Source organism: Panthera tigris, chromosome A2 (assembly GCF_018350195.1).
Source record: "Panthera tigris isolate Pti1 chromosome A2, P.tigris_Pti1_mat1.1, whole genome shotgun sequence".
NCBI classification, from domain to species: Eukaryota; Metazoa; Chordata; class Mammalia; order Carnivora; family Felidae; genus Panthera; species Panthera tigris.
In genome coordinates, this window is record NC_056661.1 from 13,451,143 (window position 1) to 13,697,211 (window position 246,069).

At 55.7% G+C, this 246,069-nt stretch overlaps 11 protein-coding genes and 1 long non-coding RNA gene across 47 annotated transcripts; 6 read left to right on the forward strand and 6 right to left on the reverse strand.

Annotated features, from left to right (window-relative positions):
• Positions 1–8,053: 8,053 nt before the first annotated feature.
• On the reverse strand, positions 8,054–26,447 carry IL12RB1 (interleukin 12 receptor subunit beta 1). Of its 3 annotated transcripts, none has more exons than XM_007088365.3 (16): positions 26,294–26,447; positions 25,199–25,261; positions 24,216–24,330; positions 23,505–23,674; positions 21,956–22,098; positions 18,952–18,985; positions 17,918–18,043; positions 16,866–16,948; positions 16,098–16,341; positions 13,676–13,837; positions 12,830–12,967; positions 12,309–12,464; positions 10,914–11,048; positions 9,867–9,969; positions 9,483–9,564; positions 8,054–8,698 (listed from the first exon to the last, which is right to left on the reverse strand). In XM_007088365.3, the coding sequence occupies exons 1-16, from the start codon at positions 26,361–26,363 to the stop codon at positions 8,345–8,347; spliced, it is 2,178 nt and encodes a 725-aa protein (XP_007088427.2). In that variant the 5' UTR covers positions 26,364–26,447; the 3' UTR covers positions 8,054–8,344. The 3 variants fall into 3 exon arrangements, with proteins under 3 accessions (XP_007088427.2, XP_042834499.1, XP_042834500.1); XM_042978565.1 differs by having other exon boundaries at positions 9,867–9,966; positions 26,294–26,444; XM_042978566.1 differs by lacking the exon at positions 9,867–9,969 and having other exon boundaries at positions 8,542–8,698; positions 26,294–26,444.
• Positions 26,448–32,569: 6,122 nt separating this feature from the next.
• MAST3 (microtubule associated serine/threonine kinase 3) lies at positions 32,570–69,057 on the forward strand. Of its 21 annotated transcripts, none has more exons than XM_042978584.1 (28): positions 32,570–32,644; positions 38,986–39,017; positions 48,379–48,467; positions 48,551–48,623; positions 48,802–48,822; positions 49,333–49,411; positions 49,858–50,018; positions 50,204–50,279; positions 50,578–50,787; positions 50,883–50,984; positions 51,260–51,392; positions 52,906–52,967; positions 53,366–53,451; positions 54,270–54,478; positions 55,167–55,305; positions 57,982–58,114; positions 58,355–58,520; positions 58,885–58,986; positions 59,614–59,736; positions 60,610–60,719; positions 62,293–62,429; positions 62,954–63,198; positions 63,695–63,901; positions 64,196–64,422; positions 64,879–65,001; positions 65,612–65,748; positions 65,853–66,034; positions 67,009–69,057. In XM_042978584.1, the coding sequence occupies exons 1-28, from the start codon at positions 32,606–32,608 to the stop codon at positions 67,539–67,541; spliced, it is 3,936 nt and encodes a 1,311-aa protein (XP_042834518.1). In that variant the 5' UTR covers positions 32,570–32,605; the 3' UTR covers positions 67,542–69,057. The 21 variants fall into 21 exon arrangements, with proteins under 21 accessions (XP_042834518.1, XP_042834519.1, XP_042834522.1 ...); XM_042978585.1 differs by having other exon boundaries at positions 62,957–63,198; XM_042978588.1 differs by having other exon boundaries at positions 48,554–48,623; positions 62,957–63,198.
• Positions 69,058–70,192: 1,135 nt separating this feature from the next.
• On the forward strand, positions 70,193–82,214 carry PIK3R2 (phosphoinositide-3-kinase regulatory subunit 2). Its single transcript, XM_042978593.1, is given in 17 exon segments — positions 70,193–70,283; positions 71,957–72,705; positions 75,522–75,614; positions 75,980–76,030; positions 76,116–76,247; positions 76,343–76,553; positions 77,045–77,130; positions 77,289–77,345; positions 77,348–77,396; positions 77,485–77,583; positions 77,742–77,922; positions 78,007–78,132; positions 79,675–79,817; positions 80,052–80,228; positions 81,159–81,230; positions 81,405–81,575; positions 81,894–82,214. Coding segments are annotated over 16 exon segments (2,178 nt in total). The 5' UTR covers positions 70,193–70,283; positions 71,957–72,383; the 3' UTR covers positions 82,102–82,214.
• Positions 82,215–85,646: 3,432 nt separating this feature from the next.
• Positions 85,647–89,111, forward strand: IFI30 (IFI30 lysosomal thiol reductase). The gene is made up of 7 exons (XM_042978618.1): positions 85,647–85,839; positions 86,839–87,021; positions 87,105–87,179; positions 87,428–87,520; positions 88,344–88,496; positions 88,682–88,735; positions 88,820–89,111. The coding sequence occupies exons 1-7, from the start codon at positions 85,705–85,707 to the stop codon at positions 88,880–88,882; spliced, it is 756 nt and encodes a 251-aa protein (XP_042834552.1). The 5' UTR covers positions 85,647–85,704; the 3' UTR covers positions 88,883–89,111.
• Positions 89,112–99,493: 10,382 nt separating this feature from the next.
• On the forward strand, positions 99,494–102,237 carry MPV17L2 (MPV17 mitochondrial inner membrane protein like 2). 3 transcript variants are annotated; one of them, XM_042978625.1, is made up of 5 exons: positions 99,494–99,899; positions 100,563–100,733; positions 101,477–101,553; positions 101,646–101,862; positions 101,978–102,237. In XM_042978625.1, exons 1-4 carry the CDS (start codon positions 99,713–99,715, stop codon positions 101,829–101,831), a joined length of 621 nt encoding a protein of 206 aa, XP_042834559.1. In that variant the 5' UTR covers positions 99,494–99,712; the 3' UTR covers positions 101,832–101,862; positions 101,978–102,237. The 3 variants fall into 3 exon arrangements, with proteins under 3 accessions (XP_042834559.1, XP_042834560.1, XP_042834556.1); XM_042978626.1 differs by having other exon boundaries at positions 101,646–101,774; XM_042978622.1 differs by having other exon boundaries at positions 101,646–102,237.
• A 73-nt stretch (positions 102,238–102,310) lies between these two features.
• Positions 102,311–107,511, reverse strand: RAB3A (RAB3A, member RAS oncogene family). The gene is made up of 5 exons (XM_007088651.3): positions 107,367–107,511; positions 105,968–106,195; positions 104,716–104,834; positions 104,015–104,139; positions 102,311–103,158 (listed from the first exon to the last, which is right to left on the reverse strand). The coding sequence occupies exons 2-5, from the start codon at positions 106,193–106,195 to the stop codon at positions 102,968–102,970; spliced, it is 663 nt and encodes a 220-aa protein (XP_007088713.2). The 5' UTR covers positions 107,367–107,511; the 3' UTR covers positions 102,311–102,967.
• A 4,836-nt stretch (positions 107,512–112,347) lies between these two features.
• PDE4C (phosphodiesterase 4C) lies at positions 112,348–145,153 on the reverse strand. Its single transcript, XM_042978594.1, has 19 exons — positions 145,013–145,153; positions 141,288–141,584; positions 139,005–139,165; positions 131,924–132,129; positions 121,054–121,245; positions 120,142–120,178; positions 119,978–120,051; positions 119,637–119,689; positions 119,150–119,262; positions 118,976–119,069; positions 118,279–118,442; positions 117,981–118,079; positions 117,372–117,536; positions 117,186–117,285; positions 116,193–116,347; positions 114,318–114,440; positions 113,877–114,059; positions 112,570–113,310; positions 112,348–112,425 (listed from the first exon to the last, which is right to left on the reverse strand). The coding sequence occupies exons 3-18, from the start codon at positions 139,011–139,013 to the stop codon at positions 112,912–112,914; spliced, it is 2,166 nt and encodes a 721-aa protein (XP_042834528.1). The 5' UTR covers positions 139,014–139,165; positions 141,288–141,584; positions 145,013–145,153; the 3' UTR covers positions 112,348–112,425; positions 112,570–112,911.
• Positions 145,154–145,974: 821 nt separating this feature from the next.
• Positions 145,975–160,187, reverse strand: IQCN (IQ motif containing N). 3 transcript variants are annotated; one of them, XM_042978568.1, is made up of 4 exons: positions 160,106–160,187; positions 157,991–158,123; positions 153,322–156,789; positions 145,975–146,985 (listed from the first exon to the last, which is right to left on the reverse strand). In XM_042978568.1, exons 2-4 carry the CDS (start codon positions 158,072–158,074, stop codon positions 146,059–146,061), a joined length of 4,479 nt encoding a protein of 1,492 aa, XP_042834502.1. In that variant the 5' UTR covers positions 158,075–158,123; positions 160,106–160,187; the 3' UTR covers positions 145,975–146,058. The 3 variants fall into 3 exon arrangements, with proteins under 3 accessions (XP_042834502.1, XP_042834503.1, XP_042834501.1); XM_042978569.1 differs by having other exon boundaries at positions 153,385–156,789; positions 157,991–158,128; positions 160,106–160,172; XM_042978567.1 differs by having other exon boundaries at positions 157,991–158,128; positions 160,106–160,156.
• A 3,715-nt stretch (positions 160,188–163,902) lies between these two features.
• On the reverse strand, positions 163,903–165,783 carry JUND (JunD proto-oncogene, AP-1 transcription factor subunit). Its single transcript, XM_042978601.1, has one exon. The coding sequence runs from the start codon at positions 165,656–165,658 to the stop codon at positions 164,615–164,617; it is 1,044 nt and encodes a 347-aa protein (XP_042834535.1). The 5' UTR covers positions 165,659–165,783; the 3' UTR covers positions 163,903–164,614.
• Positions 165,784–166,233: 450 nt separating this feature from the next.
• Positions 166,234–171,047, forward strand: LOC102958659. 6 transcript variants are annotated; one of them, XR_006214731.1, is made up of 4 exons: positions 166,234–166,697; positions 168,905–169,048; positions 170,079–170,449; positions 170,576–171,047. It is a non-coding gene; the product is annotated as an uncharacterized LOC102958659 (long non-coding RNA). The 6 variants fall into 6 exon arrangements; XR_445851.2 differs by lacking the exon at positions 170,576–171,047 and adding an exon at positions 169,552–169,741 and having other exon boundaries at positions 170,079–170,544; XR_006214730.1 differs by lacking the exon at positions 170,576–171,047 and adding an exon at positions 169,594–169,741 and having other exon boundaries at positions 170,079–170,544.
• An 11,570-nt stretch (positions 171,048–182,617) lies between these two features.
• Positions 182,618–209,697, reverse strand: LSM4 (LSM4 homolog, U6 small nuclear RNA and mRNA degradation associated). Of its 3 annotated transcripts, none has more exons than XM_042978628.1 (5): positions 209,508–209,697; positions 192,360–192,401; positions 188,307–188,405; positions 185,135–185,318; positions 182,618–183,305 (listed from the first exon to the last, which is right to left on the reverse strand). In XM_042978628.1, the coding sequence occupies exons 2-5, from the start codon at positions 192,360–192,362 to the stop codon at positions 183,214–183,216; spliced, it is 378 nt and encodes a 125-aa protein (XP_042834562.1). In that variant the 5' UTR covers positions 192,363–192,401; positions 209,508–209,697; the 3' UTR covers positions 182,618–183,213. The 3 variants fall into 3 exon arrangements, with proteins under 3 accessions (XP_042834562.1, XP_042834561.1, XP_042834563.1); XM_042978627.1 differs by lacking the exon at positions 209,508–209,697 and adding an exon at positions 196,934–197,035; XM_042978629.1 differs by lacking the exon at positions 209,508–209,697 and adding an exon at positions 196,624–196,642.
• On the forward strand, positions 205,990–235,565 carry PGPEP1 (pyroglutamyl-peptidase I). 3 transcript variants are annotated; one of them, XM_042978619.1, is made up of 5 exons: positions 205,990–206,095; positions 208,081–208,133; positions 222,630–222,746; positions 226,603–226,835; positions 230,736–235,565. In XM_042978619.1, exons 1-5 carry the CDS (start codon positions 206,062–206,064, stop codon positions 230,926–230,928), a joined length of 630 nt encoding a protein of 209 aa, XP_042834553.1. In that variant the 5' UTR covers positions 205,990–206,061; the 3' UTR covers positions 230,929–235,565. The 3 variants fall into 3 exon arrangements, with proteins under 3 accessions (XP_042834553.1, XP_042834554.1, XP_042834555.1); XM_042978620.1 differs by lacking the exons at positions 205,990–206,095; positions 208,081–208,133 and adding an exon at positions 210,208–210,663 and having other exon boundaries at positions 230,736–235,564; XM_042978621.1 differs by lacking the exons at positions 205,990–206,095; positions 208,081–208,133 and having other exon boundaries at positions 222,703–222,789; positions 230,736–235,564.
• The last annotated feature ends 10,504 nt before the right edge of the window (positions 235,566–246,069 follow it).

Here is a 246,069-nt window from a genome sequence, read left to right on the forward strand (position 1 = left end):
CAAAGCCCTGCTCCCCCCAAAATCCCCTCCCCGAGAAATAAATATTCCACCCCCTCGCTAACAACTGTCAATAAAGGCTAGAGACCCAAACCCCAGGCCTAGCAGCTCTTCCTTGAGCCTGCCTGCTCTCACCTCTCAAGAGTGTACTCTCGCTTGAATTACACGTTCCTTCTTGAACCACTCAGCCGTCATGCCTGGTCTGTCCTCGAATTCTTTCGCGCAAAGGAGACCAAGAGCCTCTGGCAGCATCCCGGGGTGCAGCTGGATGGAGGCCGCAGGACCCGGGGTTCTCCCCAGCCTCCCTGCCAACAGTTGGAACGAAGTGGGAACCGCAAGGCCAGCAGGGTCCTGGGGCTATGAGAAGGCCTTTGGCTCTTACCCCACGGAAGGTGGGAGCCATAGAGGGTTCTGGAGAAAGGCAGGACGAGTCTGACCCTGGCCACATGGAGGGAAGGTTCTATGGGGGCTGAGAGCAGAAGCACGGAGACCAGGGAGGCAGTGCCTTGCCGGTTATAGGGACAGATTCTGCTGGGGTTGGACCAGAATCTGGGGAGAAAGCGTCGGGCTTAGGAGCCGTTTTGCGGGAGAATGGAGAAGAGAATGGGCCTGTTTGAGCCCATCTCACAGGGAGGTAAACTGGGGATCTGGGAGCAGAGGGATGTAGGTAAAGGAGAGGCTGAAAGGGAAAGAGGGAAGTTAAGAGGTGGCCAGGGTCTGGGACGGAGATTCGGGGCCTCCCCAGACTCCCCAGGGCTGGTACAGACACCATGCTTCCATCTCTGATTTTCTCTAGAATTTCAATCTTGTCAGAGGGAAGAGGCTCACCTCTTACGGTTGACGATAGGCCCGACCCAGCTTCCCACAGGCTCATTTACTCCCCTCAGCGGCTCTGAGACCAGGGTACCATCTTTTACAGAAGGGGAAACAGAGGCGCAGACAGATGAACCCGTCACGCAGGTGGATGAGTGGCAGAGGAGGGGTTTCGAACCCAGGACGTCAGGCTCCAGACCCTGTTGTTGGGATGGCGCTCTGCCTGGGGAGGGGGCGGCGTCATCCAATGTCCCACCCTGGAACGTGTTATTTAGTACCCGGCTTCAGATGGGGTTTTTGTGGTTGTGGGATTGTTCATTCATTCCTAGCCACCTTCAGGTTCCTGCCTTGTGCAGGTGAAGTCCAAGGCCCCAGCTTGGGAAGGTCTAGGCCCGACACAGATACTCCTAGTTCCATAGAGTCTAGGCCGGGAGGAGTTACCCGGAGCTGGGGGTCCCCAAGGGCCTGGGGGCTTCCTGAAGAAGGGACCCTCAGCCTGAGACTCCCTTCCTGCGCCCCCCCCCCCATTACGATGAAAGGCAGGGAGCTCGGGGCCAATGGGGGCACTTCCTGGGCGGAGGTTCCACCTCAGACCCTGCTTCTAGCCGCCCCCCCCCCCCCAGCTCCTGGCTGGCACCAGGCCACCTCCAGTGCCACCGCGACATGACTTGGGCCACCCACCAGGCCACAGCCACTGGGAAACCAGCTGCGGGAGGTGAGGGTGTCGCTGTCCAGCCTGCCCTGGGGGGGGGGGGGGGGAACCATTTACAGCGACTATTTATGGGGCAGGCCCAGGGGACCGCAGGCTGGAGGACAGCCTGAGAGCCACAGAGCCTGGTGGCTGGACCAGAATGACCAGTCATGCCACTGGGGGTTGGAGGCCCTGGATGAGACTCCTCATGATACAGGCTTCAGTTTCCCGATCTAAAAAAGTCAGGGGAGGGGAGTGGTGGCTGTGTATAAGGCTGTGGATGCTGGGCTCCTGGGTTTCCTAGGTTTGAGAGGGATTCTGACGCGGTTCGGGTCTCCTGGGCAGCAAGAGAGAGCCCCAGGCTTCCTGGAACGGGGGCCCCGAGGCCACAGTGAGGACAGATGGGGGGGAGATTAGGATCTGGGCTCGGGAGAGCCTCTTGGACTGAGGGCTGGCGCTGGGTTAGTGCGGGAGATCCCCAGGCAGGCTTGAGGGAGAGGCAGAAGCAGGGAGAGACAGGAACGGATCGGGAGAATGTGAGACAGGGAAATGAAACATGAAAGGGAGAGAAATGGGAAAGATTGAGGGGGGGGGGGTACGCTCAGGGAGGCACAGACACCCCCCCCCCCCACAAATCCATGGGAAGCTGGGGGCTCGGGACCAGCCCCCTTGTCCACTGGGCCAGAGGAGCCCCTGGGTGGGGCATTAATCTGGGTGCTTTTTTAAATTATTATTAAATATAATTTATTGTCAAATTGGTTTCCATGCAACACCCAGCGCTCCTCCCGACAGGTGCCCTCCTCAGTGCCCCTCACCCACCCTCCCCTCCCTCCCACCCCCCATCAACCCTCAGTTTATTCTCAGTGTTTAAGAGTCTTTCATGGTTTGCCTCCTTAATCTCTGTGTGCTGTTGAGCAAACCATGACTTTAATATTATGGTGTATGAGGGGCACCTGGGTGGCTCGGTGGCTTAAGCGTCCAGCTCTTGATTTTGGCTCAGCTCATGATCTCGCGGTTTCGGGAGTTCGAGCCCCGCTCCGGGCCCTGTGCTGACAGCTCAGAGCCTGGAGCCTGTTTCAGATTCTGTGTGCCCCCCCCCTCTCCGCCCCACCCCTGCTTGTGCTCTCTCTCTGTCTTTCAAAAATGAAGCAACATTAAAAAAAAAAAAAATGTGTTTTAAAGATTTGCGCTCTCTCTGCCCCTCCCCCCCAAAGTAAATAAATAAACAAACAAACTTCAACAAATAAACACACTTTAAAAAAACATACTGTTGTGGATGATGTTAGCGACAGCTTCACTCTGCTCGCTCTCCACTCTCACAACCCCGAGAGAGGACTAACTACCCCCATTTCACCGATGGAGAAACTGAGGCTCAGAGAGCGCCCCCCCCCGCCCCCCCCCCCCCCCCCCCAGGCTGCACAGCTAGGCTGGGAGCAGAGCCGGGACAGCCCGGGTGCGGGTGCGTGAGACGGTTGTCGGTTGCCTGGGTGACCCCACCCTCACCCCCACCCCCCGCCCAGCCCCCAACCCCAAGGCACATCCGCCGACCGCCCCCTTCCCCCACCAGCCCTCCCGGAGTGTTTTTCTTCCCTCCTCCTGGGTGTTTTGGTTTCGGGCCCCGGAGCGGCCCGGCCGCGTAACAGGCGGTTCCCGCCGGCAGGGTCAGCCCAGGGCTGGCGGGGAGCCAGGAGCAGCGCCAGGGCCAGGGTGGGGAGGACTCAGGGAGCGATCACCGCCCTTGCCCCCCCAAGGGGGTCAGCCAGTTCGGTTTCCCTCTCCCCCTGCCCTCCCCCCCAAACCCGTGTCCCGCTGGCTCCACCTGGACAGCGGGGCCCAGCGTGGTCGCGGCCCCCATCTGTGGCCACGGGGGCCCCCTCGCTGGATGCGGGCGGGTGGCTCCGGGCGGGGTTTCCCGCGTCCTTGCCAAGGTTCCGTGCGCTCTGTTCGTTATTAAACATTGATGGAGGCTGCAGGGTGCCGGCCCAAGAGGCCTCCCAGTTGGGGGAACGAGGGCAGGGCGCAGACGCCCCAACCCCAGTGGGGTGGGGGGTGTTCCGGCCAGGACCAGAGGGAGGGGCTGGGGGCAGGAGGATGGGACAAGTGCCTGGAAGACCGGGAGAATTCTTAGCTATGACACCTAATCACAAGCAACCAAAGGAATACGTAAATCGGTCTCCATCAAATTAAAAAAAAAAACAACAAAAATTGACCAAGGTCATTCCTAAGAAAGTTGAAAAGGCAGGGGCGCCTGGGTGGCTCAGTCGGTTAAGCATCCGACTTTGGCTCAGGTCATGATCTTGTGGTTTGTGAGTTCGAGCCCCGTGTTGACAGCCTGGAGCTTGCTTCAGGTTCTGTGTCGTCCCCCCCCCCCCCCCCCGGCTTGTGCTCTGTCTCTCTCTCTGTCTTTCAAAACTGAATGAACATTTTAAAAAATTCTAAAAACAAAGTTGAAAAGGCAACCCACAGAATGGAAGGAAAATTATCTACAAATCTTGTATCTGACAAGGGATCAATATCCAGAATATATGAAGCACTCTTACAACTCAAAAGGAAACAGACAAATAGCCCGATTAAAAAATAAGGAAAGGAGGGACTTAATGTGACAGCCTGTCAACATTTGAAGATATTGGTACTTGATATCCTGTTAAGGAAAACGTGCCTCCGAATTTTAAGCTGGAGGGGGTCACTGGAACAACTTTGCGAAGAGAATCACAACTACGTGATTTTTTTAGATTTTCAGTACATACTAAGAATTGTGTACAAACTGAATTGTCTGTACTGACCCTCAGAACAACCAATGGAAACTCAATTATGAAAAAAAATATGGAAAGCATTCAAATAGATGTTTCTCCGAAGAAGGTCTATAAATGGCCAATAAGCATATGAAAAGGCGCAGAAAGAAAGAAAGAAAGAACAAATGAAAGAAAGAAAGGAGGGAGGGAGAGAGGAATGAAAGGGAGGAAGGAAGGAAGGAAGGAAGGGGAGAGGAATGGAAGGAAGGAAGGAAGGAAGGATGGAAGGAAGGAAGGAAGGAAGGGGAGAGGAATGGAAGGAAGGAAGGAAGGAAGGAAGGAAGGAAGGAAGGAGAGAGGAATGGAAGGAAGGAAGGAAGGAAGGAAGGAAGGGGAGAGGAATGGAAGGAAGGAAGGAAGGAAGGAAGGTGAGTGAATAAATACACAGGGATAATGTCCATGCGATGGAATATTACTCAGCCATCGTAAAGGAATGGAGTTCGGACACACGCTACAACACGGATGAAGCTCTGAGACGTTTATGCTGAGTTTGTTTCGCTAAAGAACACACACGGGAGGCCACGCGTCGTATGATCCCGTTTATATGAAATGTCCAAAGAGACAGATCCATAGAGAGACAGAGAGCAGATTGGCGGGAAGACAGGGAGCCAGGGGCTGGGGGAGGGCGGGGGAGGGGAGGGGGAGTGACCGCTCACGGGCACAAGGTTTCCTTTGGAGGTGATGGAAATGTTCTGGAATTAGACAAAGATGACGAGCGCGCAGTATTGCGAAGGCACCAAGCGCCACGGAATTAATTGTTCGTTTTACAAGGGTGATCTGTATGGTGTGTGGACATCTCTTAAAAAAAAAAAAAAAGGCACTGACAAACAAAAAAAGGAGGAAGGAACAAAGGCACACAGCTGGGGGAAGGGCCAAGGGCCTGGCGTCTGCAGGGTGAGGGCGGTTAAGCTTAAGCGCGAGAGGCCTGGCCACGGCTGTCCTGCGTCATCCCTACGGCCCAGGGTCCTCGGGGGCCGCTGATAACCTCAGCCCCATCCTGGCTCAAGGGAGGAGACAGAGAGACAACATCTCTTCCTGACCAAGCGCAGAGGCCCCTGGAGAAACAGAGGAGGGAGGGATCTGGGGAGGTAAACTGAGGCAGCCTATCTCCCTGATGGAGACATGCTTCCTGACTCGAGGCGGAAGCCATGATGAAAGGGAGTCAGATCAAGAGAGACAGAGACGGAGGAGAGGGAGCGAGAGGGGGCCAAGGGCTCCGGAGAGGCCACCTTATCCATTTTCCAGACCAGGACGCTGAAGCCAGCAAGGCTGAGTTGTCTGTTCCTCTGAACAGTAGCAGGACTCACGCATCAGGTCTCAACCATCCTGCTCCAGGACACCAACCCCCAGCCTGAGAATAAAACCCATAGGCCCCAGGAGGCAGTAACCTCTATCCCCACCCCCCCCCCCACGCCCCCACTCCCCCATCAACCACGCCTGCCTCAGGGCCTTTGCTCTCTCCGTTGTGCTGGCCTCTCTTCACCACTTGACCCTGGTATCACTGCTTCCAGGAAGCCCTCCCTTACCCACTGTTCCCACTTTCACTAGTCGCCGTCACTGTGTCGGGTTTATTATAAGTCCCTGCGTGACGATTACGTGACCATCTGCCTTCCCCACCGCGCCAGAAGCCCCTCGTGACAGAACCAGTTTTGACCTGCGCAGCATAGGGCTTGGCACACAGTAGGTGCTCAACGCGGACTTCGCAAATCAACGGATGAATACAGATGTGAAACGGCATCTGCTACAGTCCTGACTGCTAGAGCTGCTGGGAGGAGCTGAGGGCTGGACATTCGGAGGACCCCAGAATAACGAGTACACAGTGGGCGCTCAATAAACACCGGGCTGGGGCTCTGCTAAGCAGGGTGGTCCAACCCAGTGAGGTAGGGACCCCAAACCAGTGCTCTGAACCCTTTCCTATTATACACACAGGCAAACAGAAACCCAGAGAGGCACCTCCTATAGGTCATTTCCTAGCAGCAGAAACAACTCAAAGTACAAAAAGGGAACTCAAAGTCAACAAAAAGGGAACCTGATGGAGGGGAAAAAAAAAAAAAAAACAAAAAAACCCAAGGTGGTGGGCTTCAGGCATGGCTGGATCCAGAGACAAGGGAGCCATCTCACTGGACTGCTGTCCTCCCTGAAAGCTTCTCTCCCAAGGCAGTTTCAGCCTTCCCCATCGCCCCCCCTCCTGTGGAAGCAGGGTGTCCACTCTCCCCATTCTACAACAAGAAAATTCCAGATGGTGCTCAATAAATGTCCAACTCCTACTCCTTGGACCCAGGGGGGCTGTGCCTCGGTATGGGTTTGTTAACTCCTGGGGCCACCAAACAGGGTGGGTCCAGGACTGGGGCAGCCCCTATGGGGGCGTTTAGTTACCTGGAGGTTTCACTGTGAGGGGTAGGGGTGGGTATCGGGTTCTGGACTTGAGAAGGTAGCTTTGAGCTGCGGCCCAGATCCCTCTGGTCTTTTTTATGAGGCCGCTGACCCGGCATCCCTTGCTGTCTGCCCACTTGGTCTTGGCACCAAGGAAGGAGGAGCACTGATTCGCAGGGGAAGGCATGCCTGGATGGGAGGTGGCACATCCACGGGAGGGAGCATGCGCACAACGGTGAACCGTCTCTCGCAGCTGGAGCACGGGGGGGGGGGGGGGGGGGGGCGGGGGGGGGGGGGGGGGGGGGGGGGGGGGGGGCGCGAGTCTTCTGTTCTCCCGTCTACATGCATAGATGGAAAACTGGGGCGCCCCCAGGGGGCGGGGCCTGAGCCTCTCCCTTCCCCGGGGGCGTTATGGAGCCAGACCTTTCTGCCCCAGAAGCTTCCTGTCCTTTTGCCACAAAATCCAGGGGTTCTGGGTTCTAATCTCCTCCCCTTCCCCCTCCCCGCCCTCACTTAAAACCGTTAAAGTGTTTTGCAAACTCCGTGGCGGGGGAGGGGGCGGGGGAGGCCCGCGAGGGCCGAGAGACACGGGCTGGTGTTGCCACCTGGTGGCCACGGGGGAATCCGAGCCGACGGGAGGAGCTCGGGTGGGGAGGGACGGAAAGAGGGCAGATTCAGGGTCCGAATGGGGCGGTGTGTGGGGCGGGGGGGGGGGGGGGCTGCGGAGCGTTGAGGGCGAAGAGAAAGGAGGAACCCCAAGCGCTGACCCTGGGCGGAGGGCGAATCGACCCCTAAGAGGGGTGGAGCTGGGGGAAGGAACCACGGCTCCTGATTTCAGGGGACCCGCTCCCCCTCGGGCTGTCCCTCCCCTTGCCCAGTCCTGATCTGGTAGAGTTCGGGGTGATCATCTAGTTCTGTCTCATTTATTAAAACGGAAGTCTCATGTATTCAGCCATAAGCCCCCTCCCCCACCCCACAGCTCTGTGAGTTCAGTATTATCCTCACCCCCATTCTACAGGGGAGGAGACTGAGGCTGAGGAGGGGCCATCACTTCCTTCAGAATGATTAGAGCCCCCCCCCCCCCCCCAGCCCCTTGTTTTCTCCACCACTAGATCCTCAGAGCCTGGACACCCTGCAGCGCCGCAGGAACTCTGTGCCCAGACTCCCCAGCAAGTGCTCCTGGGACAAGACATCCAGCCTCGGGTCCTAGGATCAGCACGAGCCCCCCCCCCCCCCCCCAGCCTATTCAACACCGAAAAGTTCTGTCCCTTCCCCCATGGATGTCTTGGGGGGGGGGTAGCAGCTTCCATTTTCTGGCGCTTTCTAGAGTTCCCACCAGAGGACATGTTGCAAGACTTGCTAGACAGAGTCAGTGTGGGGGGGGGGGGAGGGGGGAGGGCGGTGGCATCAGAGCCTCCAGGGTGGAAATGGGGTCTGGGGCACCTGGCCCAGGTTTGACTCCCACCAGTGCTGTGTAGCTTCAGCCTAGCCGCTTGCCCTCTCTGAGCCTCAGTGGCCGTGTCTGTGAGATGGAACAGCCATGTACCTCTCGAGGTGGTTGTGGGGGTTCAGGACATCGCGGGAGTGTCTAGACAGAATAAGCTGGGTATGCAACGTTTGCTTAATAACCGGCTGTCTTCAGGCTTCCTGCCTGAAGGACGACTTTCCCCTCTGTCCCTCAGGCCTCTAGGCCGGTGTGCGAAGGGCCACTGAATACGGGAGTCTGTATTAGGTCTCCCAAGAGCGGTGAGAGTCCAGCCGCCTGGGCAGGGCTGCCCTCCAGACCATCCTGCCTTCCCGGCTCCGGAGTCTGAGCCTCAGGCTGTCCTCGCACCTGTCTCCTGTCCTCCGAGGGCAGCTCCGCGTCCAAGGCCAGCTCAGGAGTGCCCTGAAGCAGCCGTGTCTTCTCCTTGAGATGCCCGGGCGTGTCCAGGTCCGTTCCCTCACCTTTTTCCCAGGACACGTTCACCACCAGGGCCTCTTTTCGGTACACCTCCTCTGGGAAGTCTGCCGGGCTTGTCCACTGCCAAGCCTAGATAGGAAGGGTGGGCCCGAGGCTGTGGGCAGCGCCCTATTTCCTATCCACACGGGGAGTGGATCGTGCTCCTGCTGGCTTAATTCTCTAAAATCCTGAGACCAATTCGAGGATCAGCTCTAAATCAGTGACCCCCCCCCCCCATTCGGCATCCCCTTGGGAAGTCCTCCCCGGCCCCCCATTTCTCTTTGGGAAATTGTTCCTCTTCTCACTGTTGATGTGATTGGGCAGGCAGGGCAGTGTCCCCACCCCAATTTGAGTGATGGACATGTGACCTGGCCCAGCCAATCAGAGAGCACTCTAGCCCCTGATTCCATGAGCATGTGGCCCAAGCTGGGCCAATCACTGATAGCCCTGAGACTTTCGCTGAAGTGAATGGGGAAAACGGCACCTGCTTCCACTGGGGAAAGACTGCGCCTGGCTGGGAGGGAAGACTGCAGGCAGAACAGGAGCCCAGACAAATGGATGTTCAGTGTCGAGATTCCTAGATCTAGCCATGCCTGAAGACCACCATCCAGGGAATCCCCCCCCTTCCCCCCTGCCCCCACCCACACTGGGTTCTTCTGTTGTTTCTGCTGCTAGGAAATGACCCACCCACAGGAGGTTCCTCTCTGGGCCTCTGCTTGTCAGTGTGTGAAATAGGACGGGTTTTTGGAAATCCCTGTGTCAGTGGTTAGGGGAGAATAAAATGAGTGAAGGCATGGCCGTTACTCTGTAGAACGCCAGCCCAGAGTATAGACCCAATAAATAAGACCTTAAATTAGAAAAGGAGTGCCCTTACCTGCTTCCCCTGGCTGCTATGGAACTCGACCACAGTGCTGGCACAGGGTGTGGGCAGAGGCGGGCACAGATACCGCGCAGCCCTGGGGAGGGAAGGGAGCTGGTCGGAGGAGCAGTGTTTCTATCCGTTCTTACTTTTTCATTGTTCTGTCTTATTTTGTTCATCTCCACTAGGTTATAAAGGGAGAACTGATGTGGATTGGGCGGGGGGGGGGGGGGGATGTTGGCGGGCATCTGACAGACCTTGTTTCAAATCCCAGCTCAGCCCCTACCGCTGGATACTTTGGACCTGACTCTCTGAGCCTCAGTTTCCTCATCTGTAAACTGGGCACCAATACCTACTATTGCTATTATGGACCATCTTGGGGGAGATGGTGTAAGTTACCTGTTCAGGCCGAGGTACCCAAGGACGCCCAGGAGAAGGATGCTCAGGAAGCTCCCCAGAGACGCGAGGAGTACGGACAAATCGAACTGGGAAACCTGGACTTCTGGGAGTGGGAGAGGTTGGGTTGGGGGAGGGACACCTCCTGCCTCTTACTGGGAAGGGAGGTGGGAGGGCTGGACCCTCCATCAACTCGTTGCTGACCATGGCATGCCATGGGTCCCTCTGTGCCTCAGTTTCCTCATACGTGAAGCCGGAGACCGGGGAACCCACTTGCCCTGTGTCTGCGGGACAAAGGCCTGGCCCGCCATGCCCAGGACACCGTAACTCCAAGTGCCCACAGGTTGAGCCCATGTGGTTGCTCCCCTGGACCCAGACCTGCCACCCCACGCGAGGATTGACTGCCTGGTTCTCTTGGGACCAGATTCCACCGTAAGGACAACAGGCAGCGACTATGGCAGGAACAGGGGTCATTTGATTTCCAAATCTCTTCCAGCCACACAACCCAGGACAACGGAGCCCGCCTCCTTATCTTTGCGATCAGAGAGACACTCATTCATTCACATTCACTCACTCAATAAATAGCCCCCTGCCCCCTCTACCTCCCCTGGAGCCCCCAGGCTGGAGGGGGGTGGTGGGACAGAGCCTGGGACACAGACACCCTCCCTCACCCACTCCCAAGATGTCAGGCCAGGAAGGAAGGGCAGTAACAGCTAGGGGGGCAGGGGGCGGGGTGGGCACCCAGAGGAAAGCGTGGAAGGCTTCCTGGAGGAGGAAACTTATGAGCTGAGTTTTGGAGGATGGAAAGGAGTTAGTGGGAAGCACAGACATTCCGGGCAGAGGCGCCTGCACAGGCAAGGCAACAGGAGTGTGAGAGAAGGTTCCGGAAGGGAAAAACCGCAAGAAGAGGTGGGAACAGAGTGAGGTGGGACTTCCTCCTGAGGGTGATGCACTGGGGGCAGGGGCAGGGCCAGGGCGGGGCGGCTGGGGGAGGCTTGGGCCGGGGCAGTGCATGCTGGGTAAATACCCAGGCCCCGCCCTCCTACTCACCAAAGCTGAATGGCTGGGGTTGGCTCCAGGCGCCCTGCAGCGTCACTGTGTCTGCTCGAACCTGCACGGTATAGGCTGTGCCAGCCCGAAGGCCACCAAGGGTGACCTCGGTCTCCGTGGGCTTCACAGACAGCTCTGTGGGAGGGAGGCAGGCGCGGGTTCCTAGACGGCCTTTACTCCCATCGGGCGATGGGATGCCCGGGGCCTGGCTGGGCAGCCACACCCTAGGAGTGGCAATGGGGCCTCAAGGCGTTTTGCTGAAAACTCTTAATGCACCCACGCACCTCAGCTTATTTGGAGGAATCTTCGTCACCAAAATATTTAGCGAATGGGGCTATTTTTCTCAAATCCTGACCTCTGCAGGCTCCTTGCTCCGTCCCCTGCCCAGACCCACCTGCCTTTTCCTCCGTCCCCTGCCCAGACCCACCTGCCTTTTCCTCCAAGCTCCTTAGAGACGCCAGGTTCTGTTACACCTCAGGGCCTTTGCACGGACAGTCCCCCCCCCCCTACTTTGTTCACCCTTTCCCCGGATATCTGCGTGGTTTCCTCCCTCTCCTCCTTAAAAACACTTTTTCGGGACACCCCGGGGGCTCAGTCGGTTGAGCCTCCGACTTCGGCTCAGGTCATGATCTCGCGGTCTGTGAGTCCGAGCCCCACGTCGGGCTCCCTGACTTTTGGCAGATGGGTTTTCGGTAATGGCCGCTTCCAGCTACGCCGCCCCGAATAAGCCACCGAACCCCACTCGGCCTCATTTACCCCCTCTAAGCAATGGGTGGCCAGGCTGATGGCAGGTGTCTTTGATACCTGGGTGTCCCCCCTGCCCCCAGGGCATCTGTGCCTTGACCGGTGAGTGCTAGGTGCTTGGTGGGAAGGCAAGACACAAAGAGGCAGGTCTCGCTGGCCCGGCCCGTTGCTGCAGGAGGTGGGGGGTGTGAGGCCGTATCGGAAAGGCCGTGTTCCCCGCGTGGAAGAGGGGGCCCCCAGGGTGTGGAAACGATAGGAACCTCCGGCCCTAGTGAGACTTGCCCGGCGTGTTCTCACTTCTTCCCCTCCTAAGGGGCGAGAAGGGGCACCTGACTGAGCCCAAGTCCAGGCTCCCTTAACCCTTGGGCGGGAATCCCGCTCCAGGCCTCAGTGTTCCCATCTGTGAAATGGGGACAGCTGCTGATTCACAGGAGGGGCTGCCACTCACACACGGGGTATGTTGTGGGCACACGGCTGCTGCCCCCTGGGGGCCTGGAAAGGGCTGTCGAGACTCGGAGCCCATCTCCTGGGTTATGGGTGGGAAAACCAAGGCCCAGAGAGGGGCAGCGAGGTGCTCGGGGTCCCGCAGCCAGGCAGACCTCCATCCCAGACCCCTTCTCCCCGCAGCCAGACCCGCGCTGCCTCACGTACTGGACGTCTGGCCGCCATCCTTCTCCTGGCAGAGCACGACGTACTCCTTCAGGACGCCAGGGCAAGCGCTCAGCACGGAGGGTGCCCACTCCACAGTCACGGAGTCCTGGCTGAGCCTTTTCACCAGCACGTGTTGTGGGCTTCCGGCCCCCGGGGCTGCAACCGCGGCCATGGTCAGTTCCAGGAGTACCGGCCGAACCCTTCCTTCCCGCGTGCCCAGCCTGGCCCCGCGCGGAGACCCACGCGGGTGACCTTGGCGGCAGAGTCGGGCGGGCCTGGGTTCGAGTCCCGGCTCCCCGACCAGGCGCCATCATTTCTCTTCTCTGCGCCTCACTTTATTTAATCTATAAAATGGGGCGAGGCCGCTCGGGGCGTCTACAGGAACCCCCTTCTGCGTGTCTGGCTTCTGGCCAAGGCCTGGCCCGGAGTAAGTGCCCCTGAATGTTCTTTCCCTCCTCCTCACGCCCAAGGCCGCTGCCAAGCCCTCCGGAGGGACCACCCCGTAGGTCTGGGCTACTCACCGTGGCCCCCGAAGTGGTAGGTGGACAAGACCGTGGACCACGAGGTGGGCTTCTGTGGGTGTGCGGACGCGAAGATTGTGATGCGGTAACACATTTTCTGCTCCAGCGCCCCGGATGCCCTGCTCCAGCTGTAGGTTGCTGGAAGGATTGGCCCGGGCCAGGCCAGTAAACAGGTTGTATTTCCCTCCACATCTTGGCGCTGGCTGTGCCTCGTGCCGGGAACTCCCAGAGAGCGCTCCTGCTCATGCTTCAAAACCCTCGCACCAATGTCCCCTCTTCCAGGATCCCTTCCTTATCCCCCCACAGCCCGTCCCCGCCCCGCCCCAGCCCAGCCCTTCCTCTACAGGGCCTGGTGTGCTGCCTGTCCCCAGCTCTGTCTCCCCAGTCTGCGGACTCCTCACGGGCCAGTCTGAGGCTGAGGTTCCTGGCGGAGGCCAGGCCCAGGGTAGGAAGCGGGAGGGAAGACGCGAGGTTGCCGGGGCCATGAGCCCTCCCCGTTTTCCTCCGGAGGCCTCATTAAATTTGCCGCCAGTATCTTGCTAGCTGCACCTTTTCTGGCACGGGTGAATGTTTAACAGGCACCCTGGGATGTGAGACTCATTACCTACTGGGGCGCGATCTGCCCAGGGCTAAGTAAGCCCTGATGCCCCAGGATCCTGGCAGGGAGCTCCCGACCTGCATGGGGGGGCAGGGTCCAAGTCTCAGCCTGGCTCCCACCTCTGGGGGACGTCGGGTAAGCAGCCAGGCCTCTCTGGGCCTCACACACCGAACGCGCACGCACGGCCCATAGAGGTCTGACCCGACCAGGAGCTCTAAGGCAGAGGCAGAGGCGGGGCATTACGGTACCCATTCCAGTAGGGTCCCGATCCTGGGGTGGAGTCAGGGTGCAGGTGGTCAGGCTCCTGTCCTGGCCCCGGGGCTGCCACTCGATGCAGTAGGTCATGTCCGGGGCCCAGGCTGGCCAACGCATGATGGTCCCGTTGGCGCCGGCGCTGATATTCAGAACCCCTGGTTTTGGAAGGAGCGGAGAGAGCCACGTGAGAACAGGTGCCCCCTTCTCCCGCCAGTCCAAGGCTCCCGTAGCCCCGTGCCATCCTCTGGCCAAACCCTAACCCCTCGGGTCTGGCTCTGTCTCCTCACACTGGGGGCCACCGGGCTGGGGGCCGGGCCCAGGGGCTGTTTGAATAAGCTCGGTCGTCTCCAGGTCTGACCATGAGTTCCCTGCCAAGACGCCCACCATCCGCGATGCCTGTACTGATTTCGCGCGCGCGCGCCCCTCCCCTTCCCGCCCCGCCAGCCCCGGGAGCATCTCTTGTTCCAGCAGATGTCTGGCCACCCACCTCCTGTGACGGGTGGGTGTGGTGCCGGATGGGCCTCTGGGCCTGGGCACAAGGACACACACACTCACCTCCCGGCTCGTCTCTCCCACTCCCTACCGCAAGGGCGTCTGCAACAACCTTGGGGAGGTGGGCCCTACTTCCAATTCCGGGGTCCGCAACTAGCACGTATTGAGCGCCGACTATATGCGCCGGGCCCGTGTGAGGGCTTCGCTATACCCTTCGCTACCAACGGGGACTGTGATCACCCCACTAACACAGACTCGGAGGCTCAAGGAGGGCGAGCCACTGGCCCAAGGTCACACAGCGGGGCCATGACCCAAACCAGGCCGGGAGCTGACCTGCTCGCTGCTGTGCGAGCGGCTTCACCCATCTGAGCCTCAGTCGTCTCATCTCTGAAATGGGCATCATCGTTAACAGCCCTGTGCTCCCAGGGTTGCCGGGTGGCTCGGTGGGGCCGGGACCAGGGTGTGAGTGAGGCAACGATCGGGCACAAAATGTGAGGCACTGAAGAACTCAGTCGTCAAGGTAAATGTTGTTTTAAATGCGATATTAAAAAAAAAAAAAAAAATCAAGGGGCACCTGGGTGGCTCAGTCGTTTAAGCGTCCGGCTGGGGTCATGATCTCACGGTTCGTGGGTTCGAGCCCCGCATCGGGCTCTGTGCTGTCAGCTCAGAGCCTGGAACCTGCTTCAGATTCTGTGTCTCCCTCTCTCTCTGCCCCTCCCCCACTCGTGCTCTCTCTTTCTCTCTCTCTTAAAAATAAGTCAATAAAACATTAAACATAAAATAAAATATAAATAAAGCTAAAAAAGTCAAAACATGACCGGAAAAGTATGTGATGGGCACAATTTACAATCGCCAAAAGGTGGAAACAGCCCAAGTGTTCCTCCGCGGAGGAACAGGTCAATGCGCCGTGGTCCCGGCCACGCGATAGAATATTCCTCGGTCATAAAAAGGAAACGTGGCTGAACTTGGAAAACGGTATGCTGGTGAAAGAAGCCAGATACAAGAGGCCACGTGGTGTGTGACCCCGTTTCCGTGAAATCTATAGAGACAGAAAGCGGGTCAGCTGTTGCCAAGGGCTGGGGAGAAGGGGGATGGGGAGTGACGGCTGATGGGCACGGGGTCTCCCTTTGAGGGTGATAGAAATGTTCTGGAACCGGACAGAGGTGATGGTTGCGCATCACTGTGAATGTCCTAAGTGCCACTGAATCGCACCTGTTAAAGTGGCTGGTGTTGCTACGCGAATTTCACCTCAATAAAATATGTATGGGCGCATACGTGCCCGTATACATAAATATAAATCTTGATTTTTTTTTCATCATACATATAAATACATGTACATATTTAATTATGTGTATGTATACATAATGAACAAACATCAAGATTTTTATTTTATGCTGGGGGTGGGGCGCAAGCGAGAGAGAGGGAGAGACAGGAAGACAGAGGGAGAAGCGGGGCTCCCCCGAAGTGGGGCTGGAGCTCCCCTGCTGCGGAACTCGAACTCACGAACCTGCGAGATCATGACCTGAGCCGAAGTCAGATGCTTCATGACTAAGCCACCCAGGCGCCCCAGATATCAAGATTTTAAGTGAAGATAGGATCAATCCTGTGCCCGCCTCGCCCACCACACCCTGATCTCACCCTGGTCCCCGTACAACTTTATTTACAAAAACAGGTGGTTGGTCCGGGCTGTACTTTGCCAGCTAGAGTTTTGTTGTTTGCGCGTTTGCTTTAAATACTGCATTGTAACATGACATGCCCTAACGAGTGATTTTGACACGTTCCTAAATTCGACACCCCTTCACTTTGTGCCTCACCTGCCTCCCCGCTCCCCCCCTACCCCGGCCCCCCTGCCTGGCAGAGGCTCAGAGTAAGTTCTCAGATCCCAGAGGCCCTCCCGCAGCCCTCCCGGGCCAGAGGAGACACCTGGGTGGGTGTGGGCATGGGCAGGAATGTGCCACGTCTGGTTGGGGCCGGGGCCGAAGCGATTCTGGGAGACAACAGCCAGGTCATAGGCGGCACCGGAGATATTGATGAACCTTCTCAGCTGCAAGGTCTTTGTGGCCTTGGGCTTACACGGGCAGGACAGCATGTGCAGGTGGACACGGTAGGTCACCTCCCCGCCAGACTTGGACCTGAGGCAGCCTTCTGGAAGCTCAAGCTGGGGCAGCTGTGGGGAGTGTGAGAGACTTGCGGAGGCCTGACCCCGGCCATCATCCCCAGGGTGCAGCCCCTGGGCAGACTCATCCATGGGCCAGGGCCTGTGCCAAAAATTAAAACAACACAACACAACCAGCCCCCGCCCCCTGTCCCCCAAAGAGAAACCCTCCGTGCTGCCAGCTCAGTTTCCTTCCCTGTAAAATGGGGGTTAATTAGACTGTTCTTAACGGGTTGTTTATGATCTCCCATCTAGACTGACATGGGCGACCCCTGGCCTGCCCGCTTGCACCCTAGCCCCTCACTATCTGGCCCCCACCTGGCAGCCAGGGGAAGTCTACGAACACCTGAACCCCGCCATATCCCTCCTCTGCTCACATACCCTCTATTGCTCCCAATTACCTGCAGAGTTAAACCCACGGTCCTTGCCACCTCCATGGCTCTTCCCCATGTCCTACCCGTGCCCCGACTCCAGCCTCTTTCTTGTCTCCTTCTGCCCATCCCAGGCCACCCTACAGCCCCGTGCCGGCCCATTACCTGCCCATCCAGAGTCACCTGCCTCTTCCCGTCTGGGCGGAGTGCCCCCACCGAGAACCTCCAGCTGGGCTGTGGGAGACGTTCTGCAATGAATGGGATGGGCAAGACAGTGACGCTGGGGGCGTTCCCTTGCCCGCCGCCACCCACAGACCCCCGATGGGGACCCTCCCCCGCCCCGCCTTGAAACACAGGATTCCCATGGGATGTTAGTTTGCAAAATCTGAAAACATGGAGATCTAGTCTCCAACAACGTGACTATACTTAACACTAGAAAACTACACTTTGAAACGGCTAAAATGGTACATTTTATATATGATGGGCTTTTTACCACACTTTTTTTTTTTTTAAAGTCTGAAAATAACTCTTGGAGTTGTTTTCCGGCAGATAATGCACTTGGGCAGGAGGAGACCCCAGATCACAAGGCCAGGAGCAAATGTTGCCAGTGGCCTCATTCTTCCCTCCCTCTTGGACCACGTCGCCACTCTAGAGCTGCCCAGACTCTAGCTTCCTGTGTCATTTGGGAAAGTACGTCTTTGTGACACAGCCATTTTCCCCTGTCAGCGCCCTGGGTGGCTTGAAAAGAGCAAGAGCAACGAAACACCTCGGAAGAAGAGAACGACTGAGAAATGTTGCTTTTCAGATGATGGATTCCCCACATTTGACGACGTGAAACTCGCTCACCGTTCTGCCCCCTTTTACTCATTTCCACTGATTTCTCCCGTCGCCTGTTTACTGACACCCGCCGCCTTATTTCCAAGGCCCACTGCTGAATTCTTCTTCTTCTTTTTTTTTTTGTTTAATGTTTATTTATTTTGGGAGCGAGAGAGACAGAGCATGAGCAGGGCAGAGAGAGAGAGGGAGACACAGAATCCGAAGCAGCCTCCAGGCTCTGAGCCATCAGCACAGAGCCCGACGCGCGGCTCAAACTCACGAGCCGTGAGATCGTGACCTGAGCCGAAGTCGGACGCTCAACCGACCGAGCCACCCAGGCGCCCCTCCGCTGCCGAATTTCTAATGCCTGCCCTGGTTCCTGTGACTCTAGGTGCTCTCACCAGGGGGGACACACACGGGGCTGCTCCAGCTGCTCCAGGGGTCTCCTGGGGCTCCCGGCCTGAGCCGCCGCCTCCGCAGCTGGAATTCCTGGGCTGCGTCCATCTGCAGGGGGCAGAGGCATGACTCTGGCAAGAAACAGGTCAGACGTCAAGCTGAAGGGCTGTCCCACACCTGGGGGTGCCCCGGGGCTTGGCACTTGGCACTTAGCCGTCATACACTTTTTTTTTTTTTTTTTAATTTTTTAACGTTTGTTTTTTAAGACAGAGAGACAGAGCACAAGTGTGGGGGGAGGGGCAGAGAGAGAGGGAGACACAGAGTCCAAAGCGGGCCCCAGGCCCTGAGCGGTCAGCACAGAGCCCGACGCGGGGCTCGAACCCACGAACCGCGAGATCATGACCTGAGCTGGAGTCAGATGCTTGACCGACTAAGCCACCCGGGTGCCCCAGTCGTCATACACTTATTGAGTGCCAGCTGTGTGCTGGGCCCTAGGGACACTGCGGGAATAGGCCAGGGACTGTCCCCTTGGCGCTTCAAGATCACCCATTCTTCTGGGGCGCCTGGGTGGCTCAGTCGGTTAAGCGGCCGACTTGGGCTCAGGTCATGATCTCGCGGTCCGTGAGTTCGAGCCCCGCGTCTGGCTCTGTGCTGACAGCTCAGAGCCCGGAGCCTGTTTCAGATTCTGTGTCTCCCTCTCTCTGACCCTCCCCCGTTCATGCTCTGTCTCTCTCTGTCTCAAAAATAAATAAACGTTAAAAAAAATAAAATAAAATAAATAAAAAATTAAAAAAAAAAAAGATCACCCATTCTGCCCCTGCCCTAGGTCAGAGTCCCGGCAAGGCCACCCATTGGGATGTGCCCCTGATCAATGGCTTCTCACCCCCCAGGCTGTTTCCTCACCTGTGAACTGGGAATAATCCAATACTGAACTACAGGGTGGGCCAGGAAGCACACAGAGAATTTAGCACTGGGCCTGGCACCCAGTGGGTGCTCAATTAACTCTAGCTTGCTGCAGCTGTTGCTATATTATTCTCACCGAAGCCAGCATCATCCTGACGTCCACAGTGGCCCTAGGACAAGATCATATATATACGTATATATATACACATATATACATATATATACATATACACATATATATGCATACACATATATACATATACACACACACACACACACACACACACACACATATGAATGAACCTGTGACCATTTCGGTGTTGAGAAATATTAGCTCTCTTCATTGTAAACAATTATTTTAGGGGCACCTGAGTGGCTCAGTCGGTTAAGCGGCCGACTTCGGCTCAGGTCATGATCTCGCGGTCCGTGAGTTCGAGCCCCGCGTCGGGCTCTGTGCTGACAGCTCGGAGCCTGGAACGTGCTTCCGATTCTGTGTCTCCCTCTCTCTCTGACCCTCCCCCGTTCATGCTCTGTCTCTCTCGGTCTCAAAAATAAATAAACGTTAAAAAAAAAATTCTAATTAAACAATGATTTTACGTGCAATGTGGGAGCCTGGGCTGGAGGCAGGAACAGAAAGAGGATGTTTGTAAAAATAAATAAATAAATAAATAACCAGAAATAAAAGAGGACATTCGTGGAAAAACGAGTGACCTCTGCAATTTAATTCATAGCAATATGCCAACATCCATCTCAGTTGCAAACAAACACACTCAAGAATGTGAGATATTAACATGCGGGGAGGCTGGGTGGAGTTTCTGTGGGAGTTGTCGGCTTCCTGGAAACTTTACGGAGAATCTAAGATTCTTCTAGAATTAAAAGTTTACTGAAAAGATTTCAGGAGGCAGGGGCGCCAGGGTGGCTCAGTTGGTTAAGCGTCCAACTCTTTTAATTTCGGCTCAGTTCATGATTTCGCGGTTTGTGGGTTCGAGCCCCGCATCGGGATCTCTGCTGACAGCTCAGAGCTTAGAGCCTGCCTTCGGATTCTGTGTCTTGCTCTCTCTCTGCCCCTCCCCTGCTTGCGCTCTCTCTCTCTCTCTCTCAAAAAAAAAAAAAAAAAAAAAAAAAGACAGAAAGAAAGAAAAGGAAAAAAGAAAAAAATCTTAAAAAAATTACTTTAGATGGCAAAACCTGTATGTCTATGGTGTTGGGGGTCAGGAAAGCCAGATTTAGGACACAGCCTGGCCCACACTTCCCGGTGTGATGCTGAGAGTCCCCCAACATCCCAAGCTTCAGTTCCCTCCTCTGCTAAGGTGCTCAGGGGGCTGGAAATAAAACAGAGAGAGACGCCTTTCGCCATCAGAGGCCCCATATCACTGCCTCTGACTGATTCCGTTGACCTGATGGCATAACAGAGACTCAGAGGGGCCCAACATTGGGAGGGATGGCGGGGCTGAGGCTGAGGCGGCTCCCTGACCTCAAGATGCTCCCAGTCTGAGGGAGGAGGAGACGCCATAATTCAGAGGCTGGAGGTCTCTGTCTCTCCCAAACTAGGGGCTTCTTCTTCTTTTTTTTTTTTTAAGTTTATTTATTTTGAGAGAAAGAGAGAGAGAGATGGAGAGAGCACGAGCAGGGCAGGGACAGAGAGAGAGAGGGAGAGAGAAAATCCCCAACAGCCACACCGTGAGATCGTGACCTGAGCTGAGATCAAAGTGTTGGGACGCTTAACCGATGGAGCCACCCAGGTGCCCCCCAGACTAGAGACTTCCTGGGCGCTAAGCAAGGGCTGAGATTTCTGGCAGGCCCAGCTGGCTCTGCCCCGGGGGGGAAACAGCAGGGGCGGCAGAGGGTAGCCAAAGAATGAATGAAGGTCCAAAAAAGTCATACAGAGAAACAACCTAAGGGTCCGTCGATGGATGAATGAAAAAAAAACAAAAACAAAACCAAAATCAGGTGGTATATGTATACAATGGACTGTCACTCCGCTGTACAAGAAGGAAATCTTGCCGTCTGTGACGACATGAATGGGGGAGTGTATTATGCTAAGTGTAAAAGGATCTCTCACCCACGTGGAATCTACAGCAAAACCACCCGGAAACGTGTGGATACAAAGAACTGATCGGTGGTTGCCAGAGGCAGGGGTGGGCGGTGCGTGACATGGGTGAAGGTGGTCAAAAGGGACAAACTTCATTTGTAAAAGAAGTCAGTCCTGGGGATGTCATGTCCAGCTCGGTGACTGTAGCTTATAATACTGCCTGATGGGGGCGCCTGGGTGGCTCAGTCGGCTCAAGGCATGATCTCCGAGTTCGTGAGCTCGAGCCCCGTGTCAGGCTCTGGGCTGCCAGCTCAGAACCTGGAGTCTGCTTGGGCATCTGTGGCTCCCTCTCTCTCTGCCCCTCCCCTGTTCATTCTCTGTCTCTCTCTGTCTCAAAAATAAATAAACGTTTAAAAAATAATAACAATAATAACACTGTGTGGTGTATTTGAAAGTTCCTGGGAGAGTAGATCTTCAAAAGTTCTTAGGACAAGAAAAAAGGTTTATAACTTCGTGTGATCATCTCACAATATGTATATAAATATCAGATAAGTCTGTTGAACACCTGAAACCAATATAATGTTATATGTCAATTATATTGAAGAAGAAAAAGAAGAAGAAGAAAAGGAGGAAGAGGAGGAGGAGGAGGGAAGGAAGGAGTAGGAGTGGAAGGGCAGCTTCCTGGAGAGGCGGCCCTGGAGCTGGACCCTGAAGGTGGGCTGGATTCTCACGTGCTCAGATAGAAAGGAAAGCATACAGATGGAGAAGACTGCATGGGTAAAGGCAGAGTCTGGAAATGCCGGGCATGAGCAGGGACTAACAGCCATTCAGGAGGGGACCAGAGGAAGCACGAGGCAGGTGAGGGTACCTAGGGCCAGCCGAGGAAAGGATGCCCTCCTGAGGGTAATAGGGAGCCATGGAAGGTGTGCGAGCGAGGGAGGTCACGACGAGAGCTGGGTGTCAAGGAGACTCCAGAGGCTAGAAACAAGGCAAGAGTGGAGGCCAGGTAGGAGGGGTGAAGGGTGTAGAGACGGTGAAACTGATTTGGGGGATGGAGCTGCCCCGGGGAGAGGCCTGTGTTCTCCCCCCGCCCGGGGAATAAACTCACCAGCTTCCAAAGGCTGCCGGCTGTCCGGTGCCGGAACTGGACCTCGGCGCCATCCTGGCGGGCTGGGGTCTCCCACTTCATGAGCAGCCGCCCCGCGGAGCCAGACACCTTGATGTCTCCCAGCAGCGGTGGGTCGTATTTAACTGGAAGCAGAGATGGGGTTTGGGGAGGGGGCCAGCATATGCGTGAGTTACTGGTCCTGAAAATTTCAGAACATCCGTCCCACCCAGCCCAGGGTCACTGACTAAGCCCCCAGTATGTGACTCGGGGAAACCCTTACATGCTCCATCTAAGCTTGGGAGGGAAATATCAATACCCCTTAGAGCAATGCTGTAGTGAGACAGGCGTTTTTGTAAGTTGCTGACGGGGAGGGTCATTGACAATCTATTTTTCTAGAGGACTATTAGGGAAATCTTACTCATTTTTTAGACCCTGACCCAAAGAGAGACGTCTATCGTTCTTTCTGCATCTTGGTCACACCATGCCTGATTCTACCGCAGGGCCTTTGCACTTGCCGTCGCTCTGATGTCCTCCACCTGGAACACACTTTTCTACGCTTTATTCCTGTTGGATCTTTTTTTTTTTTTATCCTTCCGGGCTCAGCTTGAGCCGGAAGCCTCCTTGGCCTCCCAGCGGTATCTCCTCGTATGTAATAATCATGCCTCGTTCATCACCCCCGCTTGATTCCGGGCTCCACGAAGGCAGAGAGAGGCAGGGCCACGAGTACGGTGAAGCAAGAAAGGCAAGGGTGTACAAAGACACGGTCGGATCCTGTCTTTAATTAACTAATTAATTTATGAGTTTAGAGGGGTTTTGTTTGTTTGTTTGTTTGTTTTTGAGAGAGAGAGTATGAGCAGGGGAGGGGCAGAGAGAGGGACAGAGAGAACCTTAGGCAGCCCAGCGCGGAGCCTGACGTAGGACTCCATCTCAGGACTGTGAGATCATGACCTGAGCCAAAATCAAGAGTCGGACGCTTAACCGACTGAGCATATTTTAAAACGCGATATTTTAAAACCGACCCCATATTTTAAAACGCGGTATTTTGTTCACCGTGGATTTTTTTTCCCATGAATTTTGATTTTTAAAAATATTGCATTACCGTAGTGTTTATATCGACTAGCGAGGTTTGGGGCACCCCTTGGAAATGTTGTGCCCCAGGCGGGCTCCCTTCTCACCTCACTCTAGTCCCAGCCCCGAGCTGCAGACTTTGGTGGCCTCGCTCGTGTCCCTGTGACTCAGCGGTAGCACACGGTGGGAACTCAGCAACGATATGTCAAAGTGTATGTGGTTGAGTCGTGAAAACAGACATAGAAGACCCAACAGGGTCCCAGCAGCTTTCACCCAGAAGCCACCTAAGTGCCCGGCAGCTGGGGATTGGCGAGGGGACCATAAAAAACTGCCATGTCTCACGATAGCGTGTGATGTGAAAATAGCTGGCGTTATCGAGCCGCTTGCCGGAATCCCCCCCAGGTCCAGGCTCAGGGACCGGAGGCTTCTCTGGGTGAGGAAGGGGCCGCGGGGAGGAGGAGGAGGAGAACAGGGTACTGACCTGAGCTATGAAGCATCAGGGTGACCTTGGGTGACTTCTCTGTCCGGTTCCCGGCTCGAGATTCGACCCAGAGGGTGACGGCCTGCAGCACAGATATGCCGTCCTGGTCGGAGAACTGCACGTTGGTGGCCGAGCCCGCGGCAAAGTAGCAACAGCGCCCGGACCTGAGGCTGGGGAGGGAGAGTGCTGGTGCTCAGTCTGGGGGTCCTCGGGACCCCCAGGGTGCCTCGGCAGAAGGTGTGAGTTGCATCCTAGCATCTTCTTCTGCCCCCTTTGCTCCCCCTCCCCGGCCTGGGGACTCCGTGGGGATCAGCCTGGAACCGGGGTGTGTGTGTGTGTGTGTGTGTGTGTGTGTGTGTGTGTCCCGGAGGGGTTGGGGTGTGTGTGTGTGTGTGTGTGTGTGTGTGTGTGTGTCCCGGAATCTCGCGAGATGGGCTGCCACAGGAGGAAGGAAGATGGGAATGAATGGATGGGAGGATGGACGAGTGAGTGAGAGGGTGGGGACGAGGGGCTAGAGGGACGCCCACCCACGCTGACACCCCTCCCCTCCCCTCCCCCCCCCCCCCCCCGCCACAACATAGAGTCCCAGCCCTCTCTTCTCACATGAGAAACTGAGCCTCCCGAAAGGAGCCTGACAAGGTCACACATCTGAGAGCGGGAGCCAGGGTGGGATGATGAATGAGGGTTTGGGAACTGGGGCAGGGTCCTCACCAGCACCTCAGGAAGTGGCTGACCCCAGTCGCGGGGCCCTCGTACCGCCAGGAGCATTCATAACCGGCGCTGAATATTCGGTAGCAGGTCAGGTCCTTGGGGCCTGAAGCCGAGCCTAGAGGAGATACCAGAGGTTTGGGAATGGACCAAGAATCGGGAGGGGCCCCTCCTTGCTGACGCACCCTCAGGATAAATCTTTGTGACATTTAAGGAACCCGCTCCCAGCCCCCTCCCTGTGCCCTTTTCTCCTGTCTCCTGCCGTCTCCTGTGCTCACCCCCACTCCAGCCACACCAGTGGACTCCTCACCAGTCCTCGAACACACCAAGCTTACTCCCACCACAGGGCCTTTGCACACGCGGGGCCAGCCGCCTAGAATGCTTTCCCCCCAGATCTTGACATTCCAGTTTCTCCTTCAGGGTCACCTCCTTGACCACCAGGCAACCTGAAACAGCCCCTTCCTTCATCCCCCACCTCCTCTGGTTTCTCATAGCACATCCTAGGATGCCGTCCATGTACGTGTTTGGCAGTTGGGGTCACGGCCGATTCTTTCATGCCTAGAACTGTGTCCGCACAGAGTGGGTGCTCAGTGACTATTTCTTGCACAAAAGAGCGGGTGAGGAGCCTGTTCAATGGCAGGCCCTTATTGGGGTGCATCACAAGCACACATGTTCCAGCTATGCCTGCCTCCGGGGAGCCCCAGAATGTCTCACGGCTGCTTAGCCCCCCCACCCCCGTGCTGAACAGACACAGACACCAAGTCTGCGACCCTGCGAGGGAGGAGACGAGGCTCAGAGAGGCAAGCGACTGATCCAGGACGCCCGAGCTTGGAGAGGATAGGACAGTAGGCCGTCTGGTCACTCCCAAGACCTCAGGCCGGCCTCAAACTTTGGCTGGGCAGGAGAGAGCTGAGGGACCGGCCCCCAGGGATGGGCCAGTCAGAGCCCCGCATGCCCTCTCCCCACAGCGCAGAACTATTCCAGACCTGAGTCTGCATCCGGATATGGTGGGTCCTGAAAACAGCACCCGCTCGTGCCGCAGGCTTCGGCTGCAAAGGCAACAAAGAGATCATGACATTCCCAGAGTTCCACTGCATGGGAGAGGGGCTCAGGCCGGGGGGCTCGCCAAGTCACCATCCACCCACCTCTCCACGTTCCCATCAACGGATCCACCCACCCGCCCTGCCGTCCCTCCGCACGTCCAATCTTCTACCCATCCATCCACCCGCTCGTTCATCCACGCGTCAGCCTCTCAGGCTGCTCTTCCCAGGGTCCCCGGGACCCCTCCCCGTCTCTGATCTCCAGCCCTGCCTGACCCCTGAAGGCCCTGAAACCCTGCCGCTGCTGTTTCCAGAGAGGGAAACTGAGGCACAGAGAGGCAAAGGGGTGGCCTGAGGTCACACAGCAGCAACAGCTGAACCGGAATTAGAGTTCAAACCCAGCCATCTGCAGGGGTCTGGGCTCCTTCCCATCTGATTCCACAAGACGGAGAGAGTATATGAGTATATATAAGGTAGGAATATACCATGTACTACAAACATAATCAGTCACCCTGTATATCACTTATATACATATTTGTTCTTTACCCTTTTCTTAGCATTTCTTTTTATTTATTTGTTTACTTATTTTAAAGGTTTTATTTATTTTTGAGACAGACAGAGGCGTGAGCGGGAGAAGGGCAGAGAGAGAGGGGGACAGAGGATCCGAAGCGGGCTCTGGATGACAACAGAGACGCCCACACGGGGCTCGAACCCACGAACCGTGAGAACATGACATGAGCCAAAGTCAGGCGCTTGACCGACTGAGCCACCCAGGCGCCCCATCCTTTTCTTAGCATTTCTCACAGAACTCTGGGAAGTGGGAAAGATTCAGGGGTTCGGCCCATTCCACGGAAGACAAAATCAAGACCGGAGGGAAGATGCCCAAGTTGGACCCCGGAAGCTATGATCAGCGATCTCCCATTTGAGAGAGGGAAAGACTGAGGCCCAGAGACGCAGAGCCCACCCCAGAAACCCAGATCCACGGCCTTTCACACACGCGTCTCCCAGCAAAGAGCCACCTTGTCAGGGTGAAGCACTCACCGCCCTGCCCTGGAAGCAGGAGCAGAAGGAGGGGGACCAGCCTGGTCAACAACTGCCCCATTAAGTCCATGCAGAGGCCTGCAGCCCCAGATGAGCTTCTGTGTTGCTGGCAAGGTCCGGCCACCCCGTCCTTGCCCAGGAACACATTGAAGCTGAGCAAGAAAGAATGCTAAAAAGATTAAAAAAAAAAAAAAAAAAAGTTAGGTGTCATGGCCCCTCCTGGCACAAGTCAAACTGAAAGAGAAACCCAGGAAGTCAGCTCGGTGATGGTGGCCTCATCCCAGCCACAAAGCCACCCGTGGGGCCAGTCCGACCCAGGGCCTTAGATCTCAGGGTCTCTTCCGACCCAAGAAAGACCCAAGCAGGACACCGGGTGCCAGCCTCATGAGGGGGCAGCTCTGTGCCCTTGCCCTGGTCTCTGGCCCTCTCTAGCCAGCTTCTGAGACTCGGGTGCCAAATGGGAGCCCAGGGTTCTTGGATGTCTGAGTTCACTCTCCCAACAAGTCATTCTGAAGTGTTTGCTGTACCTTACCCCTCCCCCCGCACCCCCCCTCCCCCGCCACAGCAAATGCCCACCTCCCCGTTTCCCAGACTCTGGTCTCAGGGCACCCTGGGTCCCGGCTCCTAAAGAGCCCCTTTGCTTCCTTCAGACTAAGCGTTTTCTCTTCTCTGTGTCTATTTCTTTGGCATCTGGGGGTCTCATTTTCTGAGTCTTTCTCCCCACTGCCGAAAGAGGCCCAGGATGTCCATGGAGAAGCACTGATTCATGCTACAAAGCGGATGAATCTCAAACACATCGTGCTGAGCGAAAACAGCCAGACGCAGCAGCCCACATGTTGTATGATTCCATGTATATAAAATGTCCAGAGCAAAAAAAATAAATAAATAAATAAATAAATAAATAATAAAATGTCCAGAGCAGGCAAATCGAAGAGACAGAAAGATTAGTGGTTGCCAGCAGCTGGGAGGTGGGGGCTGGGGAGCGACTGCTAATGGGGACGAGTTTCCCCTTGGGGTGAGGAGAACGTTCTGGAACTAGACAGAGGTGAGGGTTGCAAAACGTAGTGAATGCTCTAAATGCCACTGAACTGTGTCTTTTAAACTGGTTACTTTTACGTCATGTGATTTTTCACCTACCAAAAAAAAAAATGTTCACGGAACCGTGGGAGAATGAGGAGCATACGGTGAGGGTCTCTCTTGGAAGAGCATCTGGGGAAACTGAGGCCCAGGTGGGCCAGGAGGAGGCCCATTCTTGGAGAAGCCCTGTCCCCGGGGGGGGGGGGGGGAGCAGCTGGGCCGGTCAGGGTCAGGCGCCCGGGAGGCCATGAGGTCAGAGCCATGGGAACAAAGAAACAGTGTCCCAGGCCTGGCACAGTGGGGACGGGGACCCCGTGACCCCGCACAGAGCAGCCTTCACTGGCAGTAGGGCCAGGCCAGGCCAGGGGGTGGAGTGGGCTGCAGGACTGATGTGGGAGGCCTGGGGGAGGGGCAGAGACAGAGAGAGACAGAGACAGATTGCGAGAAACATAAGGAAAGAGGGAAGAGACCGGTTAGAGATAGGGCCAAAGTCACGACCTCCCCTCGAGGAGCCTGAGACCCCACCCGAGGAGACACCACCGTGGGCCCCATTTCACAGATGGAGACACTGAGCCCAGAGGCCTCAGCTGCCTGTGAAAAGATGGGTTCAGAGAGAGTCCCCTCCCCTCCCCGCCCCCCAGTGGGGCTGAGCGGTGAGTGGGGAGTGAGCCTCATGCCCCAGGTCGGCCCTTCCAGGCCTCAGCTACCCCATCTGCAAAATAGGCTGTAGAGGGATAAAGGAGGATTTGGGCTCCTGGGAGATTGTGCCCACCGGGCAGCCAGCGTAATTAATCATTGTTTGGGGGGCCTCCAGTGGCCTCTGCTCTTGTCACAGCTCCTTCCCATCTCCCCAAAGTCAGAGCAGCCACTGGAAAGACATCGAAGGAGAGAAGAGTGGAGGAGGGGTCAGAGCTGGACACAGATGCCCCCCGCCCCCTCCTCCAGCTCCTTGGTGTCAGGGCTGGGTGCAGGGAGGGGCAGAGGCTGGGGGTGTTCCAAGGGAGAGTAGGGAGGGATGCCCAGAGAAGGGGGATCTTGAACTGGGTGTATAGAATGCAACAGCACTCCCCGCAGAGGGGCACAGCAGAGACCAAAGCTCAGGGGACATGCTTTGGGGGAACATCGAGATGAGCATGGCAGGTCTCGGACGCCACAGGAGAGACGAAGGTGGTAAGTCGGACTGGGACCTCGAGCGTCAGGCTGAAGGGCTGGGCTTTTTTCCCAAGGGCACTGGGGAGCCATAGCAGGTGTGTGAGCAGGACGCCAGTCACAGGTGAAGTGGTGTTTCTATCCTTATCAAAGTCAGGATCTGTACTTCACCTTCCCCCATGCCCGATCTGCACACCTACCTCCCTTGGCCTGCCCGCCCCTACTCCAGGAAGCCCTGGGGTGCCCTTAGTGGCCCCTCCCAGCTGCCCTAGAAACACAGCTGGGGTATGCCCCTAGGGCTGCCCCACTTTCAGCCGCCTCACGAACTGCTGGGAGGGGGAGGCAGGAAGGATTGGGTTAAAAGGGGCCGCCGGAAATGGAAATCGTGACAGGAGGAACCACAGAATTTCCCCACCCCCTCAGCTTCCGCCTCCTTCCTGGGTAGAGTGACCTTCAGTCAGCCGAGGGTTGAGCTTTTCCCTTCTTGTGGCCACAAGACCCTGACGTCCCTGGAGGGCATCTGAGAATGTTGAAGGATGAATAGGATTTTGCAAGGAGAAAATCTGTTAGTTTTTTTAATCAAACAACATTTCTGGGCATCCCTTATTCGTTCAACAATCACACTCCCTGACGCCCCTTAGAGATACCTGAGAAGGGTTTTGATGGATGTATAGAAGTTCGCAGCAAAGAAAATTACTTATTCATTCGGTAAAAATGTTCTTTGATGCTTCTTAAAGTTGAAGCGGGTTTTGAAAGATGCATAGGCGTTCACCAGGGAAAAATTGCACTCGTTGTTCGATTGATTCAGCGAGTCAGTCAATAAATGTCCCCTAGCGCCCACGGAAGGTGCAGTTTTGGAAGTTCTGTGTAGAAGTTCTCCAGATGGAGCAAGGGCTTTTGAAACCTCTCCGGTGGCTCCCCCCCCAGCAGCTCCCCCATTGGCCTGGTCCAACCACCTCTGGTACAGGGCACCTCTCTTTCCCCAAGATTGCAGCCAAAGTCCCAGGGAAGACTGATTGGCTGAGCTTGAGTTTCATGTCCACCGTGAGCCTGTCACCCTGGCTGAAGCGAATGAAAAGTCTCTAGGTCACATGTCCACCCCCACTCGGACTCTAGGAGAACTTGTAGGCGGAACAGACCAGAGATAGGGCTGTCGTCGGTCACTGTAAGGTGCGAGCTCCCCATCACCCGGGGTAGACAAGTTATAGCTTGAGGTCCTTTTAGCATAGATTGCCAGACAAAACGTGCCCTATTAAATGAGAATTTCAGGTTAAACGCCCCATAAGTTTTTAGCATATCTACTTACCAAGGATCGCGTGGAACATTAGGAACAATTATTCATTGTTTGTCTGAAATTACATTTAACTGGGTGGCTGTAATTAGTTTGCTAGACCAGCCATATCAAAGAGACGGAGTGCCTTCAAAAACAGGAATTTCTTTCCTTACAGTTCTGAAGGCTACAAGTCCAAGATCAAGATGTTGGCAGGTTTGGCTTCTTCTGGGGTCTTTCTCCCCGGCTTGCAGATGGGGTTTTCCTGCGTGTTCACGTGGCCTACCTTCTGTGCGTGCCTGTGCCCTAATCTCTTCTTATAAAGACAGCAATCATATTGGATTAGGATCCACCCAGGTAAACCTCATTTTACTTTAATTGTCCCTTTAAAGTCCCCTCTCTCCGAACACAGTCACATTCTGAAGGACCTACGGTGAGGATTTCAACGTCTGGATTTTGGAAGAACGTGACTCAGCTTACAGCAGTGGCTGTTTTCGACTGCACAGAACAGTCTGGCAGTTTTTGAAAAAGCAGAAATATAGAGTTACCATATGACCTAGGAATTTCACGCCTAGATGTAGACCCAAGAGAATTGAAAGCATATGTCCACACAGTAACTTGTGCATGAACGTTCACAGCAGCGCAACTCACAAGAGCCCAAAAGTGGAAAAACTCAAATGTCCATCGACAGATGAGCGGATAAACAAAATGGGGTCCATCCACACGATGGAATATTATTCAGCCATAAAAAGGAAGGAAGCCCCGACTCAAGCTACAGCGTGGGTGCAACTCGAAAATATCGTGTGGAGCGACAGAAGCCGGACACAAAAGGCCACACGTTGTAGGATTCCATTTATGTGAAATGTCTAGAACAGGCGAAGCCACGGAGACAGAAAGCAGATTGGTGGCTGCCGGAGGGAGGATGGTGAGCGCTCATGGGTAAAGGTTTTCTTCCAGGGTTGGTAAAATGTCCTGCGATTAGATAGTGGTGACGATTACACAATTCTGAGAATATGCTAAGAACCACGGAATGGTACTCTTTAAAAAGATCTATTTTAGGGGCTCCGGGGTGGCTCGGTCTGTTAAGCGTCGGACTCTTGATTTCGGCTCAGGTCATGATCTCACGGTTTTGTGGGTTTCAGCCCCGAGTTGGGCTCTGTGCAATGACGGCGTGGAGCCTGCCTGGGATTCTCCCTCTCCTCTCTCTCTCTCTCTGCCCCTCCCCCCCTTGTGCTTTCTCTGTCTCTCTCAAAATAAATAAACTTAAAAAATAAAAATAAATTAAAAGGTATATTTTATGGTGGGTGGATTATATGTCAATTTTATTTATTTATTTTTAATTATCTTTTATAAATTTGTGAGGGGAGTACCAGTACCCTTTTTTTTTTTAATGTTTACTTATTTTTGAGAGAGAGAGAGACAGAGCGTGAGCAGGGGAGGGGCAGAGAGAGAGGGAGACACAGAATCCGAAGCAGGCTCCAGGCTCCGAGCTGTCAGCACAGAGCCCGACGCGGGGCTCGAACCCACGAACCGCGAGATCATGACCTGAGCCAAAGTCGGAGCTTACCTGACTGAGACACCCAGGCGCCCCTCCTTTTTTTTTTTTTTTTTTTTTTTATTAAAAAAAAAATTTTTTTTTTTATTTAATGTTTCTTTATTTTTGAGAGAGAGCACCAGCAGGTGAAGAGTGGAGAGAGAGGGGGACAGAGGATCAGAAGTGGGTTCTGGGCTCACAGCAGCTTAGCCCAACGCGGGGCTCAAACTCCCAAAACCGTGAGATCATGATCTGAGCTGAAGTTTGACGCTCAGCCGACCGAGCCACCCAGGCACCCCAGTATTTCAGTTTTAAAGTGTGTATGACAAAAACAAAATTTCAGGAAGCCCTGTATTTTTATGTGCTCAATCTGGCCACTGTAATTTGGTAGGAGCCTATCCAGACTCAAAGGCAATCGGGCCCTCCCTGGGGGTCTCTCCTCCAGCCTGAGAAGATACTGTAATGTCTAAGTCCAACGGATAGCCAAGGGAACCTGCAGGTGCAGAGACAGTGGCAGTCCCAGTGGAAGAGAGAATATGGATCCCATCTTGGCACTTGGGCTTTGCCCTGCCTCAGTTTCCCTTCTGCAAAGGGGGGCTGGTCAATTATCACCAGATTCCTGTGGAAGGTGGTCCTCATTCGGCGCTTAGTCAGGTGCCCAGCTGACTCGGCAAAGGGAGTCATCCTCAAAGCAGAAACTGGCAACAGTGGCTGCCTGTTCTTGTAAATAAAGTTTTATTGGGGCTAGGGCCAGAATTAAGGTGAAACCAGTAAGGCAGCGTGATGTAAAGGCAGAGTCAGAGCCTGCATTTTTGGTGTTTAGTTCATCCTGCGCTTTTTGCATTAGTTCAGATTCTCTACACTATTGTATTCGAATCTTGTGTACCTTAATCACTGATATTTGTGGCCCTTTTCAAATTTTGAACAGAACTGAGGGTCTCGTTCACCTCACCCTAGAACTGGTCTTGTTGTGCGCCCTGGGCACATCAACTAACTTCTCTGAGCCTCAGTTTCCTTCTCTGCAAAATGGGGACGCTAACGGTCCCTTATTCCCAGGAGGATTCATTGAAAAATGGTTTCATCTTGGCTGGGGGGTAAGGGTGGGGCCTGGAAGGGCGGGTCTGGCCCATCCAATGGAGGCGGGGCCCTTCCAGGAGGGCTCCCAGGGAGGGGCGGGGCCAGGACACGTCAGCTGACCGGCTTGACCAATGGCGCGGGGTGGCGGGGCTTGGCAGGCTGGGGCGGGGCCGGGGGCGGGCCAGGCGGCGCGGACTAGCGGGCCATGGACGAGCCGAGCCTCCTGCGGCGCCGAGGGCTCCAGGTGAGGCCCCTGAGTGGGCGGGCGGAGGGCGCGGCCGAGTGCACCTGGCTTGGGTGCCAGGGGCGAGGTTTCGGCGTCCGGGGAAACTGAGGCGGAGAGCGGGGCGCGCGCTCCGATCGCTCCTTCTGCCCGCTTTTCAAAGTGCTTTTCGCCTGATGGGAAGGGGATATATACTCCGTTTGGTTTGACAGATGGAGAAACTGAGGCTCCAAGCGCTAGCGTGGGAGACGGGGGCTGAGGGTTGGGCCCCTTCCCACCAGCTGCTCTAATAATATGAGCAACAGCAGCCTTTGAGCGCTCACCATATGGTCCTCGTCGTGTTAATCTTTTTACTAGTGACATATTCTTATTAATTAATGTGGATCATTACCTGCCTCGTGCCTTCGCTGCGCCACCGCGCCCCAGCCTCAGCTCACCCCTAAGGTGAGCCAAGGAGGTTGGGGCTGTCCGGGCGCCCATTTGTCAGACAGGGAAACTGAGGCTCGGGTCTGGAAAAGTCACAAACTCGAGGTCGCCCGACAGAGGTTCAATCCGGCAGCCTTAACTGGCTCTCTGCTGCGGAAAGCACTGCAAACTGGCTTGCGGGGGGCCGGGCGGGCGGGGGGGAGGGGTGTCGAGGGCAGGAGACACTTTTGCTTATCCGGATCTCAGTTTCCCCATTGGCTGTAAGGGCCCTCCTTTTCTGACCTCTGGCCCTGAGTTTGTGCGTGAGAGAGTTCGAACCCACGCAGGGGCCACGGGACCCCGATGGGCGACTCCTTTGACTTTTCTGGGCCTCAGTTTCCCCATCTCTGTGCAAAGGGAATTAAGATGATCTAGCCGAGGCGTAGACCACACCCTTAAGGAGCCACCAGGTTGCCTGTCGGGAACCTGGGATTCATCATTTACCCAACAAACATTTCTTGAGTGCCTGCTGGAGAGGCGGCGGGGTGTTCACCCTCTGAAACCGCTCTCCTGGGTCTCCTAGCCTGTTGGGGGGTATGGACGCCTGAGCAGCAGTGACCCCAGGGAGTTGTCAGCTGCAGTGTGGGACGCTCAGGCACTCTTGGAGAAGGCGCCTGACCCAAGCGTTGCTGGGTGGTCTTGGAGCAGAGGAAGCAGCGCGGGTGGCAGGGCAGGGGCGGGGGGGGGTGGCGGGGGGGGGTACATGGGGAAATAAGAGAGTCTGAGGGAAGCTAGAACCTTGGAAGGACGGGGTGGGGGTGGGGTCCGGGAGGGCAGGGGCAGAGATGAAAGGCAGAAGCGCCCCCACCCCCAGGCGTGGCGGGGGCGGGGGCCGCAAGGGGAAAGTCCGAGGCCAGAGGCAACAGTGAGGGGCCTGGGCGGAGGGGAGGGGGCGGTGAGCGGTGGGGTGTTGTGGGGGGACAGGCCCCGCCCCGAGCCCCAGTTAGACGCGAGCCCCGCCCGCGGCCTCTTAAAATAGAGAAACTGCCTTCGGGTAGGCGAATGGGGGCGCTGCTGACGTCAAGAAGTGGGGGCCTGTTTCATGGGGAAGAGGCACCCGCTCCCTGATGACGAGTCCCATGCTACAAAAGGGGAAACTGAGGCTCAGAGAAGCCTAGCCCCTGCCCAGGTGTCACAGCACGTAGGTGACAGAGTCAGGCTTCGAACCCAGGCAGGTCTGGCTCGCCCTCTTGCTCTGTGGGGGCAGAGGGACAAGTAGAGATTGCCCAGATGAGTGAGGGAATTCTGGGTGGAGGGCACAGCACATGCAAAGGCCCAGAAGCATGTAACTATATATGTTGCGTGGGGAAACTAGGACCCTCTGCTTCAGGGCGTTCCAGTGCCGATTTTGAAGAGGTTAGATTTTCTCCCTAAGGTGATTGGGAGCTATGGAAAGTGCCGGTGGAAGGGAGGAACACTATCAGACCTGAAGGCTTTGAAAGACTCCTCTGGAGCAGGTGGGGGCCACAGAGGGGGCCAGAGGCGAGGAAAGCCCAGTGTTGGGCTCAGCACGGAGTGCGGAGCCTGCTTGGGATTCTCTCTCTCCCTCTCTGTCTCCCCCTCTCCCCCCACCCTGAAAATAAATAAATAAACATTTTTAAAAACTTTAAAAAAATAATAATAGTAGAAATATAAATCATGCCTCACAGTAAGGGGCACCCACAAACGCGAAGCACCGTGTGTGCATTTAATTCTCCTAACAGCACAAGAGGTCAGTGCTATTATTAGCCTCATTTTTTCGGAGAGGGAGACTGAGGATCAGAGAGGGAAATTAAGAGATTTGGAATGCTAACCAGTCTGGCTTCTGAGGATGCAAAAACGTGGAGGGCCTGGGTTTGGGGCATAAGCTACCCGGTACCTTAACTCGGAGCTTTGTTAATGAGCCCAGGAGCACCCCCAGCCAAGCAGGTAGCAGCCTCCTGGTCAGAGCCAATCAGATACTCTGGAGGCTGACTCTTCCAAAGGTCAAAGAGTCGATTCATAAAAGCTTGAGGAAGTGGAGGGGACTCAAGTCAGTTGCGGACTGGCTAGTACAGACCATATCGGTGGGAAGGCTGGCTAATCTGACGGGGGCAGTGTGCTGGGAGGTGGTAAGCAGGAACTGGTCTGGCCCTTGGACCCCCAGTTTGCGCTGGGTCAGAGGAAGAGCTGGGCACTGGGCCTTCCCGCTTTGGGTTAAGCTCAGTCTCCTGTGCAGCATTTATGGGTGCCGGTTAACGTGAGCTCCACTCCTCGCATTGTTATTGCTAGACTACTATTCTTATTATTCTATCATTATTTTTTTTTTAATTTTTTTTTAACGTTTATTTATTTTGGAGACAGAGAGAGACAGAGCATGAACGGGGGAGGGTCAGAGAGAGAGGGAGACACAGAATCGGAAACAGGCTCCAGGCTCTGAGCCATCAGCCCAGAGCCTGACGCGGGGCTCGAACCCACGAACCGTGAGATCATGACCTGAGTCAAAGTCGGACATTCAACTGCCTGAGCCACCCAGGCGCCCCTCTATCATTATTTTTTTTATCATCTCCCACTTGGGCCTTTGCTTCACAAGCCATGCTTCTTTTTTTTTTTTTTTTTAAGTTTTAAGTTTTTATTTATTTCTTTAGAGAGAGAGAGAGAGAGAGAGAGAGAGAGAGAGAGAATCCCAAGCAGGTTCCACACTGTCAGCAACAGAGCCCGACTCGGGGCTCGAACTCATGAACCGTGAGATCATGACCTGAGCCGAAATCGAGAGCCGGATGCTTAACCGACTGAACCACCCAGGCGCCCCACGAACCACAGACTTTTCAAACACCAGATCTCCAAATCCAGGGGCAGTGAAGGTGGCCAGAGCTTGTATCTATCTGAACTTTGTCTCTGCTGCTGCTGGAGGCATTCCCTGGAAGGTCCATCCTGCATCCTCGTGGCCCAGTTCAGCTTACTCTTCTCCTCCAAAAAGCCCTCAGGCTGGTGCTCTGTGGTCCCTGCTGACTTCTCTCTCCCTTCACTTCAGTTGCCAACTTCCCGTGGGGCTTGGTGCCAGCCGGCCTGAGTCCTACCCCCACCGCACAGATTCCCACCAGCCTGACCACCCCCCCACCAGGAAGCCTCTTGGCTCCCCCCACCTCCAGCCCCTTCTCTCCCCCTGGGTCTCCCCAGTGCCTCCAGTTGTGGGGGTGTCCGTGCCCCGGGGGGTTCCTCAGGATGGAGCTGAGGCTTCTGGCTGGGAGGCAGCATTGCCCAGCCCAGCCAAGAACCGAAGAGGTTGCCGTAAATATTATCTTTAAAGGGCAGTTCCAAGGGATCGGGCCCCCACCTACTCTGGTCTATGCGGGAGTCACTCCTTGAGAACAGCCGGCAAAGAGGGGGCTGAAGGCGGAAGCAGATGGCTCTGGGAGCAGAGGGTCCGGGGGCGGTGCCGGGAGAATTCCATGTGGTCCCAGCTTTCCACAGAGCCTTTGCAGGGGGCTGCTGACCTTCCCTCGCTTCTCTCTGCCACTTGACATCTTTTTGTATTTTGGAAGCAAATTAAAATTTGTGGTTAAATTGGTGGTTATTATTAACCTCACAAAATCATTGTCTTGGCACTGATTTATCGAAGCCTCCCCAGTGCCGGGCTCTTAGCTTGTTTCTTGATTCCTCCCAGGACCCTATGGAACCGGGAGGCTTTCCAAATGAAGAAACTGATGTGAAATCGTTTGGCGGGGGTCACATAGCTCAGATGATGGGGAGCCAGACTGGGAACCCAGGACGGCCAGGGCTTTGGAAGGAAATGGTTGGGATGGAGGAGGGGGTGCCAGAGCAAGTAAGTCCTGGGTTCAGATGCCAGCTCCTCGCTGTTTCACGGGTTAGAGGAGAGGGGTAAGCTGGCATAAGACCCCATAACAATTGGAGGGGGCAGCAGGAGGCCTTAATGGTGGTGGTGGTTCCTATGACTGTGATCAATTGCCCTGAACGATAGTGAGCTCTCCATTCCCAGAGGTATTCAGGCAGACAGAAACACCACGGGATGGCAGGTCAGCCTCTTCCCGCCTTGAACCGCCCGGTTTTGTGGGCTCAGGGTAGCTGGGGTCAGGCCTCGGGGTGACACCCCTCCTCTTGGACCCTCCTCTTCCCCTGCTGGGGGACCCAGCCAACCTCTCCCAGCCCCGTCCTGCACCGGGCAGCTTCCAGCCCCCTTGAATTGGCTGTGGGGGCTGATGACGTCAGTGGTTGCCATGGTGAACGCCCCGCTCTGGATGTGGGCAGTCCGGAGAGCCCACCTAGGTAAAAATAGTCATGTGTCTGTCCTCCACAGGACCGCCCTGGCGTGTGTGTTGGGGGCGGGGGGGGGGGGGGAGCAGGGGGGGTGGGGATGTCCAGAGACCTGGATTCCCTTCCTTCTCCTTGCCAAGAGACATGGGCAGCTGGCTTCCCTCTGCGCCTCGGTTTCCCAGCCTGAAAAACGGCCCTTGCTCCTGGTCTGTATGTATTAGGTGGCTCGGTAAAATTTATCGGGTATTACGATAGTCCACCTAGGCCCTTGCTGAGCTCAACAGTAACACAACGCACAACAGCCACGATAATAATGGCTGATCATCACTACCCTGGGACCCTCCTGATGTTACCCTCCACCTTATAGGTGGGAAAATCAAAGCACGAATTGCGCAAGTTACTTGCTCAAGGTCCCACAGCCAGGCAAGAACAGATAATAAATAGATCTGGACCCAGGTCTGAGTATCCCTAGATTCTAAACTTGCGTGACATGGCCTTTTGAGAATTTAGAAACCTTCTTGGGTGAGCTACATTTGAGGATGGACTCCGGGGTCACTGTGACCCCAAGTGCACGGCTTTTTGCCCTGCATATGGCAAGGGCACCCAGGGTTGGTGCAGTCAGCTTGCTGAGCTCTAAAAGGGTCTTCAAAAGGGAGTCACTGATTAGTGCCCCCACCCCCCCGTCGGTTCCCAAGACACAAATCCACATAAGCTTTGCAGAAGTGACTTTCAGATCTGGGAGGGGGCAGAGTGAGGACGAGTCAAGAATCTCCCTTTCCTCGGGGCGCCTGGGTGGCGCAGTCGGTTAAGCGTCCGACTTCAGCCAGGTCACAATCTCGCGGTCCGTGAGTTCGAGCCCCGCGTCGGGCTCTGGGCTGATGGCTCGGAGCCTGGAGCCTGTTTCCGATTCTGTGTCTCCCTCTCTCTCTGCCCCTCCCCCGTTCATGCTCTGTCTCTCTCTGTCCCAAAAATAAAAAAAAAATAAAAAAATAAAGAATCTCCCTTTCCTCGAACAATTGTTACTATTTAGCCACTATTGACATCCTTCTTTAAAAATATAACTAATTTGTTATTTAAAATAATGAAGTTATGGGGCGCCTGGGTGGCTCAGTCGGTTAAGCGTTCGACTCTTGATTTCAGCTCAGGTCATGATCTCGATGTTCTCGTGAGTTCGAGCCCCGCATTGGGTTCTGCGCTGACAGTGCTGAGCCTGCGTGGGATTCTCTCTCTCTCCTCTCTCTCTGTCTCCTCTCTCTCTCTGTCTCTCTGCCCCTCCCCCACTCTGGCTCCCTCTCTCTCTCAAAATAAATAAATACACTTTAAAATCAAATAAAATAATGAAGTTATTTTTAGTACAAGGAGGGTTTGAGCTAGGCAGGGAGGTGATTGGGAGTCTGGAGGGCTTTCAGGAGGAAGGGGTGCCTGAGCTGAGGGATGATGTGCAATTGACTAGCACCAGAGGGGAGGGAAGGCAGTCTTGGCAGAAGACACAGCTGGTGCAAAGGCTCTGAGGCAGGGCAGAACCCAGAATATGGGGCAGCAGAAAGGAGGCATCGGCTGGAGCTGGGTGAGCGAGGGGCCACCTTCGGGGTGAGGTGGGTGGAGGGCCGGGGATGTGAAGGGCCTGTCTCCTTGGGAATGACCCCTGTTTCCTCTCATTTCAGAAGGAGCTGAGCCTGCCACGCCGGGGACGTGGGTGAGTTCACCTAAGGCCAGTGGGCTGGGCTGGACCCAACGGTCCTGGGCACAGAGATTTCAGCGGCAGCCTCCAGACTGTGAATTTATTTGATAATTACAACAAAGCTGCTCACCTTGATCCTTTCCCCCGGTGTTTGCAAAGTGCTTTGGAAGTGCTTCATTTGGCCCGCACAAGCTGGGGGCCCACGCCAGTTTGCAAATGTGGAGGTTGAAGCGCTGTAGGGTTGCACAGCTGGGACAAGGGCATCCAGGTTGGAAAAGGAAGCCTTGTCTAGCATCTAGAGTCCAAATCAGAGGATTCCAGCCAAGTATCCTGGAGCCGGCTTGCATGTCTCCCATGACGGGGAGCTCACTGTCAGGGGACACAGGTAGAAAATTGTATCCTTCAGGGTCACATTAGCATTTCTCTGTAGGCTGGCATTTTCGGATCCCAGAGCTCACAGACCGTTTTGTGTGGTGTCTTTGCTGGTTTACAGACGGGAAAGCACAGCCCAGGACAGGGAGGGTTTTGCCTTGTGCTAGCGGTCCGGAGGTGTGTGAGTGTAGACACCCGCTCTTTGGGGGCGGTGTTTGCCTGAGGGATGGGAATTCTCTTGCCCGGCAGTGAAATTACCCACTTAACAAACTTTTTTGGGGTGCCTACTGTGTATCAGGCCCTGTTCCAGGCATGGGGGGCGGGGGGACACAGAGACAAATCGATGCTGGACCCTGCCCATGGAGCTCACACTCTCTTGGGGAGAGTTATGGTGAAGAGATGTACTGCAGGGGAGAAATTAAACAGAGGAGCTGCAGGGGAGGGGGGGGATGGGATTTAGCCCTGTTGGAGAAGGTAACATTTGAGCCTAGATCTAGAAGAGGAAGAAGAGGCAAGAGGGAAAGTCTGAGGGGAAGAGCATCCCAGTTAGAGGGAACAGCATGGGCAAAGGTCCTGGGGTGCAAACCAGCTTGGCATTGAAAGAACATCATGGAGACGGCAGTAGCTGGAGTGAAGAGAGCACAGGGGAGGTGAAGGGAGAGGGGAGGGAGGTCCTGGGGTTTGGATGAGAGTTTGAAATCTGATGGTGGGGATGGGGTCAGACTGGCCCCCGAGCCCTGACCACACGTTCTTGATGGACTGGGGATGTGCAGCTGGTGGGGAGGAGCCTGAGGGGCCCATAGGGGCGGGGCTCCGGCATTGACCGGAAGGCGGGCACTGTCCCTGGCCTTTGCCCAGGCTCGCGGCGGGGTGGTGGACCGGAATCAGTCAGAACCACGGAGGACAAAGTCCTGGGCCACGGGGCAGAACGAGGACAAAGACTCCCTGAGAGCTGTCTGCTTTCTGCTACCTACCGCGTTCTTGACCGGGTCTAAGTGGGGTGTCGAGGGGGGGGCCATAGCCAGACACAACCCCGGAGTCTTGGGAACTGGGCTGGGCAAAAGGGAGGGTGGGACTCGGGGCGCCATGGGTTCTTGTGTAGGGACGGCTCCGCCGAAGAGGGGCCCATGGGACCGAACTGGGATGTGGGTGAGGGGGACGACGCTCCAGACGGGGACCCCAGCGAAGCAAAGGCCTGGAGGCGTGGACCGGCCTCTGATGTGCGTGGGGATGCTGAGACCCGCCGCGAGGGGCTGTGCTGAGCGGCAGGCGGTGGGGGAATAGGGGCAGGACACGCTCAGATCCGGGGTCCCAGAGACAACCCCCTCCCACCCCCGCACCTCCCGGGGAGGGGTGGGGCGAGGGCAGAGACCCGGCCGGGAAGGGGTGGGGCCAGGCGATGGAGCAATAATGCCAATCGAGGAGGCAGTGACCGCCCTTCCTTTTCGGCCGCGCAGCCCTGGGGCTCGAGACCCGGCAGCCTCGGCGTCCCTCTCTCCGGGAGGGGTTGGCACCTGCCACTCCAGCCTCCCGCAGCCCGACTTTTCCTGCTGGGCTGGGCCTGCGCGCAGGTGCGGGGCCCGAGCCCCGCCCCGAGGAGGAGAGAGCCCGCCCCCCGCGCCCCCGGCGGCCCGGCCTCCGCGCCGCCGCGTCCGTCGCGCCCGCCAGGCGTGCTGTCCCCACGTCCGCGTCTGTGGGTCTGTCCGATCGCGCCACCATCAGGGGTTGGGGGGGCCACAAAGAGGGCTTTGGCACCCAGCCGCGTAGACGCAACCCCGGCCTCAGCATGAAGTCTCGCAGGGACAAGCTTCACATCCCGGCGCTGACCCTCGAGTGAGTGCTTGGCGAAGAAGGGGGGAAATGGGGAGGGAGGAAGAGAGGCAGACAGACAACCACCCTTCCCCCCGCGTCTCTTTTTAAGTCGCCCAGAGTCAGACCGCCGCCTCCGGGGAGCCCTCCCGGGTCATCGGTCAGGCCCCACCCCCGCGGCCTTGGCGAGACCCAGAATCCCAGGCCTTGGGGGCTCCTTCTCCCTAAAGGAACCTAAGTCCTGGTCCGAATTCGGATTCGGCCACACGCAGGGGCCACCACCAGGTTCACCGTCCCCGGCCTCTTTCTTTACAGTCTGTCTCCGAGCAGCCAGAGCCCATCTTTGCTGAGCCCCAGCAGCCCCTGCAGCCCTTGCAGCCCCTCACTGGGCCTGCATCCCTGGAGGTAAGTGACAGCACTCGGGGGGCGGGGCTCGGACATTGCCCTGGCACCCCAGAACCTTGGAAGCCACCCAGACCCAGCTTCCTCACCAAGGTACTGTGGGCCGGTGACATCACCTCTCTGGGCCTCAGTTTACCCCTCCATAAAATGAAGCTACTATCCACATTAGGGCCTGGATGGGGGAAATTCCATTTTCAACCATAGCCAACAGGTCCTCCATCCGACAGGTGGCCAAGGTGAGGCTAGAACTTGAGCTGTGGCCCAAGGACATCCCTGGGACAGATGCTGGGTTCCCAGCCTGCTCTGGGCCCTCCCTGCTGAATCAGCCTTGCCTTCCAGCCTGTGACCTCCAGGACCCTCCCCACACCCAGCTCAGCTGGCCAGAAAGCTCCTCCCTCTGAATGTAGACACACACACACACACACACACACACACACACACACACACACACAAAGCTGAGAGTTCACCCTTAGAGCCCCATGCACTGTCCCAGGCAAAGTGGCGTCAGGAGGAAAGAACCAGCTTGACTGAGTGCCAGCTCTGTACCAAATACCTTCTGTTTCCTGCACAAGCCGAGAGGGAGGCGCCCTTCCTGTCCCCATTTCTCAGCCGAGGAAACTGAGGCTGAGAGGAGACGCCACTTCTCCTGGTTCAAGCATCAGGGCCAGCTTGGCTACCAGAGTCTGTTGAGGGTTTGAGGCAGCCTCTGTGACTGGCGCGTCTCAGGGTCTTGCCCCCTCTATAGGAGGGAAGATCAGGGTTGTCGTGGGCTCTTCGCACGGCTTGGGAAAAGTTCAGGGAGGTGACAGATGTGTGAGTCAGTCATGTCTGGAATTCAGTGGCCCATCAATCATTTATACCTCAGTATGAATGAACTGATTAGATTCTTTCCATAGACCTTTCGTGGGGAGAAGAGAGAACAATTTGGAGCCCTCACTGGGTGCTGGGCAACAGACAGTTCCCTTCATTAAGTAGGTACCTACTGTGAGCCAGATGCTAAGGGCATAGCTGTGAACAAGATTAACGTAATCCTTCCCTCATGGGCCTCTCAGTCAGATCTCTGGAGGTGGGCAGTGAACAAGTGAGGAGACAAACAAGAGCCATTCGGACGGTGACCCCTTGGGGGAGGTGGTGTTTTAGCCAAGGTCTAGGCAGAGCTAGGGGAAGAGAAGTACCAGGCAATGGGAACTGTACGTGCCAAGGTCCTGAGGCAGGACCAAGAATCGAAAAGCTTCTGTGGCTGCCTTGGGGGAAGAAAGGTCTGCCGAGGACAAGTGATAGGAAGGGAGGTGGCCAGGATAACATCTGGGTAGAAAATGGTGGGGCCTAGACCAGGTCGGGGTATCCAGTGGGGACTGCTGTACCCCCCATTTAGGGGAGGAGGAAACCCAGGACATCAGAGTATGTTGTGCAGAGGTACCCTGGGAAAGAGTGGCAGGCCAAATCTGACACCGACCGCTTGGCCTCAACCACCAAGTGAACAACAGCTGAGCCAGTTTTATCAGGAGCAAATGGAGGCAGAGAGTTTGGGGCTCTGAGCAGAAAAGCCTCCTCACCCGCCACCAGAGGGCAGCAGAGCCCCATCACCTTGGGCCAGGCAAGAAAATGGGTCCCTGCCTCCCCTGCTCCAAGTACCCTAGGAATAAGCCCACGTTTGTTCTCTCAGCCTCCAAGTCCCCATGAGTCTGGCCCCTGCCACCTCTTGTCTCCCTGTCACCTATCTCCCCACCTGGCTCACCATACTCTAGCCATGAGGCTTCCTGGGCTGCCAGAATATAAGCTGGTCCAGCCTCAGGGCCTTTGCATTTGCTACTCCTCTGCCCAGAGGTCCATTTCCTCCTTTCTTTGTTTGTCACGTCTCTATCAAGCCCTCAGATAGGAAGCTTTTTCTGAACACAGCCCCCATTCAGGGCCTCCCAAGCCCCAGATACATCCATTATGCCTGTCCATTTCCCTCATTGAGACTGCATTATGGGTGTGATTTCCATGTTTTCTTGTGTGATTCTTAGGTTATTTTTCTCACCCAGAGGTTTGGGAGCCCCTTGAGGGCCAGAGCTGGATCTGGCCTCTCTATTCTAGGGGCCTGGTATACAGCAGGTGCTCAGTTAATGCTTATGGCATGGACAAATGGGAAGGAGGTGGGAGGGCTCTGCCTGTGGTGGTGAGCAGGAGGTAATCGAAGAAGGTCATGAACTCAAGGTCGTGAATTCGGCCCTCATGGACAAGGGGGCAATAAAAAGCACCGTCAGAAGAATGTTCCCTCTGGGGCCTTGAATGTCAGGGACAGGAAGAATTTGTATTTTTCTATCCAGGGAACTAAGAACCATACAGCGTATAGAGCTGGGAGGGGTGTGGACAGTGCATGGGCAGGTGGGAAGGGCTGAGGTGGTCAGACCACGGAGGGGTTGAGGGTAGGGTTCTGTACGCTCACTGGGGCTTTGCCATTTACATAGTCACTTAGCACAAGCAGAGGGAGGCAGAACCCGAGTTACGGACAGGGTTAGGCTCTGAGACCTAGGAGAGGGATTCACCCAGAAGTGTGGTTTTGCTGTAAAAGCACTGAGGAGCCACGGAGGGTGGGTGAGTTGGGGAGGGACGTGATCTGGTGGGCAGGGGGCTGACGCCAGACATCGGTCAGACATTAGTCAGCCTTTCACGGGAGGCCTTTGCCACGGCCACAGGCATTCTGGATTGTCAGCTGCAGCATTGTTCTGCAGAGGAGGAAACTGAGGCCAGATGGGCGTGGGAGAAGTGGCTGCTGGGGATGCCAGCACAGTGGGAGTAATGGGGGGCACGGAAGCACTATAGGGTGCCACCACAGCTGGGATTGACGGGTAATTCCTCTACTAACTGTGCAGAAGCACACATGGTGGGGAGGGTTTGTGGGCACAGTATGTCAGCATATGGTGACTTGGGTCCCCAGACCTGTGGGATCTTGTATGCCCCCACGCAGGAAGCTCTGTCCCTGGCCTGTGGCTCACGCTGGATATCTCAGGGTCATAAGCGACCACCTCCCTCTTTATGTCCACATCTGGCCCCTCAGCAGGGCCCGTGCACTGGCCTCAAACCAGGTCTGGAATTTACCCACTTTTCCCCACAGCCTCACCCTGGCCCGGGCCTCAGTGTCGTCCTCCCAGACCCTGTTACAGCCTCTCACTAGCCTTCTGCCACCTGCATTTCTGCCCCTGACAGCTCCTGTTCCCCATGGAAGACGGGAGGGGGGGGGGGGGCGGAATTGACAAACAATTCAGACCATGCCCCTTCCCTGCTCACACATCCTCCATGGCTCCCCATTGCTTCTCCCGCTACAACTGCACTCTTCCTGCAACGTTTACATGTTAAGTCCTGCTGGCCTCTTCCCCTCAGTCTGGTCTCAGGGCTTTTGCACAAGTTGTGCCCTCTGTTGGGAACACTTCCCATGGCTGGCCCCTCTTCCTTCTCGCCATAGACAGGCAAAGCATGTCAGATGCCCTGATTTCCGTTTGCGCAACACGTCCTTTCTGCCAGTCCAGTGCTGAGAGATGCCGGGGCCTCAGGGAGCCCAAGCCCGAGAAGACAGAGCCAGACAGACGAGAAAAGGTTTCCTGGAAGAGGGGACGCTGGATTTTGCCAGGCAGGAAGGACATTCCAAGAAGTGGAGCCACCGTGGGCACGGTAGCATGAGCCAGGCCAGGCCCTCGGATAGGTCTCAAGTGCCACACTCAGAAGGGGTTCGCGCGGCGGGGAGAGGGGGAAAAGGAGACGTGAACAGATTGACGTTTTGAGGGAAGGGGGCTACGTTCCACCGCCTCACCTAACGGGCGCCAACGCCCCGCCCCCGCCGCCCGCGGCCCTGGCAACGCCCCGCCCCTCCGCCCGCGGCCCTGGCAACGCCCAGCCCACTAAGCCGGCACGCGGGTCCGCCAGCCTCGCTTCCGCGTCGCTCGCTCCGCCCCGCGAGGCCCCGCCCCCGCGAGGCCCCGCCCCCGCGCTCGCCTGGGCGGGTTCCCGGCCGCGTTCCGGGGCGCGCGCTTCCTCCTCGCCCCCTAACCCCAGCCCCGCGGCGCGCACCCCCTACCCCGCTCCGCGGGGCTCCTGGGGCCAATCCCGCCGCGGAGGTTCGTGCCCCGCCGCCGCCGCCGCTGCGCCCCCGCGCCTCCCGGGTCTCGGGCGGCGGCGGCGGCACAAAGAGAAGCAGCATGTCCGACCCCAGCTACTGGACGGCGGTGGCTGCGCCAGGCCACCGGAGCCGCCTTGCCAAGGGCGCGCTGCTGCAGCGCTCCAAGAGGTAGGGGGCACCGTGCGGGCAAAGGCGCGGCGGCCGGCCAAGCAAACACGAGTTGCCAGAAGTATATCCCGGCGGCGTGGCGTGGGCCACTGTGTGCGGCGGTAGGGGGCAGGGGGGGACGCTTTGGGATCGAGGTATCCTCTAGGACCCCAGATACCCTCGTTTCGCCCGTCGTTACCCCGGAGTGGGGTGTCTGCCCGCTGGGGTCATAGTTAAGGTGGTAACACAGGCAGAAGGGACTTGGGACCGAGTCAGGATTCGAACCCGGGTCTCTAGGCCTGGGAGACCTGGGGAGGAGCTTCTTGGAAAAACTGAGGCTACTCTGGCCCCGGGGCTCAGTTAGCGGAAATATTGTTTCAGAAGCAGATATTTACCGCACGAGGCTGGCATGCAGGTGGTGTGTCAGGAGCCGGGTCACGGGGGTAAAATACTGGGTTTAGCCTCCAGCGAAGCCTGGCTTCTCTTGGAGTCTGTTTCCTCTTCTGAAAAGAAAAGGCCAGGTAAGGGGTAAGGGCTGTGGACTTTACAGGACTTGGGTTCAAATTCCTGCCCAGCCACTGCCTGGCTGTGTGACCTTAGGCAGTTCCTTAACCTCTCTGTTCTTAGATGTTTCACTGGTGCTGGGTTGGGGCGTTCCTAGAGGGCTAGGCACTGAGACCAGCTGCTGAAGGACCTGGAATGCTAGGTTCAGGGCTTAGACGCTTCTCCCAGATCCTGTGGAGCTACAGAGGGCTTATGGGCACCTTAGGGATCGGGTACAGGAAACTGGCTTCAGGCCAGCGTTTTCTGTCGTATCCTCACTCTGTGTTGTCCCACTTGGGTGTTTATTGAATGGCTAGGCAGAGCTTCTCAGCGTCCTGGGCCTTCTCCAGAGAGGTATGAGCAAATAGCCGACACTAGACAGTTGCTCGGGAAGTGCACAAATGATGCCCGGTTCCCCTTTGAGACCTCAAATATGGCTGTGTTTTCTTTTCAAGAAGGCCCCGCCTGAGAGCGAGAGGGAGGTGGCCAAGTGTTTTTCCCAAAGGCAGCTGTTAGTGATAAATGATGCATTGGGGTGCAGCATGGAGCTGAGGACCCAGATGAGGGCTGGGAGAGGATGTGGGACTGGGGGGGGGGTTTGGGTGTGTGTGTGGGGGGGGTTGTTGGCAGGAAGTCTTGCAGGAACCTGTGGGTTTCACTTTTGCTTCCGTACATCAGACTACAGGACAGTTCCTTGCGGCTGTTGACGTCCGTGGCCTCAGTTTCCTAGGCTGGGAAGTGGGTGCAACTGGTGTCTCTCACCTCCGGGTTTGTTGGGATTGGCAAAGGGTGACTTAATTCACCGGGGAGGCATTGCCTGCCCTCCCACTGCGTGCACTAGACCCTGCAGGAGTTGTAGGGAGAAAGATGACCATATACGTGCCCACGGCCATTGACCCAGTGCTGGGCCCAGAGCTGAACACTGTGTACGTAGTTCATCAGATCTTCCCAGCACCTTGCAGGGTGTACAGATGGGGAAAGAAGCTCAGAAGGGCAGGTGCACATGGTGTCGTCGACAGGCTGGATCCCTCCTCCCTGCCTGTCTTGTTGCCTGGGTCGGCGGCTGACCCTGCTCTCCCATGTCTTAGCCTGCTCTGTGCCTTCTGCCTGGGACACCATTCCTGGCCCTGTAAGGCCCTGAGGTTTCTCTCTCCCTCCCTGCGCCACTGAGCTGCGTTGGCGGCTCAGAGTATGTGGGCTGCTGCACTTGTCGAGCAAGCAGAGCCGTTGCTGGGCGACTGCACCGGGGAAGGTGGGGAGACGGTTCGCTCTCAATTTCCCTCTGCCAGGGCGGGGGCCGGGGCCGGGGCCGGGGCACAGGTGGGAGAGGCTGGGCAAGCGTGGGAGTGGCCTGGGCCAGGGGGTCTGGAAGCCAGAAGACAACGGGGATGGAGGGAGGGAAACGTGTGGGCAAAAGTTGGGTAGGACAGGGAGGACAGGACCTAATGTGCGAGATGCTGATTTTCGGGGTTTTATAAGGATCGGACTGGCATTTTGGGGGGATCGTGGGGAGGAAGATCGCCAAGAGATTGGGGCAGCGAGCCTGAGAAGGGGTGCGTGGAATGGAATGGGAGCCTGCCTCAGTTCACCAGTGAGCTCCGGGGTCGTCTGCACTCTCTGCCTTATTTGCCAGTGCTCCCGGCCGGGGCATGGCGTCAGCGAAGGAGTGGGGGTGGGGTGGTGAACACAGAAGCGTGAGAAGGCTCACGGGGGGCTCCTGGCCATGTGCAGTGTCCCCCAGGAGTCTGGAAGTGTCTCATGCCACCACTGATAATAATAAGAGTTTTAAGAGTAGGTAACATTTGTCAAAAATGACTACCCCAGACCTCAAAGGCCGAGCTAAGGGCCATGCAGGAGTCCAACCGGGGGCAGAGTGGCAGTGGTCACACCTAGCTTCCCGTCCTGCCCCAGAGCTGGCCATATGTGCGCTCTGGCTTGGGCACGTGGTCCTCTGAGCCCTGAGGCCTGGGCCAGCGCCTGACCTTGTCCCCACCTCCCTGACAGCTGCCGCAGTGGGAACCGCAAAAGCCTGGTGGTAGGAACGCCCTCCCCAACCCTCTCCCGGCCCCTGTCTCCGCTCTCAGTTCCAACAGGTGAGTGTGGGAGCAAGCCTGCAGGGGCGGTGTCCCGTCTCTGCCCCCTCTGCCTCAGTTTCCCCTGCCTGCTTCTTCCTCAGCAGGCAACAGCCCCCTGGATAGTCCTCGGAACTTCTCCGCTGCGTCGGCCGTGAACTTCCCCTTTGCCCGAAGGTGAGTGGTCACTGGCTTTGAGGGATGACCTCAGCACAACTGGTGAGGGGACAGGCAGCGGCATGCTCTTGGTGGTTGGCCCTGCCTCTTCATTCGCCTTTTCCCCTCCCCTGTCCCCTGCCCTGTGACGGTCTCTCCCCCTGGCTTCTGCCCCCGGCAAACGCGCGGCCTTCTGCAGCCACGTCCCGCGCATGGACAGGTAATTTCAGGGAGCCCTTGGGGAGGAGGAGGGCACACCATCCAGGCTAAAATCACTAATTCACTAAAAATCATTAATTTGCTTAGAGTTGACGTTGGACCAAGCATTTAAATGTTACTCGTTCACTCATTAACATTTATCGAGCACCCGTTACATGCCGTACCCTGTGCCGGGGGCCGAGGAAGGGGAGGCTGGACTTCGACCCTTGGGGAGTCCTCAGTCTCAAGGGGGTGACTGGCATGTATCCCAGCAACTGCAACTCACAGAGGTCAGAGCTTCGATGTGGGAGGCACTGGCAGCTGGGTCAGGGAGGGCTTCCTGGAGGAGGTGTCGGAAGGGCAAGGAGAAAACACACAGTGGATTTGTTCACCTTGAACCTCTGTTCTCCGCCTTTTCGGAAGATCCTTCCTCCAACAGGGCCAGCACCTGCCAGCCACGGTCTCCGTCCTTAGTCCCCACAAACCACGGGGGCCATGCCTTCTTTCCAACTCTTCTGGTTCTCCCCTCTAGGGCTGACGGCAGAAGATGGTCCCTTGCATCTCTCCCATCTTCTGGCTATGGAACCAACACACCCAGCTCCACCGTCTCGGTACCCACAGTCCCACCTTGGCCAGCAGACAGGCGGGTGCGAGGTGGGGCGGGACACGTCTTTGGTTTTTATCAAGGTGTCGGATAGTTGTCCAGTCAACAAACGTCCTGGCTGCCCCCTCTGTGCCCCATCCCGGGCAACGTATGGGTCCCTGAAAAGACCCAGCCTCGGTCCCAAGGAGTCCCCGTTCTGGAGGACACAGACATCCCCATCCTGTGGGGTTAGGGCCTGGCCAGAGGGAGTCTTAGGGTTGCTTAGGGAGCAGGCGGCGAGGCTTGCTGGAGGAGGGGGCATCAGAGCTGGGGTTTTGAAGGATGCGTAGAAGTCAGGCAGGAGACTGTTAGCATCTAATGACCAGCAGGCAGCCTAGGCCTTGAGGGGTAATGCTGGGGTTCTGGCTTTGGCGCTGACTGTGAACTCGTGGCCCTGATACCCCCTCCTGCCAGTCGAGCTCATCCTCCCGGGAGCGCCTCCACCAGCTTCCTTTCCAGCCGACACCGGATGAACTATGCTTCCTGTCCAAGCATTTCCGCAGCTCAGAGAGCGTGGCTGACGAGGAGGGCGGCCACCGCTCACCCCACCTTCGTCCCCGTTCCCGCAGCCTCAGGTGGGCCTTGACCTCTAACCTCAGCCCCTCCCCGGGCTGCCTTTGGGGCCCACGTTGTGGCCCCTCCTCCACCTCTGGCCCTGACCCTGTCCAAGCCTGGCCTCTGATCCTCGAGCCTCCCCTGGACTGGATTTCTGGTCCCACGTCACAAGCTGACTGTCCCCCGCCTGCCCCTTCCCCTTCAGCCCGGGACGCACAACAGGGAACTTCGACAATGAAATCGTCATGATGAATCATGTGTACCGGGAGAGGTTCCCCAAGGTGGGCAGCGCCCGGTGGCTGCACCGGCCCTAACTCCCCTCCATGTTGTTGTCCCTCCTTGGCACCCTGTCTTCTTGGCTGTATCCCCCCCATCTCTCCATTTCTGTCTGTCCCTATCTCTCTGTCTCAAAGCGCCCCCCTCCAACCCAGGCATATTGCTTCTCCCCCCCCCCAGTTCTCTGGCCCCGTCGTCCCCATCATCACATTCTCCCCCACAACTGTCTGTCTTGCCCCCACCTGTGTGTATTGCCCCCCCAGCCCCGTCCAGTGACCAGGTTGTCCCATCCGCCCTGCCCAGGCCACGGCACAGATGGAAGGCCGCCTGGAAGAATTCCTTGCTGCTTTTGCACCCGGCGCCCGGCTGGCCCTGGCCGATGGCGTCCTGGGCTTCATCCACCACCAGATCGTTGAGCTGGCCCGCGACTGCCTGGCCAAGTCTGGAGAGGCCCTCGTCACCTCCCGCTACTTCATGGAGATGCAGGAGAAGCTGGAGAGGCTGCTACAAGATGTGTGTTTTTGGGGGGGGGGGGTGTGGGTGTGGGTGTCCCCGGGGAGGGCAGGGCCAAGGGCCTGCAGGCGACGCCATCGCCCGCCTCTCCCTAGGCCCACGAGCGCTCGGACAGTGAGGAGGTCGGCTTCATTGTCCAGCTTGTCCGGAAGCTGCTCATCATCATCTCGAGGCCGGCGAGGCTCCTTGAGTGCCTGGTGAGTCTCTGCACCCAGCCAGGTGTGGGGCCCAGCGGTTGAGACTAGGCCGCTAGAACCGTCCTGCTGAGATACAAGAGACAGGCCCATCGGGTAGAGTTTGGAGAGGAGCACGGGGTGCCTCCCGGCTGGGCTGGGCTCTTTTCCCTGGGGAAGTGCCAGGAGCTGAGATCTGGAGGGGAGAGTTAAAGCTGCTTCAGACGGAGGGGACGGCACGGGCCGAGGCCTGGAGGTGGCCGCAAGCCCCGGCTTACCAGCCCCTCTGCCACCCCCAGGAGTTTGACCCTGAGGAGTTTTACCACCTGCTGGAGGCTGCCGAGGGCCAGGCCCGAGAGGGCCAGGGCATCAAGACGGACCTGCCTCAGTACATCATTGGGCAGCTGGGCCTGGCTAAGGACCCCCTCGAGGGTAAGCTGACGGGAGTAGGGTGGAAAGAGGAAACCCAGGTGAGGCCGGGGCAGAGCTGTGATTCAAACCCAGAGCCGTCGACTCCACAGCTGCCGTGATGTTCCTTCGTCTCTCTGTGGCTCTGCCCTCAGCCACCTGTGGGGCCCACTGTGGGAAAGTGCCTGGGGTTCCTGGGTCAGCCAGCTGTAAGTGGGACCTCTGACCTGCCAAGGGGTGGCTCCGAGAGGAGCCACCACTCCTCCCACGAGTCCCCAAAGTACTTTCCTGATTTCATCATCTGACCGTGGCCCAGGAGACGGACTTAGAGTCGGACAGGACAACCAACCCGTGGGCTTGACCAAGCTGGTCAAGAACTCCCCCCAGACAGCAGAGTCAGGAGAACTGAGACGTGGGACCCGGGGAGCGTCGAACTTGGACCTGACCTGGTCCAGGTGCGGCCATGGGAGGCTCTGGGGAGAGGTTGATGTGTAAGCGAGTCCTGGCGGATGGAGAGGTGACCAGGTACAGATCTGGGGAAGAGAGGGGGTGGACCGGGCGGCGGGGGAGGGTGAAAGCAAAGGCCCTGAGGTGAGCGGGAAGAACAGTGAGGGGGGAAGCGACTGGAGCTGAGGAAGAAGCAAATATGGGAGAAGGTGGTGGGGTCAGCAGGGCTTTGCCACAGTGGTTGGTGTCTGCCCAGCATCACTGCTCTGTTATCCCTGGGACTGGGCTGCCGTTGTCCCCGTTTAAGGCTGAGGCTCCAGGCAGATGAGGTCGAGCAGGGATTCAGACCTCGGCGGGCCCCAGGCCAGACCGCTTGTCGACTGGCTGTGTGGCCCCGGCTGTGCCTGGCTGTCCAATGAAGGCAGGTGGTGCCGTGGGCGGCCCCGGGGTCAGAGGAAGCAGAAAGTGGCCGGGCAGTTGGCAGCTGAGACTGTGGGGCAGGTCATCTATCCAGTGTCCCCTGCGGGGAACCTACTGAGTAAAAGAGGCTGTATTCAAACCCAGACCTCCCTCACCCGTGAGACCCCATTGTCCCATCCCAGCCTTGCTCCGTGACCGTGAGACACTGTCACGATTCAGTGCCATCATCACGGCTCATGTGCACCAGCCGCTCACTCGGGGCCGCCCCTCTGCCAAAGCCCTAGGGCCAGAAAACGGCATGGGTGGGGGGCTCCCTCTGGGCCACACCCTCAGCTGAGGAGGATGTTAGGAGCCAAGACCCAGAGGGCCCATGTCACAGCCTGCGTTAACAGGCCCAAGGCTCGGAGCCAGGATGATGGCTGTGCCATTCAGAGGCTGGGCTTCCCACCGGTCCTTCTGGAAAGTTCCTCAGTCGTTGCTTACTCTAGCCTGGGTTTGGCCAAGACCTGGACGTAGTAGGGGCTTGATGATGCATGCAGTGATGGTATCGTGGGAGCCGGTCAGGGAGGCACTACATCCCCAGGATGAGCCCTGGAGGCCTTGGGAAATCTCTGGGCGATTGAGGCACAGGCACGGAGGCATCATTTGAGGCTCCTCCCTTGTCTCACAGAAATGGTGCCTCTGAGTCACCTTGAAGAGGGAGGACAGCCTCCAGCACCTGAGTCCCCGGAGGTAAGTCACAGAGCTTTGACGCCCCCACCTGTCGGGTTCTTTTCAAGGTAGATCAGGCAGCCGTGGGAGGGGCTGGGTGTGCTGACGTGTTGCACGTAGTAGGTGCTTAGTAAATGCCTGTGACTTGAGGGAGAAGGTAGAGGCGAGTGCCCTGCCCTGGCGGTTGGACAGGGCAAGGCTGGAGGGGATACTGGAAAGGGGCGTTTTGGAAGATGTCTAGGAGTTTTCTGGAAGGAGGACGTGGCTCCAGCCAAAGCTCAGAAACTCAGAAGCTCAGTTTGAGAAGTCTGGAAGGAGAAGGTAGCATCAGATGTCGGGACCAGTGGCTGGGACTTGAAGGCAGGAAGAGCCCGGCCTGCTGAGGTGGGGCAGGACCCTGACCCTTCTTTGCCCCCTAGAGCCGTGCCCTGGTCGGCCCATCACGGAGGAAGCCGTGTGAGAATGACTTCGAGACCATCAAACTCATTAGCAACGGGGCCTACGGGTAAGTCCTTGGGTCCCCCATGGACTGATTTCTCAGCCGCCCACAGGGATGCCTGAGGTCCAGCGGCCCCTGAATGTGCAGTCCGGGAAGCTGAGGCCTGAAGAGGGCAGTAGAGACACAGTGCAGCCAGGCCAGGGTCTCAGACAGCCTCCGCCACGGTCTAGGCCATTACCTGCCCCAGGTGTAGGGAGTTCTAGGTATACAAGGAAAAAGATGGCCCCGTGGTGGCGGTAGTGAGCAGTGAGCGTCATTTTAGTGCCACTTTGACAGGTCCGCGTGGGGCTGGGGTGGGAGGGGGAGTCCTTCACAGGATAAGACTATCCAGAAGGGGCTTGTGCGTCCGGGTGATTTGGCTCAGCAGCACTGCCAGGAGTCTGGGTCAGGGAGCTCCCAAGAGGGAGCAGTGGCTTGGGGTCTTTTTAGCCCCAGGGTTCGTCTTCCGGATGGCTAGTAAATTTGGTGTCGTTTCACTACGGATGCAAAGCTGGCAAGCTCTCGACGGTTAAAAATCTGCTCCTTTGGGCCCTATTTAAAGCAATTTGAGTTTGGTGCCAGGGGGCTTTTGACTGCAGGGGTCTCAGTCCGCCGCGAAGAAATAAGCCAAGGGCCATCTCTGTCATATCGATGTGACACCAAGAAAGGCAGCTTAAACCCGTAGGGTGGCTGCTTTTGGAGAGGGGCCAGGTAAGGAGAAAGGGTGTCCCGGCTGTAGGGCGCAGCGCGGGCAGAGGCCTGGCAGGTTGGGTTCTGGGCCCAGGTCGGGTCCCGTTGCCCGCCCGGGCCTCGGTCTCAAGCCTCAGCGAACCCGGCTCCCCCAGGGCTGTCTACCTGGTGCGGCACCGAGACACACGGCAGCGCTTTGCCATCAAGAAGATCAACAAGCAGAACCTGATTCTGCGGAACCAGATCCAGCAGGTCTTTGTGGAGCGTGACATCCTCACCTTTGCCGAGAACCCATTTGTGGTCAGCATGTTCTGCTCCTTCGAGACCCGCCGCCACTTGTGTATGGTCATGGAGTATGTGGAAGGTGCGGTCCACTAGGGCTTGCATGCCTCCAGTGACGGGGAGCTCACCACCTACCCAGAAGAAAGTCCCTCCTTTGACCAAGCTAGGGTGTGCTCCGGCCTCCCTGGGATCCCAGCCTGCCTTGGGAGCTCCTCAGTCTGTGGGGGGGGGGGGGGTCCAACCTGGGCAGTTGGGGCTGAGGGAGTCCAAAGAGGTGTGTGAGGGTGGGACCCAGACATCCTAGGCGGGGGGGGGGGGGGGGGGGGGCGCGGTACCAGTGAGCAGAGGCCTGAGGGCCAGAAGTAAGAGCAAGGAGGGAGGGAGGGCGGGAGGTATGGGTCGGAAGGGCCAGGATGATTGGGGGCCAGGGAGAAGAGTTGTTGGACCAGGTTTGCAGTTAAAGAATGAGCAGGGCCTTCAGGTAGTGCAGGGGTGTGCACTATTCAAGGTCCTTCTAGGCAAGGAGGGGGAACGAGCACTTAGGAGGCACCGGCTGTGTACGGGGTAAGGAACCGTGTCCTCGCAGGGCTGCTGCCCTGCCAGGGGAGAATCAGGAATCTGGATCTGCCCTCCCTCCTGCCCTTCTTGGTTCCCCACCTTGGTTTGGTGTAGACCAGGAATGCTTTGCAGGAGGGTGGGGGGGGGGGTCTCGTAAGCCTGGAGCAAGGCTCTAGAGCCCAGGGCCTCTGAGTGCATCTGTCCCCCAACAGGTGGTGACTGTGCCACACTTCTGAAGAACATGGGCCCACTGCCCGTGGACATGGCCCGCATGTACTTCGCCGAGACGGTCCTGGCCCTGGAGTATTTGCACAACTACGGCATCGTGCACCGGGACCTCAAGCCTGACAAGTGAGCAGCCTGGGGCTTTGGGAGCGGGGCCTCTGATCGGGGTCTGGGGCTGCTCAGAGCTCCCCGCCTCTCCAGGTCCTGCTGGCCCATGGGCCCCTGGCAGCAGGAAGACAGGGAGCAGTGGCAACTTTGGGCACCTGGTGTATACAGAGGAGGACAGGTCCTTAAGAGGCACCTGCTGTATGCGAGGGGAGGAGAGTTGTGTTTATGGAGATGCGGTCAGGCAAAGAGAGAACGTGCGGTTTAGGGTGCACACAACGCACAGGGGAAGGGACTGTGCCCTCACAGAGTTCCCGCGGCACAAGAGGAGAGAACGTGCATTTAGGAGGCACCGGCTGTGTATAGGGAACAGGGACGTGCCCTTGGCAAGACCTTCTGCGTGAAGAAAGGGACTGTGCATGTCTTGAGCACCTGTTGTGTGTTTGTGCAGGGAAGACAGGAAGAGATGTTCATTGAGAGCCTTGGGAAGTTTATTTTGCTCTAGCACCTAATAAGCACCTACTGCATGCCAGGTCCTCCGTGGGCGACCGTGAGACGCGTGTGTGAATAATCCATCGTGCTTTATAACCCCTACATAATTTGCAAGGCACTCTCCCCTGCATGAATTGAGCACCTGCTGTTTATAGAGCAAGGGGCTGCTCTTGATATCAAGTGCCGTCTGGATACCAGGCAAGGAGCTCGAGTGTCTTAGGTTCTTGCTGCACAGGGGTGCGAACATCAGCATTAAGAATCTGCACGTTTTCAGGCGTCTTGTAGTTCGCCAGCGGCTTAGAAAATAAAGTGTGTATTTGGCACCTGCCGTGTACCTGGGCCTCTGTGCGCAACACTTGTCAATATGCTCTGTGCCATCAGGTCCGTGGATCATCCTAGAGTGGGGTGGGGTCTCCTGAGTGACCCCAAGGCAGCACCTGCCCCTCCCAGGCTTGGGACCCCCATCTGCAAAATGGCACAGGCCGGTGCCCAGCCCCAGAGGGTTCAGGGAGACAGGCGTATACGATAGACACGCGAGAGAAGTATTTTTTCCTTTCACTTTGGAAAATTCCAAATACATCCCAAAGTCAAGAGAAGGCGCATTCATTCACTGGGGCTGTCAGAGCAAAATAGCACAGAACTGGGCGGCTTAAACAATAGAAGTTTATTCTCACAGTCCTGGAGGCCAGAAGTCCAAGATCGAGGTAGCAGCAGGGCTCCCTCTGCAGTCCCCAGGGAAGGATCTCTTCCAGGACCCTCCCCCAGCTTGTGGTGATTTCTTGGCTTGTGGTGACATTTCTCTGCTCTTCACATGGCGTCCTCCCTCTGCATGTCTGGGTCCAAATGCCGTTTCTATAAGGACACCAGTCACACTGGATGAGGGGTCACTGTACTCAGGGACGTCCTCCTCTTAACTAATCACACAACGATCCCGTCTCCAAATAAGGTCACGTTCGTAGTCACTAGAGGTCCGGACGTCAACATGTGACTTTGGAGGTACATAACTCAGCCCAGAACAGAAGGAAGGGTCCAGTGCCCCCCCCCCCCCCCCCCCCCCCCCCGTCCATTCCCCACATCCATCCCGTTTCCACAGCTTCCAACGCTTGGCCCATCCTGCTTCTTCCCCATCCCTGGGTCCCCCCACCCCCCATGCCGGGCAATTTGAAGCATATCCCAGGCATCGTATCATTTCATTATCATTTCATTTGTAAGAAGGAAAGGTTTTTTTTTTGTTTTTGTTTTTTAACATTTACCTATTTTTGAGAGAGAGAGAGAGAGAGAGAGTGAGCGAGCAGGGGAGGGGCAGAGAGAGAGGAAACACAGAATCCGAAGCAGGCTCCAGGCTCCAAGCGGTCAGCACAGAGCCCGACGCGGGGCTCGAACCCACAAACCATGAGATCATGACCTGAGCTCAAGTCAGACGCTTAACCCACGGAGCCACCACGGCACCCCCAGAACTTTTTAAAGACAGTGGGTGCACAGAATCGTTCCTTTAGAGAGTCCATGGATGCAGTTCTGTGCCAAGTAAACGGTTTATCAAACAACTTGGCTGTACGCAGCTCTCCAGAAATTAAGCAGCCGAGGTACCAGGAGGTGCGCGAAACCGCGACTTTCGGTGGTGCGTATGGTTCTGTCATCTGGCAAGGTGTTTATATCCTTGAGCCGACGGGAAAACTAGATCAGCAGGGTGCATGGGAGGCGTACAAGGTTTTAAAAACGGGTGCCCTCAGGAGGTGCACAGAAATATTTCTGTATACAGCAGCTGCTCAAGGTATGTTCGTTTTTCGACAGGAAACGTAAATAACGAGGGCTTGCAAAGAAAGCATTTAGCGAAAACAAAAAATGGCCACGTGTGCAAAAATATACTGTGGGTTTCAGGCGTTTTCATGCACAGCGGGGAGATGGCATGATTCTCGGGACATGTAAATTCCAACAGCGGGGTATACAGTAGGTGCTCAGTAGCGACACCAGATGCATCCGGTGGGTGCACCGAGACGTTTGCCAGATTGGCAGTATTGCCCAAGACCTGTCGGTCCTCGTGATGATGTGCCCGCACTCGGGAAGTGCTTTCCGGCCCCCTCGGGGGAGTTAAGCCGCCCTGGCTGGACCTCAGCCCACCTGGGGTGGCACCAGGTTCCGGGGTGGCATGAGAAGCCAGGCACCTCGGGCCCCCCAGCCCTGAGTGCACCACCCGCCCACCCACAGCCTGCTCATCACCTCACTTGGCCACATCAAGCTGACCGACTTCGGCCTGTCCAAGATTGGGCTCATGAGCATGGCCACCAACCTCTATGAGGGCCACATCGAGAAGGACACCCGGGAGTTCGTGGACAAGCAGGTGTGCGGGCGGGCAGGTGGCCCTGGGTGCGGGGCCGCCCCCCTCTATCTGGATCCTGACCCTCAGGACGCGGGGAGACTTCGCAGCACAAAGGAGAAAATAAACCGCACCCCCCCCCCGCCCCCCGCCCCGTAATTCTCTCCACCCCCCGTTCCCAGCCTGGCCTTGGCCTCTCCGTCCCCCTCGTGGTCTCTCTGGAGTTGGAGGCCATCCTCCTGTTCCCCATTCTGCCTGACCCAGGTGTGCGGGACCCCTGAGTACATCGCGCCCGAGGTGATCTTCCGCCAGGGCTACGGGAAGCCGGTGGACTGGTGGGCCATGGGTGTCGTCCTCTATGAATTCCTGGTGGGCTGTGTGCCCTTCTTCGGAGACACCCCCGAGGAACTCTTCGGCCAGGTGGTCAGTGGTGCGTTTCCCCCACCGTGGCCCCGGTTCGAGTCTTGGCCGCCCTGGGGCTCTGGGCAGCAGTTTCCCTACCGAAGGGAGCGGCTGTGTGTGTGGATTGGGCACGTGTGGTGTGCCTGGCCCCAGCTGGACACTGGGGACATGGCCAAGGGCGAGACAGCAGGGGAGATAAATATGCAAATTAGGGAACATCAGATACAAAAAAAAGTGCCCAAGAAAAGAAGCAGGAAGTGAGTGAGGGGAGGTGGTTGGAGGTGCTACGAAGGGCTGTCCTCACCCTCTCACTCTCTCTTTTTTATTTTCTTTTACGTTTATTATTACTTTTTTAATTTGACTTGATTTCTTTTTCCCTCTCCTCATTTTAGATGAGATCATGTGGCCCGAAGGGGATGAGGCCCTTCCAGCAGATGCCCAGGACCTCATCACCAGGCTGCTCCGACAGAGCCCACTGGACCGTCTGGGCACTGGTATGTGGACGTGGGATGGGGAGAGGCTGCATAGAGAAGGGGGACTTGGGGCTGGGGTTTTGAAGGACGCATAGGAGTTCACCGGGCACTAGCGGAAGACCTTGAAGGAATAGCGGGTATCTGGGTCGGATGCAGACAAGGGCCACTGAGGCTGAGTGAGAGCCTACACGGTCACCGTGGGGTGTGTCCTAAGGTCCTCAAAGGCCCAGCCCAGTGGATCCCACTGTTCAGATTCCCCAGCCACCTAATTAATGGTTAAAGGACTATTCGAGACTCACGCAGACACTACAGGTTATGTCCATGAGGAAGCTTAGCCACTGGAGAGGACCAGCTGAGGTTGGGGAGCAGGATCCCTTCACGCAGTCAGCTCTCTGCTCCGTGGAGCAGAAATGCATAGAAAAGGCTGGAAAGAAAGCCCTCCTAGGGCTTTGGGATCTCAGAATCCAGCAGAGGAAAGAGCAGGGCCTGGCGGCTAGCCCCAATTCTGTCTGTCTTCGGGCTCTTAAACAGCGGCTGTTCCCCTCGCCATCTTTATGGCTCTGTGTTGGCCAAGTTGGGGCTCAAATTTGGCCCAGGGGGCAGTGGGGGACAGGGACACGCAGGGCTGAGCCAGGCATGTGTTGGCAGGTGGCACCCACGAGGTAAAACAGCACCCCTTCTTCCGAACACTGGACTGGGCAGGGCTTCTGCGACACAAAGCTGAGTTCGTGCCACAGCTCGAAGCCGAGGATGACACCAGCTACTTTGACAGTAAGTGGCGGTGGGGGGGGGAGGGGTGGTCAAGGGGGTGGGCTCTGCTATCCCACAAGCCCCTGAGGCGGGGAGGGGCTGTCTGCCACGGTCTCCACCCAAGCACCTCTCCCTGGGCCTGGAGCTTCTGACTTCCTGAGCTTTCTGAGTAATCAGAGCAGCTGCCCCCTCCCTGGCTGGGGTTTCCTGTGCCTCTGGGGTCCGGAGGCCACGGCATCCTCTTGGGTTGTGGGAGGGGAAACCAAGGCACTGAGTGTGGCAGACCCTTGCCTGGCGTCCCTAGCGGGTTCAGCCTCCTGAGCATCCAGCCCTGACCAAGGATGGTGCCTCATCTGTCATACGGGAGGGAGGGGCACTTCGCTTTGCCTTGTGGAGGGAGCCCCTCCGACATTGTGGGTGGGCTCAGACAAGTCTTCCTCTGCCTACTTGGGGCTCCAGCCACACAGGTTAAATGCTCTAGGTTTCTAGCACCTCCTCTGGAACTTGCTGTGTGATCTTGGGCGTGTCAGAGGTCCTCTCTGAGCAGCTGTTTCCTGTTCTGTAAAGTGGGGAGCATCCTTTATGTTTAAGATGCACACGATCACCTAATTCTGGGTGACCCATCTCAAGGGCGAGGCTCCCAAGGGTCAGACGCAAGAATCCCCACCCACAGTCCCACGGTTTTTAGGGACCCAGCTGGAGTTTTTCGGCCAGGTCCTCACTCTGCCAACTCAAGCCTCCCGTGGCCCCTAAATACACCAGACACAGCCCCACCTCAGTGCCTTTGCCCTGACTGTGTCTCCCCACCCCGGGACGCCCTCCCCAGATCACCCCACAGCCCTCGCGGCCGCCTCGGGGCATCGGGTGGGCTGTACGTGCCTTTCCGTCCTGCAGCGCGCTCGGAACGCTACCGCCACCTGGGCTCCGAGGACGAGGAGACCAACGACGAGGAGTCATCCACGGAGATCCCCCAGTTCTCGTCATGTTCCCACCGGTTCAGCAAGGTGGGCCCGGGGACCTAGCTACGGCACTGGGGACGTTGCAAAACGTTGGTTCGAGGTTGGGGGCGGGGTTCTGCTGCTTTCTGTCATCATGGTGGTTGAAATACGTATGAAATATACCATCAGAGCCGTTTGATTGATTGATTGATTGATCGATCGATGGGGGGGGCGGGGTAGAGTTTTTACCTTTAACGAAATGACCTTGGAAATGACGTACCTTTCCGCGACGCCAACGCTACGGTTTTCGGAGTCACAGTAAGATACGCAGAATTGCATCCATCGTTAACGTGAATGCCAACACATCAAGCACTGATTTCAGTTTCATGGCGAACACAGTCAAGAAAGCAGCCACCGGACAAACGTGGGCTCCTCTCCTGCCTCCCCCTCTTCCCGGGAGGTGGCGGCAGGGGCAGCTGCAGCGGCAGAGGTCAAAGGGGTGGCGCCCCATCGTAGCCATTTTATTTTATTTTATTTTATTTTTTTTTTTTCAACGTTTTTTTTTTTTTTTTCAACGTTTTTTATTTATTTTTGGACAGAGAGAGACAGAGCATGAACGGGGGAGGGGCAGAGAGAGAGGGAGACACAGAATCGGAAACAGGCTCCAGGCTCCGAGCCATCAGCCCAGAGCCCGACGCGGGGCTCGAACTCACGGACCGCGAGATCGTGACCTGGCTGAAGTCGGACGCTTAACCGACTGCGCCACCCAGGCGCCCCGTAGCCATTTTAAACTACAATTCAGTGGCGTTCCGCGCATTCATAAGGTCGGGACACCCATCACCTCTGGTTCCAGAACGTTCCCATCATCCCAAAGGGAACCCCCGATCCCGTGGGCAGTCACTCCCCTTCCCCTCTCCCCCGGCCCCGGGCCACCCGCAGTCTGCCTTCTGTGTCTGGTGTCTTTCACTCAGTTGGATGTTTTCAGAGTTCACCCGCGGCATCGTGTGTGCAGGGCTTCGTTCCTTTTTGTGGCTGAGGAGTGTTCCGCTGTGTGGACGGACCACGTTTTGTGTACCCATCGGTTGGTGGACACTTGGGTCGTTTCCACTTTTGGGCGACTGTGACCAGCGCTGCTGTGCTGGGTGCCACGTTTTACAGCCTCACAAGCTTAAGTTTCCTTCCTTCGTGTCCAGTTTGATGAAGAAAACCTTCCCTGCTGCTTGTGGGCCTGGGCCCCAGGCGGAGCGTCCTGATCAGCAGCAGAAACCCTGGCTGCGGCCCCCTTGGTAGCCGGGCCCCTCCGAACCTTAGTTTCTCCGTCTGTACGGTGGGCGTCTTTACTCTGCTGTTCTTAGGGATGTGGTGAGTCTGGATTTAAGGAAGTGACTCCCAGGGAAGCACTCAACTAAGCTCACTCTTTTTCCTTTTTTTTTTTTTTTTTGAGAGAGAGAGAGAGCGCATGTGTGTGTGTGAGTGGGGGAGAGGGGCAGAGGGAGAGAGAATTCCAAGCAGTCTCCACACCCAGCGTGGAACCCGACGCCGGGCTCGATCCCACAACCCTGGGATCGTGAGTCGGACACTCAACCGACGGGGCCACCCAGGCCCCCCCACGGTTACTAATGTTTTCTGTTTCTTCCAGGTCTACAGCAGCTCCGAGTTCCTGGCCGCCCAGCCCACGCCAACCTTCGCCGAACGGAGCTTCAGCGAGGACCGGGAGGAAGGGTGGGAGCGCAGCGGCGAGGCCGAGTATGGCCGCCGCCTGAGCATGGATATTCGGTAGGTGGGCTGGAGAGTATGAGCAGAGCCAGCTTCCGAGCCGGCTGGGAGGTGGAACCACAAAATCTAACACTGCAAGGAGCTTCCCGGTGGCCCAGGAGAAAAGGGTCAGACACACTGGCTAGCCTGTCAGACCCCTGCCAGCGCGGCCCCTATCACTGCTGCCTCTGGCTTTGCGTCCCTTACCACAGCAAGCATAAAGCAGCCGTGCGCTGTCCTACTGCTAGGCTTCTGCTTGCCCTGTTCCCTCTGCCAGCATACCCTTCGCTAACAAACTCCTGTCGGTTCCTCAAAGACCAGACTCAACAGAAATAATCAATGTCTACTAGAGGATGAGTGTCGGAAGCTGGGTTTTAAAAAACACCAATTCTCTGGGCAGAGGACGGGGCAAGCAGAGGGAACTCACCCTGTATTTACGAATTACCTCTGGTTCTGGGCTGAGTGTTCAAATCTGGCTGCCAGGGGTAACTGGGTGTCCCGGGGCGACGGCGCCTGGCAAGTGTGACTTTGGCCCTTCCCTGCAGCAGCCTGAGGTCCTGGACATCCTCTGGTACTTCCTGTCCGTCGTCTTCCCAGCCCGAGCGGGGCCCCAGCCCGTCTCTCTTGAGTACTATTAGCCTGGACACGATGCCCAAGTTTGCCTTCTCGTCAGAGGATGAGGGAGCCAGCCCGGCCTCTGCGGGCCCCAAGAGGCCCATCTTCATTCTGGGGGAGCCTGATCCACCCCCAGCAGCCACCCCAGTGATGCCCAAGCCCTCAAGCCTTTCTGGTAGGTGAGGTCCAGGGTGGGCGGGATAGTGTTGTAGAAAGTTTCCCAGAGGGACTATTTGAGATGGGTTTTGAAGGATAAGTAGGAGCTCTCCAGAGAGACCATTCGCCTGTCTAACAAAGGCTTTAAGATAGGAGAGGCCAGGGCTCCCAGAGAATCCTCGAGCCTCAGCTTGTCTCCCAGTCTAGGGCTGATACCCCCAGCTTCACCGGGTCAGGATGGGACTGGAGAGGGGGGTGAGACCGCAGAGCTCTGAGGGGTGCTGGGGGTCTGACGGGTGGGAGAAGGCTGCTTAGAGGAAGGGACTTGCAGCGTGGAGCTTTCCAGGGAGAGCAGTGCAGGAAGGAAGTATGGGAAGAGAGAACCCTCTAAAGAAAGGCCAGGTAGCCAAACTAGGGTCCACGCTGACCGGGGAGGAAGGGGCTCTGCCTGCCGAGGGCCGAAGGACTGAGTGGTGAGACCGGCCGGGCTGACCCCCAACCCTGCTGACCCCTAGCTGACCCAGCCGCCCTCAGCCACGCACGCCTACGAAGCAACAGCATTGGTACACGGCACTCAACGCCACGGGCCTTGGATGCTGGCCGAGGCCGCCGCCTTGGGGGCCAAAGAGACCCAGCTCCTGAGAAGTCTCGGGCCTCCCCCAGCGGGGGCCGTGTGCCCAAGTCAGCCTCCGTGTCCGCCCTGTCGCTCATCATCACGGCCGGTAACGCACGTGGCCCAGCCTCGTCTTGGCTTTGTCCGTCCACGTCTGTTGTAACCGCGGGGCTCGGGCTGTGCCACAGGAAGGGGGAAGGAGCGAGACACGGGGAGAGCTGGGGGGCCGGCATTCCTGGCGGAGGGCACTGCATGTGCAAAGGGCTGATCAGGGGACCGTGCCTGGGACACTGGAGCAGCAGCAAAGCAGCCAGAATGGTCAGCTTGGGAAGGGGAGGTGCCCTCCCCACCCTCGTCCCTGCGAGGGAGTGACCACCCCCCCCCCCAACCCGTGTCCTTGCAGATGATGGCAGCGGCGGCCCCCTCATGAGCCCTCTGTCCCCACGCTCACTGTCCTCGAACCCGTCGTCCCGAGACTCCTCTCCAAGCCGAGACCCGTCCCCCGTGTGCGGCAGCCTGCGGCCCCCCATTGTCATCCACAGCTCAGGCAAGAAGTACGGCTTCAGCCTGCGGGCCATCCGCGTCTACATGGGCGACAGCGATGTCTATACCGTGCACCACGTTGTCTGGGTGAGCTGGCCTCGGGGTGGGCAGGAACAGCGGGACTTGGTTTGAGTCTAGCTTCACCCTGGCAAGGCACTTCACTTTGGGAGCCGCATTTTCTAGTCTTGGGAAAGCCAGCTCATTGGCTGAAAGGTTTTGGAGCCCAGGGCAGGGAGCTGGTGCCACCTGGGTGTTTGCAGCCGCTCTTACTTAGGGGGAGGGGGTTGGGCAAGACGGACAGGGATGGACAGAGGGGCAGAGACCTCAGTTGGGCACGAAGCTCCCGCCCCACGCCCGCAGATGCACACTGGGTGTCATGTCCTGCCTCCCCCCAGCCCAGGGCCCGTTCCCTCCCTGCCAACACCCAAGGTCAAGGAAACCACGTGAGTGGCAGCAGCTTGCTGGGGTCCCACAGCTGACCCAGCTGGGCTGGGGTCTCCAGCTGTGGGTCCCAAGCCCCCTGACCCTACCATCCACCCCCAGAGCGTGGAGGAAGGAAGCCCTGCCCAGGAGGCGGGCCTGCGAGCTGGGGACCTCATCACCCACATCAACGGGGAGTCAGTCCTGGGTCTGGTGCACATGGACGTCGTCGAGCTGCTGCTGAAGGTTCAGCCCCCCATCTTCCCACCCTTGGGACTTCCAGACCCCCACCCCACTCTGCCTACCCTTGGGGCTCCCAGAATCCCCACGTCCCGTCCATCCTCAGGGGCCCAGATCTGCCCCCACTGCTTTGCTCCTGTGACCCCTCAGCTTTTGATCCTGAGGTTCTCCCCTCTGGAACCACACCTTTCCACACCCGGTCCCACCTCCAGGCCTCGCATGTCCCCTCCCCTCTGCCCAGGACGTACATCCTCCTTTCCCCCTGGGTGCCCCTACGTTTGGCCCTCCTTCTGGCTCACCCTGGCCTTACGAGGCTGGGGGTGTCCGTATTATCTTTATCCTCCTCGGGGGGGGCTGAGGCCTGGGGGTGGGGAGGTGGGCCCAGGCCAGGAGGCAGGGCCTTGTTTGGAGAGCTCCTAGGACCGGTGGGTGGACAGGTGGGCAGCTCACTGCATGGATGGGCAGATGACGGACATGTATCTTTGGCCCAGTGAGTGGCAGGTCAGTAGGCGAGAAGTGGGTAGATAGGATCTGGGGCTCTGACGGATGAAGAAGTGCGTGGGGGGCTTGCTAGGTGGGAGACACACAGGTGACCCCCTCGCCATCCCTCCTGCAGAGCGGCAACAAGATCGCCCTGCGGACCACAGCCCTGGAGAACACCTCCATCAAGGTGGGCCCCGCCCGGAAGAACGTGGCCAAGGGCCGCATGGCTCGAAGGAGCAAGCGGAGCCGCCGGCGGGAGACCCAGGACCGGTGAGCGACGGGTGGGCCGGCGCGGAGTGCTGCAGAGGACCGGGAGCAGGCTCCCTAGACTGCTGGGGACAGGGGTCCTGACGCATCGGGTCTCTCCCCCTCAGGCGGAAGTCGCTTTTCAAGAAGATCTCAAAACAGTCCTCTGTGCTGCACACCAGCCGGAGCTTCTCCTCCGGCCTCCACCACTCCCTGTCGTCCAGCGAGAGCCTCCCGGGTTCGCCCACCCACAGCCTCTCCCCCAGCCCCACCACGCCTTGCTGCAGCCCAGCTCCCGACGCCCCCGCAGGTAGGTGTGCCCCCCCCCGCCCCGCCCCGGGGCCACCCTGGGGCTGCTCAGGTCTGTGGGGCCTGACCCCGGTGAGGACGCCGCCGGCGGGGTTTACAGGAGGGAATGACATGATGTAGGAAGTGAGGGGACCAGAAGGCCCTCTCCGGTCGCTTGGGGTCTGAAAGGCAGCCTGGAAGTGGTAGGAGAGAGGCGGGAGAGCAGAGAAGAGAGTACCCAGCAGACGGAGCATCGTGGACCAAGGGGGCTAGGCTGCAGGGTTGTGAAAGCAGGGAGAAGGCTGGGAGGGAGGAAGTTGGGAGATGGGTCAGGCCAAGGAGCTGGGCTTAAATTGGTGGGCAGCTGGGAGCTATGGAGGGTGTGTGAGCTAGAGAGGGCATGTTTTAGAAGGGTCTGCATTTTAGAAAGATCATTCCGGGGCAGGAAAGGATGGGGACTTGGCCCAATGTCTGTGAGAGACAGCCAGGGGCAGACACCCCTAGGCTCACTGGGTCAGCATCCAGTGATGGGAGGACCAGGCTGGGGCACCCCTGAGGGGAAGCAGGGAAGGCCTCCTGGAGGAGGCCCCTGCTCCAAGAAGCCCTCTCGGCCCCCTCTCTACCCTGACTTCGAGGGGCTGAGGGTATCTGTGCCACCTTTCCTTTCCTCAGACCAGGTATCCTCTGCAGCTGAGGCTTGGGGTGGAGGGGCGGTCACGGGGCAGATGATGGATGCGTATCTTTGGCCCATTGAGGGGTAGGTCATTAGATGAGAGGTGGGTGGATAGGAACTAGGGCTTTGATGGATGAGTAGGAGTTCACCAGATCTAAGCCAAGGGAACACCTTGCACACATTACAGGAGGCGAGGAAAGGAGGCATACTGGGTGGCTGTAGGCAGAGACGTGGGCTTTGGCAGGCGCTCTCAGGCCCAGGGCCCCACGACAGGGCTGGGGACATGCAGGCTGGTGGCCCTGACCCTCGTCTATCACCCACAGACACCGCATCCCCTCCCAGTGCATCCCCGAGCTCCAGCAGCCCTGCCTCTCCTGCCGCCGCTGGCCACACCCGCCCTAGCTCCCTGCATGGCCTGGCCGCCAAGCTCGGGCCACCCCGCCCCAAGGCCGGCCGCCGCAAGTCTACCAGCAGCATCCCGCCCTCCCCACTGGCCTGCCCACCGGTGCCTGTGCCCCCACCCCGCTCACCCTCGCCCCTCCCCGGGCACCCACCTGCACCCGCCCGGTCTCCACGGTTGCGCCGGGGCCAGTCGGCCGATAAGCTGGGTTCGGGTGAACGGCTGGATGGGGAGCTGGGGCGCCGCGGCCGTGGGCCAGACTCGGAGCTGGTGGTCATGCGGCGGCTACACCTGTCCGAGCGCCGTGACTCCTTCAAGAAGCAGGAGGCCGTGCAGGAGGTGAGCTTCGATGAGCCACCCGAGGAGGCCGCCGGGCCGCTCACCTCTGTGCCGCAGATTGCCGTGGAGGGCGCCGAGGCTGTGCCAGGAGCCCTTGGTCCTGCCGGGAAGGACTGATCCCTCCCACCTGGCCTCCCCCTGGCCTAGAAGTTGGGCTTTTTTTGTGTGCAATGTTTTTTCCGTAAAGCGACTCTTGGATGGAGACTGAGCCACCAGACTGTGACACCCGGAAGGCGAGAAGCCATCTCAGTCCTTACCGGAAAGTAGAGACAGCACCTCCTTCGTGTTCCGGTGCAGATCAGGGGCCGTACGTAGGGGCAGGAATGGGGGACAAGGGTGGCATTGTAAATAGCAGCAAATCCCTGCGACTAATTTATTACTTTTTATAAGCGATAGGTAGACTGAGCCACCACTGTGAAGGTGGCTGCCCGGGTCCTGCCCCTTGCACCTGGGACCCCATTTGCAGACGCTGCCCCCTGGGCTGAGAAGGAAGCACTTTGGACAAGTTACGTATGTTTGTGTTTTCTAGGTTTTCTGTATGTTTCAGTTCTGTGTGTGTGTTCCTTGATCCCATCCTGGCCCAGGACCCACTGACCTGAGGGCGTACAGGCAAGCTTACCTGTCCGGGCCCAATGCGGATAGGACTTGGAGAGTCTGTACATGATTCCCCTCCGCCACAAAACAAAGCAATCCCGATGACGGACTGGACGCTGAAAGCTACGTCTCACTGTCATAGCCTCTATCCCTAGGCCAGTCTCGTTAGAGTTTGTTTCTAGTCCTGAAGGCTTCAGCCCGGGGGAGGGGGTGTGGGAGCTGGGACCTTGATGGAGGAGCAGAGAGGTCACCCACTCCACAGGGGGACACTGATGCCCTGGGGGGGGGGCAGGGGGAGGCGCAGGCCTCGAAGGGTACTACTGCCAGGGCAGGGGAAGAACGTCCACCCTGGACAAGATTTCACGTGCTCAGTGCCCACCAGGGTGAGCCCTTGACCACGATGTGTCTGAAACACCCTACGGGGGGTTCCCGCAATGTATTGCAGCCTTCCTAGAATGAAATTCGAGTGAGAAACCCGACTGGGGGGCAATGGGGCCCAAGTTTGAACCTTGGCTTCCTCGTGTGGCTCTGGGAAAACGGCTTTCCCGCTCTGTGCCTCAGTTTCCTCGTGTTTACAAAACTAATCCCCATGACTATTTATGAAGCATCCGCCCTGCGCCAGACGCTTTTACTCGTGGCTTCTCCCTCAGCCAGCCTTGAGAAGGCTGCAGGTGGCGGTGTCCTCCCCATTTTACGGACAAGTAACCGAGGCCTGGCGAGGGGTGGAGACGGGTCGCACGATCCCCTGGTAAAAAAATCATGCAGCCAGGCCCCGTCGTGGGCACTGTCGACAAGGGAGCTTGAACGGAGAGGCTGGTGTGGGATACGGCAGATCCACCCCCAGCTCTCTTCCCCAGGCCGCCGTGTGACACACACTGGGCGTCTCAGAACCGCCACGATCCCTGCGCCCCACCTGATGAGGGCACTTTCCAGGCACGGTAGCCCACTCTGCATCCCTCCCAGAGACCCTCGCCCAGCACTGGCTGGTGCTGGAGCTAGACCAAGGCTGTGCATGACTTGTGCCCCCCCCCCCCTTCCATCCTGGAGCTGACCGTGAATAAAAGCCCACGTTTACAAAGAGGAGGCCCAACGTCTGGATTTGTGACGGGCAAAGAAAGGGGTAAGGGGAGAGAGTGTGGCGGGGACGGGGTGAAAACCGACTTCCTTTGAAGGGGTTTTGAAGGCGGCACAGGAGTTCGCCAGTGAGATTCTCCCTGATGTCTTCTCGGGTCCCTGGCCTCCTCCTGCCCTCTCCCCGAGTACCCATCATAGGCTCTGCTCTTAAAAGCTTCGTCCGGACACCGATCTGGGGCCCCGAGCTGTGTTAATAAAACAAATAAACCATCTTTGTGTCCTTTCTATACAAGTCTTCGCTTGAACTGTGCCCGGTCCCCCCACAGTCCCCCACGCCGCACGCGAACCCACCCCAACTCCGTGTTTTTTGGGTTACTTCTGGGCAGTACCAGAAGCCCCGGGCCACGCTTCCGAGTGTCTTCGGCTATTCCGGAAACAATCGTCCGTCTCTGGGTCCTCGTTGGGCGTGTTCCCGCGCTCGCTGAGCTGCAAATAGTTCAGCTGTTTCCGGACGCTCTGGGCTGCCATGGAAACGCTTTCAATCCCAGCTTATTTGGCTCTTTCCTGAAAAGCTCAGATTCCTGTGGCGAGCTCCCTTCCCACCCCACCGCCTCCTGCTCCCTGAGCTCGGGGCCGCCTCGCGCCCTTAGGACCCATCCATCCGTTCCGGAAACTGGTGGTCCATCCCTGGCTCTCGACTCACAGGGCCTCCCTCTGGGTCCGAGCGCACGCGGTTCTTTGCAGAAACTGCAGGCTCGGGGCTCAGCCTCGGTTCCACCAGTCCCGCTGGGGAACACGCTCGGCGATTTCCGGAATCACTCGGTCATCTCGAAGCCCAGCCGGGCCCCGCCGAGCTTAGGGAAACGCTTAGCGGACGCGATTGCGCTCGGCTGTTTCCGGAAATGCTCGGCTATCTCGTGGCACCCTCTGCCCGCCAGTCCCGCGGGAGGATGTTCGACTCTTTCCGGAAATGCTCGGCCCTCCCCAGGCTCCGCCCCCACCTCGCTTCACGCGCCTGGCCCGAACGCGCTCGGCCATTTCCGCCGGGGGCGGGCCCGGCTGTTCGGAACCGCGGCGGCTGTGGCGGAGGCGGGGATCCCGCGGCTGCGGCGACGGCGGCCGCGGCGGAGCCACGGGTCGGGCTCCGCTCCGTGTGACGGCGGCCGCGGCGGCGGTGGCGGCCGCGACCAGGTAAGTCCAGGCCGGCTGGCGTGGCAGGCTAGGCTGGGCGTGCGCGCCAATGCGGGGCGCCTAAGCAGAGCGCGGGGCCGAGGTGGAAGTCGGAACGCGAGCGCCTAGCCGCATCGCGCCCCGCGGGAACCGGGGGCCTCCGGGAGCAGGAGGCCTCGGGTTCGACCTGGCAGCGGTGCAGCCTGCCCCGGACGGTGGGGAGAGGAACGCGGTGCCCCCAGGCAGAGATAAGGCGCCGGGACTGCGGCCCCCGATGGAAGGAGGCCCTGCCTGGAGCGGGGCGTCGAGCAGTAATAAGGGGCACCCAGGCTTTGTGTGGGACATAGTGAGATGCAGGAGGGTCGGGGGTCGTCTCCGCTTCCGTTCCCCTGGGGGCTGCCGGGTCCACGCAGGCCCGGGCACGCCTCTGAATACGCGTGAGCGCGCGGGCCCTGCGTCCAGCCGCCGAGCCCCTGGCCAGGCCTGGCCCCTCCACCCGGCCTCTTGGATTCCCCGGGCGCACACACCGGGGCGTGTGCAAACGTGTGCACGTTGGGGCGCGGGGGCCCGGCAGGCGAGCGGATCCAGGCGGTTTCCTGGACGTCCCCTCGCTGGGCCTCAGTTTCCCCACCTGTAGAATGGTGGTACCGGGTCCAGGAAGCGGGTACGTTTGGGCACCCCGGAACGGGGAGCTAGCTTCTCCTCCCTGCAGAGAGTCCCTTCTGGGGCTCTCGTGGTCGGGGGACAAAGCCCCGACCCCTCTGTCTGGCGCTCGAGGACCAGCGCGGTCGACGGTGGGTGGCTTTCATCGGGCCACCCTGAACTCTTGGCAAGCAACTTCCCACTGTCAAGCCTTTGCACGTACTATTCCCTCTAGCCAGTACTCTCTCCTATCCTTTCTGAAGACCCGCCCTCTAGAAAAGCACGCCCTCCCCCACTCCCCAGTCTCAGGAAGACCGAACCTGTGGGGCTGAGACTGGGAATGCCGTCCGTGGCGGGCTGTTTCCCCGAGGCTGGGCGCTCCCGGGGCGTGATCACGGATCGCCATGCGTCCAGCAGCCTCCCCCTTGGCAGCTGTGATGCCCTCCAGCCATTAACCCTCTCCTGGCTGCATGGAGGTCCCCTTGTCCTCCCATCACCCCCCCTCACGTTTTGAGATCCTACTCTAGGCCCCTCATTGAGCCAAGCTGGAACACGCACGCACGCACCTTCATTTCTCCCCCCGCAGGGACCTTGGACTCACTCGTTAGTCCTTTGCCCGCGCTGGGGCCTCCAGCTGGACCTGCTTTCCTACCTCTTTGCTTCCTTGCTGCCCCCTGTGTTCAGCTGGCCCGGCCCCTCCTCGGGACTCCCATACTACCCTAAGCATTCCCCATCACGCTCTGCCCACTGGGGGTCTAACTGGCTTCGTGGCCCACTGGTCCGACAAAGACCTCCCTGCGCTGAGCCTCAGTTTCTCCCTCTCTAACAGGGGCGATGAAGAGCGTGCGATATGCCTGGGGCAGAGCTCGCCAGAACCCCAAGGGCTGCTGTTACGCCCATTTTACAGCTGGGGAAACAAGACTAGAGAGGGGCTGGGACTGGCCCAAGGTTACCCAGCGAGGGGATTCCAACCTCAGATTTGGGCCCATCTCTGGGGGTGGGGGTGGCAGGAGCCCGACCCGGCTGACGCTGCCCTGCCCATCTCCCCCTAGGTCGGCGTCCTGGCCAAGCATGGTGACAGCCTGTGCCCTCGGCCCCCTCGTCTGGCGCAGCCGGAAGAGCCGCCAGCCTCGGGCGCCGATGGCCCCCCGTGTGAGGGAGTGAGCAGCCTGGCCCTGCCCTACGGATCGAGGGGGGACGCAGCGGCCGAGTGACCTGAGACCACGCTGCCGACCCCCTCCCACCAGTTGACGGATGGTGGAGCGAGCCATGAGCGGCCCACGTCAGGGTCGTGGAATGATGGTGGGAGGCAAGGCATGAGCGACCCCCGTGGTCACCTGTAACTAACTTCTTGGTAGAAATAGTGGTCTCGGTGCCCCAGGCCGACTCAGCGGACCCTCCCCGGCCGTCGCCCCAGCTGATGGGGCCACCGGGGCCCCGAGCAGCAGCTTGACCGTCCAGACCCCACCCTGCCCAGCCATGGCCGGCGCCGAGGGCTTCCAGTACCGCGCGCTGTACCCGTTCCGCCGGGAGCGGCCGGAGGACCTGGAGCTGCTGCCCGGCGACGTGCTGGTGGTGAGCCGAGCAGCCCTGCAGGTGCTGGGCGTGGCCGAGGGCAACGAGCGCTGCCCACAGAGCGTGGGCTGGATGCCGGGCCTCAATGAGCGCACGCGGCAGCGAGGTGACTTCCCCGGCACCTACGTCGAGTTCCTGGGTCCTGTAGCCCTGGCCCGGCCCGGCCCTCGTCCGCGTGGCCCCCGCCCACTGCCCGCCAGGCCCCGGGACGGGCCCCCTGAGCCAGGTGAGCAGCAGGCAGGGGCCCCGGCAGGGGCGGGGGTTCCCTCAGACCCTCAGCTTCCTCTTCTTTCTAGTGAAGCAATGGCACCCCTTCCAGGGGAGGAGGAATAAGGACACGTGGTTGGTCAGCAAGTGTTGACTGCACTGCTGTCGAGGGCCGGGCACGGTTCATGGCGCCGGGGACACAGCGGTGGACACGGGCCCGGCCCTGCCCTTGTGGGGCTCCTGGTGCAAGGAGTGACAAGTGACGAGAAGTGATTAGGTAACGAAAAGGGCTGTGAGGAAGGAGCCTCACAAGGGGAGAGCTGGGGGTGAAGGGCTCCAGGCAGCAAGCACAGCAAAGGCAGAGGCTGAGAGGTAGGGCTGGAGGGGCGGGTTCGGGGAACAGCCCGTGGAGCCGAGTGGGAAGGGAAGGGCCACGCAACAGGGGCTGTGCCTCAGGGACTTTGTGGGATTGATTCTGAGCACAGTGGGGAGCGTTCGGCAGGATTCAGAGGTTCACTTTAGCCTCGTCCCTCAGTTTACTGATAGGGTCCCTTGAGAAACCCCCTCTCTGTTGCCCTAAGTTTACCTGGATTCCAAAATGGAGGGAGCCACAGAGCCTAAATAAAGAGGATGGGATGATCATTCCAGGCCATGTAGCACACTGGGGTATGAGGACCCCACATGCCTCCCCCAAAGACCCTTGGCCATCTACACTTCCGAGGCACGTGGAGGTGGAGGCCCTGCCAAGGGCCGGACGAGTGGTAGGAGTGCAGAATGAGGGCACTGGGGGTAGGCTGAAATTGCTGTCTGCTGGGCAGGGCACACGGGTTCCAGCCAGGGAAACCAAGGCTCAGGTTGTGGGGAGGAGGCTGGTTAAGTGCTGAGTGCCTGGTAGTCTGCTCCCCCACCCCCCGCCACAGCAACCCAGGGAGGCCCCGCCTACAGATGGGGAGACCCAGGTGCAAAGGAGTCAAACCACTCACCGTGGGCACATCCCCCAGGGAAGACCAAGGCCCTGGGAGGCGCCATGGCCCCAACCTTTGGCCTGCCCGGTTTTGTGCCAGAGGGACATTGATGCCCCAAGAGGGTCACAGCAGAACCCCACAGCGTGGGGCCGAGTTGTGGGGGAGGGGGGGTGGAAACAGAGGCTGTGGTGTGGTGCTGCTAGGGGTTTGCAGCATCTGGCGCCTCCAGGGCCGGGGCCTACGTCCCGCCTCAGCCTGGAGGAGCAGGAGGCGGCCCCATCCGGGCTCCCAGCCAAAATCTGCCTCTCCCCCTGGTAACAGCCGCCTCCCTCCTCTGCCTGGCCTCGGTCCAGCCACCACACACATGCCCACTCCGAGTGGCTGCCCAGCCCCGCCCTCCAAGTCTTCCAGGACTAGGTGACAGCGGCTGGGGCCAGCCCTCTCCAGGCCTCAGTTTCCTCATCTGGCAGCAGGAAGAACTGGTCCTTTGCACGTGCAGGCCCTGCCTCTCCAGGGCCGTAGGACCACCCAGCAACGTGCTGTGGCTGCCCGTGTCCCCTCCGTTCCATCCCACACAGGGAGCTAGTGCACAACTTCAGTGTCGCACCTGGGCCCCCAGAGGGTGGTTGCTCCCTCCCTCAGCCTCAGTTCCCCCATCAATAAAATGGGGGGTGACACCTGTTCTCACGAGACTTCCCTCCCCCGCTTCGCAGAGGAGCCACAGGCAACTTTCAAACCTGTGCCCCCACCCTGCCACCATCACCCACCTCCTCTCCCCTTGTTCTCTCTCTTTTTTTCCTCTTTAGTGTTTTTGACGTAGCTGGGCCTTTCTCCAGCTTGAGGCACCACCTGGCCCATCACTCAGGGAGGCCCCGCAGGCCTGGGCTTGCCCTTGCTGGATGCCAGGGCGTCCCTGCCGAGGGCCGGAGCCGCATCGAATGGTGGCCATGCAGGCAGAGCACGCCTGAACACAAAGGGCCCGGTGGAGCGAGAAACGCGGGCCCAGGAAGGCCTCTGACACCCGCTGGGAAGGGGTTCAGCATTTTTAAAACCGGGAGAAATACTTTTTTTTTTTAAAGCAAGATGACTTAGAGAATGGGGAAAGGTCCTTGAAATGAGGTGTTCTGACCCGGACAGGGGAGACTGTCCTTTTATTGTCTTCAACCGCTTTGTTGTTCCCACTCAGGGAGAAATGACACCAGGAACCGGTTTCTTACTCGAGGGAACTGAGGCTCAGAGAGGGCGGGTTCTGTACCCAAGGTCGCACAGTGAGCGACGGCAGCACCGCCGTAGTGAATTCCCACGGGTGGCCTCAAGCAACAGTGTATTTTCTCACTGTTCCGGAGGCCACAAGTCCAAAATCAAGGTGTCGGCAGGGCCGTACACCCTCTGGAATGTCCAGGAACGGGTGGTTCTTTGTTTTTTCCAGCCTCCAGCACCTCCAGGTGTTCCTCGGCTTGTGGGCGCATCACCCCAATCTCTGCCTTTGTCTTCACCTGGCCTTCTCTCCTTGTAAAGACACCAGTCATTGGATTGAGAGCCCCAAATCTAACATCTCGTCTCAAAATTCTTACCTTAATTGTATCCGCGTACTAAGGTCGTGCAGGTGTCAGGATTAAGATGCGGACATTTCATCTACCTGGTCTCTGAAAGTGTGTAAACCGGGACTTTAACCCAGAAAATCGTTTGCCACCAACTCAACCCTCCCAGCCGCTTCAGCCCGGCCTTTTGGCTTCCAAACGATGGCGGTTCGGATGCCAGGCTCCTGCCTAGACCCGACCCTACCGGGAGCCGCCCACGCGGGGGTTCAGGCAAAGAAGGCCTGGAGTCCTTCCAGGGACCCCACCGACACGCTGTCCCCTTCTGCCAGGCCTCACGCTCCCTGACCTGCCAGAGCAGTTCTCCCCACCTGATGTGGCTCCCCCGCTCCTGGTGAAGCTCGTGGAGGCCATTGAGCGGACAGGTGAGCCTCCGCCCGGCTGCAACCCATGTATGCTGCTTGCTTATCTCTGGTGACGGGCCACTCATCCTCTCACGGGGCCGCCAGACCCACTCTGCATGGAAAGAAGCTGAGCTTGGATGCTCTGGGCCTCCACGTGGAGGTGGGGCAGTAGTGACTCCTACCGGGTTGGATGGGAATGTGGTCACCGGACCTGCCGTTGCATGTGCTGTGCCCTCTGGCACCACCTGTCTCCCCTCCCCCTGCCCTTCCGATCTCTGGGAGGTTGAGTAGCCATCCCAGGCCCCACAAGGGGTACGGGGACGCATGTGAGAGCTGGTTTTGCCATCTGGGGTGGAGCTGACCCACCCCTTCCCCTACCCCTCCAGGGCTAGACAGCGAATCCCTCTACAGGCCTGAGCTGCCCGCCCCGCGCACAGGTGAGGGGAAGCTTGGATGGGCAGGGGTTGGGGGAGAACTGGCCCTGGGCCTCCTTGGCCAACCCTGCCCCCCCTGCCCCCGCAGACTGGTCCCTGAGCGACGTGGAGCAGTGGGACGCCACAGCCCTGGCAGATGGCGTCAAGGGCTTCCTGCTGGCGCTGCCCGCCCCCCTCGTGACGCCCGAGGCTGCGGCCGAGGCCCGCCGGGCCCTGCGGGGTGAGCCTGGCGGGAAGCCCGGGTGGGAAGGGGGCCGGGGCGGACCGGCGCCCGTCCCGGCCCCGGCTCACCCTGCCCCGGCCGTGTGTCCGCAGAGGCCACGGGGCCCGTGGGGCCGGCGCTGGAGCCCCCGACGCTGCCACTGCACCGCGCGCTCACGCTGCGCTTCCTGCTCCAGCACCTGGGCCGGGTGGCCCGACGTGCCCCGGCTCCGGGCCCCGCCGTGCGAGCCCTGGGCGCCACCTTCGGGCCGCTGCTGCTGCGCGCGCCGCCCCCCTCGCCGCCGCCAGGGGGCGCGCCCGACGGGTGAGGCGCCAGAGGGGCGGGGCTGAGCCGGAGCTAAAAGGGGCGGGCTTTCAGGGAGGAGGGGCGGGGAGCCTCCGCCCAGGGTGGGGTCTAGGCCGTGATAAAGGAGTGTGAACGGGGCCCCGGGGTTAAGAGGCCAGAGGTGTTGTGATGCCGGGACTAGTTAGGATAACCGGGGTGGGATCTGTGGTTCCGGGAAGACCCCAGCAGCCTTGAGACTTGAAGCGATGGGGCCTAGACCGCAGACGAGGCTCGTGGGTGGAGCTGTGCACCTTCGCTTCCGCTCCCCCTCCCACCCTAGGTGCTAGACTCCCGTGTGTTTGGTGTGTGAACATTTATCGAGTGCTTACTGCATACACGCAAACAGGCGGGGGGGCCCCCACACCTGCCCGTCTTCTTCCCTACACGTGCTTTCACGTACGTCTGCCGCCCGATGCGGGACCCGGTGCGCCTCAGACCCTACCTACCCCCTGCGCTCCCCTTCCCCCTAGGACTGAGCCCAGCCCTGACTTCCCGGCGTTGCTGGTGGAGAAGTTGCTTCAGGAACATCTGGAAGAGCAGGAGGTCGCACCCCCAGGTGACTCTCCCCGCCCCCCACCCCAATATTAGCTCTTACTGTTGGGAATCACGAATACTGACCTGGAGTCCTGCCCGCATCAGCAAGCTCTGTTGCAATAGGAGCCAGCCACGGTATACAGTTGGTGCTCAGTGTACATTTCTTTTCCTGTCCCCCAGCGCTGCCGCCCAAACCCCCCAAGGCCAAGCCAGCCCCCGCAGGCCTAGCCAATGGGGGAGCCCGCCCTCCCTGCAGGATGCCGAGTGGTACTGGGGTGACATCTCCAGGTAGGGCCGTGGGACGGGGCCACGTGGCGGGCAGAGCCCGAAGGGCAGGGTCTCCCGGTGGGCGCCGCAATCCTGGGTGTCCCCGCAGGGAGGAAGTGAATGAGAAACTCCGGGACACACCCGACGGCACCTTTCTGGTCCGAGATGCATCCAGCAAGATCCAGGGGGAATACACACTGACCCTCAGGTGGGGGCCTGCCCCTTCAGGGGTGACTGGGTGTGAGAGGTGGGAGGGAGGACACCCAGGGCAGAAGGACAGGGGGTTGCCTGGAGAGTGGGGCACGTGCGGTGTCCGGACGGCTGGGGATCCCACGGGCTGCCGACACCCCTCTCGCCCGCCCCTAGGAAAGGCGGGAACAACAAGCTGATTAAGGTCTTCCATCGTGACGGGCACTATGGCTTCTCAGAGCCGCTCACCTTCTGCTCCGTTGTGGACCTCATCACCCACTACCGCCACGAGTCGCTGGCCCAGTACAATGCCAAACTGGACACACGGCTCCTCTACCCGGTGTCCAAGTACCAGCAGGTCTGCGGCCAGGGTGGGAGGACAGTGCCAGCCTCCGGCACAAGTGCCCCAGGCCGCTTCTCTGATCACCCCGGGTGTCCCTAGGACCAGATCGTCAAGGAGGACAGCGTGGAGGCGGTGGGCGCCCAGCTCAAAGTCTATCACCAGCAGTACCAGGACAAGAGCCGCGAGTACGACCAGCTCTACGAGGAGTACACACGCACCTCCCAGGTACCACTGGCCTGCACACGTGGGGAGACCCAGGCGTGGAGGGGGCGGCGGCGAGGCCGTAGGGACAGCCGTCTGCTTCCAGGTCACAGAGCAGTCATCAGCACCCGGAACTGCCCTAAAGGCAGAAATCAATGCATGTGTTTTCAAAAAAGGAAGGCACCAGCCAGCCTCCCGGGAGCAGCTGAGTCAGGACCTAGAAAATGTCTTGGTGGAGCCTCTGCGTTTCTCGGGGCCTCACTTTCCCCATCTGGAACCGCGGGTCTTCCTTATTTCTCCATAACCCCTCAACCTGGATGTTATTCTGAGTGACGATAACCTGACAAAGAGTTGATGGAGACAAAGGGTCAGGCGATCACGGGAAAGAGCAACATCTTTTAAAACAGGGAAGGGGGATGGGGCGCCTGGGTGGCTCGGTTGGTTAAGCATCTGACTGCGGCTCAGGTCAGGATCTTCTGTGAGTTTGAGCCCCGCGTCGGGCCCTGTGCCGACAGCTCGGAGCCTGGAGCCTGCTTTGGAGTCTGTGTCTCCCTCTCTCTCTGCTCCTCCCCCACTCGTGCTCTGTCTGTGTCTCCCTCAAAAATAAACATTAAATTTTTTTTTAAATGGGGAAGGGGGAGGGAGGTTTTATCACTCAAACACTGTTAATAATCTACTTCTGACGTTGAAAAAAAAAATAATCTACTTCTGTAAGTTGAGACGCAGCTTATTCAGACTGGACATCCCATTTCAGGCAGAGAATATCTCGGTTCCCCCTGCCATCCCCGAGGAATTTCTTTCTTGTCCCCTTTTTACTGACGGGTCGTCTGAAGCTCTGAGCAGACAAGACGCCTGCCTGATGGGTGATGAACATTGTGATCTTGGGAGTGACTTAGGGTCCCTGAGTCTCAGTTTCCCCATTAATAGCTCTCGCTTTGTAGGAAGCCCTCGGCAGGTTCTACAAGATGATATATTGAAAGTACTCCATGTAACATGTACCCTGAGAGGGAGCCCCATGCCCTGTGTGTAGCAACTAGATTTGTCATTTTTTCTAATTTTTTAAATTTATTTTGAGAGAGAGAGAGAGAGAGAGTGCACGTGAGCAGGGGAGGGACAGAGAGAATCCCAAGCAGGCTCTGTGCTGTCAGCATGGCACGCTGAAGGCACACTATCGTGCAGCTCTCAGACCTAAGCTTCCGGCAACTTAGGCGTGAGATCATGACCCGAGCCAGTACCCAGAGTTGGACGCTTAACCAACTGAGCCACCCAGGTGCCCCTAGATTTGTCTTTAATTCTCAGCAGTGCTAACAGATCCAGGTGTTTGTGGGGTACCCAGAAGAGAGGATCTAAAGGGAGAGTGGGTTTGGGGAGTGGGGTTCTGAAGGCTGAATAGGAGTCCGTTCAGTACAGGAGGAGCTAGAGGAATGACGCACCTGACGGAGGGAACAGCGTGAGCAAAGTCTCCATATCAGAGTGGGGAATCTGCCTTCACTCCTCATGAGGGACTTGAAAGGAATCCCAGCAGGTGCTAAGAGTCCCCCCCCCCCCCCCCCCCCGCCATGTCAGGAGTTGCAGATGAAGCGCACAGCAATCGAGGCCTTCAACGAGACCATCAAGATCTTTGAAGAGCAGGGCCAGACACAAGAGAAGTGTAGCAAGGAGTATTTGGAGCGCTTCCGGCGTGAGGGCAACGAGAAAGAGATGCAGAGGTGAGTCGGCTCCTCTGCCCTGCCCTACCCCCGCCCTACCCTGACCTGGCACAGGGCGCTTGGGGAAAGAAAGGAAACAGAGGGGACACCCCGAGTTCCAGGGGGAGGGAGGGTCGTTTGAAATGGGCTCTGAAGGATGAATAGGAGTTCGCGGGAAAGAAATCAGGGACGCGGCAGTGCAAAGGCGTAGAGGCTGGGGCGCCGTCTGAGGCCTCAGAGCCGCCCCTCCCACAGGATCCTGCTGAACTCAGAGCGGCTCAAGTCTCGCATCGCCGAGATCCACGAGAGCCGCACGAAGCTGGAGCAGGAGCTGCGGGCACAGGCCTCCGACAACCGGGAGATCGACAAGCGCATGAACAGCCTCAAGCCAGACCTCATGCAGCTCCGCAAGATCCGAGACCAGTACCTCGTGTGAGTGCCTGGCTCTGTGCTCGGCTGCAGAGTCCCTCGTGAGTTCAGGCACATCTGGCGGGGTGATCTCTGCCGGGGCCTCACTCTCGTTGCCTCCACCAAGCGGCCCCGCCTTGCCCCTGAGACCCCTCGTCTGTCCCCGAGCCCCCCCGGCTCTGTCGATCAGACCCCTCCTAGCCCCCCCCCCCCCCCCCAGGAAGGGCTACCTAGGTACGGGGCGGCCTCAGCCTCATAGTGGTCTGCGAAATGGGAACACTGTTCCCACGGAGCTTGGTCACTGGGAGCCTCCAGCAGAAGCCAGTCTGTGGATGCCAACCACGCGGCCTAGCGCATGGGAGGGTCGCAGCAGCCCCAGCCCGAGCTGAAATCGTGCCCCTGCCCGCCCCCCCCCCCCCCCGCCCCGAGCCGCCGACGGCTTCCTCAAGGGCTTCTCTCTCCCACCTCCGCCTGAGATGCGTACGTGTACCTGCCGTGTGCCAGGCACTGTGCTGAGTACCGTGTGCGCGTTAGCTCATTCTGTTCTCTCAAAGTTCTTTGTAAAGTTAGCCCTTAACAGCTGAGGGAAACTGAGGTACGGAACAGAGCCCCCCCCCCCCCATGTGAAGGCACACTGTCGTGCAGCCCTCAGGCCTAAATTTCTGGTAGCGATAAGACCTTGCTGGGGTGGCCCATTCTAGGGGTCGGATAAGTGTTAAAGGAAACCTAGTAAGTGGGGGCTTCCCTGGAAGGTCCCCGGGGCCAAGCTGTCCTTGACCAAGCCAAGGCTGACCCCTTGTGGCCACCGGCGGTATTGCACCCAGAACCTGCACTCCTGTAGGCTGGTCCTTGCCTCCGGCCGGGCTGCCCTGACCCACTGTGGGCTAGCCTGCCTGTGCTGCTCTGTTCCCCTCCCGGCAGGGTGGAATGAGCCTACCTTTCCTCTTCCTCCAGGTGGCTTACCCAGAAAGGTGCCCGGCAGAAGAAAATCAACGAGTGGTTGGGGATCAAAAATGAGACCGAGGAGTAAGTGGACACCCGATGGGGGCCCGGGAAGGCTTCCCGGAGGAGGGGGCCGATTTCGGTGGGTTTTGCAGGACGAGTAGGAGTTCACCAGGGCAGGTGAGTCGTCCAGGCTGCAGGAGAGCCTCAGAGGCTTGTGGGTAAGTGACCGGGGTCCCTCCCTGCTTCCCCCCGCAGCCAGTATGCGCTGATGGAAGACGAGGATGACCTCCCCCACCACGAGGAACGCACGTGGTACGTGGGCAAGATCAACCGCACGCAGGCTGAGGAAATGCTGAGTGGCAAGCGGGATGGCACCTTCCTCATCCGCGAGAGCAGCCAGCGGGGCTGCTATGCCTGCTCTGTGGTGTGAGTGCCCGGGGTGGGGGGGAGCCGGGAGTGAGCGCAGGGGTGGGGGATGTGCGCGTTCCTCCTGAGAGCTCTCGCTGAGCACCTACTGTGTGCTAGACCTTGGGAAGACGGCCAGGAAGAAGCTCCCCGCCGCACCCCCCCACAATGGCTGCCACAGGCAAGGGAGGAAGCTAAGGCAGGAGGCGGTGGCATCCGGACCAGGGTGGGTGGGGTCCAGGACGTGGGTCCAGCGCCGAGGTCACCTGGTGGGAGTAGCGGGAACGGGGAGAGCCCGGGAGGAGCCCACCTGAGCGCCCCCTTCGCCTGCGCCTGCAGGGTGGACGGCGACACCAAGCACTGTGTCATCTACCGCACGGCCACCGGCTTCGGCTTCGCGGAGCCCTACAACCTGTACGGGTCACTGAAGGAGCTGGTGCTGCATTACCAGCACGCCTCGCTGGTGCAGCACAACGACGCGCTCACCGTCACGCTCGCCCACCCCGTGCGGGCCCCCGGGCCCGGGCCCCCGCCGGCCACCCGCTGACCACCGAGCACCGGCCCGGAGCGGTCACCCCCGGGGCCCGGAGGCTGGGGGGGGGCAGTCCCATCCTTCTGCCTCTGTCCCTTCTTCCGGGTTTTCTGTCTGTCTGTCTCCGTTAGGAGCCTCTTCCTGTCTCTCTTTCCATCTCTCTTTCTGAGCCTCCCTCCGTCTCTCCCTGTCACCCTCTTTCCCTCCCCACCTGTCGGTCCTTCTCTCTGTCCCTCTGTGTCTCCGGGTTGGGGGTCCTACCTCCCCAACCCCATACCCGCCTCCTCCATGGGCACTGCCCTCCCCACGGCTCTGGCCACCCCTAATCCTGTGCGCCCTGCCCACCAGAGCCCCCCCACCCCCGGGGTCCCCGAAGCCCCACCTGGCTGCACCTGCCATGTTTACAGAGGCCCCTGGGCTGTGCGGCCCCAGCCTGGGTGCCCCGATTTTTAAGCCATAGACCTGGGGTCACGGCAGGAAGGAACTTTACTTGGCCACTTCCAAGAACTTCGGCTGGGACATTCTGGGCCGGGCGGGACCCGCCCCCAGACCCAACTTCCCCTCCAAACCCTGAAGTGAAACCACCACTTGGTTATCCCCCCCACAGGGGCCACCGGCCAAGAAGCAACGCCCCAAAATGAAAAGAGTTAAAAATAAACTCACAAGCCGGCCCAACCCGGCACCAGGCCTCCCAGAAATAGAGGCCCCCCGGCACCGCTTGGGCGGCTGAGACGCATCACTGCCCACGGCACCTCTACTCAGTGTAGGTTCAAGGCTTCTCCTCGATCATGTTGGGTTCTGATTTGATTTTCTCTTGACTGTAAAGCCCCTTTTTTCTCTCCTCTTTTGGGATGAGAGTCCTGGTTTTCTACACTACCCGTGGACCGCCCCCCCCCCCCACACCTCCTGCCTGCCCAGCTAGGCTGGCAGGCAGGTTTTGTATAGTACGTTGATACTGATATGGATATAAAACATCGAACGTGTGGATGCTTCTGTTGTTGGTGACGGGACTTCTCTATGACTCCCGTGTGCTGGGGACCCTGGCATTCACAGAGTCACACAGACCCGGCAGCCAGTGAAGGCTGACAGTCCTCCCTCCCTCCCCGCCACCCGGTTTAGCTGCTTGTGACCAGAGAAGTTGAGAGACCTGCCCAAGGTCACAGGGCAGAGAGGCTCAAACCCTGAGCTCTGCCCTGCGCCACGGCCTCCTCAAGGCACCCCAGACTCCAGCCCGGCTTCTGACCAGCATCCAGGCTGTCCCCCAGGTTTGAGTCCCAGCCCACGGCCACCAGCCAGGCCCTCAGGGAAGCCGCCTCCCCTCTGATGGGCAGCTTCGTCATTGCCAGGTGGGGTCAATAGCACAACCCTCTCATCACACGCAGAAGCCCCCCCCCCCCCATGTCCTTAATGCCTTCAGTGCCAGCCCCTCCCTGCTGACTCTCCTCTGACCCCCTCCACACCCACCCCTGACTTTCAGGCCTCCAGGTCCCAGAGGACATTGACCTGGGGCCTCATGGTGTCTTTGACCTTGACCAATCGCCATCTTCCCCTCCCCAAGGTCCCAGTCTCTCAGCCCTCCCCTCTCCTCCCCCCTCCCCCTACGGAGAGTAAGCTTTCTGCCCTCTCCCCTCCGGGCGCGGCACCTGTCAGGGCCCAGCATGCCTGCAGCAGCCCAGGATAAGTGAACAAAGCTGCCCTCTGAACCGTTTCTCACTGGGCTCCCAGGAGCAGGACCTGCCTCCCTTGGCCTGAGCGCCCGGGCTCTCCCCAGGACTGCCCCTGCTGTGCCCTGTGAGTGATTCCAGCCCAGACGCTGTCTCCCCTGTGGTCTTCACCCACTGCGTGGGGGAACACAGGATAAAGGTCACCTTCTAGGTCCCATGACACCAGCAGGCTGAGCCTGGAGACAAGAGATAACAGCCCATATGGCCTCCAGCAGGTGCCTGCACTCAGCCACCTGCTATGTTTCCTTGGGACAGTCCCCCCCCCCCCCGCTTTCTGATCCTCTCCCGAGAGGATCTGACCCTCAGATTCCTCTCACCAAGTAGGATGGATATTTGCTACTCCCACCCCCAAGAGCAAGTCTCTTAAGGCTTGGATAAGCAAAGGAATGGGGTTACCTCTGGGAATTCATCCAATCGGGCTGGGGCCTAGTAACCACTGGAAAACTTGTAGCAATTTAGGATTATTTCTTCTGCCCTGCCCTGCATGGAGAAGTGCACACAAAGTCTACAAAGTTGTAGGGCTTCCTCTTCCAGAGACATCACAGAAATGGGTTTTGCAAAGGGTTCAAAGAGAATTGGCAGGACCATCCAGCGTGGGGACTTTAGGGAACCCCCTCGCCCCCGCCCAAAGCTACTGCCATGGACACCAGGCTGGGAGGCTGGGGCTTCTCCCAGACCGGAAGGAGGCAGAGCTGGGGAGCTGGGGACTTGGCTGTGTGATCTGGGCCAGGTTTGGGCATTTCCTCCTGTGGGATCAGGTCCTGTGTCATGCCTGGTATTTGAGGCCCTGCAAGGTCTGAACATCTGGGTTATTCCCTCATCACCCCCAGCCTCCACCTCAGGCTAGTCTCTGCCTGCACCTCGGTCTTGTGTCAACACCTTTCCAGCTGGGCCACCCCACCCCTAGCCTGGGGCAACCCTCCCTCTGCCTCTGAGCCCACCATGTGGCTTTCTTCCCCAGACTTCACTCTTCTCCCCATGTTCCAGAAGGGGAAGCTGAGGGTCCATCGCTTGAGATGTCCAGTAGAGTCTGGAGACAAACCCGGTTTGGGTCCCCCACGGTCAGCCCCCCTCCCTCCCATGGGAGCTCCCTGCGGGCCTGGATGCTCACCCCCCCCCCACCCCCAAGCTTTGGATGGAGGAGAGAAGGAACTCCAGCTTTCCTCTTGCCCCGCCACCCCCACCCCAGCCAGGGCTGGGAGGACCCAGAGAAGTGAGGGGCCTTCCCCCCACTGGCTTCTGCTTTCTGGCCCAGCTGTGGCCAAGCCTGAGTCAGCCCCGCGGGACCACGCTTGGTGGCACTGAGGCGTCGGGGCTGGGGAGCCTGAGAGGAGGAGGGGGGGGCGAGGGGCAGATCCCATGGTCGAGAGTGAGGGGCTCCCCGCGCAAGGCTGGGGTGCGGGGACGGGCTGTGCAGCCCCTCCCTGCTCCCCCATAAGAGAGCAGGGTAGGGAGACGGGGCTCCCAGGCTAGGAACGGGGGCCTGGGTCACCCTGGCCAACCCCAGAGCTGTCTGTGGGCCCATGGAGACCCTTCTTTCTCTCTCTCTCTCTGTGTCTATCTCTGAAGCCTCCACCTAATCTCTGCTCCCCGAGTTCTTGCCCCAGCCTCACGTGACTGGGCGACCCTGGGGGCTGGGAGGGGTCGAGAGAGATGGAAAGGCGGCCCCACGGCCTCCTCGGGATGGCGGGCCCAGCACCTGGTGGGAGTGAGGGTGGGGGACAAGCTGGACAGGGACCCAGAGAGGTCAATAGGTACCTAGAGACGCCAGCCCCAGCCCCCAGGGGCGTGGGCATCGGGAGGCGGGTCCGGCTGGGGGCTGGGCCACCGCGGGGTTAAAGGCTGCTCCTTCCCCGGGCCGCTGCTCCCGCCTCCGCACGCTGGCCCGGCTGTGATGGCCTCGTCGCCACCCCTGCCGTTCCTGCCGCCGCCGCCGCTGCCGCTGCTGCTGCTGTTGCTGCTGGGGGTCCCCGCGGTGGCGCGGGCGTCCTCGCTGGACAGACTCCCCGAGGGGGCGGCCGCCTGCCGGGTAGGGATGGCGCCGCGGCGGGTGGGCCGGCGGGGACCGACGCCCAGGCAGGGGCGATGCGGGACAGGCGGCTCCTCCCCTCTCCCCGGACTTTGCCGGGAAAGCCTAGGGTCCCGGGGACGCTGTCCCGGCGGGTACCGAACCCCACCCGCGGGCACCGTGGCCGCGCTCGGATTCGTTTCACTTTCCCATCTCGCGTCCGAGACTCTCCGGCAGTCCTCCACCCACCCCCGCCCGCCCAGCCCGGGGGTGCATTGAGCACCTACTGTGTACGTCTGGGGCGGGAAAGGAGTCTCCTTCTGTATGCCAGGGGAAGCCCAGATAAGTCTGCCCGTGGCACCGACCCTGCAGGTGCTGCTTACTGGGTGCATTCCGGCCAGGGAAGAAAGAGCTCGCGTGCTTCTGGGGCCGAGCAAGCAGTTGTCCCGGAGGCTGAGCGACTTGCTCACTGCTGCACAGACGCTGGCTGCTGCCATCCGTCAGCCGAAACCGGAAATCAGCACATATTAGGCGCCGCCTCTGCAGTGGGGTTTGGGAGGGGTTCACCTGGGCCCCTTAAGAGGAAGAATAAATAAGGAGTCAGCGCAAGGGTAGGGCCCTGCTCAGCTCGGGGGGCCAAGGCTCTGGGGGATGAGGTGGCAACAAATGAGCATGAATTAGTCTCCCGTGGTATGCACCTCTGAGAAGGCAGGATTGAGGGCAGTGACCAGAAATGGGCATGCCTCGGGTCCTTACTGCATACAGTTCCCCTGGGCCAGGGGTTTCACCTCAACTGAAGGAAAGCAAGAGCTGTGCATAAATTAAGTGCCTACTGTTTGCAAGTCTTTGTTTTGCAGAAAAACTAGGAAGACTTAGGGATGCAATAAAGCCTTAGGGTCAGGATTCCACCTGGCAACGTCCGAAAGGAGGGCAAAATGGAGCACCTATTGTTTGCAGCTACCTTTCTGCAAGAGAACCAAGCGGGGCTGTACTCCCTTCACACCCCTTCCTCCCACACAGGCTGGGGACCTGTGCCCACGGGGGCCCCTCGGGAAGTCCCAATCCCCGCCTGTCAACGTGAGCCTCTACTACGAGGCACTGTGCCCCGGCTGTCGGTCCTTCCTGATCCGAGAACTCTTCCCGACCTGGCTGATGGTCCTGGAGATCCTCAACGTCACGCTGGTGCCCTATGGAAATGCCCAGGTACGTTGGCACTGGGGACACGGAGGCGCCAGGGGAGGGGGCAGCCGGCGGGCCAGCCAGCTACTCACCTAGCTGCCTTGCAGGAGCAAAATGTCAGTGGCAGGTGGGAGTTCACATGCCAGCACGGTGAGCAGGAATGCAAGCTTAACAAGGTGGAGGTGAGCAGCTCCCAGAATTCCCGAGCGGTGGGGGCAAGAGGCTGGGGACGTTGCCCGTTGTCGGGAAGGCCGAAGCAAGGCTCAGAAGGGACTGGAACCGGCCCCATCCTCTGCCTGCGTGCCTCCACTGAGTCATATCCTCGTTCACCCCTTTATTAGTGAACACCCGCGATTACTCCCAGAGTGGTGTAGGTAGGGGTGCCCTGGGCCCACTGCATGCCCTTGCCTGTCTACTCCCTATCCCACAGGCCTGCCTGTGGGACCAGCTAGAGAGGAATATGGCCTTCCTGACCATTGTCTGCTTGGAGGAAATGGATGACATGGAGAAAAACCTGAAGCCGGTGAGCCACACCCCTCCCCTTGGCCCGGGTTGGGAGGCCCTGGGCTTCCCTGTACCCAGACGGACCCAGGCTCAAGTCTTGGCCCGACCACCACTCTCTCTGTAGCCCCAGGAAAGTGACCTTCCCTCGGGAAGCCTCACATCTCTGAATCGAGGGAACAAAGATCTTTTGGAGGCAGGGGTAGATCAAGGAGGGCTCCCTGGAGGAGCTGCCTCTGAACTGGGCTTGGATGAACAGAAACGTACAGGCATACGGATGATGATCCTCATCTGGGGTATGAGGATGACAGGACAGGCCCGCCTACTTCTCGGGAGGGTTACGAAAAACAATTCCCAACGGAGTAACTCATGAATGCCAATCGTGTATTCACTCATCAAACATCTGGACCACCTAAGAGGCCTCACCCCGGGATGCCCCGCAGCCCTGCAGAGTCATAGCGGGGCCAGAAGAGTGAGGAGGAGGGAGCACTCAGAAGATTCTGGAGAAGGAAGCGGAGGGGTGTTCCTGGTGGAGGGAACAGCACATAGGAAAGCTCCGAGGAAAGTGAGACGCTAGAGGGGCCAGTCTAGGGGCTGCAGGTCTGGTCTCATGAAAGGCAGAGCAGTCAGACTCTCGCCTTGGGGCCTCCCCTCAGGCAAATATTAAGCACCTGCTGTTTGTGGGTCTTACTGCATTGCTGTGGACCCAAACGTCTCCTGTTGCCAGTGAGGAAACAGAAGCTTGGCTGGGGGGGGGGGGGACTGGAGGAGGCACCGTTGGGGAGATAACACAGAGGAAGCTGAGGCAATGCTCCAGCTCACCAGCAACCCTTCTCCAACCTCAGTGCCTGCAGATCTATGCTCCGGACGTGTCCCCGGACACCATCATGGAGTGTGCAATGGGGGACCGCGGCATGCAACTCCTGCACACTAACGCCCAGCTTACAGATGCCCTGCAGCCGCGCCACGAGTATGTGCCCTGGGTCGTCGTCAACGGGGTAAGAGCTCTCGGAACCCTGCGTGTGGCCCCGGGGCAGGGAGCAGGATGATGGACGTGCCCACTGGTCTGGGAGGCAGGGGCCAGACTCAGGAGCCATTTGCAGCCCCTTCCGGGCCGGACTCGGGTTAGTCGGGCCAAGTGGAGCCGGGGAGAGTGTACGACTTCCTGTCGTGTTTTGTGCAGAAGCCCTTGAAAGACCTGAGTCAGCTCCTAAGCCTCGTCTGCCACCTGTACCAGGTAAGCTGGAAGGGGAACAGAGGGGCCGCTGGGGGCGGGTAGGGACTCGTTCCGGGACCGCCAGCTCACGGCTGTCCCCTCCAGGGTGAGAAGCCAGATGTCTGCCAACCCGTGGCCAGCTCCCACAGGGAACTCTGCTTCAAGTGACCGCTGGTGCCCTCGAAGGGAGCTGATGGAGGAAGAGCCAGAGCACTGCCCCCGTTTTTTCCGATCCCTGACTCTCAGCGGCTGCTACTCACCGTCCAGATAATTTCTACACATTCCACGAAGCCCAGACTCAGAATCCTGCCCCAACATCAAGACCCTTGCCCCACTGGTGACGGTGCTACCTTGAAACTAGTTGAATAAACACTTCTGGATGTTGTGATTCATTTGATAAGTGCGCAGATCTCTCTCTTCCGGCCAACGCCCTGCCGAGACCCCTGAGAAGTCTCCTTTCTAGGGAATGCAGAGCCGGACAGACGTTCCTGGTCCCCCAGGGAGCAGAGATGGGCCAGAGGGAGGCACCAGGGCAGGAGGACCCCAGAGAGAGAGTGAAGGCTCCGCGTAGGAATAGGGGCACTGGGGCTCGGGTTCTGAAGGGTGAGTAGGAGTTCATTGGGCAGAGGAGGTATTCATTAATTCAACCCACAACACTAACTGTTCCCTTTTGCTGACCCCGCACTAATAGGAGTTGAGCCAGAAGGTGGAGCAGGGATCTTGTCTAGGGAGCTTCGAAGAATGCGTTCACTAGTGGCAGGGGGGTGGATCCCCGCATTCCAGGCAAGAGGAACAGAGTGCAAAGACCAAGCCAGCAGCAAAATCTGGAGCTGTGGGCGCCTGGGTGGCTCAGTCGGTTAAGCATCTGTCTTTGGCTCAGGTCATGATCTCACGGTTGGGGAGTGCGAGTCCCGCATCAGGTTAGCTTGAGCCCCACTTCGGGTGAGTCCCGCTTCTCTCTGTCTCCCTCTCTCTCTGCCCCTCTCTGTCCCTTGCTCACTTGCGCCCTCTCTCAAAAAAAGAAAAAAAAAAAATCTGGAGCTATAATGCCAAGTTGAGGCCAGGCTGAGAACACCAGGACATATTATAGGATACCTTAAAAGTGTTTTGGTTTTGGTTTTTGAGAGAGAGAGAGACCCGGGTGGAGAGGAGCAGAAGAAGAGGGAGAGAGAACCTGAAGCAGACTCCCCACTCAGCATGGAGCCCGATGCAGGGCTCGATCTCACAACCGTGAGATCATGACCTGAGCCCAAACCAAGAGCTGGACGCTTAACCAACTGAGCCACCCAGGCGCCCCAAGATACTTTTCAAAACAAAACAAAACAAAGGATTCTTAGACTGATACAAAATGATTACATGTTAAAAATTTTATTTCATTCATGGTTAATGAAGAAACCTGGTTAGATGTTCAAAGAAGCATTCAAAGAACAGGGAGGTTTATAAATGAGAAATCTTGAAATGATTGTGCAAATGGAAGTAAAAATGACTTTCACTTTCTCATAAAGTGGCGGGAGGGGGTAACACGTTTTTTTTTACTCCCAGTTTTTTTTGTTTTACTTTATTATTTATTTAAAATCAATTTAATGAACATACAGAGTAGTATTCGTTTCAGGAGTAAAACCTAGTAATTCATCACTTAAGTTTTTTTTTTTTTTAATAGATTTTATTTAACCTGAGGTTTTATTTAACCTGATATGGATCTGATACATTATCATTTCAACGTGTAAGGGATATGAGCAATCTTAATGAGACCTTCTTTGTTCTTTTTTTTTTTTTCATACTAAGTCCCTTTTTTGTTTCAGTTTATTTATTTTGTTTTGTTTTTAAATGTTTATTTAGTGGGGCGCCTGGGTGGCTCGGTTAAGCGTCTGACCTCCGCTCAGGTCACGATCTCCTGGTTTGTGGGTTTGAGCCCTGCGTGGGGTTCTGTGCTGACAGCTCAGAGCCCGGAGCCTGCTTCAGATTCTGTGTCTCCCTCTCTCTCTGCCCCTCCCTCGCTCACGCTCTGTCTCGGCCTCAAAAATAAACGTTAAAAATTTTTTTTTAATTTTTTAAATAAAAAATGAAAATAAATGTTTATTTAGTTTTTAGAGAGAGGTGCATGAGCAGGGGAGGGGCAGAGAGAGAGGGGGACAGAAGATCCGAAGCAGGCTCTGTGCTGACAGCAGCAAACCCCATGAAGGGCTCGAATTCACCAACCGTGAGATCGTGACCTGAGCCAAAGTCGGCCACTTAACTGAGTCACCCAGCCACCCCAGTTTTTATGTATTTTGAGAGAGAGAGTGCGTGAGAGAGTAGGGAAGGGACAGAGAGAGGGGGAGAGAGAGAATCCCAAGCAGGGATCTGTCTCTCTCTCCTTCAAAAATAAATACACATTAAAAAAAAAAAAAAAAAACTAACAGAGAAAGCAAAAAAAAAAATCCAGTTTGCATAGGTACACTATTGATATTGAAGCTCATTGTTAAAACCCTTCTAATAAATCCATTTGATTTTTGACAACTTGACTGCACAAGATAAAATTCTCTCCCTCTCTTTCTCCCTCTCCAACTTTCTATATCTACTTAGGTTTTCGTTCTTTGTTTTCCTCGTTCGTATTTTTTTTGTAAAGATTTTATGTTTCAGTAATCTCTACACCCAATGTGGGGCTCGAACTCACAACCCTGAGATCAAGAGTCCCATGCTCTACCAACTGAGCCAGCAAGGAGCCCCCCCTCTTTCTTATTTAAAAAAATTTTTTTTAATTTTTTTTTTTAACATTTATTCATTTTTTGAGAGACAGAGCATGGGGGCGGGGGGTGTGGCACAGAGACAGAGGGAGACACAGAATCTGAAGCAGGATCCAGCCTCTGAGCTGTCAGCACAGAGCCCGACGCGGGACTGGAACCCACAAACCGTGAGATCGTGACCTGAGCCAAAGTCAGAGGCTTAATCGACTGAGTCACCCAGGCACCCCGAAACAATCTTTAAATACCTTTAACTAGGACAAAATTACTCTCCTTTACCCTTCACACCTCGTACATTTCCTACCAAAACACATCCTATTTTCCTTGCATTCTTTATATAGGGTTTTTTTTTCTATACTCTGATTAATAATAGTTTTGTTTTCTTATACCAATTATAATATACCACTAATTCCCAGTGAAAACCAGGAAGCCAGCAATTGTAAACTGGAGAACAGGCCAACATTCTGCCCTAGATCAGCAAATCTGTAAATCCACCATTTCATAATTTCTAGAGGCGTATGCTTTCTTACAGTACAATATTTCAATGGGACAAAGGTCATGTTCACAAACTGGCCCAAATATCTTTAGACCCTCTGTAAAAATTCAGGAGCCAAAGGGGACTATCTTCAATAAGTTTAATAAGTAACATTTCACTATTTTATCTTATCTGGAAAGGATCTAGATATTCCATGAACATCCACCATCTAACTTAGCAAAACTTCAAGGTTCCAAGTTTCCCAAAAGATCTGGCAAACTATTTTTGAGCAAACTTTTCATAAGACGTAATTAGGTCCAAAACACTCACTCGTAAACTTTTATCCCACTTACGTGTTTTTAACTTACTCGTTTTTTAAAAATTATGCTTAGATCACTTGTGAACATATGAGTCATGAAACATCTAGCCACATCCTAAGTTATCTTTCTTGTTGACGAATCAGGTAAGTACCAAAAATCACAGGGGCGCCTGGGTGGCTCGGTCACTTGAGCCACCGACTTCGTCTCAGGTCATGATCTCGCGGTCTGTGAGTTCGAGCCGTGCATTGGGCTCTGTGCTGCCAGCTCAGAGCCTGGAGCTGCTTCAGATTCTGTGTCTCCCCATCTCTCTGCCCCTCCCCTGCTCATGCTCTGTCTCTCTCTCTCTCAAAAATAAATAAACGTTAAAAAAATTTTTTTTTAATCACAGACACAAGACACCTGGGTAGCTCAGTCCGTGGAGCGTGCAACTCTGATCCACTATGAGCATGGAGCCTGCTTAAAATTCTCTCTCCCTCTCCCTCTCTCTCTCTCCCCCGTCCCCATCCCTCCCCACTTGCACTCTCTGAAAAAAAAAAAAAAAAATCACAGACTCAAAGAACCTACAAAGTTAAACATCTGACTCTCTTCCTTTTTTATTCAGTATCATGCTTGATATAAGCAAACCATTCACTTTCATCATATGTTTTGTTCTTAGGGTTGAATTTATCATTTTATAATCTTAAACGCAGAGATAATGACCTCGTTTGACTAATCTTAACTTATGTAAGCATTTTTTTAAAAGGTCAGTTAAAGGGCATCTGGGTGGCTCAGTTGCTGAAGCATCTGACTTCTGCTCAGGTCGGGATTTCAGGGTTCGTGAGTTCGAGACCCGCTCCAGGCTCCTCACTCACTCTCCCTCTCTCTCTCTCTGCCCCTCACTCACTCACGTTCTCTCTCTAAAATAAATAAGATAGGGGCGCCTGGGTGGCTTAGTCGGTTAAGCGTCCGACTTCGGCTCGGGTCACGATCTCGCAGTCCGTGAGTTCGAGCCCCGCGTCGGGCTCGGGGCTGACAGCTCAGAGCCTGGAGCCTGCTTCCGATTCTGTGTCTCCCTCTTTCTCTGCCCCTCCCCCGTTCATGCTCTGTCTCTCTCTGTCTCAAAAATAAATAAACGTTAAAAAAATTTTTTTAAATAAAAAATAAAATAAATAAGATAAATAAAACAAAATAAAAAGCCAATTAAATAGAGCTCTTTGACAATTTTTAGCAATAGTTCTGGAGGTAGAAAAATGCCACATAAACATAGAGACAGATACAATCAGAGGTCTTATAGCTCCTATTTTTAAATTTTAGCCATGACACAGGTACAGGAATAACAAAACTCACATGTATGAAAAAAAATAGTTCAGGGGATGCCCAGCTGGCTGAGTCAGTGGAGCGTGTGACTCTTGATCTTGGGGTTGTGAGTTCAGACCCCACACAGGCATCGAGCTTACTTTAAAAAAAAAAAAAAGTTAAAAAATAGATTTAAAAATAAAATTATTTTAATAGTTGACTCCAAACTATGTTTCTGGCAGATGGAACGAGTTACTAATATTTACAAAGAAGATTTTTAAGAGATTTCACATGCTGGTTTGTTCCCAAGTGGCCCTCTGAGTATATATTTCCATTTTAGCTTAGGAGAGAAGGCTTTGAAAATAGTTCCTAACAGCCTCAGAATATCAGCCTCCTTAGGCCAATTTCTGTCCATAGAGTTCCTTTAAGAATAATAATAATGTTGGGGCGCCTGGGTGGCTCGGTTGGTTAAGCATCCGACTTCGGCTCAGGTCATGATCTCGCGGTCCGTGAGTTCGAGCCCCGCGTAGGGCTCTGTGCTGACAGCTCAGAGCCTGGAGCCTGTTTCAGATTCTGTGTCTCCCTCTGTCTGTGACCCTCCCCCATTCATGCTCTGTCTCTCTCTGTCTCAAAAATAAATAAACGTTAAAAAAAAATTAAAAAAAAAAAAGAATAATAATGAAAAAAAAAGTCCTTTTAAATATCTTATCAGGCTTCAGCTCAGACAAACAGTAAATTTTTCTGGCGCTATTGAAATCTTATTATTATTTTTTTAAACAGAAGCATACCTGTTCCAAGTGATTCAAAACCCAAACCCGGAGGCGCCTGGGTGGTTCAGTCGGTTAAGCGTCCGACTTCAGCTCAGGTCATGATCTCTCAGCTCGTGGGTTCGAGCCCTGTGTCGGGCTCTGTGCTGACAGCTCAGAGCCTGGAGCCCGCCTCGTATTCTGTGTGTGTACGTCTCTCTCTCTGCCCCTCCTCCGTTCGCTGTCTCTCAAAAAAATGAATAAACGTAGGGGCACCTGGGTGGCTCAGTCGGTTAAGCGGCTGACTTCGGCTCAGGTCATGATCTCGCGGTCCGTGAGTTCGAGCCCCGCGTCGGGCTCTGTGCTGACAGCTCAGAGCCTGGAGCCTGTTTCGGGTTCTGTGTCTCCCTCTCTCTGACCCTTCCCCGTTCATGCTCTGTCTCTCTCTGTCTCAAAAATAAATAAACGTTAAAAAAAAAAAAAAATGAATAAATGTCAAAAAAAAAAAAAAAAACAAAAAACCCAAACCAAAGCCTTTTATGACCTAACCAGGGACATAAGAGGTGTCCCCAAGGAGGGCACAAAAGTGCATTCTTCCCAAGATCCAGAGCCACTCTCAAAGACAGCCAACAGGACATTCTCCAGAGAGCTGGCAACGACCCTAACCACAAATGGGGTGCGACCCACGTTTCTGGCTGGCCCTTGACATGTTCTCAGGGCTCCTAACCTGATGGTTGGTCCCCTGCAGCACACAGACCTGACAACAGGCAGGCAGAGAATCAAGCCAAGCTTTCAGCTCACAAAAGGGGACAAACAGGAAAACAACAGCTGGGAGGGAGGGATTAACAAGCGGGTACCCAAAACCAGAACATTTTTGAAGTTTATTTTTATTATTTATTTTTTTGAAACAGACATACAGGGCAAGCGGAGGAGAGACAGAGAGAGGGAGACAGAGGATCGCAAGCGGGCTCCAGGCAATCGGAGCAGAGCTGAACTGAACGTGGGGCCCGAACCGGGAGATCATGACCAGAGCCAAACTTGAGATACTAAACCGACTGAGGCCCCGCCAGGCGCCCTTCAAAACCAAATTTACAAGAGTCACGCAGAATCCAAAGAACTAGTCCTTCCGAATGCTTTCCTCTCGCCAGTCGGAACCCAGAAGGGAACAAAGAGAAATTTTTACCATCTTCTCCCCACCAGGCACTAGAGCCAGAGATCCAGAAGGCAAACGAGGTAAGAAATCCTACCTACTGCTGTCTTCATCAGGCCCCAGGACCTCCCAACTGCAGACCCCAGAGCCAACGGAGTCCCAGCCAACGTTATACCATCCTCGTGACTAAGCAGGACAGCCTCTGGCTGAGACTAACACCAGGCAGATTGAAAGCATGTGGATTTTATTTACACACACGTGGGAGCCCTTATGAGAAAAAGGAAGACTCGAGAAATAATTAGGCCCAAGTGTTTCTTTACTAGGTTGAACACAGGGAGGCAATGATGGAAAAGGAGACTACAAGGAGAGAAGTTATTTTAACAAGGTTTGTTTGTACAGATTCCCTCAGCCTCAACTCCCCCTCTCTGGGGATAAGGGTGTTTCTTCCTCCTGGTACAGGGAGGCCACCTTCCGCTTGGAAATGTTATCTCCTGTTTTCAGGAAGAAAAAGGAAGCTCAGAGTACCCTTTACGCACCTTGCTGTTTTGCAAAAGAATCGATCTGCCAGAAAGGCATATTTTTTGTGTGGTTATGTCACAGGGCCAGAGAGCAAAAGCTCTTCTTCCTGACGGGTCCTTAATTTCTTTTTTTATGAAGTTACTATTATTATTATTTTGGAGAGAGAGAGAGTGCAATCAGGGGAGGAGCAGAGGGAGAGAGAGAGAATCCCCTGAGATCGTGACCTGAGGGGAAATCAAGAGTCGGATGTTTTTTTTTTTTTTAATTTTTTTTTAATGTTTATTTATTTTTGAGACAGAGAGAGACAGAGCATGAACAGGGGAGGGGCAGAGAGAGAGGGAGACACAGAATCTGAAACAGGCTCCAGGCTCTGAGCTGTCAGCACAGAGCCCAACGCGGGGCTCGAACTCACGGACCGTGAGATCGTGACCTGAGCCGGAGTCGGATGCTTAACCGACCGAGCCACCCAGGCGCCCCAAGAGTCGGATGTTTAACCAACTGAGCCGCTCAGACGCCCTTTTCTATGAAATTATTCATTGATCTCCCATTGTCTCTCAGCCAGCAACTAGGAATCTTCCGATAGAAATTATCAAATGGTCAGACCATAAAGCCAGATTCCCAGACTCCCACACCCCCAATGCAGGTGACAATATCCATCATAAAGGCATCAAAAGCAAAGCACACATCTATAGAGAGGAGAACAAAGGCGAGAACAATAAACAGTGAAATTATCTTACCCCTTGGGAGTCACCACAACTTTAGCCACCATGAAATGTACTTGTCTATTGACAAAGCCTACCTGACTCTGTCCTGTGAACAGTGTGATGTTTTCCCCACCTTTGGGCCATTTTGGAGGTTTTTCCACCAAGATGCAGTAAAATCTAGTGCCTGGAATACCAGGCTGTGGCACTTGACAGCAATAGGGAGTGCCAAAGGACAATTTTCCAAAAAAGGAAAGAAAGAAAGAAAGAAAGAAATAAAGAAAGAAAGAAAGAAAGAAAGAAAAGAAAAGCTAAAATCACAACTCTCCTACAGATAAAAAAAAAATGAGCACATGTTAAAAATTATTAACTCATTATTTTTTTAAAGCACGGGAAATTGTACATTTTTTAATGTTTTTATTTTATTTTATTTTTGAGAGAGAGAGACAGAGTGCAAGTGGGGAAGGGGCAGAGAGAGAGAGAGGAAGACACAGAACCTGAAGCAGGGCTCCAGGCTCTGAGCTGAGCTGCCGGCACAGAGCCTGACTTCGGCCTGACTCTGGGCGGGAACTCACAGACCCTGCGATCATGACCTGAGCTGAAGTCAGACACTCAACCGACTGAGCCACCCAGGCGCCCCATGTTAACTCATTATTAATGAGGAGAACCTGTCAGATGTTAAAAACCCTTTCAGAGGGGATCCAAACAAGAAGCAAATTAGGAATAGTAAAATAAATGTGCAAATTAATGGAACAAAGCTTAGGGGAAGTGTCTCTCCACCTGGCTGAATTCATTTGCATGTCTCGAAGCAAAAATTATTTTTCTCTGTAATCATGTAACTACAGAGTTTATAAAAAATCTTCCATAGAAATCAAAATCAGAAACCCCTGAAGGGTTTAAAAAACATTTTTTTAAACTTAGATTTTATTTTTTTTATTTTTTTTTTAATTTTTTTTCAACGTTTTTATTTATTTTTGGGACAGAGAGAGACAGAGCATGAACGGGGGAGGGGCAGAGAGAGAGGGAGACGCAGAATCGGAAACAGGCTCCAGGCTCCGAGCCATCAGCCCAGAGCCCAACGCGGGGCTCGAACTCACGGACCGCGAGATCGTGACCTGGCTGAAGTCGGACGCTTAACCGACTGCGCCACCCAGGCGCCCCCTTAGATTTTATTTTTAAGTAATCTCCACAAAGTGGGGCTCAAACTCACAACCCGAAGTTCGAGAGCCATACGCTCCACCAACTGAGCCAGCCAGCGCCCCAATAATTTTTTTATTGTATAGGGGCATATAGCAAAATAGTTTAGTTGTTGCAGACCACAGTCTTTGTTGCGACTACTCATTGTAGTGAGGGTAGACAATACAGAAACGAATGAGCATGTCTCCGTTCCAATAGAATTTTATTTACGGATCCAGAAATTTGATTTTCGTGTAATTTTCATGTTACGGAATCTTATTTTGATTTGTTTCCCCAACCATTTGTAAACTGAGAAAAGGAGGTGAAACTGAAAAGGAACAAAGGCTTTAATCCGGGGTCCCAGAATTACACTTCAGGAAGCACAGATTCCTGAGTAACCAGAAAAGTGTCCCTCTCATGTGGGGAAGCAAACGGATTTTATGAGAAAGAAGAAAACGGTAATTACATGATTTAGATAAAGGAGAAAAAAAAAAAACCCTGCTAATTTGGTGCTGACCAGTTGAGTCACTTCCGATTACTATTGTTATTTTATTGGTGCGATCAAATGAAACTGTCCCTGGTATTTATTGATTTACTTTCTCCATATGATCCGAATGCCAATTACTCTTAAAAATTTTATGAGCATCTGCTGGTAAAACGATTGCTGTCCAGCCCAGCTCAAGAGTTCACTAGTTGGAAAGTAAAATGGAGCTTCAAAATGGATTCTCTCGCGTCCAGAAATTTTATTTCAACTATTTCACACACTTAAAAAAATGTAAGAAACATTTTTAGCTCGTGAGCCTCACAAAAACAGCAACAGGATTTGGCCCACAGGCCACAGTTTGCGACACCCTGGCTCCTTCTAAGCCACAGCTTTCCACTGAAACTCCTATTTTCCCCTACAGGAACACGGGAGGTAAAATAGGGATATAATTGTTTGTATAACTGCTGGGAAATAAATTAATGCATGTAATGTGCCCAGAACGGTGCCTAACGTTTTAATTGTTATTATTCTGGAACTGAGGTCAGATACCCAGCTAAAGTCAGGACCAAGGTCAATGTCCGGATCAGCCTCCAACTGGGCCGCGCGCGTATCAGAACTGTATCTCTCCCCCAGTTCCGTGAGTCTCTGCGGGATTAGATTTCTTTCTTTTTTTTTTTTTTAATGTTTATTTATTTTTGAGACAGAGAGAGACAGAGCATGAACAGGGGAGGGGCAGAGAGAGAGGGAGACACAGAATCCGAAACAGGCTCCAGGCTCGGAGCTGTCAGCACAGAGCCCGACGCGGGGCTCGAACTCACAAGCGCTGAGATCATGACCTGAGCTGAAGTCAGGTGCCCAACCGACCAAGCCACCCAGGCGCCCCTCTGCGGGATTAGATTTCTGCCGCGGGAGCGGTCGTGGTCACGGGTCGCATTCCTTCTCAGGAATTCCGGGAGAATCTGAGAACCTGGAGGGCAACTAAAAATGAGAACAAAATTGACCATCTCAACACAGGAGGCGGGACAACCGGCAGTGATTCGCCGGCATAATGCTTGTCTGTGATTGGTCAGTGCAGTAGTGGGTTGGTCGGTAAGAGTGTGGCGACGGCTGTCCATTGGTCGGCGCAGAAAGGGGCGGGGAAACGAGGGACAGTCAGCCTTTGATATGCGTGTTGCAGTGAGACGCCTATTTGCGATTGGTCCGTAAGGTGCGGAAGGCAACGATTGGCTTCATTCAGCGACCGGCCCGGGGATGGGATGCCGGTCTTTTATTGGCTAATACCTCTCGAGGCCCGCAAAATTGAGCGACCTGCGGTCAGTGATTGACTGGCGAGGACTGGGGCGGGCGTGCAGAAAGCGAAGACAGAGTGCGATTGGCCAGCAGCGGGAGGGCGGCGATCCCGGCGCGGGTTCCAGAGTAGCGGCGGGCTATGGCTTCCGGCGGCAGGCGCTGGCTGCGCGGTCTGTGGGCCGTGGGGCAGCCCCTGTTCCAAGGTCGTGCGCTGCTCGTCACCAACACGCTGGGCTGCGGTGCTCTCATGGCGGCCGGGGACGGCGTGCGCCAATCCTGGGAGGTCCGCGCCCGGCCTGGCCAGAAATTCGACCCGCGGCGCTCAGGTGAGGAGGCCGGCGCTATACTGGCCCCTGGCCCCGGAGGATCTTTGGCCCCAACCTCAGATTTGGAGATCCCTGACCCGTGGCCCTAATTCCCGGCAGGACCCTTGACCTTGGCGTGCACCCGAGACCCTCAAAACCCACCCTCGGGTCTCCACCACGGGGTCTCTGTCCCGTCCCCGCTCCAGGTCTCCCATCTCCTCCTACTTCCTGGTCCCTGCCTCCTCCCATAACCAGTTTCTGTCCACTTCCACCCGCCAGGCCTCGTCCCCACTCATCCCCTTGTCAGCTTCCCTCCCTTCTGCACAGAGACCAAACCGCACCCAGGGTAGTCGAGAGCTCAGCCTCCGGACCCAGTCAGCCTGGGATTGTGCCCTGGCCCCACGCTTCCCAACCCGCTGTGCCTGTTTCCTCGTCCGGAGAGCAGGGCAGCGGTAGAACCTGCTCAGAGGGTGGTGAAGGGGATGAGAGGAAACGGGAGAGGAGCCACTGGGACGGTGCCTGGCAGTGGGGCTTGTCATGGAAGATCGTCCGGCTGGGCTCAGGGAGAACTTCAGGTTAATCAGGGAGGGAGGTTAACCAGGGAGGGAATGGATGGGGGGATTTGCTGGCCTGACGTGCCCGCCCCCCCCCCCCGCCCCTCCCTGACTCTTGGACTGCTCTCAGCTAGCATGTTTGCAGTGGGCTGCAGTATGGGCCCCTTCCTGCACTACTGGTACCTCTGGCTGGACCACCTGCTCCCAGCGTCCGGCCTCCGTGGCCTCCCAAACGTCCTCAGGAAGGTCCTCATCGACCAGCTGGTGGCCTCTCCCATGCTAGGCGTCTGGTACTTCTTAGGTAAGGAGCCTTGTGAGCTTGGGCTTTGCCCCTCCGCACGTCAGGAGGGGCATAGCCAGCTTTGTGTTAAGGAGGATGCTGAAGTGCCTTTCTGATGTGCTCTTCTGTGAGTGGCTCGGGCCTGGGTGCTGTGTCCCAGTGGTAACAGGACAGACCCGTCGGGGGCAGGTATGAACGGCAGAATCAGACAATGATCCTTAGTGTTGGAGGGATGGGGACAGGATCAGGTGGGCCCAAGGCAATGGCTGGGAGGGCTGCCCAAAGGAGAGGACACTCAGCTGAGACCTGAAGGAGCCAGCAGGCATGAAGAACTGCCCGTGTAAAGGCCCTGGGGCTGAAGGAAGAGTTGCTGGGGCTGGGGCTGGGGTTGATGTTGATGGGGTGCGGGGGGTTGATGTTGATGGGGTGCAGTCATCCAGCCCTTGACTCTAGGATGAGTTTCCCCCATCCTCCCCACCCCTTCCCTCCAGGCTGTTTCCTCTGTGGAAGGCAGGAAATAAAACAGCCTCAGGAAGGGTGCATTTTCATCCTTTGGGGTGCGTGTTTATTTATAACCTCTCCCTCACTGGAACCGACTTGTTCTCCGCCCCAGCCACTCTGCTGTGTGTGGCCCTTCCCGCCACAAGGCTTTTAAAACATGGTCTGTCTGCCGGAGACACTGGCCTTCAGGGCTCCTGCCCCATCTACTCTATCACCGGCACTCCCCAGCCTCTGACACTCCCATTTTTTGGTTTCCTTCCCAGGCCTTGGCTGCCTGGAGGGCCAAACCCTGGATGAGAGCTGCCAGGAGCTGCGGGACAAGTTCTGGGAATTCTACAAGGTGGGCAACGCCCACCCCCTCGGGCCCCGCCCTTCCCTCGCGGTCACGCCCTCAAGGCCCTGCCCCTGACCACACTCCGCCCCTCCCCTCAGGCCGACTGGTGCGTTTGGCCTGCCGCGCAGCTGGTGAACTTTCTCTTCGTGCCCAGCCAGTTCCGAGTCACCTACATCAATGGCCTGACGCTGGGCTGGGACACGTACCTCTCCTACCTGAAGTACCGGGTGAGCACGGTGGGTGCACCAGGCACCCAGGGGACTCCTCAGGGGCCACATGTGTGAACCCCCAACGGCAATGCATCTGCACTCCACGGTGAGGTCCTCCTGTGCCTGTGACAGTCCACAAACCACAGTAGGTGGGTGGGGAGCTGATCACCAGCAGGGTAAAGACCGAGCCCCTCTCTGCTGTTTGATGTGACCTTGGCCAGGTCCCTGCTGAGTCTTTCCCGCAAGATTGAGCCCAGCCACAAGACTGGAGGATGAGGGCTCACTTGGCGACGAGGAGTCCAGAGGGGTGTGTGACCAGACCTTCTTGCACGGATGGACCCTGGGCCCAAGGTGGGGACGCAGCCCATGCCCTTAGAGCAGGGCCGAGCCTGGAGTTGACCTCCAGAATCTGGGGCCTTAGGCGGGGCCGAGTGGCCCCCAGTATCCTGCTCGGGTCACGGGCTGTGGAAATTCTATTAAATTATCTTGTCATTGAAATTGCTGTGGATGACCAAGGCCACCGTTGGCAGGCCGGCACTCATAGGGACATGGCGTCATCCATTCACTTTATTGGGTGTGTGTAGTGTGGTCATGACATCTCCTGGGGATCCGAGGGGCACGTTTGACACTCATGACGTCCGAGCAGGTCTGGTGTTTCGGGGGGGTCCCAGGGTGGCGAGTACCCACAGCAGCCCTCACCTCTAAAAAAGGGTAAAACTTTGGGGGGGTGAGGAGCCAGGTGGGTCACTGCCTGGCTCTGATCCACCCCATGGTCCATGCTGAGACCCCCTCCCCCCCCCAGAGTGGCCTTGGCCCAGCGAGTCACAGCCAAGAGGCTGGCCAACCAGACTACCTCCCATCACCCAATGAGCCTGCCCTGGGGTGTCATCGGGCCCCCTCTTCAAAACCAGTAACTCTCGATGGGGGGTGAATTTTAAAAAAGGTGGGGTCTTGAGAGGAGGGGAAGCGGTGAGTTCACAGGGCCACGACACGCCACGGCAGAGTGGGGACAGGGCTGTATGTACAGGGTGGGACGTGGGATGGGCAGGGAGCCCGTGCTCCTGGGGGACATCTCCAATAAATAAATAAATAACTACAATAATAAATAAGGGTGAGGGGCCAAGTGGGGGCAGAGGTCTCGTGCCCTCGGCCAGTGGGGGCTGGATCAGGCCCGGGGGGTGGGGAGGGCGGGGGTGGGGGCAGGGCAGCTCTCAGCAGGCGCAGTCCTGGTGCGGAGGCGCCTGCTGGTCCGTGAGCTGTGGGCCCTGCTTGGCACCCGTGACTGCAGGGTCGGCCGTGTCCAATGACTCGGACATCTTCTCACAGATGACGTCCACCAGGCGCTCAAAGGTCTGCTTGACATTAATGTTGTCCTTGGCGCTTGCCTCAAAGAACTCAAAGCCTGTGGTTTGGGAAGGGAGGGGTGAGGACCCTGGTCTTCTGTCTCCCAGAGCCCCTTCTCTGAGGGCAGGGAACATCTGGAGATCCCCAGTGCCGACCACCTGTCAAAGGCACCAACAAGCCCTCTAGGGTGGGCCCTGTTGCTCGTATTCCTTCCCGCACCCTCAGACCGTCCCTTCTGGTCTCCAGGCCCCTGGCAAGACCTACTTCCTTGCTCCCGCCGGCCGACCCAGCCTGTGCACTGACCCTGGCAGCATCTGACATTCCCATCCGCCCGTGCCCTCCCCCACTTACGTACCCTCTGGTTCCCTGCGGCCTCTCCGGAGGATCCGTGTGGTTCGGACCCTGCACGATCGGCCACGTTTCCTCCAAGTGGCCCCCGTGGCCCAGCCGTGTGAAATGACTCGCCAAAACACCCACGATCTCCCCCACCTGTGGCCTTTGCCTAAGTTGTTCCCTCTGCCCGAGAAGAGCACTCTTTGCTCAAGCACCAGATCCAGTGCCTTCCTCCAGGTCTTCCCTACTCCAGGTAGAGCTTGCCCCCCTCCCCAGGCACCCCCCCCCAGCCCAGCCCCCCGTAAAATGAGGTCCTTCAGGCCCAGCAACCCGACAGGAGGCTGGGCAGCGAGGGGATCCGAATGAATCAGTAACTCCCTGCCTGGTGAACTCCTATGCATCCATCAAGATCCATCTCCCGGCTCCTGGATCAGGGCCATTTGCAGAAAGCGTGAATTGTCTGCATTCAAATCCAGGCCCTGTCCTGGCTCTGCCGTGAGATCTTGGACGCGTCCCCTCCCTTTCGGGGCCTTGCTGTCGCTTTCCTAGCCTGGAGGTGTGCGGCCCCACGAGGCACTCACCAAGGTGGTCAGCCAACTGCCGGCCACGTTCTGACGACACCACCCGTTCATCTTCCATGTCACACTTGTTCCCCACCAGCAGCACCTGGGCATTGTCCCATGAGTAGGTCTTGATCTGGGTCGACCTGGAGGAGGCGGTGACGGGTGGGCTCAGGGCTGGGAGGATCCTGGCTCCAGCGTCCTTTTGTCTCCTCCCCCCCTCACCCCACTCTAGTCCCCCACCTCCTGATTATTCCTTGAACTTGGCAGACTTGGTCCCTCCTTCCAGCCTGTGTCCTGCCAGGAACACGCTTCTGAGGCTCCCAGACCTTCGAAACCCCTTTCAAGCAGCCCTCCTTCCCAGATCCCTGTCCCCCAGAGAGAATTTCTCCGTCCTCTGCAAACTCAGAAATTTCCTTAAAACTTAGCATTACTTTGGGCAGGAATGTAAACGTTTATATCCTTTCACCTATGAGAACTGTCCTATTCTCTGCCCCCGCCCTGACTTTTTCTCTCTACATATTTCATATTTCATTCTTCCATCTGAAATGAAACCCTTTTCTTTCCCCTTAGTTCGAGCCAATGCTACCAAGCTTTAATGATTACGGACTGACGGCAGGTCTGAGAATCTAGTATTGTATTTACATTTCTGCCAGGGCAGCTGGGGCTTCGCATCAAACCCACTTCTGAAGACAGTCTGCGAGGGGATGGGGTGTGCTCACCAGTCCTGCACGGCGTTGAAGGACTCCTCGTTGGTAATGTCATACATGAGGATAAAGCCCATGGCACCCCGGTAGTAGGCCGTGGTGATGGTCCGGTATCGCTCTTGCCCTGCTGTGTCCTGGGGAAGAAAAGACAGGGGTCAGAGAGGACCCACACATAAGCTCCTCAGAATGGAAATAAGCCCTGAGGTTGTCCAGCCCAGCCCCCCTGGGGACCAGAGGTGGCTCAGGGAAAGCAGACTGGCCACGCACATCGTGCTCCATCATCCTCCAGAGGCAGGCACCTACAGAATCATTCCATCACTCCTTCACCATACCTGGGCAGTGACCTGTGCCACACCCTGTGCGGGGCACTGGGGGCACAGCCGTTAACAAAATGGGACAAAAATCACTGCCTTGTGAAACTGACAACCCGGGATAGGAAACAGACGATAAACACATAAAAAAGAAGAAAACGTATCCTATGTTGGAGGGTGATAAAGACCGAGGAGAAAGATAAAGTTGGACAAGGAAGGACAGGCAGTGCAGGCGAGGGTATGGTTTTAAAAGCTGAAGGAAAGGAGGAGGGACCCATGTGGGGATTAAGGGAGAGACAATCCAGGCAAAAGGCACAGCCCAGGCAACGGCCCTGAAGTGGGTCTGTGCCTGGAACATCTGAGGAACGGTAAGGAGGCGGAGGTGGAAGGAGACCGACCAGGCAGGGGCTCCCAGACCGGGGGAGAGGGGGGTACTCCTAAGCCAGGGGACAGGTATGGGTTTTACCCGGAGTGAGGTAGGGGCCATGGGAGAGCAAGAAACAGAGAAGGGAAGGCTCTGACTTGGGATTTAACAGGTTCCCTCAGGCCTCTATGGGGTTAAGGGAGGTGACCAGTAGACCCCGGGGAAGGTGCCGGCTCCTGTCCCAGGGAACGAGGTTGGGGGGCCAAGATCCAGCTGAAACCGAATACAGACTCATATGAAAGCGCTTAAAGATGGGGAAACTGAGGCACCAAGCCAAGTGATGCTCTTGACAATAGCAAGGCATAGGAAAGGACCCAGCATTTGCTCCTTCCCCACACCCAGAGAGCAGTGATTAGGCACCCATGCGAGAACAACAGCACTCTATTCTGGGCCTCTAGCCCCCGGACACACAGGAGGCACCTGATAAATGCCCAGTGTGTGAATGAATGAATCCAGACAGGGAACAGACAAAGCTGGGGCTGCTTTTCTGGGAAGGGCAAGTGAGAGACAGGAGCTTCCCAGCTGGACCCACCCAGATCTGCAGCTTGATCCTCTTGTCGTTGCGGTAGATGGTCTTGACCTTGAAGTCTATGCCCACAGTGCTGACAAAAGCAGGCGTGAAGGAATCGTCTGCATAGCGGAATAGGAAAGACGTCTTGCCCACGCTGCTGTTGCCAATGATGAGGATCTTGAACATGTAGTCGAAGTTCTGGTCCGAGGACTCCTTCTGCCCATAGCGTGAGTCTGTGGCCGACGCCATCTGGGTGTGTGGGGTGTAGGTGAGGTTGAGGAGTCCCCTTCCACCACCAACTGCCTAAGCCCCAGGCACAGGGTGCAGAGAACTCCAGAGCTCTTGAGGGGGACTAGTGTTTTGAGATTACCCTTATCTCATTAGAAGCCCCAGTGCTAATGGTGGGGCCGTGGCAAAGGACGGCGGTGACCTTGAAAGGCCGGAAGTGTCCGAGGAGGAGCTCAGAGAGGTGGGGGTAGGGACACCCCAGCAAGCCCCTCCAGCACGCCCTCGGCCCAGGTCCCAGGTCCGACTGTAATCCTAAACCCTAAGGCTAGGTGGGTAGGGGTGACTGCAGCCGGCCCCGCCCCCCATCAATCATTCATGTTCCTCAGAACGGAGCTGCTCCGGCGCACGTGCACACGCGTGTACGATCCCGCGGGGATGCGAGTCGCAGCACCCCCTTCCCCTAGACTCCCAAGATAGGAGAGATCGGGCTAAAGCAGCTGGTCATGTGACAGGCACGGGGCGTGCACACGTTCACGTGCACGCAGCAGGGAACACACCCGTACACGCGTGTGCACATGAGAGTCGAATACACTCGATGCACAGGAAAGAGACGCAGACACTTGTCTGCACACCAACACGCATATACAAATGTGACAAGCCCACCCGTGCGCAGGACGCCCTCCACCCATGCGGGCGTGTACACGTCACCCACGCGGGCACGCATTCCAGTGCACGTATGGACACGGCGTGCACGCACATCACAGTCCATGCGTCTCCTTCCACACGCGTGCAGCACGCACTCACGGGAGTCGGGACACCCACAGGGTCACACGAGCATACCCTGGTACGTAAGCAAAAGGGTATGCACACAAACCCGCTGGCACAGGCGGGCGCGCACACGTGTGTTCACACCACGCGCACGCGCACGCACAGAACCTCCCGCGCGCAAAGCTTCCCGCAAGGCACTCACCTCCCCTCCCCCTCCGCCGCAGAGGCCGAGGGTGGGGGGTGGGGGTGAGATTCCGGCAGGTAGGGGGAACCAGGGCCCTACCCTTACAAGGGCTGTGATCGCCGCACCCTTCTTCCCATTTGACCCTAGCCAACCTCGTCCCCTACCCTGCAAGCCCCTCAGTCAAATGAAGGTTATGTAGGTGTTCGCTGAGGCGGCGAACCAGGCCGCCCGGGAACTCACCTTGCCCTGCACCGATGCGGTGGTGACCCTAGCGGTGGCGACTTTTCGGCAGCTGTGGTGACAGGGCCCCCGTGAGTTGATATGGGGCTACGCGACAGGGGCAGCGGCGGCGGCAGCAGCGGCTCAGGCCCCTGCAGTCCGCGGTGACGTCCTGCAAAGAGTGAGGCGGGGCCTCATATGCAGATGTAGCCGTGACGCCATCCTGGGGCGGAGCCGCGCTTGGAGAAGTAGCCCACTGACGCACACAGAGCCAGGGGGCGGGGCTCCCACGCAGATTAACCCACGAACGGGGCGGGAACCAGTGTGCTCAGCCAGTAGTGCGCGGGGGCGGTGCCTACCTGCTCCGCCCCCTGCTTGCGTCATGGAGGCGGGGGCGAGTGGCGTCCTGTCACTGGCTCAGGCTCCGGAGCGACGGACTGAATAGCCGATCAGAGATAATCACCTTTCTTCTCTTGTCCAATAGTGGTTCCCATATGGTTGCAGGGATGAGAGGTCGAGGCCTTCCTTTGCTAAGCCTGGGTCTTCAGGGGGCGTTCCCGTTCCCCGCCCCCGACCCCGCCCGCCTTTGGCCTGAGACTTCAGCGGACCTCGGCCTCTTATTAAAAACACTCTGTTCCCAATTTCAGAAAAGAGGAGCAGACATCCGAGGGATGCTCCATGTCCCCTATTTATGGGGTTCAAAATAAGTACAAATGAAGAAAAAGCGGAGATAGGGGTCAAGAGAGACCAATTTCCGAGGTGTAAGATCCCCAAAGAGGACCGGGCTGGTAGATGCCCGATCCCGTTTCTGAGATGAAAAAGAAGAAAGAAGAAATAGGGATCAAGAGAACCACTTCCTAGAAAAGAAGGAAGGGGCTGACACTACAGGAACCCCTCCTCTCCCTGCGCCCCACTTTCCGGAGAAAAATTCGAAGACCGTGCTGAAGTGGGGCAGAGAAACGGCCTACCTCCTAAATGCCCAAAGCCTGCATTAAAAAAAAACAAAAACAAAAAACAAGAAACCAGGAAACAGGGAGGGTCTGAGCGAGGTTCAAAGACCCAGCCATAAAGATGGGGCTGGAAGATGCTTTACCCGTGCCTGGTCACTGACTTAGACAGGGGACCCGCTCCCTCCATCTGGGGAAAGAAGACTCAAGAGATTGGAGACTTTGGGGGCTGAGCTGCTCAGTCATTTATCCTCCCAAATCTTGAGGGGGAAATGTCAGAAGGGGGGGGGGGGCAGGAGAACAAGACCCTTTCCCCCGTTTTGGATCCCTGCCCCTCAGTTCCGGTCCCCAGACCCGGCAGGAGGAGCGTGGCCCCAAGAGAATCCTGATTCTTTGATTCCTCCCCGGGAGCTGATGGAGGGGATGGCAGGGGGTGGGTTTCGTCCTGTTTATAAAAAGCTTGCCAGCTGCGGAGGCGCCTAAAGACCAGAATAACTTAGCGCCTGGAGCCGCCCCCCCCTCCCCCGCCCCCTGGAAGTTCGGGGCGTCCCTCGCGTTCCGCTGGCATTTATTTTTATTAAGGGTAACGTTTTTGTCCCTCTCCTCCAATCGCACTATAAAAGTATTACGAACCTACTGCGGAGAGTTGGGAAATTCAGAAAAGCAGAAAAAAATAAACAAAAATAAATTTACCCCCAATCTCCCCCACCCCCAGACCGGCAGTCAGTGGGGCCCCAAGCGCGCTGGGACAGGAACCGGCCCACCCACACCCCCGGTGGAGGTAAGGACGTGTGAGGCTTCTTGGCTCCCTGACCTCCCAAACGCTTGCTCTGGGCTTTGTACGTGGGTGGCGCTCAGAAATAGCCCACAACACTGTGTACCAGCGTCTGCACAGAGGAATTTGTGTTTTATTTTATTTTATTTGTATTTATTTGTATTATTTCATGTTTATTTATTTTTGAGAGAGGGAGGGACAGAGCGTGAGCAGGGGAGGGACAGAGAGAGGGAGACACAGAATCCGAAGCAGGCTCTGAGCTGTCGGTGCAGAGCCGCAGGTGGGGCTGGAAACCATGAACCACCAAATCCTGACGTGAGCCGAAGTCGGATGCTTCACCGACTGAGCCACCCAGGCGCCCTGGGAATTTGTATTTTAAAGTAAAAATGATGCAAGGCATTTATTGTTGAGGAAGAGCATTCCACTCCAGAATTAGGGATGGTTGAATGAGGGAAATGCTGGACAGCAAGGGAGACCAGAGCTGGTGACACAGAGGCCTTAAATCCTCCCAAGTCCCACCCTACTCAGAGTAAAGTCTAGACTCCACCGGACAGCCCAGGCCCTCCAGCCAGCTGCCTGTCGCCAGCTACCTTCCCCGTCTCATCTTTCTCCTCCAGTCAGATACTCCCTCTCGTTCCAGGTGCAATCCTACCTCAGGGCCTTTGCATCTGCTGTTCCCGCTGCCTAGAGCACAGTTCCCCCACCTCCTTCCAAGCCTGGCTCTCTCACCCCCTTCAGATCTCGGATGGACACCCACCTCCCATTTCGGGTCACCTTCCTATCACGTTGCCATATTTCTCCTTCTCCTGACACATCCCCATCAGAAATAATTATTTGACTTGTTTATCCATCAGCCATCTGAGAGTTCTGAGAGACAGGGATTGGTGTCCCCGGCACCTAGACCTGTGGACACAGTAAGTGCCCTGTGATGGTAGGACATGTATGAATGAATGATTGGAGAGAGGCTGACTTTGGCCACGGAGGCTAGGGAACCTCTCTGAAGAAGTGCCATTTGAGTAGGAACCTGAAGAACGAGCTGTTCCCTCCAGAAAGAGGGAACAGCAAATGTTCACTAAACAAGCTCAAGGGACAGCCTCTTTCCAACTCTCCTTTCCAAGGAGAGGCCCAGGCAACGTCTCCTTAAGAGAAAGGGCAAACTGAGGCCCCGAGAGTCACCCTAGGAGGTCACAAGGGCCGAAAGTTCCAAGGAGCCCTGAAGACCTTCTCCAACCTTCCTCTTCAGGTACAGAGTAGTCCACAGAGGCGAAAACTGTGTCCCTTGGTAAGGACCCTAAACAGGAGAAAGTGGGGGACCTTGAACATGTGAGCAACTTCACTCACCCCCTCTGCAGGCCTCAGTTTCTACATCTGAGAAATGGGAGAAGGAAGAGACAGAGTTAATGTGCACCTCAAGCAGGTAGCTCGGTGCGTGGCTCAGGACACACTCTTCTCAAGCTCAGAGAGGTTAAGAGACTCGAAGTTGTCAATATTCATCTCTAGGGGATACTGAGGGTGGTGTGGTGGGCCTGGCCCAGGCCTGTGGGGATCAGGGTGTGGAGACGATGGTGGACATGAATCCAAGAATCCTCGAGAACTTCCACGAGTGCCAGCCTGGGATGGAGGGTCAGGAAGGACCGTGCAGGGGAGGAGACGCTGAGCTGAGACCCAACCAGTGAGAATGAGGGTGGGGGTGAAGCAATCCAGGTGGTTTGGCACAGTATGTGCAAAGGCCCTGAGGTGGGGCCATAACTTGGGGTATGGAAAGCCAGCATGGGTGGAGTGCAGTCAGTAGGAGGGAGAGAGACGCCAGTGACCCAAATTGAAGGGGAACGTATGTTCTTATAAGTAGGTGGAGAGAAAAAAAAACAAAAACAAAATAAAAATGGGGAAATAAGGTGAGAGGCTGAAGGCAGATGATCTACAGGAAGGTTATAGCAGAATTTTATTCTCTTTTTTTTATGTTTCCATTATTTCCAAATTCTCTACAGTAAACACATATTACTTGTAAGTAAAGGGGGGGGAGGGAGAAATAATTATAAATACAAATCCCCTAAATCTCTGCCTTTTATTTATTTTTTAAATTTTTTCTAACGTGTATTCATTTTTGAAAGACAGAGAACGAGCAGGAGAGGGGCACAGAGAGAGAGAGAGGGAGGGAGACACAGAATCCGAAGCAGGCTCCAGGCTGCGAGCTGTCAGCACAGAGCCCGATGCGGGGCTCGAACTCACCAACCGTGAGATCATGACCTGAGCCGAAGTTGGACGCTTAACCCACTGAGCCACCCAGGAGCCCCTAAATTTCTGCCTTTTAAAAGTCTGGAAGGAAACGCACCAAGTTCGTGACCCAGATGAATTTTAATTCTCCCTCTGTGGCATTTGATCATTACTTGTGATGAGGATGAATCATATCAGTGGGATGGAATCATCAAGGGAATTATTTAGGAATGAAGCCAGCTGTCCTTGAAGCCAGGGGCTGCTTGATGACTTGTGTCATGTGTGATTCTTCAGGCAGGCGACGAGGGGCGGGGCGGGGAGATACTGAGGCTTCTGGAGGCGGGAATCGAACCTGATCCTGGAGCACGGAGCAGGCCCCTTCAGCATGAGCTCGACGTCGCGGGGAGCCGAGAAACGGCGGGTAAGGCGAGGAGAATCCCCGAATTCGCCCCGCCTCCCTTCCGTGCCTCCGTCCGCCAGGGGGCGCCGCTGGCTACTGTCCAGCTCCCAACTGCGCGGCCCAGCAGGCAAAACGGCCCTCTTTGCAACCCCGTTTCCCCATCCCTGAGATGGGCGCGGCGTTAATTTTGGGTGATAGGTTTATTTAACCCCAGAGACACGTTCAGTGCCCCACGTTTCTAAGATATTTCGGAGAGGTCACGGACACCACCCTCCAACCAAACTTTACCCAAGTACTAGGATCAGGCCATGGAGGGGAAACTGAGGCCCGGAACGGGCTGTGCCTGGAAAGAAAGCGTCAGAGGCCCCCTTCCCCCTACAGGGAGTCTGGGGGAGCCTCAGAAACAGGAGGTGTAGAGATTTGCCGTTGGGGGAGGGGGCGGATTCTGCACTTTGTTGCTGTTCTGTAAGAGGGAGAAAAGGGGGGCGGCAGGGGTCCCGGGGCTAGGGAGAACAGAACCCACAGACCCGAGGACAGAAACTACAGCCACTTAAAGCAACAACCAGTGAGTGCGCAGGCGGTCGTAAGCTAAATCAGTCTTCAGAGACAGTTCCCGGCACAGAGCCCTCTTTCCTGCTCGGTATTGGTCCCGACCGGAGCTCCTGAGCCAGAATCGGGTCTGGGACAAAGCTTTGGTGCTGAAAATTCTCCCGTTCGAGTTTCCAATCTCTTGCGTGGAGCTGCCTGGCAGATGAAGGCGAGGCGCCTGAGGTGGGGGTGCATCGCCTGGGGGCTGCCTCCCCACCCCCTCGTGCAGGGCTACACGCAGCGGGCCCCGCCCGGCACACAGCAGGTGCCCAATAAACATGTGATAAAGGGTGAACGAACCAAGTGATGGATGTCCCTCAAGAGTGGCCGCTGGAGAAGGTGGACGAGGGGCCTGGCGAGACACCCTCTTTCCACACCGGGGGTGGAAGCCCAGGAGGGAGAGATCCCAGGGGTGCTGGGAGAGGCTGCCTCCAGCCCAGCCCCTTGGAGAGCTCTCTCAGCAAATCCAGGTTCAGACTGGCCCCCAGCCAGCTGCCTTCGCTTTGACCGTGAGGACTGCCTAGAACTAAAAGCTTGGTCTTCTCCCTCAGTGGTAGGGGTGGTGGGGACGGGGGGACAGAGGCAAGGCAGGGGCCACCTCGGACCTCTTCCTGGAAGGCCCACCCACCCAGTCAGGAGCCATTAGGTCCCGAAGGGCTCAGCCATCACACTGGCCTCATGGTCCACGCAGGGCTTGCCCACAGGCCTCTGGTTGTCCAGGGGTAGGGCCCCAGGGTCTGGGCTGGCCTCAGGGACCAGCCGCTCAGTGTCGGGTGACTCCCAGACCTCCGTGTCCAATGTTGGTCCCTCCTCCTCCTCCTCCTCCTCCTCTTCTTCTGCCTCCTCCAGAGTCAGCTCAAACTGGAATCTGTCGGGGCCACCCTGCTCGGGGCGGGTGAGATCCACAGGACTGCGGGGGATCTTGCTCTGGTACCACTCACGGTTGTCCTCCAATGTATCTAGCAGGTCCTGTGCGTCTGGGTGCACGAGATCAGCCCACGTCTCCCACAGTGGGTGTGCAATGTAATCAATGAAACCCACCTGTGGGTTGATACAGGGCAGGGAGGTGGGGAAGGTAGCTGTGGCGTGAGTCACCGTGGAACCTAGACCTGGTCCGGCCTCCAGGCCTCTGCCCTGGTTGTTCCCTCTGTCTGGAATGCCAGCTCCCAACTCCTACTCATCCTTCAAAACCCTCTTCAAACAGCCCCTCCCCTGGGAAAGCGCTCCTGCCCCTTCTGGTCTCCCTCAACCCCTAAGTCTTTCTCCCTACCTCACCCCGGTCACCTCACCTCAGGGCCGGATGTATGTGGCCCCCAGACTGGGAGCCCCTCCAGGTTCCCCCGCCTCCACGGCACCCAAACAGGTATTTCCAAACTCCTCCCGTACGGATCCCTCCCCCCCCCCCTGCAACGGATCCCTCTCCCCGCAGTCCAGAGGGAATGCCTCCCGGGACTGACTCCACACAGCCCAGGGCAGACCTCACCCTTAGGCCACTTCCCCTCACTGGCCAGCTGTGGTCAAGCCAGGACTCCCGGGGTGGGCTCACCCAGCGTTTCCCTCCCCGATCCCCGGTGCCTGCTGGTGGCTCAGCCCAGGGGCCCTCACACCTGGGACTTCTCCACCGAGGCGGTGTGCTTGTCACACATGGGGCTGATATCCAGGCCTGATTCACGCTCCCGGTCGCCCTGCTGGAAGAACTCGGCCATGATGCGGTCGGTCCACCGGCGGTACAGCTCCAGCGGCTTGGTGGGGTTGCTGAGGTCAGCACAGTGTACCAGGTTCTGCAAGACCTGGGGAGACCAAGGCTCGGGAGGGCTCGGGCCGGGCCACTCTCAGGCCTGGTAGCCTCCGCGAGAGGCTGGCGCCACGAACACCCCCATCTTACGGGTGGGGAAACTGAGGCCCGGGTGGGAAAGAAGGGCCAAGGCATCGGCGTGTGGCTCTGGGTGCCTCCGTTTCTTCAAGCTGGCTGCGCAGCCGGTGCTTCGTAAGCAAAGCTAGGTGAGAGCCGTGGAAACCGAGGCTCCAGGGCCCATCTGGACACACACCTGGATGCGGTCAGAATAGTTGTCCAACAGCAGGACTCCAAGGCTTGTCACCTTCTTGGTCTCCACCATGGTCTTGAGGTCGGCCAGGAGGTTCATGTGTTTGGACATGTCCGTGGCCAGCACCTGGGAGCAGACAAGATGACGAGGATGAGAACTGCGCCCGCCCCACCTTCCAGACCCCACGCCCACTCCGCTCCTTAGCCCTCTGAGCCTCAGTACCCTCATCGGTGAAATGGGGGGGTGTCACAAGATTCACTGTAAACTCAGTTCACCAGAGGAGCTGAGTCAACGGTCCTTTCTCCAAGGTTGCTGGGTTCGTGAGGGTACATCCCACACATGGGACAGGGCACAGGGAGAGAAATTAAACCGGGGGCTGGGGTGCCCGAGGGCGGTGGTGAAGCCCAGCAGAGGGCATAGCCTGTGCAAAGGCCCTGGTGCTGGGTGAGCTGAGGAACACAGAGGAGGCAGTTGCGATGGCAGCTGAGGGGAGCAGTGAGTCTCAGGGAGGAGTGGGGGATTTATTCAGAGGGCCACGGGAGCCACAGGTGGATCTGAAACCAGCAAGGACCTGCCTTTGGTGCTCCCCAACCCCACTGTGGCCACCGTGCGGCCAGAAGGGCTGTTTTCAGACATTTGGAGGGAAGTTCAGCTCTGAGCACAGCCGTTTCAACTTAACTGAAAAAAATAATAATAATCAGTTTCACAGGACCCGAGCACAGCCAGCCCAGGAGTGATCCACACGCAGTGCGTGGGCTCCTCTGAGAATCAAAGAAAAATTTCAAAAGTTCTCCCCAAGCCTCCCACCCGCCCGAAATGATGTTCCTACCGGGGGTACCTATTGCCCAAGGCCCCAAGTCAAGACCACCTCACCAAACTTTTAATTCTTAGTTTCCTCTGAGCTATCCCCACATGCTGTTCCCTCTGCTAGAAACACTCCTCCCTACCTCATGGCCGCCACACCCTGCGAGTCCTGCCAATTTCAGTGTTCCCTCCCGGGGAAGCCCTCCCCAGCCTTGAGTACTCCCCTGCCTCCCCCCATCACGGCTCTATCTCTAGGTTCTCTCATCATGGCTCTGCCTGTGGGTTCCTCTCTCTCACAGGCCATTGAGTCTCCTAAAGTCTCCTCCACAGGCCATTTTTAAAAAATATTGTTTTAAGTTTATTTATTTTTGGGACAGAGAGAGACAGAGCATGAACGGGGGAGGGGCAGAGAGAGAGGGAGACACAGAATCGGAAGCAGGCTCCAGGCTCTGAGCGGTCAGCCCCGAGCCCGACGCGGGGCTCGAACTCACAGACCGCGAGATCGTGACCTGAGCTGAAGTCGGACGCCTAACCGACTGAGCCACCCAGGCGCCCCTCCACAGGCCATTGAGTCTCCTACTGGTCATTGGCACAGGGCAAGCACACAATAGGTGTCCAATAAACGCTTGTTAAATTAATGAAAGAGAGGCGCTTGGCTGGTTTAGTCTGCAGAGCATGCGCCTCTTGATCTCAGGATCGTGAGTTCAAACCCCACGTTGGGCGTGGAGCCTACTTAATTAAAATAATAATAATAATAATAAGTTAAATAATTAACGAATGAGACACAAGACCCCAAAGCCTACTGTTGTCTTTTGATCTGAAACATACCAAATGGACAGACTTATGGCTCAGAACAAAGTTGCACCTGGGACCCCAGAAACTCAGTTTATGAAACTCTGCCAGGATTTCATTTCCCCAGCCAAGGGTCCGGTGACCCTCACCCAGGGCTTGGATGGTCACTGCCCCATTTTACAGAGGAGGAAGCTCAGGTTCAGAGCGGAGACATGTCCAGGTCCGACCGAACCCCCAGCCAGGCCAAGATCACCCCCATCCCGTTCATAGCCGTGTCCTCACCATGTCGATGACCATCCTGCGCAGACTCAGCCGCTGCTTGGCACTGAGGTTCTGGAAGATGTCACAGTTCTCTGCCTGCAGCAGCTTGAAGCCCACGGCCAGGTGGTGGTTCTCCAGCACGGAGGCATCGTTGTACATGAGCGCAAGCTCTGAGTCTGGGGGGGGGGGGGGCAGAGAGCCTCAAGACCTGTCCACCCGCCACCTCCACCCAAAGGAGTTGGTAGGCAAACTCCTACTCGCGCATGAAGGCCCCAACTCTAATGCCCTCTATTCCGCGAAGCCTTCTAGAATTCTTTCCCCCTAGCCCTGCCCTGACCGCAGGTCTGGGGACATCGGTGTTCAGATCTCCCTCCTCGAGACCGGGGACCCCTTGAGGCGTCGGCGTGGCAGGAGGCAGTGCGCACTGAGGGCCAGCTGAATGAACAACTGAGTCACCGTCTTACTGGACTCTGGGCTGGTTGAGTAAGAAGGCTCCACTCTCATCCCAGGCTCTCCAAGGATGTATACAAGAGGCACCCAGTAATTATCTGAGTTTTTCCGACATCTCGAAGGGACCCTGAACTTTAATATTTTTTTAACGTTTATTTATCTTTGAGAGACAGAGCACGAGCAGGGGAGGGGCAGAGAGAGAGGGAGACACGGAATCCGAAGCAGGCTCCGGGCTCCGAGCTGTCAGCCCAGAGCCCGATGCGGGGCAGGAACTCACGAACCGTGAGATCCGTGACCCGCGCCGAAGCCGGACGCTTAACCGACTGAGCCACCGAGGCGCCCCGAAAGGACCCTGAGCTTTAAAACCTTTGTGGCCCCAGAGCAGCTCCGCCACGTTTGTTATCCTCTCATGTATTGAGCACCTACTGTGTACCTGGAACTGCTCTGAGCACCAAAGGGAAGGACTGTCCCAGCCATTTCACAAACGGGGAAATGAGGCTCAGAGCAGGAATGGGTGGGTCTGGGGTCAGATGATTGACAGGTGGGGCCCCACCCCCGACTCACTGGTGTTAACGAGGAACTGGTTGGAGACCCCAGGATGGTCCACGTCGTGGATGGCGCTGGCGAAGATAGCAGCCAGGACTTCCAGGTCTGTGAAAACGGCCTGGGCAGGCAGGCGGCGTGAGAAGTAAGGGGTGGGCTCCCTGCACCCTGCACCCACCCTGGCTGCCTCTAGACTTAGGGTAGTACCTCAAGGGCAGGTGTGGCCAGCAGCACGTGCGTGGACTGAGCCACGTCGGCGGCGTGTAGGCTGTTGTGGTAGGCCACATCGGCATGGTAGTGACTTTCCAACGTCAGAAGGTAGGTGACGAGTGTGTCTGCTGGGATCTGAAATGTCTTGAGCAGGTCTCGTTCCTGGTCCATCACAGGCCTCCAGTCAAGGCCTTGGCCTCTGGGGCAGCACCATACACTGTTCCTATGCCTTCTCTCCTTCTGAGCTCCTATCCGTCCCTCAAATGCCCCCTCTTCCAGGACGCCCTCCCTGCCCTCCCTCCGAACTCCCTTGGTCTCTGTCCTGCCCCTCTGGTCTATCCCTGACCTCACAAGCCCGGGGCTCTCTTCGCCCAGTCCTTCCCTCCAGCCCTGAGTCTCTTCAGGGCCAGGCTCCGGGCTGAGGCTTGTCGCCAATGCATTTTTCCACCTAGTGAACTCCTATTCGTGCTTCAGTACGCAGCTCGCATTGTGCCATTTGGGGGGATCGGGGAGGACTTGAAGAACGAGTGTCCCCCGAGGCCTTGGGGTAGGAAGATGCGAAGGAAAGAAGCCCAGTAGCGTCGGAAGCCAAGGGCGGGGAGGTACCTGAAAGATGTTGAACATGATGGTTGTAAGGGGCCGGTTCCCGCTTAGCTCTGCCACCTTGAACACGTCGAGCCCCCATTTGTTGGTATCTTCCAGTTCCTAAAATGCAAAGAACTGAAGCTTAACTCCAGCCCAGCTTGCTCCGACTCTGGACCCTTGACATCCCCCACCGGGCCTCAGGTCCTATGCTGAGCCCCACCTGCCCAATCTACAGGTGGGCAAACCGAGGCCCAAGGTAGGGCATCCACACAGGGCCAGGACCCAACGGCAAGTCTCGGTATTCCAGTTGGGGACCCACCTTGGCCAGCTGCCCCTCCTGGTCAGTCTGGACCCCAAAGCGTGGGACGGTGGCTGCAGAGAGGCCGGCACTGTGGGGGAGCCCACGCAGGCCGCTGATCTGGGACATGGGCCTCGGGGTCTCCGTGGGGGTCACCCTGGGCAACTCCATCTCAGTCTGCTGGTCTGTAGATGGAGCAGGGCGGGGCTCAGGGAAACTGATTCACCTGCTGGGGTCATCCTGCCTCGCCTCAGGTCACGGACCTTGCCAAACCTCAGGATCTACCTATTTCTTTCTCATCTGGATCAAAGTAAGCTTGGAGTAAAGTCCCTATCCGGCCCGTAGCTACCCTTCTCCGTTCATGGCTGATCTCAGGGACCTCTTCTGTTTGATATTGCCCGTCGGCAACCAGGGCTCAGCATTTTCCCCCAAAAAGCCAAATGTGCTTTCCATCTCCCAAGGTGGAGACCCAGCTGTCTCGTTCACGCCCTATCTCCCTTGGAAAACTTCTACTCGTACTTCAAAACCCTAGCTTGAATATGCCCCTCCACCTAACAGTGCCTTCTGTTCCTCTCTCTGGAACAGCTCTGACCCATGGGGTTGGAAGTGTCCGTGCCCAGCTCTGTCTCCCCAGGAGGCCCGTAAGAGAAGTCTTTTCTGTTTCTTGATTCTTCCTACCTCTATTGTGTTGCTCAAGCAGTGACCCACCACAGCTCACCCAGGAAGGTTCGGGAGATGTACTCGGACACCTGGTTCCCCGAGCGGCTGGTTTCAGACAGGTGAGTTAATTCCCGGTTCAGCATCCGCTTGAACTGCAGGGGAAGGTGAGGACAGTGATGATGGGGGCACCGTGGCCAGAGGCAAATGATCTGGGCTATCTGGCCCTCCTCACCTTGTTGGAGGCCATTCCCCCCACTGAGTGCCGCGTCTGCAGTGTCTCCAGCTGATCCAGACACCAGTCCAGCTCGTCCAGTGTCTCCAGAGCCAGCTTCTGCCCAGGGTCCTCTGGGGGCCGAGCTGGTCAGGAGGCCTGCCTCACCCTCCCCCCTCCCCGCCTTGGGGACCCCGCATCCCTCATGCCACCTTCTCTTGCATCTGGACCCCAGAGCCCTTCCCAATAAGGCCACTCAGGACCTCAGGACCTGAGTGGTAGACATGTCCCCAAGTAGCTGTGTGACCACGGATGGGCAGGTCTCTGCCCCTCCCTGGGCCTCAGCCTCCCCATCTGTAATACGGGTATGGCAGACCCCACCCCCAAAGGTGTTCTGGAGATTACAATTAGCAAGTCCCTAAGGACTCATGGGCTGAGTAGGTCGCCACGGAGAGGAAGTTCACAGCCGTCCAGCTGTGGGAGGAAGGGGAAGGGGCAGGCACATTACCTGTAAGTGGAGGGGGCTGACTGCCAAATAGGGGGTTTTCCACCGACGCCTGCCTGCGGTACAGATGGCCTCCCTCACTCATGGGCCCCGCCCCCAAGTCCCCCAGGCCCCGCCCCTACCCACCCCTTGCCCCGCCTCGCCCCGTCCCTCAGGTCGCCGGCCACCTTATTTCGGGTCAGGCCCCACCGCAGCTTCGCCCACCTGTCTTCAGGCCCCGCCCCTCTAGGCCTCGTCCCGCCCCCTCCTGCCCTTCCCTCCCGCAGGCCCCGCCCCGATGCCCGCCCGAGTTGGCCCCGTCTCTTTCTCGGCTTGACCCCGCCTCCGCCCCGCCTTCTGCGTACGTGGCTGCCCCGCGGCCTTGCAGGTGGGCTAGGGCTGCGACGTTGCTCCGAACCGTTCTCAGACTTGCAAGGACCTGTCGGAAGGGGCGCGATCAGCGCTGGAAAGCAGGGGTCGGTTCTCCCCGCTTGGCCCAGGGGAGGAGGGGCAAATGGTGGGCACCCACCTGGGCAAAAGGCGTCACAATCATGTCTTCTCCGTGTCTGCGGGGGGGAGACGGGACATCAGGAAGGGCGGCCAAGAGAAGCCCTCACGCTGGTTCCCATCTTCCAGCTTTTTATACATATATATGTATATAGATATATTTTAATGTTTATTTATTTTTGAGAGAGAGAGAGAGCGAACATTGGAGGGAGGGGTAGAGAGAGAGAGGAGACAGAGGATCCAAAGCAGGCTCTGCGCTGACAGCGGGCCTGATGTGGGGTCTGAGCTCACCGCTGGGAAATCATGACCTGTGCTGAAGTCCCGATGCTTAACCGACTGAGCCACCCAGGCCCCCCACACCCACCGCCTTCTTCCAGCTTTTACCCAGACTATGCCCTCTACTGAGTGTGACCTCCCCACATGACTCCACCTTTGGTCCCTATGCTCCCCTCACCTGACTAGTCCGAAAGCCACCAGAGCTCCTCTGACCAAGCCCCATCTCACAAATAGTGAACCATGGGCAGCAGAGGTCTTAAGAGAGGCAAGGCGGAAATTACCGTGTTTTTCTTTTTTCTTTTTTTTTTTTTTGAATTTTCTTTTTTTTAATTTTTTTTTCAATATATGAAATTTATTGTCAAATTGGTTTCCATACACCGTGTTTTTCTTTTCAGTATGGCTACCACGAAGCTCAAATCAAGGCGTTTGTTCGGTTGCTGTCACTGAACTTAACATCTCCGGATCGCCACCGAACTCCAGGCTGAAGTCAAGCACAGAGACTTACTGGGTATCATTCTCAGCATGCTCGACTGAATAAGGGACCTGCTTAAACTGCAAAGCCCAGCTCAAGTGACCACTTGAAGGCGGTTTGCTGAATGGAGACATTAAGGAAGGAGGGACGAACAAGGAGGTGTCATCCCATCAGTCTTGGACTCACAGATCACTAGCCACAGAGGAGTTCCGAGACATGGCCTTGGGTGACAGGTCGTAGTCGCTGTCGGAGCGGTACAGGAAGGACTCTCGCCTCTGGCCGTGCTGAGCAGGGGCCTGGATGACCCGGCCAAGGCCAGGCCCGGCCTGAGGCTCCAGGGTGCTCCTCCCGCACGACAGTCCATTTTCCAGATCAAAGCTGAGGGCAGATTAGGCATGGTCAGTGCCGAGGGTCCTGGCATGTGGAGGCCTGGCCGTGGCCCACACCCGCTGTCACATCCTCCCCGGGGGGCCTCGGTGGGTTGGGCAGAATAGCCTCCGGCTCGTCTACCTCCCCACAGGCACACGCCTACTCAGGGACCGCGTGCCTGTACCCCGGAGCCTTTCCCACTGGGAGCAACCTGGGCTCTGGGACATGAGTTTCGGATCTGTCCCCAAGTGACTGTGTGACCGTGGGTGGGTTTCAGCCTTTCTCTGGACATCAACCACTTGGTCTCTAATGTGGGCGTGGTATACTCCTTCCCGGAGGAGGCTTTTAGGGAGTTACAACAGAGGACCTGACGAGGGGCAACTGTGTAAATGAAGGTCGAGGTCGCATGGTAAGTTCACGGGGACTGGAAATGACTTCCTGGGTTTTCCTTTCTGGAGACCAGGGTCCTGCCTGGATCTGACACGCCCCAAGGCTCCCCCAGCCAGCTTAGGAGATGCTCCCATCACCTGCCCCCACCCCCAGCACCCAGGCCACAGCCCATTCCTTATGGCCCGGCCCCAATCTCCACGACCACGCCCCCAGCTCACTTGGCCTTATCCTCAGTTTCCCCACTCGCCTGCTTCGTTTTAGGTCCAAACGCTCTGCCTGTTCTTTTCCACCTCCGGGCCTTTGCACAGGCTGTGCCCTCTGCCCGGAGCACCAACGTCCCTCCCTCGGGTGCCCCTTGTTTCGGATAATGCCCAATACCCCCTCCCAGCTGTCAGCCCTTGTGTCTCCATCATGCCACACTCTGACTGGGTAATGGGTATCTACACCCCTACCCCTTGGGATTAGAGATCAGAGAAGAAGTGGGAGGGGCCCGGGGAAATAGAAGTGTGGGAGAGGAGTTAGGACAGTGAGCAGTTAGCAACCAGGGAGAGGAGGGGCCATCTGTGTGTGGGTCATGGGCTTTTGAGAAGCGGATAGGCAGGAGAAGCGAAGACAGGAAGACACCGGAGACCGCCCCAAACATGGGGCTCCTGGCTAAGGGCCGGTGTCCGCTTCGTCCCCTGCGAAGGGACCCCATCCCACACCACGGGCCAGGATCAGCGCCTGCCTGAAGATTCTGAGCAGGGGATTCGGCTCAGACCGTGGTGGGGGTGGGGAATTCGACAGGATTCTGTCCAGTTCGGCCGGATTCGGTCTGGGTCGGTCAAGTACAGCCAGGTTTGACCCGAGTTTGGTCTGATCACACAGGTTTGGGCCTGGTCCAGATAGGTTCGGTCGGGTGAATTCGGTAAGATTCGGATACGTCCGACCGCGCTCGGGAAGGAAGGTTCGGCTACATTCGGTCATGTTCGCCTAAATCCGGCAGCGCTAGGTTTCCGAGCAAGTCCGGGTGGCCCTCGACCCGAGTCGGGCGTATTCGGCTTCGTCCGGCCTCACTCGGGCGAATTCGGGCATATTCGGCTACGTCGGCAGCTCTCGGCCTTTTCGAGTTCGCCGCCTCCCTGAGAATCCCCAGGCTGCTGGGACCTCCGAGCTCCCGCTTCGTGACGTCACCCTTAGGGGCGGGGCTTCTTAACCCTACCCTGCCCAGGCCGGGGCTTGGTGGCGGGCAGCGAAACACCCTGGAGGGCTAGCGTCCCTCGGAGGGGGGAGTCCTGCCCTCGGAGGGGGGAGTCCTGGGGGTGGTGCACCTCTACCCCTTCCTTGCCTCTCCTCAAATGTTCTGGAAGAGCAAATCTATGGATCAAGAGGGAAACAGGCCAGGAGAGGCAACAGGGTGCTGGATTCGCATCCAAGTAATAGGTGCAGAGGGTTAAGGGCTGGGCCGGGATTTTCGCGCCGCGAGAAAAGCTGTTTTTCTTTCTGCTCTAAACTTAGCCCGGAGCGGCGGGGTCAGACCGTGATTCCATGACGCGGGCGGCGCGGAGCGAGGTCGCCTGGACTATGAGAATCGCGCGTCTTAGGTAAACTGAGGCAAGAGGGCCCCGGAGGAACCCACCCTCCTCTAGTCTCACCTTCTGGGACTGGTGGCTCTCCCTCAACGCCTTTGAGCTCTCTCCGGAGAGGACCTCTCTCCCTCCGCAGGGACCCCTCTTCGCGGGCGTCTGGTGCCCTGGGGACGCTCTCCGGGATCTGGGCCACCCCTCCAACCCCTCCGGGGCTGAAATGGAGCCATCAAGGACCACGGTCACGACTCCCTCCACCCTGCCAGCTGTCGCTGGCCGTGTGACCTTGGTGAAGGGACCTCCAGTCCCTGAGCCGCCAGGTGCCAAATTATCAAGTGAGTAGTAACGCGGCACGAATCCAGCGCAAGGCGCCAAACGCGGTCCGCGCCCACAAGCCCCACCTCCCGCCCCAGCCTCGCCCCCGAGCCCCACGAGGTCACAGCTTCCTGAAGGGGTCGGGGTTCGAACCCGAACAGTGGGTCGAGTCTTTGTAGGACGCGTGTGGGGCTGCGCGGAGCCAGCGCTCCGCGAGGGCAGGTCCGCTTTCACCGGGGGACACACAACTCTCCCGCTTACGCTGCGAACGCCCTGTTTCGAGGGCCCCGTCAAATCAGGTCTTCATCTGTAGACGCCGAAGGCTTAGTGTGAGCCCCCCCCCTCCTCCCCGGGGGCCATCTAGTCGCTGGCTCCGGGACCCGACTGGGGAGCGAGACCAAGGGGAGGAGTCATTTCCTCCTCCCCTCACCGCCAGGGCGTTCAGCCCGCCTGCCCCGGCCGACGAGGGTCAGGAGGAGACGTGAGCCTCAGCCCGTCCGGCTCGGGGCTGCACATCTGGAAAGGGACAGACGCTGGTCCCCAGGGCATGTGGACAGGCAGCGGGTGGAGGGAGACAGAAATGGAGAAAGAGTCTCCAAGTACGAGAGACCGAGAGCGGGCAGAGGGAGAGAGATCCCGAGAAAGAGAGGGAGGGGCAGAGCATCCCTACCCGGATTCCCCACCCGGCTCCAGCTGTCCCTGACTCTGCCCTTCCCACCTCCGGCCTGGCGGTTCTGGCGACCCCCGCCAGGCCCTCCTTCTCGCCTCACCACAGCGGATGGGCCACAGTGAAGCGCCGCTGCAGGCGGATACTCTGGTTCACCAGGAGCTTCCGGAAGAGCCCGGGGAGCCGCGAGGGGAGCCCCGGGGAGAGCCGGGCCCGGGGGCCGGGGCGGGCGCGGGGGGTCCCTGCATCGCCAAGACCGCATGGAGGCTGCACCCAGCGCGGGCTGCGCGGGACCTTTTCTGGACAGCCGCGGGGGCGGGGCCCGGCGGGGAGGGGGGGCAGAGGGCGCACTGGCCCCGCCTCGCCGCGGGACCTCTCCTTGATGCCCCCACCGGGACCAATGGGGGAAACTGAGGCACTGAGCTGGACGCGACTCTCTGCTCCCTCCCTTTGGGGGTGGCCCCGTGGGTCCCAGAACCCGGATCTTACGCCACTTCTCTCTGCCTAAATGTCCCTAATTAGAGCAGCTTCTGGGGTTGGTAACTTGGCTGAAAAGAGTGAAATGCGGAAGTCAGTAAGGGAAGCGTCCCCCTTTGTGAGAGGGTCACAGAGGCACGGAGTTTACCGAGGGGCTGCCCGCGTCTCACGCAGGGCTTCCAGCGCCCCTCTGCCCATTTCCCATACGGAGACAATGAGGCCTGGAGCCACTCGGCGCTGCCCAGCAACTACAGACCCTTAACCCTTTGCCAGGTGGAGAAACAGGCTTGGAGGGAGGTAGTAACAGGCACAAGGCTTTGCTGCAGGGCAGCGGGGTTCAAACCCAGCTCCCCCTCTCTGAGTCCCCCTCCACTAGGCCCCGCATGACCCCCACCCACTCTGACATTCCCCAGGCCCCGTCTCTGGATCCTTTCCTCTCTTTTGCTGTTCCTACTAGACAAACATCCGCACTCCACTCTCGCCAGGTCTTCCGTCTGTGAAGCATCAACTGCCTTTCCTCTGCCCCAGGAGGGACCCCAGGGGGCCTGGAAAGGGAGGTGTGTGTCTGGGGGTTTCCAGGGGTCTGTAGCAGGTGTTCTATCCTCTGAATGCTGGCACTGGGATGGCCCTGCCCCATTCCATAGGAAAGGAAACCAAGTCTCAGGGTATCACACTCGGAGGCAGGACCTCGAATGCCCATGTTTTAGGCAGAGGCAGCTCTAAGTGCATCTGTGTCCCTGCTGTGGGATGACACCCCCTCCCCCGCCTGGGCTTTGCCCCAGGGCACTTCATGAGTTTTGGGGTCCTTAGACAAACGGCACCCCCCTTTCTGGCACTCCTAGGGGAATGTGAGATACAATGGCGGTGGTTAGAGCTTCAGCGGGGACGCCTGAGGTGCTACAGGCAGGAGAACTCTGACTCTCTCCTGACTCCCAACCATCCCGTTGTCCCCATTGTACAGGTGAGAAGGCGGAGGCTCAGAGAAGTAGGGTCCCGCTGGGGCTCAGGAGTGCAGAGAGTCTCAAGGACCTGGCTGGGAACCCCCTCCTGCTCCCATGGCCCTGCAACCGGACACCTGGTGGGAACCAGACTTGCTGTCCCAAGACAAAAATACCATCTGTAGTTGCTGTGGCTGGACCTAATTATAGCCGGTCCCCAGGGGATAGAGGCCGCCAGGATCAGCCTGGTGGAGGCACTGGGGACAGGGTCAGGGGAGCCTTGATATCACCTCGGCCCCGTGGGAGGGGCTTGGAATTGCCTGGTGTCCCCAAGGAGAAACTGAGGCACGGAGAGACTCAGTCCCTCCCCAGAAGTCACAGACACGAAATGGAGAGCTAAGACGAAATGCATCGACCCAAACTGCTTCCTACTAGCCTGGAGCTGAGCCAAGGGCTGTGCATGTAAAAGTCAGTTGATTTTCAGAGCAAACTCTACAAAGTGGGGACTATCGTGCTCATTTTGCCGATGGGGAAATTGAGGCACAGAGAGGCGGTGTTCACTTGTCTGGGGGAGTGGTGGGGCCAGGGTCATTCAAGCCGAGGCAGGAGGGCTCCCTAGCTTGTGCCCTCTCCCACTTAATGCTTAACTGGCTCCAGCCCCTCTGGAGTCCCAGAGGCTACTCTGACATTCATGTTTGATCAAAAGTTTTAACAGTTTAATGGTTTGAAACATTAATAGATTCAACTTTAAATATTTTATTAACAGTTTTAACAGTAATGCTCTATTAATAGCTTTTGGGATGGAGAAACTGAAGCCTGGCCGGCTTGACTGCGGGAGGCCCCGAACCCAGCCGGGTAAAGAGCTGAGGCTGAAGGAGCGGTGGACGTGAGGACTCCCACCTTGACTTTGTCCCTGTGTGCTGCATGACCTGAGGAAGTGCCCAGCACTCCAGGGCCCTTAACATATCACTGGAATCCACCCCCCCCCCCCGCCCCCGCACCCCCTTTGAGCATTCCTTCCCTGGGCAGACACTTTTTTCCTCTGCCACCAGGTGGCCCCAGTGAGATGGGTGCTGTTGTGCCCATTTTACAGACAAGTAAACTGAGGTCTGGAGAGGAGCCACGACTTGCCGAAGTCCCCACGGAGAGTCTAGACAAAGGGAGGAGGGTGGGGGCTGAGTTCCAGTTATAGATGCTCACATGGGGCAGATCTCACCCTCCTCTGCTCCAGACCCTTTCCATGGCGCCCCGTTGCCCTTCTGTCTCAACCCCCACCTCTCTGAATGCCTTGTATGGTCTGAACCTTTTGAGGTCTGAGCCTCCCTCACCCCCCTCCTTCCTCTTGGCTCCCTCTGCTCCAGCCTCTTCCCCCCTCCTTACTTTTCCTTGAACCAACCAGGTTCATTCCCACCCCATGCCTGTGCCCAAATGCTTTTCTCCGGCTGACTGTTCGTGTTTCAGGTCATAACTGGAGCACGACCCCCTCCAGGAAGCCCTCCCTAACTAGATGGGCAAATATCCTCTGAGCGTCCTTCTCTCATAGGTACAGTTTCACATTTCCTGCCATGATTATTTGATCTGGATCTGCCTCGCCCACTAGACCCTCAAAGGCAGGAAGGACATGCCTTTGCTCACAGTGTGCCCTCGGTGTGTGGCACTCAGTATGTAAATGAATAAGAGAGGTTCCCCTCCCACCCTCCGGCCACAGTGATCTGCGTTCAGCTCTTCACAGAGCTGTTCTGGTCCTCTTTGACTCTGAGGCTTGGCACATTCTATTCATTCTGCTCGCCATATCCTTCCCTTCATTCTCGCTGGCTAAATTCTCTTCATCCTTCAGTTTAAGCTTAGATGCCACCTGTTCCAAACCATCTTTTCTCACCCCCCTGCCTGCCCCATGCTGGATCAGAAGCCTCCTCTGAGCTCCCCTGGCACCCTGACCTCTCCCCATTGCAACACAGGTCACTCTGCTGTTTCCCCCTGGTGTGAGTATCTCCACCTCACCTGTCAGCACCTGTCAGCACCTGTTTACCCATGGCTGAGTCTCCAGTACATAGTACTGGAGCCTGGCACATAGTAGGTGCTTAATAAACGCTTGCTGAACCAGATGCTAGCATCCTCCCAGACCACATGATCTGCCTGGGGCAGTAGGGAGGACAGCCAGAGCTGGGGAACGAGGCTCCCACACAGAAAGTTCAAGACAAAATGTAGAAAGTACAGATTCGTGTTTGCATCTCACTGTCAACACTGCTGTTCAAAGAAGCATTGCCACTTTTTCAGGACCACACAGCAGGTTAGCCTTGAACCCAGCTTCCCCGAGGGCTGAGACCCTCCCCCACACACCGGCATATATATGCACATGATGCACATGCACACACACTCAGAGGAACACAGTCCCCTGCCTTCCGGAGCCACTTGGAGTCTCCCCCTAGATGGGCCCAAACCCGTCTGTTTGTTCTTTCTTGAAGATGGAAAATCATGAGTCACTGGGAGTGGGGACAGGAGGAGCTGAGGGATGGGGGGCGGGGGCTGGTGGGGGCATGGGGCCTGCTGGGTCACCTGGGAACAGCTCCAAATCCTCTGGGCCATGGGGCCCATCTGCCCCAGATGTCTCCCAGAGCTGCTAGAGGACCAGGCTGGGAGTGTTAGTCCAGGCTTGTCGGCCAAGTAAGAAGTTAGTGGCCCCAGGAGGTCCATGGGCCAAAGTGGGAAAAATGAAAATCAAGATCCAGAGAGGAAAGCAACTCATCTGACGTCACCCTGCCTGGCCTCAAACCCAGGACTCTAGATCTGGCCTAGAGTCAGGTGGCTCCCACTCCCATTCAAGGAAGGCCTGGGGTTTCTAGATCCTGCTTCTCAACCCTCCACCTCCTCAGACTTCTAGCCCTGAGACTCCCAACTCTGGTCCCTCTAAGGCCCCCCGCTTTACCTCTCTGTGTTCGTTTTCTGTCTTATTCCCCTGCCTGCCACCCCCTTGGTTTATGTGAAAAAGGAGCAGCAGCCCTCCCTTTTTACCCCCCCCCCATCTCCACCCCATCCCTTTTGATGTGGAAAAAGCATGCTGTGTTCAGTCTCCCCAAGAGGCTCTTCTCCTCCCCAGGTCACAGGGGGCAGGGTGGAGAGGGGTGGCCAGACAGACCACAGAGAAGCTCCTTCCCCCAGCGCTGTGGATAACCTGCCCTGGTCCTCTCATACACACTCCCCAAGGTGCCCTCAGATACTCACGGTGACCACCAACCCCACAAACGTCCCAGGACATTCCAAGATCTGGAGGACCCTCGGACACCCAGCTGGGTCAGAGTGAGATCACCCTCAGTCACACACCCGTGGGCACCACAAGGGGAAACACATAGGCACGTACGCAGCGATGTACGCACACCCAAACGCGTCCGGTCAGCCACAGACACAGCTGGCTCTGGACACGCACAACAGGTCGGAGTACACACGGGTGCAACTGCTCAGACTCAGACACACACTCAGATGTAACTGCACCTTAACACAACCAGTCACAAACCCATAAGCACAACCCTCCAGCTCCAACCCGCATAAAGAGCAGCTTTTTCCTCCAAAGAACCGGCCTCAAGCCAAGCAGCAGAGACCCCCGCCCCTGGAGAAGCAAGGACCCTCCCCCACTCCCGCCAGGCCCCGCGCGCCCCTCCCCCACGCCTTGGGAGTGCCCTGCCCCCGCCCACCTACCGCCTGTAGAAGGAGGTGGGCCAGGAGCGCAGCGACTTCTCGAGCCCGGGCCGCGGGCTCCGGTCCCGCTCACTGCGGCCCGCGGACTTGTCCGGGTCCGAGTAGAAGCGCTGCTGGATGCGGATGGGGCGCCGGGGCTGACGCCACAAGTGCTTCGGGGGTCTGGCTATGCCTTGGCGGCTGCGAACGCGCCTCAGCTCGCTGGATGCCTCCTCCCCTTCTTGGACCCCTGGGGTCTCCATGCGCCAGAAGAAGGCGGCAGGGAGAGCAGGGAGCAGAGAGAGCAGGGCACGGGAGCCCCGAGAACGAGGAGTATCTGCGCCCGCCCGGGTCGGGCCAGGACCGGGGGTGGAGGCGACAGCGAGCAGCTGTCCGCGCCGGAGGTGCTGAGGCGGGAGAAGGTAGAAACAGGGACTCAAGGTGGGGCTGACACCAAGGAGCTGTCCTTGCCCAGATGGTGCTGAAGGATAGCACGGAAAGAAGAACTTGGGGGTGGGGGTTGGAAACAGGGGCTGGGGATACCCCGAGAGCAGAAAATGGTTTGCTGTCCTCCCCTCTAGTGCCGAGTGAAAAAGGGTCAAGACATGAGCTTGGAGTGAAGACAGAGATTGTCCTCCCTGTTGCTGCCGAATGGAGAGCTGGGAGACAGGGGCTCTGGAGATTCCCCAGCGCTAAGGCTCTGTCCCTTCTCCTGGTGCTGAAGGGGAAGGTAGATTCAGGGACTCCGGGTGGATGAGATGCGAGGAGCTAGCTGCAGGAAAGCGCAGAGACAGGGGTTCAGGAACACCTCCACACCGGGGCGTCGTCCGCCCAGGAGGTGCTGAAAGCTGAGCAGCGGCGGGTCCTCAACCCTCCCCAATGACTGTAGCAAGGAGCAGTCTGGAAGCAGAGTCAAGGGCTCTGGTCTTCAGAAGTAGGCACAGATGGTGTTTCTCTGTCAAGCTCAGGAAGGTGGGATTAGCAGTTCAGTCCCAGATGGGGTCTCCTGGGAGCCCTGAAGCCCCTACTCACACAGGGCAGGGATCCGGGAAGGGCAGAGAAATGGGGAGGGCTGTAACAGGGCCCTCCCATCCCTGGGGTGGGCACACAGAAACTGCGTCTAGTCGGGGCTGACAACAGCGGAGGTGGGTAGAGAGGGGCACGCTTTCATAGCCACACCAACGCCTAGACCCTCGGCGGAAATGGTGGGATCTCATTCGTCCCACTATGCCTTGGGCCCCACCTCACAGCCATGATTCCTGCCCTCAAATCCCAGGCCTGCCCCTCCCTTCCCCAGTTCTAGAAACTCAAGGCCCTACCCACCAGACATCCTAATCCCAGGAGTAATTTCCTGGTAAGTGGCAGAGGGAGGGTGAGAACATTTTCTATTATGGTTAACAGAAGCAGACATGGACAAGAGCAGGGCCGGGTTGGTGGGTGCAGTCTCTGGGCCGGGGCAGGGATGCATTTGGGGCCACTTGGTGCAGTAGATTTGGGGGCAGGAAGAGCCATGATCTCAGAAGGCCATTTCAAGGATATTTCTCATGGAGACCACCCTCTACCCTAGTTGTGGCCCCAGGTTGGAGAAAGGGGACATGTTTGGCCAAACAGACTGGGTTCAGCACAAACAACTCTTCTATGTACTTTACTTTCATGGCTCAGTCATTGCCCTTCCTCTCAGCCCCCTGCCCTCTAAAGCTGATAGTGGGAGATAACTTGGTCCATTGGCAGGGAACATGGGTTCTCCCACTGGCTGGCTGTCACTCCACCCACCCCCCCCAGCCTGTTTTCTATTCTGGAAAGTGGGGATAATGTTCGTGTCCTACATCCTGGCATTGTTGGGAGGGTGAAAAGGGATGTCACCTGTGAAGGGTCAAAGACTAGGAGCTGTCCACACCAGTCCCCCTAGCCTTTTACTCCTGCTGGTGTCCACCAATGCTTGGTTTGTCTACCTCGTAAATAACTTCTGTATCTGCCTACTTCTCTCCAGCCCATGGCTCCACCTTGGTCTACGTACCACCATCTCCTGCCCAGAACTGCCCAGGCGTCTTCATTGGGCTCTTGCTGCTTCTACCTCTGCCCTTGACAATTCTACTCAGTAGTCACAGAGAATTTTTTAAGTGCCAATCTGACCAACTCACTCACTTGAAAACCCACCCATGGCTCCCCGTTGCACACCATGAGGTCTTATGTGGTCCAGCCCCTGCCAACAGCCGCAGGCTCCCCTCCCATCCTCCAGTTACACTGATCTGTGTTCAGCTCTGCGCACACCTGGTCTCCTTGAGATGTGCTTTGCACATTCTGTTCCTTCTAACTGGCGTATGCTTCCCTGCCCTTCTGTGGCTGACTTCGCTGAATCCTTCATGCTAAACTCAGATGCCACTTCCTCCAAGTGGTCCTTTCCTCACCCCGTACCCCCCAATGCAGGGTCAGAAACCTCCTCTGGACTCCCATGGCGCTCTGATCTCTCCAACTGGTATGAGTCTGTCTCCATCAGCAGCCTGTGAGCCCCTGTTTGCCCGTGGCTGTGTTACCGATACAGGGCCTGACACATAGTAGGTACTTAACAAATGTTTTCTGAACAGGTTAGAGAAAGGTTCAGCTAGACGAGGCATTGTCTCTCTCCTGAGACTGGCCCCCTTCATCCCCATCTGCCTCCTCACCTGCTTGGGCCCGGACTGTGGCTTTGCTCTGTTCCTCGAGCCTCGATGGTGAACACCACACGGGCACTGGGCTCACCCTCTCCAGGGGTTCCAAGGCGGCTTGACAGCGGCGGCAGCAATGGGGTCCCTGAGAATCTTCTCCGGACGAGACCACTGCCAAGCGGGCTTATGGGAGCCAAGCCAGAATCCACCGACTCTCGGACCCGCTGGGGAGACAGTGGTGAGACGTCAGCAAGTTCCCAGGCAAGGTGCCTCTCCGGGGCCCAGGGGACCGTGAGGAGAGTCTGAGATGCCCTCACCCAGATTCCTGGACTAGACCAGAGAGCCGTATGTTGGTCCTACTTTCTCCCTGAGTGAATTTACATCTCTGAGTCTCAGTTTCCTCATCTATGAAATGGGCGTGTGGATCTCAGACCCGCAGAATATGAGTGGTCCTGGCCCACAGCGGGCATTGCAGCAATATTTATTTATTAATCAATTAGTACGTAGTATATTTATTATTGATAACATTCTATAATATATACTGCTATTTAATATAAGAATACTCTAGTGATTTTCTATCATATTATATTTTTTATTAAAACATAAAAATAAAACATGCCGCACACGGACAAGTGAATAACAACAATGCCAATAGCTAACCTTTCTTGCACACTCACTGCGCGTAGATGCTGTTCTAAGGATCCCTCACGGGTTAGTTCACAAGGGCACAACAGGGCTAGTACATAGACCATTATCCTCATTTTATTTGAAAAAAATTTTTTAGAGATTTTATTTTTTAAAATAATCTCTAGACCCAATGTGGGTCTCTAGACCCAAATTCACAACCCCGAGATCGAGATCGCATGCTGATCGCATGTGCCAGCCAGGCACCCCCTCCCCATCGTCCTCATTTTACAAACAAGGAAACTGAGGCTCAGAGATGAAGAAAATGCCCACGTTTGCTGTTGGCAAATAAATCCTGAATTCGGAGCTGTGGTGCCTCATTTCCTGAAGGAAGAACTGAGCAGGGGAAATTAGATGAGAGGGTGTTGGCAAGCATGTCCTGAGGAAACACTTGAGACATTTGAAAATCAAACAGAATCAGAACGAACCGATGAATCAGCAAGGGTGAGCTTTCCAGCCCAACACAACTGGCTTCACCCCGTGCCACGTGGTGTAGGGGAAAGCATGCCTCAGTGTTCCCATCTGTGAAATGGGATGGAAGTGATACCAATCATTTGGCGGTGTTGATAATAAAAGGACAGGCCCACATGTTCCAGTCACAGTCTGAGACCTGTCAGTGGTGCTGACTCCAGGTCTTGGAATTCACAGCCTTGGGTGTGTGTGTGTGTGTGTGTGTGCACATGCACTCACGCACTGGGGGATCAAAGGAGTAAATGGGATGTGGGAGAGGTGGAGCTCAGAGGGGCAGCCCAGCCTTCTCCTGCTCTGCCACTAAGCCTCACCAATTAGTCTATCTCGACCATCAGACATTCACATAGGAAAACCGAGGTCCAAGACAATATGGCACATCAGGGCCAGAGCTAGGGCAAGGGGAAGCAGGAAAAAGGTACGAGGAACACACATCAGTTGCGCCTCTATAAGCCATGTTTCTGCAGGGCATTTATTTCTTCACGGAGGAAGAGGAAATGACTGGCTGAGAGTCACAGAGCCAGGGACTGCTCAGCTCCCCCGCCCCGCCAGCCCCACTGAACTCTTTGCACAGATCTGATCCTTCTAGGACCCAGGATACTTAACCGGTCCCCTCACTTCCAACCCCATACGAGCATAACCCTCTCCCAGGAGCACCTGAATTCTAATGTAGAAATCTAAGTGTTCAGCACTGGGCCTCCCCTGGGAGGTTTTGTGGTAGCTGGGAGGATGTGCAGGGAAATCAGAGGGTGGGGTGTGTGGATGCATTGGGTCCCTCCCAGAACAGGAAGCCCACTGGGATGTCACCTGCCCATTTTCTTCTTGGGGAAGCTCAGTTCCAGATGGAGAAACCACCTGCCCACATTCATACTCACTCATTTATTCATTCCAAAAAAAAAAAAAAAAAGAAAAAGAAAAGAAAAGTTCCCATTGTGCTAGAAAGAAAATGAAACTGTGTCATAGCCTGGAGAGTGATGGGGTGAGGGGGACGGATAATGTTGCTCAGGCGTAGTTAGGGGCCTCTCTGAAGAGGCAACTTTGAACTGAGATCTGAAAGAAGGAGCTATCCAGGAGAAAGCTAGAGCAAAAGCATACCAGGCACAGGGAACAGCATGTGCAAAGCCCCTGAGGTACGACTGAGCTGGCGGGTTTGAGGAACAGCAGAGGGGCTGGAGTGGAGTGTGGGAGATGAGTGGGTGGGGAGTTGATACAGAGGCTCGGGGGTGGGATGAGGAGTTGGGAGTTGATTATGGGAGTGGATTGAGAACTTCTGAGGGATGTGAGTTGCTTTATCGTTTTTAAGAAGCCTCCTGTGTTGATCTCAGGGCAAAGGGACGGTCGGGGGCAGGGTAAAGGCTGGGGCAGCATCTCGTAGGTCAGGATCACGGTGGGGCCCACGGGTGGATTTGGGATATGTTTTGGAGGCTGAGGGATGGGCCATGGCCATGGATGTTCAAGGGGATTCAAGGGTACGTCATGATTATGATGGGTGACCAGTCCTTTACCGGATAATAGCCACATAGTTACCTGGGTGGGTGGGGCCACCTGGATGGGGAAGATTGGCGGGGGGCGGGGGGGAGTATGATAATTAGGGCTTGGTTTAAATATCATGTGACCCTCCCCGGGGAAGCCAGTGGAGGCGGCTGGATGTTTGGGTCTGGGCTTGTGGGGGGCCAGGCTGGTTTTAGGGTAAAACAGGAAAGACAGGCCCTGTGGGGAGTGGTTGACCTTCCCCCGTCTGGACCAGGGCTGGGGCAAGAGTGGGGCACTCTCAGAGCTGTAGGCTGGAGAGGGGACGGTCCTCCTGGCCTCTCAGCTGCAGCATGAATCAAACTGCCACTCCAGACTAATTGCTTTCCCTGTTAAGAGGCTGGCAAGGGGACAGAAAGCCTCGGGGGAGGAGGGGGAAGGGCTTGGAGGGAGGCCGAGAAGCTGTCTTTCTCGCCTGTGCCCAAGATCTCGATATGAGCCAGCCCTGGCTGCAAGCCCCGAGTCCTGCCTCTAAGACAAACCCTAAACTGTCTCTCGCCTGCTCCCTACTGTCCCGTGGTTCCCAGCACCCCTAGAACAAATTCTCAGAAGCCCCTGAGACCCCACCTGCCCCAGGCCCTACCCACAGCTGCCTCTCACCTTCCTCCATCTCCCCGTAGCTCAGCTGGCCCCAACCCCACCTAAACCTGCCTCAGGACCTTTACACTGCTCTGCCCTCTGCAGGGAACGCCCTTCCCCCAGCTCTCCCTCAAGGCTGGCTGCTTGTTTTCATTTATTCAACTTAAATGTCACCTCCTGGGAAATTGTGTGCTTTGGGGGAACATGGTGGGGGGGGGGTCCCCTCTGCACAGAGGAAGAAGGTGTGACTCAGAGAAGGAGCTGGCTGCCAGGGCTCGCTGGGGCCTGACCAGGGCCTCCCCACACACCACGTTAAAAAGGAGGAACGGGAGGGGGTGTCTGGGTGGCTCAGTCGGTTAAGCGTCCGACTTCAGCTCAGGTCATGATCTCACAGTCCTGCGCTGACAGCTCAGAGCCTGGAGCCTGCTTCAGATTCTGTGTCTCCCTCTCTCTCTGCCCCTCCCCTGCTCATTCTCTGTCTCAAAAATAAATAAAAACATTAAAAAAAAAAAAAAAAGGAGGAACGGGAGGATCTTGGGTGGTAGAAACATTGGGGGGCTCGGCAGTGGGGTTCAGAGTGCAGACAAGGGTCCCAAAGGCCCAGGTTCAAATCTCAGTTGGCCACTCACTTTGAGGGAGGGATAGCCTCTCTGTGCCTCAGTTTCCTCATCTGCAAACTGGGACTACCCTCATCCTTATTCTCCTTGCATAGACAGCTGGGCTGTGGATAAATGAGTTAAGGCATGTGGGACCTTGCCTGCTGCAGGGGACCAGCTCATACTGACCTCTCTCAAACCACACAATTGTAGCCCCTGCCCTTTTTTTTAATATAAGCAAACAGAGTTCCAGTTTATCAGTCACTCAGGCCTTGGTGATCAGCCTGGGATTCAAAGTCAGCCCGTGCTGGGTTCTCTGCTTACTACCTCAGTTTCCCGGAATGAGGTCGTTGGCCCCGTCCCTAAGGTGTGACCTCCTATCCTCCCTGGACTGAGGGCACCCAGGCCTCCTTCCCTTGGGCAGTCAAAACCTCACATCCAGACCCCAAGGCTCCCTGCTGCTCCCTCCTCCTCTACTGGTCTCCTGCTCCTAAAGCCACTGGCTGCGGCCCTGGGCTGGACACCTGGATTGCATCCCAGACTCCTAGTGACCTCTCTGGGCCTCGGTTTCCCTATCTGTCAGTAGGCCCCCAGGCAACTCTGGGTGTTTCCAGTAGGGGACATACTGTGACCCCCTCCCCGACGGCCTGGACAGCCCGCCCCCCAGCCCCCAGCCCCCACTCACCTCACTGAGCAGGAAGGACAGTGCTGTCCCGCTGCGCCTCATCCTGCAGGCATCTCTGAGCCCGGGGAGACAGATGTGAGATCCCTGAGGCCCCGAGAGCCCAGCCGTACCCCTGTGAGACTCCCCCCAGACAGGGGGCTCATCCCACACCCTGTACCCTCTCTCAGAGCCCACAGATACTCAATCAAGGTAGCCCGGGCCATACCACAGGTGCCAGTGTGGGACACCCCCCCCCCAGAACTCTGCAGGGGCCCCTATCCAGGGACAGCAGGCCCCGATGCCTACGCACACTCCCCAAGCCTCCTGCTCCCTCCGTGCCAGGGTCAGCAGCCTTGGAGCATAAGGACCTTCGGGAAGAAGTCCCCTGGCCCCGGGCCCCATGGGGGATCCATTCAGCTCCCAGCCCAGCTCTGATGGATTCAGGGACCCAAGTCCACTGGCTGAGAACTCCCCAAACTCACACAAGGCCCTGCTAGGCCCCGGGCAGGCCTGGCACTCACTGCCACCGCTGAGTCCTGCCTGAGTCCCGTGATCTCCCTGGGAGTGGAGGAAGGGAGGACTGGACCTGCCCAAGTGGGCGGCTCAGGGTCCCCCCCCCCCATCCCGGCGGAGCCCCTTAACTGTCTGAGTGCCAGGCTCAGACAGGACACACCCATATACCACCCTGAGGACAGAGCCAGGGGGTGGCAGGCAGAGTGACGGGGGAGAGTGTGGGGGGGTTCCCAACATGGAGTGTGACCAAGTGTATGTGTGTGTGAAGGGGGAGGTAGGCTCAGGGAGGGTGGGGTGTTAGGTTTAATTGTTCCCGTGTTTGTAAGAGAGACAGAGAGATGGAAACATGAAGAGCCAAAGAAAGAGAAAGAGAGAAAGAAAGGGAGAGACACACAGAGACAAAAAGAGACAGATAGGGAGAGACAGAGAGGAGAGACGGAGAGAGGTGCAGATCTGAGTAAGAATGGAAAGATTTTACCCGCTCAGGGTCTGGGACACATGCTTCACAGCATAGCCCATGAGGTGTGGCCTCAGGAGTTTGGGGGTGGCCCTCTGGGGGGTCCCTGGAGGCTCCAGGAAAGCTGGTCATCACACTGTGCCACTCTAGGCAGATCGATGACCCTCTCTGGTCAATGCCCTCTTCACAAACAGCAGGGACTGGAGCTTCAGTGGAACCAGCACCCCCCCCCCCCACCCTGGGGTTGGGTGGGAGGGGCTGTGGCCAGAGGAAAGGGGTTTGTGTGGTGCCGTCACCTCTCGAGCTACTGCAGGTTAATGTGTCACCAGAACAGCCGCCTGCCGGGGAGGCCCTGCCGTCCCTCTGCCCCCAAAAATCATTAGAGCATGACCCTGTCCCCGGGGCAGGCTTCACCCCCCCTGTGCTGTGTGACCTTGACCTCCCACCTCTGTCACCACCCATTTCACAGAAGGGTAAACCCAGCCTTGAGGGGGCAGCTCCAGGCCGGAGTCCTGGCCAAGGCATGGCCTGGAGCCTCCATATCCCACTCTGGCTAGAGAGGCCCGGATGGTCCTGGGGATGGGGCCGGTGGAAGCAGGAAGAACCCACTGACCCACCAAAGGTCCCACCCCCAGGCCTGCCGCTCCCTGGACCGTTTTCCCTCCTGCACAATGGGAGGAGAGAGTGGGGCCCAGGCTCAGGAAGCAGGGCCGAGGTGGGGGAGCCATTGTGACTCCATGTTCTCTGCGTGCTTCTGGTGCCTTCCTGCCCCCAAGCCTTTGCACAGGCCGTGCCTGCCTCCTGGAGAGCCTTCTCCCCCTGCTGCTTTGTCCGCCTCAAGACTGGAAGGAGGACCTACTAGATTCTGGAACTTCCTGGCTGGAAACTCCCCCGTGATGTAAAGCTGGTCTGAGCTGGTCAAATCTTTCCATTCTAAGACACACACTCCTTCGCACAGCCAGCGCGGCCCCCCACTCACGTCTCCCTTATCCTACCCCGACTTCACTTACTTCCGTGTTGTTTCCCAAACGCCGCGAGTTCTTCCTACCGCAGGACATTTGCATTTGCTGTGCCTGTTTCCTGGGATCCCCTCCCAGCTTTCTCCAGGGTGGCTCCTTCCCACCACCCCTCACCGCCCTCTCAGGAAACCTGGACACAAGGCCCCTTGTGATTCGGCCACAACCCCAGTCTGTGACTCCGTGACCCTCTTCGCCACCTGAAGTGATGTCATTTGATTCCCTGGCTATTGTCTGTCCCCATATTTGAGACTGTGGGCCCCACGAGGGTGGAGAAATGGTCCCCACTATGACCCCAGCACATAGTAGACACTCAGAAGCGTTTGTCACAGCAGTCCATGACTCGGGAGGCCACAGAGGAACACAAGGGCTTTATTCTGGCAAGCCTAGCCCCTCCCCGGGTGCTCTACCCCCTCCAAGCCCCCTTCTCCCTTGGCCCCACGGAGATCACTCTGGTGGGTGATGGGCAAAGGAGGACCTTTGGCTCGCTGTCTCCTGGGGGAGGAACACACACGAGAGAACGTTCAGGCACAAGCAGGGTCTGCAGCAGGGACTTGGGAGGGCAATCCCTCCAGCCCAGCCCCCACCTCACCGTGGACATCTCAGCCAGCTTCTAGAACTCAGACACACCACGGTGGCCACGCCTCACAGCCATTAGCACAGACCCGATGAGCAAGACGGACACCAGCAGACACACAGCCACCACCACGCCTGGGTTCCTGTGCAACTCGGGGGCCCCAGTGTCACCTAGAGCTGAGGGGAGGAGGCCTGAGTCAGCCCTGGACACCGCCCCCCCCCCCCCCCCAGCTCCCAAGGCTGAAACACCCAAGGGATGTTTCTACATCCCTTCCAGGAAGCCGTGCTCACTTCCCTCTCCTGTTGCTGCTGCGACTTTCTTTTAAGTTTAGTTATTTGTTTTGAGAGAGAGAGAGAGAGAGAGAGCGTGGGAGGGGCAGAGAGAGAGAGAGAGAGAGAGAGAAAGAGACCCCCAAGCAGGCTCTGCACTGTCAGCACAGAGCCCGACTCGGGGCTTGAACTCTCAAACTGAGAGACCCATGACCGGAGCACAAATCAAGAGTCAGACGCTCAACGGACTGAGCCACCCAGGCGCCCTGCTGCTGTAACTTTTTTTTTTTTTAAATATAGTTTTTTAAAAATGTTTTTAATGCTCATTTATTTTTTTTTCAACGTTTTTTTTTTATTTATTTTTGGGACAGAGAGAGACAGAGCATGAACGGGGGAGGGGCAGAGAGAGAGGGAGACACAGAATCTGAAACAGGCCGCGGGCTCTGAGCTGTCAGCACAGAGCCAGACGCGGGGCTCGAACTCCCAAACCATGAGATCGTGACCTGAGCGGAAGTTGGACGCTCAACCAACTGAGCCACCCAGGCGCCCCTGTAACTTTTTTTAAAGCACGATTTTCTCCTTTCCCTTTTGAAAATCATTTGTCTATAAGGAACTCATTCAGTGCTCTGTGTTTTTTGCTGCCCTCGTTGGGCACTCTCAGGAGTTCTTGCCAAGTGAGAAAAAGCAAATCTAGGATTCTGTTCCCAAATGCAGCGACGTTCTGAGGATGCCTGCAAAATTTGAGCCTTTGTGAGGCTGGTTTCCATCCTAGGACTTCAGGCAGGTCATTACACTTTGTGTCACGCTGTTCTTTGGACATTTGAGACAACACACTGTTCTGAATGACGGGGTTTTTTTTTTCTAGACCCCCTAGAAATGCTTGGCTTCTACTGAACCCCCAGGGCCCTGTCTGGCCATGCCCTGCAACTACCCTCCCCTCCCTGCTGCCACCAGTATCCCCACTCATCCACCCCACTCACTCGGTGGGTCCCAACCCTGTCACTGGCCCTCAGATGTGCCAGGCACAGTCCTACCTCAGGACCTTTTCATGGGCTGTGCCAGCTACCCGGGCTGCTCTCCGGCTAGATACCTGTGTGACTGCCTCCTTCACCTCCTTTAAACTGAGACATTTGCTAACCGTTCTTTAAAAATTTCAATCCTAGGGGCGCCTGGGTGGCTCAGTCGGTTGAGCGTCCGACTTCCGCTCAGGTGATAATCTCACAGGTCATGAGTTCAAGCCCCGCGTCGGGCTCTGTGCTGACGGCTCGGAGCCTGGAGCCTGCTTTGGATTCTGTGTCTCGCTCTCTCTCTCTCTTTCTCTCTGCCCCTCCCCCGCCTCACACTCTGTCTCTCAAAAAGAAATAAATGTTAAAAAAGAAAAAAAATTTTTTTTTTTTTTTTAATTCAATCCTAGGGGTGCCTGGATGGCTCAGTCGGTTAAGCATCTGACTCTTGATTTTGGCTCAGGTCATGATCTCATGGTTTGTGAGTTCAAGCCCCACATCGGGCTCTGGGCTGACAGCACGGAGCCTGCTAGGATTCTCTCTCTCTCCCTCTCTCTCTGCCCCTCTCCCTGCTCCTCCTCTCTTTCTCAAAATAAATACATTTTTAAAAACTAAAAATGTCAATCCTAGTACGGGACTCTTGATCTCCGGGTCGTGAGTTTGAGCCCCACACTGGGGGTAGAGATTACTTAACAGTTAAAAGTTTAAAACAAATTTCAAAACACTTGTATTCACATTCTGACCCCTTATCGCGCTTATCTTGTTCTTTTATAAACAAATCAATAATTTACTTATAACCTGTCTCCCAACAAAGCTGTGTCTCACAGGACCTGATACACACTAGGTGCTTAATAAATGTGCATAGAAGAAAGAAGGTCTGAGCGGCTTTAGGTGACACCCGGTAGAGTGGGGAGAAGCCCTCCTCCACACATTCTCAGGTCTGTGTCTCTCCCTGGTGGCTAATCCCAGAACTGCAGCCTGCTACCCCCAACCATTTCCCCAACCCCCAAACCTCCAGTACTCACCAGAGCCAGAGGACACAGAGGTCCCGTCAGTGCTGGCTGAGGGCATGGAAGAGGGCTCTGGTCTCGAGCTGGGAGAAGTGGAGCTCCAATGCAAGGTCAAGGTGGGGGAGCTTGGGGGGCTCGAGTGGGAGGTAGGGGTAAGCTCTGAACCCGGGGAGCCAGAACTGGGGTGGGTGGCCGTTTCTGGTTGTGGGGAGGAGATGGGCTCCAACCCTACATTTGTGGAGCTGGTGGGGGTTGCCCCTGAATTTGAGGAGGCGGGCTGCGAAGTAAGGATGCGGACCTGGACGTTGGAGTCTGTAAAAAGAGAAACACGCCCAAAATGGAGTCACTTGTGCTAAGCCCCATATCAACAAACCAAGACTTAATACCTAATCTAATCGCAGTTTCCGCCCCGCCCAGGAGTGGGACCTTTACCCCGTCAATCTGGAAGTAGCTGGTCAGCACTTGCGAGATAATCTGTCTCCTAGATGCCCCTCCTCTGCTTTCTCGCAAAGGAAGGTAAACTTGCCCGAAACAATCCACTCTTTGCTGGGAACTGCCTTTCTCTTCCCCCCACTTCTGCCTATAAAAGCCTTCCATTTTGTACAGCTCCTCGGAGCTCCTTTCTATCTGCTAAGATGGGACGCTGCCCAATTCATGAATCATTAATAAAGCCGTTTCGGTCTTCGGATGTATTCCTGCCGAATTTTGCCTTCTAACAAGTCTGCCTCTACACTCGAGGTGATGGTAGCGGCCGGTCGTTTTCACTGAGCTGGAGCTCGGTTCTCCGTCCTGCTCGCCAAGAGCACGGAAAAAAATAACACTGGAGGGAAAACTCACTGAGGGGGCAGGGAGGGGATGGTTAGGGACAAGGGGGCGTGGCCTCAGCCCCAGCCCCCCTCCTGAGGTCTCCCCGTTATCCCAGATGGTAAACACCTGCCTCTCCGGAGACCTGGAGGACTTGGCGAACCACGTGAGTGCTCCGTGGGAAGCGGGAGGCGCCCTGGTCTGAAGTTCTACGGCCAAAGTTACAGCCCGGGTGGGGCCCTCCCCGCCCCCACTCTTGCTTCGGGGCTGTAAAGGCCCTCGGTATATAGGGAATGGCTGCAACCCAGCCAGCTGGGGAACTCTTTCTCTTTTTTCTTTTCTTTTCTCTTCTTTTCTTTCTTTCCCTCCTTCCTTTCCTTTCTTTCTTCTTTCTTCCTTCCTTTCTTTTCTGTTTCTTTCTTTCTTCCCTCTTTCCCTTTCTTCCTTTCTTTTCTTTCTTCCTTTCTTTCCTTCTTTCCTTTTCCTTCTTTTTCTTTCTTCTTTTCTTTCTCTTTCCTTCTTTCTTTTTCCTTCTTTTCTTCCTTCCTCTTTTCTTTCTCTTTCCTTTCTTTTCTTTCTCCCTTCTTTCTCTTTCTTTCTTTTTTCCTTCCCTCCTTCCTTTTCTTTCTTTCTTTCTTTCTTCCTTTCTTTTCTTTCTTCCTACCTTTCTTTCCTTCCTTCCTTTTCTTTCTCTTTCTTTTCTTTCTTCCTTTCTTTCCTTCTTTCCTTTTCCTTCTTTTTCTTTCTTCTTTTCTTTCTCTTTCCTTCTTTCTTTTTCCTTCTTTCTTTTCTTTCTTCTTTTCTTTCTCTTTCCTTCTTTCCTTTCTTCCTTCTTTCCTTTCTTTCTTTTTTTCCTTCCCTCCTTCCTTTTCTTTCCTTCTTCCTTTCTTTTCTCTTTCTTTTCTTTCTTCCTTTTCTTTCTTTCTTTCTTTCTTTCTTTCTTTCTTTCTTTCTTTCTTTCCTTCTTTCAAGTCTGTCCTCAATGTGGGGCTTGAAATCACCACCCTGAGACCAGGAGTCTCATGCTCCACCAACTGAGCCAGCCAGGCGACCCTGGGGAACCCTTCTAAACCTTCTGGGACTCAGTTTCTTCCTCTGTAAAGTGTAAGTCGAGCCTCTGAGCGCTCACACAGGTTTGGCACATAGTGGGTGGTCAGGTGCACAGATCCACCTCCAAGCCCCCAGGGAGGATCAGCCCTAATCTTCTTCATCAGGTACCTGGAAGGTCCCCAAGGCTAAACTCAGAGTCTTAAATGAGAGGTTGGTTCTGAGGTCTCTGGCTCTGGGAACAATCCGTGGTTTGGAGCTCTGGAAATTACCCTGCTCTGTTCCAGCCACTCCCTGGCTCCTACCCCATCCCAGGCACTGAGCCCAGGAGCTGAATGAGGGTGGGTGAATATTTTGTGGGCCATGTCCCACAAGGACTTCCTAGTTCCAGGCTGCTAGGCACCTTAGCTGCTTGTGAGCTCGTCCATCAACGGCTCCTTGCCCCACCCTACCTACTCTGCCCTGGGCGAATCTTTGTGCTTCCTCCCTCACCTCACCTCAGGCAGCAAAAATGCGGAAATAACCTCAGGCGCCAGGAGGGGGCTAGGTCTACACACAGACCCCTAATTCTCTGTCCAGGCTCCCAGGCTCTGTGGGATGCCAGAGAAGTCTAGCAGAGGCATGGTGCACTGGCCTGACTTCATTTCCATTTTACAGATGGGGGACTAAGGCTCAGAATGGTTGGGAACCTGGCCCAAGGTGACTGGGAAGGTGGGAAGAGGGCCCCTTAAGGACCACCAAGGAGTCAAGGATGAAGAGGCCAGCCTCCCCAAACTGCTTCCTATCATTATTTTTGAGGCATTTCTGCTGAAATGAAGATGACTCGGGGCCACAGTGGACCCCAAGCCAAGCCAGAACTCTGGGGAGCTGAACTTTTTTTTTTTTTTTTTAAGTAGACTTCACATGCAGCAAAGAGCCCAAGGGGTGGGGGCGCGGGGGGAAGAGATGGGCTTGAACTCATGACCCTTCAAGAGTCGGACCCTTAACTGACTAAGCCACCCAGGTGCCCCAAGGGAGCTGAACGTTTTAAAGTCAACCAAGGAAAACCAGTGCTTGAAAGAGGAGGTGGAGGACGACACAAGCTCTGCTGAGTGCCGGGGACAGAGTAGACAGGTGCTCCTGAGCTGCCGGAGAGCTGACCAGAAGGTGAAGTGAAACTGGATCCGGGCACTGTGCTGGGAGTTTGCTTTGCCCGGAGTGCCCTAGACCAGGAGGCTGGCAAGAGCCAAGGCATCTGGTTCTACTCTGGGCCTGGCACAGCTGGGAGACTCGCCTCGCCTGAGCCTCAGTTTCCTGAGCTCTGCAGGGGGGATACATGTGGTGCCTTCTGAGTGAAGCCCTTGCCCGCAGTGGGAATCCCGGGCGTGGTGGCCTCCGTTCTTGACGTTCTAGGGCTGAGGCTGGGGCATGGGTCAGAGAGAGCAATGACTCGGTGGGACAAGGAGGGCTGGGGGGAAAGGTGCGGGTTCAACTCTTCTGCAGCCCGGGGACCGTCTTACAGGGCGGCAGAAGGAAATCAAGTCAGGTGCCAAGAACCTCTCCTGGGAGCCATCAATGCTTAGTGACCAGGAAGTGAGCCCTTACGTGCCCCCCACTATGGCCCTGGGGCCCTCACTCCTCTCCCCTTGGGGGCTACAAGAAACTGAGGTTTGAAACAGAACCTCAAACTGGGTATGGAGGCCCCCGCCAGCCTGTTGCTGGTTCAGATCAGCAGCAGAGTGGCAGCGCCCCACTTTGCTTCTGAGAGGAGCGGCCCTTCACGTGTTGGGGGAAGGCTGGGGGTGGGGGTGGGTGGCCTGAAGGAGGGATTCAGAAGCCAAGTGTGTTGCTGAGCCCTACGCCCCCCTCCAGCTTCCCGAAAGCCAGGCCTCCTTGTCACCTGTTCTTACCTCTAGAGGCGACAGGGGCAAGGGAGGAATTCCCCAGCAGCAGCACCAGAGACAGCGGCAGAAGTGGCGATGGCAGCTGGGAACCCGCCATTCCAGGGCAGGGAGGGCGAAAGGCGGGCTCGGCACAGGTGTGTGGCACGCGCAGGCGCACGCGCCCCCTGCCTGCAGCGGCGCGTGGGGCTGGGCACAGGTGGGGCAGAGGTGGGGCCTCAGGACACAGGGCCTCTGGGGGCCCGCTACTGTTCCCCAGGGGTGCCATTCCTGCCGCCCTCTCCACCTGGACCCCCTCCCCCCCCCCCGCCTCTCCTACAAACCCCACCTGGACCATGACCCTGAAGCCGTCCAACTCTCCCTATGCCCTCAACTCTGTGGCCCCCTCCGTAGCTGCCCTAAATCCATGCTGTCCCCGCCCCGCCCCTCCTCTGTCCGGGGCGCCCCCCTCTGGGGCAGCCCCCTCACTCTCTCTCTCTGCCCGGTTCCTGCCCCAACAGGCTGGGTAGGTCTGTCTGCCTCGCTCTCTCACCAAGACTGGGGGTGAGAGGGAAAGGCAGGCTACACTTCCCCAGTCGGGAAGTGGCTGGAAACTCCTAGCATTTCCTGAAGGGGGCACCCATGCATACGCCCGTAGGATTTTCTAGGGGCAGGGAACTCATGGTGGCCATCCTGGACCAGGTCCCCGGACACTGGCTTCTGGAATGTGCTGGGGACCGCTTCCATCTGGAACTGACTGGACTCCACTCCATTAGCCATGGATAGACACGGTGACGTATGTGAGGCCACCCTGTCGGCCCTGACCTCTGGAAAAGATTTAGGGTCCCTCTCCCGGCTGCAGAACCCAGGTGCCGACTGCATGGTTGGAAGCTTTGGGGCCCCTCCCATCCAAGATGTTCCAGAGCCTCTCAATTCCACCCCCCACCCCAACCACACCCAAGACACCCCCATGAGCACAGGTGGACCAAGACTCAGGCTGTGGAGGGCTTTATTCACTAGACCCAAAGAGCCACATTGCCCCTCTCCTGGTGTCCCCCCACCAGTCAGCCAATGTCCTAGACACCCGGCCACTGCATATACTGCGGATCGTCCCATGCTGCTGGTCCCAAGAGCGCATCCGTGGTGAGGGTGGCCCGAGTGTGATGGCCGCGCCAGGTGGCTTGAAGCGTCCTGGCTGCCACCTGCTGCTGCCTCAGCTGGCGGCGTGCGCTGAAGCCCCTCCACGCCGACTGGATGGTCGCGGCTGCCTTATTCTGGCGACGGGACTGCCGGGGGCTCCCGGGGGTTGTCAGGGTGCCAGAGCCCCATGGGACGCCTGCCTGGACTCTGGCGCCCCGGCCCATGCCGTGCACCACCCGGGTAGGCAGGGTGTGGCCACACATGTGGCACGTGCGGGGGCTGGAACCCACGAGCATCACCACACTGGGCGGGCTCCCCGCCCTGGGACTCAGGGACTGGCAGAGGGGGCAGACGTGCGGCTGGCAGGACTGGAAGCAGCGGTGGTCAGAGGTCGACCCGGTCCTGCCGCCCATCTCGGCCCACACGCCCTGGAGCAACGCTGGCGGGGTTTGGCCCCGGCGGATACAGAAGCCTCGCCATACGGCTTGGATGACGGTGGCAGCTCTGGAGAGCTGGGCCAGGTCCCGCCGCACACGGTAGCCACGCCAGGCGGCCTGGATGACGACGGCCCACTGGTGCCACGCTTTGATGGCGCGGCGTGCCAGGTAGCCACGTGTGCACGCCTGGATAACGACCAGAGCGTGGATGATTATCTTCTCCACGGCCTGCATCGATGCCATCGGCTTCCCCGGCTGCCTGGGATTCACCGCTGCCTCTCTGCCCACAGTGTCCCCCGGCACAGAAGCCCTGGGCAGCTCCCACGGGCCACCAGGGGTCACTGCGCGGTCCACGGGCCCGACAGCTCCACTGGGGACGGCAGGGTTCCGGGCTTGGCCACCAGCTCTGACGGCGTCCGCGGGGCCCTGGAGTACAGCGGGAGTCAGGACTGCCCTAGGACTATCTGTAGGAGCCACAGCGCTCTGGAAGTCCCGAGACCCCCATGTTGGCTCCTGGGTTAAAAGGGGCCTCCGGGAACCGCCAGGTGAAGACTCATAGCCCAGAGACACCCTCTGAAACTCTGGGTGCAGCCCAGGGATGCCCATGTCGTGTGTTGCCTCAGTACGCGTGACTGGTGTTACGGCTGCTGGCGTAGCCGGGAGGTGTTCGGGACTTTGCCGTGAGGACCTGTGGGCCTGCTCTCGCACGTCACGTGAGGGCACGATCCTGGCTACATTATCATCTAGCATTTCCGACACAAGACTACCAGGCATGGACCTATAGGATTTTCTAGAGCCAAGAAACTTGTGGCTGGTCTGAAGCGGATCCCCAGATGCTGGCTTCTCGTGTGGTCTGGGGACAGCTTCTGTCTGGAACCCACCAGATGCCGCCCCACTCACCCTGGGCGGATAAAGCGGCACATGTGAGGCCACCCTGGCGGCCACTGACCTCTGGGAAGTCCTGGGGGTCCCCATCCCAGCTACCGACCCTGGGTGCAAACTGGATGTTATAATGCTGCCATGGGCCAGCTTGGGTGACCCTGCGACTATGGTAGAAGCCCCCGCCTCGTGGGCGTGGCTCTGGGGCACGTGATCCGCGAAGGGGTTCTGAGGCACAATGAGAGCCACCGAGGGGCCCTGGGACCCATGAGCCGCTGTTGCCCGTTGATGAGCCAAAGGAGCTCTGACAGACTCCACGTGCACACTGGGGACCCTGCTAGTTGTCACAAAGTGGGAATTGGGGGCCCCCCAAGTGGTTGCTGACCCCTGCTGCAGAGCTGCAGTGACGCCACCTGCCCTCCAGTGCTGGGCAATACTCAGGGACTGGGGAGGGACAGGGGCCATGCCACTGGTCAGCGACTTGGTTTCACTGGGAGCCACCTCCTCCAACAATGGCTTTTGACCATTGGGAAGGAACTGGAGGCTGTGGTTGATGTCAGTTGACGGGAGGCTATGGGACATCCACGGGGTTTCCTCGAGGACTATGGACTCCCCACTGGATTCGGACGCCTGGGACAGAGCCTTCTCTGGGTCCTCTGGCTTCAGCATGACCTGGTCATCTGTGGTCTCAAATGGCATCATCCCAGGAGCGTGGCTCAACTGTGAGGCTCTTTGTAGAACCGGGGGCCTTTGGTGCACCCTCCTGGTTGTGCCACTAGCTTCCCCAGCCCGGGGATGAAGTTGAGCCAGGCCAATGGCACGGGATGCTTGGAAGGGGGCTATAGACCCTTCCCCAGCCAGGGATCCGTAGTAAGGACGGGGAGTGATCCCGATCAGCATGGACCCCTGGGGAAGGCTCTGGGCCACATTTCCGACTGTGGGGGGCAGGCCAGCTGCGCTAGCCCTGGACCCCAGAACCAGGCCCCGATTCAGTCCCCCAGCCATAGATGCTGGAACCACAATAGAGGCCACAGACTCAGGGGAGACATTTGGGGCCACCTCACTCGCCACTGAACCTGGGACAAGGCTCGGGGCAGTGAAACTAACTGCGCATCTTACAGGGAGGCTCTGCCTCATCCCACCAGCCCCAGACGCTGCAATCAGACTGGGGGCCACAGAACCTGGACACAGGGTCCTGGTCATGCCACTGGCCACGGAACCCAGAGGGAAGCTCTGGGCCACAGCACTGGCCATGGGATCTGGAGGGAGACCCTGGCCCACGCCCCTGATCACGGATCCTGGGGGAAGGCTATGGCTGATACCATAGATCACACACCCTGGGGGAAGGGTTTGAGCTACACCACTGACCACATAACCTGGTGGAAGGTGGGGAGGCACGTCACTGACCACGGGCCCCGGAGGCAGGCTTTGGCCCACAGCTCTGATCACAGACCCAGGAGGAAGGCTGGGGGCCACACCACTGGCCACAGCACCTGGGGCCATAGCTGTGGCCATCGTATTGGCTACAGAACCTGGCACCAGGCCACTGTCTGTGCCCATCACAGGCTCCTGGCTGACAGCATTTGCTTGTTGGTAACCTGGTGCCACAATTGTGGACACAGAAGGATGCTGGTGGTTCAAAGGTGTTGGGAGATCGACATTGACCGGAGACATATTGGGGGCCACGCTGGCCTGGGAAAACTTGAATGGACTCCTACCCCATCTGTTGGGCACTGAAGCCTGGGAGAAACCAGGACCCGCCTCTGAGGTTTGTTCACGAACCAAAGGGACACCTGCCACAGAGCCCGGGGATGCCGTGGGGGTCGTCCCACTGGTCACCTGAAACTGGTCTGGGCCCCCACCAGTTACCGCACTTCTCTGGCACACGCTCCCTGCGGTGCCTGGACACACAGGTCCCGGAGACACTCTTAGGAACATACCAGCAGCCAGGGTCCCCCGAGACATATTTGGGAACATGCCAGCAGCCATGGCACCTGGGGACATGCTGGTAGCCATGCCCCTGAACAGAGCCCCGAGAGATATACCGGTTCCCTGGTCTAGACAAGGGTCCTCTCCACCAGCCACGGGCACCTGGTAGAGGTTTGGGGCTGAAAGAGAAACAGCAGAATGTGCAGTCCTACTTGGGCACCTCCCCCTGACACTGAGTGGCTGATGAAATTCAAGGGACACCTCACTGAACTCAGGGGCCTGGGGGTGTGAGGCCACCCCACTAACCATTACAGGATCTTGACATGGGTCCACCCCAGGGGTCACAGATGGCTGGCTCAGACCTTGACCCGTGCTGCTGGTCCCAGATGGATATGATGCACTCGGGGGGACTTCGGTCACAACCGATGGATGACGCCGACTCGGGGCCACGGCATTCACCCTTGATGAGGGTAGATTTGAACCCACTTTAGGGGGCCGACTTGACTGACCAACTGCACAGCTAGTACCACTCATTATAGATGGTTGGAATAGGCTGAAGGGCTCCCTACTGGCCACAGGTGCCTGGGCTAGGCTGGGGGCCACCCCCCTGGTCACAGATGGCTGGGCTAGGCTGGGGGCCACCCCACCAGTCACAGGTAGCTGTGTTAGGCTGGGGACCACTCTACTGGTCACAGATGCCTGCATTAGGTTGGGGGCCATCCCACTGGTCACAGATGGCTGGGCTAGGCTGGAGGTCACCACACTGGTCACAGGTGGCTGGGCTAGGTTGGGGGCCACTCCACTGGTCACAGATGGTTGGGCTAGGCTGGGGGCCATCCCACCAGTCACAGGTAGCTGTGTTAGGCTGGGGACCACCCTACTGGTCACAGATGCCTGCATTAGGTTGGGGGCCATCCCACTGGTCACAGATGGCTGGGCTAGGCTGGGGGCCATCACACTAGTCATAGATGGCTGGGCTAGGCTGGAGGTCACCACACTGGTCACAGGTGGCTGGGCTAGGCTGGGGGCCACCCCACTGGTCAAAGATGCCTGGGCTAGGTTGGGGGCCACCATACTAGTCACAGATGACCAGGCTAGGTTGGGGGACACCCCACTGGTCACAGATGGCTGGGCTAGGCTGGGGGCCACCCCACTGATCACTGATGCCTGGGCTAGATTTGGGGCCACTCCACTGGTCACGGATGGCTGGGCTAGTCTGGGGACCACCCTACCAGTCATAGATGGCTGGGCTAGGTTGGGGGCCATGGCACCAGTCACAGATGCTTGGGCTAGATTGGGAGCCACCCCACTAGTCATAGATGGCTGGGCTATGCTGGGGGCCACCACACCAGTCACAGATGGCCGGGCTAGGTTGGGGGCCACCCCACTGGTCACAGGTGGCTGGGCTAGGCTGAGGGCCACCCCACCAGTCACGGATGGCTGGGCTAGGCTGGGGGCCACCACACCAGTCATGGATGCCTGGGCTAGGTTGGGGGTGACCACACTAGTCACAGATGGCCAGGCTAGGTTGGGGGCCACCACACTAGTCACAGATGACTGGGCCAGGCTGGGGGCCATGACACTGATCACTGATGCCTGGGCTAAGTTGGGAGCTGTCCCACTAGTCACAGATAGCTGGGCTAGTATGGGGGCCACCCTACCAGTCATAGATGGCTGGGCTAGTTTAGGGGCCATGGCACCAGTCACAGATGGTTGGGCTAGGTTGAGGGCCACCCCACTAGTAATAGATGGCTGGGCTAGGCTGGGGGCCACCCCACTGGTCACAGATGGCTGGGCTAGGCTGGAGGCCACCCTACCAGTCACAGATGCCTCGGATAGGCTGGGGGCCACCCCACCGGTCATAGATGGCTGGGCTAGGCTGGGGGCCACCCTACCGGTTATAGATGGCTGGGCTAAGTTGGGGGCCACTCCACCGGTCACAGACGGCTGAGCTAGGCTGGGGGCCACGCTACTGGTCACAGACGCCTGGGCTAAATTGGGAGCCACCCCACTGGTCCCAGATGGCTGGGCTAGGCTGGGGGCCACCTTACCGGTCACAGATGCCTGGTCTATGTTGGGGGCCACCCCACCTGTCACAGATGGCTGGACTAGATTGGGAGTCACCCTACTGGCCACAGATGCCTGGTCCATGTTGGGGGCCACCCCACCTGTCACAGATGGCTGGGCTAGGCTGGGGGTGACCTTAGTAGTCATAGATGATTCAGATAGGCTGGGGGTGACCCTACTGACTACAAGTGGCTGTTGCGGGTTTGGAGCCATGGTATCTGCTACTGATGGCAGGGAGAGGCTTGAGGTTAATCTACTGGCCACAGAGGGCTGCTGATACACGGTAGGGGCCACGTCACCCAAAGACACACTTCTGGTCAGTCCTGTTCTATAGGATTTCTGGGACAAGCTCTTCTTCAGATCCATGGAGCTTTGGCCTGAAGACACATCCCTCTCATCCGGATCGTCTGAGCCCCAGTGGACACTCAAGGTCACATGACCGGACACTGAGCTGTGATACAGAATAGGCATTGGCTCTGAACTCGCAGAGGGAGCGTGGTGGAGGTTTGGAGTCGTGTGTGGCCAGCTCACCTCCCTAGTTTCTTCCCTGTCTCCAGGCCCCTGAGGCCCCCCCTCGGCCTCTCCAGAGAGGAGGGCATCTCCCCGGATGTCCCTATCCAAGCTGGCCTCCAAGGACTCCTCCTCCACCAGGTCGATAGCAGTCAGACTGGCCACAGACATGGTGGAAAGGCTGAGTGAACTACAGCTGGGCAATGAGCTCTGGGAATTACTCACATTCGGGCCACAGTCTGTGGAGTCTGGGGACAGGCTTCCGGACAGGTCATTGTCCAGACCCTGTGGCAAACTGGCCACCAGTTCATTGAGTATACGGCCGGTCACTTGCTCCCGTGGGCAGTGCCCACTGGAAATGGTACCCTCGGTCCGCTTCCTCTCCTGCCGAGGGATGGCTGTACCGGGCAGGGGGTGTGCCAACCTACTGCCTGGGGACACTTGGAACACACTGGGATCTACCTGAGTCTTGAGTGCCCAGCGATGACCGGGAGCCGCGGAGCCAGGCAAGAGACCTAGGCTCATGTCATAGGCCTTGGGAGTCTGTGGTTGGGCTAGGGTTGCTTTGCTCACAGCGGCAGCCCTCCGTGGACCTGAGGTCGCCTTGCCGATTCTCTCCCTAGGGTCCGGGGAGGCCCGTTTGTGATTTGAGGACTGAGTTTTCTGCACGGCGTCCTCACGGACCACAGATGGCTGTCGTGGAACTTCAGTAGCCGATGACCGGTATACGACGGGGGGCACCTTGTTGACCCCGGAGGGCCGACACCAACAAACGGATCCCCCATAGGCAGCGACACACCGGTGGGAGTGGGAGGCCTTCCCGCCACCCACAGTGAGGGGAGGCATAGCCGGGGCCACCCTGCCCTCCCTCGACGAGGCCCACGGATGTGGGGCCACCCTGCTGCCATGTGGCTTATGGGAGCTCTGGGCTGTGCCACCGGCCACTGACGGCTGGCTGGTGCTTGGGCCCACACCGTTGGCAATGAGCGGCTGCCACAGACTGGGGGGCAGCAGCAGGAGGGGTGGCCTGGGCAAATCGGGGCCTGTGTCGCTCTCCACGGGGTTGAGATCCGATGCCAATTCACCGGCCGCTGGGGGGAGGCACACATTTTCCTCACTGACCTCAGGAGTCAGATACAGGTTTGAGGAGGAGTCCCTGCTGGGCCCCATCTCCCGTGATGGAGTGGGGTCCAGGGCAGCAATTAGGGGGTACTGATGAACAGTGGTGATCACTCTACTAGTTAGGGAGGCACCCATGGAGACCACCGACGAGCAGGGTGACCCCCCGAGCATGGCCCCATCCCCCATCTCTGCTAAGAACCCGGCAGGCCTGCCTGTGAAGAAGCCCTCCCAGGCCCCATCCTGGGGAACCCTGACCTTGCTGGGTTGTGGTCTCACGGGGCCTAGGGTGGGCCCCCACGCAGCTGATGGGCTCCCCACCTCCACTGGGGTCGGCATCACAGTCATCCTGCTTCCTGCTGCTTGCGAGGTGGCCTTGGGGAGGACAACTCCGGTCCTCAGGGCTGCCTGAGACAAAGACTGGCTCAGGACCGCGCCTAGCTCCCCCTGACACAGGGCCTGGCTCAGGGCTGCCCACTCCTCCTCCGTCAGCGCCTTGCTGAGCATGCCCGCCAGCTTGCCCTGCTTGGCCTTAGCGAGTTTTGCCCGGAGCTCGGTGGGGGTCAGGGTGCGGGACAGGGCAATGCCCAGCTCACCCCAGGACAGCACTTTCATCAGCGCTGTGCCCAGCATGCCCTGGGGCAGGGCCTTGGTCATCGTGGCACCCAGGACTTTCTTTGTCAGGGCCTGGTTCAGGGCTGCCCTCACTTGCCCCTGGGAGAGGGCTTTCGCCAGCAGGGCACGGAGGTCCTCCTGGGAGCCCAGCTCGGCGGCCAGCTCGGCACACAGGGAGGCGAGCTGGGAGGCTGCCAGCTCTTCCTGGCAGGGTGTGGCTGGGCCGGCCATCGACGGCTGGGCCCGGGTAGCTCCACTGTCACCCCAGGATTCAATGTTGCACGTGGGGTGTCTGGCAGATGCCAACAGGGGCATCAGCATGCTCTGGGTCTCAGAGGACCCCTGGCATGGGCCCCGGGTGGCTTCGCCCTGTGCATGGCTGTGGGGCTGCATCTGGGTCAGTCTGTCCTCTGGCTTGGCTCGGGGCAGAGTGCCAAGGGCACCAACGTGATGACAAGGCTGGGAGGAGGCCTTGAACCCAGCCAAGAGCGGCTGCGACTGGGTCTTGCTGCTGAGCTCAGCAGGTTGGTGGGTTGCATAGAGGCACTTGGCTGCTTCTGTGACCAGCTGGGCCTGGGAGTGTACCTTGGTCAGCCCGGTAGGCAGATGTGCTTGAGATTGGACCTTTACTGCTCCTGTGGCCAGATGTGCTTGGGACTGTGCTTTGGTCAGACATGTGCCCAGATGTGCAAAGGATGGGGTCTTGGTCAGCTTGGCAGATGGACGTGCCTGGGACAGGGCCTTGGACGGACATGGGCCCAGATGTGACTGAGCCTCAGCTGTGGTCAGCTCAGCAGGTGGATGTCCCTGGGACAGGGCCTTGGTCAGCTTGGAGGATGGATGTGCCTGGGGTAGGGTCTTGGACAGACATGTGCCCAGATGTGCCTGGGGCAGAGTCGCGGTCAATTCAGCAAGCAGCTGTCCCTGGGACGAGGCTGTGGTTGAACATGTGGCCAGCCGTTCCTGGGGCAGAGCTTTGGCCAGACATGTTCCCGCGGCCTTGGCCGGACATGGGGCCGGCTCGCCCCGGGGTAGGACCACAGCTGTTTCTACAGGCACATACACTTGGGATTGAACCTTCATGACATCGGTCCTCAGGTGTGTCTGTAATGAGGACTTGTTCCTGTCCTCAGTCACTTTTGCCCATGGCGAAGCCCTGGGCGTTTCAACGGCCAAACTGGTGTTGGATACTGTTTCCGTTTTCACCTGTTTCTGGGAGAAGGTCTTGATTTTTTCAGCTTCTAAAGGAGGCCTGGCTGGAGCCTTGGGAGTCCCAGCCCCCAGATGTGGCGGGGGAAAGTATTTGACCTTTCCCTCAGGCAAGGAGGAGCGGGATGAGATCTTGACCATCCCTGTTGTCTGCTTTGCATCCACCACAGCCTTGGCCTTTGGTCCGTTCAGATACGTGTGGGATGAGGTGTTGGGAACTCCGGCTGCCGCTGCTGCTGGAGGTGAAGACTTCAGATTTCCAGCTGTTGGAGGTGGCAGGCACAGGGTCCTGATGATGGCAGCCACCGAGCGGAATTGGGCTGGGGTTTTGGTGACCATGGCCGCCAGACGGGTCTGGGGAGGTGTCTTGGCCATCGCCGGCACTGGGCATGTCTGGGGCGGAGTCTTGGTCATCGCGGCCACAGGGCGTGTCTGGGTTGGGGGCTTGATCATTGAGGCTAACAGGCATATCTGTGGTGAGATCTTGGCCATCATGGCTGCCGGTCGTGTCTGGGGTGAAGGGTTGGTTATGGAGGCTGTTGCTCGCATCTGGGTTGGGGTCTTGGATACGGGGGCTGCTGGGGATGGCTGGGGTGGGGTCTTGTTCACCATGGCTGCCAAGCATGACTGTAATGGGGTCTTAGTCACTGTGGCTGGCTGGGATGTCTGGGGTGAAGTCTTAGCCACTGCAGCCACCGGGCATGTCTGGGGTGAGGCCTTGGCCACCGGGCCTACCTGGTACATCTGGGGTGGGGTCTTGGTTATTGTTGCCGTGGGCGTCGAGCATGGCTGGGGTGGGGTCTTGTTCATCATGGCTGCCAGGCAAGACTGGAGTGGGGTCTTGGTCATCCGGGCCGCTGGGTACATCTGGGGTGGGGCCTTGGCTACTGTTCCCGTGGGCACTACACACGGCTGGGGTGGGGTCTTGGTTATCACAGCTGCTGGGCCTGTCTGGGGTGGGGCTCTGAAGACCTCTGCTTCCATGTGGTCCTGGGTCTGGGTCTTGAGTGATCCGTGAACTGCCGGGGCACACCTGGCAGGTGGTGGTGGCCCGGGGGCTCCTGACTTGTTGGCTCTGGCAGTTACTTGCTTGGTCTTCACTGTGTCCCCTTCTACATGGACAAGGCAGGAATTTCTGACGGTTCTTGTCAGCAGGCGTGGGCGGCACTTTGCATCTAGATTCACTGGGCATGGAAGCCTGATGGCAACGGTCTGGTGTGGTAGGAAGGTGATGCTGGGGCCTCCAATGGTACAAGGGACCCGTATGCCATGCTGTGGAGAACTCTGGGTCTGCAGGAGGACCAGCTGGTGGGTGCAGGCAGCCAGGCTGTCGGAGGAAGGGAACTGGGTCTCTTTGCTCACCATGATGGGCTGAGCCAGAGGGGACTTGCTCTCTCCTGGATGCTGGAACCGCACCTGCTGGGGGGGGTGGTAAGGGATGTCCCCCTCCTCCACTCTCACTTTTTTCTCCACCGACTTGCCAGACCGGAGGAGACGCTTGGTGTTGAAGTGTCGCCAGGCCTCCTGGATGGCCTTTGCTGCCATCATCTGGGAGATCAGCTTTTGCCGGAGCCGGTAGCCTCTCCAGTTGGCTTGGATGAGGGTGGCTGCACGGGACAGCATCATGTCCATCTCATCTACCAGGATGTTCTTGAAGGCCTGGCTCTCAACCACAGCCCGGAGGCGTGGGATGTGACGAGTCACCTTCTTGTCCTTGTCCAGATCTTGCGGAAGGCTCTCCTTGGAACCAAGTGGCTCATGCTGAGGTTTTGGACGCAGTGTCCGTGCTTTGTCTTGGAGATTGGGGTCGGACTGGGGCTGGTACAAGCTCTGCCCATTGGGTGATAACTGGAGCTGTGTTGCTTGCTGCATTGTCTTTCTTCTTGAGCAGGTCAGCTCTGCCTGTGAAGGGTGGCAAGGAGGTAGGTGGTCAGGGAGTGGGGTCATGCAGGCAAGAGGTCTCCTTGCTGGAGCGAGCACTCCAGGACCTACATCTTCCTGTTCTTGGCACCTCACAATCTTCCTCCTCTCCTTTGCAAGCCCTCTTTCTCCTGGCCACCTACCGCAGTGGCCTTTGGTACCTATGTCTCCCTCATCATCCCGTGGCCACTTCAATGCTGGCACAGTGCACCCGCTCAGTTAAATGTCCAACCACCTTCTTGCTTTTTGAACTTCCTTTATATCTGGAACATAGTGTGAATATAGCACTGATCACACTATTTTGGAAAATTTCTGGGGTGTGTGTGTGTGTTATTTTTTGCCTCTCCCCATTTACTATGAATTCCTAGAAGGCTAGAACCAAGTCTGAGTCATTTCTGAGTCCCCATCTCGGTCACAGGGCCTGGTTTCAGGCTGCGAGCAGGTGAGTGTTGGGTGGGTGGCTACATTAATAAATGAGTGGTTGAGTGGATTGGAAGTTGGGCAGATAGGTGGACGAATGACTAGATACGGAAGGGATAAATCTGGACAAATGAATGGTGAGTGGGTTGGAAAGATGGATAAAGGGTTGTGTGGAAGAATAAATCGGTAAATGAAATTGATGAATGAATTGATCAACAGATCAACAAATAAGGAAATGGACACATGGATGGATGGATGGATGGATGGATGGATGGATGGATAAACGGATGGATGGATGGATGGATGGATGGATGGATGGATAAACGGATGGATGGATGGATGGATGGATGGATGGATGGATGGATGGGGAGAGAGAAGGAGGGAGGAATGGACAGATGGGTAGACGAATGAGTAGTGGATGGATGAAATCTGAGTAGATAAATGGGTGTATGAATGAAGAGAACTGAAGGAATTGAAGAGATCAATGAACAGGAGGTAGACTGATGGCTGGATGGATCAGAGAATAGATGCTGGATGACTGGTAGATGATGGGTAGATCAACGACAGATGGAAGGATGAGTAGAAGGACGAGCGGATGACTGCGGTTTCCAGAAGTACCTTGGTTCAGAGGGAGGTGGGATATTGCCAAGCAGCCCTGATGTGTGACCTGGTGCGTAATACACTTGTCTGGCAGAAGCCCCCCCCCCACATCCCTGCCATCTGGTGGGAGCAGCCAGATTTATTTTCCCAGCCATCTGCATACCTTGAAGGGCCATAGAGTTGGAGAAGGAGCAGGAGGAGAAGGTGCAATCTCAGAAGCCAACTTGTAAGAGGAAGCAGCCTTCATTCAGTCCTTCATCTCATGCAACGTGCAGCAACACTGCCCTGGGCTGGCTCTGACCTCAAGACCAACATAAGAAGAAATGTTAAAAAGCAGACAAACAAAATCCCCAAACCCTAGCATCTCAAAACAAAAACCAAAGACTTTTAATTCCACAAAGATGAATGTACAAGAGAGGTTCATTCTAGTGTTATTCGGGGTTTTTTAATGTTTGTTTATTGTGAGAGACAGAGAGAGAAAGAGTGCGTGCGAGCAGAGGAGGGGCAGAGGGGGACAGAGAGAATCCCAAGCAGGCTCCAAGTGTGACGCAGGGCTCAACCTAATGACTGTGAGATCGTGACCTGAGCTGAAATCAAGAGTTGGACACTTAACTGACTGAGCCACCCAGGAGCCCCTAATGTTATTTTGTACATATAAACAAAACAGCTAGAGATAGCCAAAAAGGTGATTCCTAGGGGGTCAGTTACAAGTGCATAAAGAAGGATGTTCAAGGATGTTCATCACTGTATTGTTGAAGAAGAGTAAAAACTGAAAACCACCCGAATGCTTATCAACAGGAGGCGGCTTAAATTACACAGAACAAGGGGGCCTGGGTGGCTCAGGTAATTAAGCATCTGACTTCGGCTCAGGTCATGATCTTGCAGTTTGTGAGTTTGAGCCCCATGTCTGTGCTGACAGCTCGGAGCCTGGAGCCCGCTTCGGATTCTGTGTCTCCCTCTCTCTCTGCCCCTCTCCTGCTCGCTCGCTTTCTCTCAAAAATAAATAAACATTAAAAAAAATTGTTTTAATGTACTCAGAACATTCATACAGCGGTATGCAATCCAGCCATCAGAAAGGTGTCCAGATCCACAAAAAGGGCTCACATTTAAAAAATGGACACAGCATGACCACTTGAGGAAACTGTCGGTATCTTGAAGGCGATTTATCAATTCCACCCTGACATTTACACTCAAGAGGTCAACGTGTTCATTACACTCAGCCCAAACCAGAAACCGTCCAAATGTCCATCAACAGAAGACTTAAATTCAACCATATCAGTAATTGATATAATAGACCAAACACTTTAAGACAGAGATGATCGAAATAGATTTGTTTTCAAAGACCCACGCGCTGCCTCCTTTCACAATGAATGTTGTAGCATCACCTGTGTAATGGCTTGAATGTCCTGCCCCAGCCCCGTGTTCACCCCAGCCCCAGGACAGGCTGGGTCCATTCAGGACAAGCATCAGTGTGAACTGAATCATAACGGCAAATGGGCCCGAGGCTGGTTCTCCTGGAGGTGGGCACAGTCATTGTCCCCATTTCACAGAGGAGAAACCTGAGGCCCGGAGAAGCCAATATACCATATTTCTTATTTCTTTGTTATTTCTGATTTGCCTCCTCGCCAATAAACTATGAGCTGCCCATGGGTAGGGATGTCTGCCTATTTTCTTTGCTGTTGAACCCCCAGTGTCTAGAATAGTACATACAATAGGTGCTCAATAGATGTTTATGGATAGATGCATGGATGGATGGATGGACGGATGGATGGATGGATGGATGGATAGATGGATGGATGCAGCCCAAGCTTCAGAACTTGGAGAGAGCTTCAGGATCTGAAACGGCCTATCCCGGAGTCTGGGGTTTCATCGGCCACATGGTTCAGCCCTTTCACTGAGCTCAATCAAAATGAGTGAACAGACAATGGAGAGGGGACAGGAAAAAGGAAAGGGGCCCCCAGACATGTAAGCTGAGCTGGCTTGGAAATTTTGAGTAAACCCCTCTGAGCCTCAGTTTCCCTGTCATGCAAGCTAAGACCACTTTCCTGGCCTCCCAAGAAACATGATAGGCTCTCCAGGCTGGGACCCCAGGCAGACAAACCCACCGTCAGGTTTTTGGGGGCGCCAAGCGCCCCTGGTCTAAGGGACTGAAAAGCTGACCCACTTCTTGGAGTGGCCTGGAGAGTCCAAGGGGACTCTGAGGATGCTGGAGGCCAGGGGAGAACAGCCCAGTCTCCGTGTACCCCGCCCCCCAAAACCCTCCACCAGCCCCACTCACCTGCCCCTGAAGCTGAACCGACCGGCCCGAATGGCCAGCCTTGGGGCCCTGGTGGCACAATGGCTTTGTGACTCACAGCCAAGTTCCAGCCAATCCCCACCAGCTCCTCCTGGGGAAAGGGGGTTCTAGAAGGCAGACCCAGTGTGGGGGCAGTACCTAGATCAGGGCTGAGGGTTATGGTGGTTGCTACATATTTCCTGCCCGTCCTGAACAGAAAATTAGGGCCCTGAGCACAGAGGGGGGCCCGAATTCTTCCCCTACACGTGTCTCAAGGCAGACTCAGTCTCACATACCTTGGGCATTTGTTGAGCACCTAAGTTTGTAGTGGGACCTCATCTGGGTCTGGGGACACAAACAACTCAAATAACTTGGGGGTGTGAAACTGCTAGGAAGGAATCAAAGAGGGGGTGGATGGGCTGAGTCCCAGAGGAGAAGGGGTTAGTCACAGGAGAGCTGGGGGAAGGGCATCCCAGGTGGAGAACACAGCTTGGGCAAAGGCCCTGAGGCGGAAGAAGTTAGGCATGGTTAGGGAACGTGGCGGCTGATGTGGTTGGAGGCGAGGGAGAAGAGGGCAGGAGGTGGAGGACAGCTGAATAGGGAGGAGTCAGAGAGGAGTACGGAGTTTGGGTTTTATCAAGAAGGTTCTGGGGAGCCATAAGAGGGGTCCAGAGCAAAGAAGACACTGCTGTTGTAAAAGGCCAGGGATTGTCTGTGTCTGGCTCTGAGGATAGGGGCTCCTTAGAGTGAAGCTAGGCCCAAGGTCCCTTGGGGTCCCCATACGGGCCTGGCAAAACTGGGTATTGACTCTGAGCCACAGTCCTGAAGGGGAAAGTGAGGCCACCGTCCCCATTCACCTCCTGGGGCTGGGCTGATGCCCGGTGTGAATCACACTGCTGGCCGGGGCTGGGGCTGACACACACCTTGGCCTCGGCTCAGCAGGGTCCTGCCAAAGCCACACAGCCCGGCCCAGCAGCCTCTGCCTCGCTTCCCTGGGGGTTGCTGGGGAACAGCTTCCAAGGCCAGCTGGGTAGCTGAGGGAAGAAGTGTTATCAGGCTCCTAGCTGTGCAAAGGCCCTGAGGCCAGAAAAGAAGTAGTTTGGGTGGGTGGGGAGGGTGCCTGGAGAGACACTGACCTCTCCAGGGCCAGATGCACTCAAGGACTTTTTTTTCCAGAAAGGTTTCAAGTATGGGGTCAGATCTGTGGTTTCCAACAAAGCCCCCGTGTCACATGCTGGTGAAAACATAGGGCCTCCACTTAGACCCAAGGCTCCTGGGAGCCAGGCAAGAGTCTAGGGTTCTAGCCCCTGCTCTGCCATCTAGCAGGGGCGGGATACAGTAAGATATACTTGGCCTTCGTCCCTGGTCCCTGGCACTCTTCTCCTGAAGCTCTCGGAATCTCTGAGGGTGATAAGTGTCTTTTGTAAACTAAAAGATGAGTGATGGCTGGGGACTAACAGCTTCAGGATGGGGGCTGGTCCCCAGAAAGACCAAGGCATTAGAGGGTTGGAACTTTCAGCCCCACCTGCCAGACCTCCTGGGAGGGAGGAGGGGCTGGAGATTGAACTAATCACCAAAGGTCAATGATCTAACCATCATGCCTACGGAAAAAGACCACTGGGGTTCAGAAAGCTTTTTAGTTGGTGACCACGGGGAGGTACCGGGAGGGCGGAACACACAGAGGGCGTGGAAACTCCACCCCCCTTCCCCTTGTATCTTGCCCTGTATATCTCCACCTGGCTCTTCCCGAGTTGTATCCTTTAAAATAGTCCAGTAATAGTAAATAAAAGCACTTTCCTAGGCTCTTTGAGCTGTTCTGGCAAGTTATAAAAACTGGGGTGGGGGTCATGGAAACCCTTGGTTTCTAGCTGGTTGTTCAGATGTCCCAGGTGACAACTTGGGGCTTGCACCTGGCATTTTTTTTTTTTTTATGGTTATTCATTTTTGAGAGACAGGGCATGAGCAGGGGAGGGGCGAGGAGGGAGGGAGACACAGGATCCGAAGCAGGCTCCAGGCTCTGAGCTGTCAGCACAGAGCCCGATGCGGGGCTTGAACCCACAAACCGTGAGATCCAGACCCGAGCCGGAGTGACTAAGCCACCCAGGTGCCCCGTAACTGGCATCTTAAACGGGGATGGTCTTGTGGGACTAGGACCTTCACCTGTGGAGTCTGTGCTAACTCCAGGTAGTGTCAGAACCGAATTGCAGGGCACCTGGTGTCTAGAAAACCGAATTGGTTGGTGTGGGGAAAACCCCCCAACACATTTGACGTCAGAAGGATTAGGAATAAAACAGTTCAGGGGGGTGTCGGGCACATCTCCCAACCTCCTGGGCCTCCCCTTCTCTGTAGATTGGGGGCTGCACGGGGAACACTTGAGTATCGTTATTATTCTTCCCCCAAAGCGATATGGGAGATGTTACCTGGGCATGAACGTACCCATTTCACAGCACAGAAGGTAGAGGGGAGAAGGGGAGAGGACTTGGTTGAGGTCACGCAGTGGCAAATTGGCAAGTGAGGACTCCGTCTCCTGAAGAGTGAAGCTCTGCCCCTAAAACGTGGCTCTTGGCCCCCTCTGTATCAAAGACACCCCCAACTCAGCTTCAGCCTCTTTCTCGCTCCTGGGCCCCCTCCTGAAACGTCTGCCTGAAGGTAGGTGGTGCTCAAGAGGAGGTCACATGGTTAAAAACCAACCCCCAAAGCAGCTCCCGAAGCCTTGAAAAGTGGGTGGCCGGGGTGATCAGAAGGAAGAGTCCCACCCTTTCAATGGCAGAGGGACTGTGGGCATGTGCCGTTCCTTCTTTGCACCTGTTTCCCCATTTATAAAACAGGGACAATTCATCTGCCTTCCTTAGCAGGGCTGGGTATACAGCTGGCGCTCAACACATGACCACCAGCTTGACTTGCCCTGTGCCTAGGTCCCTCCAGGCCCCAAGTGAAGCAGAAGCCCCAAACCCAGGGTCTTTTGCCCACACAACAGCAAGGGCCAGAGCAGGCAGGGGAAGAAGGCGGCCTGGCAGTCGAGGCTCTGGAGGTGAGGTCCGCATGTCCCTTGCAGTCTCCCGAAAATTTCAGGCTGTGTGACCTCAAGTTACTCAATCTCTCTTAGCAGTAGTTTCCTCAAAATGGGAGAGTAGGATGTTGGGAAGGGAGAGGTCTTCAGGGAGTACTTGGAAAATCCTGACTCCAAGTCAATGCCCTTAAAGGACGATGGCACAGAATGTAGCTCTAACTCCAGTCCTGGAGGCAGACTGCCCGTCAGACCCCACCTGGGCCACTCTTCTTCTGGTCCTGAGATAGCATCCCCATCCACGGGACAACGGTAAGAGGTTACACTGAGCACCACCTGTAGCCAAGCACCACTCTGTGAACAAAGTGTTCATCCTCCAACTTTGTGGGACAATGTTACAACTGTTCTGCCCATTTTACAGACACGGTTAACAGAGGCCCAGAGGTTCAAGTTTCGGCCTTTTCCTGCCTGCCGGTACTGGGCCGTCCTCTTTCCATCTTGGTGTCTCTTCCCCAAAGGAGACAACCGTGGGCCCATTAGTTCCAAAAGCTTGTTGGAGGTCCCAATGTCCCCCACCTAACCTGGACATGAGTCGGCCCCGAGCCTAGGCGCGCCTAGATGGCGCTCGCTGCGCGCCAGATGTGCAAGGCCCCTCCCGGACGCCGGCTCTCCTCCGAAGTAGGGGCGGAGGGAGGAGGGGAAGGAGGCAAGGAGGGGGAAGGGGAGCGTGCGGGCCAGGCCCAGCCCAGCCCGACAGGCCCCGGCGGGGGAAGAAGGAGGCAGAGAGCCGAGCTGGCGTAACGAGACTTTACTGAAAACAGAAAACCGGGCGAACCAAGGATTACAAACCGGAATGTGGACTCGTAGCAAAACAAAACAACAGAACAAAAAGGGCGGGAGGAGGGGTGTCGGAAAGACGGAAGGGGGGGGGGGGAGCAAGAGCGAGGAAAGGGAAGGGAGTTTTTTTTTTTTTCTTCTTCCCATTTCTTTAAAAAACCAACACAAGAAAAAACACACACACACAACCAACGTTTGTTCCCGAGTAGAAACATAAATAGGGCAGAATCGAACACTCTGTTCTTCTCTCTTCCAAAGGCAAAAAAAAAAAAAAAAAAAAAGTAAAAGGAAAGGCAGGGCTTGAGGCTGCGCCCCCTCGGAGCCCCCTTCGGCAGCGGCGTGTACAACGGGGCGGCCGGGGCGCGCGGGTTTGTGCAACACTGGGTGGCCGCGCTCGGGGAACAGAGGCAGCGCGAGGGCGGGGGGGGTCATGCGCTTGCCCCCCGGGAGTAGGGGGTCCAGCTTGTCGAGTCTGAGGCGCCCTCTCCGAGTCCTGGGCACCCTCGGGGGGTCCTCAGGGACCGCGCCCTCTCGGAATCCTGGCACCCTCGGGGTGGGGGGGTGTCCCCGGGGCCGCGCCCTCTCCGAGTCCGGGGCGCCCACGCCCCCCCCCCCACGCAAGCCCGCCTCCCGGGGAGGGGGGCCGCGCATGCGCCCCGCGCGCGGGCTCAGTACGCGGACACCTGGTGCTGGGGCAGCAGCTGGCAGCCGCTGTTGACGTGGCTGAGGACCTTCTGCTTGAGCTGCGCCACCTGCTCGCGCAGCAGGCTCGCCGTGGACGCCAGCTCCGTGTTCTGGCTCTTGAGCGTCTTGACTTTCTCCTCGAGGCGCGAGATGCGCTCCAGCTTGCGCTTGCGGCACTTAGAGGCAGCGATGCGGTTGCGCAGCCGCTTGCGCTCCGCCTTAATGCGCTCCTGCGTGTCCATGTCGATGGGCGACAACGGCGGGCTCTCGCCGAAGCTTGGCACGTCGGGCACCGTCTGCGGCTCATCCTTGAGCGCCGTCAGGCGGGGCGGCCCCAGCGCGCCTGGGGGCGGCGGCGGAGGGAAGGGCACAGGCTCGGCGGCGAAGGCGACTGTCGCAGCACCCCCTGAACCTCCGGTGCCGCCCGCATAGCTGCTCAGGTTCGCGTAGACGGGCGCCTCGGGCGTGGCTGCCGCCGGGGCCAGTTCGCCAGGAGGCGCGGCGCCCGCAGCCGTGCCCGAGGGTCCTCCCGCGGCCGCGGCAGCGGAGGCCGCGCCCGCGCCCAGCTGGTTCTGCTTGTGCAAGTCCTCCAGGGCCTTGACGAAGCCCTCAGCAAACTCCTGCTCCTCGCTGGCCGCCACCTTGGGATAGAGGAACTGAGTGCTCGTCGGTGTGGTGGTGACCAGCCCGTTGGACTGGATGATTAGGCGCTCGAGCTCCGGCGAGGCGAGCTTGAGCAGCCCCAGGTCGGGCGAGGCAAGCAGGCCGTCGGGGGGCGCCGCGCCTGGGGCGCCGTCGGTGCGCAGGGGGGCCGGGGGCGGCGCGGCGGCAGGCTTGAGCGCCGCCGCCACCTGCTCGCTCAGGCTCAGCGTCAGCGCGTCTTTCTTCATCATGCTGCCAGTCGCCGCCGTCGGGGGCGCCCCGGGGAACAGGCGACCCGGGGACGCGAAGCTACCACCGCCACCACTGCTACTGACGCCGCCGCCCAGGCCGCTCAGCGCCTCATCGCCGTAGAAGGGTGTTTCCATCCTCCGCCTCCCCCGCCGCGCCGGCCCGGGGGGGGGGGAGTGGCCGCGGCCGCCCGGGGGGCCTGCGCCCCCCCGTCCGCTCGGCCCTACGCCCGCCCCGGCCGAGGCCGCTGCGCCCGGCCCTCCGCTGGCGGCGGCTCCTACGCCGCGCACTTCGCGCGCCCTCTTATAGCCTCGGCCCAGCGCGATGAGCTCACTGCCCCCGCTCGCCATTGGGCGTGGGTGACGTCGCTCATTTGCATGGTGGGGTGGGGCCAAGTCATTGACGCCCCCCTAGCTGCCGTTGCCCCGGTGACGCGCGGTAAACCGCACAACAGCGCGCTGCCTTGTGGGTTGACGTCATGGGGGCGGACCCCGAGCCCGGACCCGGTTACCCCGCCCCGGGAGCGCAGTGTACAACCAATGCCCCCAGCGCTGCCTCCCGCCAAGGCACGTCCCGGGTGGCGTGATGAGCCCGGCCACCAGCCGCCTGCCCGCCCCAAGGCCCCGCCCCGCATCCGCGCGTGGGGCCCCGGCGGGGAGGGGGAGGGGGCGGGGGCGGGAGCGGGGGCGGTGCCGGCCTCCGGGGACCGGTGGGGGATGGGGCCCGGATGATAAATAACTCCCTGGCGCCCTCCGCTCCACTACGCCTACAAGTGCCTGCCTTACCGCTCCACTCTTCTGGCTCTGTACGGGCTGGGGGCAGAGGGCCTTAGGGAACTGTTCCCGGTGGCTTCCTGGGCATGTTGGCCAGATCTGCCAGTTTCACCCCCACCCAAATCTCCAGTGATGTGTTTGCCCCAGAAAGACGAGGGAAGGGAGAGGAGAACTGTTGGAAGCTGCTGAAAGCGCTTTGATCCTGATACTTTTCACTGAGGAGTCTAAACGTACGGAGTCCAACTTCCTGACTTTACAGACTGAGAAACTGGGGCTTACTAAATTGTGACCAGGCCTGACCTCTTATTCACCTGGTAGAACCCGGGCCTCCTGGGCCTCCTGCTCCTGGGCAGCCGCCTACAATTTTACCCTGCATCTGCCAGGGCCTGCTGTGGGTCCCCAGGTGAGGGTGATGGACTATAGCCCCTCCTCCCTCGCCCCGTTTCCTCAGCGGCTCTCCCTTCCGGAATGTTAAGGCAGGGAGCCCATCTGGTCATTGTTACCTGTTATTATTATTTTGTTATTGTCAGTGCTCGACGGGCCTCCTGAAAGACTGGCTGGGGATGGGATATGAGGGTGTGGGGAGAGGGCAACCTCTCCAACACTCCCTAGGGATTGTTGGGACATCTAGGTCTGGCTGACAGCTCCTGCACACAACCCCTCAGGTAGACTGTGAAGGCTCCAAGGACCCTTCTTCCACGGACTCCCTCTGACCTTACACTTTCACCTTCTCTGAGCCTTGGCCTCTCAGCTCCTCTTCGCTGCCTCAGGGCCTTTGCATGTACTATGCCCTTTGCCCCGTGCTCCCTTCCCCACTGCAAATCCTAATGTCCTCAGAGAGGCCACTCCCACTCACTGTATTTCCATTATATCCTTGGAAGCATTCAGAATGACTGGATGGACCATAAATTTCCGGAGGGCAAGGACCTTTATCTATCCCGAACCTGCTGGTCACCAACATCCAATACAGCACCTGGCTCAGTGTTGAAGGAGAATGCTGCCTGGCCTAGTTGCTGTGGCAGTCTCTGGCCTCAGTTTGTCTGACTCACCTGTGGGCATGAACATTCCCAGTCCCCAACCCTCGTCTTCTACCTCCCTACCTCATCCGGCCCTGCCCCTGATTGGGCTCTGGAGCAAGAAGGCCATGAAGGAAACTGTCACCAGGAGCAGGAGGCCTGCCCTGGTGGGCAATGGCCCAGGGGTGTGAGTGTGTCTATATCCACACAAATGTCTGTTTGTGCCTGTGTTGTGTTCATGTATGGGTCAGTGTACTCAGGTGTTGTTCACACACAAGGGCAGGTGTCTGTGTGCCAGTGTGGGTTCATGCACATAGATCTGTGTGCCTGTATGTATACACATATATGTATACTTGTGTATACGTATGTGTCCATTTGTGTGTTTCTAGGCACGTAGGTCTCTGTGCCCTCTAGACCTGTCCTCTCAGGTCCCAGCCTGGGCAAAGGGACCCCTGATGAGAGGGGTTCCTGTCCCCAGCCTGTTGCTAGCCTTGCCCTGGGACCCTGCTCTGGGCCTGTGCAATGGGGCTAGATTGGAGGAGATGGGGCCATGCTTCTCTCCAAGGCAGGACATGAGTGGGTGGCCTAGATAGCCTCCACCCTGACCTTGGGCCTTGACCTTAATAAGTGGGTGAATGGTCTGGCGAAATATGGGCAGAACCTACCGGAGCTGAAAAACTGACCAGCAAACAGGCCTTGGGAAATGGAGGCACAGGGAACCCAAGGCAATTCACCTCTCTGAGTCTCAGTTTCCTCCTCATGAAAATGGAGTGAATAATCTCACCTCCCTCGTGGAGTATTGTGATTTTTGTTTCTTTTCTTTTTTCTTTTCTTTTTTTTTTTTTTTTTATTCAGTAAACTCTACCCCCATCATGGGGCTAGAACTCACGACCCTGAGATCAAGAGTCCACATGCTCTACTGACTGAGCCAACCAGGTGCCTCAAAAAATATTGTGGTTTTTGTTGGATTTAAAGGAATAGAGCTCATAAGTGCTTTCTATAATTGTTTTATGTTATTATTATAAGGCTAGCCTTAACTGTGTATGGTTGTTTGGTCTGGAGTTCCTTCAGCCAGAAGTGCCCTTCTATCCAACAGGCAAATTGCTACTCTTGCTTCAAAACCCACTGTCTCCTCCTCCAAGAAGTCTTCCCTATCCACACCCTCAAGGAGTCCCCTAAGCCACCCCCCACCCCCCACCGTCTGGCTGAGCCCGTCCACCATCTGTATTGGGCTCTGTCTGCCCCAGATGGGGCAGGGGAGAGTCCTGTAAGCTGGGCAGGCAGGACCTGTCTTGGCCTCTAAGTATGGGGAGCTGCCCTGGGCAGACTCTGCCAGCCCCACTTTTCAAGGAGTTGAAAAACTGGCTCCTTCAGTCTCCTCTGCTGTGCACCTGCTGTTCCCTCTGACCCAACACCTTTTCCTACCTTCTCCTTTCTCCTAGCCAGAAAGCCCTCTGGGACACCCTAATACCGCTCTTCCATTGGGACCAATCCTATCCCCACTCATCAGGCAGTTCAATAGGAGGCCTGAATCCATCAACCAGCCATATGCAGTGAACTAGAGGTAATTCCTATTCTCTCATTCATTCGACAGATGCTGGCTGAGCACCTACTGTGAGCCAAGCGATGGGGACACACACGAATGACACAAACACCCTCACCCCGCACCTGGTCTGAAAGAGGAACCTGTCAAACACTGCTTCAAGGAGGCTGAAGGGTGCCCCCTCCATGGACGGGGGTATGTTTTAGAGTTGGGTGATCTGGGAGGTGATGGTGAACGAAGGAGAAGCTGGAGCAAATCTTGAGCTAATTTGAAGGCCCAACATCCCAGACTGTGGGAACAGCAAAAGCAAACGCCCTAGGGCAGAAACCAGCTGGCCACATTGATGGAGAGAGGCAGGTGGCGCTGGATTGGGTGAGCCAGGGGAAGCCAGAGGGAGAGAAGGAAAGCAAGGGTGCAGGACTTCTACAGAACCGGTGGTATTTGTCCCAAGAGTAGTGGAAGTGGCTGTAGAAGATGGGACTGAGGGAGAAGTCGGTAACAGGGCTCAGCCTGGACTCTGCATTTTCGCCCTTCCTCTCCCAGCCCCTCCAGGAGTCTCAGGACATTATCTCACTTCCCAGATCAGCGTCCAGGGAGGGTGCGGGACCCACCCGGTCGAAAGAATCCCCAACCCCTACCCCCACCCACCCATCCCCGTTTGGAACGGAAGCTGAAACTAACCCCCACCCGTCTCCCAGCCACGGCTCTAATCTCTGCCGCTCTGGCGCCTCTTTCTCGAGAGCGAAGAGTTTACCCTTCTTGTTTAAAGCGACCTGCAACTCGGTTTAATGTTTAGTCTTTATTTGAAGACCCAGAGAACTAAAATCTACTTGATGAAACGGAAAGCCCCAAAGAAAGAGAAAGGAGTTAATCAGGAAGCAGAAAGGGGTGAGGCGGAGGGGACCTCTCCATGGGGAGGTACGCGGGGAATGTCCCGCGGCGCTCGGGACACCGCGGGGCTGGGTAGAGTTTATGGGGAACGTCCTCCGACACTTAGGACCCACCGGCTGGTGGGGGCGGGGCTTGCGATCACAGTCCCCGGGTGACGGAACCCCGCTAGGGGGCCGGGGGAGGGGCGCCGGCCTTGGGCCGGGGGCGCGTCGGCCCCGGCGCATTCCTGAGGATCAGGTTACCGGCCGAGGCGGCGGCCCCTCCCCTCCCTTCCAGCCTGGCTTCCGCCCTCGCCAGGGGCAGGAACCACAGTCACCTCCCCCGTCCTGTGCAGGTGCTTGGCCAGCCGCAGGGAGGGGATCCACACCCTGTCCTCTGGGCCGGCACTGGCGCTTTCCAGTCTCACAAGACCATTTTACAGACGAGGAAACCGACGCGTCCTCAGCGCCTTTTCAGCACTGGTGGAACCAGACTGATAGAGCCTGCTTTACGACCCGTGGCCCAGTTGACTCCACCGAGGCTGCAGTGTCCCCAGCCTCTCGTAGGCAGGCCGGGAAGAGCGGCTCAGTCTAAGTCCAGTGTTCATTGATTGTCCTGGGTGAGCCCCGAAGGGCGCCGGCTCAAGGAGAAAACCACGCCTCACAACACCTTCCCTACCAGATTCGTGCGCTCATCCAGGGAACTCTGCTGTATACCCAGGCCCAGGTTAGGCCCTTTCACAGGCAGACTTTAAGAAACCAGAAGGTTTGGGGGTCAGAGGGTGGTGAGTCGGACTTCACTAAAGCAACTTCAGAAGCTGATTTATTTTGATTTTGTTTTTCTTTTGGCCAGCCTCAAGCACCATCAATCACCCCTTCCACCACCCACTCTTGAGCACCTACTGTGTGTCCGGGCTCTGTGTGCTGGGGAAGGGTTTTCCATCATCCCTCATCACCTCCTAAGCTGATCCTCGAATAGAAGACAGGACAGAACCACCATAATGAAGAAGTATGCTTTAGGCTGATGTCACTCTTTCTCCTTCAGGTCGACCCCTTTTTCTGTTTTTACTTGGGTAAATATATTTCAAAAGGGAAACTTCATGTCACCACCAAGAATGGAAACCAGTTTCTCTTCCATAAATAGAAGGAAAGTGAAAAACGATGAAATGAGAGCAAAACCCAGGCATTCCCTCCTCAAGGACACTCTGGGCCAGGCCCAGAGTGGGAATGTCCAAATATCCAGAAAGCACTAAAGGCAGAGAATCCCCAAGCCAAGCCAAGAAGAGTACAGGAGGGGCCACAAGGGTAGTTTTGTCCCCTAGCGGCCCAGCACACAGTAGATGGTCAGTGATGTGCTAAGCCTTGGCAGTGAGCACCTACTACGTGTGGGGGTTGCCTGCATCCACCAGCAGCCTTCCAGTGCCTGCGAGTTACTGACCCGTTTCCAGGTACAAGTGAAGGTGATGGCAGGTAGCAGCCCTTTGGGGGTGGGACCCCACTGGGGCCTCTCTGGGGAGACTTCAGGTTGGTTCAGTTAAGTGGAAGCTTCCGCCTAAAGACTTTGGGGCTGTCCCCACCCACAGTCCTGTGGCCCCTGACGTCCTTCTGTGCTGAGTTATGGGCCCCTTCCCAGGCTGCCCAGGGACTGGGGAGGGAAGCAGTGTGTGAATCAATGAATGAGTGCGAATAAGTAAATGAGTGAGTGAGTGGATGATGTAACGGATGGTTTGGTGAAGTAATGAATGGATGAATGAATTAACGAATGACCCGATGCACCCATGCTGCCAAGATGGGATACCCACTCCCCACGTTTTTCCGTGATACCTTCCCACCAGCACTGCAAGGAGGGCCACCTGTCCACATTTTTCAGATGGATAAACTGAGGCTCGGAGCAAACCATGGCTCCACATGTTGGAGGGCAGATTGGAATACAGGTGGCCTCGTTCACCGCGAGCTGCAGGCAGAGGGGCTGGAGCTCAGGGGGCCTGGCTGGGGCAGAGGAAAGCTGGAACTGGACCTCAAGCCTGCGGGGCCTCGAGGGCCGGCACCTGATCGTCTCCCAGTAAAGGAGCGGGGCCCCAGCGGAGGAGTACATTGAATGGGGGCCAGGCGAGACGAAGGGAGAGAGCGAGGAAGTGGTGGGGGCGGGGCCGCCGGAGTGGGGAGGAGCAGGCAGTCCCAGTCGCTTAGGAAGGGGCCCCAAGGAAGGAGCAGGATTGGGGGGCGCCCCGACACGCGAGACACACAAACGCCAGCCCTGCGTCTCCCGAGGGTGGGGGGCACAACCCCCCCCCCAATCGGAACCTGAGACCGCCACCGTAAACTCCCTCGCCTGCCCGCCTCCCCCTTTCCTTCGCCACCGCCTCTCCTCTGGAGGAAGTGGTGAGGGTGCGGGGGAGGGCCCCCCATTCTCACTTCCCCTGAGGCAGGGCGGGGACTGCAGGTCAGGGTCCCCTCCCCCGCTGCGAGGATGGATTGGGGGGGGGGGTGCCCACAGGGGTGGGGGCGGGGAGCCGCAAGAGCTGGGGCTCGGCCAGCGCGGGGCGGCCCCTCGCTGGGTGACCTGAGCTCTCTGGGTTTGAACGGTTCTCATCTGAAAAATGGGGGGAAGAAACTCAACCTTGGAACAATGGATTGCTGGGTGAGAGGCCCCGCCCCAGGCCCGGGGAGACCGAGCCGGACAAGGACACTCCCAGGCCCGGAGGGGTCAGGGCCGGGCCGGAGGGAGAGATGTCGCCGTAAACACGGACTTGGACCCGGGCGGGAGGCGCATTCCAGGCGGAGGGAAGGGCGCAAAGGCCTGGAGGCTGGTGGGGACCTCCCGCCTCGCCGGGCGGCTGGGCCTGCCCAGGACCTGCCCCTCGTCGGTCCCCCCAGCCCGGCCCCTCCTCTGGCGGGGGTGGAGGAGGGATCTGGAGGGCCTCCGCGCGGCCAGCCGACGCCGCACAGTTCACCCCGCGCCGCGGCCGGACCCAGTGGCGAGGGGGGCGGGTGGCGTCAGCGCCGACGTCAAGGCGAGGCGGAGCCGCGTAGACTCGGGCCCGGCGCCCGCGCCCCACGCAGAGCTGGAAGTCGTGGGTGTGGTGGTAGGCAGGGTTCGCCTTCCAGCTGTCCCGACGTTGGGGACCGGAGGGGGAAACTGAGGCCCGGCGAGGCGCGTGGCCCAGCTGAGACTGAAGCTGGGCCCCAGGGCTCCAGGGCCCCGTCTCTCAGCCCCAGCCCTTCCTGTGTCCCACACCGTCACCCTCTCCCAGTCGTTCGCTCGCGCTGGCCCGCACCGCGACAGCCCCCAGGGTCACTCGGCCGCGACGAACTGGGCTTTTGTGTGTTGTTTTGCTTTCCGGCAGGTAGACAGGTCCCTACGAAACCGCCCAATTAAGCGTCACCGCAGATACGTGGGCCTCAGTTTCCCCAACCGGACAAAGGAGGAAAGCTGACATTTAACCGCGGGCTCACAGCTCCTGCCTTCGGGAAGGGCGGGGGAGACAATCTAGAGGCGAGAGATACAAGTGGGGGGACACCGGCGAGACCGAATTCGAATCCACGGCTGGCTCCCGGTCCCCCTTTTGTCCTCTATACCTCCGCCCACTCTCGTCCCACTCCCTCGGTTTCTAACCCTCTCCCCTCTCCTCCCATCTCCCTTCCCTCCCCCCACAGGCCCCGCTCCGCTCCGAGCCCCGCCGGGCCGCTAATTAAATGCAGAACTGGGGGGAGGGGGCGGCTCGCTGTTAACCCCTTCCCGCCGGGCCCAGGAGGGCTTCCCTTGGCTGAGGAGGGGAAGCGGGAGCGCTGCTCAGCCCCCCTCCGCTCCTGGCTTAAGGCCCCAGGACAAGCCCATTTGACGGACAGGTAAATCGAGGCTAAAGGGCCAGCCCCGAAGCCCTAGGCAAGAGGCGATTATGAATCAGGGCCTCCAGATAGGAGGGCCAGGGCCTAGAAATAGCCGAGAGAAAAGGGAGATAGGGGGAGAAAGGCAGAAGGAGATGGAAGGAGAGAGAGCCGGGAGGGAGGGAGGAAAAGTCTGTTGGAGCCAGACAGAAACAGCCAGAGACCCAGAGAGAGTGAGACAAATGAGTTAAGAAGAGACACCAGCTGGAGAAGGCTAGAGACAGCAGGAAGAGGAAGAGAGAAACAAGTATTTTCTATGGGATTCTCCGTCCTTGGCTGGGGACTAGAACTAACTAGTGAGGAAGGAAAGGTGGCCCTCTAAATATCTACAAGGAAAACAAAGTAACTATCCCAGGCTGGCACGGTTGGGACTGGAGGGGGAACGCAGTGGCCCTGAGAACCATCAGTATGTGTGGTGATAGGGGACTCCTAGGCCACCTCAGGAGCTGGAGGCCCACAGGCCAAGCCCCCCGTCACTGGCTCCTGGCCGTGGGCTGGCTTGCCCACTATTCGCTGACCTCTGACAGGGCCTTGTTGCCTGAACTGAGGGTCAACCCTGGCCAGGGAGCTGTAGGTCACCTCACGTTCCCACCCTGTCCTTAGAGCTCTGGGTCAGGTAGACAGGACCCAGACACAGCCATTCCACTGCCTGGGACCCCTGTCCCTCCGCACGCTGACTACTGCCACTGTGGAGTTGGGTAAACGAGAGATTTGAGAGGGGCCCAACATTCTTGGGGTGCGAGCAACTGAAAAAATGGGTAATACGTCAAGCAGTGACAGGAGCTATGAAGAGATCTCAGGGGATGTGCAGAGGATCAGTGACATCTGTGGACCAAAGGGGCACAGGGGAAAGGGGGGGACCCGGGAAGGCCGGACTCCTGAAAGCTGAAAGAGCACAGGCAAAGGTCCTGAGGTAGGAATGCATGATGTGATGGAGGAGAGTCTAGAAGAAGGCCTAGAGTAGGGTGAGGAGAGGGGAGACAGGGTAGGGGGATTACAGGGACACCCAGGTCACCAGCAGCTGGGGGGGGGGGTCGTTGGAGTTTTTGCCAGCCCAGGAGGAGCCTGTGACAACCCTCCCTGCCTCAGTCTCCCCACCAGTGCCCATGTTTCAGAGGATGCAGAGGAGTCTCGGGGGAATAGGCGCTGCCCAGAGCCACAGGGACCTGTCTTCTGTCCTCTGCAGGTGCCACCCTGGCCTCCTCTCACCCTCTGTGGCTCCCTGCTCTGGCTTGTCTTCCTGTTACCACCTAGCTCTGCCCCTCCTATGGTCCAGCCTCCCAACACGGGCCCATAATGTTCCTTCACCTGCAGTACCCGCCTCAGGAGACATTCCCTGACCCCCTCCCAGGCAGAGCAAAGAGACCCTTCCTCGGCCGGGGCTGGCTCTCCAACCGCACTCAGCCCTCTCACCCTTTGGCTACAAGCCCTGCAAGAAAGGAGGAGGCTCAGGAGACTGGGTTAAGGGAAACAGGGGAAGGTGAACAGTGTGGTCCTTGAGCCTGCATAAAAATAGCTGCCCCCTCTGCGCCTGCCCCCTTCAAGGAGGCATGACGGTGGCTGCAGTGATGGGGGATGTGCCAGGAGGAGCATCCGGCAGGGCCCACGTTGCCATGGCGACGCTGACTCAGAGGCAGAGGCAGGTAGCAGCATCTAGTACCCGCCAGCCCGCCCCTGTGCTCATGGCACCCTGCCCAACCCCCACCCTCCAGCCTCCACTCTGGGGGACCTCTTTTGAAGCTGAAGAAGGGTGGGTGAGACCCCAGCATGGCTGGATGAAGTTCTCCACTCACCCCTACCCAATCACCTGCTGGAAGGTAGGAGACGCTATTTTATCACACTAACCTGGGTACCACATCTTCCTCCTTCAGGACACTCATCTCCCCATCCATCTGTTTATATGTCCATCCATCCATCCATCCATCCATCTATCCATCCATCCACCCACCCACTCATCTGTCCATCCCTCTATTTACCCATCCACCCAATATTTATGGAGCCCCTACTGTGCGCCCACATTGTTCTCAGCACAGGGCAGTCATCCTCTGCTCCAGCCTTCAAGATATCAGAGAAGGCTCTGGGCTGGGGCGATGCAGGTGACGATGATGAGGCCTCTGTGGCTTCTTGGGCCAAGGCCTTGGGAAGTTGAGGCCCCTTCTGTCCCTCCTACTCCCAGTCTGTCTCCTCTACCACTGTTTCAGACTTTATCTCCCCATCCCAGAGTACAGCCCAGACCCTTCCCCAATCCCACCCCCAGGCCCCCACCCCCAGACCACGTATCCCCTTTCCTCTCTTCCCCTCATTTATTCACTCCAGCCACATGAGCCTCTGTGTTTTTCCTCCAACACACCAGCTTATTCCCACCTCAGGGCCTTTGCACATGTTTTTCTCCCTGCCTGGAAAACCCTTAAGTTCTTTACCTGGCATTTATCTTGTTTATTTCTTGGCTTCCTTATTATCTGTCTCTACGCCCATCTCCAGAGTATAAAAACTTAGGAGAGAGTCTGGTTCCTTTGGTGTCCTGTCTGCCTATCTCTGCCTTCATTTTGCCCGCTGTGAAATGGACAGATGGGAATGGTGTTCACAAGTAAGACTTTATAGAGGGGGTGGGGAGTAGGAATTAAGTCCTTAGAACTGTGCCTGGCACAGAGTAAGTGCTCAACTAACATTTCCTTAAAAATAGTCGGGGGGGGGGCGGCGCCCTGGGTGGCTCAGTTGGTTAAGTTCCCTACTTCAGCTCAGGTCATGATCTCACACTCTGTGAGTTCGAGCCCTGCGTCGGGCTCTGTGCTGACAGCTCAGAGCCTGGAGCCTGTTTTCGGATTCTGTGTCTCCCTCTCTGTCTGCCCCTCCCCCACTCACGCTCTGTCTCTCTCTCTCTCAAAAATAAACATTAAAATTTTTTTAAAACATAGTCCAAATGTCCATGAGCTGCTGAAGGATAAATAATATATGACCCGGCTGTACAATGGAATACGACTCAGCCATAAAAAGGAATGAAGCCCTGACACAGTTACATCGTGGATGAACTTTGAAAACGTCGTGCTCAGTGAAAGAAGTCAGACACAAAGGCCACCTGTTGTATGATTTCATTTATATGAAATGTCCAGAGCAGGCAAATCCATAGACCCAGACAGCAGATTAGTGGTTGTTCAGGGTCTAGGGGAGAGGGAGTGGGAGGTGACTGGTAACCGGACAGGGTTTCTTTTTTTGGGTAATGAAAATGTTCGGGAACTAGAGAGAGGTGACGGTTTCACAACACCGTTTTAAATGCCACTGAATCGTTCGCTTTATTTTATTTTATTTTATTTTATTTTATTTTATTTTATGTTTTATTTTTCCTTACTTCTATTTTTTTTAATTTTTTTTTCAACGTTTTTTATTTATTTTTGGGACAGAGAGAGACAGAGCATGAACGGGGGAGGGGCAGAGAGAGAGGGAGACACAGAATCGGAAACAGGCTCCAGGCTCCGAGCCATCAGCCCAGAGCCTGACGCGGGGCTCGAACTCACGGACCGCGAGATCGTGACCTGGCTGAAGTCGGACGCTTAACCGACTGCACCACCCAGGCGCCCCCCTTACTTCTATTTTTAAGGGATTTTTATGCTCAGTGCGGGCCATGAACTTACAACCCCGAGATCATGAGTCGCGTGCTCCTCCAACCGAGCCAGCCAGGCACCCCGAATCGTCCACTTTAAGATGGTTAATTTCAGGATGCCTGGGTGGCTCCGTCGGTTGAGCATCCAACTTGGGCTCAGGTCATGATCTCGCGGTTCGCGAGTTCAAGCCCCACATCAGGCTCATTGCTGTCAGCCTGGAGCCTGCTTGGGATTCCATGTCCCCCTCTCTTTGCCCCTCCCCCGCTTGGTCTCTGTCTCTGTCTCGCTCTCTCAAAAATAAATAAGCATTAAATATAAAATAAACTGGTTAATTTTGTGTGAGTGAATCTTACATCAGTAATAATTTTTAAAAGAACATTGGGCGATAACTAAGGAAATCTGAATAAAGTGTGTACTTCAGTTAATAATGATCAGCTTACTGCAACTTCAAGATGCCCAGCATGCACTTGCCCTTGAGCCTTCACACCTGCTGTTCCATCTAGCTGGAGGCTCCGGGGAACCTAGGAGCTGGATCGGACTCTGGGGTCTGAGCTGCAGTCTAACCATTTGCCGTCCCCCTGCCTCCTCCCCCCCCCCCCCCCCAATCACTGGAAAGGTCAGAGTGCTTGGTGGATAGGGATGATGTTGAGGACATTCCCCTGCCTTTGGAGGGTCAGTCTGCACTCTCCGGGGTGGGGGGGGAGGAGGGAGAAGGACCTCCAAGCTAGTGGGGTCCCGCAGCAAGTGGGCAGGAGAGGCAATGGATTCCATCCAGCTGGGGAGCCCTCTCCTGTTTCCAGCTGTCTCATGAACACAAACAGCAAGAACCATTTTTTGAATTTTTAAGGAAAGTTGCTGAGTAATGAAGATCTCCCTGGACAGCCCTGCTGTGCCCCCAGGCTCCCTCTCCAGGAACTGAGTCTTCTGGGGTTTGTGGAAAAGACAGCCTTTCCAGAAGCTTCTGAGGAAACCATGTCGAGGCTCTCCATGGCGACAGGGAGAGTGGGAGGGAGGGAGGGAGGCCACCTCACCATCATCCACACGCACTTGGGCATTTAGGGACATCCCCGAGGCCTGCTTGCCAGAGATACTCAACATGCCAGAGGGGCACAGTGTGGAGGGACAGGCCCTGGAGGGGGGGGGCCTACAGGGAGGGTTTTCGAAGGAACAGAGAAGGGAATGAGGGAGGGGAAGACGCAGGAGGACGCACTGAGTATTTTTAGGCACTGAATGCAGCCCTGAAATATTTCCACGGCCACTCCCCGAGGGTGAGCAGGGTGACTATTTCGGTGCCTGGTTCCAGTGGAGGCGGGACGGACAAGGGTGAGTCACCGCTGGGTGGCTGGACCCAGACTGGGAGGGGGCTCTTAGGGCAGGACCGGGGGCCTTCCAGGTGACCACTCACCAGCCTGGGCCAGGCAATCAGTGCTGGCCCCCCGGGGCGAGGAGGACGGTGGCCTGGCCAAGCCAAGCATGTGGCACCATCGCCAGGGTCCCCCCAGTGAGCTGCTCGGGCTGAGCCCAAGGCTTATAGAGACGGAGAGGGTCCCAGGAGGAGTTTCCGACCCTCGACAGGTGATCGGTGGAGAGCGAAGCTCCCCTCTGAGCCGCATGCAAGCCTGTAGGGAGCGCTTGCTGTATACCAAGCCTCCTTCCCCTTGTAATCGTCCCGACAACCCCTGTGAGGCAGAGGCCACTGTGATCCCCTGTGACCAGCAAGGAAGTGGAGGCGCAGTGGGGTAACCGTTGCCAAACATTTGGTGTATCTCGAACCCAGTCCATCAGTGGAGGCTACAGTCAGGGGAGTAAGTTTTAAAGCAGGTGCCAACCTCACCTGCCCCCACCCCAAACGACTCCTGTCTCCTGACTCCATACCTGGCACAGCTCAACTAGGAGAAGGTAAACGGATACTCCAAGTTCCAGGAGACAACAGAAGGAGGAGCTTGGAGGAGCCTCTGGAGCTGTGTGACCTGGGGCAGGTGGCTCACCCTCTCTGTGCCTGAGTGTGGGAGCTACCTGGCACACACTGGATTGTTTTTAGGATCACGGCTTGGGTCTGATGACTCCTTTTTTTTTTTTTAACGCTTTTTCAGAAAAAAAAAAAATTGAGAGAGAGAGAGAGAGAGAGAGCACACACATAAGCACATGAGCTGGGGGTGGGGGGTGGGGGCGGGTAGGGAGGGACAGAGAATCCCAAGCAGGCTCTGCACTGTCAGCACAGAGCCTGACGAGGGGCTCGAACTCAAAAACCATGAGAGATCATGACCTGAGCTGAAATCAAGAGTTGGGCGTTTAACCAGCCGAGCCACCCAGGCGCCCGGGGTCTGATAAATCCTGACCTCATCTCTGCCCAGCCGTGACAAGCCACACGAGCTTGGGGGGGCTTTTCACTTGCGGTTCCCTCCACCTGTTCCCTCCTCTCCTCCCGTGGACAGTGGCTTCTTGACCTTCGGGAGTGGATTTGAACATGCCTCCCTCGGTGAGGCCACCCCTTCCACTCTGGAAATCTTCAATCCCAGCATCCTGGCGTTCCTAAGGAAAGACGAACCCTTCTGTCTGGGCCCTCACGGCACCCCTGCCCCCTCTTTTACCACCTCTGCGACCTCTACTGTGGGCTGAGCCCCCGGCACCAACCTCCTCCTAGTCTCCTGGCTTCCGCTCTTGTCTCGGTCTGTTCCAGAACCCTCTGTGCCTCCCATCTTGCTCAGGGCCTGCACCTGCCCCACTTCCTACCCACTCGCTTTGTTCTTGTCACCACTGTGTGCAGGGCCTTTGCACTGGCACGGGCCTTTCCCCTTGTCTGAAATGCTCTTCCCCTCGATGGCTCGCTCCCTTGGCTTCCTCCTTTTCTTGAATGTCACCCTCTGGCCTGCCCTGACCACCTTTCTCCCACTCTTGCTTTCTTTTTCTCCACGCTGATGCATTCGGCTTGTTTGTTGCTTGCTCACTCTGTGGAAGGTAAGGGCCACCGGGCCAGGGCTCTTTGCCTCATTCATGCTGAGTGTCCAGCAACCGGGACGGGGTGGTGGCCCCAGTTCCTCCGCCCCCAGGCCAGCCCCCTGCTCCACTGAGGCGGGCAGCTTCTCCCAGAGGTCCTGTGAGCGGACATCAGCCCCACTCCTATACCCCTTACTGGCCGGGTGTCCTCAGAGGGACAGTGGAAGACACCAGGGCACTCGCTGAGCCACTGAAGACACACACACACTGCTGATACCAGGACAGGCCGGGGGCCCTAGGGTCCAGATGGATGGGTGGGGAGGACACTTGTCATCATGCTCCCGTGGACGCAGCGGGCACAGGGAAGGGCTTCCCCGCGGAGCTGCTCTTGAAGCAGCAGGTGAGGCCCCACCGAGAAGGTGTTGGGGGGGTGTGTGCAGACAGGGGTGGCGCAGGAAGCAAGAGAGATGCCCCCCCTTCCCCCCGCCCGCTGCCGCCTTGTGGGACGGATGCTTCGGGTTGCTGGCCGCATCCGTGTCCCCCAGATGGACTCTTGGCCCCAAGTCAGGCAAGCAGGGGCCAGGGCCGTCAAGGCTGGCCCCGCAGGGCTTGGGCTCCAGGCTGAGTCACACCTCCGCTCAGATGGGAACTGGAGCAAACGCCAGGGGTAGGAGGTCCTTGGTCCTTGGGAACCGGGAACAACCTACGTCGAAGGCGAAGGCGTCCTACTTGCCCCGAGTCACGCACCGGTCAGCTGATGAGGGCTCAGGTCCCAGCCGACAACCACCAGAGGGGTGGAAAAATCGAGGCCCACTGCTTAGGATCTAGACGGGCTCTTTTGGTTTCTCTTCTTGTTGAGGGGGCCGAGGCTGGTTTCTCGAAACCAACCGGGAAGATTTGAAAAACGGGGCCGTCCCGACAGCCAGCTCAAAAAGACAGAACCTTCCGGAAACCCACTGCACCTAAGCGGACTGGGCTGATGAGGCGGCTCACGTCACGGGAGGGCGAGGAGGGGACTGGGCTGCAAGCCCGGGCTGCCTGGCTGGAAAGGTCAGGGCCGGCTGGCATGTCTGGCGACACACACGGGAAGCCGCGATTACGCAGGCTGGCTCCGGTGCCGGCGCTGAGCCCCAGTGCAGAACTGTGGTGGGGGTGGGGGGGGAGGGAGAGCCTGGGCCCAAGACCCTGAACTGTGAAAGGCGTTCTCTTTCTCGTTCTCGGGGCAGGGCTAGGTTAGGGGAGGAAAAACCAAACTGCCAGAAGCAGGAAGGGGCGGGGACTCCAAAGGGCTTCCCATTCGCAGCCTTGCTGGACACCTGACCCCAGCTTTCATCAAAGCCTCTCCAGACGGGGGCCCCACAGGCTTTTATGGGCCTGTGAGTCCGGGGCTATGGGGGAGGGGAGCTGAGAACCCGGCCATCTCCCTTCCCACCGGTCCTTCTGGCTCCTGCCCCCACCCCCCACCCCCAGCCCGCAGCCCACGTCTCTGAGGGATGTGATCTCTCTGGGCCTGGGGCTTTGCCAGGCGCCCCCGGGTTCCACTCTGCCTCCATGGCCTGTCCCCCGTCCGCGCCAGAGTGCTGCTTTGACACTCGACACATATTCGGGCTGCAGCAGGTCCCACGAGGGGCGCCCGAGGGAAAAGCAATGGTGGTGGCCTGGGGCAGGGCAAGAGCACATCTTGAGACGGGCTGAGGAGTCTCGGATGTGGCTACCTGCGAGACTGCCTGGCTAGCCCTCGGCAGCTCCCACTCGGCAGCTGCCTGGAGTTCTGTCTCAGGCAGCACCTTGGATGCTGATCACCCCTGAGAACGGGTCTCGACACGGTGACGATGAGAACCCGCTCTGGTGGGAAGCGGCTGGTGCCCCGTCTTGCCTCCCAGCACCAGGCTGTCCCGCGGTTCCCCTCACTTGTAACAACAAGGAAAATCAGTCCGCTGACAACGGCACAGAAACATTTTACAAAAGTGCTGGCTCAACATCCCAGGCAGATCACGTCTGTGCCCCAACTTGGGAGAGGAGATAAGAGCCTCATGACAAGGTTCCTCGCACGTTGCTGGAGGCAGCCGCTCGTCACAGCTTCTCTCAGTGAACCTGGTGTGAATGGTGCTTACAAAGCAGGGGCGGAGGGCAGGACACCGGTGGCAAAAGGATGGGCTGCGTGGGCATCACGCTGGCTCCTCCCTGGGACTTCCCTCCCCCCCCTTCCCCGCATCACCTCTCTCTGCAAAGGGGCCCAGGGATGACGGGCAGACCTGGTGCTGGAGGGCCACTCCCACTGCCCGGACAACAGCCACCTCTTTCTTAAAAGGACATCATGGGACACGGAACCAGTGTCCTGTTGAAATACTTCCCCTTGGCGAGACAGGCAGCAACCCTCGAAAGGAAACTTCTTTTATGGGGCTGTGATTTCCTGAGGATACCACACTCTAGATGTGCCCAGTGGCTCAAAAGGAATTAGGAATTTGCAGTTGGTAGTTGTATTTGTTTTTATTTTTGTAACACAAACAGGGAGAGAGGAGGCAAAGGGGCAGGGCGCAGCAACGTCCCAGGAACAGCTTCTGTGGCGGCATACGTTCCTACGTATTTGTTTTCAAAAGGCAGTTCTGAGGTCCGTGTTTCAGGAAACTCCCAAGGCTGTCAATCTCAGTGCAAACAGCTTAAAATAAAAACCTCCGGTCTGTTCACCACAGGAGGATCCAACTCAAAATGCAAAATAAGCCTGTTTGGAAAGCGCCCGCCCTCAAAACAAGAGCGAGGGCTTTAAAGACATACTAAACACAGAATCTTCCAGGAATCAAGTCAGCTGCGGCATCACAGAACCAAAAACACCAAATAACATATCCAACTGTAGAACTGCTGGCTTTAAAAAATAAAGGGGTGGGGGGGGGGGCTTACGTAAAAAGGATCACAAAATGACAGACGGTGGGGGGACGGGGGCTCTTCCCTAACACCTGCCTCTTCTTTTTGCTCTGAACACACTCCCGAATCGGAGAGCAGGACCGCAGTGTCAGGGAGCGGCAACAGATGCTCAGGGGCAGCTCAGTCTCGGGGGACGAGGGGCGGCTCACTGTTTGCCCGCCTGTCTGCCCGGCTTCTTTTCCGGCTGACCTCTGCCTGTGCCTGGGATCCCACCTCGGCCCCGGCCACCAAACACACCTGTGAAGACAGAGGAGGGGGCTGCAGCAGAGCCAGGTCTGGAAGTCCAGCTGAGATGTGGGGTGGTGCTCCAGAAAGTTCTCAGTGTTGACAAGGGACAAGACCAGGTCCCCAGGGGTACGAGGGATGGCAGGGAGGACAGAGGTCAGCTCCCAGTCACACTGGGGCTTGGGGCGGGCTTCCTGGGAGAGGGCCCGGGGCCAGGGTAGGGGGGAGTCATCAAAAGGACAGAGCCAGATGGCTTCCAGGAGGAGGGGAGCGAGAGCCCGAACAGGGACAGCACTCAGCCCAGGGGGAGGGGCACAGGCCCCCAGCTCTGAGGACCCAGGCTTCTCTTTCCCGGCACCGCCCACACCCAGAGAGAAACCAGAGTTCCTCTCTGCCCAGGAGAGAAACCGTTGGGAGATTCTGTGTGTCCAGCCTGGGGGCGGGGATAAGGGAGTTCTCTGCCCTCTAACCCCCGCTGGCCAGTGACGGGGCTGTGTTTCTAAGACATTTTATGTGGAGCCCGAGGTAGGAGCTGTGTAGGAGGCTGAGTAGTCAGGGATAGAACACAACCCCACCCAGGGAGGACCCGGAAGGACCAGGGCAGCATGGGGACACAGAAAGGTGCCCACAGTCCCCCTTCCGCCACAAACCCACAGCGGGCCCTACAGGGACTGACGCCAATGCCCGCAGAAGCTGCCTCTCCTCACCTCTCACGGGCAAGACCAGCTCTGCCACACACCGTGAGATTTCCAGCTGCCGCCGAGGGTCCCATGGCCTCTCTCTTCAGAGTGGCCCAAGGAATTACTCCTCCCTCAGTCTCTGCTCCTCTGGGCAGCTCACTCAACAGTGGTGGCCCCCAGCACGAAGAGCCAGCCCCCAGGTATGGAAAAGGCCCAGTTCACCCCCAGGCCTCGGTAACCCTCCATCTGGAGTGCCCTCTCCGCCTCCTCCCTCTGGCTCACTCCTGACGATCACGGGGAGCCGGGCTGACTCTGTCCGTCCTGGCCCTGCCTGTGAGCCCCCCGGGGGGGAGAGGGGGGCGGGACCTAGGCCTGGCACACAGAAGGCCCCTACAGATGGAAGAGACAAAGCCAGGGCCCTCCAACAAGAGGAGTGAGTAGGGGGTGGGGGGTCTGCAGATGGCCTCTGGGCTCAGGCCCCAGCTGACTGCACAACAAATTGAATTTTAAGCCAGATTTATAATCCCGGGGTTGGGGGTAGGGTGAGGGGAGTCGATCAAAAAGGCACGAACTCTTCCTTGTGTAAAGGAGAGACAGCAGGGAAGGGTCTCACGCCAGGCCCTGAGCTGGGATTCTCACCAGCAGCCTGGTGAGGCAGGGGCCCCCAGACTCTCTGCAGAGGGGAAACTGAAGCCGGGGAGGTGCCTCGCCATGCCCAGAGCACCTGCCAGGACCCACAGGTGGGCATCAGACGAGGGCTCAAGTCCCACGTCCGCACGGGCACCGCATCAGTCGGCTGGGCTGGACCCAGAGTTAAGGGAGCACCGATGACTGCTGCCGGGCAGAAGGGCCCAGGTCGGGGAGGAGGGGGGTCAGCACCACCCACCAGGACTACACGATGCTCCTTGGGTTGGGCCTGTGGGGCTGGGGCAGGCAGCAAACAGCAGCACCAGGAGAGCCCTGTGAGTCATGACCCCCAGCTCTGCGTAGGGGGCTCAGAGCCAGGCCTGTGGCACCGTGACGGCACCACCCAAGAATGTCAACACTGGGACGGGATGGCTGACACGTGCTGCAGCCACCCTTCAGCGGCAAGGCCCGGGCAGACCCCGTGGCCTAGCCAGCTGGAGGGGTCGGGGGGAATGAGGGGAGAGAAAGGCCTACCTCGCCCAGCACCCCCCATGCCTCGACCCTTCTGCTGCTTCTGCTGCTGCAGGCCACCGCGGCCACGGCCCTTGGCCACCACCTCCTCCTTGACCATGTCGATGATCTCATCAGGTATGCGCAGGTACTTGATCGTGCTGCCACGGATGTAGCACTCGGGCATCCGCCAAAACTTGTCCCCATCCTGTGTGAGAGAAGGGGGAGTCTCAGATCTGGGGGGCATGGGGGGAGTCCCTGCAGAGGGGGTGCAGATGGCCAGGGCACATCTGTCCCTCATGTCCCCATTCCCACCCGGGCCACAGTCCTAGCCTCCCTGCACCTGCAATCACCCCTGCGTAGTTCTCAGTCCTGGACTTGACGTGGGGGTGGGGGAGCTGCCTTCCAGTGGAATCTCTCCAGACCCTTGGTATCCCTTTATACAGGAAGAGTCAGGGGATCACATGAGATAGCTTCCTCATTCTCGACCTGTCCTCCTGTGTAGGACAGGGTTTGTTACCTGCGGCCCACAGCCCAGAGAAGGCTGTGGCCCTACGTACCAGGCACTGCCACAGCCCGGCCGTGGCCCAGCCCCTCCACTCTCCTGCCCCCAGCCTTCTAGAACCCACCTTCTGGAACCCTCTCCTCCTGCCCTGACTCACTCATTCATCCACATGTCTCCTGACAGGCTCTGAGCTGGGTGTGGGACACAAGTAAGTGGGATAGAGACTCTGTGTGACCGGTGAAGAGGGCGGGAGGGGGTGGCAAGGCTGGCCAGAGGCGGCAACCAATGATGCCAGTTTTCAGAGGAGCTAATTAAGGCTGGAGAGATTAGGAGGCTTGCAAAGTCACAGACTCCGGAGCAATGCCAACGCTGCAGGTCCTAGGATGTCAACTGCCTCCCCCACCCCCCCGCCCCGTACCCTGTGACCAGCACAAGGCCTTGCTCCACACCCCCTCCTGTTGCCCTTGGGCAGGAGCCCAGGGCCTCTTCCTTCAGATTAGTTCTCCAGCCCCACCCCTGGTACCCTGAGCCAGAAGTCTTGGCAGCCCTCTCCTCCCTGCACATCCCTAGAAATCAGACCAAGACACTTCCCTTCTCAGAACCCAATCAGGGCCCCCTTGGCCCAAGGACAAGGTCCAAACTCCTCAGTGTGGCTCCCAAGGGCCTGAGATCTAGCCCCACCCTGGCTGCCCTCTCTCAGCTCTCGATGACGTGCCTTCCAGATGGAAACTTCTGGAACACACAGTGGGCTTCTTGCCTCTAGCACTTTGCACATGCTGTTCCTACTTTTCCATGTCTGGCTAACTCTGACCCCCGACAGGCCTTGCTTCCCAGCCTCCTTGAAACCCCCAGTCCTCATGCATAATACTTCCCAGCAGTGCCTGGGTCAGGCCGGTCTGGCCCAGTAGAAGTACTCAACATGACAAATGGAAAACTAAGGGCCAAAAGGAATGTCTGGGAGCCAACTCTTCCCAGGAGTGTGCACAAGCCCCCAACCCGCACAGGAATCCCATGAGGTCTCGGGGCACTCCTCTCCCAGGAAAGGTAGGCCAGGGGCCAAGTCCGCAGGGATGCAAAGTACAGCCTGACAGAAACAGAATGATTCCATGGAAGCTCAGGGCTGGGACTGGCTGCTCAGGGCTCAGCTTTCCCTTAGCCAAGGACGGGCTGGGCCCAGCACACTCCCTGCAGGAACCAGAGCTTACTCTGCATTCCCTGGCAAGAGCTGAGCAGCATGAGCTGAAACCACCCTCCAACCAACCTTAGCTTTCCAGTGCTTTCTTGGCCCCTGGGGTGTCTGTATCCTGCCCATGCTGCCTGCTGCCCAAGGGAGGTGCTGCTACCACATGTTTACAGATGAGGATGCCGGAGAGCCCAAGTGACACTGAACCTCACACCGGCCTCTCTTTCCAACCAGTAGATACAAAGGGACCCAGGAGGACCCACATGTCCAATCTCTGCTGGCGGTGGAGGTCAAGGCTGACCTTGCCCTGAGAACTGGCGGTTGCTTCCAGGCCCCAGCAGTGGACACAGACCTACTGGCCACGCGCTCGGCTATGCACTGTGACAGCGTCTGCTATAGCCACACTGGAACTGCCCAGACACCTGCTGCCAGAAGAGCGGCATGAAAACCCGGAGAAAGTTTCTAGCGGAACACCTCCCACAGTGTACCATCACAAGAAGCAGGGCACAGAGCCACACAGGTGAGGGGAGACGGTCACACTTACCAGTTTGCCTGCCGGGGTGTGAACCATCCAGGAGGACGGCCCAGGGGGAAGACGGGCTGCCTAGTGCTCTGCTGTACTCTGGGATGGCAAGCCTCAGGGCACCTGCCCACGGGCTCAAGACAGCCCCATTCTGGATGGTCCCCCTGCACCTTCCTCCCCTGTAACATAGGGGGCTGTTGCCAAAAGGGGGATGGAGACTGGAATCAAGGCAGAAGGAAAGCCCTGGCAAACCCCAACACAGGTTAGCAGTAGAGAGCCCTGCCTTCACCACTATCATCATTCTCATTGCTCTGTGGGTCATCCTGAGGGCTGGGGAGGCCTGGGACCCTAGACCCCCAGTCCTGGCCCATCCAGGGGTCCTCCTGGCCCTGTACTTCCTGGTTTGAGGCCTTGGGAGGTAAACAAGTTTCCTAGTCCACAGGGCCACAGGGCTGCCCTCGCCCCCTGGTGGCCTGGATATCCCATGGCCACATCACCCTGGCCTGCTTGGCGAGAGATATACACAACCAGGACCAAAGGCAGCAGAGGCTGACAAGGAAGGTCAGGCTTGCCTTGGAGGCCACCGCCCTACCTGGACACTAGGGATCTGTAGCCAGAAGTGCCCCCTAGGCCTAAGTCCTTCTTGTTTAGGATGGGCACCAGAGGTGGGCGGATGGGGCAGCATCCCCATAGGTGCAAAGTCCGGGGCACTAGGTGGAGTTGGAGGCCCGCACATCTGCCCCCACCACACCTGGACCAGTCACTCGGGCCCCGCCCTTCCTAAGCCCCGACTTCTTCCATAGCCTTACCCTGGCGGGATGACCTGGCAGATGTCATCCCACAAGGGCAGGGAGGGGCCTTCACTCCCCTGAGGGCGCTGAGGCTCTATAAGTCCCAGATCTTATACCAGCCTGGCCCTGCCTGACCAGCTGTGCCAGAAGGCCCCCAGGCAGTGGGCGCCGACTCAGGGCACGAGGGCACTCACCCTAGATGTGCAGATCACCTCTCGAAGGTTAATGTTCATCCAGTTATCACAGCTCACCAGGTGCCCATTGTACGTCTCTCCATTTTTGAGTTCCACCAGCTGGAAAGAAACGGCCCCAAGTCAGCCATGGGCCCCAAGGGAAGCGCAGCCCTGCTTCTAAGAGCTACGGGACTATGGCCCGGGCCTCATTCTGACACATCCCAGCACCTCTTGGGACCCAGTAGCCACAGCACATGGTGCCTAACATGGTCCACACACACACACCCCCACTCCCCCACCCCCTGACCCCCGGCCTCAGTGGCCCATCTTACAGGCGACATGTTTTACATCCTCTGTATGTTTTGCTGGGCATCGTAGACTTCTACGATGAAACCAAAACAAATTTTTTTTTTTAAAGTTTATTTATTTTTGACAGAGACAGAGTGCAAGCATGAGCTGGGGAGGTGCAGAGAGAGAGAGAGGGAGACACAGAATCTGAAGCAGGCTCCAGGCTCCGAGCCGTCAGCACAGAGCCCGATGCGGGGCTCGAACCCGCAAACCGTGAGATCATGACCTGGACCGAAGTCGGACGCTTAACCGGCTGAGCCACCCAGGTGCCCCGAAACCAATTTTTTTGTGCAAAGCAAACAAACAAAAAAACAGAAAACAAAAACCAAACAAACCCACAAAAAATCCTCTACAAATCTTTCTTTAAAGGAACCAGTGAGGTTTGGGGAACAGTGGCCACTGATTCATGACAGCTGGGAAGGCACACCTCAGCTGGTCCGGGCAGGTGTGCCAGGGGCAGGTGTTCTTTGATGGCACATGTGTGAGCTTTGGTGGTCTGGAAAGTCTTTTTCCATCCAACGCTTACTTACTCGTCTATTTTATTTTATTTTATTTTATTTATTTATTTATTTATTTATTTATTTTTCTTTTTTTTCTTTTTTTTCAACGTTTTTTTTTATTTTTATTTTTATTTTTATTTTTGGGACAGAGAGAGACAGAGCATGAACGGGGGAGGGGCAGAGAGAGAGGGAGACACAGAATCGGAAACAGGCTCCAGGCTCCGAGCCATCAGCCCAGAGCCCGACGCGGGGCTCGAACTCACGGAGCGCGAGATCGTGACCTGGCTGAAGTCGGACGCTTAACCGACTGCGCCACCCAGGCGCCCCTATTTATTTATTTTTAAACGTTTATTTTTGAGACAGAGAGAGACACAGCATGAATGGGGGAGGGTCACAGAGAGAGGGAGACACAGAATCTGAAACAGGCTCCAGGCTCTGAGCTGTCAGCACAGAGCCCGACACGGGGCTCGAACTCACGGACCGCGAGATCATGACCTGTGCCGAAGTCGGACGCTTAACCAACTGAGCCACCCAGGCGCCCCTATTTATTTATTTTTAAAGCTTTCTTTTTTTAAAATTTTATTTATTTTGTGTTTTTTATTTTTTTTAACATTTATTTATTATTGAGAGACAGAGAGAGACAGAGCATGAGCAGGGGAGGGGCAGAGAGAGAGAGAGGAAGACACAGAATCCGAAGCAGGCTCCAGGCTCCGAGCTGTCAGCACAGGGCCCAACGCAGGGCTCGAACTCATGAACCGTGAGATCACGACCTGAGCTGAAGTAGGACGCTTAACTGACCGAGCCACCCGGTCGCCCCCTTACTCGTATATTTTAATGTGTTTTGGAAAAACACAAGTAGTAGCACATCATTCTGAAAATATGCTGACATTTAAAAAAGAATCAACTCGGGGAAAAAAAAAAAAAAAATCAACTCAGGTACCTGCCCAGGAGAAATAAAAACAAACATCCACGCAAGAACGAGTGTACAAATGTCACTGCGGCCAAAACAATCCCAAATAGACAAAAAATAGAAACCACCCACATGTCCATCAGCAGCAGACAAATGGATAAACAAACTGTGGTATGTCCATACAAAGGAGTATCACATGGCCATAAGGAGCGAAGCCCGGATACACGTTAAAATGTGGACGAACCTCGAAAAATATCATGCAGAGTGAAAGAAGACAAACACAAAAGGCCACACAGTGTATGATCCCATTTCTAGGAAATGTCCAGAAGAGGCAGATCCATAGAGACAGAAGGCAGGTTAGTGGTTGCCAGGGGCTGGGGGAAGGGGAGTCACTGTTAACAGGGATGGGGTTTCCTTCCGGGGTGATGAAATTGTTCTGAAACTACACAGAGGTGGTTGTTTATAACACTGTGAATGTACTAAATACCCCTGAGTTGTATGTGTTAAAAGGCTGAATTGTAGGGGCGCGGGGCTGGCTCAGTCAGAAGAGCATGTGACTCTTAATCTCGGGGTTGTGAGTTTGAGCCCCTTGTTGGGTGTAGAGACTGCATAAATAAATGAATTAAGTAAAAACTTCAAAAAAAAAAAAAAAAAAAGGTTCAGGGGCGCCTGGGTGGCTCAGTCAGTTCACCTGCCGGTTTCGGCTCGAGTCATGATCTCACAGTTCATGGGTTCCAGCCTCACATCAGGCTCTCTGCTGTCAGCGCAGAATCTGTTTTGGATCTTCTGTCTCCCTCTCTCTGACCCTTGCTTGCTTGTGCATGCACACACACACTCTCTCTCTCTCAAAAGTAAATAAACATAAAAAAAAAAAAAAGATTGAACTGTCTATGAATTATATTTCAGTAAAAAAGAGAGAACAGGATATATTGACGTATATCACACACTGTATGATTATGGGCAAAAGTCATTTAGGGAAAAAACACGTGTTATGTGATCCCATGTATATTTTTGAAAAGCACATTCATGTTTATACACGTATGTGGATGTGCAGGGCACCTGGCTGGCTCAGTAGGTGTAGCATGTGACTCTTGACCTTGGGTTTGTGAGTTTGAGCCCCAGTTGGGCCAGGAGTCTACTTAAAAAAAAAAAAAAAGTGTAGATGTGCATATATCAAAGATATAGTTAATTTGCTGGGAAGGTTAATGAAGAGAAGCTTCTAGGTTTTTTTTTTTTTTAATTTTTTTTTTTTTAACGTTTTTATTTATTTTTGAGACAGAGAGAGACAGAGCATGAATGGGGAAGGGCAGGGAGACAGGGAGACACAGAATCAGAAACAGGCTCCAGGCTCTGAGCCATCAGCCCAGAGCCCGACGCGGGGCTCGAACTCACGGACCATGAGATCGTGACCTGAGCCGAAGTCGGACGCTTAACCGACTGAGCCACCCAGGCGCCCCCGCTTCTAGGTTTTTTTTTAATGTTCACTTGTTTTTGAAGGAGAGAGAGACAGAGCATGAGCAGGGGAGGGGCAAAGAGAGAGAGACACACAAGAATCTGAAGCAGGCTCCAGGCTCTGAGCTGTCAGCATGGAGCCCAATGTGGGCTCGAACTCAAGGGCCGTGAGATCATGACCTGAGCTGAAGCCGAATGCTTAACTCATTGAGTTACCCAGGTGCCCCTGGAGCTTCTAGTTTCTATGTATCTCTAGTGTTTGACATTTTTTAAAAAAGTTTATTTATTTTGAGAGAGAGAGAGAGAGAGCATGTGTGTGTGTAAGTGTAAGCAGAAGACGGGCAGAAAGAGAGGGACAGAATCCAAGCAGGGTCCGCACTCAGCGCAGAACCTGACCTGGGCCTGATTCCACAAAACTTGAGATCGTCACTTGAGCCGAAATCAAGAGTCGGATACTTAACCCACTGAACCACTCAGGTGCCCCATGGTGTTTGACATTTTCTCCCCCTAAGTTTTTAAACGTTTATTTATCTTTGAGAGCAAGAGAGAGAGAGAATCCCAAGCAGGCTCTGCATCGTCAGCACAGAGCCCGACACAGGGCTCGATCCCATGAACTGTGAGATCATGACCTGAGTCGAAATCAACAGTCGGATGCTGAACTGCCTGAGCCACACAAGTGGCCCAGTGTTTGACATTTTAAGAAGCATGTATTACTTTTATAAGCAGCAGAACTAACCCAGGTCCTGACACAGGCAGAAGAGGGTTAGGAGGGCAGGTCTGCCTCACCCTTTGCCCAGTATCCCCACCCCCATTCTGAGGCTGGCCCCCACTGAAACTCATTGCCCCCGACCCACATGGACTCACCATGGGATGATTCTGAGCAGTCTTCAGCAGCGACAAGGGAAGCTGTAAGGCAAACAAAGGCACGTGACTTGTCTGTCTGATCAGCACCAAGGAGCCTTGGCCTCTGGGCACGGCCGGGACTCCAGTCTCACAAATCTGCCAGAGCCTGCATCCCTCACCCCCCCGATAGAAGACACGTGCTCCCAACGCTGCCCGACCCCAGGACACACAGCCGCCTCCCGGTGTGGTAAAATCTTGAACACTTCCCTCCTGCCCAAGATCAGAGGCAGCAGTCACCTGGTCTCGGGGCTGACCAAGGGCCTTTCTTTATAACTCACGTTGCATATATTTACACCCTCGACAGGAAAGGGCTTAGCCCTCCATGCTTATCAGTAGCATCACAGCACACAGGTCCTACTGCTGGTCGCGTTTTTTACTCAACTGCTGTCTCTGAGATGCATCCATGTGAATACATGCAGCTCCTTCAACTTCATCCTCAGTGAGGTTATTGTCACACCCACTCTACAGATGGGGATACTGAGGCTTAGAGACGGAGGACCTTGCCGGGCACTATAGAGCTAGTAAGAGATAGAGCCTGGCTTGACCCCATTTGCTGGAAGGCAGTTCATGCCGAGCCCGCGCCTCAAAGGGCAGCCAAGCAGCTGGGAGTCAGCCTTGATCGAAGGTGCCTATGTCTGAGCTAGGTTTTCAGAGAACACTCCATCAGGTAGGAGGAAGAAACATTCCAGAAAAAAATCTGTCATTACTACAAGTGACGGCAAATAAAAGATGCACTCTTTGAAATATCACCCAAAGTTTTCAAGATTATTAAAAAAAAAAAAAAAATCTGCTCTTCTCATTTTGGGTGCACAAATAACGACCCCCATGCTAAGGGCCTGCCTCTCGGTCTCCAGGAGGGTGACCTCGGGTGGCAGTGCTTGGGTCCGGGATTCAATGACAGGCCATCTGGCAAGGCCAGATGAAGGTTCCGGACCGAGGGTCCCACGGATGAGACACTGCCTCAGCGCGGGGGACGGGAGCTTCACTGTACCCTGCCCTCACCCTCCCAACGCAGGGCAGCTGCTTCTCCAGGCGGTGGCAACCGGAGGCCAGAAATGGCCCTCCACCCCCACAGGGGGGCCCAGTGGAAAGACTCGAGCGGGGATTCCCACATCCCATAGACCTTCTCTACGAAGGGCTGCCCAGGGGAGGTCCAGCGCCGGCAGGAAGCCAGGCCCAAGCCCACTTCCTGTATTGGCTTCCTGGAAGGGCAAGAGAAGAAGGGGCCACGTGGAGAAGAGGTGGCTGCTGAGAGGAGGGCGGGCAAGCAGGCTGGGGCCCCAAAGAGACAACCTGCAGCATCTGTGCCCTCATCTGTGCGATGGTGCCCAGGTGCAGAGAGCCATGGAAAAACAGGAGGCTCCGACTCCCACGCGGGGCCGCGAGCCTCGGTCGCCTTTTACAGTGGAGAAGCCTCAGGCTTTCCTGGGCAAGCCTGTTGTCTTGTGTCCAAAATGGGAATGTGGACCAGGGTGACACGCTCGGGTCTTCCTCCCAGATTACCTGAGGGGGCAGGGCCAGGCTGGCCCTGGAAGGCAAAAAGGAAGATGGACTCAGCACTGAGAGGCAGAGAGAAGTGCAGCCAAGGCCCCTCTAGATGAGGGACCAGCGGCCAGAGCAGGAGGGACCTTCCAGGGACACACAGCAAGATCCTGGTAAAGCCCATGAAAGCAAGCTGATGTCCGTCAGCAGGGGACCCACAGGGGTCCTCCTACAGCATACGCACCTTCTTTTTAATTTGTTTTATTTTTGGGAAAGCACAAGCGAGGGAGGGTCAGGAGGGTTTGAGATAGGGGGACAGAGGATCCGAAGCAGCCTCTGCACTGACAGGCTGACAGCAGCGAGCCAGATGTGGGGCTGGAACTCATGAACCGTGAGATCCTGACCTAGGCTGAGCTCAACTGACTGAGCCACCCAGGTGCCCTTTTTTTTTTTTTTAAGTTTATTTATTTATTTTTGAGAGAGAGGGAGTGGGAGGGAGAGCGTGAGCGGGGGAGGGGCAGACAGAAAGGAGAGAGAATCCCAATCAGCACAGAGCTCGAACTCACGGAACTGTGAGATCAGGACCTGAGCCGAAATCAAGAGCCTGACACTTAACCGAGCCACCCAGGCACAGGCTTCTATGCCGGCGCTGGCCTTTCCCTTGTCCCGGCTACTGGCAGCACAGCCCTGGAGAAGCCACGGCTTCCTCGGCTGTCACTGGCAGTGCCCTATTCACAAAGCAGCTGAGAAGGCGTCTGAGACACAGAAGGCACCAAAACCTGTTCCCAGCACTCCCCTGCACATCCAGTCCCCAGGCAGGTCACAAGGCCAAGCCAGCTCCAGCCAAACTGGACCATTCGGTTTCTCACAAGCCACACCCATTTGTGCTGTACGACCTTTGTTCCCCAAGTTCCCTCTGCCTGAGCTGTCCTTCCCCAGGCTGGTAGCTGCTCCCATATCACTTCCTAAGGCTCTTGGCCAAGCCCTCATAATAACCTCGTCTAGGGATTGAGATTTCCACCTGGGCCACCCACTGCTGCTTCCATTATAGGACAGAGCCAGTCTCTAATTATCTTGTTTATTATGTCTCCCTGGCTAGACTGGAAAACTCAGAGGGTGTGGACTTTGTCCAGTACCGAGCTTGGAGCCAGGCACTTGAGAGGGACTCAGTAAATATTTGCTGAACAAATACACAAGAAAACGCACACATCATCCAGGGAGGCAACCGGTGTGGGTGGAATAACTGCCCCACCCCACAGATAAGAAAAGGCGAGGCTCAGATGGGGAGGGGTGGCATCGGAACAGTCCCCCCAAGGCTGCAATGGCCGGGAGCAGTGTCCACATCTTGCCATCTTCCAGATCTTTATCCCTAAACTGAGCCGGAGACAGAGGCTGGAGGAAGGGGAAGATCCCTGAGAACTTAAAAGACTCGGTGGGGAAGAAGTTCTTGAAGGTGACCAGGGAGACGGCACAGGGCAGGACACCATTGGGGGAGACAAGGCCATCCGGAGTTGGGAAAGTCAAAAGCTTCAGAAAAGAGCCTCCCTTCCTCTAGGCTTTTTCAGAATGTCTGGGGTCTGGTTCTCAGGTCTAAACCAATCTAAGGCTAGACCTGACAGCTTCCTGAGGCTCCCAATTCAGGAAGCTGTCATGGATCCACCCTCCAGACCTCCTGCTTTCGGCCCCACCATGACCACAGGGAACTGGCAGTGTGTCATGCCTTGTCCCTTCGTGAACATTCTTCAGGCTGAAAAAATAAGTCTTTCCACAAGCACGGTTCTAGGCTCAGGCAACAACTTATCAGGGATAAAAGTCAAAGATCCTGCCTCCAGGGAGCTTAACTGAGGAAGGAAACTTCCGGTTCCGCCCATGCCCTCAGGTCAATTCTGCCCTCACTCCCTTCTCTCAATTCCTGCAACAGCCAGCAGTATTTAGTGCAAGCCTTCCCTAACCCTCAGGGTGACTGGTGCTGATGGGCTAGGCACTCTCCTTAGGAGGCTTGGCTCTGAATTTCTGTGTGGTCCTGCTTCCCTGTCCACACATTTTAATTTTTTATTTTTTTGAGAAGGAGAGAGAGAGCACGCAAAAAGAGGGGCAGAGGGAGCGAATCCAAAGCAGGCTCCATCCTCAGCTACGGGGCTCCATCCCATGACCCTGAGGTCATGACCTGAGCCAAAATCAAAAGTTGGACGCTCAACAGACTGAGCCACTCAAGTACCCCTACGCATTTTTTTTTTTTTTTAAAGTAAGCTCTACGCCCAACGCGGGGCCTGAACTCACACCCCCAGTATCAAGAGTCGCATGCTCTACCAACTGAGCCAGCCAGGCGCACCTCCCTGTCTATACACTGAAGGCACAGGCACTCTCTGGCCTAAGTCCAGAACTTCCAGACCCGAGAGCAGCATGGTTCTGGAGAGGTTTCCGGTCAGGGCCTCAGTTTCTCCTTCAGTGAATTGGGAGGGTGCAGTGATTCCACTCGTGGTTCAAAACGCCCCTTCTCCAGAAACGACACCCTGTGTGATCCAGGGAGAAGGCAAATCTCCTCTATGGGCCGGTTTTTTTCAGCCTGAAAACGAGTGGCACAGAAGACTTGTGCTAACATTCTAAGAACCTTGCAGGTCTTGAAAGTCTCAGAACTGGCTTAATTTGAGAACTCAGATCGGCCCTCTGTCGCTCCACCTTTCCAATATATGAAGTTAGATTAGGTCGGATGCACTTGGAGCCACTCCCTGCCCGAACTCACTCTAAGGCGTTCACCGGACCCTTTGCCGGGTCCCCCCTCTCAGGCCTCGGTTTCCCCATCTGCAAGGTGGGAAGACTGCAGCTAGGCAGACGTATTATGAGTACACGTTCGTCCAATCCTAAATTCCCTGAGAGCGACGTGCTGGGTGCCCTGGGAGACCTCCCTGCCCTCGTCTGCGGCCGGGGGGCAGAATCGAGGCCCTGGCTGCACGCTAGCTCCGCGTCGCCCCTGCCTCAGCGCCCGCCCCGAAGGCGCTCGGCGGCCGCGTCCCCCGCCTCCCGGAGAGACCTCGCAGCCGCGCAGCCCTCACCATGGTGTCGGCGGGGAGCCGGCTAGCCGACCACTTCCGCCGCCGCCGCTCACGCTCCTGCCGGTAGCCGCCCTGCCGCGCGCCACTAAGCTGAAATGAAGTGGCAGCGACGCGAGCCAGTCAGCGCGGGGCTCGAGGGAAGAGCAACCAATCAACGTGGAGTAGGGAGGGGTCGGCTAGACAAGAGGGACAAGGTTGGCTGTGTTCTCGCTGGAGGAATACGAGAGAGGGCCGTAAAGTGTCGACGTGAGTGCTGAAAAAGGGGCGGAGCCACGCGCGCCAGCGCCAGTGGCCTTGTGGGTAAAGGCGCATGCGCAGGTGAAACTGTCGTTGCTCTCCTGGGCTCCGCGCTGTGGGCAAAGCCGGATATTGCCACAATTTGCAAAGGAAGAAATTGAGGCTTCGTGGTTATTGGGTTGTGTCTAATGCCTCCCTTAGGGCTCCTACACTTCTGATTTTAGTTATTTTAGTTGAGCCTCGCCCCAGGCACGTCTTTTGGTAGGTTGGAATCCCGACTGTGCCTCTCTGAGCCTCAGTTGGGTGGCCATCAAGGGTTCCTTCCTCTGCTTTGACCTTCAAGCTTGTAAGTGAGCAGTAGGTGCCTTCCTCCAGTGACTACTCTTTTCCAGGTGTCCTGAGTGTCAGCATTGGCACGAGAGCCTTTCTTACCAAGACCAGGGCCAAGTTCTTCCAGCTAAGAAGGCCCTATATTTCCTGGAGCCTGCTTAGGGAGGCCTTGACGCTCACGTTCTCAATAAAAATTCCCCTGCATCAGGCCTCAGAGACCCGAGCAGAAAAAGATGGGAACACATAGGCCTAGCCACCTCCCACTAAAATCTCCCCTCTAGGACCTGGTGAGGGAGGGAGATCTGGGTGCCCAGCGCTGCTATAAATGAGCTGAGTCAGGCATGTTATTCCCTTTCCCCTCCTCCTTAAAAACCGAAATAATCATCTCTACCAACCAGGGTTACTGTGTGGCTTGAAAAAATATGGAAGCCACATAAAGTGCCAGGCACCTGGGAGCGCTGAATCAACAGTTGTCCTTCAAGCCTTAGCTTGGGGTCCTTCCACCCCCAGAAACCAACCTTGAAGACTCAAGGGCACATAGCCTATCAAGAGGGTGACCCCAGGAAACCCCTATTGGAGGCGGAGACTGAGAAAGGGAGGGTAGGATCCTTGCAGGGGGCACCAATGGGTAGTCAATGCAGTAGTCTAGCAACTGGGGGTGAGTCCAGCTGGAGACCTCACGGAGACAGCAGAAAAGCTGGTGTCTTAATGGTGATTCCACCTAGGGTCAGGGCAGCTGGGGTATATATTCAAGCCTTCTCTAGCATTGGCTTAGGCCTGGGTGCTGGTGGGGTCTGGGTTGTGTGCAGGACACTGGTAGGTGACTAATAGTGATACGCCACTGGGTTAGAGGGATTAGAATGACAAGCCAAGCCTTGTTTGCCAATGTTAAAAAGGCTGATTAAGGTAAACAACAGAAACTGCGGTACCATGAACTGTCTCGGCATCAGCATGGTGGTGGAAATAGGAAGAAAATCACAGGCTGGTACACTCCTTTCTGATTTTCCTCGACTTCTGTACTTACAGTTTCTTCTTTGGCCCAACTGGCAAACGCCTGTTCATCCTTGAAAACTCTGCTTGGGTGACCCCGTGTGGCAGACTGCAGTCACTGCAGTTGTTGTCGGCCCTTTTAACATAGGGATGGCCAGGCAGAATAGAAGGCTCCATCCCCCTGGCCCATCATGATTGGTTAAAGGAGGAGCATGTGACCAGCCAAGGTTAATTAGGCTCTCCCTTGGGAGGGATGCTGAGGCTGGCCAAGAGAGCTTTCCATGGAGGTTAAAAGTGACACAGTGAAAGACTAGGATTGGTTTTCTGGACGATGCTTTCTCTGCATGGTGAATCCAACCTCCACAAGAGCTACCGTGTGGGGAAGGAGGCATGGTGTGAGCCCCTGGATCCAGCTGTACCTGAAGCCATGCAGTGTGACTTTCCACTTAGCCCAAAGTGTTGTCCTTTATTGCTTAATTCTCTTGGAGTTTGGAGTCGGTCCCCGGCAGTTGGCATAAGGTGCACTAATGTATAGGTGCTCTGCGAACATTTCCGTGATAGCCCCCCAAATCGAATCGTCCCTTCTCTTACACTTTGAACTTCAGTAGCTGGCACTGAATCACTACCTAGTCTGTGTCACATTGTCATTGCTTGCTTGCCCACTTAAGCCTTCTCAACTCTGACTTGTAGGCCCCTGTTTATTGCTGTCAGCCAAGTTCCTGCTTTTCATCAAGGACACGTGACCCAGGCTCAACCAATCAGAAGGCTCCCCCGGGATGGTTCTGAACCTGCAGAACCCGAGCGGGAGTCAAGTACAGACCTCCCCATCTCGACTTCAGAATCTTGGCCGTATTTAATCCTGGATCCAGCTGTACCTGATGCTTCATAAATCCTCCTCTTTCCTTATCCCTTGAACCAATAATGCTATTTTTTTTTCCAGTCTACTTTAAATTGTGTTTCTGGGGGGCGCCTGGGTGTCTTTGCTGAGTGGTGGACTCTTGATTTCAGCTCCAGTCATGATCCCAGGGTGGGGATCTGTGCTGAGTGTGGAGCCTACTTGGGATCGTCTCTCTCTCTCTCTCTCTCTCTCTCTCTCTGCACCCCACCCCTCAAATAAAAATAAAATAAATATAAGTTGTGTTTCTGACAGCAGAAACCTAAAGAGTAAAGGTCAAGGTATCTGTCAAATTAACAAAAACACTCTACCCTACACTAAAAAAGGGGGGGGGGGTTGAAGAATTGTAAGACCCCATGCTGTCAAAGTGGTGGTGAAAACTGGTACACATATGTTTCCTTTCGAGTGGGGAAAACATTGGCATTGTTGGCCAATTAGGTCTCAAAATCCACAGACGTGTCACGTCCTTCAGTAAGCCATTTCCAAAATTTTATACCAAGGAGATCTTGCAAAGGAAGGGAACCACTCTATGCCAAGGCCTTGCAGCAACGTTGCCAATTGTAAAATAACACGAAGAACATCAAGGTCTAACAGCAGTGGACTGGTTGCATAAACTACGGTTCACCCACTAGACGGAATATTTTCCATTCATTAAAAATTATATGTAACCTCACCATCATCGCCAAGGGTGGGCTGAGCTCCGTGACTCACTTTCAAAGAACAGAGCAGAGAAAGGGGAAAATAGTGACTTGACGGTGGAGACATGTAACAGTTGCCACACACAGTGGGGTGAACGGCAGGCCCCGAAAGACACGTCCAGGTCCTGACTCCGGAACCTGGGAATGTGACCTTACTTGGAAAAAGAGGCTTCCCACATTTAATCAAGTTAAGGGTATTGAGATGAGATTGTCAGGGGTTTAGGGTGGAGCCCAAACCCAGTGACTGATGTCCTTCTAAGAGAAAGGCAGAGGGACATTTGAGACACCGAGAAAACAGAGGCAGAGTTTGGGGTGATGCAACCATAAGTCGAGGAATCCCCAGGAGCTGGAAGATCCAATGAAGGATCTTCCCTTAGAGTCTCCAGAGGGAAGATGGCCCTAGGGACACCTTGGTTTTGTGCTTCTGGCCTCCTGAACCTTGAGGGAAGAGATTTGCGTTGTTTTAAGCCACCGAATTTGTGGTCATTTGTTATGGCAGCCACAGGAGACCCAGAAGACACCACTATGAGAAATTGTGTGGATGTTAGGGATCCCTGCTACGATGAGACGAAAGGGGCGTCTCACCTCTCCGGTCTCCCCCAAACACCCACAGCCCCGTTCTAATCACAGCAAGAACATCAAACAGACCCAGACGGAGGGTACCCCACAGGACACGGGCCAGTCTTCCTCAAGACTGCTCAGGTCATGAACAACAAGGAAAGACACATATCCCATTCTATTAAGGAAAAAAAAAAAAAAAAAAGATTCCCCTTATTCTGTGTGACCACATTGTCATCCACGCTAATGCACGGAAACAATTCTTTACAAATGAAACTTGGTTTTTCAACAACTCTGAGAAGTTCGGTGCGGTACTGAGTCCATTACATCGTATCGATGTCAATTTCTGGTTTGGCAATAGTTTAGTAAGATGGACCATTTTACGGGGCCAAGCTGAGCAAAGGGTCCATGGAAATGCTATTTTTGCAACTTTATATTAGTCTTCAGCTGTTTCAAACAGAGAAGTTACAAAAGCTGAGTGACCAAAAGACTCGAAAGCAGCCTGTCGAAGAGATACTTGTATACCCGTGTTCATAGCTGCTGTCTTCGTGACGGCCAAAAGGTGGGAGCAGCCCAAGTGTTCACGAAGGGATGAATGGAGAAACAAAATGTGGGGTATTCATACAATGGGCTATTATCAGCCTTAAACAGGAAGGAAGTCTGACACATGCCACGGTCACGGAGGAACTTTGAGGACACTGTGCTAACTGAAATAAGCCAGTCACAAAAAGACAAAGGCTGTATGATTGTATTTATATGAGGTCCCTAAAGCAGTCATAGTCATAGAGACAGAAGGTAGAATGGTGAGCGCCAGGGGCTGGGGGAGGAGAATGGGGAGTTAGTGTTTAATAGGGACAGAATTTCAGTTTTACAAGATAAAAAGTGTTCTAAGGACCACTCGCAAGAAAGTGTGAATGTACTTTTTAATTTTTTATTTTTTTAATGATTATTTATTTTGGGGGGGGGGGAGTCAGAGAAAGAGGGAGAGAGAGAGAATCCCAAGCAGGCTCTGCTCTGTCAGCGCAGAGCCCAATGAGGGTCTCGAACCCACAAACTGCGAGTGAGATCATGACCTGAGCGGAACTCAAGAGTCAAACGCTTAACCGACTGAGCCACCCTGGCGCCCCTGAATATACTTCTAACACTACTGAACTGTCTGCTTAAAAATGACAAAATTTAGGGGCGCCAGGGTGGCTCAGTCGGTTAAGCGTCCAACTTCGACTCAGGTCGTGATCTCACGGTTCGTGAGCTCGAGCCCCACATCGGGCTCAGTGCTAACAGCTCAGGGCCTGGAACCTTCCTTGGATTCTGTGTCTCCCTCTCTCTCTGTCCCTCCCCTGCTCACGCTCTGCCTCTCAAAAAGTGAATAAATGTTAAACATTTTTTTAAATGGTAAAATTTATGTTAGGTGTAATTAAAACACACACACACACACACACACACACACACACACACACACACAAACCCCAAAACTCTAGTGGCATTTTTTTCAAAAGGAAAAGTGTCCGTGTTGGATTTATTTTGGAGTACAGGTATCCCCAACTTTTCAAAAGTTCACATTATGCCACTTGCTTTTATGAAGTACCTACTCCTTAGTACCCATTTTCCATAACCGAAAGAAATGGGAAGGTTTAGCGACTGTTCTGCAGCGAGTCCTTATAGAGGCAGCATCCGGGGCAGCAGGAGTGGAAGCCCCAAGCTCCTTCTCTGAGAACTACACTCAGCGTCACAACATCAAGCCACCAGAGCACCCGCCTGTGGCTGTGAGCGTCTGTGTCTTATTTTGATTGGTTGGTTGGTCGATCGACTGAGTCATTCATTCCCTTAACAAGATGCGTCCTGGGGCACCTGTGAGGCTCGGACAGTTAAGCCTCCGACTTCGGCTCAGGTCATGATCTCACAGTTTGTGGGTTCGAGCCCTGCGTCGGGCTCCGTGCCGACAGCGTGGAGCCTGCTTGGGATTCTCTCTCTGGTGTCCCTCCCCTCCTTGTGCACGGGATCTCTATTTCTCTCTCTGAAAATTTAAATACACATTAAAACAAACACACAAACAAGATGTGTCCTAAGGTATCAGAAAAGCCTAAGAGGTTATTTTGGGGGGTCTGGGAATGCTAAAAATTTTTTTCCATATTAATTTAGATGCTTCTTTGCCATTTCTGCTTACTAAAGTTTTCACAGAAACACTCTACTTTCAGATAACAGCAGAAACCTGTAGGTGATGTGTGTTGGGGGTGCAAAAGCTGTTGGCGATGTTCCCCCTCTACTCCCACTTTCACACACCACCCCCATCCCGGTTCTCTCCCCAAGAGGCCCTAGCATCAATTTCTTGTTTTTCCCTCCTGAGATATTTTCTGCATTTGCAAACACATTTGTGTTTCTCTTTCTTTCTTGAACATTTGCTTTTTATTCCATAAATTCTTCTACGCTGGATTTCTTTCCTCTTCTTTTTAAATATTCTATTTATTAATTTGTTTTTATTTCAAAAATTTTTAACGTTTACTTATTATTATTATTATTATTATTATTATTATTATTATTTTGAGAGAGAGAAAGATAGACAGAGTGAGAGCAGGGGAGGGGCAGAGGGAGAGGGACACACAGAGTCTGAAGCAGGGTCCAGGCTCTGAGCTGTCAGCACAGAGCCCCATGCGGGGCTTGAACTCACGAACCGAGAGATCATGACCTGAGCCAAAGTCAGATGCCTAACCGACTGAGCCACCCAGCTGACCCTGTTTATTTTTAAAGTAGGCTCTACACTGGACTTGGGGCTCAAACTTACCCTCAGAGATCAAGAGTTTCATGCTTTACTGACTGAGCCAGCCAGGTGCCCCTGATCTTTTCTTTTTTCCTTTTCTTTCTCTTTGTGATAAAATGCACACAACATAAAACCCCTTAAACCATTTTAAAGTGTACAATTCATTGGCACTAAATACGTTCACCATGTTGTACAACCAACGCCTCTATCTACTTCCAGAACATTTCATCACCCCAAAATGAAACACCATCCCTCTTACCAATCACTCCCTCTCCCCCCTCCCCCAGCCCCTGGCAACCATTCATTTGCTTTCTGTTGTCTATGGACTTGCCTGTTCTGGACATTTCTTATTCATTCATTCATTCGTTCGTTCGTTCATTTACTTTTGAACATTCGTTCATTCATTTACTTTTAAAGTTTTCACTTATTTTCAAAGAGAGCATGAGCGGGGGAGGGGGGGGACAGAGAGAGAGAGAGAGAGAGAGAGAGAGAGAGAGAGAGAGAGGGAGAGACAGAATTCTGACAGCAGGCTCCACACCATCAGCACAGAGCTGTTCTGGGTATTCCTTATAAGTGGAATCATACCCTCCGTGGCCTTTTGTAACTGGCTTCCTTCACCAGGCACGATGTTTTCAAGATTCATCCATGCCTGGATCAGAACTTCATTCCTTTTTATGGCTGAGTAATATTCCATTGCATGGATGGGCCAATTTTGTTTCCCTGTTCAGCCGTTGATGAATTGATGAACATTTGTTTGTACAGACCTTCGGGCAATTGAATAACGTTGTCATGAACAATCACGCACAAGCATTTGTTTGAACACCTATTTTCAATTATTTTGAGTTTATACCTAAGAGTGGAATTGCTGGTCCTATGATCACTATGCTTAACTTTTTGAGGAACTGCCAAGCTTTTCCACAGCAGCGCTTTAGGGCTTGGCTTTCCAATGTAATTATCTTGCCCCGCCCCCCCCCCCCCCGGCTTTTTTTTTTTTTTTTTTTTTTTTTAAGGAGCCCTCCATTTCTCCCTGCCTCTTCATCTATCCCCTGGTGTTGCTGGGCCTTTCTTCCACTCGCTCTCAGCAGTACCGTGTGACTCAGTTTCTCCCCATCAGCGCTGACTCTGGATGTTATACAGGTTTCCTTCCTTTTGTACATTGGGATGAGGGCAAGTGATGTGGCTTCCCTCCCTTCACAACCCTGGCTTCTAGCAACATGTGCAGACACTTCTGACAATGTTTGAGTTATGAAACGTGATCGTGGGGAGATTTTTGTTCTGTTCTCTTCTCCCACTTGGCTTGGCTCTTGTTCGCACAGCTGGTGCAAGCCGGCTCTCAGATTTTCTGAATTCTACCTGAAGCTGCCAGAGACCAAAATAGCCACCGAGTATGTGACCTCTGGTCTGAGCTTGCAAATCAGGGCTCCAGGCCAGTCCGAGGAGCTCTGCCCTGGGTATTCTGAGGCTGGGGCCAGAGGCAGATGGCCTTTGAGTCAGCACCCAGGCTAATCCGGTGCCAAGGCTGCTTGGAATGAGATGTCAGCGACCCGAGTCCAAGGTCTAGCCCTGTTTTCTGATGATGGGGCCAGAAACTCAGCTTTCTCTGGCAGTTTTTGGAGAAATCCTGGTCTCTGATGATGATCATTAGTGAGCCACCTACAGTATGCCAGGCACATACTGGGTGCAGGGACATGGCTGTAATGGAGGCAAGCTCCTGACCTGGAAGTTCTAATCCCTATGTCAGAAGAAATGGGAAATAAATCAGAAAAGTAGAGTCTATCATGGACTGTGGACGAAGGGCAAGCAAGGAAAGGAGATGGACCTACTCACAGAAGGTGAGGGGCCGGGTAGGGGATTCTCAGCCAGGGAGGGCAAAGAGAACACCCAGGAAGAGGTGAAGTGCAGCTGACTCCTGAAGGAAGAGAAGCAACTAGGTTCGCAGATACCGGCAGGGCATGTTCCAGGCAGCAGGAACAGGAAGTGCAAAGGCCCTGGGGTGGGACGCTGCTAGGCCCTTGGAGGGCTGTTGGGGCTAGAAGTGGGGTAAGTGTTGGGGAGACGGAGAGAGGGGAAGCCTAGGTCTGCGGAGCCACATCACCTTCTTTCTTTGCAACATAGGAGCCTGCAGAGGACCTCTGGGCTCTGCACCGCCGCACTGTGGTGCTGGGCTTTCGCTTTATTTCGTCCCCCCTCTCAACCTCCTGGCCCGCAGGCTGCTTCTGGGACTCCAGGAGGCTCTAGTCGAGTGGCCTTAGGATCCATGCTTCAGTTTCCTCCTCTGTAAAACGCAGCGACTAACGGAGCCTTACCGGCAGGTGGCGGGGAGGGGACCCAGATAATTCACAGCCGTGAGCAGACAGCGGCGCTCAGTGAGTTCAAGCGGCCACGCCGCACAGGACGAACTGTCCCCATCACTCAGGTGGAGACACTGAGGCCGGGGAAGGCGGGGAGTTGGGCTCTCTCCGGGGGTTTGTGTTCGGTTCTGGGCGCGCACGCAGCGTCTGGCACCCGGGGGCGCGCACGCCGAGCGGCCCGGCCGGGGGCGGGGCCGGGGCCGGGGGCGGGGCCGGGGGCGGGGCGGCGCGGGATCCGGGCCGCGGGGGCAGCGGCGGCTGCGGGACTCGCCAGTCCCGACGGGAGCGGGTCCGAGGCGCAGCCTGAGCCCGTCATGGAGCAGCCCAGGAAGGCGGTGGTGGTGACGGGTACGCTGATGGCGGCCGCGGTGACAGCGGCCGCGGGCAGGGGCGGGTCGGGCGGCTCCAGAGCCGGCGGGGTCGGGAGGGGCGCGGTGGCCGGGCGGGGCAGGTGCTAGGAGTCGTCTTAGGTTTGGAAGATGTCATCGCCCAGCTCAGTCCGCGCAACACGTAGAAAGTGAAGAAGGAGCGCCCCTGTGTTCCCCCTGTCAGGGGTCGGGGCAGGCAAGGGCGTGGGGGTCCGGTCAAGTGCCCAGCGCGGAGCAGGCCCCTCGGACGTCCTTCCTTCCCCAGGTGAGGACAGTGGCTCTCTGGGCACCTGTCTTCTGTCTGCCCGGCTGGTGGGCAGGACTGGACTTATCCCTGCCCCTCCCGAGGTCGGGCCTGTCCCCACCCACGGCCCCAGGGGACAAAGGCCAATTTGCGGGCAGGAAGTGCCCCAGTGACAAATGAACCTCCTGGCAGCCAGTGCTCCCCCAGCCCTGCGCTCAGAGGGGGCCGCTCTCCTGAGGCAAGAGCAGGTGGCGGTCGGGGGACCTCGAGCGGGTAGCCGCTGTCCCTGTTATCGCCAGGACCGGCTGAGTCAAATATCTTTTCGCCCCGGGCTGTTTATGGGTGAGTCCTTCCCCGCTGTCACCAACTCCCTGAAACTTAACTTGTTCCTCCTCGAGGAGACTCCGCCTCAGGGCCACGTGGGCGTCAACTTCCGCCGGCCTCTGGTTGGGGGGTCATTTTGACCCTCTGTCTGGAGGGGTCAGAGTAGGAGATCCCGCTAAGGTTCACGCAAGTGGTTTGTGGACCCGGGAGGGTGAGGCTGGGCCTGGAATTCTCAGGAGGATAGAAGAAGGCACTCACTCAGCAGATGTGTGTAACTGGGGCGAGGGTCACTGCCCCCCCTCCCCCCACCCGCGCAGCCCTCCTGTATCTGGTTATTTGTTCCTCTCGTGTCCACTATGCAGGGAGCCACCGGAGTGGACTTTTTCCTTGCATGAGTTCACGATAGGTTCACCATCTCCATTTGGCAAAGGGGAAACAGGCTCACAGAGGTCACCCTGTTTGTAGGTGGCTGAGCTGAGACTCATACTTAGTCTATGAAGGAGGAGAGAGGGGGTAGGGAAATCCTGCCCCCACTGGGGGGGGGAGGGGAGCCTGCTGTTCCAGGACACAGCATCCCTTGGGGGGGGGGGGCTTGACACCACCTGGGACCCTCAGTCTTCTTGGGGATGTTCATTTTTAGGCAGGGTGACAGGGTGATCAGAGTAGAAGAGCTGTGGACTCTCATGAATCTGGTTTAAAATCCCAGCTCTTCTGCCTTCTGGCTGTGTGACCTTAGGCAGCTGTTTTCACCTCTCTGTGCCTTAGTCTCCCTCCTGTAAAAGGGGCCCAAGAAGCAGTCTTGGCTGAAAGGGGGATGCGGTGAGGCCGAGTGCCACAGTGCGTGCAGAGCATCCTCAGGTGGACTCTCTTGGTTTGTAAGTGGGGCTGGAGTTTGAGCAAGCGGACAGGAGGGTGGCAGGGTGGTGTCCCCGTCAGCCTGTCCTGGGAGACACCCACATGCATCCCTTAAGTGCTGTTCCTTACTTTGTGGTGGTTCACGGAGCCCAGAGGCTCTGCACAAAGACGGCGAGAAAATAATTGTAGAAGGGGGTCGGGCATAGTGGAGGAAATCACGAGGGGAACAGGCCAGCCCTTTCTGGGCCAAAAGGCCACTGGCCCCTTGCTGGGCACAAAAGTCAGGTGACGGTGAAGACAAGAAAGGACAGTTAAAAGCGGTTAAGAGCAGAGAAAGGAGGGGGTGCTCCGAAGGCCCCTGGGTGCACCCAAGAACACAGGACCAGGCCCCCTGACATTGTCCCACGTGACAGGTGCTCTCGAAGATCCCTGTTCCCCCAGGCGGGGCAGCAGCCTGACCTTGGGCAGGCTAGAGAAGATCACTGGGTGGTGATACGCTGACTTCCCTGTTTTGGTTTTTGTTTTGTTTTTTTTTTTTGCAGGGTTTGGCCCTTTTGGGGAACACACTGTGAATGCCAGCTGGATTGCAGTGCAGGTAACTCAGATCCGGAGGGTAGGAATCAGGCTTGGGGCTGGGGTCCCCCTGGAAATATATGGCACCAAAGAAGGGAAGGAATCTATGAAGAGAACGCCTCCCTTGAAGCTTCCTGCAAAACGTTTATGCCCGATACACTCTTCTTTCCACATGGGAACCACTGTCACTTGCACCTGTCGGCTTGCTCTGCACCGAGCACTCTGAGTTTCCCCCACAACCCCTTGCATGGCTGGGGGCACTTATTCGTGTGCCCACTTTACTGATGAGGCAACTGAGGCCCAGAGAGAGTTATCTGAGGTCACACGGTGAGGAAACTAGAATGGCAATTGCCTCAAAGGTACCCCATGCCCCAACCAGGTTTGGGGGTGACCGGGCAGGGATGTTGGGGGGATGTATTAACCTTGTTGAGAGGATATAATGACCTTCACTGTTGCCTCCCAGCAGCTGGGGGAGGAGAAGGCTGCATATTGGGGGGGGGGTGCCTTTCCCACTATCCTGAACAGGTTGTTAGCCTGCAAAGCCTTCCAGTTTCTTTGTCAGATGGGGCATTTGGAGAGACAGACGGGAACAATGGGGAGAGAGAAAGAGAGAAACGTTTTCTCCTTATATAAATCAGATCTGCAGAGACCGGAGCCAAACTCATGTTAATCCTAGCCCATTAGCTGCTTGATTTAAAGCATCCCCTGCTTTTCACTCCAGAGCCCTGACTTTGGAGAAAAATCCAAGTTAAAACCTCAACGCATCAACCCCTAGTTGGGGGGCCCCCCACCTCTGATGCCACCCCTCATATAGACCTCAAAATCTTGGCGACTTTCCTTTTTAAAAAAATGGGCACCCCACCTTCTGAGCGGGACAGAGGGACGGGGTCCCCGGGACCGCAGATGGAAGCGTGTCCGGGGCTCTGTCCATTGGACCCGCTCCCTGGAGCCCCAGACAAAAAGGAAACAGCGTGTTTCTGAGGACGTTGTGTGTCTGGCTTTGTGCGAGTTTCAGACAGGAGCCTTCACGGGGCTGAGTGGACACAAAGCCGTGTGTCTGAATTCCTGGGCCCCAGACACTATGATCTGCATCTAAATAGGAGAAAAATCAATTAAACAATCTTTGGAAATCCCTCCGGGCTTTGGGATGTGGATGGTGGGGGACGGCAGCTTTTCATCCCGCTGCCGGAGGGGAAATACCCCCTGATATTTTGGTCGCCCAACTTGCCAGACCTGGCCTCTGGAAGACTTTGAGTTTTCTCCCTCAAGCTTAGGAAACAAGAAGAGAGGCTTCTCCACCATTCCCTGGATAAAAAGATGCCAACCTTCCCAGATCTGAGCGTTTCCCTTAAAACAAAACCCAAACAAATAAGAAATTGTAGTTGCTCATACATACTTTGAGTGAACGCGTCGGCGTAGCTCCACGAAATTTTCCGCACGTGCACCTTCGCGTCACCCGCGTCTGGATCAAGATCTAGAACATTCCTAGCCCCCTTCTCTGCGCAGAAGAGCCTTGGTGCCCCTTCCTAGCTATTTCCCCCCAGGCGTAAACCTCTCTGCTGACTCCCCCCCAACTCCTCTGCCCCCGCTGCCGCCGTGGGTGACACCTGTTCTAGAACTCGGCATCAATGCAGTTGCACTTGGGTCTGGTACCTTCTGCACAGCACAGTGTCTGCGGGTTCCTTCTGTGGGGTGGCTGGGAGCTCCCCTTGGTGTGTTTTAGTTGACCTGGGTAACACGGATTTGCCCGTGCAAAGGGTGTCCCGTTGGGTGGGTGGAATCCATCCCTCAAGAAAATGTGCCTCGGCATGTTCTTGCTGTGATCCAGACCTGAGTTCTGAGTCAGTCCCCTCAAGCTGAAGATGGGAATTTTGTTCCCCGGGCTGAGCAGCAGTTAACTTCCGGTCCCTACTGACTTTTCAGAAGCCCAAGCTGTCATCTGTAGAAACAACCCCTCCTCTCCCAGGGACCAGCTAACTTCTCTTGTCTCTCTCTCTCTCTCTCTCTCTCTGTCTCTCTCACCTTCTCTTTATCTGTCTCTGTGTCTCTCAGACTCCCTCTGGTCTCTCCCTCTTTCCCCTTATGGCTCCATCTTTCTCTCTGTACATCTGTCTCTGTCTCTGTCTTTCACTCTCTTCTCGCCCCTGTTCCCCCCACCTCCTCTGTCCGTCTGTCTCATCTGACCTTCCTTCTTCATGCCTTGGGTGAACGTGTGCTCTAGTGGAGAGTGAACTGTTTCCCACAAGCCACAATGGGGAGGTGGGAGTGCTGGGGACGGAGGGCACCCCCTTTTCATCTTTCCCCAGGGTGGCGCTGCCCCTCAGCACCTCTCACAGAAGGGGCTTAATCTTTGGAGTCTCCTGTCTCCCCCTGGGTCTAGGGTGGCGGGTGTGGGACACTGGCTGCAGATCTCTCTTCCTAGGAGGCTCAGGTGGGTGTCAAGGGCCGGGACCCCCTTGGCTTGGGGCCGTCTGGAGTGTTCCCTGCCCAAGCGCCACGAGGAGGAGCTGGGTCACAGGTCCTGGTGACATCACAGGACAATTACTGCCACAGTGAGTCTAGACAGACCTGCTAAGGATATTAACCAGGGAACAAAGGGGGTCTTTGTCGTGGGGTCAAGGGAATCGGTCAGATGCGGCCTCGCGGCGGGGTCTTGTCAGGTGGACTGGGGTCTAGACAATGCGCCGTCTGGGGCGCGGGAGCCCTGTTCGTTTCACGGGTGTGTGCTCAGCAGCCACGCTCACCGCGGTGTCGTGGGACTTGGGGTATGCTTGCCGCTCCCCTCCTCCCCCAGGAGGACTGTCCAGCCCTGCTGGGACAGAAAGCCTCCCGAGGCAAAGAATTCAGCTAGATTACAGGCCACCCGCTTCTGATCACTTCGGATGAGCCTTATATAGCCGCTCCTTCCCCCGCCACTGCCTTGTTTAAAATTGGGGAATAACTTGCATAAAGCGACACTACAGATCTTTAGCGCCCCTAACACTTCAGTGAAGAGTATTTATACCCTTGTCAGGGATATTTCGGTCAACATAGTGACCCATTTCCAGCAACCTGGAATGTTCCCTCCTGCCCCGCATCGCTTCCCCAGCACCCTCCGCCCTGCCCCCCCCCCCCAAGGCAGCTGCCGTCCTGACCTCAGTCACCTTGCATGAGTTTTTGGCTAGCCTCAGACTGTGACTGAACAAGATGGCCCAGTCTCTGTGTCCCCCGCGGGCCGGCTGCTTTTGCTTAGCCTGAGTTGGTGGCAGGAGGGCGACCGGCTCTTTTCCCGACTCACCCCCTCCTCCCACTGACCTTGGCATTGAGGGGCTTCAGGGTTTGCTCCCAAAGAATGAAACGGCAGGGGCACTGTGGAGGGGTGGGTGGAGGTGGTGGTATATTTTCGGTGGCAGCTTTCTTAGTTTAGATTTTTTTTGCCCCCCAGATGAGGGGGCGGGGGCTAGGTGATGACCCAGAGCACAGGAGGAGCAAAGATCAGGACAAGAAGGCTACTCCCAGGGCACCTGGCTGGCTTGGTCAGTGGGGCATGTGACTCTTGATCTCAGGGTTGTGAGTTCGAGCCCCACGTGGGGCATGGAGCCTCCTTAAAAAAGCAAAAATTGAAAAAAAAGGCAGTGAGTCATTCCATGGCTCCTTGGTGAGGCCACCTCATTCCCCACCACCGAGAACCGATGTGGGCATGTGGCCATCCCACTAATGCTCAAGAAACATCACCCAGTGGAGACAGCCCTTGAGTTGATCTAGGCAAGTGACACTGCTCAGAACAGAGTGCCCGTCCTGCCGGGCAGAGAGGATCCGTAGGGAGGGCCTGCTGTTCCGAGCCAGGCATCCAGCCTTGGCACATCACATGTCATGGTGGCCACCAGGAGGGTTATGGTGCCCCAGAGAAGGTTTCTCGGGTTGGTCACCAATAGAGTTAGCATCCTTTGTCCCCCCGCCCACAGAGGTGGTTTCCCCAAGTACACGTGTCTGGGCTTGTGGGTGGCCTGGCCTGTGGACAGCTCCCCAACTGGAACCAAACAAGTAAAGGTGATTTTTTGGGGGGAGGGGGCAAGTGAGCGAGGGCAGAGAGAGAATCCCAGGAGGGGCAGACAGAGAGAGAGAGAGAGAGAGAGAGAGAGAGAGAGAGAACAAGTAGGGGAGGGGCAGAGAGAGGGAGAGGGGATCACAGACAGACTCACACCGTCAGCGCAGAGCCCGACGTGGGGCTCGAACTCAGAAACCATGAGATCACGACCTGAGCCGAAGTTGGACGCTTAATGGATTGAGCCACCCAGGCGCGCCCCTGCCCTGAGTCATTTAGACGTCAATTGCAGACATGACACCCCCTTGACCCCTAACTAATTCACCGTGCATTTCCTAAAACACAACCTCAGCACAATGATTAAAGTCAGACTCCTTTAACATAGATGCAATGCTACAACTTACAGCCCTTATTCAGAGTTTGCCAGCCTCCTCATTCATATCCTTCACAGCAGAAGAAAATTCCCCATCATACATTGCGTTCAGTTGTTCTACCTCTTTAATCCCCTGTCATCTGGAAAGTTCCTCGGTCTTTCTTTGTGTCTCACGTCAGGACACTTGCTGAGAGCCGCTCAGTTCTTTGGAGAGCGTCCTTCGGTGGGGTTTGTTTGACGTTTCCTCTTGATCACACGGAGGCTGCAGGTTTTGGCAGGAGGTCCTCAGAAGCGATGTTGTGTCCTTCTTGGTGCATTGTATTGGGAGTCACCAGAGTTTGAAGTGTCTTGTGACTGGTGTTGTTGACCTTGATCGGTTGCTAAAGATGAGATCTGGTGGACTTCTCTCCTATGACATTATGATCTTGCCCTTTGTAATTAAACAGTACCCTGTCGTGAGATACTTTGTAGTGTATAAATACTTGTTTAGACTTCCTTTTAGCATCCCCTGGTGAGTGTTGCCTGAATCAGTTTTTATTTTTTTTATTTTTATTTTTTTTTAAATGTTTTTATTTATTTTTGAAGGAGAGAGAGACCGAGCGTGAGCAGGGGAGGAGCAGAGAGAGAGAGGGAGACATAGAATCTGAAGCAGGCTCCAGGCTCCGAGCCATCAGCCCAGAGCCGGACGTGGGGCTCGAACTCACGAACTGGGAGATCATGACCTGAGCCGAAGTCGGACGCTTAGCCGACTGAGCCACCCGGGCGCCCCTCCTTTGACACTTTTTTTTGGCCTCCTGCTTTTAGGAGTTTATTTGTATCCACGTGGACTTAACTGCCCTCAAGATATGACCATGGCTCACTCTCAGTCTTTATTTTGATGTTCAAATTGTCGATGTTCAGATTGTCTCAGATTTGGCTCGTGGCATTCCCTTCAGGCTGGCTCCTGTGTCCTTTTTGTGTGTCCCCATCATTCTCTGAGCACGTCGCTTTTTGTTGTTTTTTGTTTGGTTGGTTTTTTGGTTCCAGAGTCAATTTTTGCAAATGAGCTATTTCAGAATAATTTTAGAACCTAACTGACGAATTCAGAAAGATTGCACAGATAATACAAAGGGTTCCTGCACATGCCTCGCTTGATTTCCCCTAGTGTGAACATCTTAAATAACTACTACATTTCTCGAAATGAAGAAACCAACCCTGGTCCACCACTGTTAGTAAACTCTGGACTTTATTCCGGTTTCATGAGTTTTCCCACTAATGTCCTTTTTCTGTACCAGGATCCCATCCAGGATCCTTCATTGCATTTCACCGGGCATCTCTTTCTATTTTCTTTTCTGATTTCTACCTGAGTGTTGGATGTCAAGTGCTTCGTGTCCTTTTTTTAAAAAAAAATCAAGATTGGGTGCCTGCGTGGCTCAGTCGGTTAAGCGTCTGACTTCGGCCCAGGTCATGATCTCACGGTTCGTGAGTTCGAGCCCCGCGTCGGGCTCTGTGCTGACAGCTTGGAGCCTGGAGCCTGCTTCGGATTCTGTGTCTCCCTCTCTCTCTCTCTCTGCACCTCGCCAGCTCATGCTCACACTCTGTCTCTGTCAAAAATAAATAAACTTAAAAAAAATAAAAAATAATAAAAAAAAACAAGATATAATCTTACTGAAATACAATTACGTGCCCTAAAGTTCATCCTGGTACAACCATCACCACTATCTAATTCCAGAACTTTTTCATCACCCCAGAAAGAAACCCCATGCCATTAGCCATCACTCTCCCATTCTTCCTTTTTCCTAGTGCCTGATAACTACTAATTTACTCTCCGTCTCTATGGATTTATCTGTTCTGGACATTTTATGTGGGGTCATACATCATGTGGCCTTTTATGTCTGGCTTCTTTCACTCACCATCCCGTTTAACTTATTTTGTATTTTTTAAAGCATTTTTAAAAATTTTTATTTATTTATTTTGAAAGAGAGAGAGTGGGGGAGGAGCAGAGAGAGAGGGAGAGAGAGAGAATCCCAAGCAGGCTCCACACTGTCAGCAAGGAGCCTGACACGGGGCTTGAACCCACAAACCGTGAGATCATGACCTGAGCTGAAATCAAGAGCCAAACGCCCAGCTGGCTGAGCCACCCAGGTGCCCCTCAGTGTCGCGTCTTCACAGTCCTTCCCTGTTGTAGTGTGTCCGCACTTCATTCCTTTTTATGGCTGAATAATATTCCATTGTGTGGGCATACTGTGTTTGACTAGCCATTCAATAGTTGATAGCTATTTGGGTTTTTTCCACCTTCTAGTTGTCGTGAATCATGCTGCTATGGACATTCACATACAAGTTTTTGTGAGGACGTAGGTTTTTGTTTCGTTTCTAGTGCTCAGAAAATCAAGGGAGAACATCAAAGGAAGAGACAGAGCCCGATGCGGGGCACGAACTCCCGAACTGTGAGATCATGACCTGAGACAGAGGCAGATGCTTAACCGACTGAGCCACCCAGGCACCCCTCCTTCCTTTTTAAGGCTGAATATTATTTTATATTGTATGGCTAGCCCAAATTTTGTTGATTTGTTAATTTTGTTAATTTCGTTTCTCCTAGGTATACATAGACCTGGGAGGGGGACTGATGGGTCATGTGGGAACTCCAGGTTCGCCCATGTACTTTCCCTGCTCCGGCCTTGGAATCAGCCATTTCAACAAAAAGCCTTCATTTCTGTCCTCAATAATAACATTTAAAAACCAGGAGCTGGGGGCTGGGTGTGCTCAGTACTGCTGGGGTGTCGTTACTTGTGAGCTGTCAGTGGGCAGGGGGGGAAGCAACGATGCATCGGCTCACACACCCACCCTTACGTGCACCCATTTCTTTTTATTTAAAATTTTTTTTGAATGTTTATATATTTTTAAGAGAGAGAAAGAGAGCGAGCACGCACGGGTGGCGGAAGGGCAGAGACAGAGGGAGACCCAGAATCCGAAGCGGGCTCCAGGCTCTGAGCTGTCAGCACAGAGCCTGAGGCAGGGCTCGAACTCACGGACCGTGAGATCATGAGCTGAGCTGAAGTCAGACACTTAACCGACCGAGTCACCCAGGCACGTGTAGATTTAAAAAAAAAAAAAAAAATTTTAACGTTTATTTATTTTTGAGAGAGACAGAGACAGAATGCAAGTGGGTTAGGGACAGAGAGAGAGGGAGACACAGAATCCGAAGCAGGCTCCAAGCCATCAGCACAGAGCCCAATGTGGAGCTCGAACCCACAGAGCTGTGAGATCGTGACCTGAGCCGAAGTCAGACACTCAACCGACTGAGCCACCCAGGCGCCCCAGGCACCCGTAGATTTTAGATTCCCCATCGCGATGGGGAGAAAAGGCAGAGAGAGGAATTCCAGAAAGTTCTGCAGGGTTTTAAATTGGAATCGGGATAGTTCCCAGCTTTCAACAAGTGAAGAAGTACGGGTGGCAAGGAGCCAAAGGCTGAATCTCCAAGGGGGAGAGTCCGGGGCATGGGGAACAGAGCGCTCAGATTCCTGACTCAGGGACAAGAGCCGAAGAGCAGCTATGTTACCTCCTGTTACCAGCGCCACCCCCACCCCCACCCCCAGCCTGATGTGGACGTGATCGCAGAAGCCTTTAGTGCCTGCGCCCTGGGGGCGGGGTGGGGGGGGGGAAACTAGCCAAAGGGAAGACAGTTAATACAGACCATGGCTTCCTGCCTTGGTCTTCCTGCTTTTTCTTTGTCCTTTTAAAACGGTGAGAAAATCAAGGAAGAAATCAAGGAGAAAATCAAGGGAGAACATCAAAGGAAGAGACAGAGCCCGATCTGGGGCACGAACTCCCGAACTGTGAGATCATGACCTGAGACAGAAGCAGAGGCTTAACCGACTGAGCCACCCAGGCACCCCTCCTTCCTTTTTAAGGCTGAATATTATTTTATATCGTATGGCTAGCCCAAATTTTGTTAATCCATTCATTAGTTGATGGACATATCGGTTATTTCCACCTTTGGCTTTGGTGTATAATGCTGTTATGAACATAGGTGTATAAATGGTACATTCAGGACCCCGCTTTCAATATTTTGTATAGAGACCTAGAAGGGGAGTTGCTGGATCGTATGGTAATCCTGTGTTTAACTTTTTGAGGAACCACAAACTTTCCCACAGCAGCTGCACCATTTCACTTTCGTTTTTTTTTTGTTTTTGTTTTTGTTTTTTTCAAAGACTTTATTTTTAAGTAATCTCTCCACTCAAGGTGGGGCTTGAACTCACAACCTCGAGGTCAAGAGTCACGTGCGCCACCGACTGAGCCAGCCAGGCAACCCTGCACCATTTTACATTCTTACCGGCAGTGCACAAGGGCTCCAACTTCTCCACGTCCTCCTCAACCCTTGTTATTTCTTGTCGTTTTGATATTTGATATTAGCCATTCTGACAGGTGTGAGGGGATCCCTTGTTGGGATTTTGATTTGCATTGCCCCGACGACTGATAATGTTGCACATCTTTTCATGTACTCATTGGCAATTCGTATAGCTTCTTTGGAGAAATGTCTATACATATCCTTTGCCTATTTTAAATTAAAAAAAAAAAAATTTAGAGAGGGTGCTCAAGCTGGGGAGAGGGGCAGAGGGAGAGAGAGAATCTTAAGCAGTCTCCGCGCTCAGCGCAGAGCCCGACATGGGGCTTGAGCCCACGCCCCTGGGATCATATGACCTGAGCCCAAATCAAGAGTCGGATGCTCAACCGACTGAGGCAGGTGCCCCCGGCCTTCGCCTATTTTAAAACTGGGTTGTTAATTCTGTTGTTCTTCTTGTTATTGAGTTGTAGGCATTCTTTGTATCTTCAAGATTTTGATTCCTTGTCAGATACGTGATTGCAAATGTTTCCCCTCATTCCATGGGCTGTCGTTTCACTCTGTTGATTGTGTTCTTTGGTGCACAAAAGTTTTCCATTCTTATCAAACCGAATTTCTCGGTTTTTGTTTTATTGTCTGTGATTTCGGTGTTGTTGAATTTGTTTTTCAGAGGAAAAAAAGAGCTCAGTGGGTCTCTTCGTAGGGACTAGGGGAAGATTCATTTATAAATTCTCAAATTTTTCCCCTGCCTCTAGGATGTGCTGAGTCAGAGATCAGAAAAGCAGGTTTTGATTTCGGTCGTCAAACTTGATCTGTATGGATTTTTAAAAAATTGCTCTTTGGGGCGCCTGGGTGGCTCAGCCGGTTGAGCGTCCGACTTCGGCTCAGGTCATGATCTCGAGGTCCGTGAGTTCGAGCCCCGCGTCGGGCTCTGTGCTGACAGCTCGGAGCCTGGAGCCTGCTTCGGATTCTGTGTCTCCCTCTCTCTCTGCCCCTTCCCTGCTCATGCTCTGTCTCTGTCTCAAAAATAAATAAATAAACTTATCTTTTATTTTTATTTTTTAACGTTTATTTATTAACGTTTATTTATAAGTTGCTGGAAACAGTTTGATCCTTTCCAGCTTTGCTGTTAAGTTTTTTGTTTTTTGTTTTTTTGTTTGTTTGTTTGTTTTGTTTTTGTTTTTTCTTTTTAGGCAGGACCAGAATAGTCTTTATGCTGGGGCTAATTTTTCTCTACTTCCTTATGAAGTTTTTCCACTCTGGCTGATTCACACCCTCTGCTCCTTTCGAGGCTCAGTCCCTGGTCTTGGCACACCTATATGCCCATTAAGTTCTCAAACTCTCAAAAGATGTCTGCATTGATCAGTCTCTCCCTTCCCCTCCCCCCCCCGCCCCCCCAGCTATCTTCTTTCTGGGACTCTGCTCTGCAAACTGTAGCCTTCTTACCTTTTCTAGAACCCCAGCTTTGATGCCTCAATGTCTGAAAAGTGTTATTTTACACATTTTGTCTATTTGTTTCCAGTTGTTCCAGATTGGGGGGAGCGGCGGGGAATCTGATTGTGGAGGCTCCGTTTTAGCCAGGAAGAAATGGCGCTTTTTTTTTTTTTTTTAAAGGAAGCACATACATGTTTTAAAATGCAATTTAAGTTAACATCTTTTGAGCAGTTTTTAGACTCTGCCTTATGTGTGTGTTGTTGTATTTTTCCTCCCTATGACATGGGTGCTCTTGTTAATCCCATTTACAGATGAGAAAACTGAGGCACAGAGAGGGTGAATGACTTACCGAAGGTCTCTCAGCCAGTAAGTGGTAGGAAGAAGGAGCAAACGTGGCCAGAGCCTCCGGCTCTGGAGGCTGTGCCCCTGACTCCTACCCTCCACCATCCATGCCTTCAAGAGCCACTTTTTTTCTCTTTTTGTTTATGTAGATGAAACTTACATAACATAAAATTAACCGTTTTAAAATGAACAGTTCAGTGGCGTTTACTATGTTCACAATGTTGTACACCCCCCACCTGTCTCTGGTTCCAGAACATTCCCATCCCCCTAAAGGCAATCCTGTCCCCATCAGCAGCCACTCCCCATCCGCCCTTCTCCAGCCCCTGACTGCCACTAATTTACTTTCTGTGCCTATGGATTTGGCTCTTCTGGACATTTCTTAGACAGAAATCATATACCGTGTGATCTTTTGTGTCTGGCTTCTTTCAGTCCTCATGCGCTTTCGTGGCCATCCACACTGAAGCGCGGGTCAGGGCTCTGTTCCTTTTCGTGGCTGAATAATATTCCACTGTATGGCTAGACCACATTTTGTTTCTTCATCCTTTTATCCACTGACGGGTGCTCGGGCCCGTCTCTACCTCTCCTCTTGAGGAGGTACTTTCAGTTACTTATTTTCAAAGTTTTACTTATGTAAGTCATCTCTGCACCCAACCTGGGACTTGAACTCATGACCCCAAGATCAAGGGTTGCATGTTCTTCCAACTGAGCCAGTCAGGTGTCCCAGGAGCTACTTTTTTTTTTTTTTTTTAAGTGTATTTATTTATTTATTTTGAGAGAGAGAGCTCGCAAGCAGGGGAGGGGCAGAGAGAGAGGGAGAGAGAATCCCAAGCAGGCTCTGCACGGTCAGCGCAGAGCCCGACGTGGAGCCTGGATCCCACGAACTGTGAGGTCATGACCTGAGCCGAAATCAAGGGTTGGATGCTTAACCAACTGAGCCCCCCAGGCGGCCCCCCCCCCCCAGGAGCTGCTTTTCAATGTAGGAAAGGATGGAAAGAAAAGACAGGGTCCCAGCTAGCAGCTAGTCCAAACCTCTATTTGTAGTTGAGGAAAGTGAGGCGCTTAGGTCTATATTTGTTTCGGTCTGTGCTGGAGCTGCTCAGTTGCTCAGCCAGTACTCGCAAGCACCTAGCTTGTGCGTGCCCTGTGCTATAGAAAGGACACCATTCTGCGGGGCTGAGGGAGTGTGTAAAGGGGTGCTTGTAAAACTGTCAAGTGCTTGTCAGGAGGCTGAGACATGAAGGCTACGGAGAGAGTTGACTGAGGGGAAAGTAAGGGGAAGAATGTTCCATGTAGTGAGAACAGCCAGTGCAAAGGCCCTGAGGCAGGAGTGAGTCTGGTATGTGGGAGGCCACATGGCTGGAGTGAAGTTAGCCAAATGGGGGTGGGGAGGGTTGGGGGTGAAGGGAGAAGGGAGAGAAGGGCAAGGAAATTGGCAGCGTCCGGCTTATGGGCCTCATGGATGATGGCAGGAGTTAGGATTTTTATTCTGGGTGTGGCGGGAAACGCAGCAGAGTGAGCAGGGGAAGGGTGTGATGTGATTTTAGATTTCGCCTTGGGAGGCAAGCCGTTGGGGCGGCGTAGGGTGGGAGACCATGGGGTTTGAGTCTCCAAACTGCCCAACAAAACCTGGCGTATCCCATAAATCCCACCCATGGGACTCTCTGACATCCACCGGGGTAGCCTTTTCAACCCCCCGAGTGAGATCTGGGAATAATATGAGAGAGCCCTACCGATAGTGATCGTTGGGAGCGTTCATTTTACTATGAAAAATGCTCAAGCCAAAGGATCGTCTGTCCGTGTTTGTGTGGCCATTCAAAACAATCCCCCCGGGTGTGTGGCACGTAGCAGGCGGGTGAGTGTTTATGAAATTGTGGGAATGGAAACAGAGCTCACGACGTAAAGCCTTCTGGGGGCGGGGGGGGGGGGGTGTGTGACGGCGTGACAATTCGCTGGCGAGCTCCATGCCTGCTTCGTCTCCAAATCCCCACACCCTTTAGAGAATGTCTCCCTGATCCCATTTCACAGTCGGGGAAGTTGAGGCTTAGATGAAAAGGGAACGTGAGAGTAAAAATGCTAATGACCGAGAGAAAAAAATTATAATAAGAGAAATGAAATATGCTGCCAAGTTTCTCTTAAGGATATGTGAAATGTTTTGAAATGGATTTCACCCAAAATGTCACCCCCTCACCTCGCAACCACCTGCCCCAGCAGCGGCCTGCGCTCCACCTGTGCACCGGTGTTGAGCGAGCAGATCTGCCCTCTGTCTGGCCCTGGGACTTCTTCGGGGGGTGGGGGGTGGGGAGGTTCTTTCTGATCACTGGGCTTGGTGACAGGGATGGGGTCTCAGTCCCCTGTGCTGGAGTTTAAGACTCCCCCCCACATAGGGGGGGGGCGCTTGGGTGGCTCAGTCAGTTGAGTGTCCAACTTTGGCTCAGGTCATGATCTCACCATTTGGGAGTTTGAGTCCCGCGTTGGGCAGTGAGTGATCAGCGGCCCGGATCCTCTCTGCCCCTCCCCCACTTGCGCACGCGCATGCGCGCTCTCTCTCTGTCTCAAAATTAAAAAAAAAAAAAAAAAAGAAATAAAAAAAGAAGACCCAATGATTTGGGGCACCCAAGTGGCTCAGTCAGTTAAGCGTCCGACTCTTGATTTCAGCTCAGGTCCTGATCTCACGGTTTGTGAGTTTGAGCCCCGTGTCCTGCTCCACACTATCCAAAGCCTGCTTTGGATTCTCTCTCTCTCTCTCTCTCTCTCTCTCTCTCAAAATGAATAAAATAAACTTAAATGAGATTTCCCATACACGTACACCATGCCCCCCACCCCCTTGGTGTCATTGTCTCCAGGTGACCTTGACGCATTCTCTTGGGGGGGGGGGCAGTTGGGAATTCTCTGTCGGTGAGAAGGGACCTGCCTTCTCCGGCAACTGCGGTCAAATGAGCGTGGAGTTGGGACGGCGTGGATAGCAAGGTCAAGGCAACCAGATAAAGTAGCCCTGAAGCCGCGTCAGGGGATGCAAGAACTCGCCCGCAATGAATTAATTCGGCGAAGCCAAGTGCATGCAAAAAAGGCTTTGTCTGTCTGGGACCCCACATCCACCAGTGGCAGCGTTTTCCAACCACTGCACGCGATCTGAGAATGATAGGAAACGATCCTGCAGTGGTCATTATTCATTATTCAGAGTATCAGTTAAAAAAAACTTTTTTAAATGTTTCTTTGCTCTTTGAGAGAGAAAGAGAGCACGAGCAGCGGAGGGGCGGAGAGGGGGAGACAGAATCGGAAGCAGGCTCCAGGCTCTGCGCTGTCAGCCCAGAGCCCCATGCGGGGCTCGAACCCAGCAACGTGAGATCGTGACCTGAGTCGAAATCAAGAGTTGGACGCTTAACCGACTAGGCCCCCCGGGCGCCCCTCATGATGTTTTTAAGCCACCTCATGCTCAAGATTGTTAGAGGGTCCCTGAGGAGTTGGGTCCACCTGTGAACGTGAACTGAGATCCTGCTATGTGTGGCCTGCGTCAAGTCTATAAATAATTCTCATCAGGTATAATGAAGGGGAAAGTATAATAACAAATAACAAAGACAATAGTCGTAATGGGAGCCGACATTATCTGAGCACATACGATGTGCCGAGCATTTCTGGGAACTATTAACGTGTATGCGTTCGTTTAATTCTTACAGCTACCTTGTGAAAAAACTACTTTTTTACCCCCATTTTATGGATGAGGAAACAGGCTCAGAGAGTTGCCCAAGATCACACAGGGTTCAAACCCGGGCGCCCAGCTTCAAAGGCCCGCAGCGTTACGCTGCTGCCCATGGAAATGCAGAGAGAGTTCGAGAAGAGGGAGCGGGGAGGGGAGCGAGGGAGGAGCTCTGGGGCTGGGCCAGCGCGCGCACCTTCCCTTCCACTCTGCACACTGAGTCTGGAGCCCCACCTGCTTTCTGAGGACGGGTCAGTTTATCCCCTGGGAACGCATTAACCCTGCAGCCCTCACCTAATGCCGCAACACTCCCTCTCGTCTCCCTTCCAGGAGCTGGAGAAGCTAGGGCTTGGCGACAGCGTGGACCTACATGTGTATGAGATTCCAGTCGAGTACAAGACGGTCCAGAGGCTCATCCCTGCCCTGTGGGAGAAGCACAGCCCACAGGTGAGTGGGGCGAAGGCAGGTGCTTCCTCATCAGGACCTGCAGGTGGGCACCCCGCACGTGGATGATTTGTGTGGCTTTGTTCCTGCTTCGATCACCTGGCCGATGCCATGGCCTTGTCCCCCAAAGGGCCACACTTTCCCGGGTTACCCGTGGATGCGAGGGAGGAGTGCAAACATCTGCGAACCCACAGAGCCTGGCTCCGTCCCTCTGGAGTTGTGTCACTCACGACCCATTTAGTTATAGGTGACGGTCAAAGCACACCTTAACTCAGCTTAAGCACAAACGCTTGTAAGCTTCAGGTATAGCTTGATCCAGGCACTTGCCCAGTGTTATCAGCCATCCCTCTTGGCCCTTCAGCTTTGCTTTGTGCCTTGCTTTTGCTTTGGCAAAGATAGGTGGCTGCTGGCCGACACCCTACTGACTCAGCCCCTCAGCGGAAAGAAAACATCTTTCCTTTTGATAATTGCCCAGAGTCCATGGCTGATTCTCACTGGCCACCGGGGTCCCCTGCCAGTCCCTGAGCCAATCACTATGGCTGGGGGTTGGAGGGAGGAGTGCTCTGATTCGTGACGCCTGGTCACATGCCTCCTCTGGTGGCCAGTGGGTGGTCTCACCTCTCTCCGAACCTCTTGAAAGGGGGTTCCACAAGGGGACAATGAGTATGGGAGGGAGCTGTGATGTGGTGTAATGGGGGCCAGACAAGAAGGAGCCACACTCTCCCACCACAGACACATGTGACTCCAAGGGGTCAGGAGTGGAAGTTGCCTGGGAAGTTACCTCGGTGGTGTCTCCGATAAGTGAGGTAACTGGTCGCCCGTGGGCGCCCCACCCAGCTTCCCACACTAGCCTGCCAGTTGCAGATTTTCCAGGGCCGTCGAGTGGAAACTTCCTTCCTAATGAGCCCTCCTGTCGAGTCTCAAGTGGAATTTGTCCCTTGTGAGAGGGGGACCTGGAGGCTTAGTGAGACATGACCAAAGGTTCTGTCGATGGACATTTTCTTCTGCTTTTTCTTTAAAAAATTTTTTTTAAATGTTTATCTTTGAGAGAGAGACAGAGCGTGAGCGGGGAAGGGGCAGACAGAGAGGGAGACACAGTATCTGAAGCGGGCTCCAGGCTCCGAGCGGTCAGCACAGAGCCCGACGCGGGGCTCGAACTCGCGGACCGTGAGATCGTGACCTGAGCCGAAGTCGGACGCTTCACCGACTGAGCCCCCCAGGCATCCCTCTTCTGCTTTTTCTGTGCAGTCCTGCCTTTTTCTAGTTAAACAAATAAAAATACCCTAAAGCATGAACACGTTTTGAAAAATTTTTCCGACCGTAGAGAATCACCCCTGCCTAGTTAACTGGCACCATGATTATTGCCATTTTTGCCATTTTATTACTCACACACGTATCTGCACACACGCATGTGCATGTATGTTAGTATGCACACGCATGTGCTGTTTCAACAACCTGCGTGGATTGGGTGCCCGCGGCCGCTTGAAGAATTGGCCGCAAACTTCGAACCACAGAAATGTAGTCTCGCATTTCTGGAGGCACAGAAATCCAAAGTCAAGGCCTCAGCAGCTATACTCTCTCTCGGGGGAGGGTCATTTGGGGTCTCTTCCAGCTTCTCTCTCTGTGGTCACATGGGCTTCTCCTCCTCTCTGTCTCTGGCTTTTCTTCCTGTGTCTCTTTTACGGACATTTGTCATTGGATTTGCGGCCCAGATAATCCAGGAAGATCTCGTCAAGAGATCCTTTACTCACTTGCATCGATAAAGACCCTTTTTCCAAATGAGGTCACAGTCGTGATTTCCAGGCAATTAGGACAGGGCTTTTTTTTTTCTTTTTTTTTCTTTTTTTTTTTTTTTTGCATGCGGGGGTATCACCTTGGAGCTCCTTATACAACAGCTGCTGCTTTGTTTTCACATTCACCAATATTCAATTTATGGAACTCCAGATAGGACAGTGCCAGATGTGGGGCGTTCGGTAGTGAATCAACTAAACTTGTGACTCCAAAGAGTTAGATTCTCCAGCATTATGGCCCATTAGACATCATCACTCCCTTCTGCTGGACACTTTACATCTTCTACTAGCCACACTTAAAAGGTATAAGAACAGGGGCACCTGGGTGGCTCAGTCAGTTGAGTGACCGACTTCGGCTCAGGTCACGATCTCGCGGTCCATGAGTTCGAGCCCCGCGTCGGGCTCTGGGCTGACAGCTCAGAGCCTGGAGCCTGCTTCGGATTCTGTGTCTCCCTCTCTCTCTGCCCCTCCCCTGCTCGTGCTCTGTCTCTCTGTGTCTCAAAAATAAAGAAAAACATTTTAAAAAATTTAAAACAAGATATAAAAACAAATAGGTGAAATTAACTTTAATCATTTCTTCAACGTAACCCCATGTGTCTAAAATATTATCCTCTCAACCTGTAATCAACTTTTAGAAAGTTATAATTTTTTTTAATTAAATTTTTTTGTTTATTTATTCATTTTTGAAAGACAGAACATGAGGGGGGGAGGGGCAGAGAGAGAATGGGAGACACAGAATCCGAAGCGAGCTCCAGGCTCCCTGCCATCAGCACAGAGCCCGACGCGGGGCTCGAACTCACAAGCTGTGAGATCATGACCTGTGCAGAAGTCAGACGCTTAACGGACTGAGCCACCCAGGAGCCCCAACTAAAAGTTATTAATGAGGCATTTTACATTCTTGTTTGTGCCCAGTCTCCGAAATCTGGTGTGTGTTCTGCACCGATTAAACATCTCAAATTTGTAGGAGCCACATTTTGTGCTCACTAGCCACGTGTGGCCCCTGGCTGCCGTATGGGACAGCTGTGCATCAGCCTATATTTTATTTTTATTTTATTTTATTATTTTACTTTTTGAGGGGGGGCACAAGTGAGAGGGCAGAGAGAAGGAGACGGGAGGGGGTTGGAGAGAGACCGAGAAGTGAGACTCACCTGAAGCAAGTCTTCTGTTTTACCTGAAGCAGGGCTCGAGCTCACCATCATCAGCCCATATTTTAAGTGGGCTCAGGTCATGATCTCGCGGTTCGTGGGTTCGAGCCCCGCGTCGGGCTCTGTGCTGACAGCTCGGAGCCCGGAGCCTGCTTCAGATCCTATGTCTCTCCCTCTCTCTCTGCCCCTCCCCTGCTCATGCCCTTTCTCTCTCTCTTTCAGGAATAAACATTTTAAAAGTTAAAAAATTAAAAAAAGAAATGTTTATATATTTTCTTACAGTGCCCTCTCTGGGTGTAAGCATATACACAAATAATAAGTAACAGTTGAAATTCATCTGTACTTAATCTGGTGTCCTGCTTGTTATAAATATTTTGTTGTGAGCATTTTATTATGTAGGTCATTAAAAATCCCCCCTTATATCACGTTAACGGCTGGGTAGATTTTAGTAATTGACATGACTGCCCTCCTATTATTATTCTGGTGCTTTCATACTTTTTTCTCATTTTTATGCAAAACACTGACGTGATCACTGACAGGTTATTACCTCCTTAGCCTCGATTCCTGAAAGTTACACCATGTCTTTTGCATTTGGCAATATGTCTTGAAGGTCATTCTGTATAGAACTGCTCTTGGCACGTTAACTCCGTATCGTATCCGGCCAACCCCCTCCTAGCGGCTAAGGAGGTTGCTTCCGGTATTTGATTGTATTAACACAGTTGCAATGAACACCCTTGCACGTTTCACCGCCTTGCGTGTTTCGCTTGGCCTATACCTTTGTGTGGGGCCGACTGTGTGGTCTATTCCAGCAGCAAGAGGCCAGAAACAACGTAACTCCAGGCAGAGCCCCGAGAGGATGCTGTCCTCTCCTGCACCTGGGGTGGGGGGACCCCCAGTCTCATGGCCCTGCCCATCTGTCTGCAGCTCGTGGTGCATGTGGGGGTGTCGGGCATGGCGACCGCGGTCACACTGGAGAAGTGCGGGCATAACAAGGGCTACAAAGGGCTGGACAACTGCCGCTTCTGCCCCGGCTCCCAGTGCTGCGTGGAGGACGGGCCCGAAAGCATTGACTCCATCATCGACATGGATGCTGTGTGTAAGAGGGTCACCACGCTGGGCCTGGATGTGTCAGTGACCATCTCCCAAGATGCCGGCAGGTAGGGCACCTTGGGGTGATTGCGAGCAGTGGTTTCCCTCCTCCACCGGCCCAGGCTGGCGTTGAACAAGCCAAGTGCGTTGACTTTGGCCTCAGTGGGCTGAGCACTCACCGTTCACGAGGCTCAGAGCTAAGTACGTGCACATAACAGGTGCCACGGATTCTGCTTCTAGGACTCATTATGTGTGGATCTGCCCACCTCTCCCCTGCTCTGGGTGCTAGCATCTGCCGCCTGGATGCTGCTGCCCCGGCCGCCTCCCTGGTGTCCCTCCCTCCACCTCTGCCCCGGCCCTGAGGGTCCTCTTCCTCCAAGCGGTTGGTTTCTGTTTGTGTTTTCTGGGGCTGTTGTAACAAAAACCATCACCTTGGTAGCTGAGGACAACAAAAATGTATCGTCTCCCAGTTCTGGAGGCTAGAAGTCCAAAATCAAGGTGTTGGCAACGTTTGCTCCTTCTGGAGGCCCTGAAGGGGAATCTGTTCCCTGCCTCTCTCCCGGTTTTTGGTCTGCAGGTAACCCTTGGGGTTCCTTGGCTTGTGGCCACATCACCCCGATCTTTGCCTCCGTCTCCACACGGCCTTCTTCCCTGGGTGTGTATTTACATGACCTTTTCATGAGCACATCAGTCATGGGATATAGGACCTACCTGAGGCCAGTATGATTTCATATTAGCTAATTATATCTGCAAAACCCCTATATCCGTATGAGGTTCTGGGTGAACATACAGTCTGGGAAGAAACTCTTCAGCCTCTTACAAGCTCTTTTATAAATTTAAGTCTGATGGTGTTCCCTTCCTTGCTTAATCCCTCCTGCAGCTCTCGCGGCACCTAGAATAAAATCCAAGCTGTCTCCACCACCATCCATAGGTTCTGTGTGGTCTGGCCCCTGCCCACCGCTCCACTCTCATCTGCCTTCGTTCTTCTGTCCCCCGCTGCATGCCAGCCACACAAGCCAGCCTCCTCCAGTTCCTCAAACACAGCACGCTCACTCTAGCCTCAGGGCCTTTGCACATGATATGGCCTCTGTCCTCATGTGCAGATCTCACCTCCCTCTGATAAGGTGTCTTTCAGGTTTTAGCTCCAGCACGTTGCCTCCTTGGGGGGGGAGGTGGCCTCTGCGATCTCCTGGACCAAGTTAGGCCCCCTCTGTTCAATGCCCTCTCAGCACCAGGTGTCTCCATGTCTCAACACTCTGTACACTTCTCCAGCCCAAAGGCAGCAGGTGGCAGATTCAGTAGACTGAATGGAGTAACCGAATTCACCATCGTTCTGTTTTTTATTTTTTTTAATGTTTATCGATTTATTTATTTTGAGAGAGAGATAGAGAGCGAGCGGGGGAGGGGCAGAAAGAGAGGGACACAGAGAATCCAGAGCAGGCTCCACGCTGTCAGCGCAGAGCCCGATGCGGGGCTCGAACTCACGAACCTTGCTTGAGATCATGATCCGAGCCAAAACCAAGAGTCAGACGCTTAACTGCCTGAGCCACCCAGACGCCCCCATCATTTCTGTTTTTAAAACTACTTCCAAAAGGCACAGATAATTCCAGACTATATTCTCATGTGTTCCCACTGGGAAAAATTCTCTTGCCCTCTCTCCTTCTCCCTAGCGATCCCTCTGTTAAAGCTGAGACTTAAATTGTAAAACTTCCTATGCACCGACACCTTTCCGTAGATGGTTAACCCTTGAACAACATGGGGGTAGGGCTGCTGATCACCCCCCTGCATACAAAATTTGGATAACATTTGACACCCCTCACCCCTGCCAAACTTTACTACTGTTAGATCACTGTTGACCAGAAGCCTTACTGATAACATAAACAGTTGATTAACACACATTTTGTATGTTATGTGTGTGTGTGTGTGTGTGTGTGTGTGCGTGTGTGCTGTATTCTTACAATAAAGTAAGTTAGAGAAAAGAAAATGTTATTAAGAAATTCATAAGGAGGGGCTCCAGGCTGGCTCAGTCAGTAGACCGTGTGACTCTTGATCTCGGGGTAGTGGGATTAGGCCCCCACGTTGGGTATAGAGCTTACATTAAAAAAAAAATCAGGGGCACCTGGGTGGCTCAGTCGGTTGAGCATCCAACTTCAACTCAGGTCACGGTCTTGCAGTTCGTGAGTTCGAGCCCCGCGTCGGGCTCTGTGCTAACAAACAGCTCAGAGCCTGGAGCCTGCTTCCGATTCTGTATCTCTCTCTCTCCCCCTCCCCCGGTCGTGCTCTGCCTCTTTCTGTCTCTCAAAAATAAGTAAATGTTAAATTTTTTTTTTTTAAAAATCATAAGGAAATGGGAGCTGGCCCAAGTGTCCACTGATTGATGAGTGGAGAAAGAAGATATGATACACACACACACACACACACACACACACACACACACACACAGTGGGATATTATTCAGCCATAAAAGAATGAAATCTTGCCCTTTGCAACTCCACGGATGGAGCTAGAGAGTATAATGCTCAGCAAAATAAACCAGTCAGGGAAAGACAAATCCCATGTGATTGCACTCATATGTGGAGTTTAAGAAACAAATGAGCAAAGGGGAAAAGAACAGAGAGAGAGAGAGAGGCAAACCGAGAAACAGACTCTTAACTACAGAGAACACACCAGTGGTGCCCAGAGGGGAGGGGTGGGGGTGGGTGAGGTCGGTGATGGGGAGCAGCGAGGGCACTTGTCATGACGAGCACCAGGGGTTGTCTGCAACTGTTGAATCACTATATCGTACGCCTAAAACTAGTATCACACTGTATGTTAACTAACCGGAATTAAAATGAAAACAACCAACAACCACAAAAGAAAACCATAAGGAAAAGAAAATGCATTTACAGCACTGGACTTACTGGAAAAAAAAAAGCCCTTGTGTAAGGGGACCCTTGCAGTTCAAAGCCATGTTGTTCAGGGATCGAGGGGACGTGAACGCTCGGTGCTCCAGTTTAGGCTTTTGTCCTATTTTGTTTTGCTTTTATGCGGCTGGGGTTATGTGATGTGTATGTTCTTGAGACGTCCCTTCGTCGGTTTCACTCGTGGGCACGCGGCACGGGTCTTGGTGGATTCTCCGTTTCCCTCTCGGTCCACCATGTGCCTTGTAGATGGCTGCATAGTATTCCCTTGTGTGGATGAGCCGATTTATTAAGCCACTCTTCAGTCAGTGGACGTTTAGATTGCGCCCTGGCTTGTTTGGGCTGCTACAACCAAATACCACATACTGGGTGGCTTATAAACAACAGAAAGTAATTGCTTACGCTTTTGGAGGCTGGAAGTTGAAGATCAAGTCACCACTGGTCCGGTCCTGTTCTAATGAAGACCTCCCTCTGGGCTGCAGCCCCCTTCTTGCTGTGGCAGGAGGAGGGACCTAGCTCTCTGGGGGCTCTCACGTCCCAAAGGCCCCGCCTCTTAAGACTATCACATCGGGAGTTAGGGGCTTCAACAGTGAATTTGAGGCTGGACATTCAGACCGGGGCAGGTTACTTCCCATTTTTCTACTTTTCTACTTAACAATGCAGCAAATGCCTTGTTGGTCTTTCTTGTGCCCTCATGCCAATGGCTTCTGAAGACAGATTCCCCAAACCAGAAATAATATGTCACGAAGTCTGGGCATTTGTGATATACTAGCCTGCCCAATTTTCCCCCTGGGGCAGTTTGCATCGCACGGGTAGCATCTCATACTGCCTCCTTCCTCACATACACACCGGCACACGAGGTTATCGGGTTTTTTTCGTTTTTGCCAGCCTGGGGAGGGTGAAGCAGTCGGTGTTCCATCCTGTGGCTTTCTGGCGAGGTTGGGGGTCTTACGGTAGATCTGGATGGAGGCTGTCCTGTTAGTCTGTGTACTGACTCTCTGACCCTGTTTTGGTCTCCCTTCTGCCACCCCCCCCCCCCCCCCCCCACCGCCGTGCCCTGCAACTTAGGTACCTCTGCGATTTCACCTACTACACCTCTCTGTACCAGAGTCATGGCCGCTCAGCCTTTGTTCATGTGCCCCCGCTGGGCAAGCCGTACAACGCAGACCAGCTGGGCAGGGCGCTGCGGGCCATCATCGAGGAGATGCTGGACGTCCTGGAGCAGTCAGAAGGCAAAATCAACTGTCGCCACAAACACTGAGAGCCTCTTAGGCCTCCCAAGACCTCGTCCCACTAGGGACCCTGGGAGGGACATCTGCCTTCTGGGGCCCGGCCAAGGAGGATACGCCTGACAGCTGGGGATCTGATTTGGATCAATATTTCCGACTTACCCACCTCTTCCTTTTTCTCCGCAAAAGGGCTGGTCGATTTGCCAAGGGGTGGCTGAAGATTTTTTCCTCTATTGCCCTTTGCTTTAGGGGACACCGCCACAATGGCTGGGAAGCCCGTGGGTCCCGATCTCCACGGGGAATCCTGGCCGAGTGGATCTCTGCTCTTTGATCCCGCAGCTGGGGCCCCCTGTTCACCTGCCTGTCTAAGTCTCCGCTGAAGGGATTCCGGTGTTCGCCCCCGTCCATGACTGGTTTTTCCCAAACTTAAAAACTCCTTGAAATGTCTTTGCCCTGATTCATGTCCCAACAGCCTGGACAGCCCTGGAAAGGGCTGCCTTGGGATATGGCAGGGGCTTTTTTTTTTTTTTTTTTTTCTCCTCTCTCTCTCTCTCTCTCTGTCTCTCTTACTCTGGAGCGGGGCTGCCGGTGGAAAGCAGACCTTGTCATTTTGACACGCACATGACTGTTTTTTTTTTTTTTTTTTTTTTGTTTTTTTTTTTTTTTAATGTGTAAAAATTTATAGCAGCTGCAAACCCACCCCACATCTGGCCTGGATTTTTGCGGACTTGGTGCTGGGGACCAGCTTATTGCTCTCCTCATGGTGGTGGGGGCAGAATGGGGCCTGGGGGCTGGAGTTTGCCGAACTCCGTGTGTGCTGGCGTGTTTGAGCACGAGGGTGGCGAAGCAGCCAGGGGGCTCTTGTGTAGATGGTTTTGGAGGCGCGCCCAGGACTCAGGAGTAAATTTTGACCTCACTCCCCGGCAGCTTTGAACTTGCCAGCCGGGGATGAGAGTAACGCCACCCAGCTGGACCTTGATTACCGGTCAGAGCGAGAGAACGACCACAGCAACCAGGAAGCCAACTGAGGAAAACACCCATTCGGGAAGGGATCTACTACTTTGGGGGACTGGGTTTTGCTTTGTTTTGTTTTGTTTTGTTTTCTTCAACCTTCACCTTCTTCCCCTCTTGTTCCGATGGCCAGGGGAGGTCCTGCCTCTGCTGAGCTGCTGTGTCGCTGGGAAACCGGGTTGATGGGTTTCCGAGTTAAACGCATTTTCGGAGTCCTGGGTTTGCTCTGGATGGGGGAGTGGAGAGAAGGGGGTGACTTGGGGCCGGCACTTGGCAATGGGTGTGGACTGTGGCTGGCAGGTTGAAATGATTGGGACTCTTTCTCCACGCCCGCCTGCCTTCTACCAGAAATGTCCCTTTCACGTCCCCACTCTGAGTTTGTAGTCTCCCGAGAGATCTGCAGCGTGGGATTCTGTGAGCAGAAATTGCGGCTCTCCTGAGTATGGGGAGCTCGAGGCTCATGGGTTAGCTCGGTTCCCCAAAGGTCCGATCTGCAGGTGTCGGAGGAGGAAACGAATCCAGGCAAGATGGGGAGGGAAGGGGTGGGACGTTCCTGGAGATGAGCCACGTCTGTGCTTAGCTGGATACCCACTGGAACCCAGACGCACCATCCCCAAACTCCGCATTTCCATCCTTCTTTTGTCTTCATTTTGCCTCTCTGTGTGAAGCAACATGTGATTCAGAAAGTTAGAGGTATAACTTATTGTCCGATCGTCGTTGAGTGTACGTATGTCATTTTTGTGTCCCGGCAATGATTTTAGATTTTCTCATCCAGTCCAGCTGGAATCCTCCCCTTGTCCACGATGCAGAGCATTTCGCTCATTCGTATTTAATCAGACAGCCATTGAACGTTTCACCCACTTCCTGCCAGCTCTTTGATCGTCCAGTTTGGGGCAGACTCGCCTGTTCCCTCCAGGGCGTGTCTGTCCGCGTTTATCGGGCCTTGGACTAAAATGTCCTTGTGTGAGAAGGGAGGACCAAGCCCCGTTCTTCCTCCCTCATCATTTGCGGAGGCTGGGGGGAGGGGGGCACCCAGAACGGGCAGGGGGATGGCTCTGTGAAGTGGCTTAGCCGCGTGTGGAGGGGAGATGCTGAGAGCAAGTGTCAATGGTAGAAAGATGGGCAGAGAGATGTGGTGGGAAGGCTGTTGGGGGAATCTTGCAGGAGAGTGGGGAGGCGCCTCTGGGCCCCCATGGCGGGGTGCCGAGGTGGGGGATGGGGACAGCAACGGTCATCTGGGTGTCTGGTGATGGCATGTCCTTTAAGGTGCCAGAGCCTCTGCACCTCATACCTTTCTTCTTCTCTCAGCCCCTTTGGCTCCCCCTTCCTCACCAAAAAGAAGGCCAGTGGTATGTACTTGAGGGTGTAGCTTGAAAAAGAAACAAGAAGGCGTGGTCAGAGAGAAGGAAAGGTGGCAAGAAGCAGGAATTTGAGTCGGTGGCCTGGGCTTGTACCACCTGGCCCGCCTGGTCCGGTCAAGGAACAGCCAAAGGTCCCTTGGCCACTGGGAGAGACAGGGCCAGGTGGGGGACAGAGGTCAGGGCCGGGTGGGGGGGACGGAGGTCATGGCTTCCCAGGTGGTGCCAGGTCTTTGGGGGAAATGTCAGATTGCAATAGTTTGCAAGGCAAAGAGTTTTCAGCTGCCTTGCTCTTTGCTGGCACAGTGACTTCTGGAACAGAAAGGGCCTGCTCAGGGGGATGGCTGGAAAAGTAGATTCAGGATGCCTTTTTGTTGTGTTAGAAGTTTCTGCCAGGAAGCCAGGCCCGCTGGTGTGCGTGTGCCTGTGCGTGTGTGTGTGTGTGTGTGTGTGCACCCGCATGCCTGTGTCCCCCGAGGGCGACTGGGCCAGGGAGGGGAGCTGCTCCTGGAAATCCGCCCACCCCACCAGCCTCTTTTCTGCTGCCACTGTCTAGACTGTTGACCTTTGACCTCTCCACCCCTTGGAGTGTTTAAACCCAAAAGTCCCCTCTGGGGAGAGTGGGACAAAGCCCCATTCTTCTCCATGGCCCCAGCCTCCACCCCGAGACCCTCGAAAGCGCACGCGTGAGCCTGCAGCCGGTGTGGGGACGTTGATGGTCATACAGGCGGAGGCAGGCCACCGCGTTGCCAGGTGGCTCCTCGTGGCCACGAGTCCCCCACTGTATCCATTGACTCCGGGAAGCCGAAAAGGGCTTTGGTTTTTATATCCCAGATTGCATTTCCCTTCTCCAGGCACAAGTGCCTCAAAAGGGCCTGGGCCTGCTGGCTGGGAGGGAGAACATCTCTATTTTTGTGGTGAGGAAGCACATTAAAGGCCACGGACCCCCTCACACCCATGGCAGCGTGGCTCTTTGGGGTGGGAGGCCATTTGCTGACATCCACATCTCGGGTGGATGCTGAACATTTCTGCTAAGAGACTCTGTCCTCCGGTTCATGGGCGGTTGTCACAAGCTGAGTGTCGCGGGCTCCCAGGTCTCTGGGGGACCTGTTGCCAAACCCATTTCTCCCCCTGTCTCTCCTCACCAAGCCTCCCTTTCAGCTGCCTGGAGACCCACAGAAGTGCCTGCCTCTCTAATAAACACGGGGCACAGAGAAAGGGGACGAGATGAGAAAGAGAGAAGTAACCCCAGGCTCTGGACCCCAGGGCCCAGGCCAGGGTTGCCGGAGCCATTTGCAGAGGTGGGGTCTGGAGCGAGTGACTTTTGTGACTGACACACTTTGTCTCCAGGAAATCACAGAGAAAGCCAGTTTGGAATTGGGCTCTGTGCTTCCCGGGCGTGTGGCATCCCCAGATGCCAAGGAAGCTACATCAGGATCTTGGGAAGCAGAATTGGCTTTTGCCTGCCCTAGGGGTACCTGGCATGTTTCTGGGGCTCCGTTAACATCTCAGGTTTCTATCTCATCCTGTATCTCTCTTTAGGAAAAACCTTTCCCACCGAAGGTAACTGCATTTTCTGTCCCCCAAGGTGGGCCTGGCCCCTGTACCCTCGGGGTGGCTTCTCCCTGACCCCCAGAGTTCCTGTGAGTGCCTTGTCCGAAACCCTCCTGGCTGGGACCCCTGGCTGGGGAAGGGTCTGTCGGACTTTGCTGGGGGCTGGGCTCTGGGACACCCCAATCTTGACACCCCAGAAAGCAAATAAAACAGTTGAAATATGTGATTTCTTGTGTGTCTTTGTGAGAGGTTAGCAGCCACCAGGGTCATCCCCAGCCTGAGGGCATCAGTGGGCACAGGGGGCTCTGACTCACTGGGATTTCTGTCCTTGGTCCCCACTTTGTGGCGGCTGTTGTGAGTGTGCTGAGTGGATAGTGATGAGGGGGTTTCTGTACAGAATGGTCTCCCTCCTCACAACCCAATGCCTCTGTTCTGATGCACAGAGAGATCAAGTAACTTGCCTACTGTCCCACAGCAAGGGGGTGTGGTGGTGCTGGGGTTTGAGTCATGGTCGTTTAGACTCCCGGCGTGTGCAATATTCCCACTCACAACTCTGTGGTGGGGGTGCCATTACGACCTTTCACAGATGGGGAAACTGAGGCTCTGACAGGTGAAGCCTCTTGTCATGGCCAGGGAGAGGAGAGGCAGGAAAGTGAACCCAGGCCAGCTTCTCTGGCACTGAGTAGTTTGAACCAGAGACAGGGCTTGGTCATTCCCCTATGTCTGTCCTCGGAAGGAATGAAGCCACTCTAGGGTCAGGGGCTTTCAAAGAATAGATTTAAAAAATTTTTTTTCCTAATGTGTTTTTTATTTATTTTTAAGAGACAGAGACAGAGCACCGGCTGGGGAGGGGCAGAGAGCGAGGGAGACACAGAATCTGAGGCAGGCTCCAGGCTCTGAGCTGTCAGCACAGAGCCCCACGCGGGGCTCGAACTCACAAATGGTGAGATCATGACCTGAGCCAAAGTTGGATGCTTAACCGACCAACTGAGCCACCCAGGCTCCCCCAAAGAATAGATTTTTGAAACCAAAAGGACTTGTCTTGGGGGATGTTGGTCCCGGGGGAGGGGGCACCTCCTTGAAGTCCCTGAGGACACAGGGACTTTGCACCCTCAGAGGAAGTGTCCTCTGCACCCAGCACAGCTCCCGGCGTTTCATAGGTGTGCAGTAAACTACAGGGGAAGGTGGGAAAGGGGTGAGGGCTCAGTGTTCTATCTCGAGGCCAGCAGGGGGCGCAAGGAGGCTCCAGGGAGCGGAAGACAAGCCCCGGAAGGCCAGCTTCCTTCTCTAGCCCAGGCCCTCACACCACCTGCTCCTTACCGCTGGAGCCCTGTCTCCCTGTGGCTACATCGGTCACTTATGAAGTGCCTACTGTGCATTGGTGCCTGGGCTGGGGACACACCAGGGATCCAGCAGTTTCCAGGCCGGGAGTACGGTGCAGGGGATCCGGCAGTGATGGGGGACATACAGGGAGCTGAACGGTCAAGGCATATGAGGGGAGGCTCATTAGAGGGTAAGGCTTGGAGAAGTCTCTGTTGGCCCCATTCAATAGTTTCCGTCAGCTCTCGCCTGGACATTCTCAGTCTTACTTGGAGATCAGGGGCTTGGACGATGGGGTTTTGGGGTGACGGGGAGTTCGGAGCTGACAGCCAAGAAAGAATTCTTGAAGACATCTTTGGTGCAAAAAAGGGGATTTTATTAAAGCACGGGGACAGGACCCGTGGGCAGAAAGAACTGTACTGGGATTGGGATGGGTAACTCATTCTAGACCTTCGGGTTGGGAGGGGGTTAGGGATAGAGCAAATCTCTAAGGTATTTTGGAAGCAAGGTTTCCAGGGCCTGGAGGGCCTCGGTGTTGTTTGGAAAACGTCATTTGTTACCGATTAGTAAAACCTCAGTCATGAGACCCTTCAGATGTATATCAGAGGGCCGTATGCTTGGAGTATGATTGCCAGCATATATCTTGGGGGAGTTGAGATAAAGGAAGTTTCCAAAGGAATTTTTATATGTTAAAGGAGACTCACAGGATCCTGGGGGGTCAGGATAATGTTAAGCCAAGATTGTCTTTTGTCCCCAGCAAAGTGTCATCGTCGGGGCAGCTGAGCTCCTAGAGGAAGGTCGCTCTGCCTGATTCAAGGACTCGTCAATGGGCTGTAGGCAGTAAGGGAATTTCATTTTTCCTTAGTTTGCCTTAGTTTCCCACATCACCACGGCAAGCACATAAACCCCTTTCCTTTGTTCTTGGGTAGCCGGGAGTGTCCAAGGAATGTCACACATATCCCACCAGAGCAAGGGGGGTTGCTAGCCTGTACTTTGCCCTTGGCTTGGATTATGCTCCCTTACCATTGGACACCAGTCTCATCCTTCTTGTCCACCTGATTCTGGGGATCCGATGGGGGCCCCTCCCCATCTCTCATACCCTCCATGGCTCTCTTGTGCTTCCAGGAGAAAGCCTGACTCCTCTGCTGGGCATTTGAACCTCTGTTCTCTGGTTACCACCAATCCCAAGCTATCCCCTCTGCCTGGAAGCCCTCCTGCCCCCATTTATACCTGGAGAACTCCTATGCATCCCTCAAAACCCAAGGTCATCTTGGGACACGTTGTATGTGTAAGTCCTGGGTAGGGGTAAGGGGGGAGGGTGAAGTGCTGAGCCGGATATCCCAAAGTCCTTCCCCCACACCCTCTTTAACTTTCCTACCCCTTCCTTTCTGCACTGGCAGCTTGCCATCACGCATTCAGCAGTTTCTACAAGGAGTGTCTCAGACCTGCCCTGACATGTCCAGGTCCCTGGAAAGGGGGAGGGGCAGGCTCAGGCTGCCCCACCACAACCACCCCCACCCCCACCCCCACCCCCACACACTGTGGTCCTGATGGGGAAGGTGGGGAGGCCAAGATAGACAGAGACTCTGAGAGACTGAAAAGCAGAAATGCAGAGAGAGCAAGGGAGAGATTCAGAAACAGGCAGAGAAAATACGAGAAGTCCCTAGACATTTTCTCTTCCAAACTCCTGTGAGGACACTCAAGGGGCAGAGGGGGTCCCGAGCCAGCCAAGGAAAAGGATTTGAGGTGTTGGGTGACCTGGCTGGGTGCTGTGTGTCCCAGCCAGGCACAGGGTGCCCTGCTCTGGGCTTCGGTTTCCCCCGTGCTAACATTCACCCACCTTCATGTGGCAGGACTGTGTGTGCTCAGCCAGGGGCTGGCACCGAGTGGGTGCCCCATTAATGGCCATCGTAGCTCCCAGAACCATGACAGGAGCCAGCTCACGTGCCAACCTGGGCGCTGGAGCGCGGGGAAGGGAGGGCAGGCTCGGGGTTCCCCGGGCCAAACGTTCCGGGCAGTGAGCACGTGGGGTCCCGAAGCCTGCTGCCTCAGCTGACCCACTTCCTGCCCAGCTCAGGCTGTCCATAGCCCCCCCTCGGCCAGGAACCCGCACAGCCGGTCCCGGGGGCTGAGCTAACTAACCACTTCCGCCCCAGGCAGCTTGGCCGGGCTGACTCACCCTCAGCTGTCCTCACCACTCCTAACCCACGGAGGGAGAGTTAATGGGGGGCAAGGGGGAGGGGCTGGCAGAGGCCCAAACCCAGAATAAGAGAGGTCAGGCTGGAAGCATCACAGAGGAGAATCATTCACCAGTCAACTTCCCGACAAATGAAAACCTGACCTTGATAAGGGAAAAAAAAAAAAAAAAGAATAAATGGAGGGTTTTGGGTACATTAGAGTCAATCACAATTTCATGCTTTTGGACATCAAAAAAATCCATAAAGAAATGGAAAAGACAAGCCAGGTACTGAGAGAAGATATCTGCGATGCATTTCACTGGCCAAGAATACCTTCCAGAACATATAAAGACACGCTGATGGAAGGGAAAAAAAAAGACATATTTTTTAAATGTTTATTTAATTTGAAAGAGAGAGAGAGCGAGAGATCGAGCAGGGAAAGGGCAGAGAGAAAGGGAGTGAGAATCCCAAGCAGGCTCCAGCACAGAGCCTGACATGGGGCTCGAACTCACAAACTGTGAGATCATGACTCGAGCCAAAACCAAGAGTCAGATGCTTAACCGACTGAGCCACCCAGGCGCTCCCCAAACCACCAGATATTAAGATGGGCGGATGACATTCATTGTTTCATGGGGCGGCCATAACAGTTACCACAAACTGGGTGGTTTAAAGCAGCAGAAATTTATTCTTTTATTGTCTGGAGGCCAGAAGACCCAACTCAAAATGTCAGCAGGAGGCCGTGAGGGAGAATTGGGCCCAGACCCCCTCTTCTGGCTTCTGCCAGCTTCCAGCACTCCCTGATGGCCGTTGGCTGGTGGCCACATCACTCGGATCTCTGCCTCTGTCTTTACATGGTCTTCTTATAAGGCCATCAGTCATTGGATTTAGGGACCATCCTACTCCACCGCGACCTCATTTTAATGTAAATAATTACATCTGCAAAGACCCTACAAGTCACAATCTGAGGTTCGGGTGGATGTGCATTTGGGGACACAATACTCAATGAAGTACAGACATGAACAGGCAGTTCAGGGAAGGTGAACCAGGACAACCCAAAATAGAAGCCCAACCTTAGTTGGGAGCAAAAATCACTCGGAGACCTCTCCTCACCCCTAGGGAGACTCGCAGGCAGGCTCTAGAGACAATGGGCAGAGGTCGCTGGGAGTGCACTGGTGATGGGCGTGGGAATCCGTCTGGCCATGTTAAAGAGTAATTTGGCTAGTGCAGTAGGGGATGGCTGGACCCTCCGATGTGGCCATTCTGCTGCTGCTGTGAATCCCAGAAAAACCTGAAGCGCATGTCTTCCCAGCAGCCTGGCTTATAATAACGAGGAGGGGGAGCCCAGAAAAACGCTGGGGCATAATACCGTGGAGTACTATAAGCACCGAAAAAGGATGAGCCAGACTTCCAAATCTCCTGAACACGGAGTGAAAATGAGCAGGTTGCAAAGGGGGATAAATGGTGTGATACCAATGTTAATAAAGGGTTTTTTTTTTTATTTGCATTTTTGTATTGTGGTCAAATATAGAGAGCGTAGGGGCGCCTGGGTGGCTCGGTCGGTTAAGCGCCCGACTTCGGCTCAGGTCACGATCTCGCGGTCTGTGAGTTCGAGCCCCGCGTCGGGCTCTGTGCTGACAGCTCGGAGCCTGGAACCTGTTTCGGATTCTCTGTCTCCCTCTCTCTCTGCCCCTCCCCTGTTCACGCTCTGTCTCTCTCTGTCTCAAAAATAAATAAACGTTAAAAAAAATTTAAAAAAAAATATAGAGAGCGTAAAATGTGCTATTTTAACCATTCCTAAGTATACTGGTCAGTGGTCCATTTACAAGGTTGCATACACACAACACACGACCTCTACTTAATTCCAAAGCTTTTCCATCAGCCCCAGACGAAAACTCTGTAACAATAATTCCTCATGCCCGTCCCTCTTCCTTTAGCCCCTGGTAATAACCTCTAATCTACTTTCGGTCTCTACGAACGCACACGTTACAGATATCGCATGTGAGTGTAATCTTATAATGCTTGTCTGTCTCTGTCTAACTTATTTCACTCAGCATGTTTTCAAAGTTCATCCAAGTTGTATCATGGATCAGAACTCCATTCTTTTTTATGGCTGAGTAATATTCCATTGTGTAGCTAGACCACATTTTATTGATCCTTTCAGCCAGTGAAGGATACCTGAGTTGCTTCCGCCTTTTGGCTATTGTGAATAGTGATTGGTTCCAATCCCTGCTTTCAATTCATCTTAAAAAATTAATTCATTTTTGAGAGACGGAGAGAGCACGAGTGAGCGAGGGGCAGAGAGAGAGAGGGAGAGAGAGGGAGAGTGCAGAGCCCGGAGCAGGGCTCAAGCTCACCCAGTGTGGGGCCCGAACTCATGAACTGTGAGATTATGACCTGAGCCAAAGTCGGATGCTTAATGGACTGAGCCACCCAGGTGCACCCCCCTGCTTTCAATTCTTTTGGATATATACCCAGAAGTGGAATTGCTGGATCATACGGTAATTCTCTGTTTGGCCTTTTATTTATTTATTGTTTAAGTAGTCTCCATGCCCAAGATGGAGGGCAACTCACAACCCTGAGTTCAAGACCTGAGCTGAGATCAAGAGTCAGACACTTGGGGGCACCTGGGTGGTTCAGTCAGTTGATCAGCCGACTTTGGCTCAGGTCATGATCTCACAGTTTGTGAGTTTGAGCCCTGCATCAGGCTCGCTGCTGTCTCAGGAATCCATTTTGAATTGTCTATCTCCCTCTGCCCCCCGCACCCCCCTCTCAAAAAAAGAAAATAACATTAAAAAAAAAAAAAGAGTCAGACCTTGGATCAACGGAGCCACCCAGGTGCCCCTATGTTTAGCTTTTTGAAGAACCACCAAATTGTTTTCCACAGGAGTTGCATCATTTCGCATTCCCACCAGTGGCACAAGAGGGTTCCAATTTCTTCACACCCACCCATTATTCTGATATTAGCCACGCTCCTGAGTGGGAAATTGTATCTCACTATAGTTTTCATTTGCATTTTCCTCATGACCGTTGATGTTGAGCATCTTTTTAGGCATTTATTGTCCATTTGTATATCTTTCTTGGAGGAATATCTATGCATGTCCTTTGCCCACTTTTAAATGAGACTGTCTTTTTGTTAGTGAGTTGTAGGAGTTCTTGGTATATTTTGGATATTAAACCCTCATGAGATATAATTTGCAAATATTTTCTACCTCTCTCATGGATTCCTTGGGATTTTCTATTTATAAGGGTCACGTCATTGGTGAATAGAAGTAGTTTTATCTCTTCCTTTAAAATTTAGATGCCTTTTATTTATTTTTCTTGTCTAACTGCACTGGTTAGAACTTTCAGCATGACATTGAGTAGCAATGGTGAAGGTAGACTTTCTTGTCTTGTTCCTTGTCTTAGGGGGAAAGTTTTTGCCTCTCACCATTGAGAAGGAAGTTAGCTATGGGTTTTTCATAAATGTCCTTTATGATGTGCATGAAGTTCTATCCCTAGTTTTCTGAGAGTTTTTATCACAAAAAGGTACTAGATTTTTCCAAATGCCTTTTGGCATTAATTAAGATGATTGTGTGGGGGCGCCTGGGTGGCTTTGTCGTTTAAGCATGTGACTTTGGCTCACATCATGATCTCACAGTTTGTGAGTCTGAGCCCCGCATCAGGCTCTGTGCTGACAGCTCAGAGCCTGGAACCTGCTTCAGATTCTGTGTCTCCCTCTCTCTCTCTCTCTCTCTGCCCCTCTGCCACTCAATCTCTGTCTCTCTCTCTCTCCTTCAAAAATAAACAAACATTATGTCCACCAACTGATGAATGGATAAAGAAGATGTGGTTTATATATACAATGGAATACTACTTGGCAATGAGAAAGAATAAAATCTTTCCTTTTGCAGCAACATGGATGGAACTGGAAGGTATTACACTAAGTGAAATAAGTCAGTCAGAGAAAGATAGAGATCATATGTTTTCACTCATATGTGGAACTTGAGAAACTTAACAGAAGACCATGGGGGAAGGGGATGGGGAAAAAATAGTTACAAACAAAGAGGGAAGGAGGCAAACCATAAGAGACTCTTAAATACAGAGAACAAACTGAGGGTAGATGGGGGGGCGGTGTGGGGGGAGGGTAAAACGAGTGATGAGCATTGAGGAGGGCACTTGTTGGGATGAGCACTGGGTGTTATATGTAAGCGATGAACCACGGGAATCTACCCCCAAAACCAAGAGCACATTGTACACACTGTATGTTAGCCAATTTGACAATAAGTTATGCTTTAAAAAAAGCAAAAATAAACACTAAAAATTTTTTTAAAAGAGGATTGTGTGAGTTTTTCTGTTGTTCCATTAATATGATGTGTTATGTTGATTGATTTTGTTATGTTGAACCATCCTTGCATTCTTGAGATCAATCCTACTTGGTTATGGTGTGTAATCCTTTTAATATGCTTGTTTGTTTGCTTGTTTGTTTGAGAAAGAGAGAGAGAGCACCCACATGTAAGTTTGGGAGGAGCAGAGCGGATGGAGAGGGAGAGAATCTCAAGGAGGCTCCGTGCCCAGCCTGGAGCTCAACGCAGGGCTCAATCTCATGACCGTGAGATCGTGACCAGAGCTGAAATCAAGAGGCAGATGCCTTCGGAGCCTGGAGCCTGTTTCCGATTCTGTGTCTCCCTCTCTCTCTGCCCCTCCCCCGTTCATGCTCTGTCTCTCTCTGTCCCAAAAATAAATAAAAAACGTTGAAAAAAAAATTAAAAAAAAAAAAAAAGAGGCAGATGCTTAACCGACTAAGCCACCCAGGCATTCCTTAATATCCTTTTGGATTTAGTTTGCCAGCTTTTGGTTTAGGAATTTTACAACTATATTCTTAAGGGATATTGATCTGTGCTTAAGGAAATACTTCAGTCCTCCTTCTTTGTTTCTCTTTCACTCTCACACAACTACCACCATACTCACACAATTTCTGCAACGCCACAATAAGCAATTTTCAGCCGGGTATCTGACAGTTTAACTCAGTTCTGACACTATCTACCTGCAGATAGTGTCAGATCCTTCCAGTTAAGGGTTTGGCCCTATAAGACTGCCCAATACTTCAGATGCCCATAGCAAGTCCAAGTTCATAGACGGGCTACAAATCAGAGGTTCCCATGACCCACACAACTCAGGACAACAGTTTACTTACTGTTTACCTGTTTATTATAAAAGGATATGATAAGGATACAGGTGAACATTCAGACGGACGAGATCTGTAGGGTAAGTATGTGGGAAGAGGCAAGGAGTTTCCATGCCTTCTCTGGGTACACCACTTTCCCAGCATTTCCACATGTTCACCAACCCGGAAGCTCTCTGAACCCCGTACTTTTGGGATTTTTATGGAGGCTTCATCACGTAAGCATGATAAATCATTAACTCCATTTACAGCCCCTCTCCCCTTTCTGAAGAATAGGGGGTGTGGCTGAAAATTCCAAACTTCTAATCATGGCTTGGCCTTTCTGGTGACCAGTCCCCATCCAAGAGCCCACCCAGAGTTGCCTCATTACAACAAAAGACACTCCTATCGCCCAGGAAATTCCAAGGGTTTTAGGAGCCCTGTGCCAGGAACTAGGGTCAAAGACCAAATATTATAACAAAAGATGCTCCTAGTGTTTTTATCACTTAGGAAATTACAAAGGCTTCAGGGGCTCTATGCCAGGAACCAGGGCAGAGACCAATACGTATTTTTTCTATTCCCTCGCAGTCTGTAATTTTTTCTTATAAGGTATTTATCAGTCTTTATTATCAGGGTAATGCTGGTTTCATTGTAAGTGTTGCTTCCTCTTCCATTTTTTGGAAGAGTTAGATAAGAATTGGTGTTATGGTTGAACCTTGAACAACATGGATTTGAACTGCACAGGTGTATACATGGATTTTTTTTTGATAAATACAGTGTGGGACTGTAAATGTATTTTCTCCTCCTTATGATTTTCTTAATGCGTTTTTCTCTAGTTTACTTAATTGTAAGAATACAGTATTTAATACATATACAAAATATAAAATAATACATATAACGAACAAAATAGTTTTAGTCGACTGCTTATGTTATAGGTAAGGCTTCTGGGCCACAGTAGGCTACTAGTGGTTGCATTTGTGGGGACTCAAAAGTTATACCTGGGGGCGTCTGGGTAGCTCAGTCGGTTAAACGGCTGACTCTTAGTTTCGGCTCAGGTCCTGATCTTGCCTTCTGGGAGTTCCAGCCCCTCATCGGGCTCCGTGCTGACAGTGCAGAGTCTGCTTGGGAGTCTCTCTCTCTCTCCCTTTCTCTGTCCCTCCCCCAATCACTCTCTCTGTCTTTCTCGAAATGAATAAACTTAAAAGAATTTTTTAAATTTTAAAAATTTCAAAACAAGTCATATGCTGAATTTTGACTCCATGGGGGGGGGGGTCAATGCCCCTAACCCCCATGTGGATCAAGGGTAAATATTTAATGAATGATTGGTAGAATTCACCAGGGAAGCCCTCTAGTCCTGCACCTTTCTTCGTTGGAAATTTTTTGATTACTGATTCTATCTCTTTATTTATAGGTCTGTTGAGATTTTCCATTTCTTCTTAAGTCAGTTTAGGTAATTTGTGTGTTTCGAGGAATTTGTTTCATCTAGGTTATCTAATTTGTTGGCATATTTTTTATAGCGTTCTCTTATCTTTTTTATTTCTTTTTTTAAAGCTTATTTATTTTGAGAGACAGAGAGAGTACAAGTAGGGGAGGGGCGCAGAGAGAGGGGGAGAGAGACTATCCCAAGCAGGCTCCCCATTGTCAGTGCAGAGCCTGGTGCAGGGCTTGAACTCATGAACCATGAGACCATGACCTGAGCCAAAGTCTGACACTTAACCAACTGAGCCACCCAGGTGCCCCTCTTTTTTATTTCTATGAGTCAGTGGTAATGTCCCCACTTTTATTTCTGATTTTAACGATTTGCACTTCTCTCTTTTTCCTTTGTCAATCTAGCTAAAAATGTGTTGATTTTGTTGATATTTTCAAAGATGCAACTTTCGGTTTCATTGATTCCCAGTGATGCTATTTTCTCTATTCACTCTTTATCTTTGCTGTAATCTTCCTTCCTTCCTCACACTAGCTTTGATTTAAATTTACTCTTCTTTTTCTACTGCCTCAAAGTGTAAAGCTAGGTTATTCGTTTGAGATCTTTTTTTCTTTTTCAATGTAGGCATTTATAGCTGTCAGTTTCACATGTGCCCTGCCTTTGCTGCATCCCATGACTTTTAGTATGCTTTGTTTTCATTTGTTTCCAGATATTTTCCAACTTCCTTTGTGATTTCTTCTTTGACCCACAGTTTCTTTAAAATTGTGTTGTTTAATATCTATATATTTGCAAACATTCCAGTGTTCCTCCTATTATTAATTTCTAGCTCCATTCCGTTGTAGTTGGAGAAGACACTTTGTAGGACTTCGATTTTTAAAATCTTTTAAGACTTTTCCCCCTAGCATCCGGCCTATATGGGAAGATATTGCATGTACATTTGATAGGAATGTGTAACTCTGCTGTTCTTTCATGGAATTTTCTATGGATGTCTCTTCAGTCTAGCTGGTTTACAGGGTTGTTTAATCCTCTATGTCCTTAATCTTCTGTCTAGATGTTCTAGATGTTATTAAAAGTGGAGTATTGAAGTCTCCCATCGCTTTTGTAGAGCGACTTGTTTTTCCTTTGGATGCTGTCGATGTTTGCTTCTTATAATTTGGAGCTCCGTTGTTTGATGTATATATGTTTAG

What these genes read in the sequence shown, in the direction of transcription:
- IL12RB1 (XM_007088365.3), bottom strand. Translation starts at nt 26,363, where the DNA reads ATGGACTTAATGGGGCAGTTGTTGACCAGGCTGGTCCCCCTCCTTCTG. An exon ending in ATATCCGGATGCAGACTCAG is followed by an intron (nt 24,331 to 25,198) that starts GTCTGGAATAGT and finishes TATCTCCTCTAG; the next exon opens with GCTCGGCTTCAGGCCCCAAG. An exon ending in CCCCGTGTGTGTCCCCCCTG is followed by an intron (nt 16,949 to 17,917) that starts GTGAGAGCACCT and finishes CATTCATTGCAG; the next exon opens with AACGTCTCCCACAGCCCAGC.
- MAST3 (XM_042978572.1), top strand. Translation starts at nt 48,977, where the DNA reads ATGCCGTACCCTGTGCCGGGGGCCGAGGAAGGGGAGGCTGGACTTCGA. An exon ending in CAGCACCTGAGTCCCCGGAG is followed by an intron (nt 52,968 to 53,365) that starts GTAAGTCACAGA and finishes TTTGCCCCCTAG; the next exon opens with AGCCGTGCCCTGGTCGGCCC. An exon ending in CGGCGGGAGACCCAGGACCG is followed by an intron (nt 65,749 to 65,852) that starts GTGAGCGACGGG and finishes TCTCCCCCTCAG; the next exon opens with GCGGAAGTCGCTTTTCAAGA.
- IFI30 (XM_042978618.1), top strand. Translation starts at nt 85,705, where the DNA reads ATGGCCTCGTCGCCACCCCTGCCGTTCCTGCCGCCGCCGCCGCTGCCG. An exon ending in AGGGGGCGGCCGCCTGCCGG is followed by an intron (nt 85,840 to 86,838) that starts GTAGGGATGGCG and finishes CCTCCCACACAG; the next exon opens with GCTGGGGACCTGTGCCCACG. An exon ending in CCTGGGTCGTCGTCAACGGG is followed by an intron (nt 88,497 to 88,681) that starts GTAAGAGCTCTC and finishes TGTTTTGTGCAG; the next exon opens with AAGCCCTTGAAAGACCTGAG.
- MPV17L2 (XM_042978622.1), top strand. Translation starts at nt 99,713, where the DNA reads ATGGCTTCCGGCGGCAGGCGCTGGCTGCGCGGTCTGTGGGCCGTGGGG. An exon ending in ATTCGACCCGCGGCGCTCAG is followed by an intron (nt 99,900 to 100,562) that starts GTGAGGAGGCCG and finishes GACTGCTCTCAG; the next exon opens with CTAGCATGTTTGCAGTGGGC. An exon ending in AGTTCTGGGAATTCTACAAG is followed by an intron (nt 101,554 to 101,645) that starts GTGGGCAACGCC and finishes CCCTCCCCTCAG; the next exon opens with GCCGACTGGTGCGTTTGGCC.
- RAB3A (XM_007088651.3), bottom strand. Translation starts at nt 106,195, where the DNA reads ATGGCGTCGGCCACAGACTCACGCTATGGGCAGAAGGAGTCCTCGGAC. An exon ending in GGATCAAGCTGCAGATCTGG is followed by an intron (nt 104,835 to 105,967) that starts GTGGGTCCAGCT and finishes TTTCTTCCCCAG; the next exon opens with GACACAGCAGGGCAAGAGCG. An exon ending in GCAGTTGGCTGACCACCTTG is followed by an intron (nt 103,159 to 104,014) that starts GTGAGTGCCTCG and finishes CCCAAACCACAG; the next exon opens with GCTTTGAGTTCTTTGAGGCA.
- PDE4C (XM_042978594.1), bottom strand. An exon ending in TCCTCTGTGGCTAGTGATCT is followed by an intron (nt 120,179 to 121,053) that starts GTGAGTCCAAGA and finishes TCCCCCCCGCAG; the next exon opens with ACACGGAGAAGACATGATTG. An exon ending in GCAGGATGGTCATCGACATG is followed by an intron (nt 114,441 to 116,192) that starts GTGAGGACACGG and finishes GTCTGCTCCCAG; the next exon opens with GTGCTGGCCACGGACATGTC.
- IQCN (XM_042978568.1), bottom strand. Translation starts at nt 158,074, where the DNA reads ATGAAGGCTGCTTCCTCTTACAAGTTGGCTTCTGAGATTGCACCTTCT. An exon ending in CAACTCTATGGCCCTTCAAG is followed by an intron (nt 156,790 to 157,990) that starts GTATGCAGATGG and finishes CACCCTTCACAG; the next exon opens with GCAGAGCTGACCTGCTCAAG. An exon ending in TGAGACCACAACCCAGCAAG is followed by an intron (nt 146,986 to 153,321) that starts GTCAGGGTTCCC and finishes GCTGTACTCCAG; the next exon opens with GGCCCCGCGGACGCCGTCAG.
- JUND (XM_042978601.1), bottom strand. Translation starts at nt 165,658, where the DNA reads ATGGAAACACCCTTCTACGGCGATGAGGCGCTGAGCGGCCTGGGCGGC.
- LSM4 (XM_042978627.1), bottom strand. An exon ending in CTGCTCAGAATCATCCCATG is followed by an intron (nt 188,406 to 192,359) that starts GTGAGTCCATGT and finishes GTTTCTTTCCAG; the next exon opens with CTGGTGGAACTCAAAAATGG. An exon ending in CATGGGGGGTGCTGGGCGAG is followed by an intron (nt 183,306 to 185,134) that starts GTAGGCCTTTCT and finishes CTGTCTTCACAG; the next exon opens with GTGTGTTTGGTGGCCGGGGC.
- PGPEP1 (XM_042978619.1), top strand. Translation starts at nt 206,062, where the DNA reads ATGGAGCAGCCCAGGAAGGCGGTGGTGGTGACGG. An exon ending in GAAGGCGGTGGTGGTGACGG is followed by an intron (nt 206,096 to 208,080) that starts GTACGCTGATGG and finishes TTTTTTTTGCAG; the next exon opens with GGTTTGGCCCTTTTGGGGAA. An exon ending in ATCTCCCAAGATGCCGGCAG is followed by an intron (nt 226,836 to 230,735) that starts GTAGGGCACCTT and finishes CCTGCAACTTAG; the next exon opens with GTACCTCTGCGATTTCACCT.